The sequence below is a fragment of the Rana temporaria genome, chromosome 9, assembly GCF_905171775.1.
Source record: "Rana temporaria chromosome 9, aRanTem1.1, whole genome shotgun sequence".
NCBI lineage: Eukaryota > Metazoa > Chordata > Amphibia > Anura > Ranidae > Rana > Rana temporaria.
The window spans coordinates 172,966,161-173,254,518 of record NC_053497.1 but is presented as its reverse complement, the minus strand read 5'-3'; positions in this window follow the sequence as shown (position 1 = coordinate 173,254,518).

Below are 288,358 nucleotides of genomic sequence, written 5' to 3'. Positions count from 1 at the left end.
CATAGGCAGAGGAAGTGATGCAGCTCTCATCTCGGCGGTATTTTCAAACCGCCGAGATGAGAGAAGAGTCACAGTAAGTCGCACCTAACACTACACTGACACCACACACATAGGCACACTTAACCCCTTCCGATCACCCTCACCCCCCCTGTCACACTGTCACTAATAGCAGTGATCATATATGTACTGATCACTGCATTTAGTGTCAGTGTGACAGTTAGTGTGACAGACAGTTAGTGTTAGGTCCAGGGTAGCCCCCGTACCCCCCCTAATAAAGTTTTAACCCCTTGATCACCGTCCTAGTTAACCCTTTCACTCCCTATTGCCAGTGTCACTAAGCGATCATTTTTCTGATCGCTGTATTAGTGTCACTGTTGCCGCTAGGAAGCCATTTTTTTTATTGCGATTTTTTTTTTTTACTAAAGACATGTGGCTGAATACATTTTGGCCTAAATGTTTGACTAAAATTTAGTTTATTCAATTTTTCTTATAACAAAAAGTAAAAAATATTGTTTTTTTTTTCAAAAATCTCGCTATATTTTTTTTTATAGCGCAAAAAATAAAAATTGCAGAGGCAATCAAATACCATCAAAAGAAAGCTCTATTTGTGGGAAGAAAAGGACGCAAATTGTGTTTGGGAGCCACGTCGCACGACCGCACAATTGTCTGTTAAAGCGACGCAGTGCCGAATTGTAAAAACGCCTCTGGGCATTTAGCAGCATATTGGTCCGGGACTTAAGTGGTTAAAGCGACGCAGTGCCGAATCGCAAAAAGCGTTCTGGTCTTTTGGCCAGCCAAATGGTCCGGGGGCCGAAGTGGCTAGAACATCAGAATCTTCATTTTCATTCAGACCTAAACTAAAATAATCCCTTCCTCTCTTCTCACCCCCATTACATATTTAATTCATGCCCACAAAGCGTTGTATTGTATCAACATTGTTTTGAAACCATGATAAATAAACGAGGCTGAAAGTGCTTTCATAAAAAAAAAAAAAACGACGTGGCTGTGCGCTGGGGCAACCGGTGGCTCTGCATTTGGCTCCGAATGAAGCTTTTAATTAAGCTGACTTCCTCCAAGCTGTCCCATTGATGTCAGATTTGCTGCACATTTTACTAGGGGTCCCAGAGGGACTCATTAGATAAAGAAGTCCATGCCGATAAAGGGAAATGTGACTGATTTTAGGTGCTGGAGTTAAAAAAATAGAAATAAAATAAAAAAGTCTAGTCCATGAATGTATTTGCATTATCTAACAAACTTCGGTGAGAAGCTTTTTTTTTTTGTTCCTCGCTTTGGATAATGAGTGGTATACAAATGGTGTAGCGATGAAGGCAGCGTCAATTATTAAGGTACTACCTCTAGAACTGCGAAGATAGAGGCTTTAACAAGTTCCCATGAATATCCGTTCAACTAGAGCTCATTAACTTCAGTGTACTACAAGCTCATCAATAAGTTAGGTGTTTTTACAAATGCTGAAGACCGAGTTATAAAATCTAATGCAAGTCTGCGCTGATAGCGAACCGCGTAGAAAATGTTTACACCTGGAATGAATCAGGTGTAGCAACAAGTTTACTTAAAATGGTTGTAAAGAGTGGCGGCTGGTGCTCAAAATTTGTGGGGAAGACGCAAACAAACTGAAAAATTCTGAAAAAAAAAAAAAACATTACAGACACTGTGCCCATCAAATGCAGCCACTGTGCCCATCAAATGCTGCCACTGTGCCATTAAATGCAACCACTGCACCCATCAAATTCTGCCACTGCGCCCATCAAATGCTGCCACTGTGCTCATCAAATGCTGCCACTGTGCTCATCAAATGCTGCCACTGAGCCCATCAAATGCTGCCACTGTGCCCATCAAATATAAATAGCCGCGCCAATCTAAATACAAAATAAATGTCAATCAATGAAAATTGATATAATCTCCTGGAAGACAATAGTATCGGATAGAGCCTTTGGTTTGCTTGATGAATGACACTAAGTTCTTAAAGTTGGTCAAACCACGAACACCCAGGTGACATGCATGCTTTTAGTGCAAATCCTCCACCGTAAGAATAAGCTGCTTACCAAACGGCAAGCCTTTAATGCATTTGGCTATAGCCCAGCCACGGCCTTTCAATCCTCTAGATACTTCAGGGTGGAAACACTTGTATTTAAGCAGCGAGATCCAAGCCTCAGCATTGGGTTGGAAAGAAGTTGCGGTTCACTCTCGTTACCCCCCGCTCAGGACAATAGCAATCAAGCGATCCAGACACATATATCAAAGATAAAGAAGGGGCACAATAGCGTAATACCGCAGGATAAGGAAATTTATTTAAAAGTAATGTACTTACATCAGTACGAATAAAAACAGCGTGTAACAGTAAAAGTAAAGCCGGCCGGCTTGAGGAGCCCTCCTCCTTGGCGTGGTGACGTCACTGATGCAGCCTCCCAGACGCGTTTCGTCACTAATGGACGTTTTCAATGGGGGTAGGGCTAGCAGCAGTGAGACACCTTCATATAGCAGCCACTCAGTGTAAACGGCGATGCACTAGCTTAAAGGAACCTTTGCGTGCTTGTGCCCAGCCGTGCCATTTTGCCCCCAAAATGGCACGGCTGGGCACAAGCACGCAAAGGTTCCTTTAAGCTAGTGCATCGCCGTTTACACTGAGTGGCTGCTATATGAAGGTGTCTCACTGCTGCTAGCCCTACCCCCATTGAAAACGTCCATTAGTGACGAAACGCGTCTGGGAGGCTGCGTCAGTGACGTCACCACGCCAAGGAGGAGGGCTCCTCAAGCCGGCCGGCTTTACTTTTACTGTTACACGCTGTTTTTATTCGTACTGATGTAAGTACATTACTTTTAAATAAATTTCCTTATCCTGCGGTATTACGCTATTGTGCCCCTTCTTTATCTTTGATATATGTGTCTGGATCGCTTGATTGCTATTGTCCTGAGCGGGGGGTAACGAGAGTGAACCGCAACTTCTTTCCAACCCAATGCTGAGGCTTGGATCTCGCTGCTTAAATACAAGTGTTTCCACCCTGAAGTATCTAGAGGATTGAAAGGCCGTGGCTGGGCTATAGCCAAATGCATTAAAGGCTTGCCGTTTGGTAAGCAGCTTATTCTTACGGTGGAGGATTTGCACTAAAAGCATGCATGTCACCTGGGTGTTCGTGGTTTGACCAACTTTAAGAACTTAGTGTCATTCATCAAGCAAACCAAAGGCTCTATCCGATACTATTGTCTTCCAGGAGATTATATCAATTTTCATTGATTGACATTTATTTTGTATTTAGATTGGCGCGGCTATTTATATTATATATTGCTTTGTTTTTTCCAACGCCAGCTGCTGCCTATAGACTTTGTGTGTGAAGCGCGGTTTTTTGTTTTTCCATATTGTGCCCATCAAATGCTGCCACTGTGCCCATCAAACACTGCCACTGTGCCCATCAAACGCAGCCACTGTGCCTATTAAACACTGCCACTGTGCCATAAAATGCAGCCACTGTGCCCATCAAATGCAACCACTGTGCCATCAAATTCTGCCACTGTGCCATTAAAATGCTGCCACCGTGCCCATCAAATTATGTCACTGTGCCCATCAAACGCTGCCATTGTGCCCATCAAACGCTGCTACTGTGCAATCAAATGCCGCCACTGTGCCATCAAATTATGCCACTGAGCCCATCAAATGCTGCCACTGTGCTATCAAAAGCAGCCACTGTGCTATCAAAAGCAGCCACTGTGCGCATAAAACACTGCCATTGTGCCCATCAAATGCAAATTGGGTCAATTAAATGCTTCCACTGTGCCATCAAATGCTGCCACTGTGCCCATCAAATTCTGCCACTGTGCCATCAAGTTCTGCCACTGTGCCCATCAAACGCAGCCAACATTTTGAAAAAAAAAAGTTTTTCTTAGTTTCTGTTACAAAAGGGCAGCACTGATTGGCACCAATGATGGGCACTGATTGCCAACAATTGTGGGAACTGATTAGCATTACTGGTGAGCACAAGTGGGTATCACTGGTGGGCACAGGCAGGAGGATGCACTGATAATAAATGCACTGATTGTAAAAAAGGTTTTATTATTATTATTAATTCGTTCCATTTGTTTAGATGCAGCATTCGTTATTTCTGATAATTCGTAACTTCGGATAAATTTGTTTTTGTTACATTCACTAACAACCCAATTTATTTTTAATTTAATATTTTTATTAATTTTTTTAATTTATCAAAGCATACAAAATAAAATATAACAGGAAAAAGAAAACATAGAAAGATTTTGATACACGTATCGTTTGTCTTACATTTTCTTTTTTAATTCAATATTTTTATTAGTTTTCAAAATGTCTCAACGCATACAAAATAAAATATAACAGGAAAAAGAAAACATAGAACGATTTTAATACTAACAACCAAATTTTAAAAGGAAATTCCAATACCTATAATTTATTAGTTAGGAATAGTTATTATTAGTTAGTCATTATTTCGGGTTTTTCAAATTTTCCTTCTTATTTTCCAATTTTCATTCTTTTAAATTTTGGGGATTTTCATTCTTATTTTCGGATATTCAACTTAATAAAGTTTTTTTTATTTTTGAATTTCCGAATTTTCAAAATTATTTTTCCAGGAAAAATTGGTTAAATGTGTTTTTTGTTAATTCAAATATTTCCTAATTAACAAATTTTTCTGCGTAAACACAGTCGGAATTTCATATGGAAAAAGTCAGACGGATTTTTTCATCGGATATTCCGACCGTGTGTACGCCCCATCAGACTTTTTCCGTCGGAAATTCTGATGGACTAAAGCCTCATACACACGCTCGGTTTTGTCGGCAAGAACCAGCAAGAAAACTTCTGGCAGAGCTTTCTTGCCGAGTATACCGAGCGTGTGTACGAGGCTTTGAGGTTTCCCATCAGGATAACTGCCCAGAATCTAGACGAGAAAAATAGAGAACATGTTCTCTATTTTCTCGTTGTGAGATTCTCGACAGGGTTTTCCTGCCGAGAAACCCGAACGTCTGTATACTTACCTCTCCATGGAAACCCGCGCATGCTCAAAATGACTCACGCTTGCGTGGTAGCTTCCAAGGCATGGGTAGGGTGTAGCAAGATGGCGGCGACGGCATCGAATGTGACGAGCACATGCTCGTCGTAGTCGATGACGTTACCGCGTTCGTCTGTATGGAATTCCGACGGAGAAAAAACACGCATGCTCGGAAGCATTAAACTTAATTTTTCTAGGCTCGTCGTAGTGTTGTACGTCACCGCGTTCTTGATGGTTGGAATTTGGCGTGTCCGTGTGTATGCAAGACAGCTTGAGCAGAATTCCGTTCGGAAAAAACAGTCAGGCCTCGTACACACGACCGAACCTGTCCGCTGAAACTGGACCAGTTTCCGCGGACATGTTCGGTCGTGTGTACGGCCGACCGGACAATTGTCCGGCGGATCGGACAGGTTTCCAGTGGACAAATGTTTCTTAGCATGCTAAGAAACATGTGCCGCTGGAAGCCTGTCCGTCGGACATGTTCGGTCGTCTGTACGACTCACCGGACATGTCCGCTCGGCCGAAAGCCCTCGCATGCGTCGAAGTGATTCGACGCATGCGTGGAAGCATTTACCTTCCAGGGTCGCGCACGTCGCCGCGTCATCGTCGCGGCCACGGCGCGGCCACGTCACCGCGTATCCTGTCCGCCCGGATTTCTGTTTGATGGTGTGTACAACCATCAGACAGAAATCTCCGAGCGGACATGTCCCCTCGTGTGTACGGGGCCTCAGAGTTTATTCCGACGGAAAAAACAGTCGTGTGTACGAGGCATTAGTCGAACTTCATCGAAAAACGAATTCGGAACAAAACAAATTGCACATGTCTAGTACGCATACACGTCTTTGCGCATTGAAACGCGTTGATATACAAGTGTTACTGATCGGTACGCAGGAACTTTTAGTGCAATAACATCAGTAATATTTTTATGGCTGTATGAATGAGGCCTAAGATGGAGGGGGGTTGGGAGGGGGGTATAGACCAGGAATAGATTTTAATAGCAAGCCGTATTTTAAAAGAACTGGAAGAGCAAAAGTTTTACAAAGAAAATTCTATGCCGCTGATTTCCCTCGGGGGGCAATTTCCGGCACTGCGGGGTATCGGCTATTGAGCACCCTGCGTTTTTGTCATTATCACGGTGTATAAGAGTGAAGATAACTTAATAAGGAGCAGAATACACCGTGCTTATCACATTATTTGATATGATTTATAACACTGTTTGGTATAATTTATAATGTTATTTGATATGATTTACTCGCACAATGCGATTATGGTTACATTTGGTAAAAGACAGGGAAGAGAGGAACTTTATCATTTAATACAAAGCCTGACGAATATTTCTATGTCTGAATACAACTGAATAGAATGACCTTTTAACTGATTTGTATTATGTTATAGAGAATTGAAAATGGGGAATATAGTCATTTCCCCGTTTTTCTTCGTGGAGATGTGTGTGAATAAAGTTGGTTTAAAGTAGAAGAGTGGCCAGGCTGTAGATTTTAAAGTACCGTATATACTCGAGTATAAGCCGCATTTTTCAGCACATTTTTTAATGCTGAAAATGCCACCCTCGGCTTATACTCGAGTCACCCTTTTGCGCCTGATCTCCCGGATTTTGGGGACCCGGTACCGACCGGCTGTAGGTCCCTTGGACCCCAAACGCAACACACATGTAGCCCCACTCTTCCTCTACAAGTCTGCAAAGTTTGCTGTCCGTGAAATCTATGGCCGGGGAGCACCAATTTTTCAAACCCGGGCACCCCTTCCATAGACTCTCATGTTAAACGTAAGTCTAGTCATGGACACAGTGAGGCATGGGCACAGTGAGTCATGGACACAGTGAGGCACAGTAAGGCATGGGCACAGTGAAGCATGAACACAGTAAGGCACAGTAAGGCATTGGCACAGTGAGGCATGGACACAGTGAGGCATGGACACAGTGAGGCATGGACACAGTGAGGCATGGACACAGTGAGGCATGGACACAGTGAGGCATGGACACAGTGAGGCACAGTGAGGCATGGACACAGTGAGGCATGGACACAGTGAGGCACAGTGAGGCATGGGCATAGTGAGGCATGCAGATGGACACCCTAGGTTTATACTTGAGTCAATAAGTTTTCCCATTTTTTTGTGGTAAAATTAGGTGCCTCGGCTTATATTCAGGTCGGCTTAAACTCGAATATATACGATATTCCCACATTCTTAACCAGTTCCTATCCTGCCTATAGTAATATGATGGCCGCAAGGTGGCTCTGCCATCCTGGGTGGCCGTCATATGCCATCCTCGGGCCTCCCGGCTGCTAGGGGGCGCGCGTTACTCGGGTGCCGATGCACGTGCCTGGTAGACGTGTGGTTTGTTTAATACTATTCGAAAATGCGTATGAAAATTCGTAGATTTGGAAGCATCCGAAATCCGAATTGCTATGCTTCCGAATTTTACGAAAAATTTGTTTGACGAATTTCGGATCCGAATTTCTTACAGAACAGGTCGAATGTTCATTAACTTTTCGTAACAATTCCGAACATTCGTTATGATAAATAAGCAAACCCAGGAAGTCACCACAGCACAGGGTACCCTCTACTCTTACGCAAGAATGTCAGCTTTCCTCAGATGTTACCGACGAGGCCAGATCCCCTGAGCCAGGATCCAGTTCTACACCCAGCACCGGGGAAACTCAGGTTAACGGCCTGGATATTGAAAGGGCGGAGTTTCGTAAACCTAGGGTGCTCCACGGAAGTGATACAGACACTCATGAAGGCCCGCAAAAAAAGCACGGACAATGTCTACAATAGAAGCTGGCAAAAGTTCCATAAGTATGCATCATCAGTGGGACTCAGAATGGAAGAACTCAGAGCCTGTTACTTACATCCTTGAGTTCCTGCAGAAGGATCTAGAAATGGGAATAAGTGTAAGTACGCTCAAAGGCCGAGTATCAGCCATTTCCACATTTACGGGAATTCAGTGGGCCTCTAATGACCTAGACCACAAAACTCTACTCACTCGTCTCACAGAATTAGCCAGAGTCGCAGACTCGTATCTACGCTGGTTTGCATCCTTCCTAGAGAATCGATCCCAGACAGAGGTCCCCAGAGCCCTATGTGGCAAACACCCTTTTTTTTATTTTTTTAATAAATGTTTATTTTTAATATATATATATATATATAAAAATATATATATATATATATATATATATATATATATATATATATATATATATATATATATATATATATATATATATATATATATATATATATATATATATATATATATATATATATATATATATATATATATATATATATATATATATATATATATATATATATATATATATATATATATATATATATATATATATATATATATATATATATATATATATATATATATATATATATATATATATATATATAGGCTGTGACTGATTAAAATGTTTGTGTTCGATTAATCGTTTTTTTTTTTAATCGATTAATTTCGATTAATTAACGCACATACAGATACAACTACTTTTAGCTGATCTCCTTGCATTGCAGCTCTGCATTAGCCACTGGTAAATGTGGTGGGGGCAGTATGGGGGCAGATGTGTATATTCTTGCAGTATGGGGGCAGATGTGTATATTACAGCATCTGCCCCCATGCTGTAATATACACATCTGCCCCCATGCTGTAATATACACATCTGCCCCCATGCTGTAATATACACATCTGCCCCCATGCTGTAATATACACATCTGCCCCCATGCTGTAATATACACATCTGCCCCCATGCTGTAATATACACATCTGCCTCCCATACTGCAAGAATATACACATCTGCCCCCATGTGTACATTACAGCATGGGGGCAGATGTGTATATTCTTGCAGTATGGGGGCAGATGTGTATATTCTTGCAGTATGGGGGCAGATGTGTATATTCTTGCAGTATGGGGGCAGATGTGTACATTACAGCATGGGGGCAGATGTGTATATTACAGCATGGGGGCAGATGCTGTAATATACACATCTGCCCCCATACTGCAAGAATATACACATCTGCCCCCATACTGCAAGAATATACACATCTGCCCCCCATACTGCCCCCACCACATTTACCAGTGGCTAATGCAGAGTTGCAATGCAAGGAGATCAGCTAAAAGTAGTTGTGTGGCAGATGTGTGCATTACAGCATGGGGCAAATGTGTATATTCTTGCAGTTTGGGGGCAGATGTGTATATTACAGCATCTGCCCCCATGCTGTAATATACACATCTGCCCCCATGCTTTAATATACACATCTGCCTCCCATACTGCAAGAATATACACATCTGCCCCCATGTGTACATTACAGCATGGGGGCAGATGTGGGGGCATGGGGGCAGATGTGTATATTCTTGCAGCATGGGTGCAGATGTGTATATTACAGCATCTGCCCCCATACTGTAATATACACATCTGCCCCCATGCTGTAATATACACATCAGCCTCCCATACTGCAAGAATATACACATCTGCCCCCATGTGTACATTAGAGCATGGGGGCAGATGTGTATATTCTTGCAGTATGGGGGCAGATGTGTATATTCTTGCAGTATGGGGGCAGATGTGTACATTACAGCATGGGGGCAGATGTGTACATTACAGCATGGGGGCAGATGTGTACATTACAGCATGGGGGCAGATGTGTACATTACAGCATCTGCCCCCATGCTGTAATATACACATCTGCCCCCATGCTGTAATATACACATCTGCCCCCATGCTGTAATATACACATCTGCCCCCATGCTTTAATATACACATCTGTCCCCATACTCCAGGAATATATACATCTGCCCCATAATGTTACCACACACAGATGGTTGTCCTTTCTTACCTGACTATCAGGCTGATGGACACACGTGCGCAAGGGAAGAAGATACAAGCAGGCGGGCAGGTGATGATGACGTCAGCGCGCCGCCGGGTGGACCAAGATGGCCACGGCTCCGGAGCTAGGCCGAAGCCGCGGCCTTTCCTATGGGCGAGACCGCGGAGCTCACTCCGCGGATCGTCCTCGATCAAAATAATTTTAATCGACCAAAGAAATTAACGATTAATCGACCAATTAATCGTTAATTTCCGCAGCCCTAATATAAATATATATATATATATATATATCTATATCTATATATATATATATATTTATTAAGGGCGCAGAGGTCCCCAGGGCCCTGGATGTAAACTCCCACTTTTTTTTTTCTTTATAAATGTTTATTTTATTTTTTTATATATATGTTTTATTTATTTTTTATTAACCACTTAAGCCCCGGACCAATATGCAGCCTAAAGACCCAAGGTGTTTTTACAGTTCGGGACTGCGTCGCTTTAACAGACAATTGCGCGGTCGTGCGACGTGGCTCCCAAACAAAATTGGCGTCCTTTTTTCCCCACAAATAGAGCTTTCTTTTGGTGGTATTTGATCACATCTGCGGTTTTTAGTTTTTGCGCTATAAACAAAAATAGAGCGACAATTTTGAAAAAAAAGCAATATTTTTTACTTTTTGCTGTAATAAATATCCCCCAAAAACATATATAAAAACATTTTTTTTCCTCAGTTTAGGCCGATACGTATTCTTCTACCTATTTTTAGTAAAAAAAATCGCAATAAGCGTTTATCGATTGGTTTGCGCAAAATTTATAGTGTTAACAAAATAGGGGATAGTTTTATTGCATTTTTATTTTTTATTTTTTTTTTACTACTAATGGCGGCGATCAGCAATTTTTTTCGTGACTGCGACATTATGGCGGACACTTCGGACAATTTTGACACATTTTTGGGACCATTGTCATTTTCACAGCAAAAAATGCATTTAAATTGCATTCTTTATTGTGAAAATGACAGTTGCAGTTTGGGAGTTAACCACAGGTGGCGCTGTAGGAGTTAGGGTGCACCTAGTATGTGTTTACAACTGTTTGGGGGTGTGGCTGTAGGAATGACGTCATCGATCGTGTCTTCCCTATAAAGGGAATGACGCGATCGATGCGCCGCCATAGTGAAGGACGGGGAAGCCGTGTTTACACACGGCTCTCCTCGTTCTTCAGCTCCGGGGAGCGATCGCGACGGAGCGGCTATAAACAAATAGCCGCGCCGTGGTCCCGGATCGCTCCCCGAGCGGACCCGACCGCCGCATGTAGCGGGGGGGGTCCCGATCGGACCCCCCACCCGCTAATAGGCGAGGACGTACCCATACGCCCATGTGCCTGTACGTGCCATATTGTGGACGTATATGTACATGGGCTGGTCCTTAAGTGGTTAAAGGGCCCAGAGGTTTATTTTTTTATTATTAAAGGGCCCAGAGGTCCCGGATGGCAACCCCACTTTTTTTGTAAATCCTTTTTATAAAAAATAATAATAATTTGTGTATATATATTTGTATATATATATATTTGTATATATATATATATTTGTATATATATATATATATATATATATATATATATAGATATAGATATGTATGTATATATATATATATATATATATATATATATATATATATATATATATATAGGGCCCAGAGGTCTCCAGGGTCCCAGATGGCAACCCCCCTTTTTTGTAATGGGTCCCCCCCCGCTTCTTAATTTCAAGCAAGCAGCAGCACCCCCCCCCCCCCCGGGTTCTCTGCTCCAGGGGGGCGATGCCTGAAGCTGTGTAAGGGGCCCCATAATTCCTGATGGCGGCCCTGCCTCGGCCCACTCAATATAATGAATCAGCAAACAGGACCTACTCTTACGCTGATGACACCCAACCCTACCTTCGCATCACTGGATAAAAAGACCATTACCACGCACTAGAAAATTGCCTCTTACTGTTCGACAATTGGATGACGGAGAGTAAACCAAAAATGTTTTAAGTATATAAGGAGACATGCAATTTTTTTTTTTTTTTTTATGACATTTTTTTTAGGCCCAAACACACCTACAAAAAATGTGTGCGTTGGGTCACCTACACTTTTTGGAAGAAGAAAGAGGTTTATTATGGACATTGGATTAATATAAGTCACTGCTTACTGTGTTTCCCCGAAAATAAGCCCGGGTCTTATATTAATTTTGTCAACAAAAGACACAGTAGGGCTTATTTTCGGGTTAGGTCTTACCATGTAATGTGATGTCTTCTCTCCCCCTCTCCCTCCCTGCCTGTCAGGAATCCACAGTGTGAACCGAGTTAAAATTCTTGTAAAATACTATAATCCCCTCTATTACAGTATTATATAATGTACAATGTGTGTTTCTGTAATATAATTGTGCCAAATACCTTCGTTATAGAGCCGCTCTGCGCTTCTGTGACCCGCCGGAGCTCTCTTCCCCACAATTATATTACAGAAACACACACATTGTACATTATATACTACTGTAATATAGTGGATTCAAGCATTTTAACCACTTCCCATCTGGCCGTCGACTATTTACGACCACTCAGGTGCCGATGCGCGTGCCTGGCGGCCGCGATGTCCGCCAGGCACCCGCGATCGGCAGTCACAGAGCCAGGGACGTGGATCTCTGTGTGTAAACACAGAGATCCACGTCCTGTTAAGAAGAGGAGACAGATGGTCTTACACAGTAATCAGTGCATATTTATAGCACTGTTCGCTGTATAAATGTGAATGGTCCCAAAAATGTGTCAAAAGTGTCCACCATAATATCGCAGTCCTGATTGCCGCCATTACTAGTAAAAAAATAAAAATAAGAAAAAAAATCATAATTCTATCCCCTATTTTGTAGGCGCTATAACGTTTGCGCAAACCAATCAATATACGCCTATTGCATTTTTTTTTTTTTTTACCAAAAATATGTAGAAGAATACGTATCGGACTAAATTGAGAAAAAAAAAAAAATATTTAAAAAACATAAAAAAGGGATATTTATTATAGCAGAAAGTAAAAAATATTGGCCCGGATTCACAAAGCACGTGCGCCGACGTATCTCGAGATACGCCGAGTAAGTGCAAATATGCGCCGTCGTATCTGTGCGCCGTGCCCACAAACTGAGATACGCCTAAAAATAGGCTTCATCCGACCGACGTAACTTGCCTACGCCGGCGTATCGTGGGCGCATATTTACGCTGGACGCATTTGGCGCTCCCATTGATTTTGTATTCAAATATGCAAATTAGGGAGATACGGCGATTCACGAACGTACGTGCGCGCGGTGCGCGTAAGTTCTATGTCCGGCATAAAGTTATGCCCCATAAAGGAGGTGTAACTCAGCAGCATCCATGCAAAGGGCTGCACCAGGGAACCCAAGGCGGCGTAATTTACATTGGACGTGTGTGACTAGGCGTAGATTAAGTTCAGGGCGTGCGCAGTGATCCGGCGTATCTTAGGCAGCTGTTCCGACGTGGTTGTGAGCATGCGCACAGGGATGCGTCCACGTCCCGGCGCATGCGCAGTTCGTTATCTGTCTGGCGCTCGGCCCATCATTTGCATGGGGTCACGGCAAATTTGCATGGCTCACGCCCACGTTCACCTACGCCGACTTACGCCTTAGAAACCCAGCTCAGTTTTCGGAGCATTGGCTTTGTGAATTACGTGCTTGCCTCTCTGCGCTGCGTCGGCGTAGCGTATATTATTTGCGCTACGACGGCATAAATGTGCGCCGCTGTCTGTGAATCCGGGCCATTGTGTTTTTTTCAAAATTGTCACTCTATTTTTGTTTACAGCGCAAAAAATAAAAACTGCAGAGGTGATCAAATACCACCAAAAGAAAGCTCTATTTGTAGGGAAAAAAATGACGTCAATTTTGTTTGGGAGCCACGTCTCACGACTGCGCAATTGTCATTCAAAGCGTGACAGTGCTAAAAGCTGAAATTTTGCCTGGGCAGGAAGGGGGTATATGTGCCCAGTAAGCAAGTGGTTAAACTAGGGCTTATTTTCAGGGTAGGGCTTATATTGTAGCCCTCCTGGAAAATAATGCTAGGTCTTATTTTCGGGGAAACGTGGTTTATAAATATTTGTTTTGCACTTTTTTTGATTATAAATCACTGCTTTATTGTAATTTGGATTATTATTTATTGTTGACTTTTATATACTATGGGTGATAGTGCTCCCTAAAATACTGGATTATTTTTTTTTTCTGATGGGTTTGCATCATAGCAGCTGCACTAGGAAAAACAGGATTTTTACATTCATCCTGTGGCACATTTCTGTTATTTCTGTTTGGCATTTGTGTTTTGTTTTATTTTTATTTTTTTATTATAATTTTTTTTTTTTTTTTATGTTTTAATTTTATAAGAAAATTCTAGTTGTTTACAATTTATATGGCATTTTCTGTATTTGTATTTTAACTTGCAAATTCCCTTTTTTTGCATATTTTTTTCTTCTTTTTATTATTATTTCTGTGTTCTCATTATGTGTAATTGACAATCACGACTACACTTTTCTTTCTCTCTTTTTTTTATTTTTATGAATCATCATACATATTTTTAGACCCGCTGAGAGCATATGTAAATGACTTGAGAAGCCTAAACCATAGATTATTTACCAACCTCACAGGATGTAGATTGGCATATGTAAATGGAAAATGTACATTAGTAAAATGTGAATATTTCACATGGAATAATAATTGTTACAACACTAGAAATGCTTTGCTGGTCTCTCCTGGTGAGGGAGATTTATGGGATCAATGAAACCAAGAGTGATCCATCAGGGATCATTGGACCTATACAGCTCCTATGGACAGCAGCTCAGTATTTGGAGACAGTGGGCCAGATTCTGGACGAACGTACGACGGCGCAGCGCCATGTACGCCGTCGTAAGTCTAATCCGACCCGTCGTATCTATGCGCCTGATTCTAAGAATCAGTTACGCATAGATATCCATTCGATCGGACAGGCTTAAGTCTCTTACGCCGTCGGATCGTAACTGCATTTTTCCGCTGGCCGCTAGGGGCGTGTAAGCTGATTTACGCGTCAAAATATGTAAATCAGCTAGATACGCAAATTCACGAACGTACGCCCGACCGACGCAGTAAAGTTATGACGTTTACGTTAGGCTTTTCCCGGCGTATAGTTGCCCCTGCTATATGAGGCATAAGTGCGGCGTACCAATGTTAAGTATGGCCGTCGTTTCCGCGTAGAAATTTGAAAAAGTTACGTCGTTTGCGTAAGTCGTCCGTGAATGGGGCTGAACGTCATTTACGTTCACGTCGAAACCAATGACGTCCTTGCGGCGTACTTTGGAGCAATGCACACTGGGAAATTCCACGGACGGCGCATGCGCTGTTCGGGAAAAACGGCAATCACATCGGGTCACAGTAGATTTACATAAAACACGCCCCCCTGATCCAAATTTGAATTAGGCGGGCTTATGCCGGCCGATTTACGGAGCAAGTGCTTTGAGAATACAGCACTTGCCCGTCTAAGTTGCGGAGGCGCAACGTAAATCGGATACGTTACAGCCGCACAAAATTGCGCGGATGTACGAGAATCTGGCCCAGTGTCCCCCAACCCAACACTGTTACTTACATGACAGTTGTAATATTTTAAGAATGGCATCTAACCACTTCAATTCCCGGGCACTCTTCCCCCTTACTGCCCAGGACCATTTTCAGCTTTCAGCGCTGTTGCATTTTGAATGAAAATTGCGTTGTCATGCTACACTGTACCCAAACAATTTTTTTATCATTTTCTTCCCACGAATAGAGCTTTCTTTTGGTGTTATTTGAACATCACTGGGGTGTTTATTTTTTGCTAAACAAACTAAAAATACTGACGTCTTTGTTTCTGTTATAAAATGCTGTTTTCTCCTTCACTGATGGGCACCGATGAAGCTGCACTAATGGCACTGATGAGGTGGCACTGGCAAGGTGGCACTGATGTGCACTGATAAGGAGGAACTGATATGTAGAATTGAAGGTCACTGATAGGTGGCACTGATATGCAGCACTGGTGGGCACCAAAAGGCTACACTGATATGCAGCAGTGATGGGCACTAATAGGTGACACTGATAAGCGGCACTGATGGACACCGATAGCCGACCAGGGGCAGACTGACAACTCATGGGGCCCCCGGGCAATAGAAGATTATGGGGCCCCCAGGCTTACAGATAGCCACCACGCCAGGAGGCAGTACAGAGGCGGGGCAGCTAAAATCTCGGGATTTTCACATCAAAAGCATGTCGGTTTTGGACTTATGAGGGACAGATGTAAAAAAAAAAAAAAAACACTGATTTTTACATACTGTCCCTGGTTTTACTGAGCCTGGCAACCCTGATAGGGCCCCCTAGTGGTATGGGGCCCTCAGGCAGTGCTCTAGTGCCTCAATGGTCAGTCCGCCCCTGTAGCCGACACTGATGGGCACTGATAGGCGTGTGCAAGGGGTTTGTCAGGTGTGCCTGGGCACACCCTAATCCTTGGGTTAGCAACCTGTCAATGGTGGGCAGGTGACAGTAATCCACAATCCTTTCTAGCTGACCCTCAGAACCTGGACAGAAGGGGTGGTGGGGGTGTAATTTAGTGGAACGGATCTGTATTTTCCTCCTGCAGCAGCTGAAAGTAGGCTTCTCCCCCTCTCCCTTTTGTCAACATTCAGCTGCCACAGGAGGAATATAGAAAACCAATATATTCCACCCCCGCCAACCCTCCTTTCCCGGTTCCTCTTCCTACTGTTGCATGGGTCCTCCCATTGTTTCAGGGTGGAGAGCAGGGAAGAGGCAGGTAAATATGTCAAATGCATATGTGTTGGAGCTTTGGGGTGCACACCCTAATGCAATAGGCTGTGCACACCTATGACTGACAGGCATTACTAATTGGCATCTGAAGGGCACTGGCATGCATTACTGATGGGTCACTGATTGGCACATTTATGGGCAATGATTGGCACTTTGATGGGCACTGATAGGCGTTACTGATGGGGCGCAGACTGGTAGCTGATTGGCACTGATTGGCAGCTGATGGGCACCTCTCATGGGGGCTGCTGTAATAATCAATGTGCGGATTATCAGCGCAGACCCCCCTCTGACAGGGAGAGCTGCCGATCGCTCTCCCTGTCAAAGCAAACCGAGGAAAGCCAATTACCGGCACTTCCTAGTTCACCCTGTGATTGGTCACAGCTGATCACGTAGTAAGGAGCCTCCGTCAGAAGCTCCTTACCACGATCGGAGATGCGGTGTGTCAGAATGACACACCGCACCACCGATCGCCGCGCTGCGCACCCCCGGCGGTCGCGCGCCGCCACATTATCCTGAAAGACGTCATATGACACCCAGTCAGGATAACAGAACCGACGCCCAGCCGTCATTCTGCTATAGGCCAGGCGGAAAGCGGTTAAACTCAGCAGATTTTCATTTTCCACACTGTACCATTCACATCAGTCTTTGCTCCAAAGGAGCTTACACTCTAACTTCACGCCACAGTAACATAATATTATTATACATTTATATAGCTCTGACATATTCTGTAGTGCTGTACAGAAAAAACTGAACCCGTCACATCAGTCTCTAATGAGTTTACACTGTAACACGCCATCAAAGTCGCATACTATTAATATTATACATTTATATAGCTCTGACGTATTCTGGAGTGTTCTTCAGAGGACACTTAATCAATTGCATCAGTTTCTGCGCCAGAGGACCTGATACTCTAAAGCCGCCCCATAGCCGCACACTATTAGTATAATACATTTATATAGCTCTGATATATTTCTTAGTGCTGTACAGAGAACACTTAGTAAGTCAAATTAGTTTCTGCACCAGGGGAGCTTACACTCTAATATCCCACCACAAGCACACACTATAATTAATCTACATGTATGTATCTTTCACTTATTCCACATTGCTGTATAGAGAACACTGAGCCCATCAAATCAGTCTCTGCACCAGAGGCACTTACACCGTAGTGTATTTTCTCTGATGTTATTGAAACATAATCTTGGTAATATGTTGTAGACATGTGCATTCGTTTTCGTCCGAATGCATTTTCATCCGCAATTCAGGTATTTTCGTTATCGTTTTAACAAACGATAACGAAAGCGCAAAAAACGAAAACCTAGAGATCCGTAATAAAAAATGCTTTATTTTCGTTTTCGTTGTGAATAACAACAATTCGATATAGAAGGAGAGTCGACATGACGATGACTGAATACCAATCTGTCTATCGAACCCGATATTCTACTACACACATACGGTACTTTTCGACATTATAGAAAAAATAAAAGATTCAACATTATAGAGAAAAGATTCGACATTATAGAAACAATAGATTCGACATTATAGAAATAATGGATTCGACATTACAGAGGATAGATTTCGACATTTTAGAGAAAATAGATTCGACATTATAGCGAATAGATTCGACATTATAGAGAATAGATTCGACATTATAGAGAAAAGATTCGACATTATAGAGAAAAGATTCGACATTATAGAGAATAAATTCGACATTATAGTGAATAGATTCGACATTATAGAGAATAAAATCGACATTATAGAGAATAGATTCGACATTATAGAAATAATAGATTCAACATTAGAGGATAGATTTCGACATTATAGAGAAAATAGATTCGACGTTATAGAGAGAATAGATTCGACATCCACAAATATAGAGCGATTATAGATTCAAAATTATAGAGAATAGATTTGACATTATATACACAGAATACTAGTCATACAACATTAAAATTCTTGTAGGCGGAATATTCGTCCGGAAATGTACGATTCGGCATACAATTTCGATGTTCCGTCGAATATTCTTTGACCATTCGACAGAACCCTAGTATAATATCTGGATTTTCGGACGAAAGCTATTCCCAATGAAAAACGAAATAAATCAAAACGATTTTCGGGAGTAACTAAATAAATGTATTTTTCGGACGAAAACGAAATTACGTAACAAAATATTTCAGTGTGCACATGTCTAATATGTTGGCAGAGGAACCGCCTGGATGGGTTGGTATTTTTCATTCCTGGTCTAGGCCTTTTCTGCAGAGCTGGGAGAATGGTGGGCCAGTGAAAAGCCAGAGGGTAAGACATGGTAAGCTCCCAGCTTATGTTGCCCCGTGCCTGAAAATGCTTGGGCAGTGGCGAGGGATGACAGAGGAAATTAAGCTTCTTCCTAGGAAAGCCCTGGAGAGGAGGATCGTTGAATCTACATTCAGCAATCCACTGACCTTGAAGGATTGGCCAGGCTCTGGTATGAGGGAGGGTCTGCATTTGCTAAATCTAGAATGAATTGCTTTAAAGGTTTGGGATTTGGCCTGGCACTCTTTCCATGGCAGACTTTATGTGAAGGGCAACCTGAAGCATCGCTCTCTGGAGAACCGTGGTTGTCCAAGAGTGGAGTGTGGCGGTGTGGAGGAGACAACGGACCATTTCTTGCTTCAGCACCCCTTCAATATGGAAGTCTATAAGCAAGTGGGTGGGGCTCTGGAAATACTTTTCCTTTACCGCTTGAGATACGCAGAGTGGTCGTACGAGGCTTTTGAGACTCATTGGAATTTTGATTTTGAGACACTTTTTCTAGTTTAGTTTAGTTTTATAGTCGGTAACTTCACATGGAATGCACAGTGTCAGGTCTCCACACTGAAAGAAGTCTTTCCTGTTGAGTTGGTGGTGCACAACATTTTGGGTGAGGTTGGAAAGATTCTGGGTATTGAGAAGGACAGGTGGTGGCCGGGGGCCTGGATAAAGGCATGGCGCAATGTCAGGTCCCCGTAGCTGCTCTCTGTCAGTAAGCTTTTCTTTCTGTCCTTTCACATCCCTTAGATTTTGTAATTATCATATTTTTGGAAAAAGGCTGCATGCATGGGTTGAATTGTCATGGATATGCAATAGTCTGGCAGCTTACCCGTTTCCATCTGTCCATTAAGAGGCCTGACTCTGATCTGGTTATCTTCTTCTGTCCTCTCCTTCCTGTATGGCCTCACCCAGGCCATCCCAGGAAGTCTATATTAACTGTTGCACTACAGGCCTGCAGTGCTGTTCAACAGTGTTGTTTGCTTTAGTTCCTGTCTGCAGTGTGCTACGATTATCTTCCTGTGTACCGTTTTTGGCTCATCCCTGACTTCCTGTTTGCCTGTGATCTTGACCTTTTGCCTGTCCCTCGGTTACCCCTGTCTGCCTGTTGCCCCGACCTTGGTTTACCCATCACTACCGCTTGTCTGCTTGCTGCTTCCCCTCTCTCCCTGCGGAGCGTGACCTAGGGGATCCCAGGGGTCGCGACCTGGATCCAGCTGTTGCGAAGACCATCCTCACCACTAGAGGCTCTGGTAAACACAAAGCTGGGTCTTCGACTCCACGCCCTGGGCGATCTTGTGTTCATACTTCCTCTCTTATCGCAGCAGTCGGTCATAGGTTTTACTACCCTGTGGCGCATCCCTGACCCCAACGGGGTGCACTTGTCACCTGGCCACAGGTGACCTGACATGAATGTTTAATCGTTTCTTAGCCTGAGGGTGTGTTTAGGTGAAGGTTACAGTTTTGTTAAAGAGCATCATGATGATAGTAATACTAAAATATGTCTTGGTTTGTAAATTTCGTTTTCTTAGTTATTTTTTTCTGGCAAAAGGCCATATCATTTTTTTTATTGCATTTTGCATATATGTAGGGCTTTTTTTCAGCCGAAAAGCGGCGGTACGGGGTTCTGGCACCTCTGGGTAGCCCCATCCTTTTCCCAACCTGTCACTAATCACAGAAGGTAGTAGTGGAAGTTTTTGAACTACTCACTTCTTCTTCTGTGTGCTATTGCCAGGCATCCAGGCCATGTGCAGGTAAGGCATATGATTTGAGAAGAGGTAAGAGCTGTGAAGAGCGAGGGAGGGGGGAATTTATGAATTATGGGGGAATTTTTGAAGCATGGAGAATTCGTGAAGAAGGGGGAGGGGCATTTGTGGAGGGGTGAATTTGTGAAGAAGGGGAGGGGAATTTGTGGAGGGGGGAATTTGTGAAGAAAGGGGGATGGGAATTTGTGAAGAAGTTGGGTGGGGGGTAATTTGTGAAGGGGGAATTTTTTGAAGAATGTGTGGGGGGGGATTTGTGAAGAGGTGAGAGCTGTGAAGGTGGTGGAGGTGGTTTTAGAAGTCAGAAAAGGGTCAATTTGGAGCTATCCTCAAAGCAGTTAGGTGCAGCTGGAAACAGAGATGGACCTGGCTAGCATTTGACAGTCACTTGGTAGGGAATAGACTTGGGGATATGAGCTGTTGGGTCTAATGGGAGATCATTCTAGAAAGGACGAGGATAAAAGAAAGTTGCATCACCCTCTCTACCTCGTTCATTGTAAGAAGATTCAGATTACAGTAAAGTTCAAAGGTTTGCTAAACAATAATCATTCTCTCCACATTCCAGCGTTGCCCCATGAGCCCTCCTCTGTGGTCCTCCTTGGTTGAATGATGCCCCACTTCATAGCATGTTCCTTCATTTGAGTCTAATACAGCCTTTCTAAACTCTTCATAGATGGATTTTCGTTGGGGGGGGGGGGGTGCTTGGGGGTGGGTACAAAAATGAGAGCCAATCTGGTTGTATTATGCTTCTTTATTTTTTTGGGGTTGTTTTACGTGGTACTCAGGCCCTTGAGAAGTCAGAAAATTGACAATTCCTTTTCCTTCCCCCCCCATTTCCTCCCCCTCCTTTCTTCCCCCTGTTCCCTTCCCTCTTCACGTTCCAGTTCCCTTCCTGCACTTCCCAAACCCCCCCCCCCCCTCCCTCCCCCATACTCCCTAACCCAACTCAATTTTTGTGTGCTTGCTTGAGTAATGGACCCACACTCATAATATATGTATATTTTCTTATATCAATTTTATTCTGTCTAATACTTACAGCCTCCCGTGTCCGCCCCTGGGGGGGGGGGGAACACCCGTCTAGGGTGTTTCTAATGCCCTCTGATGCTTTTGGGCTTCCACTGGTGAGCTGCGCTGGCTTTCTTAATACTCCAAAACCAAAAGGTTTATTGGTAGCTTTGCTACATTGATATTTTTCACCTGTTCTTTGACATTGTAATTATGAGATTTTATCTCTTTTTAGATGTTTTGGTTGACTCCTCCTGAAGAAGCAACATATGTTGCGAAACATGTAGAGGACCACGTCTATACCTACAACTCTGTGTTCCCACCTACCAGTTGGGTTCTATGCTTCTTAAGTGTTAATGTAACACAACTATTTACAATTATACTATTGTCTTGTTGTTTTGGTATTTTATGTATTTCTTCTCAATAAATGTATAACTTTTATCTAAACCCGTTTCATTCTCTGGGTACCGAGATAGTCCTTAAAACACCACAGGCATTATTGGGCAATACTTTGGAGTAGCCCCTGTTATCCCGTCCCTTTCTCTACTTGTCTAATTATAGCAGCTCTCCTCAAGTCATTTTGGTGCAGCTGGGAACAGAGATAAATCGTGGTCAAGCCTTTAGCATAGAAGACCTCCTTTTGGTAATCAACAGCTTTTATGTTTTTTAATGGGGTATGGTTTAATTTTGGTGGTTGTATGGTGCTTTTTTTATTTTTATTTGGGTTGTGTAATGGAACATCCCAAACTCCGCTTGAGTGCTTCCGTCATATGCCACTTCCCATCAGTCTGGATATAGATATCAGATATTCCAGCTGCTCTCAAGCACACAACGAGACGAGACTTGTTTGTCTGCTGAACATGGAGTGTTTAATAGAACCAAGAATACAACCTTATATACAGTTAGAGGAGGTAACCAGAATATAAATTAACATGAGCTAATTAACTAATCATTTACCCAGGCTAGGCGACTCATAGATATGACCTTTCAGAGTAGACGTCAGGTCTCCTCGCTCACCTGCTATACAATACACATTATCATAAGTGTAAACACAAGACATCTTCACACAATAGCAGGGTCAATTAGCACAGAGAACAGACAGATGGCTGGAGGGGAGGACATTAGCATCTAACAGTATGTGTCCCAACAGTATGAATGAGTCACTCTTACAATTAACCCATTGAGTTCAGAATCAACAAACAGTAAATAGTTCTTTACAGATATCCTGGAATATATTGTGGATAATAATTACATAATAATCCCATCTCAGGTAGTCCAAGATATAATTTCTCAGTCATCCTATGCCCCTAGTGAACATAGGATGATTTTAGAAATAAGAGGGTCCGGGGATGTCTCAGGTGAGTCTGTCACGGGTTGTTTTTACGGGGGGGGGGCAGGGATGGACTGGCCATTGGGACTACAGGGAGTTTCCCGGTGGGCCGATGGCTCAGTGGGCCGGCTTCAGTGACAGCGACCTGGGAGTTTCTCACTTCTGCCTAATCTTGTCCCATAAGGGGGGGGAGGGGGCGCCAAACTGATTCTTTGCCCCGGGAGAAATAATGTCTAGCTTCCCAACTGGTACTGCCTATAAAAGAGTACCAGTACCAGCCATTCTACTCTAATAAAGTAAAACGGCTAGTGAAGGTGGAGAGAGGGCTTGGGTGGCCGGGGGGGGGTGAGTAAGTGAGAGACTTTAAAGCGCAACACATGCGAACTGAATCGCCTCTGGGCGCTGTATCCATTTCATGGGTAAGGAACTGTCATGGTCTTACCTCTCTCCTGTCTCCTTCGTTTGACATGTGCTGGCGGCCATCTTGGTTTCTGGGACTCTTGTAGCCTCCCACCCTGCGGCTCCTCCTTCCCACTGGGAGGAGCTGGATGCCTGGCTCACATATATAGGAGCTCTGTGGCTTCAGTTCCTTGCTTGGTCCTCCTGTGTTCACATGCTTCTAAGACTGCTGCTGCTTCTGGTTCCGATCCTGGCTTCGTCTGACTTCCCTGCTGGTTCCTGATCCTGGCTTCGTCTGACTTCCCTGCTGGTTCCTGATCCTGGCTTCGTCCGACTACCCTTCTGGTTCCTGACCTCTGGCTTCGCAAGACTCTGTTTTACCATCCGTTTGGACTTTTGCTTTACAGCTTGATTTTCAATAAAGCCTTCTTATTTTCACTTATCTCTTGTTGTACGTCTGGTTCATGGTTCCGTGACAGGAACCCCTTGACCTCAGAAGAGATGGGTTTTAATCTTTCTCCTGAAGGCCAAGTGGTCCGACTCCAGTCGGATGGTAGTTGGTAGTGCATTCCACAGGCGGGGTCCTTGGACTGCAAATCTTCGATCTCCTTTGGACTTGTATCTGACTTTGGGTATCTGGAGGAGGTTTTTGATTGGTGGATCGCAGAATGCGATTGGGGTTGTGGGCTTTTATTTTTTCACATAGATATTGGGGGGCATTGCCTTGAATACACTTATGTATTAGACAGAGTGCCTTGAAAGTGATTCTGTCTTTTACTGGCAACCAATGAAGGGATCTCATTGCGGGCGGGTACGGGAGTTGTCCGGCCGCTGTGGGAGAGACCTGTCAAAGTCGGCCAGTCTGGATGAAGTCCAGGGCCAAATTTTTGTCCCAGGCCAGCCCTGCGGGGGGGAAGGGGGGCTCGGTCCCCTTGAGAAGTCAGAAAATGGTCACTTTAGAGTTATCCTTAAGTCACTTAGGTGAAGCTGGGAACAGAAATGGATCGTTGTCAATTCTTTAGGATAGCAGACTCCAAAGACCCTCTTCTGGCAACCAACAGGGCTTATGTTATTTATGGGGTGCGATTCAATCTTGGTATTGTTATTTATGGAACCGTTAAGTCTACATTGTGGTTTAATAAGGGGCTGTAGTGGCTAATTTAAATTCAGGACACGTACCCGTGTATTGCTTGGAATCCCAGTAGGAGGACATATTGACAAATCCATTAGTCAAGAATATTAAAACTGCTGGTGCACCTGTTGTGAAGGGATTTATCTACACGGCCGGTCCCAGTGACATTACCAGAAAGGAGGGAACATTTTCCCAACAGGACAGTCAGCACTGTTTCAGGTTTTATCTCTGTCCCACGAAAATGAAAAACAAGACAAACAAAAAACTGGTTAGCATTGAATTTTTTTTACCATTGAACACCATTTTGCCCATAGGGTGGCTATAAATACCCCTACTTGTATGAAAGAATTAGGCACCCTGGGGCACATGGGTTGCACTTTTTGTTCCCTAACTTTTCTAAATCAAAGTTTTCTTAATCCGCTGTAACTTCATCCTCTTACTATTCCGCCATCCACACCTGCACCTTTATTATGCGCTCATTATACCTGCCAGGAACACCTGCATTGTAATGATTTACCGTACCTGAAGGACTTCATAGGCCGGAATTACATCAGTGAAGACTCTATTACAAAATGGGACCCACCACTGTGTCAATAATTACTGCTCTGTTAATAAGGAGGATGACTTAATCAAGATGCTGTTGAGTTGCAAAAAAAAAGAAGCTGCTTAAGAAAAGAGACCTTTGAATTTTTTTTTTACGGGAAATTTATATATTTATTTTACTTGATTTGTTACCATGCATTCTCTAGAAAAAAAAAACACCCTTCAACACATGTCCAGGCCTGTCAATTCACTCCTGGTGTAGCGTTACCCCCATAGGAATCACTTGAGTGCAGAGGTCACCACTAGGGCTGCGCATCTTCACCGCTCTCACGGTTCGATTACGATTATCAAGTCCACGATTCGATTCCGCGATGCATCAGGATTGCAGCGCAAGTGCGCATGGCTCTCCCCCCCAAAATACTAAAGGAGATGATCAGAGACTGCAGACGTGGTACAGGAGATGATCAGAGACTACGGGCATAGTACAGGAGATGATCAGAGACTGCGGGCATAGTACAGGAGATGATCAGAGACTGCGGGCATAGTACAGGAGATGATCAGAGACTGCAGACATAGTACAGGCAGTGGCGGCTGGTGCTCAAAATTTTTGGGGGGCGCAAAAAAAAAAAAATTGCAGTCTCACTGTGCCCAAACGCAGCCACTGTGCCATCAATTCGCACCACTGTGCCATGCCATTAAACGCAGTTACTGTGCCATCCATTGTCACCACTGTGCCATGCCATTAAACGCAGCCACTTTGCCATTCATTGTCACCACTGTGCCATGCCATTAAACGCAGCCACTGTGCCATCCATTGTCGCCACGGTGCCATCCATTGTCACCACTGTGCCATGCCATTAAACGCAGCCACTGTGCCATCCATTGTCACCACTGTGCCATGCCATTAAACGCAGCCACTGTGCCATCAATTGTCACCACTGTGCCCTTTAATGGTCGCCGCAGTGCCAATGGTCGCCGCTGTGCTAATTGTCCCCACTGTGCCCTGTAAATTGCTTTCTCCCCCTCCCCCGCCTGGCATCTTACCTTTACTGGAGTCAGGCATCCACGTCCCACGATGTCTTCTCCCGCCCTCGATGACTGACAGGCATCTCAGCCAATCAGGTTACCGGTAGCCAGAACTGGCCAACCTGATTGGCTGAGACACCTGTCATCTTATCCAAGGGGCGTACAGTCTGTGCGCTCCGAGAATAAGCTTCCGGTACCCGAGGGCTGTATTGGGAAAGCCTATCAGAGCTGTTGGCTTTGATAGACATTTCCCTACAGCCAACCAGCTGCCGTTAATCAGATGGCCGGACATTGAGCGCCGACCATCTGAATAACAGCAGCGATAATAACATAGATTCGTGCAATGCATGAATCTATGTTATTTCAGTGGCGGTGAGAGCCAGAGGGGGCGGCGCTCCTGCGCTCTCTATGGACGAACCGCCACTGAGTACAGGAGATGATCAGAGACTGCAGACATAGTACAGGAGATGATCAGAGACTGCAGACATAGTACATGAGACAGTCAGAGACTGCAGACAGGATATAGTCAGAGACTGCAGACATAGTACAGGAGATGGTCAGAGACTGCAGACATGATATAGGAGATGGTCAGAGACTGCAGACATAGTACAGGAGACAGTCAGAGACTGCAGACATAGTACAGGAGACAGTCAGAGACTGCAGACATGGTACAGGAGATGGTCAGAGACTGCAGACATGATACAGGAGACAGTCAGAGACTGCAGACATGGTACATGATCGCAGTATAAATGCGAATGGTGCCAAAAATGTGTCCGATGTGTCCGCTATAATGTTGCAGTGCCGATAAAAATCGCCAGATCGCAGATCGCAGCCATTACTAGTAAAAAAATAAATAAAATATAATAATTCTGTCCCCTATTTTGTAGGCGCTATAAGTTTTGCGCAAACCATTCGCGCCGGGTATGCTAATTAGCTTTTTTCGGTCGATCCACGAAGGTACGCACGGCCGTCGCATTCTCTTACGTCGTCGCTAGTCGGCTTTTCCCGGCGTATAGTTAAAGCTGCTATTTCGTGGCGTATAGAAAAACTTGCCATGTTAAAGTATGGCCGTCGTTCACGCGTCGAATTTTGATTTTTTTTTCTTTTTGCGCAAGTCGTCCGTGAATAGGAAAGGACGTAACTCACGTCTACGTTCAAAAAATGACGTCGGTGCGACGGCGGGAAATTTCTAAACGGCGCATGAGCATTTCAATCGGCGCGGGGACGCGCTTCATTTAAATGAATCACGCCCCCTACCCGCCCAATTTGAAATACGCGCCGAGGAATACACTACGCCGCCATAACTTACGGCGCAAAATCTTCCTGGATTCGAAATTCCGCCAGGTAAGATACGGTGGTATGTCTCATACGCTGCGCCAGGGAAATTCTTTGTGAATCTGGCCCATAGATTTTTTTTTTTAAATTGACGCTTTTTTTTGTTCATAGCGCAAAAAATAAAAACCGCAGAGGTGATCAAATACCACCAAAATAAAGCGCTACTTGTGGGGAAAAAAGGACGTCAATTTTGTTTGGGAGCCGCGTCCACGACCGCGCAATTGTCAGTTAAAGCGACGCAGTGCCGGAAGCTGAAGTTTCACCTGGGCAGGAGGGGGGTATATGTGCCCAGTAAGCACGTGGTTAAGAGATGGTATCTTCTGAGGGAATCAAACGCAGAAGATAGTGACCCCTTGGCAGCCCTAGTAGGCCACATACATTTTTTATGGTCCTGTCCTTCTAGGCATTCATACGCAGTAGATTTTCTTATATATATATATATATTTAGCTTTACAAGAACATTCAGGAACTCCATAACCTAAATGAAGTGTACAGATTTAAACCCTCCCGAGGGATTCAGCATTATCAATATTTAGATGGAAGTTTGGAAAATGTCTCTTGCTGGCTGTAAAAACACGAGGTCACATATCTCTGTTTATTTCAGGACGGCCATTTCCCGGGAAGTTAAACTGTTTTATGGCGGAGGCTCTGCATGTTACGGCATAATGAAAATACATTTTTTTATTTTTTTTTGCAACATGCAATCTCCTAACCCAAAGGAATGCCGTATGCAATTCCGGAGATGTTCCGGCTCGGCCTGGTGGAGGACTAATATATATTTTTACAAACGTAATAACTTGGGGTGAGCTGCGCCAATAAAATCCCGATTTAAAATAAAAACATTTGTGAAGACTGAAGAGTTATTCGAAACCGTTAGAAGAAATACGCAATTTTAGATAAAAATATTTTACACGAGTGAAACTTGTGCTGACGTTTTTTTACTTACGAAAAATGGTTCCATGCCTTGAAGCGGAGTTCCAGTCCCCCAATTTGATTATTATTATTTTTAATACTTTAATTTGGTCCATTTTATATGCAATGTTTAGTGTTTTACGGCGGCAGGTCAGCTCTGCTGGGCGAGAGCACGTAGCTATACGTCACCTCGCCCAGCAGCCAATAGGGGCGCGCGCGCGTCCCCGACTCCCGTGCGTGTGCCCGGCGGGCGCGATCACCGCCGGGCACCCGCAATTGCTCATTAGAGAGCGGGGACCGAGAGCTGTGTGTGTAAACACATAGGGCCAGATTCACAAAAGAGATACGACGGCGTATCTACTGATACGCCATCGTATCTCTGTTTCTAACTATGCGGCAGATTCATAGAATCAGTTACGCATAGCTAGCCCTAAGATCCGACAGGTGTAATGGACTTAGACTGTCGGATCTTAGGATGCAGTACCGCGGCCGCTGCTGGGGGGAGTTCTCGTCGTAAACCAGCGTCGGGTATGCAAATTAGCACTTACGGAGATCCACTAAGCTTTTTCCCTTCGTTAACTCGCCGTAAGTGTAAGTTTGCCGTCGCAAAGATAGGGTACCTTTTACAAAGTGTAAAATTAGTACACCATGTAAAAGTGTACCCGTCTTTCCCGCGTCGCTCTCAAATTTTTTTTTTTTTTCCCGGCGCAACTCGTTTTTTTCCCGACGCAACTTTTTTTTTGCCCGTCGCGATTCACAAAACCTTGGCGCATCGTAACTTCGCGCAAAGCACGTCGGGAAAATAGCGTCGGGAGCATGCGCAGTACGTCCGGCGCAGGAGCGCACCTAATTTAAACGCGACTCGCCCAATTTGAATTGGCCCGCCTTGCGCCGGACTGATTTAGGATACACCGCCAAAAATTTCCAGGTAAGTGCTTTGTGGATCGGGCACTAACTTGGGCAATTTGCGGCGGTGTAACTTAAATGTAACTTAAATCGCTTTATTTCTCTCCCTATTTCTCACCCTCTTTCTTTCTTTCTTTCTCTCTTTCTCTCCCTCTTTCTTTCTCTCTCCATCCCTCATTCATCTCAGACTCTAACCACTCCCCCTCCGAGCCACGCCCATGTAAGCCGCACCCACTATGTCCCATTAACCACGCCCATTTTTCGCCACAGTAGAGGGCCCCTTAGCAGAATTTTGCTTAGGGCCCCAGGGAGGTCAGGATCATCACTGTCAGGGGAGGAGCCAGGATGGTTGCACTGATTAAATATTTACACCATAATATTGTATGATGGCAAGAATATAAAATAAACACATAAAAGAAACTTCATGGTTCTAACACCTCTCCTCCACTCTCCCACACACTTAGTCCTGAATACTAAGGTGACCCTGTCTACCTAATCATGGCTTAGAACTACTAATAGCTAAAAATATAAAGGACCGATACATTGTTACAATATAATCCCCATGGAAACCAACATTTTTTTTCCCCCCGCTGCTTACGAAAGATATGATTACTCCCTTCAGAATAATTGGTTTTACATTTGACACGGTCGGTCCGGTGTAAACGAATACAACACCCCCGCCTTTTGAATCCTGATCTAAAGCATTACGGCGCGCCAATGCGGCTGTTATAATGGACATCAGCATTCCTTCCATTACAGAGGATTTTAAGATGATGAGTCTGTAATGGAAATTTGCTTTCTATAACTGCTGAGTAGTGCTGTCTGACGGCGGCTGAGTACTATTTTAGACAAATTCGATATAATTTGCGTTGATTTGGAATAGTCAAAACAAGTCACTCAACAATAGCTTGTGTGTAAATATTTAAATTTGACTGCGTGCATAAAAGTCCTTTTTAGAAAAGGGAAGATGTCGCCTTTTCAATGGATTATTAGATAGAAACTTAAAGCTGAACTCCATACATACACTATATCAGCCCTCAAAATTTTCACTCGCCTGCTCGCATTTGGCGAGTGAAAAAATGAGGGTTGCGAGTGTGGACAGGGCTGTGGTGTCCATCTGGTCACCAGTCATCTCTATGCTTCCCATCCGGAGCTGGATGATTCTTTCTCCGGGCTCTCCCGTGCCAGCACCTGATGGCGGTGGGAGGGGGGATGTCCCCTCCTACCGCCTATAAGAACGATCAATCGGCTAAACCGCCGCTTTGATCGTTCTTATGGTGCGCAGAATCGCCGCCGGAACACAATGATATCAGAATTGTGCCTCTAGCTGCAGGCATCATTCAGATATCCCCTCACAAAGCCCAGGACGTCATATAACGTCCACCTGGGATGGGAGATCCCCTCTGTGGACATCATATGACTATGAGCCCGGTAAGGAAGTGGTTAAATAATGGTCTATGGATAGTAAAATAGATGTAGTTTGTCTACATTGCATGGGCGTGCACAATTTTAAAGCTTGACAGGTTTGGTGTCTATTTACTCGGCGTAGCTTGATCTTTTATAGTTTATGATAGCAATAAAGTAATATAAAAAAAAAGTGTAAAAAATACATTAAAAAAAAAAATACACCCATCTGAATAGTCCTATATGCTTGCTGACTTGCTGAACTGTTAGTAGGCCAGGGGCCCTTCAGTACCCCTTCTTGCGGCCTACTTGTGTAGCAGCTTGTATTATTTGGTGGACTACTGATCTCAGCTAGCCCGACTTGCAAATCCTGTGCCCGCAGGCCACATCAATTTGACACAAAACCCCTCCCTCTCAGCTCTCCCAGGCTCCTCCGCTGAGGCGTGCACCCCCCCCCCCCCCACCAGATGGGGATGGCCCTCCTGCTGTGATCTAGCACTCCATTCTTCATGTCTCCCAGCTGACAACTACCCTCCAGTGGGCTGGACCTGAGCTTAAGTAGGAGGCCTACCCTCTGCCAATTCCAGTTGGAGATTGGTCAGGGCTCCTCACATGAGCTCTCTGTCACTCCAGTCCTCAGCCCTGCCCTTCTTCCAGAACATTCTCACTGTAAGCAGGGGAGGTGCCCAAGAACTGAAGCACAGGTGGTCACACTCACTGCTACACTAACCACCCCCTGCCCCCCCAGATCAAAACAAGTAGGCCTAGCCTGAAGCATAGGCCTGGCTAAATTGACCTGCTCTGGCAGTTATCAAACACAAATCCTCACTCTAGAGCAGTGGTTCTTAGCCTGGGTTCGGTAAGCGAGTCTCGGGGGGTCGGCGGAGATCACACAGGGCCGCCGGTACAAGGCAGGGGCGGATGGGTGCCCTGGGCGATACCATTTCGTATAGGAGGGGGGGCGCAGCCGCAGGTGAAGCTCTGCCACGGCCACCAGCACGGCCAGCGGCACTGTACAAATTGTGTGCCGAGTGCACTCCTGCATCCGGGACCGTCACCTCCCGGCACCCTTTCCTGTCTGCTGCAGCCTGTTTAATCCCCCTATGAAGGAGTCTCTTGGTCCCTTCCAGCGGCATGACGTCACTCCACTCACAGCCGGCAGGGGGGGACTCGGAGCGCTGCGCAGAGAGCTGTGTGTCGAGCTAGAGAGGCAAGGACAAGTCTCGAGGAGCCTGCCTGACTAGTGGAATTTGAACCTAGCAGACAGTGTGCTAAAAAAAGACTACTGAACTTGTTTAAAAGTAAGTAGAACCTGTTAAGAGCAAATAATTAAATTGCTGGATTGGGGGGGAGGGGAGGAGGCTGACTGAGGTGAGGTGACCAGCATATAATATAAAATGGCAGATTAAAAAAATGTTTTTGTGTTATTTTAAATGAGCCTTGTCTAACTAGCAAATATATATATATATATATATATATATATATATATATATATATATATATATTTTGCAGCCTCACTATGCCATCGCATGTAGCCTCTGTGCCATCAATTGTCGCCACTGTGCCCATCACACGCAGCCACTGTGCCCATCACACGCAGCCACTGTGCCCATCAAACGCAGCAACTGTGCCCATCAAACGCAGCAACTGTGCCCATCAAAAGCAGCCACTGTGCCCATCAAAAGCAGCCACTGTGCCCATCAAAAGCAGCCACTGTGCCCATCAAAAGCAGCCACTGTGCCCATCACACGCAGCCACTGTGCCCATCACACGCAGCCACTGTGCCCATCACACGCAGCCACTGTGCCCATCACACGCAAAATCATATTTTATCTTTCCAATTAAGAAGGGTTCGGTGAATGCGCATATGAAACTGGTGGGGTTCAGTACCTCCAACAAGGTTAAGAACCACTGCTCTAGAGCAGTGTTTCTCAATTCCAGTCCTCAAGGCGCCCCAACAGGTCATGTTTTCAGGATTTCCCTCAGATGAAACATCTGTGGTAATTAATAAGTCAGTGAAACTGATCAAATCCCCTGTGCAAAATAAGGGAAAGCCTGAAAACATGACCTGTTGGGGCGCCTTGAGGACTGGAGTTGAGAAACACTGCTCTAGAGCCTACCCATGGTACACGCTACATTTGCATTTGGTAAATAACTGCACAAATATTGTGCAACATAAAAAAAATGCCACCATTTTATTGTCAAGGGCCTCTGCTTTCAGAAAATATATTATGTTTAGGAGTTCAATGTACATTTCTAAAAAAAAAAAAAAAAAAAAAAAAGCTGTTTTTAACTTGCACGTGAAAAATATCAAAATTGATTTGGACAACATTTTCATTTTTCGAGACTTCTGAAAAACAAAAAAGTGCTCAGCTGACACTATTTTTATCTGTTGGTGATTTTCATCTTCACTTGCTCTACACACAGGCATTCTTATCCTGCTAAGTAAATGAGTCATATCTGAAAGATTTTTTTTTTTGTGTTTTAGTGTTTTTTTTTTTTTTTTACTTAAATTTTTCTTTCCAAATGATTAGGCATAAAACATACTGTCTCAAGTTGTCAAGCTGAGATATGTGCTCCTGCTAAAGAATAAAAGATCACAGGTTTAATATGATAGCGCTGATCTTATAAAGCAACTTTTTTTTCCCCCCACCACCATTATTGATTTTCCTTCACTTCGCCTAAAGCATGGATTTCAAAAAGGTCATCCAATAAAAAACACCGGCTGCAATGTAACTTTGACACATTATTTTGATATTGCTTTTTGCAAAATGTGACTGAGCTGGAGAAACACACTGAAATATATTTATTAGTAATGTGAAGTATGAAATATTTGGAGGGGTTGTGACGGCTTAGGCCTAGTATGGACCCCGGTAGTAGCATGCATGGTAAGGGGCAAAAAAAACAAAAAACAATAGAATTAAACGTAGACTATAATGTCCTTCAACAGACACTGATGTAATGCAGCCTTTTTCCACCAGGGTGTCCAGCAGTGGCGGCTGGTGCTCAAAATGTTTGGGGGGGGGGGCGCAAACGAAAAAAAATTGCAGCCTTACTGTGCCCATCAAATGCAGCCACTGTGCCATCAATTCGCACCACTGGGCCATGCCATCAAACGCAGTCACTGTGCCATGGTATCAAGCGCAGTCACTGTGCCATCAATTGTCACCACTGTGCCATGCCATCAAACGCAGCCACTGTGCCATCAATTGTCACCACTGTGCCATGCCATCAAATGCAGTCACTATGCCATCAATTCGCACCACTGTGCCATGCCATCAAACGCAGTCACTGTGCCATGGCATCAAATGCAGCCACTGTGCCATCAATTGTCACGACTGTGTCATGCCATCAAACGCAGCCACTGTGCCATCAATTATCACCACTGTGCCATGCCATCAAATGCAGTCACTATGCCATCAATTCACACCACTGTGCCATGCCATCAAACGCAATCACTGTGCCATGCCATCAAGCGCAGTCACTGTGCCATCAATTGTCACCACTGTGCCATGCCATCAAACGCAGCCACTGTGCCATCAATTGTCACCACTGTGGCATGCCATCAAATGCAGTCACTATGCCATCAATTCGCACCACTGTGCCATGCCATCAAACGCAGTCACTGTGCCATGCCATCAAACGCAATCACTGTGCCATCAATTGTCACCACTGGCCATGCCATCAAACGCAGCCACTGTGCCATGCCATCAAACGCAGCCACGGTGCTATCAATTATCACCACTGTGCCATGCCAATAAATACAGTCACTATGCCATCAATTCGCACCACTGTGCCATGCCAAACGCAGTCACTGTGCCATGCCATCAAGCGCAGTCACTGTGCCATCAATTGTCACCACTGTGCCATGCCATCAAACGCAGTCACTGTGCCCCTCAATTGTCACCACTGTGCCAATTGTGGCCACTGCGCATGTCACTGTGCCCTTTAATTATTGCCACTGTGCCCATTGTCGCCACTGTGCCCATTGTCGCCACTGTGCCCATTGTCGCCACTGTGCCCTGTAAAATGCACTTACCTTACTCCTTCCACGTCCCTCAATGTCTTTTCCCGCCTTGGTGACGCTTCAGCCAATCAGGTTACCGATAACCAGAATCGGGGGAACCTGATTGCTGAGACGGCCGTCAGTCTTATCCAAGGGACGCACACCCCGTACGTTCCGAGGACAAGACATCCGGGAGCCGAGGGCTGTACTCGGAAAGCCCATCAGAGCCGCTGGCTCTGATAGGCACTTCCGCACAGCCAACCAGCTGCCGTTATTCAGGTGGCCGGCGCAACTTCTGGCCATCTCTGAATAGACCAGCGGCAGCTGGCAACAATAACATACATTAATGCAATGCATGAATGATATTATTAGACTCAGTGGCGGGCGAGAGCCAGAGGGGGCGGCGCTCCAGCACCCTCTATGGACGAACCGCCACTGGTGTCCAGGCACCCTGGGGTGCCCTAAGGGTTTTGTCAGGGGGGCCTTGGCAAAATGCCTAAAAATTTATCAAGAATTGGCTAGGGGGTAGATCCAGCCTTCCTTCTAGTTACACAAAGCCACAGGATTTCATTATTCCACCAATGTTCGTCTGTCCATAAGGGGCACCGCCCCCCTAATCCATATGCGGGGCGCCGGACGCATGGATTTCAATGTTTTTTTTTTTTAATCACATGATTAAAGCCTGAGGCTCTAATTGGCTTAAAAAAAATGTAGGCTCGGGGCGCAGAGCTCTGCCCCTGAGCTCACCCGGTTGTGTGACAATAGTGAAATAATATTTGCTATTGTCTTCCTGATTCTCCTCCCGGCCAATCAGGATTTGGGTCTTAAGACCAAATTGGCCGAGAGTAAAAAACACAGGGGGGGGGGAGAGAGAGAGAGAGAGAGAGAGAGAGAGAGAGAGAGAGAGAGAGAGAGAGAAGGAAAACGGAGAGAAAACAAAAGGGAACATGGGAGGAAAGGAAAGCAAAAAACAGAAAAGGGTGAGGGAGAGGAAAATAGTAAGGGAAAGGAAAGGAAAAGGGGGTTGAACAGAATATGTACGGAAAGATGAAGGGAAAGGAAGAGAAAAGGGAGAGGAAATGGAAATGTAAGGGAGAGCAAAGGAAACAGAGAAAAGTAAAGGGAGGGGGAAAGGAAGGTAAGAAGAGAGAAAAGGAAAAGGAAAGATAAAGGGACAGGGATAGAAAAGGTAAGGGAAAGGGGAGTAAAAGGTAAGGAAAGGGAAAGGAATGTGACATAGAAAGGGATAGTAAATAGAAATGGAAAGGAAAGGAGCAGGGAGAGAAAGGGAAAGGGAAAGAAGAAGGGAGAGGAAAGGAAAGGGGAAGGAAAGAAATAGAGGAAGAGAGAAAAGGGAATAAGAAAAGAAATGGAAATGGAGAAAGAAAAGGAAATAGAAAAGGAAGGAAATGAAAGGAAAGGAAAGGGGAAGGGAGAGAAAGGGAAAGAGAATACAAAAGGAAATAGAAAGGGGGAAAGAAAAGGGAAATAGAAAGTAAAGGAAAAGAAAGGGAAAGGGTGAGTAAAAGAAAAGGGAAAGGGGAAAAGAAAAGAAAAGGAAAAAGAAAGGAAAGGAAAGGAAAGGAAAAGGAAAGGAAAGGAAAGGAAAAGGAAAGGAAAGGGAAAGGAAAAGGAAAAGGAAAGGGAAAGGGAAAGGAAAGGAAAGGGAAAGGAAAGGAAAAGGAAAGGAAAGGAAAAGGAAAGGAAAGGAAAGGAAAGGAAAGGAAAGGAAAAGGAAAGGAAAGGAAAAGGAAAGGAAAGGAAAGGAAAAGGAAAGGAAAGGGAAAGGAAAGGAAAGGAAAGGAAAATGGGGGTTGAACAGAATATGTACAGAAAAGGAAAGGGATAGGAAAGGAAGATGAAGGGAAAGGAAGAGAAAAGGGAGAGGAAATGGTAAAGTAAGGGAGAGCAAAGGAAACAGAGAAAAGTAAAGGGAGGGGGAAAGGAAGGTAAGGGGAGAGGAAAGGAAAAGGAAAGAGAAAGGGATAGGGATAGTAAAGGTAAGGGAAAGGGGAGGAAAAGGTAAGGAAAGGGAAAGGAATGTGACATAGAAAGGGATAGTAAATAGAAATTGAAATGGAAAGGAAAGGAGCAGGGAGGGAAAGTGAAAGGGAAAGAAGAAGGGAGAGGAAAGGAAAGGGGAAGGAAAGAAATAGAGGAAGGGAGAGAAAGGGAAAGGGAATAAGAAAGGAAACGGAAATAGAAAGTGAAGGAAAGGAGAGGAAAGGAAAGGAATGGAAAGGAAAGGAAAGGAAAGGGGAAGGAAATAAATAGGGGAAGGGAGAGAAAGGGAAAGAGAATAAAAAGGGAAATAGAAAGGGGGAAAGAAAAGGAAATAGAAAGTGAAGGAAAAGAAAGGGAAAGGGTGAGTAAAAAAAAGGGAAAGGGGAAAAGAAAAGGAAAAAGAAAGGGAAGGAAAGGGAAGGGGAAGGAAAAAAATAGGGGAAGGAAGAGAAAGGGAATAAAAAAGGAAATGGAAAGGGGTTAAGAAAAGGAAATAGAAAAGGGAAGGAAAGGAAAGGGAAAGGAAGAGGAAAGGGGGAAAGAAAAGCAGAAAGGAAGAGGGAAGGAATAGAAAGTTGGGGTTTCTTCTGTTTGGGGGTCACCCCCTTGTAAATGAATCCCATTATGAAACAAATAATTCCCCTATGTTAGTGGGATGAAGGATGGGAAGGAAATGAGGGAGAGAGGAAAGGAAGGAATGTGAAAGACAAATATGGATCCTTTCCCCTGAGATGCTGTAAGAGGAAACCATCGTACCGTCACTAGTACAACTTCCTGTGCTCTGTATTTACCGTTGTGCTTTCTTGTATGATGGATTTTCTGACACATTGTGATTGTCGCTGTGCCGGTTGTTTTGCAGTCTAATCTGGAGTTTGTTTACTGTTTATTTTCAGCAATTTTGCAATTTTTCAGGCTCATTTTACCAGCAGCTGTCTATGGAGGAAGCCACAGAGGAAATACATTATCTCTCTGCTGTAGTTCTGCTCCATTACTTGCCTGTAATCCGAGTCGTCGTATTGAATTTTATTGTCACTCATGTGAAAAGCACCGCTCTGTTCTCACGTTCTAAAATCCTCATCATGTAGAAATCCCAATAAAGACGCAAGCAGGACAACAGAACGCTCACCACTATTCCGCCAATAGAAGGCACCTTTTAGCATCAGAATTTTTTTGTGGAAAAACTCTTCTACTTATACAGTTTATAACTTTTAAAGCCACCAATTATTTTGCAATGCTTGGAATAGTTCTTTTGTTGAAGGGCCACACACCTGCTGAAAGCTGAAATCAGACTTCCAGGAGGGATACATGTCCTATAAAGCAGGGCTCAAAATTTCAAGTCCTGAGCTACTAGCCAGGTCTCAAGGGTTACTCACCACCAGTTGCCCCGCCCAACCCCTACCATGCCCGCCCCTAATCCCACCCCTAAACACGCCCTCATAAATTATCTCATGAAATGACAGTTAAATGTTTTATTCAGTATTAAGTTGTATAAATAAATATTAACAACTATCTGTGTCCCCAATGCAGCCCTGTGTCCCCCAATGCAGCCCTGTGTCCCCCAATGCAGCCCTGTGTCCCCCAATGCAGCCCTGTGTCCCCCAATGCAGCCCTGTGTCCCCCAATGCAGCCCTGTGTCCTCAATGCAGCCCTGTGTCCCCAATGCAGCCCTGTGTCCCCAATGCAGCCCTATGTCCCCAACACAGCTATGTGTCCCCAACACAGCTATGTGTCCCTAATGCAGCCCTGTGTCCCCAATGCAGCCCTGTGTCCCCAATGCAGCCCTGTGTCCCCAATGCAGCCCTGTGTCCCCAATGCAGCCCTGTGTCCCCAATGCAGCCCTGTGTCCCCAATGCAGCCCAGTGTCCCCAATGCAGCCCTGTGTCCCCAATGCAGCCCTGTGTCCCCAATGCAGCCCTGTGTCCCCAATGCAGACCTGTGTCCCCAATGCAGCCCTGTGTCCCCAATGCAGCCCTGTGTCCCCAATGCAGCCCTGTGTCCCCAATGCAGCCCTGTGCCCCCAATGCAGCCCTGTGCCCCCAATGCAGCCCTGTGCCCCCAATGCAGCCCTGTTTCCCCAATGCAGCCCTGTGTCCCCATTGCACACCTAATCACATCTGGGTACTGTTTCACCTTGTCCTAGTCTGAGCTCTGCTCTACAAAGACTGCAAGAGGCTGATACCAGGTTACATTTGAGTACTTACACTGCTTATACATATGAAAAGAACATTTATAAATGGAATAATAAATACACAGCTGAAATGATTTGTGTCTTTTCTATCTGCCTGAAGTTCAGATTTAGACCCCTTTCACACTGGAGCGTTTGCAGGTGCTATTGCGCTAAAAATAGCGCCTGCAAACCGACCCTAAACAGCTGCTGCTGTTTCTCCAGTGTGAAAGCCCCCGAGGGCTTTCACACTGGAGCGGTGCGCTAGCAGGGCGGGAAAAAAAGTCCTGCTAGCCACATCTTTGAAGCGGTGAAAGAGCGGTGTGCATAAGATATAAAGAAACATTGTTTCTTTTTGTATCTTTCTCTGTTTCTTCATCTACAGATCAAAGGGATGAACTTCCATCTGCAGTTGAATTCAGTTTAAAGCAACTTTTCAAGTAAAAAAACATATCAAATGTTTCCCTTATTTAACCCCTTATTAGCCCTTCATGTTTCTCCAATCAGCCTTAAATAACTCCCTATTCTCCTCCATTTAATTATTATTTTCCAAAATGATAAAATGTAAAAGAAAAAAAAAATCATTTATTTCATTTGTAAATTACTTTTCAAAGCTTTGTACTATTGCTGACAGCTAAAGTGTAAACAAAACAGATGCAGTAAGTATCGGTAATTGGTTTCAGCGCGTACTAAAAAAGGATTGGTAATCGTACTCTAATTATGTGCTTAACCCCCCCCCCCCCCCCATTGGAATTCATGCGTTCAGCTCCCCGAATGTAGATTAGGGGGCCTGACGCATGGATAGGGGGGCGGCGCCTGTGCGCCCCGAATGGAAGGGCCGCCCTGGGCTCTGACTAAGACAGTAACAATCTCCCCAAGTGACACTTTTTTGGAAAGTAGACAACCAAAGGTAAGATGAATGAGGAATTGTAATTTTTTGTCCAAAGCAGTGGCGTTGCTAGGGGGTGTCTATTGGGGCTATAGCCCCGAATCTGGGGCCCAGAGTCTCTCGCTACAGGGGTCCCTGTCTAACCGGCGGGATGTGGTCTCTATGCAGCTGGGCCGCGGGTACAGCGGGCTGCATGAGAGAGCCGGGGAGGTGGACGAGCAGCGAGAACATCTTCTCTCTCCGCCTGCCCCGCATCATCGCTCTTCCGCCCTCACAGCATGGGCCTCTTCAATGTCGGAGGTGTGGCAGTGAGCAGCGAGATGACATCATCGCTCACTGTCTGCCCAGCATCACCGCTCTCCAGCGCTAACACAGAGCCTGGCCGCTTAAGTATCAACCATGGGGGGGTGGTCAGGTGGTTTGTTTGGTGAGTGCTCTGCATCGGCGCCAACACAGAGCCTGACCACGTGAGTGTCAACTACGGGGGGGGGGGGGGGGGGGGGTTGGTCGGGTGGTTTGTTTGGCGACTGCTCTGCATCGGCACCAACATAGAGCCTGACCGCGTGAGTATCAACCATGGAGGGGGGTGGTCAGGTGGTTTGCTTGGTGAGTGCTCTGCATCGGCGCCAACACAGAGCTTGACCACGTGAGTATCAACCATGGAGGGGTGGTCAGGTGGTTAGTTTGGTCAGTTCTCTGCATCAGCGCTAACACAGAGCCTGACCACGTGAGTATCAACCATGGGGAAGTGGTTTGTTTGGTCAGTGCTCTGCGTTGGCACCAACACAGAGCCTGACCGCGTGAGTATCAACCATGGGGGGGGGGTGGTCGGGTGTTTTTTTTTGGTCAGTGCTCTGCATCGGGCCAACACAGAGCCTGACCGTGTGAGTATCAACCATGGGGGGTGGTCGGGTGGTTTGTTTGGTCAGTGCTCTGCATAGCTGCCAACACAGGGCCCGGCTGCTTAAGTATCAACCATGGGGGGGTGGTCGGGTGGTTTGTTTGGTCAGTGCTCTGCATCGGCGCTAACACAGAGCCCGACTGTGTGAGTATCAACCATGGGGGAGGTGGGTGGTTGGGTAGTTTGTTTGGTCAATGCTCTGCATCGGTACCAACACAGGGCCCCCCTGCATGTGTACCACCTGATGGGGTTCCAGTTGGTCCGGTGGTGTGTTCGCTGCAGCTGCCGGCATCATCCCGGTGTAACCACCGAAAGTCCAACAACGTACATGCAGCTGCACATTTGCGGTCACATTTTTTTGCTTTATTGCAGCACAACTGATTAGCTCCTTGTGCTGCTTCTCCCTCTCCTGATCCAAGTTCTGCTGTACCGGGAATGCAGTAGGATCGAATTCAAGTACTAAATTAGAAAAAACACTTATTTTTATCACTACATACTTCCATGAACCGTTGTTTGTTTTTTCCTTTCTGCCTAGAGTTCAGCTTAAAATAAAAAATCCGGCTATTCTTTGATCCGCCTCTAATGACATGATTAATTGCCAGAGCGATCCCATTCGCTCCCGATGCCCTCTTCTATTTTTTATTATATATTGGACAAGAAGGGAAGTGAGAATGAATGGGCCTTCGGTGAATTCCTCGATTGAAGTTTCCGCCGCGCACTTGAAATAATGGATCCTCGGGGTCCGAGCATATTTCACTCAGAGAGGAGAGTTTGACTTAAGCACCGCCAGTCAGATTGGAGTTTGACTTCACGCCCGTAAGTCACGGCCCGCTTACCGAGGACTCTTCGTGATATACTGACAAATGAGGGGGATATTATATGGTGGAGGGCGGGGTGCCAGGACTGGATGGCGGATGCTGTTTATTCTTGTGGGAGTATCATCAACCGAGCCGTAAGTAATGAAACCGTATAATTCAAGAAGTATCAAAAGAGCTGGGAATACAGATTCCACCCATGAATTACTAGAGGAAGAGCCTGTATGTGGCCATATTTATACACAATTGGTAGATTCAGATAGCAATTACGCCTGCGTATCCATAGATACGCAGCGTAATTGCTAAGTAGCGCCGGCGTATCGACTTTCTGTATTCAGAAAGCTCGATACGCCGACTGTAGCCTAAGATATGCTGGCATAAGGCTCTTATGCCGTCGTATCTTAGGCTGCATCCTTACGATGGCCGCTAGGTGGCGCTCCCGTAGTGGTCAGCGTAGAGTATGCAAATTGCATACTCACGCCGATTCACAAACGTACGCGCGCCCGGTGTTCGAGTTTTACTTCGTTTGCGTTTGTCGATTTTTGCTTAAGGCTGCTCCTGCTATTAGGAGGCGCAAGTATACACGTCGTTCCCGCGTCCCGATTTTCGAAATTTACGTTGTTTGCGTAAGTGAATCGTGAATGGCGCTGGATGCCATTTACGTTCACGTCGAAGCAAATGACGTCCTTGCGACTTCATTTACCGCAATGCATGTCGGGAAATTTTCCCGACGGAGCATGCGCAGTACGTTCGGTGCGGGAACGCGCCTAATTTAAATGATCCACGCCCCCTACGGGATCATTTAAATTACGCGCGCTTACGCCGGCCACTTTTACTAAACGCCCCCGCAAATTACGGAGCAAATGCTTCGTGAATGAAGCGTAGCTCAAGTAATTTACGGAGGCGTAGCGTAAAAACGGTACGCTGCGCATCCGTAGTAGTGCGCGCCCCTACCTGAATCTACCCCTATATTACCAAAAGTATTGGGACACCTGCCTTTAGACAAACATGAACTTTAATGGCATCCCAGTCTTAGGCTGGGTTCACACTACGATTTTCCCGTCCGTCAGCCGCATACGATTTATATGAAGAACCGTATGCGGCTGAAACGGACGTAAACGTATGGAACCGCACATATGTGCGTTTTCCATTGACATTAATGTTAAAAAAAAACGTATGCGTTTGCCATACTGTTTCAAAAACGGCCGCAAAACCGTGGTTGAACACGGTTTTGCGTACGTTTAAAAAACGTTTTGCCAGCAAATCCTACGCACCCGGATGCATCTGAGTGCATACGATTTGCAATGCATTGTCTATCTATACGTTTTCCCGTCCGGGCCCGTACGTTTTCAATACTGAAATCGTATGCGGCTGACGGACGGGAAAATCGTAGTGTGAACCCAGCCTTAGTCCGTAGGGCTTAATATTGAGTTGGCCCCACCCTTTGCAGCTATAACAGCTTCAACTCTTTTGGGAAGGCCGTCCACAAGGTTTAGGAGTGTGTCTATGGGAATGTCCTAACCTCAACACGCTATATAGACTATGGCCTGGATTCACAGAGAGCTGGCACACATTACACCGCCGTAGCGCAAATAATATACGCTACGCCGACGCAGCGCAGAGAGGTAAGCACGGAATTCACAAAGCCAGTGCTCACAAAACTGTGCTGGGTTTCTAAGGCGTAAGCCAGCGTAGGTGGAAGTGGGCGTGAGCCATGCAAATGAGCTGTGACCCCATGCAAATGATGGGCCGAGCGCCAGACAGATGCGTACAACGAACTTCGCATGCGCCGGGACGTGGACGCATCCCCGTGCGCATGCTCACAACCACGTCGGAACAACTGCCTAAGATACGCCGGATCACTGCGTACGCCCTGAACGTAATCTACGCCCAGTCACACACGTCCAACGTAAATTACGACGGCTTGGGTTCCCTGGTGCAGCCCTTTGCATGGATGCTGCTGGGTTACACCTCCTTTATGGGGCATAACTTTACGCCGGACGTATAACTTACGCACACTGCGTCGGGCGCACGTACGTTCGTGAATCGGCGAATTTTCCTCATTTGCATATTTGAATGGCTGATCAATGTGAGCGTAAATATGCGCCCAGCGTAAATGTGTGCCCACCCTTAGGCCGGCGTAGGCAAGTTACATCGGCGGGATGAAGCCTGTTTTTAGGCGCATCTCAGTTTGTGATGTATGGGAACACTGTGATAGGGACACCTGATGTAAGGGGGCACTGTGATAGGGACACCTGATGTAAGGGGGCACTGTGATGGGGACATCCTATGTAAGGGGACACTGATGGGAACACCTGATGTAGACTGGTAGAGGCAACAGTGAAAATCTGATGGATAGGGGCACTACGATGGAGACCCTATGATAGGAGGACCTGATTTATGGGGCAATGTGATGTATGGGGACACTGTGATGAGGACACCTGATGTATACTAGTAGAGGCCACAGTGCGACTCTGATGTATGGGAGTACTATGATGGGGACACCTGATGTATGGGGCACTGTGATGGGGACACCAGATGTATGGGGCACTGTGATGGGGACACCTGATGTATGGGGAACTGTGATGGGGACACCAGATGTAAGGGGGCACTGTGATGGGGACACCAGACGTAAGGGGACACTGAGGGGGACACCTGATATAGGCTGGTAGGGGCCACAGTGCATTACTTTGCCCTAGGGTTGCCACCTTTTCTTCAAGCCAAACCCGAACACTATAGCGGCACAGGGCACGTTTGCGGCAAACAGTGGGTGTGGCCAAACTGCTCTTGCTGACATCATGGCTCCCCCTCAGTGATGCCAAACCTGCCCCCAGACAGCGGCCCGCATCTCCCGAATGGCAACAGATTTTTGTGTGACTACCTCAGTTACTTGGGGATCCACAGCCCAGTCTAAATAATGTGTCCGGGTTTCAGGCAGACTTAAACCCGGACACAAGATCCCAAACCCGAACTGTCCGGGTGAATCCTGGACAGGTGGCAACCCTACTTTGCCCCTTGGGCCTATGATGCTATTACGATGGCACTGCTTCAGATTGGAGAATTATTTATTTAATGGCTAAAAAAGAACAAGAGAGACGGCACTCCACCCTCCTGTATTACCATTCTAAGCCTATTCCATCTACCCTGTCAAGGAAAGACATCTATTCTTACCTATTCTGAGGTCGCTCTAGTCCAGCCACTGACAGCTTCAATGTAGAGGACAGAGCAGCAACAATGGCTGCAAACCCGAGGTGATGATGTCACCCATAGGCTTACTATGGGGCAGCCATTGTCTGCTGTCCCCCCTCTACACTGAAGTCGGTGATGGGACCCAATCATGTGACTGGACCAGACTGGACATCAGAAAAGGTAATTATAGGCATCTTTCCAATTACGGAGGAGATAGAATAGACTTAAAATAGGGGTGGGAGTAGATTTTAGCCTAGTTGGGTTTCGACTGGAATTTCACTTTAAGTGAATGAGTTGCCCTATACGTGTCACCTGAAAAAAAGTGTGCAAAGTCGTGCATTCAGGGGATGCTTGGTGTGAATGGGGCCTAAAGAATCCCGGCCGTGTGTATGCTCCCTAGCAGTTTTCCCGTCAGGAAAACAGACGGCAATCCCGACGGGAAATCAGAAAACCCTGCTCTCTATTTTCTCGTCGGGTCTCCCGGCAGAGTGTTTCCTGCCGAGAAAACCGGTCGTCTGTATGGGTGAAAAAAACATGCATGCTCAATAACACTTTGACGCATGCGCGGTAGCATACAAGGTTAGTGTGGGGTGTAGCAAGATGGCGGCGATGGCATCGAATGTGACGAGACACCGGCTCGTCGTAGTCGATGACGTCATCACGTTCTTGCCATTTAAAAGAACGGCGGGATTTTGTGTGGCCGTGTGTATACACGGCTTTTCAAGTCAAGCCTGCCAGGAATCCCATCGGGAATAACAACGTTTTTTTTCCCCGAAGGGATTCCCGGTCGTATGTACAGGGCTTTCAAGTGAATTTTAACCACTTGAGGACCGCCGCAACGACGATATACGTCGACAGAATGGCATGGCTGGGCACAAGGGCGTACATGTACGTCCCCTTTAAGAGCCCAGCCGTGGGTCACGCTCGTGACCAGGTCCTCTCCTCCGTGGAAACAGCGGACCCGAACGCCACCGGTGTCCCACGGTCCCACGAAACCTCTCCCTGTGCTTCCTAGTGTGGCAGTGACACTGATCGTCTGTCCCCTGTGTTAGGGAACGACGATCAGTGACATCACACTCACAGCCACACCCTCCCACAGTAAGAACACTCCCTTAGGGCACACTTAACCCCTACAGCGCCCCCTCCTGGTTAACCCCTTCACTGCCATTGTCATTTTCACAGTAATCAATGCATTTTTAAAGCACTTTTCGCTGTGAAAATGACAATGGTCCCAAAAATGTGTCAAACGTGTCCGCCATAGTGTCGCAGTCATGAAAAGAAATCGCTGATTGCCACCATTAGTAGTGAAAAAAAAATATTAATAAAAATAAAATTGCCATAAAACTATCCCCTATTTTGTAAACGCTATAAATTTTGCGCAAACCAATCAATAATCATTTATTGCTATTTTTTTACCAAAAATAAGTAGAGGAATACGTATCGGCCTAAACAAAGGGAATTTTTATATATATATATATATATATATATATATATATATATATATATATATATATATATATATATATATTTGGGGGATATTTATTATAGCAAAAATTAAAAAATATTTAATGTTTTTTAAAATTGTCGCTCTTTTTTTGTTTATAGTGCAAAAAATAAAAACCGCAGAGGTGATCAAATACCACCAAAAGAAAGCTCTATTTGTGGGAAACAAAGGATGCCAATTTTGTTTGGGAGCCACGACGCACGACCGTGCAATTGTCAGTTAAAGCGATGCAGTGCCGAATCGCATAAAAGGGGCCTGGTCCTTTACCTGCATAATTGTCCGGGGCTTAAGTGGTTAAACCAGCTAGTAAAAAAAAAAAAAATAACTTAGGGCCAGATTCTCAAAGGCGTTACGACGGCGCAACACCATTTGCGCCGTCGTAAGTCCTAATCTGACCCAGGGTGTCTATGCGACTGATTCTTAGAATCAGTTACGCATAGATACCCATTAGATCTGACAGGCGTAAGGCTCTTACGCTGTCAGATCTAAAATGCAATTTTTTTTCCCGCCGCTAGGTGTCGCATCGTCGTTTTCCCCGTCGTCAATGCAAATTAGCTAGTTACGCGAGATTCCCGAACGTACGCGCGGACAACGCAGTGATTTTACGACGTTTCCGTAAGCGTAAACTTGCTTTTGCTATAATGAGGGGCAAGTTTACGTAGGTCCGTCGTATGCCATGTTAAGTATGGCGTCGGCTTTTTCCGTCGTTTACGTCGTTTTCGTAAGTCGTTCGCGAATACGACTTTACGTCAATGACGCTCACGTCGGCGTCATTGACGTTTTCTTTCGTGAGCTGGAGCATGCGCACTGGGCTATTTTTCCGCCCGGCGCATGCGCAGTTCGATCGGCGCGGGGGCGCGCTTAATTTAAATACAAGCCGCCCCCTTTGAATTACGCGGCCTTACGCCGGACCAATTACACTACGCCGACGCAAATTACGGAGCAAGTGCTTGGAGAATACGGCACTTGCTCCAGTAATTTGCGGCGTCGTAGTGTAAATGGCTTACGCTACGCCGCCGCAGATTCTACAAGAATCTGGCCCTTAGATTTTAAGTATTTTTGTCCACCTATCAAACTCAAATTTTAAAAACACCTTCAACTTCTTCAAAGGAATGTGTAACAGGTAGATGCTCGTCCCGGCATTAATGAATTATAACCTACACGGTGAAATAAAGCAGCGCGGGGAGGAGGCGGCGATTAGTATGCAAAGACTAAACCGGTGCTCTACACTTTGGCTTGATTGGGAGTAAAACAAATAAAATATTTAAAAGATGCACTTCCAAAGGTATGATTAAATCATAACTTCCGGAGCTGTAGCATGAAAGTCGAACTTAAAAACTTAATCACAGATACTATGATATCAATCAGGTTAGGATATCATGGTTCTGAATTAAAGCACAACTTCAGGAAATACTGAAAAGACGAATTTGTAATATTCATTGCTCTCGTGGTCTCCATACTGTTATATTAACATTTTCTGAGCTTCCTTCAAGAGGGAGCCTGAAACCTGTGCAGAGGTTCAGATGCAGCCAATAAAAGACATGCTAGCTAAAGGGTTCACTTACCAGTGACATGTCAGTTACATGCCTGTTGAGGTCATATCTGTGCCTTTAACTTGTGTCTGAATCTATATGGAACACCAGAGCACTGAGAGAGTCCTTCAACGGATGTCAGATAGATCTGAATCCAGTGCATTACCTGGCAGCATTACGGAACTGACTGAATGTCCAGCAGTCTAATTAAGTACTCCTAACTGTGGCAGGTGTGCATCACAGAAAACTGCAAGGCCAAGTAACAACTAGCAGGTGGCAAAGGCCCAAAGCTGATCATTAACCACTTAGGGACCTGCTCATGTACATATACGTCCTTTTTTTTAAAGATGGATATCTCGGTAACGGCAGCAGCTGCTGCCACAACCGAGATATCCATCTTTAGTGTGAACGGTGCTGTAAACGATACAGGTGGTATCCGCGGCGAATTCGCCGCGACATCACCGTCATCGGCGGCGGGAGAGGGGCCCCCCTCCCGCCGCTCTCCGCCGCTTACCAGAGCCATCGGTAGCGGCGGAGGCGATCAGGTCCTTTCCTCTCCTCAGCTGGGATACGAGTGAGGGCAAGATGGCCCCCACCTGTCCCCATAGCATAGCGGGCGGAAGTGACGTCAAAACATCACTTCCGCCCATGCTTCTTAAAGAAATATTTTCTAAGGCTAGGTTCACACTGCTGCAAATTCAAAATCGCGATTTCACGGCTGCAGTTTTGCCACGATTTTGCCGCGATTTCGGCCCCGAAATCGCAAAAAGTAGTACAGGAACTACTTTTTGAAATCGGTGCAGCGCCACAGATGCGGCGTCGCACCGATTAGGACGGTGCCATTGCCGGCAAATGAAGCCGATTTGAGATGCGATTTGACATGTGAAATCGCATCTCAAATCGTACCAAATCGTACCCAGCTGGGCTAAATGTCATTTTTTCAAATGACAAAATATTTTTTTTGACCCCAGATCTTATATTTAGGAGGACCTGTCATGCTTTTTTATATTACAAGGGATGTTTACATTCCTTGTAATAGGAATAAAAGTGACCCAATTTTTTTTTCAGTGTAAAAAATTATAAAAAAAACTAAAAATAAATAAGAAAACAATTTGTGCCCCGTCCCGACGAGCTCGCGTGCAAAAGCGAACGCATACGTGAGTAACGCCCGCATATGAAAACGGTGTTCAAACCACACAAGTGAGGTATCACAATGATCGTTAGAGTGAGAGCAATAATTCTAGCCCTAGATCTCCTCTGTAGCTCAAAAGATGCAACCTATAGAATTTTTTAAACGTCGCCTATGGAGATTTTTTAGGGTAAAAGTTTGACACCATTCCACGAGCGGGCGCAACATTATCTTTCCCATTATGTAAAAAAATTGGGCTAACTTTACTGTTGTCTTATTTTTTTAATTCAAAAAGTAAATTTTTTCCAAAAAAAGTGCGCTTGTAAGACCGCTGCGCAAATACGGTGTGACAAAAAGTATTGCAATGACCGCCATTTTATTCTCTAGGGTGTTAGAAAAAAAATTATATAATGTTTGGGGGTTTTAAGTAATTTTCTAGCAAAAAAAAAAACAAACAGTTTTAGTCTTGTAAACGCCAAATCTGAAAAACACCCAAGGTCCTTAAGTGGTTAAAAGGGGTTGTAAAGGCTCAGTTTTTTTTTAAAATAACAAACGTCATACTTGCCTCCGCTGTGCAGTTCTTTTTGCACAGAGTGGCCCCGATCCTCCTGTTCTGGGGTCCCACGGCGGCTCTCTCGGCTCCTTCCCGCAATAGATAACCCCCTCTGGGAAACTCTCTCCCCAGGAGGTTACCTTGCGGGCCTGCTCCTGTCTCATACACTTGGCATCCATAGCTGCCAAGTGTATGACTCGGCCCCGCCCCCTGGCGGCTGCGTCATTGGATTTGATTGAGAGCAGCCGGAGCCAATGGCTGCGCTGCTATCAATCTATCCAATGAAGAGCCGAGACGCCATGAAGAGAGTGACACGGGATCGTGCCGACGGAAATTCAGTGCTCAGGTAAGTATAACGGTGGGGCTGGGGGGCCGGACACTGTAAGGTGTTTTTTCACCTTAGTGCATAGGATGCATTAAGGTGAAAACACATGAAGGTTTACAGCCCCTTTAAACTGTTCCAAGTTCATATTGAAGCCATGCCGTTGTCTGCTTTAGTAAAATTGATGCATTTACACTATAGAGGTTTGTTCCGTTCCATTTGTTTAGATGCGGCATTTGTTATTTCAGGTACCGTATTTATCGGCGTATATCGCGCATTTTTTGCCCTGAAAATCAGGGCAAAATCGTGAGGGCGCGATATACGCCGATACCCGCGCCGAGTTTTGAATACTGCGCCGACATATACCGAGCGCAGTACACTCGGGTATAGTCGGCCAGTCTCAGGTTCTTCCGCGGTCACGTCCTGGACGTACAGGACGTGAGCGCGACAGTTGCCGAGCCTGCCCGAGTGTACTGCGCTCGGTATATGCTGGCGCAGTATTCAAAACTCGGCGCGGAAAAAGGGGCGGGGAGGACGCGAGGACGCCGCAGAAGGACGCCGGACCCGCCGAAGAGGACACCGGACCCGCCGCAGAAGGACACCCGAAGCCGCAGAAGGACGCCGGACCCGCCGAAGAGGACACCCGAAGCCGCAGAAGGGCGCCGGACCCGACGAGGCCGCCGATGGACGCCGCGCAAGACACCAAAACTGTAAGTACAAAAATAACTTTTTTTCCACAGGATTGGGGGGTCACTTCAGGGGTGCGCGGTATACGCGGGAGCGCGTTATACCGCGATAAATACGGTAATTCATAACTTCGGATAAATTCTAATTCGTTACATTCACTAACAGCCAAATTTGAAAGGAAATTACAATACCAATAACTCAATAGTTAATTATTATTTCAGATTTTCGAATTTTCAGGTTTTCGGATTTTCGCATTTCCAAATTTCTGAATTTTCTAATTTACGAATGTACGAATGTACGAATTTACGAATGTACAAATGTACAAATGTACAAATGTATGAATTTACGAATTGTGATCTTAAGCGGTTAACGACCGGCTCCTGTAAATATACATTGGCAGAATGGCACGGCTGGGCAGAGTAACGTATATATACGTCACTTTAAAAGTCCCGCTGTGCGGAGGCGCGCGTGCCACTGGCGGCGCGGCACACGTCCCTGCCGTGAGCTCCATGACCATGCCCGCGGCACCTGCGGACACGGTGTCCCGCAATCGGGTCACAGAGCTGCTGAACGGGGAGAGGCAAGTTTAAACAAGCATTTCCCCATTCTGCCTAGTGACACTTAGCTAGATTCAGATAGCTTTACGCCGGCGTAGCAGTAGATACGCCGTCGTAACTCTGAATCTACGCCGTCCTAAATTTAAGCGTATTCTGGAAACCAGATACGCTTAAATTAGGCTAAGATACGAGCTGCTTAAGTCTCCTACGCCGTCGTATCTTAGGGTGCAATATTTACGCTGGCCGCTAGGTGGCGCTTCCGTTGAGTTTGGCGCAGAATATGTAAATTACTAGATACGCCGATTCAGAAACATACGTGCGCCGGGGGATTTTTTTACGTCGCTTACGTACGGCTTTTTCCGGCGTAAAGTTAGTCGAACAAATAGCTGGCCTAGTCAATGTTAAGTATGGCTGTCGTTACCGCGTCGAAATTTGAAAATTTTACGTTGTTTGTGTAAGTCGTCCGTGAATGGGGCTGGACGTAATTTACGTTCACGTCGAAACCAATACGTCCTTGCGGCGTACTTTGGAGCAATGCACACTGGGATATGTCCACGGACGGCGCATGCGCCGTTCCTTAAAAACGTCAATCACGCCGGGTCACCGGTTATTAACATAAAACACGCCCCCCCCTGTTCCACATTTGAATTAGGCGCGCTTAGGCCGGCCCATTTACGCTACGCCGCCGTAACTTAGGAGGCAAGTGCTTTGTGAATACAGCACTTGCCTCTCTGACTTACGGCAGCATATCGTATATGGGATACGCTACGCCGCCTCAAAGTTACGACCACATACCTGAATCCAGCTAACTGTCACTGATCGTCTGCTCCCTCTCATTGAGAACAGCGATCAGTGAGGTGTCACTCGTAGCCACGCCCCCTAACAGTTAGAATCACTCCCTAGGACATACTTAACTCCTTCAGCGCCCCCTACAAGTTAACCCCTTCCCTGCCAGTGCATTTTTATAGCACTGATCGCTGTAAAAATGACAATGGTCCCAAAATGGTGTCAAACGTGTCCGATGTGTCCACCATAATGTCGCAGTCACGATAAAAATCGCCGATCGCCATTACTAGTAAAAAAAAATTATAAAAATGCCATAAAACTACCCCTATTTTGTTGACGCTATAACTTTTGCGCAAACCAATCAATAAACGCTTATTGTGATTTTTTTTTACCAGAAATACGTAGAAGAACACGGCCTAAACTGAGGAAAAAAAATTATATATATTTTTAGGGATATTTATATCAAAAAGTAAAAAATATTGTTTTATTTTTAAAATTGTCGCTCTATTTTTGTTTATAGCGCAAAAAATAAAAACCGCAGAGGTGATCAAATACCACCAAAAGAAAGCTCTATTTGTGGGAAAAAAAGGACGTAAATTTTGTTTGGGAGCCACGCCGCACGACTGCGCAATTGTCAGTTAAAATGACGCAGTGCCAGTGCTCTGGTCTTTGGGCAGTCCGGGGCTGAAGTAGTTAAAGGGCCAGATCCACGAAGCAGTTACGCTGGCGTATCTATTGATACGCCGCATAACTGCTAGTTTGCTCCGGAGTATCTTTGTTTTGTATCCACAAAGAGATACGCCTGAAGCTGTGCTAGATCCGACTGGTGTACGTCCTGGTACGCCGTCGGATCTAAGGTGCATATTTACGCTGGCCGCTAGGTGGCGTTTCCGTCGATTTCCGCGTCGAGTATGCAAATTAGCTAGATACGGCGATCCATGAACGCACGTCCGGCGCATTTTTTTACATCGTTTCCGTAAGGCTTTTTTCGGCGTTTAGTTACCCCCTGCTATATGAGGCGTACTCAATGTTAAGTATGGCCGTCGTTCCCGCGTCGAAATTTTAAAAATTTTACCTCGTTTGCGTAAGTCTTTCGCGAATAGGGCTTTGCGTAGAATGACGTTCACGTCGCAGGCATTGGCTTGTTGCGGGTTAATTTCGAGCACGCGCACTGGGATACCCCCACGGACGGCGCATTCGCCGTTCAGGAAAAACGTCAATTACGTTGGGTCAAGTAAAATTAACATAAAACACGCCCATATCTTTAACATTTGAATTCCGCGCCCTTACGCCGGCAGATTTACGCTACGCCGCCGTAACTTTAGAGGCAAGTGCTTTGTGAATACAGCACTTGCCTCTCAAAATAGCGGCGGCGTAGAGTAAAAACGATACGCTACGCCTGCCTAAGAATACGACGATCTACGTGGATCTGGCCCTAAGGCTGCATTCACATCTAGACGGACGAAATCGTGGCGTTTTGTCGCCGCAAATCGCGGTAAAAATAGCGGCGTTTTGTACCGCGATTTGCGGCGACAAAACGCGGGTATTGTCCGCCTAGATGTGCCCCAAGATGACCCCCTCTATGGAGATGATTGCCATCTCCTAGCCGAACGCTCGAAGACGCCTGAAAAAAAGGTCTGGGACCTTTTTTCACGCCGCAGGCGACAGGCGTCCGGCGTTCGGCGTGGAGATGTGAACCATCTTCATAGAGGGACATGTATTTCCAGCCCTCTGGCGGCAGAGGCGTAGCGCTACAGGCGTAAAAACGCCTAGATGTGACTGGGGTCTAAGCCTTGATCATTATGGCAATGGGAAAACAATAAGAAGAACAGAGAGAAACATGAGAGCCAAATGGTCCGGAGTTTAAGTGGATAACGAATGACACAAAAAAACAAAAAAAAAAAAACAAATGAAACGAAAACGAACACATTTTTGGGCGGGGCACATGTCTACCATGAAAGTCCTTTCCCATTCCCAAAAGTTTGCAATTTCTGAATGTGCCCGAGAATCGAACCCCAAGGAAACCAAGAGATGAAAACCTTCATCGCTTTCATCACCAAAACCAAGAAAAAGTTTGGGCTTCCAACCTGGACAGGGGCTTCTGGTTGATAAAAGTTTTAGAAGTCACTTGTTACTCTTAGCAGGACTTTTAAGGGGTTTTAAATGGCTGACATGGTTTACTTTAACCACTTAAGCCCCGGACCATTATGCAGGTAAAGGACCTGGCCCCTTTTTGCGATTCGGCACTGCGTCGCTTTAACTGACCATTGCGCGGTCGTGCGACGTGGCTGCCAAACGAAATTGGCGTCCTCTTTTCCCCACAAATAGAGCATTCTTTTGGTGGTATTTGATCACCTCTGAGGTTTTAATGTTTTGCGCTATAAACAAAAATAGAGCGACAATTTAAAAAAAATTCAATATTTTTTACTTTTTGCTATAATAAATATGCCCAAATAATAAATAAAAAAACATTTATTTCCCTCAGTTTAGGGCGATACGTATTCTTCTACATATTTTGGTAAAAAAAAAACGCAATAAGCGTTTATTGATTGGTTTGAGCAAAAGTTATAGCGTTTACAAAATAGGGGATAGTTTTATGGCATTTTTATTAATCTTTTTTTTTTTTACTAGTAATGGTGGCGATCAGCATTTTTTTTGTGACTGCGACATTATGGCGACACATCGAACACTTTTGACACATTTTTGGGACCATTGTCACTTTCACAGCGAAACGTGCTATAAAAATGCACTGATTACTGTGAAAATGACAATGGTAGTGAAGGGGTTAACCACTAGGCGGCGCTGTAGGGGTTACGTGTGTCCGATTGTGGGTTTCTTACTGTAGGGGGGCGTGGCTGGACGTGTGACATCAGTGATCATCGTTCCCTATGACAGGGAACAGACGATCACTGACACTGCCACACAGAAGAACGGGGAAGGTGTGTTTACGCTCACCTCTCCCCGTTCTTCAGCTCCTGTGACCCGATCGTGGGACACCGGCGGCGATCGGTCGGCGGGTCCCACGGGCGCGGTCACGGAGCTTCGGACCAGGTCGCGAGTGCACCGCCGGCGGCGCGCTCGTGACCTAGGGCTGGGTTCTTAAAGGGGACGTACCTGTACGTCCTTGTGCCCAGCCGTTCCATTATGTCGACGTATATCGTCGTGCGGCGGTCCTTAAGTGGTTAATAAAAGACACCATAAAAAAGTCTCACACCGCCTTCATCTACCATTTATCTGATCTCCATGATAAAACGTCAAGACCATATAACACATTCAGAAGTGCAACAAACATTAAACCTATAAAATACGTTTCTGGAAATAAATACATCAGCTAACCACAAGTATCGCAGCCGTTTTCCCTCAACTACAGCGACGCCGCGAATTCTTGGGCCGTCGTTCCTCCATGTAAGATATTCTAAGCGCCCGGCCGTAAATAATAACTTTATCCGGCAGTCCTGACATCATACGACGCTCAATTATTTGTGGACACAGAAGGGTAAAAATCTGATCGGAAAAAATGGAAAGTAAAATATTTATTGGGACTTGATTGCCTTTTTTAAATCACAGAATTACAGATTGCGTGATTTCTCATCACAAGCAGCGTCAATAAAACAGATTTATCGGCGGCATAAACGTATCTTCTCCGGGCCGGCTACGCGGAAAGGAGAAACTGTTAATCATTGGCATCTAAAACTGTTTCGGGAGAGGGAAACATTTGCTTCCACGAATCTTATTAGCTGGGATTATTTGCTGCTGCCACAAACCCGTAAAGCCCATCGGAATTTTCCGTTCCAATCAGCTAAATACATGCCAGGCGTATAAAGGTGTCCTACTGTTCATTGTCTTTATAAAGTAGCCACAGCTTGAGTAGAAAAGCCTGTCTCCTGCCAACATGTGGCAGAAAAGAACCCCTGTTCTTTGGATGGAAGCAGAGGTTCCAACATGTCCTCTGCTGAGTAAGAGTGTCAAGAAAGACGTTCCAGAAGCCATTCCACCAATCTGAGTGACATGAGTGACAGAAGAATACCTGTGCGCAGGTTCCCGGTTAGAACAGCCACTCAGGACACGCGCGTGCGCAATGGCACGAATGACGGCGCGCACCTTGTGATGTGCTATTTAAAGAAGACTGATGCCTTGCTGTCCGGTTTACAGCGTTCCCCGAGACCCCTGCTATCTGTTACTCTGATTATTCCTGTCTGACTTGTCTTATCCCTGACCATCCCTGCTTGCTGCCCACCTCTGATCCCGGCTCGTCCTGACTCCACTTCTGCTTCTCCTCTGTCCTGATTGCTGCCCGCCTGTCAGGCACATGTGCTCCTTTCTACTTCCGAGCCCGTCTGCTCTATCAGGGGTTCCGAGGCCCTGTCTGCTCTATCAGGGGTTTCCGAGGCCCTGTCTGCTCTATCAGGGGTTTCCGAGGCCCTGTCTGCTCTATCAGGGGTTTCCGAGGCCCTGTCTGCTCCATCAGGGGTTCCGAGGCCCTGTCTGCTCCATCAGGGGTTCCGAGGCCCTGTCTGCTCCATCAGGGGTTCCGAGGCCCTGTCTGCTCCATCAGGGGTTTCGAGGCCCTGTCTGCTCTATCAGGGGTTCCGAGGCCCTGTCTGCTCTATCAGGGGTTCCAAGGCCATGTCTGCTCTATCAGGGGTTCCAAGGCCCTGTCTGCTCTATCAGGGGGTTCCAAGGCCCTGTCTGCTCTATCAGGGGGTTCCAAGGCCCTGTCTGTTCTATCATGGGTTTCCGAGACCCTGTCTGCTCTATCGGCCTCAATTGACGGCCTCCCAGAACTTACCGTCCCTGCTGTAGCCGTCATTTAGCTATAGCACGGTCTGCAAGTGGTTAAAGGGGTTAAAGTTGTTGTAAACCTCTGACATTAAAAATAAACAAAGCATATCCCCAAACTGAGCGATCGGAAGAGAAGAGCCTTAGTTAGGGAGGTGACCAAGAACCCCGATGGTCACTCTGACATTTCTCTGTGGAGAGAGGAGAACCTTCCAGAAGAACGTCCATCTCTGCAGCACTCCACCAATCAGGCCTGTATGGGAGAATGGCCAGACGGAAGCCACTCCTCAGTAAAAGGCCCATTACAACGCCTGGAGTTTACCAAATAGCACCTGAAGGACTTTTAGACCATGAGAAACAAAATTCTCTGGTCTGGTGAAACAAAGATTGAACTCTTTGGCCTGAATTGCAAGCGTCAGGTCTGGAGGAAACCAGGCACCGCTCATCACCTGGCCATTACCATCCATACTGTGAAGCATGGTGGTGGCAACATCATGCTGTAAATTTGTTTTTTGGGTGGCACGAACTGGGTGACTAGTCGGGATCGAGGGAAAGATGAATGCAGCAATGTACAGAGACATCCTTGATGAAAACCTGCTCCAGAGCGCTCTGGACCTCAGACTGGGGTGAAGGTTCATCTTCCAACAGGACAACGACCCCAAGCACACAGCCAAGATAACAAAGGAGTGGCTACGGGACAACCCTGTGAATGACCTGAGTGGCCCAGCCGGAGCCCAGACCTGAACCCGATTGAACATCTCTGGAAAGATTTGAAAATAGCTGTGCGCAGACACTCCCCATCCAACCTGATGGAGCTTGAGAGGTCCTGCAAAGAAGAATGAGAGAAACTGCCCAAAAAATAGGTGTGCCAAGCTTGTAGAATCATACTCAAAAAGACTTGAGGCTGTAATTGGTGCCAAAGGAGCTTTATCAAATTATTGAGCAAAGGCTGTAAAACGTGCGTACATGGGAGGAGCCTGTTATACTTATGTACATGGGAGGAGCCTGCGATATTAATGTACATGAGAGGAGCCTGTGATACTTGTGTACATGGGATTTTTTTACTAAATTCGCAAAGATTTCAAGCAAACTTTATTCACGTTGTCATTATGGGATATTGTTTGTAGAATTTTGAAGAAAATAATACATTTAATCAATTTTGGAATAAGGCTGTAACATAATAAAATTTGGAAAAAGTGAAGCGCTGTGAATACTTTCTGTAATTATATATAGGATGATGGTACCCACCCCTATCCCCGTTAAACCAATGAGGCAACCCATTTCAATACTTTCTGTGCGTAAAGCTAAAAAAAAGTTTTGCCTTTACCTAGACTTTAATTCTTGTAGCTGATTTCCGGTAGGCGGGCGCATAGTTGCGGAGGCGTAGCGTATGGCATTTACACTACGCCGCCGTAAGTTAGCGAGGCAAGTACATGATTCACAAAGTACTTGACTGCTAAGTTACGGCGGCGTAGCGTAAATCGGGCGGGCGTAAGCGCGCATAAATCAAATTCGGCTGAGGGGGCGTGTTTTATGTTAATGGGGGGTGACCTGACGTGATTGACGTATTTTACGAATGGCGCATGCGCCGTCCGTGTACATATCCCAGTGTGCATTGCGGCAAAATACGCCGCACGGTCCTATTGGTTTCAACGTGGACGTAAATTACGTCCAGCCCTATTCACGGATGACTTACGCAAACAACGTAAAATTTTCAAATTTCGACGCGGGAACGACGGCCATACTTAACATTACTATTCCAGCTATTTGATGGAATAACTTTAGGCCTGAAAGTGCGTTACGTAAACGGCGTATCTTTACTGCGTCGGGCAAGCGTACGTTCGTGAATCGGCGTATCTACTCATTTACATATTCTAGGCCGACCGCAATGGAAGCGCCACCTAGCGGTCAGCCTAAAAAGTACACTTTAGGATACGACGGTGTAAGACACTTACGCCGCTCGTATCTGAGCCTAATTTAAGCGTATCTGGTTACCAGAATACGCTTAAATTTGCGTTGGCGCAGATTCAGACTTAGGCTGACGTATCTACTGATGCGCCAGCCTAAGTCTATCTGAATCCACCTATTGGAGTTACTTGGTTTGGGAATGTTTTTTGGGTCGAAACGCGCTAAGCAAGCATGGGGCAAATGTGTTTGCTAAGTGTTACAAATCCATCACCTGCTACTTCATAAATATGCCCCTAAGAGTTTCGCAGTTCACAAACTCTGCAGCTAGTCTTTTATCGTTTGACCTTCTTTTGATTACTATAACTGTATTACGCTCTAATAAATCACCATTACTAGAAAATTACCCGTACCTGATTGGTGTAATAGAAGGGAACGAGGGAAGGAATAATCAAAGCTAGGCATCCCAGCTGGCTAATAGCAGTGTGCACTGAATCATACTGGAATTTGACTTCATAAATGAATTCTGGAACCGTACTGCAGGTGTTCAATTCCCTCCGCGGTTTCTCTTTAAATTAACAACATCGTGCCGCTGCCATCATCAAACAAAGGGAGAAAATGTAAAGATAAATTAGAGGGGCGACGCTTAACTTAAAACACACAGTTGAGAATTCATTAAAGAGTATTTTATTTTTTGTTAATTTTTTCTTATAGCATTTTCATTTTTGCACAAGCGGCCAGAGGGTGGTAAAAACAGGTCATAGAGCTACAGTTTTACTTCCCCCAATGGCCCAGCTAAACGCTACAATTGCAGCCAGTGAATGATGGACAATTGCCCCGGCCATGATGCTTTGTTTCGCAGCCATGGCAAGTTTAACTCGACCTGGTGTTGTCCCCAGATTGGATTTAATAAGGGACAGGGGCAATTTCAAAGACAGTCAGTGCAGAATTAAAATAAAAAAAAATTGAATTACACACCCCCGCTCCGCCGTGCCTACTAGCATAGGGGGGTTGTATTTTTCCCATTATCTGTGCCCCTTTCTGATGATCATGTGCTGGTCGGAGCGGAGGGAATATTTCTTCAGTTTCGGGTGTATACCCATTCAGCTCCGCTCGCATGTTCTTCTGCCTTGGCTCAAATCCTGGCCAGCCACCTGCCTATCTCCTTGCCTTCCCTGGCGGAGTGATCTTCCTCCGCTCCCCACCCAGTAGTAGCCGGTGCCCGAAGAGTAAGGCCTTGTACACACGACCGGATTATCCGATGAAAACGGTCCGCCGGACCGTTTCCATCGGATATGTCCGCTGCCGGATTTTGGTCTGATGGTTGTACACACCATCAGACCAAAATCCCTGCGGAAAACATACGCGGTGACGTGTCGCGGCCGCGACGATGACGCGGCGACGTGCGTGACCCTGGAAGGTAAATACTTCCACGCATGCGTCGAATCACTTCGACGCATGCGAGGGATGGCGGTCGGTCGGACAAGTCTGGTGAGTCTGTACAGACGACCGGATTTTTCCGACGGACAGGTTTCCAGCGGACAGATTTCTTAGCATGCTAAGAAATTTTTGTCCACTGGAAAACGGTCGGCTGGACAAATGTCCGCCGGAAAACTGTCCGATAGGCCGTACACACGACCGGATTTGTCTGCTGGAACTGGTCCGCGGACAAATCTCAGCGGACAGATCCGGTCGTGTGTACGGGGCCTAAGACTTGAGAGGCTGTGAGGCGGGCGGCGACGGGTAGAGTCGCTGATTGCCGCCATTACTAGTAAAGAAAAAACATGTCCCCGGATTTCATTTAAAAAATCTGGTTACCTTGGTATACATTGGGAGGGCAAATGGAGTGGAGGAGGGGGGGGGGGGGGCAAAATTAGATTTTGTCAAAAATCCTTGCACCAGCCCTGCCTGTTATCTGTACCTGTACCCGATCCTGAGCATATCCTGATCCTGTCCCTCCTGAGTTCCTGTTCCCTTACATCCTTGCTCTGTAGCCTGATCCTGTCCACCTTCCCCCTCTCCTGCCCTTTGTTCATCTGCTGATCCTCTGTGTATGACCCTGGCCTGGCTACGTGTTTGATTCTGGTACTTCCCTTTTGTTGTATATAATTATTTGTTGTCCGTGGGTCTCTGGTTGGTTGGCTGTGCACTATTTGTATTAGGGGTGTTTACTTATTTATCACTTATCTTCAAAAAACTTTATTATTATTCACCTTACATACGTTTGGTTTCCTCTGTGGCCGTTCACACCTGTTCATGACAGGGTCCAACCCGGTACTACCAAGGTGTACCTAATAAAGTGGCGGGTGAGTGTATATATGCCACCCGCATTCTCCATCAAGTGTCAAGCTGACATAATGTGTAAACTATTAAGTATCCTTCCATGTGTGAATGTGTCCTTCATGCACAGAACACCGTCCGTGGGGCTGCAGCCTCAGTCAAGTGAAAGAACATGCAATTTCACGTTAACATTTGTAGTCTAAGAATTCCCAGAGCTTCTCATGAGAAATGAAATGTAAAGTCACCATCTGGCTATTGAGTAGGTCTCTGAGAAGGTGGCGGGTAAAGTTCACGTTAGGCTTTTTTGAAACTTTAACCACTTCAGCCCTGGACCATTTGGCTGCCCAATGGCCGTGCCTTTTTTGCGATTCGGCACTGCGTCACTTTAACTGACAATTATGCGGTCGTGCGACATGACTCCCAAGCAAAATCGGCAGCCTTTTTTTCCCACAAATAGAGCTTTCTTTTGGTGGTATTGGAAATATTGCTTTTTTTTCAAAATTGTTGCTCCGTTATTGTTTATAGCGCAAAAAATAAAAACCGCAGAGGTGATCAAATACCACCAAAAGAAAGATCTATCTGTGGGAAAAAAAGGACTTAAATTTTATTTGAGAGTCACGTCGCACGACCGCGCAATTGTCAGTTAAAGCAACGCAGTGCCGAATCTCAAAAAGTGGCCCAGCCATTTGGCAGCCAAATCCACAGCCCTAAAGCTATCTAAATGTCAGTCAAAGCCTCTGTCACTAAATAAAATGCTTACAGTCATGTTTACACCTTGCTTTTGCTTGGTGCTTTGATGAGGCTTCGGTGGGGCTTCGATGAGGCTTTTGGTGGAGCTTCAATGGGCCTTTGGTGGGGCTTTGATGAGCCTTTGGTGGAGCCTCAATGGGGCTTTGATGAGCCTCTGGTGGAGCCTCGATGGGGCTTCGATGAGCCTTTGGTGGAGCCTCGATGGGCCTTTGGTGGAGCCTCGATGGGGCTTCAATGAGCCTTTGGCGGAGCCTCGATGGGGCTTTGATGAGCCTTTCTTGGAGCCTCGATGGGGCTTCGATGAGCCTTTGGTGGGGCTTCGATGAGCCTTTGGTGGGGCCTTGATGGGGTTTCGATGAGCCTTTGGTGGAGCCTCGATGGGGCTTCGATGAGCCTTTGGTGGGGCTTCGATGAGCCTTTGGTGGGGCTTCGATGGGGCTTCGATGAGCCTTTGGTGGAGCCTCGGTGGGGCTTTCGATGAGCCTTTGGTGGAGCCTCGGTGGGGCTTTCGATGAGCCTTTGGTGGGGCTTCGATGAGCCTTTGGTGGGGCTTCGATGAGCCTTTGGTGGGGCTTCGATGAGCCTTTGGTGGGGCCTCGATGGGGCTTTGATGAGCATTTGGTGGTGCCTCGATGGGGCTTTGGTGAGCCTTTGGTGGAACCTAGATGGGGCTTCAATGAGGCTTTGGTGGGGCTTTGATGAGGCTTTGGTGGGGCTTTGATGAGGCTTTGGTGGGGCTTTGATGAGGCTTTGGTGGGGCTTTTTTTTTTATTATTGGGGATATTTATTATAGCAAAAAGTACAAAATATTGAATTTTTTTTCAAAATTGTCGCTTTATTTTTGTTTCTAGTGCAAAAAATAAAAACTGCAGAGGTGATCAAGTACCACCAAAAGAAATCTCTTGTAGGGAAAAAAGGACGCCAATTTTGTTTGGGAGCCATGTCGTACGACTGCGCAATTGTCAGTTAAAGCGACGCAGTGCCGAGTCGCAAAAAGTGGCCCGGTCTTTTGGCAGCCAAGTGGTCTGGGGCTGCAGTGGATAAAATACAAGATAAGTCTTTTTTTCAAGACAGTTGAATAAAATAGTTGTAACTTTTTTTTTCTAGTTTCACAAAGGATAATAATTAATACAGTTCCTCGCTACGACACAAACAATCATCAGTGTCAATTTTACATAATTTATTGCCTGGCTAATCCCTTGTTTTTGTTAGATGGCACGGATCTACTTGTATACACACCACATCTTTTTCTTTTTTTTTTCTTCCCCTACTAATTAATTAAGTGATTAATACCTGAAGCATGAAAGAAGAAAAAAACAGCTGGCGAACCTCTAAGTCTTGGAACAGATGCGACAAAGAACAAGACTCTTCTCATGTCAACAAAATATTGTCATTCGGTTTCTCTCTGCTTGAGATAAAACATCTCAAAGGCTTAATGCTCACGAGCCTGGTGCAGCTCATAGGAGAAAAAGATGAGTAGCGGGAATAACATTTCCAAGGAATTTATAGAGCTTTTTTGACTTTTATATAGATTCACAAATAAACATGTTGCAAAAATATTTTTTCATACGCCTTATATTTATGCTTTTTTTTTTATCGCTACTTCAAATTTACTCCGCTGTAAATTTAGCAATATTGAGATGAAAAATAAGACTTTTCCGCATTCTGAATGGTCTCAAATTAACCATTTTATTTGACGTTTTACAGCTAAAATCTAATGTAGTGCTGGTGGATCCTTAAAGAGAACCAGTTATGATAGAGGTTTCTGTTAATGGGTTCAATAATTCTTCTCAAGTTGCTACAATGTTGCCGGTTTATGGATGTAAAATGTACTGTTTTATTCTCCCAACTTATTTAGCTTTATGTTTATTGTCTTAGGATGACTCTTGGAGTTGAGAGTCTGCATGTAAGCAGATGCTTCCGGGAGGTTCTAAAGCACAGGTGTCAAACACCGGGCCCGCGGGACGATCTGGCCCTCCAGGCCATTCCATGTGGCCCTCGCACCTCTACTACAGCTGCCAAAGTGCTCCAGCCAGGGCTGTCTTAATGAGAGGGCACTGCCCAGGGGCCCCAGCTGCATGGGGGGGCCCTGCACTTTCCCCAAAGCAGCTGGTCCTTGAGCCCAAGCTGTCTCGAAATTGGGGGCCCCATGATGGCACTGAGAGTGATATATACACAGGGGAGGCAGTCTGCCTCCTACCTACTTGATGTCTGTTTACCTGCACTGTCATCAGTGTAGGGGCCTGTGACAGGAAGTCAGGTAAATCTGTGGGTGTTTTTACAGACGGGACATACATTTCTGCCTTGTTTAGACAATACACCAATTGTTATTAGGCGTCGGCTGCAAATGTAGCCAGAAAAGGCTAAAGGCCGTTGGAAAACTTCAGCTTTTCAGAATGAGGCAATTAAGGCCTCTATAAGTAGTCCAGAGGATTACCACTGATTTGCTGCATGCTGAGGCTTTCTGAGTGAAAGAGAGCAGTACTGAAAGTCTTCTGAGGAGGTGAGGAGGTGATTGATTTTTCTGTGTGATAAAAATCAAAAGACTATTGTTTTTCTGCTGTATGACCAGCAGTGTCTGCCCAGCAGTAGGCTGTGCTAGACTCCATAGATAGGTTCCTGTGTGGTGAAGGTAGACACCCAAAGTGGCCAGGGTTTATTTTATGTTTGATTTTGTTCATGCTGTTTGGATGATTGCACTTGTTTCCAGCAAGATGGAAGAATAAACCAAAATCTTTGTTTTCAACCGTCTTCGACTGCCTGTCTGTATAAATTCAGTGTGTAGTGAACCCATCCAGGGGGGTCATACACCCCACTACTGAGCTAACCCCTTACAGGGCCCCAGAGCATTACTTTGCCCAGGGGCCCATGATGCTATTAAGACGGCCATGGCTCCAGCCCTCCTCCAGACCCTTACTTTCTGCTTTCAAGCAATGCATCCAGCTTCTTCCCAGCAGCAGCATAAGGAAAGGGGGGTTCACTGTGATGTAAAGACGAGTGGGAGACTCAACTTCTGATGGTGGGGGGGCTCTTGACATCTAATGTAAGGGGAGGGAATGCTCTGGACATCCAATCTTACAGATACAACCAGCCCTTTTGAGGGAAACCATAATGCTGATGAAATTGAGTTTAACACCCTTGTTCTAAAGCAGGGGTGTCAAACTGGCGGCCCTCCAGCTGTTCCGAAACTACAAGTCCCATCATGCCTCTGCCTGTGGGAGTCATGCTTGTAACTGTTAGCCTTGCAATGCCTCATGGGACTTGTAGTTTTGCAACAGCTGTAGGGCCGCCAGTTTGACACCCTTGTTCTGAAGGGTTCACTGATTTTCTCTTGCTGTGTTCTTGCCCTTCAGTTAATCACGTCAGCCAGGTGCAACTTGTTACAATGCCTTAAAGTGGAGTTCCACCCAAAAAAATTGAACTTCTGCTTTAAGGGAAGGGGACCCCCTGACACGCCGCATTTGGCATGTCATTTTTGAAGGGGGGCAGAACCCCTCTTTTTAGAGGGTTCCAGCTCCCACTTCCTCCTAGGGCATCACGGCGTCGGAAGGAAGTTCACCTCTCCCCCCACCCTCTTGGCAATCATCGGGGGCAGGTCACAGGTCCCAGATGATTGCTCGGCCAGTCACAGTGTGCAGCGTGGCTCGCGCATGCGCAGTGCATGCCCGGCTGTGAAGCCACAGCTGGGCACCTACAGTGACAATGCCGGTGCCGCGGAGAGTAGGGGGAGATGAGCGGGGCTTCGTTCCCCCACATCACTGGACCCTGGGACAGGTAAGTGTCTGATTATTAAAAGACAGCAGCTGCAGTATTTTTTTTTAGTGGGAACTCCGCTTTAATGTCGTACTGTGTCTCCCAGTTGACTTGCTAGGTTGGTGTCTCAAAGAAGGAAGACTTAACACTATTGGTTGGGTTTTCCTATTCTTCCTCAGTAAGTTACTGCCCCCTACATGTCATACCATATAAAAGGGGCTCATTTAGTGCCCCAGGAAAAGTGGAGAGTTCTGTCTTTTCAAGTTGTAGCGGTTACTCTGTCAGACTGAGCCTCCATCTTGGGGGCCCAGTCGGGGTTTCCTATGGGGTTTGGAATCTAAAGACTTACATGGACGTATAGCTGCCAATTATGGATTTGCTAACTTTTGTGGATTATCACCAGATCATGGACTCTAATAGGTAGATTCACAAAGAGTTAGGCCGGCTTATCAGTAGATAAGCCGACCTAACTCTGAATCTACGCCGGCGTTTGTTTAAGTGTATTCTCAAACAGAGATACACTTAAACAAAGCTAAGATAGGCCGGCTTGCGCCGTTCTATCTTATCTTGCAATGTTTCTGTTGGCCGCTAGATGGCGCTTCCATTGCGGCCGGCGTAGATTATGTAAATGAGGGAATACGCTGATTCATGAACGTACGCCAGGCCTACGCCGTCGATTAACGTCGTTTCCGTAAGGCCTTAGGCGGCCTAAAGTCAAAAAACGTGAGGTCAAGCCTCATTTCCATACAACACGCCCCCCTCCAAGTCATTTAAATTAGGCGCCCTTACGCCCACTCGTTTTAGGCTACAACGCCATAGATTAGCAGGTAAGTAGTTTGTGAATCACTACTAGCCTAACTAATTTACGGCGGTGTAGCCTAAAAAAGCTAGGCTAGGCCGTCCTAAATTTAGGCCAATCTACGTGAATCTACCTATAAGGGATTACTTGCTGCCTTTTGTGGATTTACTGCCTATGGTTTATCCCAGGGATCCTCAAACGACCGCCCTCCAGCTGTTGTGGAACTACACATCCCATGAGGCATTGTAAAACTCTGACATTCACAGACATGACTAGGCATAATGGGAATTGTAATTCCTGAACAACTAGAGGGCCGTAGTTTGACCCATGGTTTAGGCATTAGCGAGTGCAGTTCCGCAGTGCCCCCACTAGGGTGCCTTAAGCCTTGCCCACATGTAGACAGGTGCCCTATTGTTATTGACGCATTATACATTAACAGGTTAATGTTTGGTAATGCATGGGTTAATTTGCTGTAGTGTGTAGTATCTATTTGGTCTGTGGTGCTTCCCATGGTGGGGATATATATAGCGAACGATGAATCCTGGCCTAGGCCAACAATGCCCAGGCCTAGAGCAGCACTTTGCAGGGGGGCAGCACCCGTCAGCTTGTGCTACACTGTTAGTGTAACGCAAGCTGCTTCTAATTTTGACTGTCCTATCATCCTGGACCACAAAACTCAACCATAGAGTCACCTATGTGGTTGAGGGAGCTTCACTAAAATTACTACTAAGTGAAACGCAATATCGAGGCAAAGTTTACAGATCTAAACAGAAAAGAAAAGTTGCTGATCAAAATCCAGTTACCGTATATGCTCGAGTATAAGACGAGTTTTTCAGCACATTTTTTTTTGTGCTGAAAATGCCCCCCTCGGCTTATACTCGAGTCACCTTTTTGCGCCTGATCTCCCGGAATTTGGGGATCCGGCTCTCGGCCGGCCGTAGATCTCCTGGACCCCAAACTTGTCATATAGCCCCACTTTTCCTCTTTAAGTATGCAAAGTTTTTTGTCCGGGGGACCTACAGCCAAGGAACTCCGATCTTTCAAATTCGGGCACCCCTTTTATAGACTCCCATGTTAAACGGTAATTTCTCCGGTAACTTTGGGGACCGGGTACCAGCCGGCCGTAGGTCCCCTGGACCCGAAACTTTGTACACATATGTAGCCCCAGTTCCCCCTCTACAAGCGTGTCTGGGGGACCTACAGCCGGGGAGCACAGATTTTTTTTAAACCCGGGCACCCCTTTTTTATACTCCCATGTTAAACGTAAGTCTAGTCATGGACACAGTGAGGCATGAGCACAGTGAGGCATGGGCACAGTGAGGCATGGGCACAGTGAGGCATGGGAACAGTGAGGCCAGGGCCATCTTATCCAGTGGGTACACCTAGGCATAGCTTAGGGGCCCCAGGTGCCCCATCAGGACAGGGAGGGCCGATCCCAGGCGGGTGCACAGCGCCCCGGCAATGTAAGCTGCTGCAGAAAAGGGGCACCAAGCCTCCGAAGCTGTGGCATGCCACTTGACTACACTGGTTGCTAGAATCTCTGGCCGCCCGGCGCCTAGCAACCAGTGACGTCAGAGGCCGCGGCCGCCCCAGCATTCAGAGCGTGCTGCGGCTACCCCAGCATTTAGAGTGTGCCGCCTCCATGGCTGAAAAACTAGATTTTTCGCCACCCACCTCTGCCATCTTCAGACTCAGACAGCGTAGCATGTCGCAGGTCACCATATTCATTGTTTGGGCCCCAATGCATTTCTTTGCCCAGGGGCCCATGATGCTATTAAGATGGCACTGAGTGAGGCATGGGCACAGTGAGGCATGCACATGGACACAGTGAGGCATGCAGATGGACACCCTAGGCTTATACTCGAGTCAATACGTTTTCCCAGTTTTTTGTGGTAAAATTAGGTGCCTCGGCTTATATTCGGGTCGGCTTATACTCGAGTATATACGGTACTTAGATTATTACCGTTATTAAAAATAGGGGGGAGATAAATCCATGTGATTGCAAGGAAAGAGTGCTTCATGCAATATTTATTTTTTCTGTACAAATGGATATTTTTTCCCATAATCTTTACTACTTATTTACGATATCTACTAGATGGAGTTATACAGCTTTGTAGATTTACAATTTATGGCCTTTGATTGACTGGACTGTTATCAGCACGCCTGTCATTTGTGCGCATTTTGATACATTTGTGGCTCCTGGATATCCCGATAAGGACAAGCGAGTAATAAATCTATCTTATTATATGCCGTTTCTTTTAAAACTAAAGGTGAATCTTTTTTTTTTTATATGCTTTATTAACAAAGTAGCTTAGAAGGAGATTACTATCACTCAGCAGCTAACCCACACGTTGGGTAGACCTTTCTATTTGTAAGCTGAAGAAAAAAAATATACATTATTTTTTTTTTTTTTATCTAGAATTATGTAGCAATAAAAATGCATTTACGGTCAGTGTGTACTAATTCAGCTCTGACTTTAAACACGTTATTAAATCTTATTCTGGAAAAAATATATATATTTCCCAATAATGTTGTTTTCAACATTTTTTTTCCACTTAGCGAATCTATATTTTACTGAAGCAATTTGCTAGATTGCTGCTATAAAGCACACATGGTATGCATAAAATAATATAAAATTTAAAGTGTATGTAAAGCCTAAACATTTTTCTTTTCTTTTTTTTTCAGTCTGACTTCTATTTGCAATGTGTTCATAATTTCTATGATTGTATCCAACATTTTATGTTGCTGTTCCTTGCTCCTCGACTTTTTCAAGGATAATGGTCTTCTCTCATATGCCAAAAATAAGTAAAACTTCAGTTAAGCCTCGTACACACGGCCGGGAATCTCGTCGGGAAAAACAGAACTTGTTCATTCCCCGACTTAGGGCTAGATTCAGAAAGAATTTACGTTGGCGTATCTATTGATACGCCGCGTAAATTCAAAGCTGTGCCGGCGTATCTTCTTTTTGTATTCAGAAAGCAAGATACGCTGAAATTAGGCTAAGATCCGACTGGCGTAAGTCTCTTACGCCGTCGTATCTTAGTTGTATATTTACGCTGGCCGCTAGGTGGTGCTTCCGTCGATTTACGTGAGGAATATGCTAATTAGGTAGATACGCCGATTTAGAAACGTACGTCCGCCCGACGCATTTTTTTGCGATTCGGCGACGCAGTGCCGAATCGCAAAAAGTGCTTTGGTCTTTGGGCAGCAATATAGTCCGGGGGTTAAGTGGTTAATTACCTTCTTCAGCTCTATGTATACAAAGGACCACGAGGAGGCTCACGTCCATAATCAGGATAATATGGACATAGCCCCAAGTCAGGACGCTCTCTACGTTGCAGATAGAGAAAGGAGCTGTGTGTTAGTGGGCGTCCTGACTCTCCTGTAGTCCAAGGGAGGGGGCGAGCACCACACTCCACACCAGGGAGAAAGCCTCGTATTACTGTGTGGAGTTACAGACAGAAGAACAGGAAGTGAGGATTTCTCAGAAGAAATAAGGACATTTAAAAGCAAAATGGAAGGATGAGGTAAGTGAAGGAGGACTGCACTAAGGGAAAGGAAGCTATTTAGGAAAATAATATTGTATCTTTACAACCCCTTTAAGCCTTGATCAGTATGGCAATGGGGAAACAATAAGAAGAAAAGTGAGAAACATGAGAGAAAGAAGGAACTTGGCTGAACTTTCTTGAGCGAACATAGTTTCTCAGATAACCTAATTAGCTCAGTGATCAAAATTATTTTGAGTCCCGGAGTTGCCCCTTAAACTCGTGGTTCCCATACGTGGTCGTGTATTGCTAGTGGTTGCCTCAGTTCGGAGAAAACTCTGCTGCGTTTGTAAAGGTTACCAACCCATATTCATCAGTAACTGTGCCGTTGCCATATGTTTTGTGGCATTTGGAATGGAGTTCGGGTGTCTTAAGTACATCTGGAGGAAAGGATTTATTCACTAGAGAGGAAGTTTAGTTTGATGTTCTTTCAGTCGATATTCTATCCGTTCTGCAATTATTGGTCTCTCAGCTATTGTTATAATGTGGCAAAGGCCATTCTTTTGTTACTGGAGAAGGATCACATTAGTAGATCATCGGGACAGGATGGGACGGTGCCGAAAGCTCTCGGAATTGGATATTGTACCATAAGCTTTTGATGTAGCTTTTTTTTTTGTGTTTGAAAGATGATACAGAATGAAACCACCAAATCGTTTCTTTTATCTCTCTATAGGTTTATTGGTACAGTTTATGATTTCTTGGCCTGTACAGCCGTTATGGTTATTATTAGGGGTTCTCATTCTCTGCTGAATTTTTTGTTTCAACAACAGATGCAAGAACAACCCAAAACCTGCAATGTACCTACAGTATCTTTTCTTTTTATATACCGTATGTAACGGTCAGGGGTTAACAGCGTTCACGATCTTCCATTCCTCCAACCCAAGACAGCTTCCAACACTCCAACCCATTCCATAAGAATTCCCCCAGAATTACGAGACATACGCTCTGTGTTCTGAGTCAAATGAATGAACTTTAATGGTTCCTTCTCAGCTTTTTATGCAGTTACAAGCATGTTACAGTAATCAAAGGAACAATGAAACTCTCCACCCCCAGCATCACACAATGTGGCTTCAATACACCTTCAGATGGGCTAATTGCTAAACATTATCCAGACAGCATGGCTCCGCCAATCTGTTCTCACCTACTTCATAATACACATTCCTTAAGTCAGACGTCTGACCTTTAGACTGCTAACTCACAACACATATCTATTATCAATAGCATCTTCACACAATGAAAGGTCTTAGGAGCAGACATACTTAGTTAGCATCTCAACAGCCTAGGTTAAACATTGAAGTAGACACTCTTATTGACCAGTTGGGGGTCAGCATTAACCAAACTGTAATATGTCCAGATCTCCTGCAAAACATGAATTATCATTAATGTCCCATCTCATGTAATCCGAGATATCAGTTCTCAGTCACCCTATGCCCAAAAAGGGACTCCCGTTGGACCGTATATACTCAAGTATAAGCCAAGTTTTTCCAGCACATTTTTGGTGCCGAAAACGCCCCCCTCGGCTTATACTCGAGTCACCTTTTTGCGCTTGATCTCCCGGAATTTGGGGACCCAGTACCGGCCGGCCGTAGGTCCCCTGGACCCCAAACTTGGCACACATGTAGCCCAAGTTCTCCTCTACAAGTTTGCTATCTGGGGGACCTACAGCCAGGGAGCACCAATTTTTCAAGGGTGGGCACCCCTTCTATATACTCCCATGTTAAACATAAGTCTAGTCATGGGCACAGTGAGGCATGGGCACAGTGAGGCACAGTGAGGCATGCAGATGGACACCCTTACATACACAGAAATACATTAAATTCAACTGAAGGAGCTGCGGTGGCTCAACGCGATTGGCACTGCGCTGACAAGCCATTCACCTCTGCAGCTAGAGGTTCAGATCCCGGTCTCAGCTACATGTGAATTGAGTTTGGTGGTCTCAGCCCGGCTCCCGGTGGGTGTGCTATGCGAGGTAAGCTTGCGCTTAGTACGCCCACCCCCCACCCGCAAAAACCACCACACTTACACGCACTCGAAATTGGGTTATTTATTTTTTTAATAAATAAATAAATTCAACTGAAAGCATGCAAAGTACAATAATCAGGTAACGGGTCGGCGGCGAGGTCTCCTCCCCCCTAACGGGTGAGCCGAGCCATGACCACCAGATTGCTAATTGTAAAACAGAATTATTCTATGAAGAGGAACCCTTGAGCATGTAATGCCGCGTACACACGACCGTTATTCATGTCATGGGGAAAAAAACTCAGCCTTGCCCCCCACTCCTGCCTCGTGGTCTATGATTGACAGCTTTGAGAGCCAATGGCTCCTGCTGCTACATCTCAGCCAATCAGGATGGAGAGACCAAGGAGAACCTTGATTCTCGTGCACAATGCTGAATCAGGATCGGGCTTAGGTTAAGTATTAGGGAGGCTGAGGGGGGAGCTGCACACTGAAATTCTAGAATGCATAGAATACATGAAGGTAAAAATAGGATTTTTGTACTCACCGTAAAATCCATTTCTCTGAGTTCATAGACGGACACAGCATTCATTGACATTAGGGTTATATCCGCTTTCACTAGGAGAGTTTAGGCAGAAAAAAAGCACTTAAAGTGTTAATAAACACAAACCTCAGTGCAGCTCCTCCAAGGGGGCGTGGCCCCCCGGTATAACCCACACCCTGCTCTAGCAGCCTCAGTTCGTAACAAGCAGTACAAACAAAGGAGGGGTGGGTGCTGTGTCCGTCTATGAACTCAGAGAAATGGATTTTACGGTGAGTACAAAAATCCTATTTTCTCTTTCGTTCATAGACGGACACAGCATTCTTTGACATTAGGGACGTCCCAAAGCAGTGTAAAAAAAAATTCGAGGGGTGGGAAAATAACACAGCAAAACAGGTTACACCCCAAACAAAACCGGGAGTTGCTCAACGGAGAAACTCCTACCATAAAACGCCGCCTGTAACATCTGCGGCTGAAGGAGGCATCAGAAGATGCACACACATCCACCTCGTAAGACCTTGAAAAAGCGTGGATCGACGACCAGGTCGCCGCCATATACCCCTGTAACACAGAGGCATGATGCCAGAAAACCCAAGAGGCTCCGATCGCCCTGGTCGAATGCGCCGTAACCCAAAAGGGAGGCGCCAGCCCCTTCAGGGCATAGGCCTGAAGCACAATCCGTCGGATCCACCCCGAAAAAAAGGGTGGCCGACGAGACTATCAGGCCCCCTTGTAGGACCAGCCAGCGACGCGAACAGTGAGTCCGACTTCCGGAACGGAATCGTAGCAGATAAGTACACTCGTAGGGCCCGAATCACATACAGAGGATGTAAAGAGGCCGCCTCCTTGAATTTCGGCCGAGGACACAAGGATGGAAGAACAATGTCCACATCAACGTGAAAAGCCGAAACGACCTTGGGGAGAAAAGACGGCTGCGGCCGCAGCACCATCTCATCCTCATGGATGACCAAGTAGGGAGCCTTGCAAGACAAGGCCGCCAGAACAGACAGACACTTGTCTGATCGAGGTAATTGCTACCAGAAAAAATTACAGTGGAGATGCCCACGCTGAGCCATGGCCACGTGACAACGCAGACCTTCCTGGGCTTGAACCCAGAGTCAAATGCATGAAGGGCAGGTACTCTAGCGCCAAGCTAAACCTGCTCCCTTTTTGTGACAGTCAACAAAAAACCTCCCGAATTTCCACAAAGGGAGCATCCAGAAGAACCGAAAGGACTAAACACAAGTCCCATGGGGGTAAAGGAGGGGCCACATGCCAGACCCCCAGAACAGACGTACACACCAAGGAGTGCGACGTCAAGGCTCAATGAAAGTAACCGCCGGAGCAGAAAAACTGACTCCTAACTGTACGGAAGGCGAGAGCCTGATCCACTCCCTGCTGTAAAAAACAGCAGAATCCTGGACACCACGTATGTACGAGAGTGCCAATTTCATCTCCTCACACACAGAGATGCAGACCCTCCACGTATGATGTAAAATCCTACGTGAGGTAGACTTCCGTGCAGGCAGCACGGTAGAGACCACCGAGCCCAATAGGCCTCGGACCTTCAGCCCCAGGCTCTCAACAGCCACGCCGCTAAGCCAGTGGCTGTAAAAACAGGGTGGAAAATCGGACCCTGTAACAGAAGATCAACCCCCAGGGGAAGACGCTAGGGGGCGTCTGCCACCAGACGCACCAGGTCCGCGTACCAGGAACGACGCGGCCAATCTGGGGCAATCAGGATTGACAGAATTCCCTCGGCTTCCACTCTGCGCAGCAGGCGAGGAAAAAGCTACCGAGGAGGGAAGGTTTAAAGTAGGCGACAGTGACCCCAAGGAGCCACCAACGCGCCTGACGCGTCAGCCCACGGGTCCCTTGACCTGGCCAAAAACATGGCACCTTCTGGTTGAGGCGGGACGCTAGCAGGTCCACGCCTGGAGTGCCCCACTTTCGGCACAGACACTGAAAACCCCTATGGGTGGAGAGACCACTCTCCTTGGTCTAGCGCAGTCCAACTTAGGAGTCGGCTCGCCAATTCCGTACCCCCGGAATGTACACGGCCGATGGAAACGGACCTTGCGGCCCACCGAAGGATGTGCGCGACCTCGTCGCTGCAACAGAACTCTGTGTGCCTCCCTGATGGTCGACGTACGCCACAGCGTTGTCGGACAGGGTCCCGAATGGTCGGCCCTGTAGATCCAGGGACCACCAGGCAAGGCAAAGCTCGATCCAGAACACCGATTGGTAGGTGGGGACTCCACCGGAGTCCAGCGCCCCAGGGCTGACTGGGTGCCCCAAAAACCCCTCCCCAACCGGAGAGGCTGGCATCCGCCGCGACCACTGCCCAGTGACATGGCAGAAAACGACTTCCCGGCCCGAAGCACCGGAAACGTCAGCCACCACACCAGGGACCAGTTGACTCAACTGAACCTGGTAATCCAGAGATGACGGAAGCTTGTTTGACAGCAGTTCCCTCTGTAGCACCCTGGCGTGGAATTGGGCATACGGAACCGCCTCGAAAGAGGCCACCGTCAGACCCAGAACCGTCATGCAGAATAGCAGAGATGACCACCACTAGGTCGACAACTGCTGCCCAGCAGATTGCAGAGTCTGAATTTTTTCCGTTAGGAGAAAAAAACTCCCGCCCCGGCAGAATCCAGGACCAGTCCCAGGAATTCCAGTCCCTGAGACAGGACCAACACTGACTTCTGAACAAAAACAGAAGCCAGCCAAACTCTTGGAGAGTCTGACACGTGACAGACACAGCTCCACCAATTCAGAGCTCGAAGAAGCTCGCAGGAGAATGTCGGTCAGACCTCCCCAATAACTAACCCCCGCTGCCAAAGCCGGGCCAGTATCGGGATGAGAACCTCGGTGAAAACCCGTGAGGGCGACACCAAGCCGAGCGGGAGGGCCACAAAATGAAAATGGTCCTCCCTGACCGCAAAGCCCAGAATCTCAGGTGCTTTGAGCATATGGGACATGCAGGTACGCGTTCATGACATCCAAAGACGCCAGAAAAAAACCCCATCCTGAAATTTTGCACTTTGACAAAAAACAAACAAGGGCCTGAGGCCCAGGATTGGACGGACCCCGTCCTCCTTTGGGGACTACAAAACAGATTGGAGAAAAAACCCCCGAGCTTGTTCCATGAAGGAACTGGCACAATCACTCCCCTGACCAGAAGATCCTGGACAGCCCCTGACAGACCCACCCGGCGAGCCAGAGGACGGAGGGAAAAAAAACCTGTCTGGTAGACAAGAGAGAAAACCAATCTCGTACCCAGAGGAAACTACTTCGCAACCCCAACGGTCAGAGAGGAGAGACCTCAACCGAGCCGCGAATTCGCAGAGCCAGCCCCCCACCCGAGATGTGAGCGGAGGCAAACCTCCAAAACGGAAGCAGGCTTGCGGCACCAGGGGCGCCTGTGTCCTCAGTGGACGTCCTAGCCCCCTGAAAATGTTTTCCTGCCGCACTTGGCGGGCGAAAACAAAAACCGCATGGGGAATAGTAAATGAGGTCCCTTAGCCTACAGTGAGGCACCTACCCTTTTTCAGATAGCGGGAGCAGAGTGCTCACACCGCCCGTGGCATCTTTTAAGATGACATTCAGAGACATACACCCCCACAGGGTAATACCACCAGGGACTACTGAAAAGACCGTCCTCAGACCAACCCCCAGCCATACAAGGCAGGGCAGAAAACATGGCGCAGGCGGAGGCCCTGGAGAGCAAGGGGAGCATATACAGGGTCGACACACAGACAAATATCTGACCTAGTACCAACTAGTCGGTCAGGACCACGCAGGTCACAGAAGCATTCTGCGCCTCCAGCTCCCCGTCCGGGAAATGTCTGCGACACCAGAGTCCCGGACAAAACCGGACTCACCGCCGCCCCCCCCCCCCGCTATGAATATGGGGCGACCACATCCACAGCACCCCCATCAGCGGGGTCCCCAAAAGCGGGAGCCCCTTCCACAGGTAACGTGGCAGCCGTGTATCAAAACAAGCTACCCAGCAGGGGGGGGGGGGGGAACAGACCGCAAAGTATTTTGTACCCTGCGACTGAACCCAATCCTTGCACAACATTTTCTAGACATGGAAGCAAGGAAAAACACATATTGCGATGCGGGGCAGCACGGAACCCAAAAGGGACTGACACCACTGATGCCACCGCCGAATCCACCATAGCTATGGTGTCAAGTGCGGACCCTGAACACAGTCCATGTGGACTTCAGCCAGCAGCTACTGACAAAAAAACGGAACCAGAGCCGGACGCCTCAGCGAGGCCTGATTCCCTGTCAGAAAAAATATAACATCCCAGAGGGAGGCAGAGGGGGGAATGAATTGTAACTCCCACATTCCTCCAACACCCCCATCCTGACCCAAACGCCCCAGGGACTGCCAGCACAGCATCCCTGGAGGCCGCAGGAATAGGGACACCAAGGGTTAACATCCCCTAGTACTGGCAGGCTCCACAGGACATCCCCCCCAGCCGCCACAGAGAACAGGGAAACCCCCCCCCCCAGAGGACTCACCGTCCGACCAGACCGCTGCTGCCGAGAGCCAAAAGCGCTGCCTGTGCCGTGCCATTTAAAGGAAAAAATGCAGAGCCGTGCGCGCCGTCATCCCAGGCACAAGAGCTGTTCAAGATGGCTGCCGATATGTCTGCGGGCTCCGAGAAAATGGCCACCGCAATTACAACTGCGCCATATAACACCGCCGTCAGCGGCAAAATGGCGCCCGAAAACGGCGTTTTTAAAAAAAAAAAACACACAGCCAAGCCCAGTGACACATGCAGTACACAGGCCAACAGGACCCCCTTTCGCACATATGGCAGCACATAAAAACACAGCACCCACAGCAGTAGCAGCCCCCAGGTCAGACTGAGCCCCCCAAGCGGGGCCCCCACCTCACGGCCGTCACCCAGAAACTGGGAAGGCGGGAGAGGAAAAAAGGGAGAGAGGAAAGCAGGGCAAACCCTCAGTCGACCTCCCCAGGGGAAAATTCCAGCCAGACCACTTACCTGAGCAAGAGGCCACTACTTACCCGTCCTGCGACTACCCGGCTGGAGGTATCCCAGACAGATCCAACGTCCGCTAAACGGCATGGCTGTCGGCCAGACACACTGTGACAAGGCCATAGAGACCGGTCATATGTGTGCCCTAGAACAAAAAGTTCCCCGGCCGCCCCTGGAGCAACGGGGCCTGTCGTGGACGTCCCAAAGCTGAGCTGAGGGCCGGCACACGCTCGATGGCCGAACATGGGGGGGGACTACAAGAGTCGAGGACCCAGCCTGTCACCCAGTCGGCTGTTGATAGTAGAATCACAGGATTCCAAAAATGCAGGAACAAAATAATAAAAGCGAGAAAATCGCAAGAAAAAAATCTCCAGAGTCCAGGAACTCCAGAGTGCCTGACTCTCCTGACGGTTAGGCAGGAAAAAACCGAGGCTGCTAGAGCAGGGTGTGGGTTATACAGGGGGGCCACGCCCCCTGGGAGGAGCTGCACTGAGGTTTGTGTTTGTTAACACTTTAAGTGCTTTTTTTCTGCCTAAACTCTCCTAGTGAAAGCGGATATAATTCTAATGTCAAAGAATGCTGTGTCCGTCTATGAACGAAAGAGAAAAACCTTCAGCCTTTACAACCACTTTAAGCCAATGTTAATTGTAGTTCCTCCCTATATTGGCGGTCAGTGAAGAGATACTCCCTTGTATTGGTGGTTAGTGTAGTGTCCTCATATACTGATTGTCAATGATGTTCTCTTTAAAATGGCTGTCAGTTGAAAATTGTCCCCTTGTATTGGTGGTCAGTGCAAATGTGCGCTCTCATATTAATGGTTAATGGAAGGAAGTATGCCCCCCCCCCCCTTATATGGGTGGTTATTGGGAAGAATGTCACATGTGTTGTCAGTAAGAAGAATGTTCTGAAACAGTGATGGTCAATGCAAAGAATGCCCCTTTATCTTGGTGGTCAATGAAAAAGCATCCCCCTACATTGGTGGTCAATGAAAAAACATCCCCCTACATTGGTGGTCAATGAGAAAATTGTTCTTTACATCAACTATTAACTGCTTGCCGACCAGCGCACGACTATATACGTCGACAGTATGGCAGAAGGACGTATATATATGTCCCCTTTAAGAATGTGGGTGCAAGCGTGTGATTTGAACACCATGTGCCTGACGAAGGGGTCCTGCACGGCTCCGAAATGTTGCACCTATTTTTGTGATGTGATCTTTCTAAATAAAATAAACCTTTGGATGGAGGTGTTGATCCATGGTGTGCTGGCGAATATGTTAACTTGACCATCTTTCTGGACATCCATGCATCCTCCCAAGAGGTTCACCAGGCCCCTGCAAGAAAACCAGATTTCTTTCTGGCTTATTTTAGCAGGGTCTACCTCTCAGGTCTCAGTTTTGGTTCAACTTTCCCCTTAATCACACAGGACAGCTTCTGAGGACCACGTCAGGTCTACACCCCAGCAAAGAGTATATGTTAGGTGTCAGTTTTCAGCGGTAGAGAGCCCTTGTAGAAAGTCAACTCCCCAGAGTCCAGAGGCTAAGCCTCGGCCTGCTTCTTCACCAGGGACCCTGATGGCCCCTGATGGTAGGAATGGACTTGCAGCAACCTGGAACCAGGTAAAATGCGAAGACCACTGGCATGTGCAGAGTACAGATGGCAGAAGACAGAAGAGGATCCGGAAAATGAGCCAAAGTCAGAGCAGGCAAGCAAAAGTTGTAGATGAATCTGGGGTCATGCACTGGTAGTCAGGCACAGAATACAGTAATACAAGGCAATCCAAGAGCAAAGAGAAACTAGGACGTTTCTCAGGCAACACGGGCTGCACTGAGCATGTCTATATATTGGTAAGCAGACTGGGAGGCGGACCTGGAAGTGATCAAAGGGAATAAGATAAAAATCTACAGTAGAGGAGGGGACGTCCATAGGTGAACACAGAGGCCAGCAGCACATGTGATTGAAATCACAGATCTAGCAGAACCACGGGTAAGAATTTCACAAACAGAAAACTGCAGGCTAGACCATTGTTTCTCAACTCCAGTCCTCAAGGCGCACCAACAGGTCATGTTTTCAGGCTTTCCATTATTTTGCACAGGCGATTTGATCAGTTTCACTGCCTTAGTAATTACCACAGCAGTTTCATCTGAGGCAAATCCTGAAAACATGACCTGTTGGGGCGCCTTGAGGACTGGAGTTGAGAAACACTGGGCTAGACCATGATGCTAGGCCCCACATGGACTATGGGCCTATAAGATCTGAACACTTCAGCAGCACCCAATGGTCTACCATGTGCTTTGTGCTGATAGACTAGAAGTAGTCCTCAGAAGCTGTGCTGTCTAAGGGGGGAATCTCAACCAAGATTAACCCATTCATGACTAGAGTTGCCACCTCATCCCTTTAAAAAGGAACACATATGAATTACACAGGTTCTCAGGTTAATTTAATGCAGGAAAGGCACCAAATGAGTCTAATTACCTCCTTAATTAGCCACAGAACCTGTGTAATTCATATGTGTTCCTTTTTAAAGGGATGAGGTGGCAACCCTATTCATGACTAAGCCTATTTCCAACAATTGGTGTTAACAAGTTAAAATCCATATTTTTTGCTAGAAATTAACTTAGAACCCCCAAATATAATTTTATATATATATATATATATATATATATATATATATATATATATATATATATATATATATATATATATATATATATATATATACACACAGGTCATTCTCAAAAAAATAGCATATTGTGATAAAGTTCATTATTTTCTGTAATGTACTGATAAACATTAGACTTTCATATATTTTAGATTCATTACACACAACTGAAGTAGTTCAAGCCTTTTTATTGTTTTAATATTGATGATTTTGGCATACAGCTCATGAAAACCCAAAATTCCTATCTCAAAAAATTAGCATATTTCATCCGACCAATAAAAGAAAAGTGTTTTTAATAAAAAAAAAAAGTCAACCTTCAAATAATTATGTTCAGTTATGCACTCAATACTTGGTCGGGAATCCTTTTGCAGAAATGACTGCTTCAATGCGGCGTGGCATGGAGGCAATCGGCCTGTGGCACTGCTGAGGTGTTATGGAGGCCCAGGATGCTTCGGTAGCGGCCTTAAGCTCATCCAGAGTGTTGGGTCTTGCATCTCTCAACTTTCTCTTCCCAATATCCCACAGATTCTCTATGGGGTTCAGGTCAGGAGAGTTGGCAGGCCAATTGAGCACAGTAATACCATGGTCAGTAAACCATTTACCAGTGGTTTTGGCACTGTGAGCAGGTGCCAGGTCGTGCTGAAAAATGAAATCTTCATCTCCATAAAGCTTTTCAGCAGATGGAAGCATGAAGTGCTCCAAAATCTCCTGATAGCTAGCTGCATTCACCCTGCCCTTGATAAAACACAGTGGACCAACACCAGCAGCTGACATGGCACCCCAGACCATCACTGACTGTGGGTACTTGACACTGGACTTCAGGCATTTTGGCATTTCCCTCTCCCCAGTCTTCCTCCAGACTCTGGCACCTTGATTACCGAATGACATGCAAAATTTGCTTTCATCGGAAAAAAGTACTTTGGACCACTGACCAACAGTCCAGTGTTGCTTCTCTGTAGCCCAGGTCAGGCGCTTCTGCCGCTGTTTCTGGTTCAAAAGTGGCTTAACCTGGGGAATGCGGCACCTATAGCCCATTTCCTGCATACGCCTGTACACGGTGGCTCTGGATGTTTCTACTCCAGATTTAGTCCACTGCTTCCGCAGGTCCCCCGAGGTCTGGAATCGGTCCTTCTCCACAATCTTCCTCAGGGTCCAGTCACCTCTTCTCGTTGTGCAGCGTTTTCTGCCACACTTTTTCCTTCCCACAGACTTCCCACTGAGGTGCCTTGATACAGCACTCTGGGAACAGACTATTCGTTCAGAAATTTCTTTCTGTGTCTTACCCTCTTGCTTGAGGGTGTCAATGATGGCCTTCTGGACAGCAGTCAGGTCGGCAGTCTTACCCATGATTGCGGTTTGGAGTAATGAACCAGGCTGGGAGTTTTTAAAAGCCTCAGGAATCTTTTGCAGGTGTTTAGAGTTAATTAGTTGATTCAGATGATTAGGTTAAGAGCTCGTTTAGAGAACCTTTTTATGATATGCTAATTTTTTGAGATAGGAATTTGGGGTTTTCATGAGCTGTATGCCAAAATCATCAATATTAAAACAATAAAAAGGCTTGAACTACTTCAGTTGTGTGTAATGAATCTAAAATATATGAAAGTCTAATGTTTATCAGTACATTACAGAAAATAATGAACTTTATCACAATATGCTAATTTTTTAAGAATGACCTGTGTGTGTGTATATATATATATATATATATATATATATATATATATATATATATATATATATATATATATATATATATATATATATTTTTTTTAGCAGAGAATCTAGAAAATAAAATGGTGATTGTTTCAATATTTTATTTCACACGGTATTTGTGCAGCAGTGTTTTAAACGCAACTGTCAGGTCACCTGTGGCCAGGTGACAAGTGCACCCCGTTGGGGTCAGGGATGCACCACAGGGTAGTGAACCCTATGGCCAACTTCTGCGATCAGAGAGGAAGCATGAGCTCAAGATTCCCCAGGGCGCGGAGTCTAAGACCCAGCTTTGTGTTCACCATAGCCTCTGGTGGTGAGGATGGCCTTTGCCGCAGCTGGATCCAGGTCGTGACCCCTGGGGTCCCCAAGGTCATGCTCCGCAGGGAGAGAGGGGAAGCAGCAACCAGGACAAGCGATAGTGATGGGTAAGCCGAGGTCGGGGCAACTGGCAGACAAGGGTAAACAAGGAACAGGCCAAGGAAACAGGCAAACAGGAGAAGTCAGAGACAAGCCAAAGTCGGTACACGGGAAGGTAAACGTAACACACTGCAGACAGGAACAAGCTACAAACAAAGGTTGAACAGCCCTGCAGACCTGTAGTGCAACAGTTAATATAGACTTCCTGGGATGGCCTGGGTGGGACCATACAGGGAGGAAGGTGATAAAAGACAGCCATAAAGAGGGTCAGGCCTCTAATGGACACATGAGACAGGTAAACTGCCAGACTTTATTGCATAACCATGACAGCAACTTTGTGGGAAAAAAGATACTTACATGAATTTAAAAAAAACGAAAAACGAAAAAAGTTAAGTTAGCCCAATTTTTTTGGATAATGTGACAGACGATGTTACACCGAGTAAATAGAAACCAAACATGTCACGCTTTATAATTGCACGCACTCGTGGAATGGCGACAAACTACAGTACAGTAGTCTTTTGCCCTGAGAGGAGGGGGGGTCTCTTGCCCTGAGAGGAGGGGGGGTCTCTTGCCCTGAGAGGAGGGGGGGTCTCTTGCCCTGAGTCTCTTGCCCTGAGAGGAGGGGGGTCTCTGTACTGAGAGGAGGGGGGGTGTCTGCACCGAGGGGGTACTATAGTTGGTGGGGGGGTGAACAGTGGGGGGGAGATGTGTATATTACAGTGGGGGGGGGAGAGATGTGTATATTACAGTGGGGGGGGAGAGATGTGTATATTACAGTGGGGGGGTATATTACAGTGGGGGGGAGATCTGTATATTACAGTGGGGGAGAATTTTTTATTTTTTTTTGCCGAAAAATGATCTGATCCGTGACTACTAAAAAATGATACCGGGATGATGCCTGCAGCTGTGGGCATCTGGTATAACCCCCGAAAAGCCGAGGATGCATATGTGCGTACGCTCGGCAGCAATGGGTTAAGACCCAGTACAAGGACCCTGCTAATGTCAGGAAGAAGGCAGCACCCTAGGAGAAGAGAGAGCTTGCATGGTCCCCCCAGCACCCACCAGTGGCAATAAACCTTCTACTGGTAGGTTAGAGAAAACAAATATTTACAATCAAATGAAATCTCCTGCACTCAACAGTAGTGCAATGGCAATGGAAGAAGCCTGGAATTCCTATGGCTCCTAGTACATGCACAGGCCTTGATGTCCTCCAAGGGTCAAGGGACACCCAACGGGAACACTGTAAAAGACTGAAGAGAGGGCACAACAGCCTTGCACATTACCCAAGTAATATTTATTAACCACTTAAGCCCCAGACCATTTCGCTGGCAAAAGACCAGAGCACTTTTTGTGATTCGGCACTGCATCGCTTTAACTGACAATTGCGCGGTCCTGCGACGTGGCTCCCAAACAAAATTGCCGTCCTTCTTTTCCCACTAATAGAGCTTTCTTTTGGTGGTATTTGATCACCGCTGCAGTTTTTAGTTTTTGCGCTATAAACAAAAATAGAGCGACAATTTTAAAAAAAATGCAATATTTTTAACTTTTTGCTGTAATAAATATCCACAAAAAAATATATTAAACATTTTTTTCCCTCAGTTTAGGCAGATACGTATTCTTCTACTTATTTTTGGTCAAAAAAAAATCACAATAAGCGTTTATTGATTGGTTTGCGCAAAAGGTATATCGTCTACAAAATAGGGATAGTTTTATGGCATTTTTATTATAAATACATTTTTACTAGTAATGGCAGCGATCTGCGATTTTTATCGTGACTGCGACTTTATGGCCGTCAGGCACCCCCCCCCCCCGCACGCAAAGCCTACGTCCGCGCTACACAAATTTTTTTACACCCATGTTCTTACACCCCCCTCCCTAGTCCCTATGTTTTTCTATTCTCACCTCCCCTTCTTCCCTGTAGGCTGCCGCTGCAGTGTGGCCGAGCTCCGCTTCCTCCTGTCAGTCCGGTGTTCTATCATTATGTGTCCCAATTCCCCTATCAGAAAGTGCCCAGGCCGGGCTGGGTACAGCGTGTGGTACAGGAGATTCAGTTTCCTGTGTTCCCGGTCGAACTGAAAGGAAGTGAGCACTCAGTGTGCACTTCCTGTCAGTCCGGCCATGACCAGGAAACTGAATCTCCTGTACCACGCGTGGTACCCGGCTGGACTGACAGGACTCCAGGAGGAAGGAAGAGGAGCTCAACCACGCTACAGCCTGGGAAGGGGAAGTTGGGGGCCCCAGGCCAGCTTGGGGACCCAAGCAATTGTTTGTTTTGCCTGTCCTGTAGCGACGGGCCTGGGCGGACACTTCTGACACTATTTTGGGATCCTTGTCATTTATACAGCGATCAGTGCTATAAAAATGCACTGATTACTGTGAAAATGACACTGGCAGTGAAGGGGTTAACCACTAGGTGGCACTGAAGGGGTTAAGCGTGTTCTAGGAAGTGCTTATAACTATAGGGGGGATGGGCTGTGTGTAACACGACAGTGATCACTGCTTCCGATTACAGGGAGCTGTGATCAGTGTCCTGTCACTAGGAAGACTGGGGAAATGCAGTCTCCATCCTTCCTCACCGTTAAGACGATGATTAAGCACTAACCAATAGCATGAAACGCGTAGGCTGTAAATCCCTATTTTTGCTGTGATTTGTAGTGCCAATTTTTATATTTTTTACGATAAAGACAACCATCAAGGTTTTTTTTGGAGTGCGGCTGTCCATTTATCTTTTCTATCACTCACCGTTAGCCGATAGTGTTGCTCACGAATATTCGTATTGCGAATATTCGGCTTGAATATGGCATATTCGAGTATTCGCGAATATCTCGAATTTCGCGGCCAATATTCGCTATTCCGAATATTCGCATTTTTTCAAATTTTATTTTTAAAACAGATCACATCCTAGTGATCTCCATCGACGTCTAAAAGCATTGCTGGTATGATTAGAGACCCTGGGCCGAGTAGCTGAAGCGATCATTTTATATTGCCGAATATTCGCAATGCGAATATTCGGCAATAGGAATATTGCGCGATTATTTTCTCCGCCCTTCTTTTGCATCAGAGCCAATCAGAGTTCTCCTACCACAGTTGTCGAAATTCCGCAATCAATTTCGCATTCGCGAAATTTCGATAAAATATCACGAATATTCGATTTCAGAATGAGCCAATCAGAGTTCTCCTACCGCACGTGTCGAAATTTCGCAATTATTTTCGCATTCGCAATAGCGAAATTTCGCAAAAATTTCATTTGGATAAAATATCACGAATATTCGATTTTAGCGAATATTTCTCGAATATTCGGCTATATATTTGTGATATATCGCGAAATCGAATATGGCGTATTCCGCTTAACACTATTAGCCGATGGCGGGACCTTCAGTCGGACTCACAGAGCGTCACAGAGTGTCCACACTGTTGCATTCTTCAAGGGGACGTATATATACGTCCATCTGCCTGCCCGTTTCGTTCTGCCGACGTATATCGTCGTGCGATGGTCGGCAAGCGGTTAAAATCAAAAAGAAGGAAACATACTCACAAACAAGTGGATGGTAAAAGCATCAGAGTCCGTAATAAACAAAAGGCAACCAGGTCACCAGGACTGTGTCCAGGGCCGATCCGCCCTATAGGCTCACTATGCAAGACGCTTAGGGCCCCGCAAAGCTGCGGAGGGCCCCCCAAATTACTAGAGAGGCCCCGCCTGGTGAGAAGTCATTTTCCGCCCCTCACCCCGCTTCTAAACTCGCTGGCTGCATGGGAGAAGAGGCAAGAAGTCAGCACCCCACCGCTTCTCACTTTAATGTAAGATGTAATTTCCGACAGCAGAACACCCCCTTCCCCCCACTTCTCAACTTTTTTAATGCGACATGTCACTGTCGCCCCCCCCCCCCCCCCTCCGCTTCTCAACTTTAATGTGACATAACAAGCCCCCCCCTCTCAACTTTAATGTTCACATGTCATTTTGCTTAGGGCCCCAGGGAGGTCAGGATCGGCACTGACTGTGTCCGACACCCCGGGGGATCTTCCAGATAGCTTACGCGTTTCGAGGGGAGATCCCCTCTTCCTTAGCGTGATCATCACTGTGGCATCCCATGCTATTGTCAGATGTAACAGTGACACCTACTGGCAGAGGAGAGAAACAACAGTAACACTGAACTAAACTACAATTCAGCTTGGTCTAACTACCACCCAGCAAGGCTACATTTAAATAGAAAGGGTGGCTACACATGATTTCATGTTAAATCTGTGTATCCTACCTAACACCAGTCAAAAAAGGATATATCCTGATCATTGTAAACATGACTTCATTCTGTCACAGTGAATGCAACTCAAGAAAAGCGATCTGCTTGAGTTCCCTGGTAATAAAGCCATTCTGAGGATTGCTGATCCAACGGCAATAAATAGTTTCCTGTTCCTTTTGTTGTTATTTAAAATACAGTAATTCCACCCAGCACTTCAGTGAATAGACAGGAGTATTATGCGGCTGTTTACAAACACTAATGTATTCCGGCACCGCGTGAGGAAGGCGAGGGAACTAAAGCGTTTACTTGGACGGTGTTTATTTTGCACTGCGCTGTAGAAAACTAATGAATTCTTGTCACATTATGTGCCGTATAAGCAGAAACTCAGCCAAAACATTTATTTTCCCGTTTTTTGATTGCGTGAGGAAGAATAGGAGCCTCTGACGGGCATCATTTTCTGTCTACGCCCCCATTAGGGGAATAATCATTCCATTTCCTGTGTGGTCACTGGAAAAGGAAGTGCAAAGTATAAAGCTCGCCATACACTGGAAGAATTTCATTTGAATATACAGTGGAACGTTGTATTACGAGCATAATCCGTTCCAGGAGAATGCTTGTAATCCAAAGCACTTGCATATCAAAGCGAGTTTCCCCATAGACGTCAATGGAAACGAAGATAATTCGTTCCACATTGACTTCTATGGCATGCAATACCGCATGTGTCCAGAGGTCGGGGGAGGGCGCCGGAGAGACTCGGAAATACACGGAGACCGCTCGGCTGCACTCGGACACCTTTGGAAAGGCTCAGAGACACTCGGGAACAGAGTATTTCCGAGTGTTTCTGAGTATTTCCAACAGGCTCCACATTTGGCCCCCGCACCTCTGGCAAAAATGCGGTACTGCACACCGCAGAGGCTTGAGTCCTGCTAGTTTTGTGAGACAACACTCGCAAATAGGGGTGCAACGGATCGTCATTGATCTGAACGGGTCAATGTCCGCGGATTGGCACACCACGCGATCTGCGGATTGAGCCCATAGGAAAGGCGGCGGCTTCGGCCTAGCTCCGGAGCGGCGGCCATCTTGGTACACCTGGCGGTGAACTAGGTGAGCTTCCCAGAGCGGCGCTGACTGGGGAGGTGTGGACATTACAGTGGGGGAGATGTGAACATTTCAGTGGGGTTCCCCTTAATATTCATACCAGATCCAAAGGGTGTGGTAATGGACTAAGGGGGGGGACCCCTGTCGAATTTTTCAATTACTTTTATCTATATTGCCGGGACCCGACAATTCATTATAGCCGCGAGTAGTTTTAAATGACTTTTTATCCCTTTAAAAAATGTCATTTTGCTGCAGCGACTGTTCTAAACAGTAGAACACCCCCCAGGTACGATATTTAAAGGAATATTTCACTTTTATTGTTTCACTTTAAGCATTATTAAAATCACTGCTCCCGAAAAAACGACAGTTTTTAAAACTTTTTTGTTGCATTGATACATGTCCCCTGGGGCAGGACCCGGGTCCCCAAACACTTTTTATGACAATAACTTGCATATTAGCCTTTAAAATTAGCACTTTTGATTTCTCCTATAGACTTTTAAAGGGTGTTCCGTGGCTTTTGAATTTGCCGCGAACACCCCAAACTGTGCTATTCGGCGAATACCCGATGTTCGAGTCTAACTTATGTTTATCGGGCTCATCCCTACTGGTGACCCCACAATAGGGATAAAACTCTGCAAAAGTTAATTTAACAAGACACATGGCCCCCCCCCCCAACATTATGGTGTTCCCCACCATGTCCCCCCCCCCCCCCCAAAAAAAAAAAAATATTTAGCATTTTTTTGTATTTTGCTCGGGCCGCCGCTGGAGTAACAGTCTCTCCTGAGAGGGAGGGCGTCCCCAGTCAGCTCTGCGGGGGATTCCTCCCCCCTCCCTCTGCTCGCTAACACTGCAAAATGCGAGCGCTCACACAACCACAGCCGCCCGATCTTCTCCTTCCCCTGCATCCTCATTGGCATGGAGAAGAGCGAGTTGCAGAAAGGACCCAATGAGCACTGTGGGGGGGGGGGGGGGCCCAAGCCTTCATCTCAGTTACTGAAAAAACAGACTGATTTCTCCCATCCTTAGGACAGGAGAACCAGCCTGTAAATTCCGAGAGTGGTGACTGCAAGCTGAGCTGAGTGTCAGTCTATGACACTCTTTCACAGCCCAGCGAGTCCAGCCACCCCCCCCCTCACTCTCCTCACATACGAGCAGGGAGGAGCTCCTCCTCCTCCTTCCAGTCCCGCCCACACTATACCGGCGTGCTGTATCTGAAGAGAGGGGATGTGTGGGCGGGAAATATGAAAATCAGCAGCATATCTGGCTGTGTGTGAATGATGCCTGAGATTTTAGCCTGGACCGTGGGTAAGTGTGTGCACTGCAGACTGCAGTTCACTGTAATCACTGAACTGCATTATCTCCATCCCTTCTCTCCCCATCTGTCTCCCTCCCCCTCTCCTGTTCTTTCAAGACATTCACAATTTACTTTCACTTTCAGTTAGGCAGGTAACACACGGTGCAAATTTCTTTCCTGCATCCACAGATTGCAGGAAAAAAACTTGCATGATTCCCCCATCAACACAGACAGTGGTGACAGGGGAATATCCCTCCTGCCCAGCAATTATATTCTCCCGACAAACAGTGATTATCACTAGTGGCTATACAGCAACCACTAGGGATAATTATAAGAAAATCTGCTCATTAATGGTTCAAATCTCAGCCAGTTCCTGCTGAACCAGCTGAGATTTAAACTGTCTATGGCTGGTCTTAGCTCTTAGGCAGACCATACATTGATCACTTTTTTTCATTCAACTATTAGGGACCAGAGTCAGGAACTCCGCGTAGCACGTGCGCCCCGGCCTGGTAGACCATATCGCCGGGGCCCGTGATGTGCGCACACCCTAAAGGTGGGTGCCGCACCTGGAACCAGGAACCCGCGAAGAACCCCGAAAAATGGCGTCTGCCACAGAAATACCCTCCCCCAGCATGCCCCGCGAGAGAAAACTCCTCTAATTGGCTGCTGGAGAAAGGGCGCCTCCACCTGGACCCCTCTGGCGCCACCTGCCATCCAGAGATGGTACTACACCTCTGGAGCACAGAATGACCCACAGGACAGTTCAGGGCTGGCAACAGCTGAATTTAAACAAATCAACATGGATGAGAGCAAATAACTCTCTCATCCCATTAAATTTGACATAGCACCTATACTGAAAAGTACACAGGCGCTACATATATAATTGCATTTTATAGTGGGCCCACTACTTTTGTCCCTGTCCCCCCATGTGCCCCGCCTAAATATGAAAGCTGGAGACGCCACTGGGCATTGGTAGGCTGCACTGATGGGCACTGATGAGGAGCACCTGATGAGGCTGCACTGATGGGCACTGATAAGGGGCAATAATGACAGTGTATATCTGGAGCGAAATGACCAACCTAAAAGCTGGAGGTTCAATTATTCTGGCAAGTGCCATTTCTACAGTTGGGGGGGGTTTATCATTCAATTTGGATATACAGTAGTTCATATAAGAAATAATTGGATGGATTTACTGGAGTAAGCAGAGGATTGTTTATTGATATTTGCACATTATAGACATTTGCAATTATTGATTTTTCACTGCTAATAAATGTTGGCATTATAAGTTGGCTGTATGATTTGTTTGACATTTGTTTTTAAATGTTGTGATTATAGCTACTGTGAACCCTCACCTTGTAAAACAACCCATTTAGTTTAAAATAGAAATAGCAATAGAAAAGCAAACCGTTTGTGTATAAAAAAAAAATATATATTATAAATATTTTTTTTTTTTTATATATAAGTGATATCATAATCTCTTTTCTTAGCTGCATAAGGAGCTCAGAGAGCTGGGGGAGGATAAACAGAAGCACACTGGTCTTCCCAGCAAAATAACTGTGTAGCGGGGGTGTGTGTGTGTTGGGGGGTGTCGGTCAGCAAAAAAGGGATTTTTAATACAGCTTACCTGTAAAATCCTTTTCTTGGAGTACATCAAGGGACACAGAGCGGCATATTCATTACTATGTGGGTTATATGGAGTACCTTCAGGTGATGGACACTGGCAATCTCAAACAGGAAGTGCCCCTCCCTATATAACCCCCTCCCATAGGAGGAGTACCTCAGTTTTGTAGCAAGCAGTATGCCTCCCAAAATGGTCCCCATAAGAGGGGTGGGAGCTAGCTCTGTGTCCCGTGATGTACTCCAAGAAAAGGATTTTACAGGTAAGCTGTATTAAAAATCCCTTTTTCTTTCTCGTACATCACGGGACACAGAGCGGCATATTCATTACTATGTGGGATGTCCCAAAGCAATGCTTACAATGAGGGGAGGGAGAACATCTTCCCAAGACAAAAGGATTTAATTTAGAGATATACTCAAATCATAATAAATCCAACTTAGTTGAGAAAAATTATTTTAAAATTTAACTCAAAAGGGAGCCCCCGGAATCCGAGGGTCTCAAACTGCAGCCTGCAGCACTGCCTGCCCAAAGGCTGTATCAGTATTCCTTCTTACGTCCAACTGGTAGAATTTTGTAAACGTGTGGACAGAAGACCAGGTTGCCGCTTTGCAAACTTGAGCCATAGAGATCTGGTGGTGTGCTGCCCAGGAGGCGCCCATGGCCCTAGTAGAATGAGCCTTTAATGATAACGGAGGAGGCAACCCTTTCAAGCCGTAGGCCTGAGTGATTAACTGTTTAATCCATCTCGAGATGGTGGATTTTGCAGCTGCCTGCCCCTTCTTGGGCCCATCCGGTAAAATGAACAACACATCTGTTTTCCGGATCTTCTCTGTAGCTTTAAGATAGGCCTTCATGGCCCTGACAATATCCAAGGTATGCAGCAACCCTTCCTTTCTGGAAGTAGGTTTAGGGAAGAAGGATGGTAATACCAAATCCTGGTTTAGATGAAAACTGGATATAACCTTCGGTAGGAAGGAAGGATGAGGGCGGAGAACGACCTTGTCCTTATGTAAAATAAGATATGGTTCCTTACAGGATAAGGCTGCCAGTTCCGATACTCTTCTGGCGGAAACTATGGCGACCAAAAATACTAACTTCCTTGTTAGTAAAACCAAAGGAATTTCAGCCAACGGCTCAAAAGGTTGTTTCTGTAAACTTGACAGAACAAGATTTAAATCCCACGGACAAAGCGGGGATTTAACTGGAGGATTAATACGTAAGACCCCTTGAAGGAAGGTCTTAACTAGCGAGTGGGTGGCCAGCGGCCGCTGAAACCACACTGACAAAGCTGAAATCTGTCCTTTGATTGTGCTTAATGCCAGTCCTTTATCCACTCCTAGCTGGAGAAAACGTAATACTCTATCGATGGTAAACTTGCGAGAAAGCCATCGCTTGGACTCACACCAGCCTACATAGGCCTTCCAGACCCTGTAATAAATCACCCTAGAGACCGGTTTCCTGGCTCTGATTAGGGTAGAGATTACTTTCTGAGACAGACCTCTACCCCTGAGAATCAGGGATTCAGCTTCCAGGCCGTCAAATTTAGATGCCGTAAGGCAGGGTGGAGGATCGGACCTTGCGATAGCAGGTCTGGCCGTAGAGGAAGAGTCCAAGGGTCTCCCACTACCATCTTCAGGATTAGTGAATACCATGCCCTTCTGGGCCATGCTGGAGCTACCAGGATGACTGGTATGTGCTCCACCCTGATCCTGCGCAGCAGGCGGGGTAGTAACTGGAGCGGGGGAAATGCATAAAGAAGTTTGAACTGATGCCAAGGGCAAACTAACGCATCGGTTCCGCAGGCTCTGGGATCCCTTGTGCGGGACATGAACCTGTCTAGCTTCTTGTTTAGTCTCGATGCCATGATATCCACGTCCGGCACTCCCCACTTCTGGCAGAGTGTCTGAAAGACCTGTGGATGCAGAGACCACTCCCCCGGCAATAGAGTCTGGCGACTTAAGAAGTCCGCCTGTAGGTTGTCCACTCCGGGAATGAATATAGCCGATATGCAGGGCACATGGGCTTCTGCCCACAAGAAAATCAAGCTCACTTCTTTCTGAGCGGCTTGACTCTTGGTTCCCCCTTGGTGATTTATGTATGCCACCGCCGTGGCATTGTCCGATTGTATTCTCACCGGGAACCCCTGCAGTTTGGACGTCCAAGCCCTGAGGGCTAGTCGGGCAGCTCTGAGCTCCAAGATATTGATGGGCAACTGCTTCTCTGCCGCTGCCCAAGTGCCCTGGCGAGTGCAACCATCCAAAATTGCTCCCCAGCCGATCAGGCTGGCGTCTGTGGTTACTATCTTCCAGGTCACAGGACTGAACGTCTTTCCCTTCAGGAGATTCTGAGGGTTTAACCACCAAGATAGACTTTGCCGGACTCTTGGTGAGAGTGGCAAAGGAATCTCCAAGGCCTGAGGCCTCTTGCTCCATGCTGACAGGATGGCTGCCTGCAGGATGCGAGTGTGGCTCTGAGCATACGGTACCGCCTCGAAGGTGGCCACCATCTTGCCTAGTAGCCGCATACATAGGCGAACAGTTGGCTTTCTCTTGCTCAGAACTATTTGTATTAGCTCTTTGATGGCCTTGACCTTTAATAGAGGTAGGAACACCTTCTGTTGTTCTGTATCCAATCTCATGCCGAGATATTCCAGCTGCCTTGTGGGCCGAAATGCTGATTTGTCTCGATTTAGGACCCAGCCGAACCTCTCGAGGTACTGAACCGTGAGGGCGACTGCTCGTTCCAGGCCAGGAAACGAGTGGTCTACGACCAAGAGGTCGTCCAGGTAAGCTAGGACCGTGACCCCTTGGGTCCTTAGATTGGCTAGGATTGGGGCTAGGACCTTCGTGAATACCCGGGGGGCCGTAGCCAACCCGAAGGGGAGCGCCACAAATTGGAAATGACGCTGAGCCACCGAGAAGCGTAGAAATACCTGATGTGGCTGAAAAATTGGCACATGAAGGTAAGCATCCTTTATGTCTATGGACGCCATGAAGTCGTCCTTCTGGAGCACGGCGACAGCTGACCGAATAGTTTCCATCCGGAATGAGCGGACCTTTAGGTACGCATTTACTCCCTTTAAGTCCAAAATTGGCCTGACATCGCCGTTGGGCTTTGGGATGATAAACAGGTTGGAGTAGAACCCCAAGCCCTGTTCCTGGACTGGTACTTCTACTATCACCTTCTGGCACAGCAGATGATTCAATGCCGCCATCAACGCGGCTCCCTTCACCGGGTCGCCTGGTACTCTTGACTCCTGGTAATGAGGAGGAGGGAATTCTGAAAATTCTAGTTTGTAGCCCGTGGCCACGGAAGACCGTACTCAGCAGTCGGGAATGCTGGCCTCCCAAACTTCTGCAAAGAGACGTAGCCTTCCCCCCACCATCGTGGGTGGGGGCGCCCCTTCATAAGGCCGACTTGGGGGCTGGCTTCGCAGGCTTGCGGTACCACTGCTTCTTGCCCCCAGTGGCTTGGCCTTGTGGCTTATTGTTAAAGCCTGATCTTGCAGGAGGCTGTCGATACTGTCTGGTATTAGAGGGCCCCTGTCCCGGGGAGGGCTGGCGCTTAAACGCGGGCCCTCGGGCTTTCTTCTTGACTGGCAAGAGAGTGCTTTTGCCGCTTGATATAGTCTGAATATATCTATCCAGATCTTCTCCGAAGAGTCGTCCTCCATGGAAGGGAAACCCTACCAGGAGCTTTTTGCATGGGGGCTCAGCCTCCCAACTCTTCAACCATAAGAGCCTTCTCATATGGATTAGAAATAAGGATAAACGTGATGCCTGCTGGATGGAGTCCTTGATAGCATCCACCGTAAAGCGTATAGCCCTCGGTATATCCGAAAATTCCTCTGCCTGCTGGGCAGGGATAAGTTTAAGCATTTGCTTAGTCTTATCTGATAATGCTTGGGTAATTCCAATAGCAGCCACAGCGGGCTGAACTATCGCCCCTGCTGAAGTAAAGGAGGCTTTCAGTAATGTTTCCAAGCGTTTATCAACCGGATCCTTAAACACCTGTACGTTTTCCACCAGACAAGTTAAAGATTTGTTCACATAGGAGATGGCTGCGTCCACCGCCGGGGGCGCCCATCTTTTGGAGAATTTCTCCTCCATAGGATATAAAACAGAGAATTTTTTAGGTGGTAAAAAGACTCTATCTGGCTTAATCCAATCCTGAAACATGACCTCCTCGAGTAGAGGATGGATCGGGAAAACTGCGTTGCTTTGAGGCGTTCTTAAAGAGCCTAAAGCTGAAACCGCCGATACTTGAGGTTCTGGTATGGGTAACTTAAATGCCTCATGGACCATGTCCGTTAAGGCCTGAACCCACAAACTTTCCCCTTGGGAGGCTGAACCAGACCCCTCAGTATCCAGATCCTCGATCTCTGAACCACCCTGGTCCAAAGCGTCAAGTCTATCCAATTCCCCTAGGGAAAGGATTTCTGTGTCTGAGGGTTCTTGCTCGGGTGACGGAGCCTAGTCCGCTTTCTACCCGATATAGCTTTAGCTATCCTTTTTGCCATTCTTTTCTCTAGTTCACCTAAAGAAACAGCAAGAACTCTCTCAGTGACAAAGCCGGGGTTGGACTGACCTGGATCAGCCCCAGCACCAGATCCCCCAGGTCCCATCAAGGCGTGCCCTGATATGTCCTGTGGGGAGAGCAGCGGCATAGCCGTGTCTGAGCCCTCGGATTTTGCGGGGGAATCCCCACCCTTTGTACCCTCTGACCCAGAAGGCATGGTACAATACCGAGGTACACCTGCTATCACCCAGCCACAGACGTAGCTAAGGGGATCTGTCGGTTTGGGAGCGATAGAGACTAACGCCCAAACTGAGAAGGGAGATCAGCAGTTCTTTCCCTTCTTCTTTTTCTTTTTTTTTTGAAGAGGAAAAGAAACCACTCTGTCTCCCACTAAGTATTGCCAATAGCCATCTGCTGAAAAAAGGAAAAGAAAACCTATCTGTAGGTTTGACAGTCCTTAGAAAAAACTGCAATTCTTCCTTTCGCCACCGGGTGTCCTTGGCGTGCTCCGCTCTGTGTCCTCCTCTCCTCTAGCTCAGGATGACACTGAGCTCTTGGCAGCTAATGGAAGGACCTCCCCTTCCTTTATTTGTGATTCGCCGCCCACCGGGACGCGCCCCCACCACGGAAACGGCGCGAAAATCGTTTATATCTCGGGCACGCGCGCGCGCCCGTCGGCGGGGGCCATCACACATGGAGGAGGACGGAGCAGCGCAGGCACCCAGGCAGGTAAGCCCTTTAGGTAGGTCACAGACCTCCTTTTAGCATGGGAAAAAGACTCCCCTCTTACAGAGATCCCACACCTAGCGCCAGCAGCCCAGCTAAACAACACTTACCAGGGAGGTCACATATTACTGGGGAAAAAAGATTGAATCATCCTGTCTCTGTCATAGACATAGTGATTCCTTGCCAATGCAGAGCATACCCAGGCCTGTCCCCCTGTGCCCCCCCTGTAGGGAACCTGCTAAGAACCAAGTTCCGCAAGCTCCCCCAATACTTACCTGCTCCATGCCGCAGGACTTTTGCACAGCAAGAGGTCCAATCTTCCCCCATCTCCGTGGGTGGCGTCTAGACCTTCAGGCCCTGGGTTCCTATGAAGGAGCCACTGTCCTGGGCCCATATAGCACCCTGGCAACAGAAACATTAGGCCCCCAAAGGTTTCTAAGTTCTGGGCCCAGGGTCCAGCTCTCTGAACAGAAAGCATTATGGGCTACACCCCAATGGTTTGGGGTCCGGTTGCTGACCACTTTAGCACTGAGGCCTTTGGACAGAACCGGTTAGCCCACCTTAATCCCAAGGATGTGGAGGTAAGCTAAACCATGACCAACACCTAAGACACTGGCGAAAAAACTGAGGTACTCCTCCTATGGGAGGGGGTTATATAGGGAGGGGCATTTCCTGTTTGAGATTGCCAGTGTCCATCACCTGAAGGTACTCCATATAACCCACATAGTAATGAATATGCCGCTCTGTGTCCCGTGATGTATGAGAAAGAAAAAGTGTATTTATTGGGGGAGACCAGACTGAGTTTGAAACCATTCGAACCACTGGGACCACAATTTTCTGATAGTAACTAGTTTACTTTCCGAGGCTGCAAACATGCACTCGTAAGACCATGGGTATGTATTGAAGAGATTACCTTTTCTAAAAAGGATTGGGTCGGCAGTTTTCCAATTACGGTCCACTGAGAGGGGCTAATCGATCTACCCATGTTTTTTTTATCCATTGTAACATCAGAGGTAGTTTATTAAAAATTATTTTTTTCATCCAGGGCCACCATCAGGGGGGTACAGGCAGTACACCTGTAAGGGGCCCGGAGGTCCCCAGAGGCCTGGATGGCAACCCCCTTTTTTTATTTTTGTAAGCGGCCCAGAGGTCCCCAGGGCCCCGGATGGCAACCCCCCCCCCCTTTTTTTATTTATTTTTTATAAAAAAAGTATTTGTTTATTTTTATTAAAGGGCCCTGGATGGCAACCCCCCCTTTTTTTTTTTATAAAAAAAAAAAACATTTTAATTTAAATTTTTTATATATTTTTTTTATTTAATTTTTTATTTTTATTAAAGGGCCGAAGATCCCCAGGGGCCCTTTTTTTTATAATATTTTTATATATATTTTTTTTTTTATTTCTTTTTATTAAAGGGCCCAGAGGTCCCCAGGGCCCCGGATGGCTACCCCCTTATTTTGTATAATTTTTTATATATTTTTTTTATTATTTATTTTTTCTATTATATTATATTCTATTTTCTTCGCTTCTCAATTCACGCCCCCCCCCCCCCCCCTGCTTCTCAATTAGCGGCGGCACCCCCCCCCCTCGTCTCAATTTGCGGCAGCCCCCTCGCTTCTCAATTCCAGTGGCGGCAGGTGTTTTTTTGAGAGGGGAGGGCGGCAAACAAACACCCCCCACGGCACACCACTATCCCCCGACCTGCACTCAACAACCCCCCCCGAGTGGCATGTCCAGCACTTACACCCTCTTGGCGGCTTGGCTCGGCTCCGAGTCCTGTCTTCCATGGCGGCTTCTAGCTCCTCCCCTCCTAGGCATCCAATAGGGTCACCTGTCCTTTCGGCCCAGCTGCATCAGATTTTGCACTCTCCAGTTTTAGTAAATAAACCCCATTGTGTGAGCTCCATTCTCTAAAGTTGTATTTTTTAGCCCAGGCTGGAGGGACCTAGCGTGGGGGTCTTTAAACTAGGAGTCTAAGTGGGGACAGTGATGGGAACCCTGAAATAAGTGGGTACTCAAATGGGGACTCTGGCGAAAGTGGGGACCAACAGTTGGCCATTACAGTATAAAGGGAGACTGTATAATTACAATACATTTCAATACAAAAGGATTTGGAGAGCTCTGCTCATGGAGCTTACAATCTAAAGGGAGGGTGACGTAGTTCAAGAGGTATTATTTGCAGGGGATGATGTTGTGGAGGTGACCCAAGTACAGTCTTTAGGTGGAGCTGGGGTAAATTGAATAAATGAGATTTCAAGGATGGCCAAAGGTGGACAGGTTAGGAGCTAACAGGACATACTGGGGTAGGGAGTTCAATAGGCTCTGGAGAAGTCCTGCAGGTGAGCATGGGAGGAGGAGGTGCCAAGGGAGCAAGAGATATGGGCGATATCTCAAGTTGAGGCTGATGATGTAACTGGGGGCGAGGTTGTGAATGGTTTTGTATGTTGTGGTTAGTATTTTGAATTAAATATGTTGAGCTAGTGCAGTGCTTCTCAATTATTTTCGGTCATGCCCCCCCTAGGAAGAAGAAGAAGAAGAAAACATTTCGCGCGACTGTAAATAGTATCATTTGTCTATAAAATTGTTATAAGTACACCTCTGCATAACACTGTATCCACATATCCCCCCACACAGTATTGCCCTTCTTCACATATCCCCCCCCCACACAGTATTGCCCTTCTTCACATATCCCCCCACACACAGTATTGCCCTTCTTCACATATCCCCCCCCCCACATAGTATTGCCCTTCTTCACATATCCCCCCCACACAGTATTGCCCCATCACATATCCCCTCCACACAGTATTGCCCAATCACATATCCCCCCACACAGTATTGCCCCCTTTACATGACCCCATCACATACCCCCCCCCTCCACAAAGTATTGCCCCCTTTACATGACCCCCATCACATATCCTGCACACAGTTTCCCCCATCACATAACCCCCCTTTTCCCCCCACAGCACAGCCCCCACTCCTCGTCCTTAACATTTCCATATATTTTTCCTCCCTCTCCACTCCTACCTGTAACTTTTCAGCGCGGAGAGCAGGAGGCGGGACATTCATCAAGTGAAGCCGCAGCAGCACTGGGCAGGGAGACTTTTGGGCGAACTGGTGATTGGCTGCTAGGACCGCCTCCTAGCAGCCAATCACCTGCCGTCCAACATGACAGGCTGCTACCTCTCTGGTCCCGTCCCCCAGTTCAAAAATGTCCCGCCTCCCGCCGTCCGCTCCTCTAACTAGCGGAGGAGGCTGGGGACAGAAGCGGATACTAAATGGCGCGATCGCCGAGGTCCGGAACGAGCCCCCCTTTATGGAGCCTCGGGCCCCCCCTGGGGGGCGCGCCCCACTATTTGAGAAGCACTGAGCTAGTGGAAACCAGTGAAGGGATTGGCAGAGAGGGGGAATAGCCTTGTAAAATTTACGATGTGACCCTTGTACTAAAAAGTTTGAAGAAGACCCCTGCCCTAGGGCACAGGTCTGTGCCTGGACAGAAGGAAGCGGGTTGAGTGATGCTGGCTGTCATACAGTCCAGAAGACTGGTGACATCTAGTGGTGAAAAGGAAATACTGCAGGGAGCATCTCCAGTTTAAGTTGAGTCTTGCAGCAAACGCTATTTTTTTTTTCTAACTTTCTTACAGTTATTTCTTATTTCTCTTTTATATCCAGAGTTCTGCTCTAAACATTTATTTGCAAAATTAAGATCCTGTTCTTGGGCAGAATTAATACTTCATTGATTTGTTTTTACTTGTCTCCCGCTCTTTAATGCGAATGATCTTTGTCTCACTTTTTCCTCCTCTCCCATGTAGAAGGAGGATAGGAACTTCAAAGAATTTCAACTGTATTTCTTTTTTTTTCTTCCGCAGGATTCGGGCCAACAGTTCAAACTTTCACAGGGGTTAAAGAAACAAACCGAACAAGAAGCTACATTCAAGCAATTAATTTAAATCTACCATAAAATGCATTTTATATTGAAATAATAAAATGCTGCGTTTTCAATCCATTATCAGGGTTATAGAACATTTTCCATTAACATTTGTCCATATTTTTGCACTCGCTTTATAAAGATGATGATAAGAGGCTCTTTCAAAATAAGAGAAAAGAAGACTCGGCTGGGGAAAATCGCCCAAATTAAACTAGCAGTCAAATTATTTTGGTAGTAAATGACGAGACGTAATGAAAATGACATATTTTTTTTGTTGTCGTCTTTTTGTTTTTTGCATTGTTTGGTTGGATGAGAAGTAACACCCTAGAAATATACGAACATGGGCCAGATTCACAGACAGCGGCATATCTTTGTGCGGGCGTAGCGCATTTCATATGCGCTACGCCGACCTATTCACAAAGCACTTGCTCCCTAAGTTACGGCGTAAATGGGCCGGCGTAAGCCCGCCTAATTCAAATTTGGAAGGTAGTGGGCGTGTCGTATTAAAATTAACCGTGACCCCATGTAAATGAATGGCCAAAGGAATGGCACATGCGCGCGGATGCTCAGAATCACGTCGCATATACTCCCTAAGATACGACGGCTCAATGCGTACGACGTGAACATAACCTACGCCCAGCCCCATTCACGTACGACTTACGCAAACAACGTAAAATCCGACGGCTGTTCCGACATCCATACCCTAACATGACTTACCCCTGCTTTATGAGGGATAACTTTACGCCGGACGTACGCCTTACGTAAACAGCGTAGCTTACTGCGACGGGCGCAAGTACGTTCGTGAATCGGCGTATCTAGGTCATTTACATATTCGACGCGTAAATCAATGGAAGCGCCCCTAGCGGCCAGCGTAAATATGCACCCAAGATACGACGGCATAGGAGACTTACGTCGGTTGGATGGAGCCAGAATTCAGGCGTATATGGTTTTAAGAATACGGCGCATAGATACGATGGCGCATCCTAGAACTTACGCGGCGTATAAGAGGATACGTCGGCGTAAGTCGTTCGTGAGTCTGGCCCATTGTCTTTTTCTATTTGTGATTAGTGTTGGTTGAACGGTTCGGGCCGAGCAAAAGTTAAGCCCAAACGTCGCATGTTTGGGTGTTCGCCGAACACCCAAATTTTCTGTGCGTTTGTGATTTTCTACCCTTTGGGACATTCCCATCCTGATCCATATTCTCACATGCCGGGTCTAAGTTGCCTGTGGTGGGAGGAATTGCACCACTCGCTATCCAGCAGTTTGACATCACATGCCTGTTTGATGCTACCTTCTGGTAAGCGTATTTAACCACATCCCACCCGGCTGCTGCATATATACGGCCGGGTGGGCGCTCTCTCCTGTTGAGTGGACATTCAGGAACATCCCTTAAAAGGGGCGGGGTCGCGAACGCATGTGCCCGTGCAGCGGCGTGATCCCGATACGCTTGTGTCACCCGGACACGGCGCATCTCCGATCGGCAGGAGGGCTCTGCGATTGGCCCTCCTGATCACATGACGGCCGTGTCCAATCACAGCCGTCATGTGATGTAAATAGAGAGCCGGTTGCTAGGTGATCCGCTCTCCTCTCCTCACACGGAAGTTGTCAGTAAGGAGAGGAGAGCGGATCTCTGCAGCGAGCTGGTAATTAATGAGTATGAGCTTTGAGTGAGTATGAGTTTTTTACAGCTTTTTACACACTGATCACCAGCCTAGTGTCCCCACACAGTGTAAAATACACATGTCCTCCCACATGTCCCCAAAACACATGTCCCCACATAGTAAAAACACCTGTCCCCCACATATGTAACAGTAAAACCACATGTCACAATGATCATCTGCGCACATCTGTCTGTGATCACACAAACCAATTATTATACACTTAACATCTTTTTTTTGATTAGAGTAAGGGAGGGTTATAGCCCCTGTCAGTTTATTTTTTACCATCCCTGTCCCATTGCAGAGATTTCCCTTCACTTTCTGCCCCATAGCCAAACAAGAAGCGACAGAAAATCTATGCAAATTAAAGCGGAGTTCCACCCAAAAATTGGCATGTCATTTTTTTTTTGGGAGGGGGGGTGGGGGCTTCAGGAGGAGTGGGACTTCCTGTCTCACTTCCTCCTTCCGCTGAGGGGCTGCTAAGGCGAATAGTCTAATCGCCTTTCTGCAGCCCCTCCCTGTAGGCGATCGCCTGGGACACGTGACAGGTCCCAGGCGATCGCCAGTGACGCTCGCACATGCGCAGTGGGTGCCTGGCCGTGAAGCCGAAAGCTGTCACGGCCGGGTGCCCACACTTGGAATGAAGACGCCGGCCGGGGGGGGGGAGGAGCGGAGCCCCGGCCGGCGCGTCGCTGGAAAGTGGAGCAGGTAAGTGTATGTTAATTAAAAGCCAGCAGCTACACTTTTTGTAGCTGCTGACTTTTAATAAACATAAAAAATGACTGAAACACCCCTTTAAGGGACTCCAATGTGCCCCTACCCCCCACAGGCCCTAAGAACTAGTATCCCCACTCGAAAATTTCAGGGCGGGTCTTAAACAGAACGGGGTGTGGCCTTGACAGGAAGGGGTGGGTCATATTTAAATTAGGGGGTGCACGAGTTTAGTCAGGCCTAGGGCAGCACAAAACCTAAATTCACTACTGACTTAGGCCCGGATTCACATACATCGGCACATATTTATGCTAGCGTAGCGCATCTAATATACGCTACGCCGACGCAGCGCAGAGAAGCAAGCACTGGATTCACAAAGCACTTGCTCTCACTCGCTCTTAAAGATACGCTGGGTTTCCTCGGCGTAAGCAAGCGTAGGTGGAAGTGGGCGTGAGCCATGCCAATGAGGCGTGACCCCATGCAAATGATGGGCCAAGCGTCATAGAAGTACTTAAAACGAACGGCGCATGCGCCGTCCCGTGGGCGCATCTCGGTGCGCATGCTCAGAATCACGTCGGAACTACTCCCTAAGATACGTCGAATCACTGCCTACGACGTGAACGTAACCTACGCCCAGCCATATTCACGTACTACGTAAACGACGTAAAATACGGCGGCTCTGTTCCTTGGTCCATACCTTTGCATGAGTTGCGCCTCCAATATGGGGAATAACTTTACGCCGGACGTACGATTTACGCAAACCATGTATATTATGCGCCGGGCCCAACTACGTTCGTGAATCGGAGTATCTCCCTCATTTGCATATGGGAGCGGAAAATGCACCCAGCGTAAATATGCGCCAATGATACAACGGCGTAGGCAAGTTACGTCGGTCGTAGGGAGCCTATTTTTAGGCGTATCTGAGATCGTGGGCATGGTGCACAGATACGACGGCGCATAGTTACACTTGCGCGGCGTATCTCGAGATACGTCGGCGTAAGTGCTTTGTGAATCCGGGCCTTACAATTTGCACAGGGCACTTTATTTAGAGACACCATTAGAGTTTTTTTTGGATATGCATTACAATTTATTTTGTATATCACAGTATATCGATATGTCAATACTCAACATTTGATTCTTAGCGCTGCACCGTTTTCTCTTCATCATTTATATAAATATTCCCCTATGCCATTTAATGGTTCTTTTCCACTTTAACCCAAAACTGCTTTTCTTTGCACCCAACACTATAATAATAATAAAAAAAAAAAAACCTGTGACTTTGGATTGAATAATTGATGTCCCGTTATACTTATGAAGGTTATTACATCTCAATAACAATATTTTGCCCAACAGGGTTAACTTGTAACCATCCCTGTTATTACCAATGTCGTAATGCATTATTTAAACACGCACGCTGTGATTAATTATTAAGCGGATATTCTAGGAAGCCTCATAGAGCGGCTAAGTAAATAATTTGCCCTTTAAACTTCATCTCAAAGACTTTGCTTTAGCAGATTCAGGTCATGGCACTTTAAATAAATAAAAAAAAAAAAAAAAGGAGAGAATGAAAAAGGCAATCCTTGTAAAAAAATATATATATTCTCCAGCTCTGCTGTTTTATTTTGTGCCGGTACATGAAAGATTTTCACATAAAATATGGCAATAATATAAAAAAATAAAAGAAAAAAGCACTTTTGTGCGGTTACGAGGAGCTACAAGCCTCGTTTCAAGGTCTTTCCCTAATCAATCCTCTTACATAGGACACTTTTTATATAATTGAAGATCAAGTAAACTAAATGGTACCGGTGTAAATTCTCTTGATCTTCTGGAAACGATCAGACGTTTGCTGTCTGAAGGCTTAGCGCTTATAAAAAAAAAAGTGAAAGAAAAAAATAATCAAAAGGACTTTGTTATATTTAAGGGGGGAAAAAAAAAGACAATGGAATCTTACCTTAGCTCCAGCCTGTATTTTGTACAGGTACTTCTTTGATGTTGGTTTTAAGTAGCGCGTTTGTGTCCCTATTGGTAAAAAAAAGAAAAAAAAGATTGTAATTTATCCCGACAGCCAACGAGGGTATTGGCAATTCTGAAGCTTCATTTGGGCCAGACCAAACTGTTTAACCAAAATTTTAATAGCGGCTCATGGAACAGTAAAGGCCTGGGCCTTTGTCCATCAGAACCAATGGTCCAAATGCCTCCATCACAAGAGTAAACAGAGTGGGCTAGATTCAGGTATCATTTACGGCGCCGTAATTTCAAATCTGCGTCGGCGTAGCTTTACGCCGATTCTCCAAGGCAGATACGTCGAAAAAATAGGCTTCCTCCGCCGACGTAACTTGAATGCGGCGGCGCCCCCTCACACACCCGCCATTGCCACCCGGGGCATGGAGAAAGGTGGCAGATTGCCTCTGGGGGAGGCCTGCCTACTCCCAACTCCTGCAGTCCGGCTCCTCTCTCGAGTACACGCACAAAATACACTTAAAAAAAAAAAAGAAAGTTGTGTGCAATATTACCTTGGCCGCTAGGGGCGCTTCCGTTGTTTTCGGCGTAGAATATGCAAATGACCTAGATACGCCGATTCACAAACGTACGTACGGCCGGCGCAATTTAGTTACGTCGTTTACGTTAGGCTTTTTCTGCGTAAGGTTGCTCCTGCTATTAGGAGGCGCAGCCAATGTTAAGTGTGGACGTCGTTCCCGCTTCGAAATTTAAATTTTTTACGTCGTTTGCGTAAGCCGTTCGCGAATAGAGCTGGACGTAATTTACGTTCACGTCGAAACCAATACGTTGTTGCGCCGTACTTGGGAGCAATGCACACTGGGATACGTACACGGATGGCGCAAAACATCAATCACGTCAGGTCATCATAGATTTACATAAAACACGCCCCCCCTTCCACATTTGAATTACGCGTGCTTACGCCGGCCCCATTTACGCTACGCCGCCGCAACTTACGGAGCAAGTGCTTTGTGAATACTGCACTTGCTCCTGCAAGTTGCGTCGGCGTAGCGTAAATAAAATACGCTGCGCTGCCGTAACTAAGCGCGCCCCTACCTGAATCTAGCCCAAGGCCAGTATGCTTTCCTTTGGTGTCATTCATTTATAACTTTTTTTTTTTTTTGCAATCATTTTTTATGAAGTATGAACAGAAAAGTCTTGCATTTGTTTAGTTACAAACATTTAGCAAACAATTTTCCAAGATAGAAAACGTCAATAAACAATATAATAAACTGATGTTAACCACTTCACTTAACCTCCTGCCCAGACAAATTTTCAGCTTTCGGCGCTGACGCATTTTGAAGGACAATTGCGCGGTCATACAACGCTGTACCCAAATTATATTTTTATCATTTTCTTCCCACAAATAGAGCTTTCTTTTGGTGGTATTTGATCACCTCTGCGGTTTTTATTTTTTGTGCTATATACAAAAAAAGACAGAAGATATTGAAAAAAAAAAAAAAAAATGTAATTTTTGTTATAATAATATCCCAATAAAAAAAAAAAAAAAAACATTTATTTTCCTCAGTTTAGGCCAAAACGTATTCTTCTACATACATATTTTTTGTAAAAGTTATAGCGCCTACAAAATAGGGGATCCTATTGTACATAGGGACAACCATCTGTCACCTCCCCCAGTCACTCCCCTCCCCCCACAGTTAGAATCACTCCCTAGTGAATACATTAACCTATTAATCGCCCCCCAGTGTTAACTCCCTTCCCTGCCAGTCACATTTATACAGTAACCAATGCATTTTTATATCAGGGATCGCTGTATAAATGTGAATGGATCCAAAAATGTGTCAAAAGTGTCCGATTTGTTTGCTGCAATATCGCAGTCAAGATTAAAAAAAAAAAAAAACGCTGGTCGCCGCCATTGCTAGTAAAAAAATAATAATAATAAAAAGGCTATAAATCTATCTCCTAGTTTGTAGACCCTATGGGCTAGATTCAGGTACGAGATACGATGGCGTATCTCCAGATACGCCATCGTATCTCTGAGTTGCGGCGTCGTATCTATGCGACTGATTCTTAGAATCAGTTACGCATAGATTTCCCTAAGATCCGACCGGTGTAAGGGTCTTACACCGTCGTATCTTAGGCTGCATATTTACGCTGGTCGCTAGGTGGCGCTTCCGTATATTTACGCGAGGAATATGCCAATTAGGTAGTTACGCCGATTCAGAAACGTACATCCGCCCGGCGAAATTTTTTACGTCGTTTACGTTGGGCTTTTTCCGCCGTAAAGTTACCCCTGCTATATGAGGCGTATCCTATGTTAAGTATGGCCGTCGTTCCCGCGTCAAATTTTTAAAATTTTACGCCGTTTGCGTAAGTCGTTCGCGAATAGGGCTGGACGTAATTTACGTTCACGTCGAAAGCAATGACGATTTGCGGCGGAATTTCGAGCATGCGCACTGGGATTCTTTCACGAACGGCGCATGCGCCGTTCTAAAAAATACGCGGGGGTCACCATTAATTTAAATAAAACACGCCCACATCATCCCCATTTGAATTAGGCGGGCTTACGCCGGCCCACATGCGTTACGCCGCAACTTAGGGCGCAAGTTCTTTCTGAATACGGAACTTGCACCCTAATTTACGGCGGCGTAACATATCTGAGATACGTTACGCCAGCAGAAAGATACACTTATCTTTCTGAATCTAGCCCTATAACTTTTTCGCAAACCAATCAATATACGCTTATTGCTTTTTTTTTTTTTTTACCAAAAATATGTAGAAGAATACATATCGGCCTAAACTGAGTACATTTTTTAAAAAAAATTAAATGGATATTTATTATAGCAAAAAGTTAAAAATATTGTGTTTTTTTCAAACTTGTCCCTCTCCTTTTTTTTTAGCGCATGAAATAAAAACCGCAGAGGTGATCAAATACCACCAAAAGAAAGCTCTATTTGTGGGGAAAAAATAATAAAAATGGCATTTGGGTACAGTGTTGCATGGACGCACAATTGTCATTCAAAGTGTGACAGCGCTGAAAGCTGAAAATTGGTCTGGGCAGGAAGGGGGTGAAAGTGCCCTGTAGGGAAGTGATTAAAAAGAGTAAACACAGTTGATTGATAATAAATGGCTTCAGCCAAACACTAACCATGAGTGAAAGAAAAGTTTTTGTGTTATCATTCATATTCTAAGAAAAATGGCCAAGAAATCATAAATTCTACCAGGGTATGTAAACTTATGAGTACAACTGTATATAACTGGACCTGGGGAAGAGGGTTCCTCTTTGCTGTCCGTTTAGGTCAGGGTTTCTCAACCAGAACCCTAGGGTTCCTCCAGAGTAGGGATGCGCAAAACACCCCCCTAGTTCAGTTTGCACCAGAACATGCGAACAGGCAAAAAGTTTGAGCGAACATTCGAACCCTATTAAAGTCTATGAGACACAAACTTTTTAACCACTTCAATACTGGGCTTTAAAACCCACCTCCTTCCCGGGCCTATTCTGGCACTTCTCTCCTACATGTACAAATCATCATTCTTTTGCTAGAAAATTACTCAGAACCCCCAAACATTATATATGTTTTTTTAGCAGACACCCTAGGGAATAAAATGGCGGTCATTGCAACTTTTTATCTTGCACCGTATTTGCGCAATCATTTTTCAAACATTTTTTTTTTGTAAAAAAATGGTTTCAGAAATTAAAAAATAACAAAACAGTAACGTTAGCCCAATTTTTTGGTAAAATATGAAATATGAGATACACCGAGTAAATAGATACCTAACATGTCATGCTTTAAAATTGCGTACACTCATGGAATGGCGCCAAACTTCATTACTTAAAAATCTCCATAGGCGACACTTTAACATTTTTACAGGTTACCAGTTTAGAGTTATAGAGGAGGTCTAGTGCTATAATTGTTGCACATGCTCTAACGCACGCGGCGACACCTCACATGTGTGGTTTGAACGACGTTTACATACGTGGGCGGGACTTACGTGTGCGTACGCTTCTGAGCGCAAGCTACCGGGGACAGGGGCATTTTAATTTTTTTATTATTATTATTTATTTTTTATTTTACTTATTTATTACACTTTTTTTTACATTTTTTTTTTCAATCGCTTTTATTCCTTTTACAAGGAATGTAAACATCCCTTGTAATAGGAAATGTGTTACAGGTCCTCTTTAAGGAGAGATGCAGGGTCAATAAGACCCCACATCTCTCCTCCAGGCTGGAAAGAATATGATCGTGAAAAAAAATTCACAGATCTCATTCAAACTAGCCGCAATTGCGGTTTGTTTACTTACGGGGACCCGGGCGTGACGTCATCACATCGCGCCCGGGCCTCCGACGGTCATAGAGACAGTCATCTCTATGGCAAACATCCGGCGGACGGCGATCATCTCTCCAGATGGCGGCGGGAGGGAATGTCCCCTCCCGCCGCCTGTAAGAACGATCTAGCGGCGGAATCGCCGCTATGATCGTTCTTACGGTGTGCAGGATCGCCGCCGCTAAAAAATGAAATCTCAATGATGCCTCTGGGTGCAGGCATCATTGAGATATCCCCCCACAAAGCCCAGGACGTCAAATGACGTCCACCCGGGATAACAGGTCCCCGTTTTGGACGTCATATAACGGCGTGCGGGTATTAAGTGGTTAAAGGCTTATATGCAAGTTATTGCCAAAAAAGTGTATGGGGACCCGGGTACTGCCCCAGGGGACATGTATCAATGCAAAAAAAAAGTTTTTAAACTACCGTTTTTTCAGAAGCAGTGATTTTAACCACTTCCATACCGGGCCAATTCTGGCACTCCTCTCCTACATTATTTTTTTATAGAAAATTACTCAGAACCCTCAAACATTATACAGTAAAACCTTGGTTTGCAAGCATAATTCATTCCTGAAACATGCTTGTAATCCAAGGCACTTGTATATCAAAGCATTTTTTTACAGGGTATAAAAGAGAAGCACCTCTAAGGCCTCGTACACACGACCGTTTTCCTCAACAGAATCCATCAAGAAACTTGGTGGCAGAGCTTTTTTGCCAAGGAAAACGGCCATGTGTATGTTTTTCCATCGAGAAAACTGTTGAGGAACTCGACGAGAAAAAAAGAGAACAAGTTCTCTTTTTCCTCGTCGGGAGTCTCAATTTCCTCGTCGGGCTGGTTTTCGACGAGAAACACGTTCGTGTGTATGCTTAGAAACCCGCGCATGCTCAGAATAAAGTATGAGACGGGAGCACACCTTCGGTAAAAGTAAGGTTCGTAATGGAGATAGCACATTCGTCACGCTGTAACAGACTGAAAAGTGCGAATATTCTCTTACCAAACTTGTACTTAAAGCGGGGGTTCACCCAAAAAAAATTAGGATTTTTTGTACTCACCGTAAAATCCTTTTCTCTGAAGTCCATGGACGGACACAGCTCCTTAAATCTTGACAAGTGGGTTATGTTCCCTGTTTACAGGAGAGGACTAGGCAGAAACATGTTAAATAGTTAAATACATGTTACAGTAACAGAGTTGAACAGCCCCGCCCAGGGGGCGGTCCCTCCAAACATAACCCTCCTCACTGCAGCTTGCAGCCTCAGTTCGTAACAAGCAGTACAAACCTAAAAAAGAGGGGTGGGAGCTGTGTCCGTCCATGGACTTCAGAGAAAAGGATTTTACGGTGAGTACAAAAAAAACTATTTTCTCTTATCGTCCATGGACGGACACAGCTCCTTAAATCTTGACAAGTGGGATGTCCCCAAGCAGTGTCAAAAAACGAGGGGTGGGAAATATATCAGTAAAACCAATTTTAACTTCACCCCAAAGCAAGCAGAGCTCCTCAACGGAGGAGGTGCAACTTTCAACAGCCACCGGCAAAAACTAGCGGCTGAAAAAAAAAACATCATAAGATGCACTCACAGCAACCATGTAAATTCTGGAAAAAACGGACGAGCAAATCAGCGCCTCGCACACCTGTGAGACCGACGCATGATGTCGGAAAAAAACCCCCCAGGAAGTACCAATTGCCCTGGTCGAAAGTGCCGTGACCGGAAAGGGGGGCCCGCCCCTTAGGAGCATAGGCCTGTATGACGGCCTGCCTGATCCACCGAGAAATGGTGGTTGACGAGACCGCCAGGCCCTTTTGTGGACCAGACACCGACACAAAAGAGAGTCAGAAGCTCCGAAACGGAGCCGTAGTAGGCTGGTATACCCGCAAAGCGCGTACCACGCCTAAAGTATGAAAAGCCTAAACCTCCTTCGGAAGAAGGGAAGGTCGCGGGCGCACCATCACCTAATCCTAATGGAGGATCAAGCATGGCGGCTTGCAAGAAAAGACCGCCAACTCAGAAACCCCTCTAACAGAGGTAAAGGCCACTAAAGGGGCCACCTTCTGAGATAGTGTCAAGAGAAAATCTCTCTGATGTTTCCAAAAGGAAGGTTCCTGAAGAACCGAGAGCACCAGAGTCAAAACTCATGGGGGAAGAGATGGGCCAAGAGGGAAAGTATATGACAAACCCCCTGCACACAAACAAAGGGGACCCACCAGGGAACGGGCCGCAAAAAGGCCACTAAAAGAACACAGCCAAGGCTGAAATCTGCCCCCAAACGGTGCTTTAAGCAATTTTTAGATCCACTCCAAGCTTTAAAAACAGCAGGACCCTGGACACCGAGAGTACGTCTGTGGACGTCACTCCATCCCTTCGCACCAAGAAGGGTGCGACGGTAGATCCTCCGGAAGAAGACTACGGTGCCCTGTTGAGATGACCGAGTCAGACCGACCCCGGTCACCTAAAGTCTGGCTTCCAATAACCATGTTGAGCAAGTCAGTGACTGTACAACAGGAGGAAGTATGGGACCTTGAGACAAAGGAACCTCCTGCCCTGGCAACCGCCAGGGTGCCTCCGCTACCAGGTGCACGATATCAGTGTACCAAGGACGCCAAGGTCAATCTGGAGCGATTAGAATCATCAGGATCTCCTCAGCCTCCACTCTGTGGAGCGGCCGAGGAAGCAACTACCATGGAGGAACGGCAAAAAATCACTGATACAGACCCCACAGGGCCACCAGCGCGACTGACGCGTCTGTACCAGATCACTAGACCTGGCCACTAACTTTGACACCCTTGCAGCGGAGACGAGCGGCCAGGAGATCCATGCCCTGTGAGGCTCACCTTCTGCAAGGGAGCCAAAACACCCCAAGCACAAAGACCAGTCGCCCTGGTCCAGCATCTGGCGACTCCAGTAGTCCGCCTGCCTGCGTTCCTGATGGTAGACCGCAGCCACGGCCGTGGCCGTGGCGTTGTCCGGCTGAAACCAGATCGGTCGACCACAAGGAGAAGCATAGCCTGATCGCCTAAAATAGTAGGACAATGAACAGTAGACAGCACCTGGTATTCCCAGGCGGTCTCCCACCAGGCACTAGCCAGGCCCGACCCTGGGTAGCTACCAAGACCAGACACATTCAGGGAGGTGTGGCCGTAGGTCCACGCAAGTCCAGCGACTCAGGGCCGACTGGACCCCCCAGTTTTGTGAACCCCCCAGGTTCACAACCCGTGAGCTGGCATCCGTCGTAAACACCGACCACTGGAAGGAAGAAACAACTTCCCGGACCGAAGAGTCGGGGATCTCTGTCACCAACTCAGAGAGACCCTGACTAGGTGGCGCCCAGGAATCTAATGATTTCAGAGACAAGAGATTTTTACCACCTGGACAGTATTTCCCCTGGAAAACCAGGGTGTGGAACTGGGCATACAGTACCGCCTTGAAGGAGGCTACCCACAGGCCCCGAACCAGCAGGCGCCCGGAGAGAAGACCAATTGCGTGATGCCAATACCTTCACCGCAGACTGAAGAGTCTGCAATTTCTCCAGGGGAAGACCTTTGCCACCGAGGAGTCTGGATCAACACTAGATACTCCAACACTGAGTCGGAACCTAGCATGCCCAGGATTTGAACCCTGGGTCGCACACATGAGGCCCATAGAAAACCCCAAAACTCTCGTCCTGCAGGAAAGGTAAAATTACCCTGCAGCTTAGCAAATCCCACACTGCCCAAGGCAGACCGACGGGCCGGGAGAGGAAGACACAAGGAAAGAACTTTGTTCTGTGGATAGGAGGAAACCCTATCTAGTACTCCGAAGAGACCACCCCGCAGACCCACTGGTCGGAGAGCAGGGAGGTTTCACCGAATTGTGAACCTGCAAGCCGCCCCTCCCACCTAGAGACAGGGAGGGAAGGCTACATACATTGGCAGGATTTGGGTGCCGGCGTGATTGGCTTACGCACCCAGGGACGGATTAGTCCCCCAGCTGGGCCTTTGACGGCCTGGGAGGGTTGCCCCTAAATAATACACACATAGTGTGTATGTATAGTATGTAGGTGTATGCACACATGTCTTTGGAGGAAACCGGAGTACCCGGAGGAAACCCACGCAGACACAGGGAGCGACAATGCAAGCCCCAGGCAGATTGGCGTCAGTGTCCAGATTCGAACCAATGACTCTCTCGCTGCCAAGTAATAGAGTTAAGCACTACACCACCATGTGCATAAAACCATTCTGAAACAGACTTTTTTTTTTTTATTGAAAAGCCTGTGGCGTGCAAAACACAACCCAAAAACTTCACCCGGTGCAGGGAAAAAGTGCACACACATAAGGAGGTGCAACAAAAACCTGTGACGGGTGCATCGTCAATAGGCCCTCCGAAGAGGGCCTGACCCTGATCCCCCGGGGCGCAAGGCTCCTGACAGGGACTGAGGTTGTCAGTGATCCATGCAGCCGAAGCCACATGAACCCATCCAAGGCCCATGTAGCCGAAGCCAGCACGGACCCAACAGTGAGGCTCCCCCGAAGGGAGACCCCATGAGAGCAGGCGAACTAAGCCATTCTGAAACAGACGCCCTGGATAACAAAGGCGCAGCATTCAATGAAGCATCACAGACCTATATGAGGCCCTGGACCAGCTGGTCCGCTAGCCTAATAACTTCAGGAGAGAGTCGGTGCTCCTCCACTGCCTGGTGCAAAATGCTCACTCTGTGAGTTGAATACAGCACTAGGGGTCAGGACTACTCCAAGATGGCCGCTGAGCATTCAGAACGCGGCTACAGGAAAATGGCCGGCACAATGTAAGCTGCGCCACAGCGCGGCTACGACAAAATGGGCGCCAATGGGAGTTTTCAATGTAATTGAAAAACCCCCCAAAAAATGGCGCCAGCGCCGACTGAGACCCCAGTGTAGTGGCCACAATAGGTCGCAAGCCAGACCCCAGCATAATAAACATGGAACGGGTCAGTACTTCGGATCTTCTATCAGTCAGATCCATAAAAGCGGGGGTTCCCGCCCGGCGGTGAGGGACCACAAAAGCCCTCAGTGGCTTTTCTCATTCCGCATCTCAGAAATTATCAAAGAAGGGCACAGAAGGAAAAAACCTACACAGCGGTCTGATTTGTGTGAGCCAAAAAAGACAGAGCCCTCGGCGGAAACCCAGCTGCACTATGCAGCTTAGGAGCGTCCCTTGCAGCAGTAAAAAGCACACCCATAAATGCCTTATTCTGCTTTTTTTTTTTTTAACTAGGTACCTAGTCCATGGTTTTTTATAACAGAGCATTCCCCAGGGGATAACGGGGGAAGGGGGCACTCTTTTACCACCCGCCCGCAGTCCACCCCCACCCTGGCACAAACTGTGTCCAGGACTAACAATACAAACTCTGTGGGAATCCCAGGTGCTAAAACCTGCTGCCACCACCGCCATGTGGGGAATAGGGTGACCATGTGTCCCGGATTGCCCGGGACAGTCCTGCATTCTGCAGGTCTGTCCCGGGCACCTTCACTCTGGGACAATACAGTGTCCCGGAATGAAACTGACACAGGTCCCAGCATCAACCCCTCAGAGCTTAAGATGTAACACCCCCCCAAACTAGTGAAGAACTACAGGTCCCAGCATAGATCTGTGAAATGTATGGGGTCACACCCTTAGATCTCATGGGTTCATGCTGGGAGATTCAAAATTGGGGGGGATGGGGGTCACATCTTTAGATATCATCGGTTCATGCTGGGATTTGTAGTCCTTTACTTTAGGGGAGTGTGACCTCCCCAAAGTTAAGGACTACAGGTCCCAGCATGACCCCCCCCCCCCCCAAAAGCTGAAGATGTGAGACCCCCTGCCCCCCAAAGAGTGAAGAACTACAGGTCCCAGCATACACCTGTGAAATCTATGAGATCACACCCTTAGATCTCAGGGGTTTCATGCTGGGTGTTGTAGTCCTTCAAATTGGGGGGGGGGTCACATCTTTGTATTTTAGGAGTTCATGCTGGGACTCGTAATCCTTCACTTTTGGGGGGAATGTGACCCCCAAAAGTGAAGGACTACAGGTCCTACCATGAACCCCTCAGAGCTGAAGATGCGACCCCCTCCCCAAACTAGTGAAGAACTACAGGTCCCAGGATGAACCGGTAAAAACCATGGGGGGGGGGGGTCACAATGTTTTTTTATAAAAAGTTATCTTTTTTTTAGAAAGGGGGGGGGGGGGTGTCCCTGTATGGCAGTTTGGAAATGTGGTCACCCTAGTGGGGAAGGACCCAGATACTGACTCCAATATTTACATATAGTGTGTATTATAATATGCACACCTGTCCATACAAATAGACAAAAGCTCCTAGAGCCCTAATTCAGGGCCTCTCACCCACTTGCTGCGCTGACCAGGGGTAACCAGGGGACTCCCTCAGGAGGAGACTGCCCAGCGCTGCCTGTGAGAGGAAAAGAACCGTGAGGTAACTTCTGCAGGGACCTGTGTTTAAACAGGAAAAGCCTCCTAGGGCTTTATTATATAAGGATAAGACACAGATACAGCATAAAAAGCAAAACCGTTACAGGTGTCACCAATCAGTCAGCGTCTGCTGAAGTATAATCATAAACATCTGTGCTCATCACAGGGCTTTTTACCTCACAGGAAAGCCCAATACAAAAAAGAAAAAACACAGGCCAGATAACACAGTCCCCTCAGGAAGGCCCCCTCCCCCCCTGACAGCGGCAATGTTAGCAATGCAGCAAGGGAAAGGAGCAGGGAAGGGAGAAGGGACCCCCGAACCCCAGGAATGCCCAGCCGTACCAACCCACCGAAGCAGGAGGGACTGTACTTACCCGTCCAAGCGAGGACTCGCTGACGCATTCCTGACAGAACTACAACCGAAATGGAGGTAGCTGTCGGCCCGGTCCACTGTGAGTGAGGCAACACCACAGCCCAGTCATATGTGGACCTCGGAGCAAAGCTCCCCGGCCACCCCAGGAGTCATGAGGTATGGCGTGGCAGACCAAGCCTCTTTGCAAAGGTGTGCCCACGCTTGCTGGTCGGACTGAGTAGACTACAAGGATCTATATTATCCAGCCTGTCTCTCAGCCGACAGTTGAAAGAAGATTCTTCAAGAAAAAGTAAAATAAAATAAAATTTCTTCTCAGGGCGCTGGGCCCAAAGGGAGCCATACGTCCTTCTCCTTGCTGCAGTGAGGAGGGTTATGTCTGAAGGGACCGCCCCCTGGGCGGGGCTGTTCAACTCTGTTAATGTAACATGTATTTAACTATTTAACATGTTTCTGCCTAGTCCTCTCCTGTAAACAGGGAACATAACCCACTTGTCAAGATTTAACTACTTGCCGACCAGCCGCCGTCATTCTACGGTGGCAGGTCGGCTCTCCTGGGCGAGAGCACGTAGTATAACGTCAGCTCTTAGAGCGGCCACTAGGGGAGCGTGCGCGCCGCCGGAGGCGCGCGCGCCCCCGACTCCCGTGCGTGTGCCCGGCAGGCGCGATCGCCGCCGGGCACACGCGATCGCTCGTTACAGAGCGGGGACTGGGAGCTGTGTGTGTAAACACACAGCTTTCGGTCCTGTCAGCGGGGGAAATGCTGATCTTCTGTTCATACAATGTATGAACAGAGGATCAGTGTTTCCCCTAGTGAGACCACACCCCCCCACAGTAAGAACACACCCAAGGACATACTTAACCCCTTCCCCGCCCCCTAGTGTTAACCCCTTCACTGCCAGTGGCATTTTTTTAGTAATCCAATGCATTTTTATAGCACTGATCGCTATAAAAATGCCACTGGTCCCAAAAATGTGTCAAAAGTGTCCGCCATAATGTCGCAGTACCGAAAAAAAAATCGCTGATCGCCGCCATTACTAGTAAAAAAAAAATATATTAATAAAAATGACATAAAAATACCCCCTATTTTGTAAACGCTATAACTTTTGCGCAAACCAATCAATAAACGCTTATTGCGATTTTTTTTTACGAAAAATACGTAGAAGAATACGTATCGGCCTAAACTGAGGAAAAAAAATGTTTTTTTATATATTTTTGGGGGATATTTATTACAGCAAAAAGTAAAAAATATTCATTTTTTTCAAAATTGTCGCTCTATTTTTGTTTATAGCGCAAAAAATAAAAACCGCAGAGGTGATCAAATACCACCAAAAGAAAGCTCTATTTGTGGGGAAAAAAGGACGCCAATTTTGTTTGGGAGCCACGTCGCACGACCACGCAATTGTCAGTTAAAGCGACGCAGTCCCGAATCGCAAAAAGTGCTCTGGTCTTTGACCAGCAATATGGTCCGGGGGGTAAGTGGTTAAGGAGCTGTGTCCGTCCATGGACGATAAGAGAATTTTTTTTTTAATTGCATCTAGCAGATCCAGCATGTTAAGGACATTACATTTCGGCATTTTTTTTTTTTTCTCGGTACATACCTTTATATCCTGATGTTGTCCAGGGCTTCCGGGTCATGATGACTGCAGGACTGGGCGTTCCTATCCTTCCGTTCGATGATTGACGTCTTGTGAAACAGGTGACCTGTCGCACAACGCGCGTCACCAGACGTCGGGAAAGAGTCGAGCTGCGAGTCGGCACTTTACGGGACCTGCGCAGTCAGCTCTACACGGAGCCCAATTTTTTTGTATAATGTGAAAGATGATGTTAAACCAAGTAAATAGATACCGAACATGTCACGCTTTAAAATTGGAATGGCGCCAAACTTTGGTATTTAAAAATCTCCATAGGCGTTTCTCCTCCAGGCTGGAAAGCAAAAAATATTCACGATCTCATGCTGACAGCCGCGATCACGGCTTTGTTTACATCCTGGGCCCGTGCGTGATGTCATAACGTCACGCCCGGGCCTCCGATGGTCATAGAGATGACTGGTGACCATGTGGTTAAATCTCTATGGTCGTCATCCAGCGGCGGCGATTCTTTCTCCGGGTCCCTTGATGGCACGGGAGAGCCCGGAGAAGCACCGGATGGCATCCCCTCCCTATCGTGCACAGAATTGCCGGTTGGAAATAATGATATGTAGCTGCAGGCATCATTCAGATTCCCCCCTGAAAGTCAACAACGTCATATGATGGAGTGTGGTAGGGAAGTGGTTAATAATGCTTAAAGTGAAACAATAAAAATTAAATATTCCTTTAACCACTTGCTTACTGGGCACATAAACCCCCTTCGTGCCCAGGCGAAATTTCAGCTTCCGGCACTGCGTCGCTTTAACTGACATTTGCGCGGTCGTGCGACGTGGCTCCCAAACAAAATTGGCATCCTTTTTTCCCCCACAAATAGAGCTTTATTTTGGTGGTATTTGATCACCTCTGCGGTTTTTATTTTTTGCGCTATAAACAAAAAAAGAGCGACAATTTTAAAAATATATATATATATATTTTTTACTTGTTGCTATAATAAATATCCCAATTTTTTTTTTTTTAAAACTATTTTTTTTCTCAGTTAAGGCCGATATGTATTTTTCGGCGTATTTTCGCAATATTTTCGACTGGTTTGTGCAAAAGTTATAGCGCCTACAAAATGGGGAAAATAATTATGATTTTTTTTATTATTTTTTTTTTTTTACTAGTAATGGCGGCGATCTGCGATTTTTATTGGGACTGCGATATTGCGGCGGACGTATCGGACACTTTTGACACAAATTTGGGACCATTCACATTTATACAGCGATCAGTGCTATAAAAATGCACTAATTACTGTATAAATGTGACTGGCAGGGAAGGGGTTAACACTAGGGGGTGAGGAAGGGGTTAAATATGTAACCTGGGTGTGTTCTAACTGTGTGGGGGGAGGGGGGTGACTGGGGGAGGTGACCGATGCTGTGTCCCTATGTACAAGGGACACAGATCGGTCTCCTCTCCTCTGACAGCACGTGGAGCTCTGTGTTTACACACAGAGCTCCACGTCCCCGCTGTCTTACCGACGATCGCGTGTACCCGGCGGACATCGCGGCCGCCAGGTAAACGCATCGGCTTCCCAGCGATGCGCTGGAACAGTGTTTGCGCGCTGCACGCGGGTACTGCACTTGAAATGACGTCCAAAGACGTCCAGTTGGCACCTGAGAGCCGCGCTGTTGACGTCTTTTGTCAATAGCGCGGGTCTCAAGTGGTTAAATATTGTGCCTGGGGGGATCCTATTAGTCTGCCTGTAAAGTGGTGCATCTGTGCAATGTGTAGAACAGTGCCGCAGCAAAATTACAGTTCTAAAGGAAAGAATTTAATTTAAAATTGCTCGCGGCTGTAATGCATTGCCGGCTCCCGGTAATATAGATAAAAAATCAAGAAAAAAAATTGGCGTAGCCCCCCCCCCCCCCCCCCCAGACTTTTTGGTGTGGTATGATTTTAAGGAGAACTCCATGCCAAAATAAAAAAAAAAATTGGCATTGGTTCCCCCCACAATCCATACCAGGCCCTTATCCGAGCATGCAGCCTGGAGGACATGGAAGGGGGGGGGGGACGACGACGAACGAGCACCCCCCACCTGAACTATACCAGGCTACATACCTTCAACATGGGGAGGGTGCTTTGGGGTCCCTGATGTTTTGGGGATTTGCGAGCTACAAAAGGCACAGGAAATTTGGTCAAAACTGTTGTCAAGATGAATGCCGTATGTTATCAAAAAATACTGGAGGAACATTTCATTCATCAGCCAGCCATGACAATAATGATCCAAAACACAAGGCCAAGTCCACCTGTCATTGGCTACAGCAATAAAGTGAAGGTTCTGGAGTGGCCATCTCAGTCTCCTGACCTCAATATCATTGAGCCCCTCTGGGGAGATCTCAAACGTGCCGTTAATACAAGACAGCCCAAGAATTTACAGGAACTGGAGGATTTTTGGATTTGGAACAGTGCACCAAAGCAAGGTCCATAAAGACATGGATGAGCAAGTTTGGGGTGGAGGATCTTGACTGGGCTGCACAGAGTCCTGACCTCAACCCAATAGAACACCGTTGGGATGAATTAGAGCAGAGACTGCGAGTCAGACCTTCTTGTACAACATCAGTGCCTGACCTCACAAATGCGCTTCTGGAAGAATGGTCAAACATTCCCATAGACACACTCCTAAACCTTGTGGACGGCCTTCCCAGAAGAGTTGAAGCTGTTATAGCTGCAAAGGGCGGGGCCAACTCAATATTGAACCCTACCAACCAAGACTGGGATGGCATTAAAGTTCATGTACGTGAAATGGCACGTGTCCCAATACTTTTGACAACATAGTGTATGATGATGGTTTGGAGGTTTTAACTAAGCTTCATGCCTAATATGTTTTTTTATAAATGTGTGCAGAAAAAATGCATAAATGGCTCTGGCAGTAAAAAGTTACATGTCGCAAAATGACAGATTCCCACCCAGCTTTTCTTTGGACACAAACCATCTGGTGAACTGTCATTTATTGGGGGTAGCACTTCTGTTGCAGCACTACTAGCACTACCACTGTATTACTGCCAACACTATTATCATGCTAGTGCTACCACTTCTACAGATCCCCAGCTGTAGCTAAGGGTCCAGGCATGCAAACTGGTATTGTTTGACCAGTTTTTTGGTCGTTTTCCAAACCGTCTAATAGGCTGGGCTCAGGTAGAACTCCGTGACGGCTGGTGGTCAAACAAATTGAAAAAAAAAAAAATAATCAATTGCAGCCTCACTGTGCCATCAAACGCAAGCCACTGTGCCAAACGCAAGCCACTGTGCCAAACGCAAGCCACTGTGCCATCAAACGCAAGCCACTGTGCCATCAAACACAAGCCACTGTGCCATCAAACACAGCCACTGTGCCCATCAAACACAGCCACTGTGCCCATCAAACGCTGCCACTGTGCCATCAAATGCTCCCACTGTGCCATCCAATGCTGCCAATATGCCATCCAATGCTGCCACTGTGCCATCCAATGCTGCCACTGTGCCATCCAATGCTGCCACTGTGCCATCCAATGCTGCCACTGTGCCATCCAATGCTGCAACTGTGCCAATCCAATGCTGCCACTGTGCCGTCCAATGCTCTCAATGCTACCACTGTGCCATCCAATGCTGCCACTGTTCCAGTCCAATGCTGCCACTGTGCCAGTCCAATGCTGCCACTGTGCCGTCCAATGCTGCCACTGTGCCGTCCAATGCTGCCACTGTGCCATCAAATGCTCCCACTGTGCCATCCAATGCTGCCACTGTGATCCCCCCACCCCTGCCCGCTCGCCATTTGCCCAGCACTTATCCTGTCTCTGTGGGGCACCGGGTGATGGCGAGTGGTGTCTTCTCCCCTTCATGTGTCTTCTCCCCTCCATGCGTCTTCTCCCGTCCTCCTCTCCTATGATTGGACGCCTAATAGGCATTCAATCACAGCGCCTGACGTTTCAGGCAATCAGGCGACCGGTAACAGACCCGGTAACCTGATTGGCTTTTAGAGCCATTAGAGCAAAAGTCTTCCAAAAAACACCCCCACCTCTGTAATGCAGGTGCGCGGTGACCGAAAAGGGGGCGGACACCTGAATAGAGGGTGTCAGCACCGACCATAGATAGATCATGCAATGCATGATTCTATATATGCTAATTAGCGAGTGATAGGCGAAGGGGGGGGGGGCGCCGCTCCTGCGCCCTTTATGGACGCACCGCCACTAGCAGAACTCATGTTTGACTCAAATCCAAGGATTACCCTTATTTGTAATAAGTTCCTTGTAGGACGGCCCAACTATCTGAGCAAGCTAGACGAGCATAAGCTATATTCAGCCTATGCCATGGCAGCAGGTAAGCTGATCTCTGTAACACAAGCGGCTCTAAAAAATAACGACCCAAAAAAAACCTTTTTCATCTAGAAGGATATTTGTTAGTTAGATGGCAGGGCGTGTAATTATTACCGCTGTACCAGCTAATCCATAACATCAGTTATTTCATAGTGTAAGTTACCAGGGAGATTTGGATGTCATAGACATTGTACTTATTCACGCTGGTGTCACTTTATTTCTGAAATCCCCAGCAGGATAAGACGGAGGATTTACAATAGCTTTTCTTGTACATATTTATTTTTACAGTTTAATATTTCAGCCGTTGTGATTTAACACAGTCCTAGGGAGAGATAAGCAAACTTCTTCAAATCTACTTTGATGTTCCACATAAGTACGTTACGTAGCCAAATGTTCATGGAGACCTGAGAATCATCACACCTAGTGTATATCGCGCACTTTTTTGCCCTGAAAATCAGGGCAAAATCGTGGGTGCGCGATATACGCCGATACCCGCTTTCCCGCGCCGAGTTTTGAATACTGCGCCGACATATACCGAGCGCAGTACACTCGGATATATTCGGCCAGTCTCGGCTTCTTCCGCAGTCACGTCCTGGACGTACAGGACGTGAGCGCGACAGTTGCCGAGCCTGCCCGAGTGTACTGCGCTCGGTATATGCTGGCGCAGTATTCAAAACTCGGCGCGGGAAACGAGCGGGGAGGACGCGAGGACGCCGTGAGGACTCCGCAGAAGGACGCCGGACCCGCCGAAGAAGACCCTGGACCCGCCGAAGAGGACACCGGACCCGCCGAAGAGGACACCGGGCCCGCCGCAGAAGGACACCGGAGCCGCAGAAGGACACCCAAAGCCGCAGAAGGATGCCGGACCCGACGAGGCCGCCGATGGACGCCGCGCAAGACACCAAAACTGAAAGTACAAAAATAACTTTTTTTCCACAGGATTGGGGGTCACTTTAGGGGAGCGCGTTATACCGCGATAAATACGGTATATGAACTTGGACATCCCATTGCAAAATCATGGACATTAATATGGAAGTGACCCCCCTTTGTGGATAAAGCAGCCCCCACTCTTCTTGGAAGGCTTCCCACAAGATCTTGGAGTGTCTCTGTGGTTATTCAGCCAAAAGAACATTTGTTAGGTCAGGTACCGTATATACTCGAGTATAAGCTGACCCGAATATAAGCCGAGGCACCTAATTTTACCACAAAAAACTGGGAAAGCTTATTGACTTGAGTATAAGCCTAGGGTGGGAAATGCAGCAGCTACTAGTAAACAATGCCCATCTGCAGCCTTAGTGTGCCCATCTGCAATCTCACTGTGCCCATCTGCAGCCTCACTGTACCCATCTGCAGCCTCACTGTGCCCATCTGCAGCCTCACTGTGCCCATCTGCAGCCTCACTGTGCCCATCTGCAGCCTCACTGTGCCCATCTGCAGCCTCACTGTGCCCATTTTCAGCAGTGGCGGCAGGTGCTTAAAAATTTTTTTTGGGGGGGGCGCAAACAATCTGAAAAATTCTGGAAAAACAACATCAATTGCAGCCACTGTACCAAACTCAGCCAATGTGCCCAAACGCAGCCACTTTGTCCATCAAACGCAGCCAATGTGCCCAACACATGCAGCCACTTTTTCCATCAAACACAGCCACTGTGCCCAACACATGCAGCCACTGAGAAGGTGTTCTATCGAGTTGCACTCAGGACTCTGCATCCCAGTCATGTTCCTCCACCCCAAACTTGCCCAGACTAAGACGGGGATTCTATTAAAGTTCATGGGCGTGTAAAGGCAGGCTTCCCAATACATTTGGCAATTTAGTGTATGTAGAGTAATGCACCATAAAGAGGTAACTAGTCCATTAATGAACTGCCAAGAAGTTATGTCCTATACATACTGTAACGGTCACCACCGTTTACGATATTCCCATTCCATCAACCCACGACAGCTTATCTGACACTCCACAATCCGACAGGCACGATTCATTCCATTCCCCAGAATAACCGAGACTCACACAGCTCTGGCACTGGTTTCAAAATGTATGAACTAACTTTAATGGTCTCTTATATACAGTACAGGCATGTTTGCAGTAATCAAAGGAACAAATGAACTCTCCACCCACACATCACACAATGGGGGGGCTTAAATCACATTCTTTTAGAGAATGACATTCAGAGAAGTTAATTATTCCCCAGACGTCCGGACTCCGATGCCAAGTGATTCACCTGCATAATACACATTTCTATGTCAGACGTTTTGGCACCTATTTAACATGACCTAATTACTACAGCTGAGAAGTCACATTCCTTTACTAAACATAATTGACATGCTAATTCCCTAACCCTGAAAGGAGACATCTGACCTTTAGACTGCTAACTCACAACACATATCTATCATCAATAGCATCTTCACATAATGAAAGGACTTAGGAGCAGACGTAGCTAGATTCACATAGAGTTAGGTCGGCGTATCAGTAGATACGCCGACCTAACTCTGAATCTGCGCCGACCTAAGTTTAAGTGTATTCTCAAAGAGAGATACACTTAGTCCTATCTTAGGGTGCAATATTTAGGCTAGGTGGCGCTTCCATTGCGGTCGGCGTAGAATATGTAAATCACTAGATACGCCTATACACGAACATACGCCCGGCCGACGCAGTACAGATACGCCATTTACGTAACGCTTTATCAGGCCTAAAGTTATTCCATCAAATAGTTGGAATAGTAATGTTAAAGTATGGCTGCCGTTCCCGCTTCGAAATTCGAAAATTTTACGTCGTTTGCGTAAGTCGTCCGTGAAAAGGGATTTACGTCATTTACGTCCACGTCGAAATCAATAGAACCGTGCGGCGTATTTAGCCGCAATGCACACTGGGAAATGTAGGCGGACGGCGCATGCGCCGTTCCAAAAAAACGTCAATCACGTCAGGTCAAAGCAAATTATCATAAAACACGCCCCCTCAGTCTATTTTGAATTAGGCGCGCTTGCGCCCGCCGCATTTACGCTACGCCGCCGTAAGTTAGGAGGCAAGTACTTTGTGAATACAGTACTTGCCTCTCTGACTTAAGGTGGCGTAGCGTAAATACGATACGCTACGCCACCTTAAAGTTGCGCGCCCCTACCTGAATCTAGCTATTAGTTAGCATCTCAACAGCCTAGGTTAAGCATTGAAGTAGACACTCTTATTGACCGAATGGGGGTCAGCATGAAATCAAACTGTAATATTCCAAGATCCTGCAAAACATGAATTATCAGTAATGTCCCATCTCATGTAATTTATAATTAATATTTCTCAGTCATCCTATGCCCAAAAGGGGCACAGGGTGACCCTAGTCTCAAGAATCATTAGTGACGCTGGCACAGGAGTACCCCTCATCCTTCAAAAGTCTCTGGGTGTCCCGGGCCATTCCGTTACACATACCTCCCAACATTTTGAGATGGGAATGAGGAACACCCACTTTCAAAACTATGTAGGCATAGGACACACCCCCTTAAAGGATTATCCAAAAAAAGGTTATTTAAATCCACAAGGACATTTTTTTTACCACTCCTATTCTTTTATATTGGCTTTTAAATTTTACAAATGCAGCCATTTCGAATTTGGATCAAAGGTTTAGCGCTGGGAAGCACCTTTTGAAAGATAAAAAGTGCATTTTATATACAACTATATAGATCAGACCAAAATGAGGGACAAATGAGGGGCAAAGAGGGACAGAGGGACATTGCTCCAAATCAGGGACAGTCCCTCTAAATCAGGGACAGTTGGGAGCTATGCCAATATGCAGCTAAAACCAAGGAGCTATATGTAGCTAAAGCTGAAAAACCCTGAAAAAAATACTTATTTAAAGGAACCTGCCATTAGAAAAATGTTGAGGGTACCATGACTAACCTAAAATTTCTAGCTGCCTACTTAGTCACTGTATTGAAAGTGGTAAACGATTTAAGACTTAGACCCCTTTCACACTGAGGAGTTTTTCAGGCGGTACAGCGCTAAAAATAGCGCTGCTATACCGCCTGAAAAACTCCTACCCAGCAATCTCAATGTGATAGCCAGAGGGCTTTCACACTGAGGCGGCATCTTTGGAGCGGTGAGAGGAGTGGCGTGTATACAGCTCCTTCCCATTTAAAACAATGGGAAACCGCGGCAATACCGCCCGCAATGCGGCTCTGCAGTGGCGCATTGCGGGCGTTATTAACCCTTTATCGGCCGCTAGCGGAGGTTAATAATGCACCGCTAGCGGCCGAATCCCTGCGGCAAATCCGAAGTTATAGCGCCCCTATTTCTTGCGGCTCCCGTCCCAGTGTGAAAGGGGCCTTCTTGTGCCTCAGATCAGTGACCCAGAAAGTATTAAAGCAAAAAGGATAATTATGACAGCCACTTAGTACTTTTTAACTACTTGCCGACCAGCCGCCGTCATTTTACGGTGGCAGGTCGGCTGCCTTGCGCGAGAGCCCGTAGTTATACGTCGGCTCTCGCGCAGGCCACTAGGGGTGTGTGCGCGCCGCTGAAGGCACGCGCCCCCCGCTCGCCCCCGACTTCCGTGCGTGTGCTCGGCGGGCGCGATCGCTGCAGAGCGTTACAGAGCGGAGACCGGGAGCTGTGTGTGTAAACACACAGCTCCCCGTCCTGTCAGGCCTCGTACACACGACCAGACATGTCCGATGAAAACGGTCCGCGGACCGTTTTCATCGGACATGTCTGCTGGGATCATTTGGTCTGATGTGTGTACACACCAGACCAAATTCCCAGCGGACAGAATACGCGGTAACGTAGCGGCGACGATGACGCGGCGACGCGCGCGCACCTGGAAGTTCAATGCTTCCACGCATGCGTCGAATCACTTCGACGCATGCGTGGGATTTCGGGCCAGCGGACATGTCCGATGAGTCGTACTGACCATAGGACATGTCCGACGGACAGGCTTCCAGCGGACAAGTTTCCTAGCATGCTAAGAAACTTTTGTCGGCTGGAAACCTGTCCGCTAGGCCGGAAAACTGTCCGGTAGGCCCTACACACGACCGAACATGTCCGTGGAAAATGGTCCGATGGACCAGTTTCAGCGGACATGTTCGGTCGTGTGTACAAGACCTCAGGGAAGAAATGCTAATCCTCTGTTCATACAATGTATGAACAGAAGATCAGTGATTTCCCCTAGTGAGTCCACCCCCCCTACAGTTAGAACACACCAGGGAACATACTTAACCCCTTCCCCGCCCCCTAGTGTTAACCCCTTCACTGCCAGTGGCACTTTTATAGTAATCCAATGCATTTTTTTAGCACTGATCGCTATAAAAATGACAATGGTCCCAAAAATGTGTCAAAAGTGTCCGCCATAATGTCGCAGTACCGGAAAAAAAAACGCTGATCGCCGCCATTAGTAGTAAAAAAATAAATATTAATAAAAATGCCATAAAAATACCCCCTATTTTGTAAACGCTATAACTTTTGCGCAAACCAATCGATAAACGCTTATTGCGATTTTTTTTTTAACGAAAAATATGTAGAAGAATACGTATCGGCCCAAACTGAGGAAAAAACATTTTTTTTATATATTTTTGGGGGATATTTATTATGGTAAAAAGTAAAAAATATTCATTTTATTCAAAATGTGTCGCTCTATTTTTGTTTATAGCGCAAAAACTAAAAACCGCAGAGGTGATCAAATACCACCAAAAGAAAGCTTTATTTGTGGGGCAAAAAGGACGCCAATTTTGTTTGGGAGCCACGTCGCACCACCGCGCGATTGTCAGTTAAAGCGACGCAGTGCCGAATCGCAAAAAAGTGCTCTGGTCTTTGACCAGCCATATGGTGCGGGGGTTAAGTGGTTAATGAAGTTGTTGAATGGAGGCCTACACATTCCTTTTACGACAGGTTCCCTTTAAGCAGCGCCGGCTACTTCCATCATTTCCAGTGCGCTCCCTTGCTCCGGGAACTTGACGCTGAAATCTGGGATTCCTGAGCCAAACCAATGAAGATTTTTGCAGCGAGGAAAAAATAAATGACCCATTTGACCTCACCTTTAAAATAAAATTCCTTTATGTGTTTACCAATTCATTCAGCAATGCTGTTATTTTGTCCTCTTGCAGTTTAATAAAATAATGAAAAAAAAAAGAGAAGAAGACGACTTGTTCCAAATGATTTAATTATGAGTTTTTGTCACCTTAGAGGAAGACGCGCTCTAATGTTGCGGCCAGGTAGGCAGGATGGTTAATGATGCAGCGCCTGCTCACCCTGGGATATAGCACATTGCATCGCGGACTATTAAAGAGTTCTGCAATGGATCTGGGAAGAGAACGTTCCGAAATGAAACACTGCCACCTACTGCTCCTAGGGGAAAAATACATGGAGAAAAATAAAGACTCTCCGTAACAGGCGTAGAAAAAATTCGGAGCCTTTACTTGCCGTGAAATATACTCTATAATCAAAAGTATTCAAACCATCTTAGTACCGTAAGATGCATAGTTAGGAAAAGAGCTGCGATATATGACCATAGGACCATCGCACCTACCTACAGTGTTGCCAACCATCCGTATTTTTTTACGGACAGTCCGTAAAAACGGGCACTTTTTCCCCTGTCCGTAAATGTCAGTAGTTGCGGGAATGTGAAAGTAAAAATAGCCAAGATCGGTTCAGCTTGGCAGGGGGTGATTAATGGAGGCAGGGGGTGATTGTGGCTGTGGTAGTACCGCAGAGGGGGATGGAGGCAGGGGGCAATGGAGGCAGGGGGAGATTGGAGGCAGGGGGTGATTGGAGGCACCGCAGAGGGGGATGGTGGCACCGCAGAGGGTACGGGATGGAGACAGGGGTTTTTGGTGGCACCGCAGAGGGGGATGGAGGCAGGGGACGATTGGAGGCAGGGGGCCTGGGGGAGATTGGAGGCAGGGTGTGTTAGTGGCAGGGGGGTGATTGGAGGCAGGGGGTGTTGGTGGCACTGCAGAGGGGGATGGTGGAACCGCAGAGGGTGGGGGATGGAGACAGGAGTTGTTGGTGGCACCGCAGAGGGGGGTGGAGGCAGGGGACGATGAAGGCAGGGGGCCTGGGGGAGATTGTGGCACCGCAGAGGGGGGTGAAGGCAGAGGGTGTTGGTGGCAGAGGGGGGTGGAGGCAGGGGGTGATGTGACTAAATTATTTGCCCTTATTATATCAAAAATAACAAAAGTTTTTTTTTACCTTAATATCTACCTTAAATCACATTGCTATTTGCCGAGCGTACTTGTTTGTAGCCTAAATACTGAAATTTGCGCCTAAAAATGTAATTTAGTAACTTTTGTCAGTAAAAACGTGGCTGCGCCAGTAAATTTCGGGTGTCGTGCCAGTAAATTTCAATCTGGTAGGTTGGCAACACTGCCTACCTATATAGCTGAAAATTAGAGCTGCACGATTAATCGCGGAGAGAATCGCGATCTCGATTCTCCCCGCCCGCGATCTCCTCGCGATTCTTCTGTTTCACGGCCGGTTCCACGTAACCAGCGTTGAACGCAAATGGCGCCGATATCGGAGCCGATGTTAGCAGCCTGCGCCGCTGGATGGATGCCTTGGCTTGTCTTGCAGTTCTGTACAACTGTAGTGTGTATCCATGCGCCACCCAGTGGTTGCCGGCGGTACTGCTTCTGATGTATTAATCTTTCTCGCAGTTCTGTACAACTGTGTGTAATCATGTGCCACCCAATGGTTGCTGGCAGTACTGATGTATAAAAAAAGAGACCAGTGATAGGTCTATAATGTCTAAAGACCATATAACTCCTATGAAAAAAGCAGAATTAAAGTTTGATTCTGCTTTTTTCATAGGAGTTATATGGTCTTTAACATTATAGACATATCACTGGTCTCTTTTTTATATATTCATATTTTCAGATAAATCACAGCTTTATTTATTTATTTATTTGGGGGAGTTTCTGGCATTCAGTTTTTGATAATCGTGATCTTTAGTCTAAGAAAAAGAATCGTGATTCTCATTTTGACCAGAATGGTGCAGCTCTACTGAAAATATGTGAACCCCCCCCCCCACCTAATGATTACAGAGTTTTCAATGAAGGGTACTGCTAATGCTACAACATACAAAGACATTGTAGAGAATTGTGAGCTTCTAACTTTGTGGTAAGGTTCTTTCCTGTTCCAGCATGGCTGTGCCCCTTGTGCCGGGTCTTCTCATCTAACATTAGTACCTGTGGAAATAGTTTTGTGAAGGGTTTCTTCTGTTCCAGCATGTCTGTGCCCCTTGTACAAAGTTTGGTGTGGAGGAACTTGAGTGTCCTGTACACAGGGCTGGTGTAAGGATTTTTGACACCCTACACGAAACCTAATTTTGCCACCCCCTTGGCTCCACCCCCGTTTGTCCTGCCAATGAAAACCCCACCTTTTTATTGAAGTGCCCATCAAATGCAGCCTCACCAGCGCCCATCAAATGAAGCCTCACCAGCGCCCATCAAATGAAGCCTCAGCAGCGCCCATCAAATGCAGCCTCACCAGCGCCCATCAAATGCAGCCTCACCAGCGCCCATCAAATGCAGCCTCACCAGCGCCCATCAAATGCAGCCTCACCAGCGCCCATCAAATGCAGCCTCACCAGCGCCCATTAAATGCAACCTCACCAGCGCCCATCAAATGCTGCCTCACCAGCGCCCATCAAATGCAGCCTCACCAGCGCCCATCAAATGCAGCCTCACCAGCGCCCATCAAATGCAGCCTCACCAGCGCCCATCAAATGCAGCCTCACCAGCGCCCATCAAATGCAGCCTCACCAGCGCCCATCAAATGCAGCCTCACCAGCGCCCATCAAATGCAGCCTCACCAGCGTATATCAAATGAAGCCTCACCAGCGCCTATCAAATGCAGCCTCGCCAGCGCCTATCAAATGAAGTCTCACCAGCCCCCATCAAATGCAGCCTCACCAGCCCCCATCAAATGCAGCCTCACCAGCCCCCATCAAATGCAGCCTCACCAGCCCCCATCAAATGCAGCCTCACCAGCCCCCATCAAATGCAGCCTCGCCAGCCCCCATCAAATGCAGCCTCACCAGCGTATATCAAATGCAGCCTCACCAGCGTATATCAAATGAAGTCTCACCAGCGCCCATCAAATGCAGCCTCACCAGCGTATATCAAATGCAGCCTCACCAGCGTATATCAAATGAAGCCTCACCAGCGCCTATCAAATGAAGTCTCACCAGCCCCCATCAAATGCAGCCTCACCAGCCCCCATCAAATGCAGCCTCACCAGCCCCCATCAAATGCAGCCTCACCAGCCCCCATCAAATGCAGCCTCACCAGCCCCCATCAAATGCAGCCTCGCCAGCCCCCATCAAATGCAGCCTCGCCAGCGCCCATCAAATGCAGCCTCGCCAGCGCCCATCAAATGCAGCCTCACCAGCGCCCATCAAATGCAGCCTCACCAGCACCCATCAAATGCAGCCTCACCAGCGCCCATCAAATGCAGCCTCACCAGCGCCCATCAAATGCAGCCTTACCAGCGCCCATCAAATGCAGCCTCACCAGTGCCCATCAAATGCAGCCTCGCCAGCGCCCATCAAATGCAGCCTTACCAGCGCCCATCAAATGCAGCCGTACCAGCGCCCATCAAATGCAGCCTCACCAGCGCCCATCAAATGCAGCCTCACCAGCGCCCATCAAATGCAGCCTCACCAGCGCCCATCAAATGCAGCCTTACCAGTGCCCATCAAATGCAGCCTCGCCAGCGCCCATCAAATGCAGCCTCGCCAGCGCCCATCAAATGCAGCCTTACCAGCGCCCATCAAATGCAGCCTCACCAGCACCCATCAAATGTAAAAGTGTTCTTTTAGATGAATGGGCACCCACTTCCACAGACACACTCAACATTCTTGTGGAAAGCCTTCCTAGAAGAGTAAAGACTGTTATAGCTACAAAGAGATGGCAACTTTTTATGAACACTTGTGCCAACTATCCTTGATTTTCTGGGACATCCCTGCATTTTGTCCCTCTGTCCTGCCAATGCCGTGTCCTGACCCATGTCCTGGGATTACAGCATCAACAGTTTTTTAGATACTGCACATGTGCAGTAACTCAAAACAGCATTCATTGCAGGGGCCTTGAGTTGGTGGCCCTAGTGATCAAATGCCACCAAAAGAAATCTCTATTTGTGGGGGGGGGGGGGGGGGACATTTTGGGCTAGATTGAGCAAGCATTTAAGGCGGTGTATCTCCAGATACGCCATCGTAATTTCGAATCTGAGTCGGCGTATCGTTACGCCGATTCTCCGATGGAGATACGTCCAAAAAATAGGCTTCCTCCTCCGACGTAACTTGAATGCGGCGGCGTATAATTGTGTGCATTCTCACGCTGGCCGCTAGGGGCACTTCCGTTGTTTTCGGCGTAGAGTATGCAAATTACCTGGTTACGCCGATTCACAAAACGTACGTGCGCCCGGCGGTAGTTTTATGTCGTTTGCGTAAGGCTTTTTCGGTGTAGCGTTGCTCCTGCTTCTATGAGGCGCACGCAATGTTAAGTATGGACATTGTTCCCGCTTCGAAATCTGATTTTTTTACGTCGTTTGCGTAAGTCGTTCGCGAATAGGGCTGGACGTAATTTACGTTCACGTCGTTGCGACGTACTTGGGAGCAATGCACACTAGGATATGTACATGGACGGCGCATGCGCCGTTCGGAAAACACGTCAATCACGTCAGGTCATCACACATTAGCATAAAACACACCCCCTTCCACATTTGAATTACGCGGGCTTACGCCGGCCCCATTTACGCTACGCCGTAGTTAGGAGGCAAGTGCTTTGTGAATACAGCACTTGCCTCTCAAACTTACGGCGGCGCAGCGTAAATACGATACGCTGCGCCGCCGTACGAATGGGGGCAGCTATGTGAATCTAGCCCTTTGTTTGGGTACAGTGTTGCATGACCGCGCAATTGTCATTCAAAGTGCAACAGCGCTGAAAACTAAAAATTGGTCTGGGCAGGAAGGGGGTGAAAATGCCCAGTATGGAAGTGGTTAAATTGGGATATTTACTATAGCAAAAAGCAAAAGATTTATATTTTTTTTGTTTTTAATTGTCGCTCTTTTTTTGTTTATAGCGCAAAAAATAAAAACCGCAGAGGTGATCAAATACCACCAAAAGAAAGCTCTATTTGTGGGAAAAAAAGGACTTCAATTTTGATGTACAACATCACACGACCGCGCAGTTAAAGTGACGCAGTGCCGAACAGCAAAAAAAAAGGCCCGGTCACTGGGCAGCCAAATCTTCCGGGGCTGAAGCGGTTAAATTGATGCCACCGCTGATAAACACTATAGCCTGAAGGTGGCAGTGTTCATCTGCAGGCTGAAGGCTTTCATTTGCGAAAAAAATCACATGCCTTTAGCCGGCATGTGATCGCATGGTCAAGAACCAGTATGATTGGTTCCCAATGGTCATTGATGACTGTAGCTGTCAGCTATGATTGAGAGCCGGCAGCCATTCAAAGTGTCAGGTTTTCATATATCCAGGCAGTGGCGGTGCGTCCATAGAGGGCACAGGAGCGCCGCCCCTTCTCGCTTCTGCACCGCCACTGAAAAACAATACACATATTCTTGCATTGCATGAATCTATGTATTGTCGCTGCCGCCCACTATTCAGATGGCCGGCCCCCTGGTGAGCGCCGGCCATCTGAATAACGGCAGCTGGTTGTCTATGGAAGTGTCTATCAGAGCCAGCGGCTCCGATAGGCTGGAATCGGAAAGCCTGAGGGCTGTAAACGTCTTCCAAATAGTTAACCAGGGGACGCACGGGGCGTGTGTTCCCTGGTTAACACTGACACGCATTTCAGCCAATCAGGTTCACCGGGTCTGGTGACCGGTAACCTGATTGGCTGAAGCGACATCAAGGGCGGGACTACTTTGAGGGATCGTGGAGGAGGATCCGAGAAAGGTAACCGAGAAAGGTAAGTGCCAGACAGGGGGGGGGGGGGGGGGGAGTCAATCTGGCGTCATTTTAGGGGCAAACAGGCCGCAATTGATAGGCACAGTGGCGACAATGGCGTGGCACAGTGGCTGCGTTTGGCATGGCACAGTGGCTACAATTGATGGGCACAGTGGTGAGAATGGCATGGCACAGTGGCGACAATTGATGTCATAAGCACATTGGCGACTATTGATGGGCACAGTGGCAACAATTGATGGCACAGTGGCTGCGTTTGATGGCATGGCACAGTGGCGACAATTGATGGGCACATTGGCAACAATTGATGGCACAGCAGCTGCGTTTGATGGCATGGCACAGTGGCGACAATTGATGGGCACAGTGGCAACAATTGATGGCACAGTGGCTGCGTTTGATGGCATGGCACAGTGGCAACAATTGATGGGCACAGTGGCAACAATTGATGCCACAGTGGCTGCGTTTGATGGCATGGCACAGTGGCGACAATTGATGAGCACAGTGAGGCTGCAATTGAATTTTTTTTTTTTTTTTGCGCCCCCAAAAAAAATTGGAGCACCAGCCGCCACTGTATCCAGGTATTTTTAGCATGGGGCATCATGCCAGGCGATGTTAAAGCGGAGGTTCACCCTAAAACAATTATATACCATTACATCCAGCATACTCCCGACATGTACAGTATGCTGGTATTTTTTATTATTTTTCGCTGTACATACCGTCTTATAGTTCTTTTTCACCTGGCTTCCGGGTTCTCACTCCCGCCGGGAGTAGGCGTTCCTATGAAGAGGCGTAGATGATTAACGTGCGCATAAGGCGCGTCACGCGTTCCGAAAATAGCCAAACTGGGACTCGGCTCTATACGGCGCCTGCGCAGTCAGCTCTACGCGGCTCCTAGTCTGTGCGCAGGCGCCGTATAGAGCCGAGTCCCAGTTTGGATATTTTCGGAACGCGCGACGCGCCTTATCCGCACGTCAATCATCTACGCATCTTCATAGGAACGCCTACTCCCCGCGGGAGTGAGAAACCGGGTGAAAAAGAACTATAAAAAGACGGTATGTGCAGCGGAAAAAAAAAAATACCAGCATACTGTAGATGTCGGAAGTATGATGGATTTAATGGAATATAGATGTTTTTTAGGGTGAACCTCCGCTTTAACCACTTAACGCCCACCGCACGACTATTTACGTCCGCAAAATGGCACGGACAGAAAGATGGGCGTATATATACGTCCTTGCCTTTGCGCGGGTCGGGGGTCCGATCGGGACCCCCCCCCCCCCGCTGCGTGTGGCTTACCTCTGGGAGCGATCCGGGACGACGGCGCGGCTATTCGTTTATAGCCGCTCCGGCGCGATCGCTCCCCGGAGCTGAAGAACGGGGAGAGCCGTATGTAAACACGGCTTCCCCGTGCTTCACTGTGGCGGCGCATCGATCGTGTCATCCCCTTTATAGGGGAGACACAATCGATGACATCAGACCTACAGCCACACCCCCCCCCTACTGTTGTAAACACACACTAGGTGAAGCCTAACACGTTCAGCGCCCCCTGTGGTTAACTCCCAAACTGCAACTGTAATTTTCACAATAAACAATGCAATTTAAATGCATTTTTTGCTGTGAAAATGACAATGGTCCCAAAAATGTGTCAAAATTGTCCGAAGTGTCCGCCATAATGTCGCAGTCACGAAAAAAATCGCTGATCGCCGCCATTAGTAGTAAAAAAAAAATAATTAATAAAAATGCAATAAAAATATCCTCTATTTTGTAAACGCTATAAATTTCGCGCAAACAAATCGATAAACGCTTATTGCGATTTTTTTTACCAAAAATATGTAGAAGAATACGTATCGCCCTAAACTGAGGGAAAAAAACATTTTATATATGTTTTTGGGGGGATATTTATTACAGCAAAAAGTAAAAAATATTGCATTTTTTTCAAAATTGTCGCTCTATTTTTGTTTATAGCGCAAAAAATAAAAACCGCAGAGGTGATCAAATACCACCAAAAGAAAGCTCTATTTGTGGGGAAAAAAGGACGCCAATTTCGTTTGGGAGCCACGTCGCACTACCGCGCAATCGTCTGTTAAAGCGACGCAGTGCCGAATCGCAAAACCTGGCCTGGGCATTTAGCTGCCTAAAGGTCCGGGGCTTAAGTGGTTAATATATAGATTGCGAGTGAGAAGGGGTTACGGCTATACAGCAGGACACTGATTTTATAGATGTATGAATCTGATATACATGAGCGATTGAACATTACAGGTATTTTCTATTTCAATGTAAAGATTCACCTATATGAATACCAATCAGTAACCCACAATTGCATTCCCTACACTGACAATTAGTTCATTGTAAGAGGAGATGGAGAGGAAGTAAGTCGTGTAGGCATTTCAATTTGTCCATGTGTTTGCAATCCTCTGACTGAAAGCAATGGGCTATATTTCATTAAAACCCATTATAAAATGCTAATATAGTGCTCCGGCTCTCACTCTCATTTTACTGATGGTAAATATTTAGTTCCACTGATAATTGCCAGATGCGTATATCATATACATAACTCGCACACATATTTTGCATGTTGTTAAAACCTACATGTGGGAATACCCCCCTGGGCTATTTGTTGCTCAGGGTATATGTATATATTTGCTTGTATACAGATATGCGTGCAATTTCTCTTTGCTAATAATTAAGTTGTATGTTCAGGGTGAGGATAAAGAAAAAATCAACATGGAATATTATAAACTGATAAATATTGCATCCACATTTTCTAAAGCTCTTTGTAACATTGGGGTAGATTGACGTACGGGCGCGCATAGTTACGGCGGCGCATCGTTTTGTATTTACGCTACGCCGCCGTAACTTACAGGAGCAAGTGCTGTATTCTCAAAGCACCTGCTCCGTAAGTTGCGGCGGCGTAGCGTAAAAGGGGCCGGCGTTAGCGCGCGTAATTCAAACGTGTTTTATTTAAATTTATGATGACCTGACATGATTGACGTTTTGTACGGCATGCGCCGCCCGTGTACATATCCCAGTGTGCATTGCATCCAAGTACGGCGTAACGACGTATTGGTTTCGACGTGAACGTAAATTACGTCCAGCCCTATTTGCGAACGACTTACGCAAACGGCGTAAATAATTCAAATTTCGAAGCGGGAACGACGTCCATACTCAACATTGGCTGCGCCTCCTAATAGCAGGAGCAGCCTTACGCAGAAAAAGCCTTTACACAAACGACGTAAAAAACTACCGCCGGGCGCACGTACGTTTGTGAATCGGCGTATCTAGGAAATTAGCATATTCTACGCCGACAACAACGGAAGCGCCGCCCAGCGGCCAAAGTTATATTGCACACAATTCTACGCCGCCGCAATCAAGTTACGTCGGTGGAGGAAGCCTATTTTTTCAGCGTAACTGCCTTTGAGAATCGGCGTAACGCTACGCGGGCGCGGATTTCAAATTACGGCGGCGTATCTGGAGATACGCCGCCGCAAATGGTATGTGAATCTACCCCCTTGTATGTAAGAAGTATAATGCCGCGTACACACGGTCAGAATTTCCGACAACAAATGTTTGATGGGAGCTTTCCCCGACTTCTTCATTCCCCGACTTAGTTGGGGTAGGCGGTACTTTTGTGGGGGTGGGTCAGCCACACCCTGTGACCTTTGACCTCTGGGAACCCGACCTTTGGGGGAGGTCCCTGTTCCAATTCCTGAGTCCTAGCCATATTCTTCAGTGGGAAACCCCTAACCCGAACCCTAAGCCGAAAACCCTAACCCTAGATGACCTTTGATCTATGAACTTTAACCCTAAGTGCATCTCCACTTAGTGATTCTGCCCACCCTAAACCCCTACCTTTCCCAGATCCCGCTCGGTTTGTTGGGAAAAAAAAACATTGACATTTGCTGACAACGAAAATTTTGAGAGCTGGTTCTCAAATTTTCCGACAACAAAATCCGTTCTCGTAAATTGTGGACAATTTCGGCGCACAAAATTCCACGCATGCTCTGAATCAAGTACGATACGGAAGCGCTCGGTCTGGTAAAACTAGCGTTCGTAATGGAGATGGCAAATTCATCACGCTGTTACGGACTGAAAAGCGCAAATCGTCTCTCACCAAACTTCTACTAACACGACTGCTATTGAACTTCCCTTTAATAGTGCCGTCGTACGTTTTGTAACGTCACCGCGTTCTTGGCGTTCGGAATTTCTGACAACATTTGTGCAAATGTGTGTGTGTAAAGGCCCGTACACACGGTTTGATTTTCAGCCAACAAACTTCAAAATCTGCAAGTTTTCAATTTTGTCCGATCGTGTGTACGATCTAAGGACCAACTTTTTCGGGTTTCATCGGACAAAAAGTTTGGGCTTTTGTACAACATGCAAATACGCATGCTCAGAACCAATGTTAAAATCAACCAACAATAGCAGAAGTTAACCAAATGGTGGCGGTAAAGAGCAGAAAAGAGCAGAAAAAACATGTGATGTTGGGAATTTTTTAGAAAAGTTTGCAGAAAAGTGCGAGCGTGTGTATACTATGGGTGTGACCGGACAACTCACTTCGGACAAAAATCCAAGGGAAAGTTTGTCGGATGTCCGACCGTGTGTACGAGGCTTAAGACAAGTTTGAGCCAACATCCGTCTGAAAAAAATCCAGTTTTGTTGTCGGAATTTCCGATCGACTATGCTGCATTAGAGACTTGGTGTTATGGTCTTCTATTGTCTCTAAAGCTGTCCATTCTGAACCGTTCCCCCATCCACACATGAATGGGGGAATCCTCCCTGCTGTGTCTTTGTATTCTGACAGCGGAGTCAGATTACACTGATCAGCGCTGCAGTCAATTGACTGCATGTGCTGATCAAAGCAAAAAATGATGCAAGACCTTCCCAAAGAAAAACATTACATTACAACCATCCTTCTTGGATACTCTGCTTGAGAAGCACAGATACTATCTCAGACCTGTATCACCTTCTGAACGGAAAATTTGCAAAACCCTTAGGCCTTGTACACACGATAGGTTAACCAGAGGACAACGATCTGAAGGACCGTTGTCCAAGGTTAACCTATGAAGCTAACTGATGGTCCGTCGTGCGTACACACCATCAGTTAAAAAAACGATCGTGTCAGAACGCGGTGACGTAAAACACAACGACGTGCTGAAAAAAAACCAAGTTCAAAGCTTCCAAGCGTGCGTCGACTTGATTCTGAGATGGTTGTGCGTACTAACGATCGGTTTTGACCCATAGGTTAGGAATCCATCTGTTAAATTTTAAAACAAGTTGCCATTTTTTTAACCTAAGGTTAAATAACCTATGGGGCCTACACACGATCAGTTTGGACCGATGAAAACGGTCCTTCAGACCGTTGTCCTCTGGTTAACCTATCGTGTGTACGAGGCCTGACATGGAACTTCAATCAAATCCTGGATAACAGACCTACCGGGTCAAGTCAATATAGACAACATTCTCACGGGCTAAAGGGTCACCAGAAGCATTACACTGAATGAATCTTGAAAGGAAACTTAATTCAAACAAATGCACAGAGCCTACTACCCTTTTTTATCGAATCATCGACCAACTTGCCCATGGTGCTCATTTCATAAACCATCATTACTTCACCGCCTCTGGCACTGCCCAAGGATCACCACCTACTGGTCCTCAATCCTCACGTTCATTTATAAAGTGCCTAACTGACAACCACAAGAAAGACCCTATGCTCCTCCTGTTTGGATACCCAACATCGAAATCAGAATCCCCAAACACATCTTATATACTACCCCAAGAAAACCATCAATGGATCCTCCTAGCGCTACTGATAGCCCACAGAAACATCCTTAACCATTGAATTGTTCCCACATCTCCGAAAGTATTCCGGAACGATAAGATCCCTCAAAACTCTGCTTTATCAAGAAAAGTTGGATGCCATGATCCAACACAAATGGCCCAATAACGAATTCACAAGAAAATGGTCATCCTTTATCAACTGCTGTCTGACACCTTCAGAAAAAACCCACCTATACTCGTCATCATTCCCTCTCATTGAACAGAATCACATCCCAACCACACACCGGTATTAAATTGGACAATTTTTTTTGGACGACTTCACTTTGCGTAAAACCATTACAAAATCAACAAACTTGCATGTGAAATATTATTGATGTTCATGTATATCCTTCTGGGTTTATGCCTGGGGTCACCGATGGGGGACCATTTCCAATTGTCACTAGTTGTTGTCTCCTCTTGTCCATCTCACACCCTTCTTACCCTCAACCCTAGCTGTTCCCTATTTTATTTTATCTTCTTCTTCTAATTCCTTCTTCACCGCTCCTTTCCTGTAGAAATGGCTGTTATTATCATTGCAGAGATTATATTGGTTATCTGACAACTTTGTTTGTTAACTACTCAAATTGGCAATACAATAACAAAACTAATAAAATATATTTGACAAAAAAAAAGTTTAAATTTCCAACTAGACAGTTCATGAAGTTAATGAGAAGCTGATCAATAGATTGACTTCTCATGAAGGGGAATGGCCATACATGGATCAAAATTATTCTGGTTCCTGCTGAACTGGCCTAATTTTGACCCATGTATGGCCAGCTTAGGTCTTGGTGGTTCCTTCCTCATCTGGTGTCTTCACAGAGTCTAGCTGGAACATCAGAGACCTGCTGGTTGACAGTGTGTATTGGATCACAACAACATCTGATTCGGTCCTTCTGAATTTAGAATAGTACAGTAATGGGTTGCACTCCAGTGTTGACACCAGTGTAACTAGACAGGGATCATAGTGACAGCAGTGAAACCACAGAAAAATAAGAAGAGTCCCCATCACTCAGTTGAAGAACTAACATGGAATAAAGAAGAATAAGAATAGTCCTCATTACTGAATTTAGGAACAATGAAATAATGTAGAAAATTAGAAGAATATGGAAGAATATAGATAGAAGAGTCAACAGCACTCAATTGAAGATCAAGAAATAACATGGAATGTAGAAGAATATAGAAGAAGAAGAAGAAGAAGATCAAGTAATAACATGGAATAAAGAAGAAGAATAGCCCTCATTACTGAATTGAAGAACAATGAATTAATGTAGAAAATAGAAGACTATAGAATACGATAAAGAGTCCCCAGCACTCAATTGAAGATCAAGAAATAACAGAATGTAGAAGAATTTAGAAAAAGAGTCACCAACACCCAACTGAAGGTGAAGAAATAACATAGAATAGGGAAGAATATAGATAGAAGAGTCAACAGCACTCAATTGAAGATCAATAAATAACATATAATGTAGAAGACTATAGAAGAAGGGTCACCAGCACTCAAATAAAGATCAAGTATTAACATAGAATATAGAAGAATATAGATGAGGGAAAGAGAGTCCCCATCACTCAATTGAAGATCAAGAAATAACATGGAATAAATAAGAAGAATAGTCCGCATTACTGAATTTAGGAACAATGAAATACTGTAGAAAATAGAAGACTATAGAATAAGATAAAGAGTCACCAGCACTCAATTGAAGATCAAGAAATAAAATAGAATGTAGAAGAATTTAGAAGAGGAAGAAGAGTCATCAGCACCCAACTGAAGATCATGAAATAACATAGAACAAAGAACATTTTAAAAGAAGAGTCACCAACACCCAACTGAAGGTCAATAAATAACATAGACCATGGAAGAATATAGATAGAAGAGTCAACAGTACCCAACTGAAGATCATGAAATAACATAGAAAATAGAAGAATTTAGAAGAAGATTCAACAACACCCAACTGAAGGTCAAGAAATAGCATAGAATATGGAAGGATATAGGTAGAAGAGTCAACGGCACTCAATTGAAGATCAAGAAATATCATAGAATGTAGAAGACTATAGAAGAAGAAGGGTCACCAGCACTCAAATAAAGATCAAGTAATAACATAAAATATAGAAGAATATAGAAGAGGGAGACGAGTCCCCATCACTCAATTGAAGATCAAGAAATAACATGGAATAAAGAATTAGAATAGCCCTCATTACTGAATTAAAGAACAATGAAATAATGTAGAAAATAGAAGACTATAGAATAAGATAGAGTCACCAGAACTCAATTGAAGATCAATAAACAACATAGAAAATTGAAGAATTTAGAAGAAGAGTCACCAACACCCAACTGAAGGTGAAGAAATAACATAGAATAGGGAAGAATATAGAAGAGGGAGAAGAGTCACCATCGCTCAACTGAAGAAATAACACAGAATATGGCAGAGTATAGAAGAGTCACCGGCACTCAATTAAAGATCAAGAAATAACATAGAATATAGAAGAAGAGTCACCAGGACCCAAATGAAGATCAAGAAATAATGTAGAATATGGAAGAAGAAGAAGAATATCCTATTCCTATCACATCAGTCAGATGCAGTCGGCGTTTCAGGGCATTACAGGGTCCCTAAAGGCGACACATTGATTGCGGTCACTGTATCATCTTGAGGAAGAGATTTTGCGAGGCCCCAGAACATTGGCTATAGTTGACTGATGTGGGACAATTTGACTAAAAATGTGTTTGTTTGTGATCGTCATTTGAGTCCTGGTGACTCTTCTTCATCATTTGAGTTCTGGTGATTATTCTTCTGCATCTATATTCTTCTAAATTCTACATTATTACTTGATCTTCAATTGACGGCTGATGACTCTTCTTCTTCTACATTTGGATGCTCATTCTTAGGGCTATTTTGTCTACGCTTGCATTTTTTTTTCAAAGCTCAATTGAACAAGCTGAAGTTAGAAGCTGATTGGCTACCATGCACGGCTGCCCCAGATAATATATATATATATATATATATATATATATATATATATATAAATAATAACATAATTTAGACACCAGTTCTTCAAAACATACATATATTCTAATGCAACCATTAAAGCCAGGTCCTTGACAGCGCCACCCAATGTCATGTTCAGTTGTAAACCCCTACTGGCCACCAGCCATTCACAACCAGCTGGTGTGTACACACCAGTCATTTTACACAATTGTTCACCTGGAATAAACCTCCGTAATTACTGCCGTCATGAACGTCACATAATCATGTATATTTGTGACCATTAAAGTTAACCACTTGAGATCCACACTATAGCCCAATGACGACCACAGCACGGACCTGAATAGGCGGCCTCCCCTTCGCAAACGCGCTGTGATCACCGAGTCACTGAGACTCGGGTGATCACAGATCCGAGTAAGGGGCCAATCGCGGCCCCCTTACCACGTAATCAGCTGTCAGCTAATGACAGCTGATCACATGATGTAAACAAAAGCTTGGTAATCATTTTTTTTCTCCTCACGCTAATATAGCGTGAGGAGAAAAAAAAAAAAAAAGTTCGCTAACAGTCTCTGCCACAGACTGATTGAGAACAAATTGAATAGTCCGGAATCCTCTGCCACAGGATGTAATACCCAAACAGTTTAAGAGCCATTAAGCCGACCCGGCGAACTGTAGGACAACTTGAGTTGTTGATTACTCCTTAATAAGGTCACCAGGCCTATCCCGAGACGTAAGCCTTCCGCTTGGTCTCCTCCAGGGCAGATCCTCCCCCGGTTTCCTTCATTAAGTGTAGCTTCCTTCATTCAGATAGACAGCTTGGGATCCATCTTGATTCGTAGGCCCCAGCCAGCATAACCGGGCCTACTAGTAGATTTGCAGCCTTGGGCCTACGTAGTCCCGGAGCTGGAAATCACACAACACATACCTCGTGCCAGGAGGGCCATGAGGCGAAGAGCCCCAAAAAAATGGCGTCTGCCCCTTAAGTATCCCCTCCTGGGATGCACAGCGGGGCACCACTCCCATTGGGCTGCTCCCGAGTAAAGATACTTAATGACCAATGGCTTGCCCTTGTTCCAACACTGGCCTGTGGAGGCATCTCCACCTACAGGCAACAGTGGGAAAATGCTATCAGGCACAGCCACTGCCAGAACAGAGGATAATTATTATTTTATATTATATATATATATATATATATAAATATATATATATATATATATATATATATATATCTCCAAATTTAACTCAATAATTCTTATGAAAAATCGGACCATTGTGTAACTTATTAATTATAGTAAGTTGAGGAGGGACGCAAACCAAGATGATAACTGAAAAAAAAATACTATGTCGCTAAGCATGATGGTCCCTGAACTCGGACAACTCTTAGCAGGTACGTATTGTGGAGAGTAAAGTTGGCTCTTCTAGGAATATCTAATTTAATCGACCGGAGATAGATGAAGAGTTCTAGGCCCTCATGTCTACTGCCTAAATTGATGTGCTACCCGAGTATTTCACTGTGGATATTGGTCTCAATGAAGTAACCTAGGCTAGTATGTCACCGTGCTCAGGTCCCAGAGATAATCACTCCACCCCTATGGGTGCTCACTGTGGAGTAAGAGAGCTCTCGGACCCTGCCGAGGGAGCATCCTACCCATCTCCCCCAGGGCACGCTTGAAGCGGCTGTCTCCCAAGCCGTCGCGTCCCCCGGGGTTGGGACGAAGGGTTCCACGTATCAGGGCCAGACCAAATGTGGTCATCTATTCCCTACTTTGGGTAGGCTAGCATAAATCTGAGGCCGCTTTTCATCTCTCTCACACCTGGATAGGTTTTGAGGTGTGCAGCCCTTACCCTGTATATTTCAACTGCATGGCATTAGCATTTACACCTGCAGCCTACTTGAAGTGGGTCCACCAGAGCCCCATGATCGGCACTTGGAGCGACGCTCCATCAAGTATTTACAAAGCTGCTGCAAACTGGATATTAAATTGAAGAAACTCATCAACTCCATGCTTAAAGGGGTTGTAAAGGTAAAAGTTTTTTTACCTTAATGCATCCTATGCATTAAGGTAAAAAAACATCTGACAGCACCGCCCCCCCCCCCCCCGAGCCCCCGTTTTACTTACCTCACCGTTCGAAAGTCCCGGGCGCGTGCTTGTCATCTTGCTCGGTTCCCAGCCTGGCCGTTGATTGGCTAGGCTGGGCGGATTGATAGCAGCGCAGCCATTGGCTGGCGCTGCTGTCAATCACAGCGGATGACGCGGCGCGCCGGGGGGCGGGGCCGAGTGATACAGTCGGCGGCTATGGCCGCTGCTGTATCACGGGAGCGCGCTCGCAAAAGCTTTCCACCATGCGAGGGATCTCGCATGAACGTGGAAAGCTTTTGCGAGGAGGAGCCGAGACAGCCCCCGAGGGACCCCAGAAGACACAGATCCGGGTCACTCTGTGCAAAACGATCTGCACAGTGGAGGTAAGTATAACATGTATGTTATTTTTTTTTTTTTAAATTGTACCTTTAGTGTTCCTTTAACCAACCATTCTTGTTTTTTTTTTTAGAAGTATAGTTCTGTAAAAGTTCAGCATGCACCAAGCTTTCTGTTAACAGGAGGAATGAAAAAAGCTGGAAAAAAATACTTCAAAACAAAAAAACAAAAAGAGAACACACAGATCTCGCACCATAAGACATATTCTTTATTGGATTAGGAAGATAAAATATTCCATTCACATTTTTCAGACTTAAACATCTCTTTGTACATGGTCTTTATACTCAGCGTATGTAGACCAACGGCCACGGTCAATGGCTTTATAGCAACAACTGAAGAGGCACCGGCCCTGGCTGCTTCTATTCTTATGCAGAGTATAAAGACCATCTACAAAGTGATTAAGCCTACAAAAATGTGAGTGGAATTTGTTATCTTTTTATTCCAATAAAAAATACAGTGCCTTGTAAAAAAAATAACAGAAAAAGTCAATGGCCAGATCCACGTAGCGTGGCGCATTGTTCCGTCTGGCGTAGCGCATCTCTAAAACACTACGCCGCCGTAACTTACAGCGTATTTTCCTTATCCTGAAAGAATTTGCGCCGTAAGTTACGGCTGCGTAGTGTAACTGTCGGCGTAAGGGCGCGCAATTCAAATGGATGAGATGGGGGCGTGTTTTATGTTAATACGTCTTGACCCGACGTAAATGACGTTTTTTTTTTTTTTTAACGGGGCATGCGCCGTCCGTGGGGGTATCCCAGTGCGCATGCTCCAAATTAACCTGCAACGAGCCAATGCTTTCGACGTGAACGTAATTCTACGCAAAGCCCCACTTGCGAACGACTTACGCAAACGACGTAAAAATGTTTTAAATTCGACACTGGAACTTAACGTTGAGTACACCTCATATAGCAGGGGTAACTTTACGCCGAAAAAAGCCTTTATGGAAATGACGTACAAAAAATGCGCCGGCCGGACGTACGTTTGTGGATTCGCGTATCTAGCTAATTTGCATACTCGACACGAAATTCGACGGAAACGCCACCTAGCGGCCAGCGTAAATATGCACCTTAGATCCGACGGCGTACTAAGACGTACGCCAGTCAGATCTAGCCCAGCTTCAGGCGTATCTTGTTTTGTGGATACAAAACAAAGATATGCCAGAGCAAACTAGAAGTTACGCGGCGTATCAATAGATACGCCAGCGTAACTTCTTTGTGGATCTGGCCCATAGTGCATAACTATTCACCCCCCTAAAGTCAATACTTTGTAGAGCCATGGATGGGGACAAAGCATGGCGGCTGCATGAGGAGATGAGGTGAGGCTGCAGAGGGACACACAGGCTTCAGTAGGACACACAGGCTGCAGAGGGACACACAGGCTGCAGAGGGACACGATGACGGCTGTACGAAATGACTGGCGGCTGCATGAGGAGATGACTGGCGGCTGCATGAGGAGATGAGCCGGTGAGGCTGCAGAGGAACACACAGGCTGCAGAGGGACACACAAGCTGCAGAGGGACACACAAGCTGCAGAGGGACACACAAGCTGCAGAGGGACACGATGACGGCTGTACGAGATGACTGGCGACTGCATGAGGAGATGAGGTGAGGCTGCAGAGGGACACACAGGCTGCAGAGGGACACGATGACAGCTGTATGAGATGACTGGCAGCTGCATGAGAAGATGAGGTGAGGCTGCAGATGAACACACAGGCTGCAGAGGGACACACAAGCTGCAGAGGGACACGATGACGGCTGTACGAGATGACTGGCGACTGCATGAGGAGATGAGGTGAGGCTGCAGAGGGACACACAGGCTTCAGAGGGACACACAGGCTGCAGAGGGACACACAGGCTGCAGAGGGACACTGACCATTATTTTGCTTTAAAGTGGTTTATTTATTTATTTTTAAATCCTGAAATCTCTCTCTTAAATTGGGGGTGCGCGTTATACGCCGATAAATACGGTAGGTAAAAAGGCAAGGGGGGTGAATACTTTTGCAAGGCACTGTACATTTTCAATGTGTCATGTGACGTCCCATCCTCCGCCCCCCCGCCATTCTATAAAACTCAAGGCTTGTCCGCAGACGGAACAAAGGGCCTTCATCCAACTCCTTACACTCCGGATCACCCGCCGACATTCTAGAATACAAATGTTTTCATGTTGCAGTTAGGACTCAAGCTGGTAACGCTCTGCATTCTAACGACGCATGTTTTATTCAGGGCCGGGGATCTATGGTAATATCCTCCAGAGGGGGGGAAAGATTTGCTGGCTCTTCTTTTTTTTCTTTTTGAGAACGGGCCAATCTAACAAACCAGTGTCACATTGCGATATTAAACAAATTAGCATCAGAGCTGAAATGTCAATATTTGAACGCAGGGGAAGCTGAGCCTTTGCAGCAAAATTCTTGGAAAGAGACGCGGACGCACCCGCTGGCAGTTTTTCTCTCTCTAACAGATGTGGCCGCTGCACCAGGCGATGAGAGCTGCGAAAATTCCCAGGGCTGTTTCGACAGTAACTAAGTCGTTTAGCACCGTGTCTGTTGTGACTGGATCGAGCTGTACCTTTAAAAAGGGTCATTTTACTTTTGGCGGGAAAAGCAAAGCTTTATTAGCCCCTTTATAACGTGAGGTAAAAAATAAACGCAACCACTTGCCTACTGGGCACATGTACCCCCTTCCCGCCCAGGCCAATTTTCAGCTTTCAGCGCTGTCCCACATTGAATGACAATTGCGCGGTCATGCAACACTGTATTCATATGACATTTTTATCATTTTGTTCACACAAATAGAACTTTCTTTTGGTGGTATTTAACCACTTAAAGCGGAAGTAAACCCATCTATTTGATAGTTTAAAAAAACAGTTAACATTCCCGGCATGCCGGAAATGCTAGATGTCACATTTGCTTGTGCTCTCAACCAAACTGTCAAACCATCCAATGGCTGGTTTCATAACTGATCACATGTGCAGCATCGTGGCAGTTGCAGATTAAACAGAGGCCAAGATGGCAGCTTCCTTGGCTGAAAACAATAGGAGGGTTTACTTCCACTTTAAGACCCGGACCATTATGCAGGTTAAGGACCTTGCCCCTTTTTGTGATTCCGCACTGCGTCGCTTTAACTGACAATTGCGCGGTCGTGCGACGTGGCTCCCAAACAAAAATTTGACGTCTTTTTCCCCCCACAAATAGAGCTTTCTTTTGGTGGTATTTGATCACCTCTGCGGTTATTTTTTGCGATATAAACAAAAATAGAGCGACAATTTTGAAAAAAAAACAATATTTTTTACTTTTTGCTATAATAAATATCCCCCAAAAAAGATATAAAAAAACATTTTTTTCCTCAGTTTAAGCCGATACGTATTCTTCTACCTATTTTTCACGACCAGTGTCATCACACGCACAGCCCCACCCCCCCACAGTAAGAACCCTCCCTTGGGGCACACTTAACCCCTACAGCGCCCCCTCCTGGTTAACCCCTTCACTGCCATTGTCATTTTCACAGACACAGTGCATTTTTATAGCACTTTTCGCTGTGAAAATGACAATGGTCCCAAAAATGTGTCAAAAAAGTGTCCGATGTGTCCGCCATAATGTCGCAGTCACGAAAAAAAAACGTTGATCGCCGCCATTACTAGTAAAAAAAAAAAAAAAAAAGCCATAAAACTGTCCCCTATTTTGTAAACGCTATAACTTTTGCGCAAATCAAACGCTTATTGCGATTTTTTTTTATCAAAAACATTTTTTTTTTATATGTTTTCAGGGAGACCGTGGCGGGCGGGCGTGCGCATGCTCGCTAGGGGGCAGGTTCAAAACAACACATACATATATATATATATATATATATATATATATATGTTGCTTTGCCTGCCCGTGCCATTTTGCCCACTTTCTTGGGAAAAAAAATTGCAAATATAATGCATATGAGGTGCTGCTGCATGTAAATCTGACTTTCTAATAAATTACAATTCAGTTTTAACCACTTAAGTGCCGGACCTTTAGGCAGCTAAATGCCCAGGCCAGGTTTTGCGATTTGGCACTGCGTCGTTTTAACAGACAATTGCGCGGTCGTGCGACGTGGCTCCCAAACAAAATTGGCGTCCTTTTTTCCCCCACAAATAGAGCTTTCTTGTGGTCATATTTTATCACCTCTGCGGTTTTTATTTTTTGCGCTATAAACAAAAATAAAGCGACAATTTTGAAAAAAAATGCAATATTTTTTTCTTTTTGCTATAATAAATATCCCCCAAAAACATATATAACATTTTTTTTCCCTCAGTTTAGGCCGATGCGTATTCTTCTACCTATTTTTGGTAAAAAAAAAAAAACGCAATAAGCGTTTATCGATTGGTTTGCGCAAAATTTATAGCGTTTACAAAATAGGGGATAGTTTTTTTTTTTTTTTTTACTACTAATGGCGGCAACCAGCGATTTTTTTACTACTAATGGCGGCAACCAGCGATTTTTTTCGTGACTGCGCCATTATGGCGGACACTTCGGATAATTTTGACACATTTTTGGGACCATTGTCATTTTCACAGCAAAAAATGCATTTAAATTGCATTGTTTATTGTGAAAATTACAGTTGCAGTTTGGGAGTTAACCACAGGGGGCGCTGTAGGAGTTAGGGATCACTGTGTGTGTGTTTACTAGTGTAGGGGGGTGTGGCTGTAGGTCTGACGTCATCGATCGAGTCTCCCTATAAAAGGGATCACTCGATCGATGCAGCGCCATAGTGAAGCACGGGGAAGCCATGTTTACATACGGCTCTCCCCGTTCTTCAGTTCCGGGGAGCGATCACGAGGGGGCCCTCGTCCCGGATCGCTCCTGAAGCCACGGGAACCGCCGCATGTACGTTTTTTATTGGTAATTAAACCAGCGATTCCTTTAGATGCTTATTTTTAAGTAATCCTCTTATTTTCGGGATGTGTGATGGAATGATACATATGAAACCCGTTTGTTCTAAGAAGGCTTTACCGTTCTAGGCAGGGCTTTTTTTCAGCAGGAATGCAGTTCCAGGACCTCCAGCACTGACTGTATTTAAGGACTTAAGGACCCCTTCACGCCGATATACGTCGGCAGAATGGCACGGCTGGGCACATCCACGTACCTGTACGTGGCTGTTTAAGCCCAGCCGTGGGGTCGCGGGCGCACTCCTGCGACCTGGTCCGAAGCTGTGGGACTCGCAGACCCGATCGCTGCTGGAGTCCCGCGATCGGTCCCCGGAGCTGAAGAACGGGGAGAGCCGTGTGTAAACACAACTTCCCCGTTCTTCACTGTGGTGCCGTCATCGATCGTGTGTTCCCTTATATAGGGAGACACAATCAATGACGTCACACCTACAGCCACACCCCCCTACAGTTAGAAGCACAAATGAGGTCACACCTAAGCCCTTCAGCGCCCCCTTGTGGTTAACTCCTAAACTGCAATTGTCATTTTCACAGTAAACGATGCATTGTTAATGCATTTTTTGCTGTGAAAATGACAATGGTCCCAAAAATGTGTCAAAATTGTCCGAAGTGTCCGCCATAATGTCACAGTCATGAAAAAAAAAAAATCGCTGATCGCCGCCATTAGTAGTAATAAAAAATGCAATAAAACTATCCCCTTTTTTGTAAATTCTATAAATGTTGCGCAAACCAATCGATAAACGCTTATTGCGATTTTTTTTACCAAATATAGGTAGAAGAATACGTATCGGCCTAAACTGAGGAAGAAAAATAATGTTTTATATATTTTTGGGGGATATTTATTATAGAAAAAAGTAAAAAATATTGAATTTTTTTCAAAATTGTCGCTCTATTTTTGTTTATAGCGCAAAAAATAAAAACTGCAGAGGTGATCAAATACCACCAAAAGAAATCTCTATTTGTGGGGAAAAAAGGACACCAATTTTGTTTGGGAGCCACGTCGCATGACCGCGCAATTGTCAGTTAAATCCACGCAGTGCCGAATCGCAAAAACTGTCCGGGTCCTTTAGCTGCCTAAAGGTCCGGGTCTTAAGTGGTTAATGTGAAGGGGTGCTGGGGTGTGCTGCAGGGTCTATTGATGCTGGCTGCTGGGAGATCTATTCTAGCTGGAGGGGGGATCTTTTTTTTCAGGGGGTCTATTGTTGCTGAAGTGATCTACTGTTGAGGGAAGGGTCTATTGCTGCTGACTGTGGGGAGATCTGTTGTTAGTGTCAGGAGTCTATTGTTGCTAGGGGGTAACTTTGCAGCAGGTGGTCCATTGTTAGGGGGATCTGTTGTTGCTGGCGGGGGCCCTTTGGTTACTGGCTGCAGGGGATCTATTTTACTGCTTTTCTTGTTATCATTACCAAATTCCATACAAATCATTTAGCACCACAACATGATACTTGGTTTTGTATTCTCTAAAAAGGCAGTAATGGAAGGTGAGTGCGGGCGGACAAAAAGGGTGACTCGGAAAATGGGAGTTCCTGCACCTATTCTCTGAGAAAAAAAGCCCTGCTTCTAGGTACTATTTGAAGCAAGTGGTACGCGGCGGCGGCGGCGCTCGGGGAAGGTGGACGAGCTTCCTCTGATGATGACGTGCAGCCGTTTCTCCGGATGGATGGAAAGGCAGATGGAGATGTTCCATATGGCTGCCCTTTATTGAGGTTTGCTGGCTCTGTTGGCGATGGACGGTCCACCTGGGGAAGCCTGCAGACTTAGAAGTACACTCGAAAACTTGAAATTTAAGTCATTTCACTCCATACTGTTCCTTGGGAATTTACAAAGCTACAAAGTAGAAATGTTCAGCAATTCTCAAAAAAAATAAAATAAAAAAAATCTAACTTTGAGATGGAACAGAGAGAGAAAAAAAAATCTGTGAATGGGCAGGATTTTTATTGCAAAGGAGACATGGAGGTCTATCTATAAAAAAAAAAAAAAATCATTGGATGAATGTCACAACAAACACTTGGACAGCCATCACAACTTATCCCCCCATGTGTCTAATAGGTTTATCTCCTATGATTGTCAGCTCCATCTAGTGGGCATAATGGGGTATTTTCAAGATTGAGGTGATTTCAGGAAAAAGCTACATTGTGACCACTAGATGGCGTTGACGATCATTTGAAACAAATATAATAGACAAAATACAAATTTGCAACAGCTGAGTGAATGCTACAGACATTCACAGCCTGGCTATATACTACCCTAGGCTGCCCCTTATACTACCCTGGCCTGCCCCTTATACTACCCTAGCCTGCCCCTTATACTACCCTAGCCTGCCCCTTATACTACCCTAGCCTGCCCCTATACTACCCTAGCCTGCCCCTATACTACCCTAGCCTGCCCCTTATACTACCCTAGCCTGCCCCTTATACTACCCTAGCCTGCCCCTTATACTACCCTAGCCTGCCCCTTATACTACCCTAGCCTGCCCCTTATACTACCCTAGCCTGCCCCTATACTACCCTAGCCTGCCCCTATACTACCCTAGCCTGCCCCTATACTACCCTAGCCTGCCCCTATACTACCCTAGCCTGCCCCTTATACTACCCTAGCCTGCCCCTTATACTACCCTAGCCTGCCCCTTATACTACCCTAGCCTGCCCCTTATACTACCCTAGCCTGCCCCTTATACTACCCTAGCCTGCCCCTTATACTACCCTAGCCTGCCCCTATACTACCCTAGCCTGCCCCTATACTACCCTAGCCTGCCCCTATACTACCCTAGCCTGCCCATATACTACCCTAGTCTGCCCCTATACTACCCTAGCCTGCCCCTAGCCTGGAACCAAACATGCCTACCAAACCAAACCTATTCCCCCCTTTTTAATACTATTCAGGGATGGAGATGCGTTTTCAGGAGTGGAATAGAGTGCCTCCACCGATCTACCACCAACAGTTAACTTATGCATTGTCCTTTTTTGACTAGCTGACCCAGTTTGATGTGGTCCGCAGCTAGTCTGGTGGTATTTTATTTTGGTTTGGTAGGTATGTTTTGGTTCCACTCCTGCATTTCTTTTGTTTTACCAGTGCTCTTTTTTGCCAGACCAACTATAGGTAGGGGCGGGTGATAACCGCCCCCTATTTATTGATTAGCGCGCCTGTGCTCCACTTTAGGAGGCTTTAAAAATCATAGCTAGGACTGCAGCACACAGAGTGCCTTGACGTCGGCCTGCAGCTTACCCAGGTATTTGCAAATACATGCAACTAAACCTCTTTTTTTAATTACATACAGTGAAACAGATTTTGGTTGGTAACTTTGAGCCTGGCTATTATGGAAACATTTTTTATATTCCATATATATCAGGCATGTCCAAAGTCCGGTCCGCGGGCCAAATGCGGCCCCTCTGTTGATTTAATATGGCCCCCCTGGGGATTTGGATGGTAGGTAAATTGGATCTCGCCCAAAATTGGCCCAGTATATATGTATATATGTGTGTATGACTGTGTGTCCCTAGCGTGTCATGATCCTACGGGGTAAAAATGACCGCACCAGCCAAGCAGATACTGGCTGGAAAAAGCGCCCAGAGGCGATTCAGTTCGCATGCGTTGCGCTATACAAGTCATTCATTCATTCATATAGTGTTTGTGACCCCCAAGGCCACAAAAGATATATACCGTATTTATCGGTGTTGCCTTGGAGGGGACAGGGAGGGGGCAAGACGAGCGGTGTCAGATTACATGAAGAGAATTTCCTGTTTACTCAGCAGTGTCTGTATTGGAGGTCCCATCTCCTGGGATGCCATTGGACGACTGTTCTGTCCATCATAGGAGGCGGGACTTTGTTTTAAAGAGGCCACAGGGTAAACAAGAAATTCTCCTGTTTGTAATCTGTTGGCACTTGTCCCGCCCCCTCCCTCTGCCCTCCGAGACTGCAGATGGGCATCGATCAGGCTGCACTGATGGCAATGGTAAGGCTGCATTCATGGCACATGTGAGGTTGCATTGATGCAATGGTAAGGCTGCATTGACTGCAATGGTAAGGCTGAATGTGTGAGGCTGCATTCATGGCACGTGTGAGGCTGCATTCATGGCACGTGTGAGGCTGCATTCAAGCACGTGTGAGGCTGCATTCATGGCACGTGTGAGGCTGCATTCATGGCACGTGTGAGGCTGCATTCATGGCACGTGTGAGGCTGCATTCATGGCACGTGTGAGGCTGCATTCATGGCACGTGTGAGGCTGCATTCATGGCACGTGTGAGGCTGAATTCATGGCACGTGTGAGGCTGAATTCATGGCACGTGTGAGGCTGAATTCATGGCACGTGTGAGGCTGCATTCATGGCACGTGTGAGGCTGAATTCAAGGCACATGTGAGGCTGAATTCAAGGCACATGTGAGGCTGCATTGGTTGCAATGGTGAGGCTGCATTGGTGAGGCTGTATTCATGGTAATGGTGAGCCTGTGCGTGTTATACGCCGATAAATACGGTATATCCAAATAACACGCCCAAGCTCATCCTTAGTCTTGAGCAGCGCTCTGGGATTCATTGGGGCCACAAAATAAGGCAAAATAGTCGGCCCTCATGCATGTTCACTTCATCAAATCTGGCCCTCTTTGAAAAAAGTTTGGACACCCCTGATATATATACTTTATCGCATACTGCTAAAAACGCATCTCATGCAAAGTCCCAACTCTCCCCCCATTTCATACATGTGTGCAAAGTTTGCTTTCTGGGGGACCTACAGACGGGGCGCCCCTTCTATATACTCCCATGTTAAACGTAGGCATGGGCACAGTGAGGCATGGGCACAGTGAGGCATGCACATGGACACAGTGAGGCACAGTGAGGCATGCAGATGGACACCCTAGGCTTATACTCGAGTCAAAACGTTTTCAAATTTTTTTGTGGTAAAATTTGGTGCCGCGGCTTATATTCCGGTCGGCTTATACTCGAGTATATACGGTATACAGCAATCAGTGCTATGAAAAAGCACTTCTAACTGTATAAATGTTACTGGCAGGGAAGGGGTTAACACTAGGGGGCTATCAAGAGGTTAACTGTGTTCCCTCACTGTGTTCTAACTGTAGGGGGGTGGGACTAACTAGGGGAAGAAAGAGATTGGTGTTCCCACTTAGTATGAACACACGATCATTGTGTTTTTTTCTAAATTGTCACTATTCTATGGTTTATAGCACACAAAATAAAAACCGCAGAGGTGATCAAATACCACCAAAAGAAAGCTCTATTTGTGGGGAAAAAAGGACGTGCATTTTATTTGGGTACAACATCGCACGACCGCGCAATTGTCAGTTAAAGCGACGCAGTGCCGAATCGCCAAAAAATGGCCCTGTCATCGAGCAGCCAAGTCCTCCGGGGGGTAAAGTGGGTAAAGCGGAGGCTCACCCAAAACACATCTATATAAGATCATATTCTTTATACTTCCAACATGTACAGTAGGCCCTTTTTTTGGGCTGTACATACCTTATTATGGCTATTTTCAATCCGGCTTCCGGGTAGTCACTCCCGTGGGAGTAGGCGTTTCTATGACTTCGCCCAGATGATTGACGTCCTTGAGAAAAAGTTCCCCCCGGCCGCATAAGGCCCCCCCCCTATTGCGTAGGCGCGTCACGAGTGTCACGGAGTTTCCGAAAGAACCCGAACATGCAGAGCTGCGCGTCAGCTGTATACGGCGCCTGCGCAGTCAGCTCTACACGGCTCCTAGTCGGTGCGCAGGTGCCGCGTAGAGCTGACTGGCAGCTCTGCATTTTCGGGTTCTCTCGGAAACTCCGTGACACTCGTGACCCGCCTAAGCAATAGGGGGCAGGAACAAAGATCGTCTCTGGACAGCCACACTCTGAACAAATTGTAGCCTTTTATTAAAAGAAGGACAGCACTACAAGTCACAGCAAAATAAAACCTGACTGCTGACGTGTTTCGCACTGAAACTAGTGCTTAGTCATATAGGGGGGGGGGGGCCTTATCCGGCCGGGGGTAACTTTTTCTCAAGGACGTCAATCATCTGGGCGAAGTCCCAGATGACATTGCGCCGCAGCATAGAAACGCCTACTCCCGCAGGAGTGACTACCCGGAAGCCGGATTGAAAATAGCCATAATAAGGTATGTACAGACAAAAAAAAAAGGGCCTACTGTACATGTTGTAAGTATAAAGAATATGATCTTATATAGATGTTTTTTGAGTGAACTTCCGCATTAAGAGAATGAAAGCACAAAGTCAGCAAATGCACCCTCTAGTGCCTGATCTGCTAATCTCTATATTTAACACAATAAGAAAAATATAAAAAATATATATTTAATAACACATTTGTAGACATTTGAACTTCATATAAAAATTACTTTCAAGGCAAAAGCTGTAATAATACCTGAAATACATAGTACTTTTACCTTTAACTGGTTGCCGACCAGCCGCCGCAGTTCTACGGCGGCAGGCCGGCTCTCCTGCGCGACCGCGTGGGTGCCCGGCGGTCGCAATCACCGCCGGGCACCGGCGATTGCTCGTTACAGAGCGAGGACCGGGAGCTGTGTGTGTAAACACACAGCTCCCGGTCCTGTCAGGGGAGAAATGCCTGACCGTCTGTTCATACAATGTATAAACAGTGATCAGTCATTTCCCCTAGTGAGGCCACCCCCCCTTCAGTTAGAACACACCCAGGGAACATACTTAACCCCTTCCCTGCCAGTGGCATTTTTCTAGTAATCAATGGATTTTTATAGCACTGATTGCTATAAAAATGCCAATGGTCCCAAAAATGTGTCAAAAGTGTCCGCCATAATGTCGCAGTACTGATAAAAATCGCTTATCGCCGCCATTACTAGTAAAAAAAAAAAAATAATATTAATAAAAATGCCATAAAACTACCCCCTATTTTGTAAATGCTATAACTTTTGCGCAAACCAATCAATAGACGCTTATTGCGACTTTTTTTTTACAAAAAATATGTAGAAGAATACGTATCGGCCTAAACTGAGGAACATTTTTTTTTTTATTATATATATATTTTTGGGGGATATTTATTATGGTAAAAAGTAAAAAATATTCATTTTTTTTCAAAATTGTCGCTCTATTTTTGTTTATAGCGCAAAAACTAAAAACCGCAGAGGTGATCAAATACCACCAAATAAAAACTCTATTTGTGGGGAGAAAAGGACGCCAATTTTCTTTGGGAGCCACGTCGCACAACCACGCAATTGTCAGTTAAAGCGACGCAGTGCCGAATCGCAAAAAGTGCTCTGGCCTTTGACCAGCAATATGGTCCGGGGGTTAAGCGGTTAAACAACATCGGTTGTGCTGTACATCAATTCACTGTGCCACAATAGCAACGGAGAACACTCAGCTGTACATCAAGTCACTTTGCCTTGGTAATGGAGAAGAAGTCTATTAATGACTACTTGCCTTTAAAGGACTTCTCTGTTAACCAGCAACCATATTGAACAATGTGACAATGACATCACTGCTCATGAGACGTTCTCGTGGTGTGCGGAGTATATATGATGCTATGGCCAATAGATGAAGTTGCGGGATTGTGAAAGACTAAGAGCCCATTCACACCTAGGCGTTTTGTCGCCTGTAGTGCGACGCCTGCTGCCGCCCCGACACGCCAGAGGGATGATGTAACATTGCCCTCTATGGAGATGGTTCACATCTCCACGCCGAACGCCTGCCGCCTGTCGCCTGAAAAAAAGCCCCGGACCTTTTTTTCAGGCGTCTTTCGGCGTTCGGCTAGGAGATGTGAACCATCTCAATAGAGGGGGTGAAGGCTGCATTCACAATCGCGGCGTTTTGTCGCCGCGAATCGCGGTACAAAACGCTGCTATTTGTCGCCGCAATTCGTGGGACAAAACGCTGCGATTTAGTACGCGGAGGTGTGAATGCAGCCTAAACAATTATTCTTTGCTGCTGCTGATAAATACTGGAAATTGAACCTATTCTGTCTCTGCAACTGTAAAGAAGGGAAGCAGAATGATTGAAAACTAAGTCTTTACGCCCTCTAGTGGAGAACATTTGTAGGCAGGTTCAGAAAGTGTTAGGCCGGCTTATCAGTAGATAAGCCGACCTAACTCCGAATCTACGCCGACCTATGTTTAAGCGTATGCTCAAACAGAGATACGCTTAAACATATCTTGCGCCGTCCTATCTTAGATTGCAATTTTTCGGATGGCCGCTAGGTGGCGCTTCCATTGCGGTCGGCGTAGAATATGTAAATGAGGAGATACGCCGATTCACGAACGTACGCCCGGCCGCCGCAGTACATTTACCCCGTTTCCGTAAGCCATTATCAGGCCTAAAGTTATTCCATCTATTAGATGGAATAGTAATGTTAAAGTATGGCCGCCGTTCCCGCTTCGAGATTCGAAATTTTTACGTCGTTTGCGCAAGTCGTCCGCGAATAGCGATTTACGTCGTTTACGTCCACGTCGAAATCAATAGGCCCGTACGGCGTACTTAGCCGCAATGCACACTGGGAAATGTAGGCGCCCGGCGCATGCGCAGTAATGAAAAAACGTCAAAAACGTAAGGTCAAGCCTTATTAACATAAAACACGCCCCCCCCCTTACACACAGTTGAATTTGGCGCCCTTACGCCCGCCCGCTTTAGGCTACGCCGCCGTAACATAGCAGGCAAGTACATTGGCAAGTACATTGTGAATCATGTACTTGCCTAGCTAACTTACGGCAGCGTAGCCTAAACACGCTAAGCTACGCCGCCGCAAGTTTAGGGCAATGTACGTGAATCTACCTATTGGAGTTTAAGTGATACCCTTTATTGGCGAACAAATATATATATAATATACACATACTGTGGAAACACGGATTGCGAGTAACGCGGTTAACGATCGTTTCGCAATACGAGCAGGATTCAAGCCACAGTGGTGTGCAGTACCGCATTTGGCCTGAGGTGTGGGGGGGTGCCAGAGCCAAGCAGAGCCAAATGGCGCTCATGCATATGTGAGCAGCGGCCGCATATGAAAACGGTGTTCAAACCACACATGTGAGGTATCGCCGCGATCGTTAGAGCGAGAGCAATCATTTTAGCCCTAGACTTCCTCTGTAACTCAAAAGGAGCAACCTGTTGAATTTTTAAAAACGTCGCCTATGGAGATTTTTAAGAGTAAAGGTTTGTCGCCATTCCACAAGCGGGCGCAACATTGAAGCGTGACATGTTGGGTATCAATTTACTCGGCGTAACATTACCTTTCACAATATAAAAAGAAAATTGGGCTAACTTTGCGGTTATCTTATTTTTTAACTCAACATTTAAATTTTTTCCCCAAAAAAGTGCGCTTGTAAGACCACTGCGCAAATACGGTGTGACAAAAAGTATTGCAACAAATGCCATTTTATTCTCTAGGGCAGGGATCCTCAAACTACGGCCCTCCAGCTGTTGCGGAACTACACATCCCATGAGGCATTGTAAAACTCTGACATTCACAGACATGACTAGGCATGATGGGAATTGTAGTTCCTGAACAACTGGAGGGCCGTAGTTTGAAGACCCATGCTCTAGGGCATGGGTGCTCAACCTGTGGCTCTCCAGCTGTTGCGGAACTACAATTCCCATGAGGCATTGCAAGCCGCTGACAGGTACAAGCATGTCTCCCAAAGGCTGAGGCATTATGGGAATTGTAGTTTTGCAACAGCGGGAGAGCCACAGGTTGAGCACCCATGCTCTAGGGTGTTAGAAAAAAAAATTATAATGTTTGGGGGTTCTAAGTAATTTTCTAGCAAAAAAAATGTTTTAACTTGTAAACAACAAATCTCAGAAAGAGGCTCGGTCCTTAACCGCTTGAGGACCGGCGATATATACGTCAGCAAAATGGCACGGCTGGGCACAAGGGCGTACATCATAGGCGTGCGCACAGGGTGTGCAGATTGCACCAAAACATGCTGCGTTAAACGTGCACTAACGCACAGAAATATACAACATTAAACGGCACATAACACACTGAAATATACAACGTTAAAGGGGTGGTTCACCCTAAAAACTCCTTTTATTTTTTACACTGGCCCCCCACATTACAATACGATTAAGGGTATTATTTTTTTTTTTATGCTGTACATACCTTTGTACAGCATATTCACCCATTGCGAGTCCCGCGGGAGTGGGCGTTCCTCACATGTCTGTGATTGACATTTTGACCAAAAAGCCGCGTCAGGGTTGGCAAAAGGAGCCGAACGGCGAGTCGGCGCTATACTGCGCATGCGCATCGCCGTTTGGCTCCTTTCGCCAATCGTGACGCGGCTTACGCGACGAGGGGGAGCTCGTTTTTCGTCAAAATGTCAATCACAGACATGTGAGGAACGCCCACTCCCGCGGGACTGGCAACGGGTGAATATGCTGTACAAAGGTATGTACAGCATCAAAAAAATAATAATAGCCTTAATCGTATTGTAATGTGGGGAGCCAGTGTAATAAAAAAAAAGTAGTTTTTAGGGTGAACCACCCCTTTAAAAGTGCACTAATGCACAGAAATATACTGCATTAAACGTGTACTACTGCACAGAAATATACTGCATTAAACATGCAGTAATGCACAGTAATATACTGTGTTAAACGTGCAGTAAGGCACATGAAGTAGACCTGATATTTCACCAAAGCTCCCTAATGGAGCTCCTAAAAATTAAAAAATAAATAAAAAACTACTGACACTGTCCACTGCCCTACTGACACCAATCTCTGCCCTACTGACACCGTCCACCACTCTACTGACACCATCAGTATACTGATAATATACACTTGCACACACGCAAATGTTTGTGCTTTGGGGTGCACACCCTAATGCAATAGGCTGCGTACACCTACATGTACATGTACATCCCCTTTAAGATCCCAGCCATGCGCCCCGGTCCTCTTCTCTTCTCTGTCCCACGATCGGGTCACAGAGCTGAAGAACGGGGAGAGGTGAGTGTAAACAAACCTCTCCAAGTGCTTCCTAGTGAGCCTGTCACTGATCATCTGTTCCCTGTCATAGGGAACGACAATCAGTGATGTCACAAGTCCAGCCACGCCCCCACACAGTGAGAATTACACATTAGGGCACTACAGTGCCCCCTCCTGGTTAACCCCTTCATTGCCAGTGTCATTTTTATAGTAACCAGTGCATTTTTATAGCACCGTTTGCTGTAAAAATTACAATGGTCCCAAAATAGTGTCAAAATTGTCCGATGTGTCCGCCATAATTTCGCAGTCACGATAAAAATCGCTGATCGCCGCCATTAGTAGAAAAAATATTAATAAAAATGCCTTAAAACTATCCCCTTTTTGGTAGACGCTATACATTTTGCACAAACCAATCAAACGCTTATTGCGATTTTTTTTTGAGGGATATTTATTATAGCAAAAAGTAAAAAATATTGTGTTTTTTTCAAAATTTCGCTTTATTTTTGTTTATAGCGCAAAAAATAAAAACCGCAGAGGTGATCAAATACCAAAGAAAGCTCTATTTGTGGGGAAAAAAAGACGTAGATTTTGTTTGGGAGGCACGTCGCACGACCGCGCAATTTTAATGTAAAGCGACGCAGTGCTGAAAGCTGAAATTTCGCCTGGGCAGGAAGGGGGTATATGTGCCCAGTAAGCAAGTGGTTTAGGCCCCTTTCACATTGAGGCGTTTTTCATGCGGTACAGCGCTAAAAATAGCGCTGCTATACCGCATGAAAAAAACTGCCCTGTAGTGTTCAATGTGAAAGCCCGAAGGCTTTCACACTGAAGCGGTGCGCTAGCAGGAGCGCTCCAAAAGTCCTGCTAGCCGCATCTTTACCGCGGTATAGGAGCGGTGTGTTCACCGCTCCTATACTGCGCCTTCCCATTGAAATCAATGGGAAAGCGCAGTAATACCGCCCGCAACGCTTTTTCCCTTTTTCGGCCACTAGCGGGGGTTAAAACCTCACCGCTAGCGCCCGAAAATCACGGTAAATACGACGGTATAGCCACGCTACAAATATCGCGGCTATACCGTCACCGCAGCTCCAGGCCTCAATGTGAAAGAGGTCTAATGTTTTGTTGCACGGGACTTCATTTTGTCACTTCCATCACAATTTTATATAATTTTTTTTGTTGTTGTTAACCTTTTAGCGCAGCAAATTTGTCACCTTGTCCACAATTTATCCTACAGTATTGTGTTTTTGCCAGCGGCTCATGTGTTCTACCAGCGCAATGATTTTCCATTTATTTTATAACACGTACATAAACAAATCCTGAAATCACATCCAAGATTGCTTTAACCACTTCCTGCCGGACGTACGGTTTTATACGGCCGCAGGGTGGCTCTAAATTTCCGGGAGGCTGTCTATATACGGCCTCCAGCTTGTGGGGGGGCACGTGAGAACCGGCGACGAGCGCGTGCCCGCCGCATCACTGAGATGCCGATGAGTGTGCCTGGCGGCCGCGATTGTCCGCCAAGTACCCGCGATCGGCAGTGACAGAGCAAGGACGTGGAGCTCTGTGTGTAAACACAGAGATCCACGTCCTGTCAGGGGAGAGAGGAGACCGATCTGTGTCCCTTGTACATAGAGACACAGATCGGTCACCTCCCCCAGTCACCCCCCTCCCCCCACAGTTAGAACACTATGCAGGGTACACATTTAACACCTTCCTCACCCCCTAGTGTTAACCCTTTTAATGCCAGTCACATTTATACAGTAATTAGTGCATATTTATAGCACTGATCGCTGTATAAATGTGAATGGTCCCAAAAAGTGTGTCAAAAGTGTTCGATGTGTCCGCTATAATGTCGCAGTCCCAATAAAAATCGCAGATTGCCGCCATTACTAGTAAAAAAAATAAATTAAAAAAAAAAAATTCTGTCCCCTATTTTGTAGGCGCTTATTGCGATTTTTTTTTTATACTAAAAATATGTAGAAGAATACGTATCGGCCTAGACTGAGAAAAAATACTTTTTATTTTTTTTTTTTTAATTCGGCTATTTATTATAGCAAAAAGTAAAAAATAGATTTTTTTTAAAAATTGTCGCTCTATTTTTGTTTATAGCGCAAAAAATAAAAACCGCAGAGGTGATCAAATACCACCAAAAGAAAGCTCTATTTGTGGGAAAAAAAGGACGCCAATTTTGTTTGGGAGCCACGTCGCACGACAGCGCAATTGTCAGTTAAAGCGACGCAGCGCCGAATCGTAAAAAGGGGCCTGGTCCCTTACCTGCATTTTGGTCCGGAGCTTAAGTGGTTAAAAGCAAAATGGAAGGATGAGGTAAGTGAAGGAGGACTGCACTAAGGTAAAGGAAGCTATTTAGGGAAAAAATAATTGTACCTTTGCAACCCTTAAGTCACCAAAAAAAAAAAAAAAGGAGGTCAGCTTCCCTTGGCTTGACCATGACAGGTACACTTGAATGGCTCACGCCAGCTTCAGAAGAGAACTTAGCGAGGACTTTTGCCAGGCGGCGTTCTTAGAAGACAAAATGTCCAATTTTCACAGCGATAAAGTGCCAGAGAGTGGGGACAAAATACAACTATTTTCTGCGATTTGCCTGAAAGTACACGCCGCCGCCCGTATAAAACATGTTATTACGGCGGCATTTCGCGTCCGTCATCCCGGAACGTCCTCTTAAAAAATGTGTTTAATGGCATCAGGGAGTCAGGAAAATTCTTTTTAGAGACATCTGAGGACACTGATGAAAATAATTCCAACCCCATATATGTGTATTTATGTTTAAAGTGCGCCTGATATTACTTTTTTCTTTAGCAGATCAATACCAAAAATGATAGGAGGGGGAGAGGGAGTTGGGGGGGGGGGGGGGGGGACGTGACCCTTGGTTCTTTCAATGATGAAGGTTTTAGAGAATTGCTTCTTTGGGCTCATCTGCAGTACAAAAAAAAGTCCAGAATGTAATACGTCTACATAAGACTTTAACCCCTTCCATACCGGGGGGGGGCACTTCTACTACACCCTCCCGCCCAGACCAATTTTCAGCTCTCAGCGCTGTTGCACTTTGAATGACAATTGCGCGGTCGTGCTACACTGTACCCAAACTAAGGGCCAGATTCATGTAGGGCAGCGGCGGCGTAACGTATTGTAGATACGTTACACCGCCGCAATTTTTCATCGCAAGTGCCTGATTCACCAAGCACTTGCGATGAAAACCTACGCCGGCGGCCTCCGGCGCAAGGCGGGCCAATTTAAATGGGCGTGTGCCATTTAAATTAGGCGCGCTCCCGCGCCGGACCTACCGCGCATGCTCCGTTTCCGAACTCCCGCCGTGCTGTCATTTTTTTGAACGGCGACGCGCGTAGCGTAATTACGTATTCCGGGACGGCTTGCGCAAACGACGTTATATTTTAAATTTCGATGCGGGAACGACGGCCATACTTTACACCGCAATACGATTGCGGTGTAAAGTTAAGGCACCAAAAAAACCGACTAACTTTGCGACGGGAAACTAGACTAGCGGCGACGTAGCGGACGCGAAAAAACGTCGGGGATCGCCGTAACTCCTAATTTGCATACCCGACGCTGGTTTACGATGCAAACTCCCCCCAGCGGCGGCCGTGGTATTGCATCTTAAGATCCGACAGTGTAAAACAATTACACCTGTCGGATCTTATGGCTATCTATGCGGAACTGATTCTATGAATCAGGCACATAGATAGAAACAGAGATACGCCGTCGTATCTCATTTGTGAATCTGACCCTAAATTTTTATCATTTTGTTCGAACAAATTGCACTCTCTCATGTGTGAAGGAGTAAACGTACTTATTTACAACGTTTTTTTTTTTTTAAATCTTCGGTCTTTTTGTTTGTTTTTTTAGCAGAAAATAAAAATCCCAGAGGTGATCAAACCTCTGGGATTTTTATTTTCTGCTAAAAAAACAAACAAAAAGACCGAAGATTTAAAAAAAAAAAAACGTTGTAAATAAGTACGTTTACTCCTTCACACATGAGAGAACCGGGGGGTGCTCTGCCGCCTCAAATTGAGAAGCGGGGTGCTGCCGCGAATTGAGAAAAAAAAGGGGTAGCCATCCGGGGCCCTGGGGACCTCTGGGCCCTTTAATAAAAATAAATACAAACAATATATAAAAATAAATTTAAAAAATGTTTTTAGAAAAAAAAAAAGGGGTGTTGCCATCCGGGGCCCTGGGGACCTCTGGGCCCTTTAAAAATAACCAAAAAGAATAAAATAAAATAAAATAAAATATATAAAAAAAACTTTTTTTAAAAAAATGAACAAACAAAGGGGGTTTGCCATCTAAACCCTCTGGGCTCCCGGGGACCTCTCTGCCCTTTAATAAAAACAAAAAAAATTTAATACAAAAAATAAAAACATTTTTTATGGAAAAAAAGGGGGGCCATCCGGGGCCCCTTACAAAAAAAAAAGTAAAAAAAAAAAAGTAAAATAAAAAAAAAAGGGGGTTGCCATTTGGGCCCCTGGAGACCTCCGGGCCCCTTACAGGTGTACTGCCTGTACCCCCCCGATGGCGGTCCTGAGTGTGATTGTTCATACAGTCATATCACATCCATCACTATCCGTTATCTCATGTCTATGGCTTGCTTCAATTACTATTCAAGCATTTCCACGATTCCATATTTTTCTCCAATTTCATGCTATTTTCAGATTTTTAGTTCTCTGTCCTCAAATAACGTTGTTAAGATTGGAATAACAGGGTTTTTTATTTTTTTTTATTTTAATATAACAACTACTTTTTTATGATACTTCAAGACGTCTCCGGATATATTAAAAATCCACTTTAATTAAGTATTAATGCGATATAAAAATAGGGCTTTTATTAATAACGAGCGCACAATGAATGCTTATTGTAAGCACTTAAACTGTTCCTGGTAGGCTCAGGGGCTGAAGAATGTCTGATTAGAGTTATCCCGGGATCTGACCTTCTTTATAAAGAAGGGGCCACTGGATAGCTGGTTACCCGCGTTCACATGTAACCCCTTTTAAGCTGTGCTGCTTAATCTATTTAATTCTGAAGATATTAATAAAGCCCTCCTGCCCCTCTCCGCTGACCCCCTTGCCATCACTTCCTCTGAGCTTCTTCGCTCTTTCCATGGGAGGTTTGCACAATTAACCACTTAAGGACCGGACCAATATGCTGCTAAATGACCCAAGGGGTTTTTACAATTCGGCACTGCGTCGCTTTAACAGACAATTGCGCGGTCGTGCGACGTGGCTCCCAAACAAAAATTGGCGTCCTTTTTTCCCCACAAATAGAGCTTTCTTTTGGTGGTATTTGATCACCTCTGCGGTTTTTATTTTTTGCGCTATAAACAAAAATAGAGCAACAATTTTGAAAAAAAATGCAATATTTTTAACTTTTTGCTATAATAAATATCCCCCAAAAATATATAAAAAAATCATTTTCCTCAGTTTAGGCCGATACGTATTCTTCTACATAGTTTTGGTAAAAAAATAAAATAAAATCGCAATGGGTTTGCGCAAAATGTATAGCGTTTACAAAATAGGGGATAGTTTTATTGCATTTTTATTAATGTTTTTTACTACTAATGGCGGCGATCAGCGATTTTTTTCGTGACTGCGACATTATGGCGGACACTTCGGACAATTTTGACACATTTTTGGGACCATAGTCATTTTCACAGCAAAAAATGCATTTAAATTGCATTGTTTATTGTGAAAATGACAGTTGCAGTTTGGGAGTTAACCACAGGGGGCGCTGTAGGAGTTAGGGTTCACCTAGTGTGTGTTTACAACTGTAGGGGGGTGTGGCTGTAGGTCTGACATCATCGATCATGTCTCCCTATAAAAGGGATCACTCGATCGATGCAGCCGCCACAGTGAAGCACGGGGAAGCCGTGTTTACATACAGCTCTCCCCGTTCTTCAGGGGACAGTCCCCTGATTGAGGACACTGTCCCCGGACCAACTCTGTCCCTGGTTTTGTACCCAGATTGGATTTAATAGGGGGCAGGGGCAATTTCAAAGACAGTGAAGAATTAAAATAAAAAAATTAGAATTACACCCCCCCCCCCCCCCCGCTCCGCCGTGCCTACTAGCTATGGGGGTGTATTTTTCCCATTATCTGTGCCCCTTTCTGATGATCATGTGCTGGTCGGAGCGGGGGGAATATTTCTTCAGTTTCGGGCGCATGCCCATTCAGCTTCGCTCGCATTTTCTTCTGCCTTGGCTTAAATCAGGGGTGCCCAACCGTTTGAGGAGCGAGGGCCACTTTATCGACTTGGTAACCGGTCGTGGGCCACAATGAGCATCAGTGGCGTATGGTTTGTCAGCGCCCGGGCCATAAGTTTTTTTTTTTTTTTAGACCCCCCCCCCCCCCCCATGCTGTGTGTGTGTGTATAATATATATATATATATATATATATATATATATATATATATATATATATATATATATATATATATATATATAGTGATGGAGACCAGTATATACTTATGCTGTATATATGATATAATGTAGATTAGGACGCACAGACCAGCTGTGGGCAGTGATGATGAATAATACAGAGCACAGTATACAGATGGGGGAGGTGTTGTATTTCTCTATAAGTTCGACTATAATACACCCATAGACACTGCACTGTCCCACCTCACAACACTGCACTGTCCACCTCACAACACTGTCCACCTCACAACACTGTCCCACCTCACAACACTGTCCCACCTCACAACACTGTCCCACCTCACAACACTGTCCCACCTCACAACACTGTCCCACCTCACAACACTGTCCCACCTCACAACACTGTCCCACCTCACAACACTGTCCCACCTCACAACACTGTCCACCTCACAACACTGTCCCACCTCACAACACTGTCCCACCTCACAACACTGTCCCACCTCACAACACTGCACTGTCCACCTCACAACACTGTCCACCTCACAACACTGTCCCACCTCACAACACTGTCCACCTCACAACACTGTCCACCTCACAACACTGTCCCACCTCACAACACTGTCCACCTCACAACACTGTCCACCTCACAACACTGTCCCACCTCACAACACTGTCCACCTCACAACACTGTCCCACCTCACAACACTGTCCCACCTCACAACACTGTCCCACCTCACAACACTGTCCCACCTCACAACACTGTCCCACCTCACAACACTGTCCCACCTCACAACACTGTCCCACCTCACAACACTGCACTGTCCCACCTCACTGCACTGTCCCACCTCACTGCACTGCACTGTCCACCTCACAACACGGCACTGTCCACCTCACAACACGGCACTGTCCACCTCACAACACGGCACTGTCCACCTCACAACACGGCACTGTCCACCTCACAACACGGCACTGTCCACCTCACAACACGGCACTGTCCACCTCACAACACGGCACTGTCCACCTCACAACACGGCACTGTCCACCTCACAACACGGCACTGTCCACCTCACAACACGGCACTGTCCACCTCACAACACTGCACACCTCACTGCACTGACTTCTACCGACACCATAAGTTTTTTTTTGTTTTTTAGACCCCCCATGCTGTGTGTATATACACACACACACATATATATATATATATATATATATATATATATTAGGGAGGGAGAGCAGTATATATAGATCCCCCATGCTGTGTGTATGTGTATATATATATATATATATATATATATATATATATATATATATATATATATATATATATATATATATATATAGTGGGGATGGAGACCACTATAATGTAGATTAGGACACACAGACCAGCTGTGGGCAGTGATGATGAATACAGAGCACAGTATACAGATGGGGGAGGTGTTGTATTTCTCTATAAGTCGGACTATAATACACCCATAGACATATTGATAACAGTCAGTGTTCTGCACACCCCCGGCCCCCCTCCCTGGTCCCTCCATACCTCCCACGTGGGGACTACACCGCACCTCCCGGACTTTTCCAGAAGTTTTTTTTTAATTTATTTAACTTTGGCTCCCTCTCTCCCCAGACCGTATCCACCCCTCACCTGCAACTTGTATCTTCTATCAGTCTCGAGGTGAGGGGGGGCCTGGAGGAGGTGAAGGCAGCAGTGTTCACAGGGGTGGAGGCGGGACTCCAGGAGCCAGCATGATCGTGGATAGGCCAGCCTGTAATCACTAATAGGCCAGCCTCGCCGCGATCACGGATAGGCCAGCCCCACGCACATGACCCCATTCACTAATGCTCGGAGATGGCGGGTCGGGAGCCCGCGATCTGGGCATGCCGACCCGCCATCTCAGAGCAAGACATAGCGGGCAGCGGTTGGGCACCCATGGCTTAAATCCTGGCCAGCCACCGGCCTATCTCCTTGCCTTCCCTGGCGGAGTGATCTTCCTCCGCTCCCCATCCCGTAGTAGCCGAGGCCCAATGAGTATGACTTGTGAGGCGGGGGCGGCGACGGGCATCGAGTCGCCGATTGTTGCCATTACTAGTAAAGAAAAAATATGTCCCCAGATTTCATTTTAAAAATCTGGTCACCTTATCCTAGGACCAAGATATAGTCTTACCTTTTCATGAAGTTTTCTGTAATCCAGGCCTGGTGATACGTTGGTGGTTAGCGGTGATCCTCTCTGCAGTCCAGCAATCCTAGCTATTGGCAGGTGGACATGGGCGATATGATGCGATACCATGAAGAGCTTACCAACCTGGCCATTGGCAGGTAAGCGGCAATATGGCCAAACGTCCCAGCTATTAGCGAGAGGCCTTGTAAACGCCCGATCGTGCAGTGGGTCGAGCGAACAGCTCCCCAGCCCCAGGTTCTGGTCCGGATCGTGCCATGGTGGTGGTAAAGTACAAAGAGATTCGTTTTATATGGCAGCCGTATCTGTGTTTTGTTTGTCTCCTTATTTTCTATCATGCTCCAGTGAGTGGCCATGGCGGCTGGAGCGCAGCTCGCCGCTTCAGGAAGTCGCCAGGACCTGTCTGCGCATCTGCAAGCCACGAACGAAGATTCCACGCTTGGTTCGTGCAGGCGCGGTTTAGCCAAAATGGTGGTGGCGTTTGCGCATGCGATTGGTCGCCACCGGGTCGCAACGTTTTTCCAGCGCAGGCGCGCTGTGGGGCGGTGACATCATTATCGGCGGCAGATTTAAATAGCTGTCAAAGCAGCTCTTCCTTGGGATGACTTGCAGGCTTATGCAGCGGTTTCCCTAGGCACTGGTCTTTGGTTTACAAGGTAAATTGTTTGCTGCATGCTCCCTAGGTGCTGGCTATGTTTGTTATGTGTTCTCACACCTGATGTCACTCCTGTTTCTCATAAGGCTTTAATGGTTCATTTCAGTTTCAAACTGCCTTGCCATGGATCTGTCACCGCCCTCCTGTGGCCAACCCTTGCGCTGCAGATAGGATTTAGTTCTTTTCTGCCTGTGATGCTTGGGTTCACTCATTCAGGAGCTATTAACCCTTTCTTTTTCACACAGCACTTCTAGGTCTGAACACCAAAACATGGCAAAGACCATCCTACGTCTCAACGTCGTCACTCCTCTTCAAGCTCCAGACATCATAGATCTCCCTTTAGATCAGGGGTCTCCATACTTTTAAAGCAAAGGGCCAGTTTACAGTCTTTCCGACTTCAGGGGGGCCGGATTCTGACCAGTTGGGGTAGAAAATGCCCAAGGGCCGAGCATCAGTGAGAATAAACATGGCCCCAGTGTTGGTGGGCAGTAGGAGGAGGAATAGTGCTCCATCATTGCTATTAGTCTAAGAAATAGTGCCCCATTGTTGGTGCCATTGGGAGGAATAGTGCCTCATATCATTGGGAGCAATACTGCCCCAAGGGCCGGATAAAGGCTAGCAAAGGGCCACATCCGGCCCTTGGGCCGCAGTTTGGAGACCCCTGCTTTAGTTCTAGGTACCACAGAGAGGAGTCCAAAACCACCTCTGGGCGACACTCTCACCACGACTCCAGCCGATCTGTGAGGAAAGCCTGCTGGGTATGCGGGGCCCAGGTTCCAGAAGGTAAATCGCTCTGCGAGCGATGCTTTTCTAAAGTCGCAAAAGAGAGGGTGGAGACCAACAAGTGGAAGCACTGGTCAGAAAGGTGGTCCGTGAATCCCTGAGTAAAGCGGATTTTGGTCATACCCACAACCCTGCCGGCAACACTATGTTAGTCCCTATTATGGATGATCTCGAGGCCCCAGGCCCTTCACAGCCGAGCCATTCCTCAATTGAAGCCTAAGACGGTGGGGTGGAGGTAGATGACCCTGCTGCAGGTTTTGAATTTGCTCCAGTACCACAACTGGTCAAAGAAGCTTTGAGATGGGAAGAGCCAGTGGGGGCACCCTCCAAACAGAGGAAATATTTTAACCACTTAAGGACCGGACCAATATGCTGCTAAATGACCCAAGGGGTTTTTACAATTCGGCACTGCGTCGCTTTAACAGACAATTGTGCGGTCGTGCGACGTGGCTCCCAAACAAAATTGGCATCCTTTTTTCCCCACAAATAGAGCTTTCTTTTGGTGGTATTTGATCACCTCTGCGGTTTTTATTTTTTGCGCTATAAACAAAAATAGAGCGACAATTTTGAAAAAAATTCAATATTTTTTACTTTTTGCTATAATAAATATCCCCCAAAAACATATATAATTTTTTTTTTTCCTCAGTTTAGGCCGATACGTATTCTTTTACCTATTTTTGGAAAAAAAGTCGCAATAAGCGTTTATCGATTGGTTTGCGCAAAATTTATAGCGTTTACAAAATAGGGGATAGTTTTATTTTTTTTTATTTTTTTTTACTACTAATGGCGGCGATCAGCGATTTTTTTCGTGACTGCGACATTATGGCGGACACTTCGAACAATTTTGACACATTTTTGGGACCATTGTCATTTTCACAGCAAAAAATGCATTTAAATTGCATTCTTTATTGTGAAAATGACAGTTGCAGTTTGGGAGTTAACCACAGGGGGCGCTGTAGGAGTTGTGTTACACCTAGTGTGTTTACAACTGTAGGGGGGTGTGGCTGTAGGTCTGACGTCATCGATCGAGTCTCCCTATAAAAGGGATGACATGATCGATGCAGCCGACACAGTGAAGCACGGGGAAGCCGTGTTTACATACGGCTCTCCCCGTTCTTCAGCTCCGGGTAGCAATCGCGAGGGGGCGGCTAGAAACGAATAGCCGCGCCGTCGTCCCGGATCGCTCCCCGTGGGAATCCGACCGCCGCATGTAGCGGGGGGGTCCCGATCGGACCCCCGACCCACGTCTAGGCAGGGACGTACAGGTACGCCAATGTGCCTGTCCGTGCCATTCTGCCGACGTATATGTACATGCGGCGGTCCGGAAGTGGTTAAAGAGTAACTCCACTTTTGTTGAGAAAAAAAAAATCGGGGATAGTTTTATTTTTATTTTATTTTTTTACTACTTATGGCGGCGATCAGCGATTTTCTTCGTGACTGCGACATTATGGCGGACTCTTCAGACAATTTTGACACATTTTTGGGACCATTGTCATTTTCACAGCAAAAAATGCATTTAAATTGCATTGTTTATTGTGAAAATGGCAGTTGCAGTTTGGGAGTTAACCACAGGGGGCGCTGTAGGAGTTAGGGTTCACCTAGTGTGTGTTTACAACTGTAGGGGGGTGTGGCTGTAGGACTGATGTCATCGATCGAGTCTCCCTATAAAAGGGATCACTCGATCGATGCGCCGCCACAGTGAAGCACGGGGAAGCCGTGTTTACATACGGCTCTGCCCGTTCTTCAGCTCCGGGGAGCGATCGCGACGGAGCGGCTATTAACAAATAGCCGCGCCGTAGTCCTGGATCGCTCCCCGCGGGAATCCGACCGCCCCGACCCACGTCTAGGCAGGGACGTACAGGTACGCCCATGTGCCTGTACGTGCCATTCTGCCGACGTATATCTACATGCGGCGGTCGGGAAGCGGTTAAACGCCTCAAAAAAGAACGCCCTAATTTCTCCTTTTTGGGTGAACTCGGCACAATAATTACAGATGAATGTGGTGGTGTTGAAAGGAAGTATTGTCTTAACAAAGGTGTCAAAAATGTACCCATTTAAAGAGCAAGCATGTAAAACACCTGGAGTCGGCTCCTCTCATTGATGCATCCCTAATGAGGATGGCGAGGCACGTCACACTCCCATTGGAGGATACACTCCCTTTAGGGATGGCCTGGAGAGGAAAATTGAGACCGACCTCAAGCGGATCTACATTACAGCGGGTATGAGATGCAAACCAGCTCTAGCTCTCACAGCTCTTTCTAAAGCGATGGAAGTCTGGGCGGACGACATAAATGCTTCTCTGAGGAGCACCTCAGAAGAAATGGCCAGGAGCTCATCTATTTGTAGTGCCCCCTTGCTTTCAGCATGGGCACTACGCCTAAAGTTAGTGGGGAAGGGAGTGTTACCTTGCTCTCATTCAGTGTTTATTTAAATTTGGGACATCTGTCATTCTGGAAATGTCCACTGGGTCAGTCTGTGGTCAGGGGGTGCAATGCCACCCCTGGCCGGCAGATGGCGCCAGAGGGGTTCTAGCAGAACAGATCTTCTCCCAGCAGCCAATTAGAGGATGTTTTCCCTCGCTAGGCATGCTGGGGGAAGGTATATCTGGACAGAGGTCATGTGTTGGGGAATCTTCGCGGGGTCCCCGTTCCAGGTGCGGTACCCACCTTCAGGGTACGCGCATCCATGGACCCCGCCGGCGCGGCCCACCTGGCCAGAGCTGAACTTTGCAGCGAGCCTCATCCTAATGAGAGAAGGGACCTCAGCGTTTCACTGGGTTCCAAGGCCTGTTGACAGATTCCCAGCCTGGGATCGGGTGTCCGGACCACTGACAGGTATGTTTGCTGTCATCCGGGGACCATTCATAGAAAAGTCTACTGGGAGGATTCTCTTTCCTTATTTCACCCAAGTCCTCTATTGAAATTTGCCTGTGGCAGAGGCCCTAGAGACAGGTCTGTGTGATAGACCTGTTCCTCCCAATATTATCTAGAGTGACGCTCCGGCTGCCAGGCCTATCATAGGGGTCTGTCCGGGGGCACTTCACCCACTCCAAGCGGAGTGGCGACGTGTTACAAAATTGGTTCTATGCAGAGCAGTGTTGATTGCTCCGTCCTATATCCAGGCCTGATACCGCATGGTTCTCTTTCTTCCTTCATCAACTTTGACCTTCCTAAATTGTGTTGATGTTGGCCGTGTTTGGCCTGGATAATAAAGTATTGAAAACTCTTTATTGGATGTCTGGACCTCCACTCACTGTTGCTATTCTCACAGTTACACCCCTAGACACTGCTCCTTCGGGGATAGCGCTACATATTCATGGGCTAAGGTTGGCACTGACTTTTTTGGGTGAGGCTTCTCTAAACATAATTCACCTGGTGGCTCAGATCATGCTGTCATCTGTCACGGCTAAGCGTGCATTGTGGCTGCGCCCATGGGTAGCTGAGCCTACCTTCAAGCAGGCATGGTGCAGGACTCCCTTTGAAGGTTCGTCGCTCTTTGGCAACAAATTGCACAGTGCCATCACCCGTGCCAAAGGGGGCAATTCGGGGTTCCTTCCCCAGGATCGCTGTCTGCTAAACCAGAAGAGAACACAGCCCGGGCAAGGTTCAGATCGAGCAAGGGATGCTCGCTACTATAGGCCTGGCCATGAGTTCAAGAAGACCTGGAAGAAAAAATAGCCTTCAGGCCAGAAGTTTTCAAAAGGGGCATCTTCCGGTGGACAAGAATCCCCTAAGTCTTTATGATATTGCGCCTGCCCAGAGAGAGTGAGTCGGCATCCTCGCCTCTCTCGGAAGAGAAAAAGCAAATTCTCCTGACCTATGCAGACTCTCTTGTGGCTCAGGGCGCTGCAATTCCGGTTCCAGCCGACGAAAGGTTTCAAGGGGTCTACTCGTCCCTCTTCATGGTGTTGAAGAAAAATGGCTCCTGGAGGCCAGTTATAGACCTAACCCACTTGAATTATTTTATCAAGAAGAAGTTCAAGATGGAGATACTACTCATGATCAGTCAAGCAATCTAACCAGGCGATTGGCTTGTGTCTATAGACCTGAAAAACGCCTACTTCCATGTTCCGATAGTGTCAGAATTCCAGAAATACCTTTGCTTTGCTGTCGATCAAATCCATCTGCAGTTCACCTGTCTCCCCTTCGGGCTTATGACATTGCCTTGTGTGTTTTCAAAACTCTTGCTGGCTGTCGTGACGCCTCTAACTGCCATTTTTTCTGGCCAGCTTGGGCTACATGTACATATGACTACAAGATGACCGTTGTAAGCAATCCCAGCAATGTTACATGGTTTGTCCTGACCCCTCTAGCTGCCATTTTTTCTGGCCAGCTTGGGCTACATGTACATATGACTACAAGATGACCGTTGTAAGCATTCCCAGCAATGTCACATGGTTTGTCCTGACCCCTGTAACTACCATTTTTTCTGGCCAGCTTGGGCTACATTTACATATGACTACAAGATGACCATTGAAAGCAATCCTAGCAATGTTACATGGTTTGTCCTGACCCCTGTAACTGCCATTTTTTCTGGCCAGCTTGGGCTACATTTACATATGACTACAAGATTACCATTAAAAGCAATCCTAGCAATGTTACATGGTTTGTCCTGACCCCTCTAACTGCCATTTTTTCTGGCCAGCTTGGGCTACAAGCTTGCCCAAAGCTGTGTAAGGGGCCCCATAATTCCTGATGGCGGCCCTGGCCATCTGACATAGATGGGGTTAAGTGCGGAGTCTGGTGACTGACCAGGGGGGGGATTTGTGGTTTGTTTGCTGCCGCCCCCCCCCCCCCAAGAAAAATATATATATAATATACTACTAGCCGCCACTGCTGCCATGGCCTGATAAGCTGCAATTTATTACATTTTTGTCCTCTGGTTTACTTTTTAAGCCTTAAAAGTCCTTTTTAACATCTACTTCCATCTAATCTATTCACACAAGCCTGCACCTGTATAGCCTCACAATGCTGAATATATTCAGAGCCTATTATGCTAAACGTGTCACGGCTTTCACATCTGCTACAGTATGTATCCATTTTCTTCCTATTATATGTTTAAAAAGTACTTTTGCATGAAATTGGAAAGTGCTTCTTATTTTCACAACACAGATCAGGACAAGCACAGCTTCTATGCTCCCAGATGTTACATTGTTGCATTTTAACCACTTCGGCACTGCGCCGCTTTAACTGACAATTGCGTGGCCGTGCAACATGGCACCCAAACAAAATTAACGTCCTTTTTTCCCCACAAATAGAGCTTTTTTTTGGTGGTATTTGATCAGCTTGGGCTACATGTACATATGACTACAAGATGACCATTGTAAGCAATCCCAGCAATGTTACATGGTTTGTCCTGACCCCTCTAACTGACATTTTTTCTGGCCAGCTTGGGCTACATGTACATATGACTACAAGATGACCATTGTAAGCAATCCCAGCAATGTTACATGGTTTGTCCTGACCCTTCTAACTGACATTTTTTCTGGCCAGCTTGGGCTACATGTACATATGACTACAAGATGACCGTTGTAAGCAATCCCAGCAATGTTACATGGTTTGTCATGACCCCTCTAACTGACATTTTTCTGGCCAGCTTGGGCTACATGTGCATATGACTACAAGATTACCGTTGTAAGCAATCCTAGCAATGTTACATGGTTTGTCCTGACCCCTCTAACTGACATTTTTTCTGGCCAGCTTGGGCTACATGTACATATGACTACAAGATGACCATTGTAAGCAATCCCAGCAATGTTACATGGTTTGTCCTGACCCCTCTAACTGACATTTTTTCTGGCCAGCTTGGGCTACATGTACATAGGACTACAAGATGACCGTTGTAAGCAATCCCAGCAATGTTACATGGTTTGTCCTGACCCCTCCAACTGACATTTTTCTGGCCAGCTTGGGCTACATGTACATATGACCGTTGTAAGCAATCCCAGCAATGTTACATGGTTTGTCCTAACCCCTCTAACTGCCATTTGTGCTGTGCAGCTTGGTCTGCATGTAATATGGAAGAATATAAAAAACAATCAAATAAAAACAAATAAGGAATTCTGATATTGAACCCTATCATTACAGGTACTAGCAGTTATGAGAATACAATTATCTTTGGCTTTAAGGGTTTTATTAGCTGATTTTCTGGAGATTTCTGTTTACCTCCCTGTGGATAATATATATTAACAAACAGAATCTTGTGGGATCCTCTCTATCTGAACAGCTATATAATTGTTTAATCGGTTTCAGTAGTACGCATGTGAATATTCACATAGGACGCTTTGACGTTTCAGATGGCGGCGTGTGTTCTAAATGGGCCATATATCATAATTTCATCCCATTTGATTATTGTCATGCAGCATAATAACACAAATAAATCAACCATGAATAGGATTTCATCTTCCAATTTGTTGCCATTGCTCCTAATCGTTACAATAATTGCATTGAAATATAAACTTCCAAATATCTAAACAACGGCTTTTAACCACTTGCTTACTGGGCACATATAACCCCTTCCTGCCCAGGAGAAATTTCAGCTTTCCGGGGATTTCGGATTCTGCACGTTCGTTATCGTTTGTTAAAACAAACGCGAAAATCCCTGAAATTCGGACGAAAATGCATTCGAACGAAAACAAATGCACATGTCTAATGTTTCCACCCCCGTGCTTGACTGTAGGGATGGTGTTCTTACTGTAATTTTAGCATTTTTCTTCCTCCAAATTTAATCCCTCAAGTTGATGCCAAAGAACTATGGGCCAGATTCAGATACAATTACGTTGCTCTACAGCAGCGTAACGTATCTGATTTACGTTACACCGCCGCAGGTTTACAGCGTAAGTGCCTGATTCTCAAAACTCTTACCTGTAAACTTGCGGCGGTGTAAGGTAAATGCGCTCGGCGCAAGCCCGCCCAATTCAAATGGGCGGGCACCATTTAAATTAGGCGCGTTCCCGCGCCGAACGTACTGCGCATGCTCCGTCGGGTAAATTACCCGACGTGCATTGCGCTAAATTACGTCGCACGGACGTCATTTGTTTAGACGTTAACGTAAATGGTGTCCAGCGCCATTCACGGACGACTTACGCAAACAACGTGGTTTTTTAAATTTCGACGCGGGAACGACGGCCATACTTAACATGGCTTAGAACAACTAGGGCTCAGCCCTAATTTTACGCGGCATAACTCGACAGAAACAACGTAAAGTTAGATCGACGGGCAGCGCGGACGTTCGGGAATCGCCGTAACTAGTCATTTGCATATTCTACGCCGACCGCAATCGCCTCGCCACCTAGCGGCCAGCCTAGAATTGCATCCTTAAGATCCGACAGTGTAATTCAATTACACCTGTCGGATCTTAGGGCTAGCTATGCGTAACTGATTCTATGAATCAGTCGCATAGTTAGGACGGCCGTAACACAGAGATACGACGGCGTATCAGGAGATACGCCATCGTATCTCTTCTGTGAATCTGGCCCAATATTTTTGTCTCATCTGACCAAACCACTTTCTCCCAATATTTATCTGAATCAGAGTCAATCCATTGGCATGACTGTACATGTGCCCTCTTGAGGAGGGGGACTCAGGGCTGTCTTAAAGCGGAGGTTCACCCAAAAAACAAGTATATAACATTACATTCTGTATACCTCAAACATGTACAGTATGCTGTTTTTTTTTTTTTGGGGGGGGGGGTGTACATACGGTATTATCGCTATTTTTCACCTGGCTTCCGGGTACTAGCTCCCGCAGGAGTAGGCGTTCCTATGCAGTGGCGCAATGTCCTCTGGAACTTCGCCCAGATGATTGACGTGCCTGACAAAAACTTCCCCCCGGCGGATAAGGCGCGTCACAAATTTCTGTAACTAGCCTAACTGCGAGTCGGCTCTATACGGCGCCTGCGCAGTCAGCTCTACACAGCTCCTAGTCGGTGCGCAGGCGCCGTATAGCGCCGTATAGAGCTGACTCGCAGTTCGGCTAGTTTCGGAAAGTCGTGACGCGCCTTATCCGCCAGGGGGGGGGGGTTTGTCAGGCACGTCAATCATATTCACCAGGGGAGACAATTGCCAAAAATAGGTAAAAAGACAAGGGGGTGAATACTTTTGCAAGGCACTGTATAGGGAAGGTGGGAGCTGGTTACTTAACCACTTAAGACCCAGACTATTATGCAGGTTAAGGACCTTGCCCCTTTTTGCGATTCGGCACTGCGTTGCTTTAACTGACAATTGCGCGGTCGTGCGACGTGGCTCCCAAACAAAATTGGCGTCCTTTTCCCCCACAAATAAAGCTTTCTTTTGGTGGTATTTGATCACCTCTGCGGTTTTTATTTTTTGCGCTATAAACAAAAATAGAGCGACAATTTTGAAAAAAATTCAATATTTTTTACATTTTGCTATAATAAATATCCCCGAAAAAGATATAAAAAACATTTTTTTTCCTCTACCTACCGTATTTTTGGTAAAAAAAAAAAAATCGCAATAAGTGTTTATCGATTGGTTTGCGCAAAAGTTATAGCGTTTACAAAATAGGGGATAGTTTTATTGCATTTTTATAAATTTTTTTTTTTTTACTACTAATGGCGGCGATAAGCGTTTTTTTTTTTCGTGACTGCGACATTATGGCGGACACATCGGACACTTTTGACACATTTTTGGGACCACTGTCATTTTCACAGCGAAAAGTTCTATAAAAATGCACTGTGAAAATGACAATTGCAGTTTAGGAGTTAACCACTAGGGGGCGCTGTAGGGGTTAAGTGTGACCTCATATGTGTTTCTAACTGTAGGGGGGCAGGGCTGGATGTGTGACGTCTGTGATCGTCTTTCCCTATATCAGGGAACAGATGATCAATGACATTGCCACAACGAAGAACAGGGAAGGTGTGTTTACACTCACCTCTCCCGGTTCTTCAGCTCCGGTGACCGATCGCGGGTGGCGCGCTCGCGCCCCCCACGGCTGGGCCTTAAAGAGACACGTACAGGTACGTGATTGCGCCCAGCCACGCCATTCTGCCAACGTAGATCAGCGTGAAGGGGTCCTTAAGTGGTTAAATAAAAGGCTAAAGTAGCATTGATTTTTTTTATGTTTTTTTTGTTTATTTGTATTTTATTTTTTTATTATATTAATTTATTAATTTTTAGATTTTACTTTTAATTGTAGAACGTTTAGGTAAGTGATTTTTTTGGGGGCTAATTTAATAATAACCCTTTTTTGGCTAATTTAAATAATTAAAGATGCAAGCCTTTGTGATGCCTTAGATCCATTGTAGCATTCTAGAAAGCCTAAAGAAGAGATCTAAGCCGCCCCGAAAGCTTGCATCTTTAATAACTTACCTTAGCCAATAAGTTACGTTCCAAACTTTCTGCATTAATTGACGGCTAACGCGGTAAAATACTCTACTACTTTTTAATTGTCAGCAACTAAATTTCAAACGCTCGCTACGTAAACCTTTCCAGAGAATCTTCAGCTCCCGAGGAGTGGTTCATTTGCATTTTTAATATTTATTTTCTTTTATTTTTTTTATATAACTAGTCAAGTACATTTATATCATTTTTCTACCGTTTTTGAAAATTAATTCTTTATCTCTAATTTCCCACCACAGATTTGTTTTGTTGTCCCGGTTAGACAATTTATCTCAGTGAAAACGAATAATGGGATGAAAATGGAATAAATTAACTTCACGCCAAGTACAGGAAATTATGGATAAGTGAGATTTTAAATACAGCAATAGAACACATACAGTAATAATAGAACTACAATTAAAGGTAAATTGGAAGACGTAACGCCAGTTAGCGGCGTATTCCGGCTGATTAGCGCCCTAGTTTAGTAGCTAACAACAAAGGGTGAAGCCAATTGGCAAAACTTTAATTATCCCCGTTTTGCACGGCTTTTGTTCACTGTAAAGGACATTTTACTTCCTATAACACAATGTAATTAGGAGTCTGCAGTGAACATCTTTGTCTGAGGCTAGCCAGACATATCGGATGAGCCAAAAGGTCGTCTACTCAGTGATAAAATAATTTTGACTTTTTTTTTTACGTGATAATTGGTGTTCTGGGCATAAGAGTTTTTGGCACAGATACCCTGGAAACTAATAAGTTACTTATCATTAATCTTCTTGAACACTTGTGCATCCATTACTGTTGTATTGGATTTCATTATGTATATATTAACTTCTTGGTACTGACATCTAGTGGCAATTCAGTGTAACTACAACTTGTTATTTCTATATTTGGTAATGGTATAATCCAGCTTCCCTGTATGTTATGCCGCGTACACACGATCATTTTTCGGCATGAAAAAACATTGTTTTTCAAAAACGTCATTTAAAATGATCGTGTGTGTGGGCTGCACATCATTTTTCAGGTTCTGAAAAACGACAAAAAAAAAAATTTAAACATGCTGCATTTTTTAACGTCGTTTTAAACGATGTTGTTTTTCAGGTTGTAAAAAATTATCGTGTGTGGGCTAAAACGACATAAAAAATGATTGTGTGTGGGCTCCAGAGTATTTTTCGCAAATGGCCATTAAAAATTAAGACCACAGCGCTGTGAGAATAAATAAATATTCAAAACTAAAAATATGTATGCAAGTGTACAATGTACACTTACAACTATTGGTTCTGAAAAGGAAACAAATTAAGTTGAGTATGATTAATGATAAAATCAAAATCATACAAGATAAACTAGTACCAATTAATGACTCTGCCATGATCAAAGAATTTAATACGAACATGAAGAAAAAACTGGAGAAAGTTGATAGGGAAACGCAGAAGAGAAAGGTTAAGAAATATAACAGAGACTCTGAAGATTTCAAGAATAAGATATATGCATGGCAAAATGCTGTAGGAACTGACAACGCGAACGAGGGAGTTAAACCTGCACAAAAAATGAATTCCGCGAGTCAGAAAAAGGATTCAATTAAACAAAATACCGGGAAAGCCACAATGAGGAAAAGTGAACACCTACTGCCAAATCAGAGACGGAACTCTGACTCACAGGCTTCTGGAAGTGGACAGTATGGTCCACAATTTGAATCACCTGCAGTACCTAGACGAGAAAGAGATGATTACCAATATGGCCAAAATCATCAATCACCTCGCCCTTATTACACACAAGGTGAACATAACCATTGTCAATATTATCCTCAACAAGAATATCAACAGTGGTATGCACACCCAGCACCTAATCATTATTACCATCAACCACAGCCTTTTTTAGGGCGGAGGGGGAGGGGGAGAGGAACAACCCCGAGGAGACCCCCTCATACTTCTCACAACAGGGGGGTGGACAGGAATGGACAACCACAGCCACACTCCAAGAATGGGGATTACCCCCAAAGAGAAGAAGGGGCTGTAGGGCCGGACGGAGAAAGCAATCCAAAGAAAAGACCGAGGAAAACCTAAATACAGGGATCTTCAATTTAAGTAAAGTAGTGTTGAATTCGAAAGAGCTGAACATACTAAACACTGGCCTAAAATGTGCACCAAGGAAAGTCATGAACAAGTTCAATTTGTACATCGACACTCATAAATTTATAAGGACTCTTAATATGAAAAAATATTTTTTGAGCCATCCGGCAGAATCATCTTTAAAGAGTAATGTTGCACCTGGGCACATAGATAGTGGCCTGAAGAATAGATCCCTTTTTAATCCCCAAAACCCAAATAACCATTATATCGAGGTCTTTAAACAATTAGTGCTGATGGACATCGATGAACTCCCCCAAAAGAAGAAGGTGAACCCTGATTTTATTAAGGAGGGAATAAAAAGCCTTGAAAATAATAAAGAGATCATCATCCGCCCGGCGGATAAGGGTGGCGGGGTGGTCGTTATGGATAAGGAGTTTTATCTGAACCAACTGACCACACTGTTAAGTGACTCTACCACTTACAGGAGATTGGGCTCAGACCCCACTGAGGATTATAAATCTCAACTAGAAGCTCTAGTTTGTTGGGGATATCGGACCAATGCCCTTAATGCCAAAGAAAAAGCCTATCTGGATGTTCTGTGTGTAGGACTCCTGTGATATACACGCTTCCGAAGATTCATAAGCACCCAACAGTTCCACCGGCCCGACCCATTGTTAATGGGATTGGATCAGTAACTGCTAGGTTGGGAGAACACCTAGACAAGTTCCTCCAGCCTAGTGTTCGTAACACTAAGGCATTTTTGAAGGACACTACGGACTTACTGACATCTTTGGAACTAGTAAATATCAATCCTGAGTCCAACATTATTTTGGTAACAGCGGACGTAGCGTCCCTTTATACCATAATTCAACACGAGGACGCTGCGCTGGCATTAAACTGGGCACTGAGCAGGAGGGACGACATTCCCTATGTCCAAAAGAAATTCCTCGGCCATGCTTTGGAGTTCTGCATGGCGCATAACTATTTTTGGTTCAATGGCTTCTTCTTTTCGCAGCAGGTTGGCGTGGCTATGGGAGCAAAGTTTGCTCCCAGCCTCGCCAACCTGTTCATGGCGGAATGGGAGGATAGATATATCTTCCGTAACCAGAAACAACAGCTTATTTTCTACCGCAGATTCATCGATGATCTCTTACTCATTTGGGAGGGATCAGAGGTGGATCTGAGAGTGTTCCTAACAGATCTCAATAACAATAGTAACATCAAGCTTGAATATAATATCAGTATGAGTTCAGTCGATTTCCTTGATGTCAACATTGAACATCTAGATGGAAAATTGAAGACTAAAGTACACTTCAAAACGACAGATCGGAACAGTTACTTGTCGATCCGAAGCGGACATCATCCGGCGTGGATAAACAATATTCCGAAAGGACAGTTCCTAAGAGTGAGGAGAAATTGTACTGAGGAATCTGATTATATAGAACAAGCAACTATGTTAAAACAGAGATTTGTACAGAAGGGGTACAATGAAACTAGATTGAATAACATCATAAGAGATGTAGCAAATGTACCGAGGGAACAATGTCTGAGGAAGAAGGAATCTGTTGAATCTAATAGTCAACATCATTGGGGTTTTTTAACAGGTTTCCACTCTCAATATAAGGATATTGAAACCATCTTTCGTAAACATTGGTATATCCTGGCTAGAGACACACATTTGGGGACCGTAATACCAGAACAACCTCGGTTTATTTACCGAAAGGCACCAAATTTTGGAGATAGGGTTGTCCAAAAAATTCTGGATCCCCCCAATCCTTCTATAAAAATTGACCTAAAAGGTTTTTTTCCCTGTCGAAGGTGTATATGTTGTCGCACAGTACATACACACAACAGGGGGAAATGTGAAATAACAGGAAGTGATGGTAGATCTTTTGAAATTAAAGAATTCAGCACGTGTAATTCTTCCTATGTAATCTATGTATTATGGTGCCCTCGTGGTTTACTCTATGTGGGGAGAACTAAAAGATTGCTTAGGGTGCGAATCGCTGAACATTTAGCGAATATAAAAAAGGGCTTTGAACATCATAGCGTCTCGATGCATTTCAAAAAAAGACATAAACAGGACCCATCTCTGATTCAATTTTGTGGGATCGACGTGGTGTATTTCGGATGGAGGGGTTCAAACAGAATAAGGGACCTCTCACAGCGCGAAACCCAGTGGATATACCTGCTTAAATGTCTCCAGCCTCGAGGTTTAAATATAGAAGTTGACCTCAATTGCTTTATCAATAATTCTTGAGGTATACAGCTCCTCCATTATACTCTCCAAACTCAGGCTGTCTTTCTATGCCATTTATACATGGTATGGGTGAGCAGTTTATCTTCTAATGTTCGGTTCTGGGCTGTACCCAGTATTGAATTGCAGGATAATAAGCTACACTAGCTTGGGTGATACCAGTTGAAACCCTTATCTTTGCAGTTGTCAGTATTGGGGCCAGACACCTAGACTCTATGCGAATCCATATGGTTATCATGATGTCTGGATTTAACCCATTTAAATTTGTTCATCCTCAATCATTATTGATCATTAACCATTCATTCCATATTTAATTACTATTTACTGTTTAACTAATTTTAAACTTATTTGTATCTATATACACGAGAGTCACCTCATGGTGTGTTGTCCTGAATGAAATGGCTGGGCTCCTCTCGTGCTATTATGTAGATATATAGAACATATTCTAATATAGTAATTTTTAGATTTGTTTATATTTTATATTTTATTTAGATATATTTTTATTCTTTTATATATATTTAGCTTAGTGTGAATTAAATTATTTCAGCTAAGTAATCTACCATATATGTATGTCAGATCATAAATATAGTGCTAATTTTAATTTTTAATGATGCAAGTACTGCATTTACCTAATGAATGTATAACTATTATTGAGATGTGTGTTAAAACTAAGGATTGGTGGTCACGGGGATCCTCGAGAGATTGGTCCCAAATTTAGATCATTATTTACTCCTAGTTTTTGATAAAGCGCTAGTATGCCCGCACTATTTCATTCTCCTATTTGTACCACTATCAACTTGTTAGTTTAAAAGTAGACCGTTGTGTGACATATCAGTGCATTCTTTATGTACTACATTTCCGTTTGGATTAACGCTGCGAGTACTGTCCATTGGCCACGGGGTACACGTGACCAGTCGGCCGCGTCCCCCGTTGTTAGGACAACGCGGCACCATAACGATAGCCCACACTCATTGGTCATCCTACGGTGAACTGATTGGATACAAGAGAAGCGCAGCATGATTGGCTGCGCTCCTCGTTGCCGTAGTGATGAGTGAGACGCTATACACAGCTCCCGCCCATAGACAGCGGCGATGATCTCACCCTATTGGACACTACAGTACATGTGACCGGGTGATGTCCTCGCTCTTTCAGATGGTGCGATATACACACGCAAGAGGCGTGGTGTCAATCGTCACTGTCTGACTCTATTTGCTGACAGCATCCCTGAATATACATAAAAGAGGGGAAGGGATGATTAGGCCATACCCATGAATAAGACAGGAAGTCGAAACATGTCGGGGCGTGGCCTAATCCATGTTTAGAAAGTCCTAGAGTTACATCCAAGACTGCTTGCAGCCATCTCGTAGCTATTTGGAAATTACCATAAATAAGAAGTATCGTTTGAAGTGGTGTGCTGTGCCGAGGATTGCAGTGAGACTATTCAGTTGACCGAGGGTCCGCCGTGACCACTGTTATCTGCCATTGAGGATTTTGAAGTGTGCAGCGTTCTGTTCATACACAAAGTTTTTTATTGGAGTTTGTTTGTGAGTGCAACTTTTGGAGGTTTATTTGAGTGTATTTATTAAACTGGTCTTACGTTTTTACACTATTGTGCACCTTTCTTTTTTTGCATTGCTACTTGGAACATCCTTGCATTTAATATTGGAATTCATTTACTGGTGACACCGTGGAGATATTTTTATTTCAAGCTCGTTAGCCAAACACGAGAGTGGGAGGCATAGCATTGTGGTGAGTGTCCACTGTGAGGGGGATTGGAGCACTGAACACTGAGGTGTGGTGGAAGTTCTGGAAAAGTGGATTAATCACACTGAAGTTACATGAACTTTTTTCTTTATACTTCACATCTTTTATGTTACAACACGGACTTTTTTTCACTTAATATTATTATTATTATTATATAATAATTCTGTTGCATGTTTTCAATGTATGAGTTCAATCACTTTTAATTGTGTTATCACATTGTACACTTGCATACATATTTTTAGTTTTGAATATTTATTTATTCTCACAGCGCTGTGGTTTTATATTGGCACTTGATGTATATAATATATTCCTTTATTTTTCACATATCATTTATCTAAACAGCAGCTAGGCGCTTTAATCTCTTTTCCACATTGGCGCAGTAGTGGGTTATCAGTCGGGCGCTTTTGTGATATCCCAATTACTACATTAAAAATTAAGAACATGCTCTAAATTTTCGCATCGTTTTTCACGTTGTCGTTTTTAACGTCGTGAAAAATGGTTGTGTGTAGGCTTTAATGACATGAAAAAAACGTGCATGCTCAGAAGCAAGTTATGAGACGGGAGCGCTTGTTCTGGTAAAACTACTGTTCATAATGGAGTAAGCACATTCATCACACTGTAACAGACAGAAAAGCGTGAACCGTCTTTTACTAACACGGAATCGGCTAAAGCAGCCCAAAGGCGAATGGAACTTTCCCTTTATAGTGCCGTCGTACGTGTTGTACGTCACCGCGCTTTGCTAGATAATTTTTTTAAAACTATGGTGTGTAGGCAACGTTGTTTTAATGATGAAGTTGGGAAAACACCGTTTTTTGGACATGCTGAAAAACTATGTTTTTTTTTCATGCTGAAAAATGATCGTGTGTACGCGGCATTAGGACTGGTTAGTTAAATGGGTTGTAAAGGAATTGATTTTTTCCCTAAATAGCTTCCTTTACCTTAGTGCAGTCCACCTTCACTTACCTCATCCTTCCATTTTTCTTTTAAATGTCCTTATATCTTCTGAGAAGTCCTCACTTCCTGTTCTTCTGTCTGTCTGGCATTTTCAGCACAAAAAAAATGCTCGAGTATATACGGTATATCATTGTGGTTCCCAACTACCAGTGGGTTCCACAATCATACTGTGGTCCACAGGGCTGCTGATAGGGGGGCCCAAACACCAGAGGGAAGGAGGTGCAATTACAGGATGCCCTGTGCGACTCTTGGCAGCAGCTGAAAACCCTCCCGCTGACTTTTAGCTGTTGCAGGGAGAGACACAGACTGCCGGCTTCCTTGTCATGGTGAAAAAAAAATAGAAAAATGTATAAAAACAATTTGTAAAAATTGTAAAATAAAATAATTTATTTATTTAAAAAAAATTATAAAATGTTGAAAACTATTTAAAAAAGGGGCTAATTCACACAGCTTCTCTGCTATATGTGTGCCTGGGGGGGGGGGGGCTGCCAGGTAGGCTGTACGGGGCCCCGTGATTTCTAACAGCAGCCCTGGTGGTCCAGTTGTGCCAAGGGAGGGTTTGAGCCAAACTTTTGGGATTGATAGGCAGAGTACAGACCCGAAATTTAACCAGCAGCTCCTTCGCGGGGTAGTGCTACACTTTATCATTTATCAAATAAAATAATATTGATGAGATGTTGGTGATGATAATGATAATAGTAAATAAGTTATAACACCCGATCATTTATTTAACATAATTATTTTAATATAATTTGCATAGTTCTCCTTTCTGTTAGTTCTTCCTTCTCCCCTATTATATATAAATGACGGTATATAGAGAGCGCTAAATATTTATATATAAATATACAGTGCATTATTAAAGACAGAACCGCATTAATGTGCGTCTTTTATATCTGCCTAAAACTTCAGCTTTAAATATTCATCTTAAAGAATGTTAGTTAATCTAAATCCGCTCTCTAGCAGTGACAGTATTATCATTAGTTAAAATATATCGCCCATTAAACAGATTTACTTGATGCCTAAGTGTAATTTCGATTTCTGTCACACCGTCGTGTCCACACTTGGATATTAGCAGACTGAATAAATATACGTTCAATTTCACATGGTAAAAAGTAAAGAAATGAAATGCGGTGCAAATTAATAGGCTATTCTTGGAGGATTCATGCTTAGGTATAATTGCTATAAAATAAGAAAATATTATTATACGTATTCCTAGGGAGCCCAGGCTTCATTAACTCTGTTTTAATTTTACAGCTCTTCTACCAGGGCGATGGAAAGCAGACTAATTCTGCAGGATCACCGCGATTATTTTAAATAACACATGCACGCCGACGTCATCCTAGCAACCCGGGCTTGCCGGCACAGTTAATTAGCGAGTCCGCCGAGGGAGCAAAGTGCTGAGACAATGCAGCAAAAGGATAAATTTAAGTTCTGCTCCGTCGGTCTTGGCTTCTTTGGTTTTTCCCGTCTTATTGGCTGGTTTGCAACATCATTTTCTTCTTCTTTTTTTTTTTTTTTTGGTATCTACCTACAGCTTAACCGCTTCCCGACCGCCGCACGCCGATATACGTCGGCAGAATGGCACGGGCAGGCAAATTGGCGTACCTGTACTTCTCTTTGAATTTGCCACCTGGCGGGCGCGCGGGCGCCGCCCCGCTCTTTGGGACTGTGCTCGCGGGTCTTGCGAACTCTATGTTCGCCGGCGGCCCACGATTGCGATGTGGAGACTGGAGAGGCAGAACGGGGAGATGCCTATGTAAGCAAGGCATTTCACTGTTCTGCCTAGTGACATGTCAGGGATCTGCTGCTTCCTGTCCTTGGGTCCCAAGGGGTTTTTACAATTCGGCACTGCGTCGCTTTAAGTGACAATTGCACAGACGTGCCACGTGGCTCCCAAACAAAATTGGCGTCCTTTTTTCCCCACAAATAGAGCTTTCTTTTGGTGGTATTTGATCACCTCTGCGGTTTTTATTTTTTGCGCTATAAACAAAAATAGAGCGACAATTTTGAAAAAAATGCAATATTTTTTACTTTTTGCTACAATAAATATCCCCCAAAAACATATATACCATTTATTTTCCCCTCAGTTTAGGCCGATACGTATTCTTCTACCTATTTTTGGTTAAAAAAAATCGCAATAAGCGTTTATCGATTGGTTTGCGCAAACTTTATAGCGTTTACAAAATAGGGGATAGTTTTATTATTATTTTTTTTTTTTTACTACTAATTTCGTGACTGCGACATTATAGCTGACACTTCGGACAATTTTGACACATTTTTGGGACCATTGTAATTTTCACAGCAAAAAATGCATTTAAATTGCATTGTTTATTGTGAAAATGACAGTTGCAGTTTGGGAGTTAACCACAGGGGGCGCTGTAGGAGTTAGGGTTCTCCTAGTGTGTGTTTACAACTGTAGGGGGGTGTGGCTGTAGGACTGACGTCATCAATCGAGTCTCCCTATAAAAGGGATCACTCGATCGATGCAGCCGCCACAGTGGAGCACGGGGAAGCCGTGTTTACATACGGCTCTCCCTGTTCTTCAGCTCCGGGGAGCGATCGCGAGGGGGCGGCTAGAAACGAATAGCCGCACACTCGTCCCGGATCGCTCGGACAGCCACGGGAACCGCCGCATGTACCGGGGGGGTTCCCGACCCACGTCTAGGCAGGGACGTACAGGTACGCCAATGTGCCTGTCTGTGTCATTCTGCCGACGTAAATGTACATGTGGCGGTCCGGAAGTGGTTAAAGTGGTTAACCTGCATAATGGTCCGGGGCTGAAGTGGTTAATTAATTCGGATTTTCGGACGAGTGCATTTTTTTAACTAAAAAAAATAAAATAAAAACTAATTTCGGGAGTAACAAAATAAATGTGTTTTTCGGACGAAAACAAAATCCTGGAACAAAATATTTCAGTGCGCACATGTCTAATAAAGGTTAGGTTTTAAGTTAAAGTGGAAGTAAACCCTTCAATTTGATAGTTACAAAAACAGTTAACATTCCCGGCATGCCGCAAATGCTAGCTGTCACATTTGTTTGTGCTCTCAACCAAACTGCCAAACCATCCAATGGCTGGTTTCATAACAGGTCACATGTACAGCATCTTCAGAGGTCAAGATGGCCGCTTCCTTGGCTGAAAACGATAGGAGGGTTTACTTCCACTTTAAGTGGCCTTTTGGTGCGTAGGGAAGCCCACCATCGTCTAGGAGATCGGAGCGCGGGACGTATTTGAGGACGGCAGGTGCGGATCATCAGCAGAACTCCGAGCCGGCTTCAGAGTATATCAATAGACAAAGGCGAAGGACTCCATTCAAATGACTTATTTATTTTTAAACTTATCAGAACTCCATTATCCTATTAACCTAAATCTGCTGTATTTCATATCCCCCCCAAAAAACACGAGACGCTCCTCCTCGGAATGCTACTTATACAAGTGATTAAGTCCCACCGCGATGATTCCAGATCTTTCTTATGAGCATCTGACAGTTTAATTACCGGGATGCCGATGATAACTGTATCCCCTAGTTTGTCAATTTGGAATTAGGACATTAAACAAACAGACAGGAAGCATACATTTAAATTAAACCATTAAGTGGAGGCAATTAGCGCTAAGTAGTAAGGATCACTTCAACGTTTTTTAAAGCATGAAATTAGGAAACAAATTTCATGTTATTTTCTTGATTAAGACGATTCCTTTTTCTAATTTTTTCGTTAACTCCTGAAGGGGGTTGGTTTAACCACTTTAGACCCGGACCAAAATGCAGGTAAAGGACCCGGCCAAGTTTTTGCGATTCGGCACTGCGTCGCTTTAACTGACAATTGCGCGGTCATGCGACGTGGCTCCCGAACAAAATTGGCGTCCTTTTTTCCACACAAATAGAGCTTTCTTTTGGTGGTATTTGATCACCTCGGCGGTTTTTATTTTTTGCGCTATAAACAAAAATAGAGCGACAATTTTTAAAAAAATTCAATATTTTTTTCCTTTTTGCTATAATAAATATCCCCCAAAAATATATAAAAAAAACGATTTTTTTCCTCAATTTAGGCCGATACGTATTCTTCTACCTATTCTTGGTAAAAAAAAAATCGCAATAAGCGTCTATCGATTGGTTTGCGCAAAATTTATAGGGGCGGATCCACAAAGATCTGCCCCGGGGCATCGTATCTGAGATACGCTACGACGCCGTACCTTACCTGGCTTTGGTTCGAATCCATAAAGATTTTGCGCCGTAAGTTACGGCGGCGTAGTGTATCTCAAGCGGCGTAACGGCGCGGAATTCAAATTGGGCAGGTAGGGGGCGTGTTTCATTTAAATGAAGCGCTGGCTATCAGTGCCCTTCAGTGCCACCTATCATTACCCATCAGTGCCCATCAGTGTTGACCCATCAGTTCTGCCTACCAGTGCTCGTCAGTTCTGCCTACCAGTGTCTATCAGTGCCCTTCAGTGCCACCTATAGGTACCCCTCAGTGCCACCTCATCAGTACCCATCAGTGCATCCTATCATTGCCCATCAGTGCATCCTATCAGTGCCCATTAGTGACACCTATCAGTGCTGCCTATTAGTGCCCTTCAGTGCCACCTATCATTGCCCATCAGTGAAGGAGAAAAATTACCCGATTGTAAAATTTTATAACAAACTATGAAAAATGGTTCAAAATTGTCACTTTTCTTGTTTGTTTAGAAAAAAAAAAAACAGCAGTGATCAAATACCACCAAAAGAAATCTCTATTTGTGTGATAAAAAATGATAAAAATGTCATTTGGGTACAGCGTCGCACGACCGCGCAATTGTCATTCAAAGTGCTGAGAGCGATGAAATCTGAAAATTGGCCTGGGCAGGAAAGGGGGTGAAAGTGCCCGGTAGGCAAGCGGTTAAACTATATTTTGATGCATTTCTGTTTGGTTTTAGAATCACTTGAAGTCACATCCTGACTTGTAAAGCGTTGTTCCTTGACGTGGATTACACACACTGGGGTAGATTCAAAAAGCAATTGCGTCTGCGTAACCATAGTTACGCAGCGCAATTGCTTACTTGCGCCGGCGTAACGAATGCTCCTGATTCAGGAACCTCGATACGCCGACTGCAGCCTAAGATATGCCTGGCATAAGGCTCTTATGCCGTCATATCTTAGGCTGCATTCTTACGCAGGCTGCTAGGGGGCGTTCCCGTAGTGGTCAGCGTAGAGTATGCAAATTGCATACTCACGCTGATTCACAACCGTACGCGCGCCCTGCGTACGCAGTTTACGTCGTTTGCGTATGTCGGTTTTTGCGTAAGGCTGCCCCTGCTATTAGCAGGCGCAGCCAATGCTAAGTATACCCGTCGTTCCCGCGTCGCGTTTTCGAAAAATTACGTTGTTTGCGTAAGTGAATCGTGAATGGCGCTGGACGCCATTCACGTTCACTTTGAAGCAAATGACGTCCTTGCGACGTCATTTACCGCAATGCACGTCGGGAAAGTTTCCCCGACGGAGCATGCACACTACGTTGGGCGCGGGAACGCGCCTAATTTAAATGATCCACGCCCCCTACGGGATCATTTAAATTGCGCGCTCTTACGCCGGGCATTTTTCAGGAGCGCCCACGCAATTTACGGAGCTACTGCTCCATGAATCAAGCGTAGCGCAGGAAATTTACGGAGGCGCAGCGGCAAAACGGTGCGCTGCGCCTCCGTAAGAAATGGGCAAATGTACCTGAATCTACCCCAGTGGTGGAGGAGGGGAAGTTCTACGAAGACCCGGGTTGTTGATTTTATAGAACTTGTTTTTTTTTATTGATACAAGTCTGATGTTTCTTAACATTTGATGTTGATATTTCACAAGGATACTTTGTATGTTTTTGCTTGTTGTGCACAGTGGAGCTGATCGGGTTTTATACACAAAAGGATACATTTTGTATAATGTTGTTTTGTTGTTGTGATGTGCACAGTGTGCTGTGTTATAGATGATAGAGAGGAGCGCTTGATTACTTCCATTACATTTCAAAGACCTGTTTGCTATTGTTATTTGTAACCTTAAAAAAAAAATCGCCATTAGTCGGGATGAGCCATTCTAAAGACATTATGTAACTCATGTAGCTGGATTCAGGTAGGGTTACGCCGGCGTATCCGTAGATACGCCATCGTAACTCTGAATCTACGCCGGCGTAAATTTAAGCGTATTCTGGAAACCAGATACGCTTAAATTAGGCTAAGATACAAGCGGCGGAAGTCTCCTACGCTGTCGTATCTTAGGGTGCAATTTTTCCGCTGGCCGCTAGGTGGCGCTTCCGTTGAGTTTGTTGTAGAATATGTAAATGACTAGATACGCCGATTCACGAACGTACCTGCGCCCGTCGCAGTAAAGATACGCCGTTTCCATATGAGGTACGCCGGCGTAAAGATAAAGCTGCCCCCTAGGTGGCCGTCGTTCCCGCGTCGAAATTTAAAAATCTACGTCGTTTGCGTAAGTCGTTCGTGAATGGCGCTGGACGCCATTTACGTTAACGTCTAAACCCAATGACGTCCTTGCGACGTCATTTAGCGCAATGCACGTCGGGAAATTTTAGGGACGGCGCATGCGCAGTACGATCGGCGCGGGAACGCGCCTAATTTAAATGATCCACGCCCCCTACCTGGATCATTTGAATTAGGCGGGCTCGCGCCGGAGAATTTACGCTACGCCGCCGCAACTTTACAGGCCAGTGCTTTGTGAATCAAGCACTTGCCCGTAAAACTTGCGGCCGCGTAACGTAAACGAGATACGTTACGCCGCCAGAGTTTTTACTCCATTCTACGAGAATCTGGCCCCATGAGTTCTGAAAGCTGAAAATTGGCCTGGTCAGGAAGGGAGTCAGAGTGCCGGATATTGAAGTGGTTAAATTACATATCTTAAAAAATCTGGACCGTACGCATTTCATTTTTATTTATTTTTTCTGAAATGATAATCATTGGATTTTCTAATTATTGGTCTGTAGACTGTCAGCTTCCAGATCACGGTCAAATCACAGCGCTATTTGGAAAGCGTTCTCATTTCCTGCATCCAATTTATCCTTGCCCGGTTATTTCACAACGACGGGCCACACAGGATTCCGCGGCATGCTAATATTCCACTTGTTCTTCGCTATTATTTGGTTTTGTTTATGAGACGAGCCGGCGCGGTACACAGAAGCAAGGAGTTTCGACGCGCAGCCAGCCGAGTGTTTCATTATGCGCATTATGTTCCAATATCCAAATGGAAATTGTAAAGTTTTATCTTGCATACACCAAAGGAAGATAAGAGAGGACGGCGGGCTAAAATAGCCCTGGCAGGTAATAGGATAATTTATTTTACTTTCCAAACTCGATGCTATCGTAAAAAAAATATATTATATATATATATATATATATATATATATATATATATATATATATATATATATATATATATATATATAAAGTTTTGGGCCAGATTCACGTATAATCGCCGCATCTCTGCGGCGGCGTAACGTATCTCATTTACGTTATGCCGCCGCAAGTTTTACGGGCAAGTGCTTGATTCACAAAGCACTTGCCTGTAAAAGTTGCGGCGGCGTAGCGTAAATTCGTCCGGCGCAAGCCCGCCTAATTCAAATGATCCGGGTAGGGGGCGTGGATCATTTAAATTAGGCGCGTTCCTGCGCCGATCGTACTGCGCATGCGCCGTCCCAAAAAATTCCCGACGTGATTGCGCTAAATGATGTCGCAAGGACGTCATTGGTTTTCGACGTTAATGTAAATGTCGTCCAGCCCCATTCGCGAACGACTTACGCAAACAACGTAAAAAATTCAAATTTCGAAGCGGGAACGGCGTCCATACTTAACATTGGCTGCGCCTCCTAATAGCAGGAGCAACGTTACGCCGAAAAAGCCTTAACGCAAACGATGTAAAAAAACTACCGCCGGCCGCACGTACGTTTGTGAATCGGCGTAACAAGGTAATTTGCATACTCTACGCCGAAAACGACGGGAGCGCCAACTAGCGGCCAGCGTGAGAATGCACCCTAAGATACGACGGTGTAAGAGACTTACGCCAGTCGTATCTTAGGCTAATGTCGGCGTATCTTGTTTTCTGAATACAGAAAGAAGATACGCCGGCGCACATTTGAATTTACGTGGCGTATCTATAAATACGCCGGCGTAAATTCTCTCTGAATCTACCCCTTTGTTTCATGAGCGGCTCCGCTAAAAAGTAAAAATGCACACAGCTCCATATACCGCCTGATGTACTCATGTGTAAATGTAGCTGTAGGGGGAGTGTTATTTTTGCTGAAACGACTGGGGTGGATTCAGTAAACAATTGCGTCTGTGTATCCATAGTTACGCAGCGCAATTGCTTAGTTGCGCCGGTGTAACGACTTTTCTGTATTCAGAAAGCTTGTTACGCCGATTGCAGCCTAAGATATGACTGGCATAAGGCTCTTATGCCGTCGTATCGTTAAAACGGTACGCTGCGCCTCCGTAAGAGTGCGCGCCCCTACCTGAATCCACATAGTTAACTGATTCCTTTTAAAAACGATTAAAAATAGATAACAATCAATCATATAATGTACCTGTAGTTTCTAGTTTTGTTTTTTGCATCTAGTTTAGTTTTTGCATGTTATCCTGCCTGTGTGCTGTACAGAGCCATAGAGCAGTGATGGTTTGGAAAACGAAACTAGAAACTCCCAGTACTGTGGTGATCAGGAAACAGACAACCAGGAAGTGTCCAGAACAGAGAAGAATTACAGCAACATCAGAGCAAAAACGAACAATGAGGACATGAAACCAGGACTGCAGTAAGGTAAAGGAAGCTATTTAGCTAAAAAAAAAAAATCCTTTAGTGACCCTTTAACCCCTAACCCTGACCCCTAACTCTAACCCTGACCCCACATTTTTATCATTTTATCACACAAATCGAGCTTTTAGAGATTTTTATTGAATCACCACTGGGATTTTTATTGTTTGCTAAATAAAAGAAAAATACTGAATTCGTTTTTAAAGCATTTTTCTGTGTTTGTTATAAAATTTTGCAAATAAATAATATTTCTTCATAAGTTTTGGCCAAAATTTATTGTGCTACATTTCTTTGGTGGGAAAAAAAAAATCAATGTATATTATTTAGTCTACAAATGGAAAAAGAAAATATGGACAGCCGCACACCAAAAAACCTTGATGGTTGTCTTTATTTAAAAAGGAAAAATGGACTTCAAGTCACAGCACACTACACGGGAGTAAAACAGCTGACGCGTTTTGCACGATAAGGCTCGTGGCAGGAGTCTGTCCGGGGGCACTTCACCCACTCTGGCTGGAGTGGCGACGAACTGTATCTACTACTACTGAGAGCAGGATTGCTCTTTCTCATATCCAGGCCTGATACCGCAAAGTTCTCTCTCGCTTCACCAACCTTTTCTCTCTACCTCATGTTGATGTTGGTCATGTTGGGCCGAGAATAAAGCATTCAGAAAACCTTTATTTACTGACTGGACATTCGCTCACTCATCTACTCATCAACTTCACCCCTAGACAACGGTAAGAGGTAACTTAACCACTTAAGGACCGGAGCAATATGCTGCTACATGACCCAAGGGGTTTTTACAATTCGGCACTGCGACGCTTTAACAGACAATTGCGCGGTCGTGCGACGTGGCTCCCAAACAAAATTGGCGTCCTTTTTTCCCCCACAAATAGAGCTTTCTTTTGGTGGTATTTGATCACCTGTGCGTTTTTTATTTTTTGCACTATAAACAAAAATAGAGCGATATTTTTGAAAAAAATTCAATATTTTTTACTTTTTGCTGTAATAAATATCCCCCAAAAACATATATAACATTTTTTTTTTCCTCAGTTTAGGCCGATACGTATTCTTCTACCTATTTTTGGTAAAAAAAATCGCAATAAGCGTTTATCGGTTGGTTTGCGCAACATTTATAGCGTTTACAAAATAGGGGATAGTTTTATTGCATTTTTATTAATAATTTTTTTTTGCTACTAATGGCGGCGATCAGCGATTTTTTTCGTGACTGCGACATTATGGCGGACACATCGGACAATTTTGACACATTTTTGGGACCATTGTCATTTTCACAGCAAAAAATGCATTTAAATTGCATTGTTTATTGTGAAAATGACAGTTGCAGTTTGGGAGTTAACCACAGGGGGCGCTGTAGGATTTAGTGTTCACCTAGTGTGTGTTTACAACTGTAGGGGGGTGTGGCTGTAGGAATGACGTCATCGATCGAGTCTCCCTATAAAAGGGATCACTCGATCGATGCAGCGCCATAGTGAAGTACGGGGAAGCTGTGTTTACACACGGCTCTCCCCGTTCTTCAGCTCCGGGCAGCGATCGCAACGGAGCGGCTATAAACAAATAGCCGCGCCGTCGTCCCGGATCGCTCCCCGAGGGAACCCGACCGCCGCATGCAGCGGGGGGGGGGTCCCGATCGGACCCCCGACCCACGTCTAGGCAGGGACGTACAGGTACGTGATTGTGCCTGTCCGTGCCATTCTGCCGACGTATATGTACATGCGGCGGTCGGGAAGCGGTTAATACACCGATCCCAAAACAACCAGTGGCCCCTGAGGGGGTATCGCTACACTCACAAAATGCGAGCAGTTGAGTGTAAATTTTGAGGGCTGAATAGAGCTTCACTAAAAATATAAATGTATGCATAATACAATGTGAGGATGGTGAACATAAACAAGAGGAATTAAAATGCAGGTGTTTTCTCCTCAGTCACTCTGACCAAAAACTAAGAGGACGGGTGTTTGGGCGTTAATTCATTTCATTGGCCAGAATAATAATTTATTCTGACCATTGAAATTAATTTATGCTCAAGCGCTAAACATGCCTAGATGCCTTTTTACACACAGCAAACTTTTTTTTTTCTGCCAAAATGCCTCCTGCACGCTCCTGAACAGTGGGTTTTTTTTCTGCCTCTAAACGCCCCTGCCTCCAAATTCCTCTAAACGCCTATGCGTGCATGCAGGGCCCAGGACAAGGGGTGGGACAGGAGGGGTGGCTGCCCTGGGTGCAGTGGCATTGTGTCAGCTGGTAGGGTGCTGTTTAGAGAGTTCCTACCAGTGGCGTACCTACAGTGGTCACAGGGGTCGCAACTGCAACCCAGACCCAGGCTGCAGGAGTGCTGTGCGGCCACCCTTTAGGGCTGGATAGGAGGAGCAGCGGGCGCAGCTGCATATAGAGGAACTGATCTCTATATTTCCCCCTGAATGCCTGCATGAGGAAGCGGCAGGCAGAAAATGTATAGATTGGTTCCTCTATCATGGGTCTTCAAACTACGGCCCTCCAGTTGTTCAGGAACTACAATTCCCATCATGCCTAGTCATGTCTGTGAACGTCAGAGTTTTACAATGCCTCATGGGATGTGTAGTTCCACAACAGCTGGAGGCCCGTAGTTTGAGGATCCCTACTCTATATGGATAAAGGACAATCCGCAACTCTTTAAATCAGTCCGAATTTATTATATCTCCATAAAAAATAAAAAAACAGCAGAGGTCGACGCGTTTCGGCCTTGTTCACGTTGAGCAACTGCACATTCTGCAACCGACAGCTCAAGAGGAGTTTCACTAATCTGGGGTTTCGTTGTTGTTTATGGACTGGTTCCTCTATATTCAGCCACCCCCACTGCTTCTCCTATTCAGTTTCCTCTTGCTGCCCCCCCCCCCATATTCTCTTCAGCCCCCCTGTGCTCTCTCTCCCCCCCCCCTCACGTCAGATCTATCAGGGAAGGGGCCAGTAAATGTGTAATCCATACCGATCACTGAATCTGTCCATTCATAACTGAAACATGGCAATCTGTATTTACTATGTTTCAGTTTGTGAATAGAGGGGGAAGATCTGTACAGAGCTATTGCTGTCTATTCATGTGGTGCAGTTTATGCTGCAGAGAAAGAGATTGATGGCTGTGTCCTCAATCTCCTTTCTCTTTCTCAAAAGGTGGAACATCGAAAACTTTTTGAGACCCCTAATATTTCACCTAAGCCCCCCAACGGGGCTCCTAACCTAAAAAAAAAAATGTAAACAATTATTTTAAAAAATATTGTAAAAAAATAAATAAAAAATAACTACTAATAACTACTAACACCAGTGGTGGAACAACTAGGGTCACAAAAGTCACACTTGTGACTGGGCCCTGGCCTTCCGCCACTGGGGTCGGAGGAAAGGGCCTCCTACTGGGGGGTCAGGGTTTCTTACACCAGGGCGCCACTGGTTCCTACCTACGAGCTGACAGGAGTAGTAAATGTCAGCTTCACTACTCCTGTCAGCTTAGCACTGGAGGAGACAAGCCAGATCTTGACAGAGCCTTGAGGAGGTGCAGGTTGTGCTCTCTCTCCCCTCCAGCTCCTTCCTCTTGCCACTGCAGCTCTCCTGGATCTGGACTGCTGGATTGCCACTGTGCAGTGTTTGATTACATGCCCCTATCATCTCCCAGCAAAGAATGTGGGTAGAGGGCAGGTAGGCAAACACCGCACAGTGGCATTCTATAAGCAGGGGGTTTTTTGTTTGGGGAGAATTTTAGCTTGCAAAGGGAATTTATGCTTAGGGGGGTAAATGAATTAGTGCATGGCTTTTTGAAAGGGAGGGAGACAGAGGCGTAGCTTGAAGCTTGTGGGCCCCCTGGAACTAAGGGCAGGTTTGCGATTTTGACCCCTGCAACCCTTTATGCTACGCCCATGAAAAAATGGGGTTTTTAGCTGACACACAATGTGCATACATTTGGGGGGGGGGGGGGCATTTGGCATCTTCGTCCTGGGTACTAGATGACCTTGTTCATGTGCATAGACCCATGGGCTAACATGGAGGGGCGTTTAGAGAAAGAAAAAAACAAAATGCGAGATGCTCCTAAGAGCAGCATCAAAAACGTTCAGTGTGCATGAGGCCTAACCCAATGTACTGCAGTAAAACAATGTTTCACCCCTCATAAATCAAGGCAGTTATGATTCATTGACTGTGCAGCTCTCTGCAGATGGGACATGAAGTCCAGAAGTGTCAGATAGTGATGATTCATCGGCCAGCTTGGCTCGGCAACAGAACGAAGATCATCGGTGCAATAAGCAGAACGGATAATTATTCCTCTTTTTACAGGGAAATTTTTTTCTTTGGTTGTTTACAATCGAGGCAGAGTTGATTTGAAGCAGCGTAGAAAGAAAGAGACTGTGGGGGGAGATTTACTAAAACTGGAGCACTTGAAATCTGGTGCAGTTGTGCATTGTAGCCAATCAGCTTCTAACTTCAGCTTGTTCAGTTAAGCTTTGACAATAAAACCTGGAAGCTGATTGGTATACACATAGCTCCAGGGCCATCTTAATGCAAGGGCACTCATGGGCACTGCCCAGGGGCCCCAGGTGCATGGGGGCGCCCCACAATAATCTTGCATTACATCATACTTGACAACTGTCCCGGATTTGCTGGGACCCTCATGCTTTTTACTAAACTGTCCCAATGTGGTCGTGTCCCGGGAAGCATCCCATAACCTATACTGTGCCCGCCTGATCCCAGTATTGTGCCATCCTGACCTCCCGTATACTGTGCCCTTCTGCATTCCCCCGGTACTCTGCCCTTCTGCATTCTCCCTGTACTGTGCCCTTCTTTATTCCCTTCTGTACTGTGCCCTTCTTTATTCCCCTCTGTACTGTGCCCTTCTGCATTCCTCCTGTATTGTGCCCTCCTGACCCCCCCCCCCTATACCGTGCCCTTCTGCATTCCCCCTGTACTGTGACCTTCTGCATTCCCCCCTGTATTGTGCCCTTCTGCATTCCCCCCTGTATTGTGCCCTTCTGCATTCCCCCTATACTGTGCACTTCTGCATTCCCCCTATACTGTGCCCTTCTGCATTCCCCCTATACTGTGCACTTCTGCATTCCCCCTATACTGTGCCCTTCTGCATTCCCCCCTGTACTGTGCCCTTCTGCATTCCCCCCTGTACTGTGCCCTTCTGCATTCTCCCTATACTGTGCCCTTCTGTATTCCCCCCTGTGCTGTGCCCTTCTGCATTCCCCCCTGTGCTGTGCCCTTCTGCATCCCCCCCTGCACTGTGCCCTTCTGCATTCCCCCTGCACTGTGCCCTTCTGCATTCCCCCCTGCACTGTGCCCTTCTGAATTCCCCCCTGCACTGTGCCCTTCTGAATTCCCCCCTGCACTGTGCCCTTCTGAATTCCCCCCTGTACTGTGCCCTTCTGAATTCCCCCTGTACTGTGCCCTTCTGAATTCCCCCTTGTACTGTGCCCTTCTGCATTCCCCCTATACTTTGCCCTTCTGCATTCCCCCCTGTACTGTGCCCTTCTGCATTCCCCCCTGTACTGTGCCCTTCTGCATCCCCCCTGTACTGTGCCCTTCAGCATTCCCCCTGTTCTGTGCCCTTATGCATTCCCCCTGTACTGTGCTCTTCTGCATTCCTCCTGTACTGTGCCCTTCTGCATCCCCCCTGTATTGTGCCCTCCTGACTCCCCCTATACTGTGCCCTTCTGCATCCCCCCCTGTACTGTGCCCTTCTGCATCCTCCCCTGTACTGTGCCCTTCTGCATCCTCCCCTGTACTGTGCCCTTCTGCACCCCCCCTGTACTGTGCCCTTCTGCATCCCCCCTGTACTATTCCCTTCTGCATCCCCCCCTGTACTGTGCCCTTCTGCATCCCCCCCTGTACTGTGCCCTTCTGCATCCCCCATGTACTGTGCCCTTCTGCATCCCCCCTGTACTGTGCCTTTTGTGTTGACTAGTCTTTGATTTATAGAATGTTTTCCTTTTGTAAAATTGATTTTATTGAAAGTATTAATGAATATATGTGTAATTCTATCAACTATTTATACCTTATTTCTTGAAAGTAGGTGTGTAAATTGGGGCAAGCTGGTAGGGGCCCCAAAGCATTACTTAGCCCAGGGGCCCATGATGCTATTAAGATGGCCCTGCATAGCTCCCAACTGTCCTGGATTTCGAGGGACTGTCCCTGATTTCTAGCAATGTCCCTCTGTCCCTCATTCCTCCTCATTTGTTCCTCATTTCGGTCTGATCCATATATATTGTATGTAAAATGCACTATTTATCTATCAAAAAGTGTTTTCCTGTGCTAAATGTTTCATCTGATATAAAGGAATAGTAGTGGTAAAAAAGCTCTGGGGTTTAACCAATCTTGTTTTTCTGTACAATTCTCCTCTAACCACTTCAGCCCCGGAGGATTTGGCTGCCCAATGACCGGGCCATTTTTTGCGTTTCGGCACTGCGTCACTTTATCTCAAAATTTCGTGCGACGTGGCTCCCAAACGAAATTGGTGTTATTTTTTTTCCCACAAATAGAGCTTTCTTTTGGTGGTATTTGATCACCTCTGCGGTTTTTATTTTTTGCGCTATAAACAAAAATAGAGCGACAATTTTTAAAAAAACACAATGGCCCGGATTCTCAAACGAGTTACGCCGGCGTATCTCCAGATACGCCGTCGTAACTCTGAGTCCGAGCCGTTTTTATTTTTTTGCGCTATAAACAAAAAAATACCAACAATTTTGAAAAAAGCAATATTTTTTACTTTTTGCTATAATAAATATCCCCCAAAAATATATAAAAAATAATAATTCTTTCTCAGTTTAGGCCGATACGTATTCTTCTTGATATTTTTTGGTAAAAAAAAAAAGCGCAATAAGCGTATATTGATTGGTTTGCGCAAAAGTTATAGCGTCTACAAAATAGGGGATAGATTTATGAGATTTTTAATAATAGTTTATTTACTAGTGTTGGCGGCAATCTGCGATTTTTATCGTAACTGCGACATTATGGCGGACACATCGGACACGTTTGACACTATTTTGGGACCATTGTCATTTATACAGCGACCAGTGCTATAAAAATGCACTGATAACTGTGTAAATGACACTGGCAGGGAAGGGATTAACCAGTAGGGGGCAAGGAAATGGTTAAGTGTGTCCTAGGGAGTGATTCTAACTACTGTGAGGGGGTTGGGCTACCAGTGACATGCCACTGATCGCTGCTCCCGATGACTGGGATCAGTAGATCGTTGTTGTGTTACTAGGCAGAACAGGGAAATGCCTTAATTAACCAGAAGGGGGCGAGGAAATGGTTAAGTGTGTCCTAGGGAGTGATTTGAACTACTGTAAGGGGGATGGGCTACCAGTGACATGACACTGATCGCTGCTCCCGATGACTGGGATCAGTAGATCGTTCTTCTGTTACTAGGCAGAACAGGGAAATGCCTTGTTTACAGAGGCATCTCCCTGTTCTACAGCTCCGTGACACGATCACGGGACACCGGCGGACATCGAGTCCGCGGGTCCCACAGGCATGGTAGCGGAGCTCGCGCCCTCACGGAAGCAAATTCAAAGGGTCGTACAGGCAAGTGGTTAAGGGAGCGTGGCAGGGGGTGTGTCCTATGCCTGCATGCTTTTTGCTGGAAGGTGTCCCTCATTCCCATCTCAAAAAGTTTGGAGGTATGGTATACATTCAGCGCTGCACCAGATTTTGCACCATTCAGTTTTTGTAGAGAGTATGAAAAGGGACCACAAGCTTGTAGGTTGTGTTCACTTTTCTCAGGTAAACAAGGACTGAACTCGTGTGTTGGTATTGCTATTGGCCAGTATGTTGGTCAACGTTCGGACGACTAGCAATTCATTTTCTGTTTTGGGCCTACATTAAAACTCTAGCAGGGGCGGACTGACAACTCATGGGGCCCCCAGGCAATAGGAGATTATGGGGCCCCCCGGGCAATACAAGATTATGGGGCCCCGGGGCTACGCCGCCGCAACTTAGAGAGGCAAGACCAGTATTCACAAAGCACTTGCGTCCTAAGTTACGGCGGCGTAGCGTAAATGGGCCGGCGTAAGCGCGCGTAATTCAAAGTAGTCTGGTAGGGGGCGTGTTGTATGTAAATGATTTGTGACCCCCACGTAAATGACGCGCTTTACGAACGGTGCATGCGCGCGCATGCTCAGTATCACGTTGAATTTTCAAAGTAAATTACGTCCGCTCAATGCCTAGTCGACGTTAACGTAACCTACGCCCAGCCCCATTCACGTACGACTTACGCAAACGACGTAAAATGCGACGCTGTTCGTACGTTTCCGACGTCCATACCCAACATGACTTACCCCTGCTTTATGAGGGGTAACTTTACGCCGGTCCGACGCCTTACGTAAACGACGTATCTTGATACGCCGGGCACACGTACGTTCGTGAATCGGCGTATCTAGCTCATTTGCATATTCAACATGGAAGCGCCCCTAGCGGCCAGCGTAAATATGCACCCCAAGATACGACGGCGTAAGAGACTTACGCCGCTCGTATCTAGGCAAAATTCATGCGTAACTGATTCTAAGAATCAGGCGCATAGATACGACGGCGCACATTCGGTCTTACGACGGCGTACGAGGAGTTACGCCGTCGTAAGTCCTTTGAGAATCTGGGCCCCTGTATACACACAGACACACAATATACACACACAGTATACATACACAGTATACACACAGACACACAATATACACACATACAGTATACACACACAGACACACAATATACACACATACAGTATACACACACAGTATACACACAGACACACAATATACACACATACAGTATACACACACAGTATACACACACACACACACACAGTATACACATACACACACTGGGCCGGATTCAGATAGGAGATACGATGGTGTATCTCCAGATACGCCGTTGTATCTCTGAGTGCGGGCTGTCATATCTATGCGACTGATTCAGAGAATCAGTTACGCATAGATTTCCCTAAGATCCGACCGGCGTAAGTGTCTTACACCGTCGAATCTTAGGCTGCATATTTACACTGGCCGCTAGGTGGCGCTTCCGTATAGTTACGCACGGAATATGCTAATTAGGTATTTACGCCGATTCAGAAACGTACATCCCACCGGCGCATTTTTTTACGTCGTTTACGTTAGGCTTTTTTCGGCGTATAGTTACCCCTGCTATATGAGGCGTAGCTAATGTTAAGTATGCACGTCGTTCCCGCGCTGAGTTTTGAAAATGTTACGTCGTTTGCGTAAGTCGTTCGCGAATAGGGCTGGACGTCATTTACGTTCACACTGGGATATTTCACGGATGGCGCATGCGCCGTTCACAAAAAACGTAAAATACGCGGGGTCATCTTAAATTTAAATAAAACACGCCCACAACATCCCCATTTGAATTAGGCGGGCTTACGCCGCCACACATAGGTTACGCCGCCGTAACTAAGGGCCCAAGTTCTTTCTGCATACGGAACTTGCACCCAAAGTTACAGCGGCGTAACGTATCTGAGATACGTTACGCCCGCAGATAGATAGACGAATCTATCTGAATCCGGGCCACTGAAAAGGTACTGGAGAGGCGGGGCAGCTATAATCTTGGGATTTTTTTAAAAAACACAGATTTTTACATACTGTCCCTGGTTTCACTGAGGCTGGCAACCCTGATGGGGCCTCCTAGTGGCATGGGGCCCTCAGGCAGTGCCCGAATGGTCAGTCCGCCCCTGAACTCTAGCACACAGATGTCTGAGCTAATGCAATGTAAATCCCGGCATTTTCCTCCTCAATTGGGTAGCCCAGGTGCTGCATGAAGCCCCCATCAGACATGGATAGCTGTGCGCAAACACGAGTAGCTTTCATACACAAGTGACTGGATGAAGAAGGAACAGAAATGCCGATAATTATTTTAAAAAAATCCCCTTTCCAACTAAAACGGTAACAAAATAAAATGTTTGAGTCTGGATTCAGAACTGTTTTTTTGCATGATGTTTTCTTCATTGAAAACAATTGGAACCCATCAAAACACATTTGAATGCATGCTTTAAAATGCATGTCAATTCACATCACGACGCACATCGATGCATTTTAATGCACGTAAATGGACTATGACACGCGGCAACATGTAATGATGTGCGGGAATGGCGCTCGTTGACATACAATTCAATGCATTGCACCACATATTGATGAGAGCTGACATGTGTTTTAATGTGCTTACATTGATTTCAATGGAAAACTCATCAGGGGAAAAAAATGCATGGGTGTGAATCCAACACGAATAAACAAAAGGGGCGTGTGTGACTGCTATCACAAGATATTACAGATGCAAATGTCATACTGTATACAGTATATTAATTCTAAATGTTGTTTTTACAGTCACAGCACCCTTTTAAAGTATTTAAAATCTTGGGGCACCCCAGCCTATAATCTAAAAAAATTGAATGTTACTTATTAATGGGAAACCTGAGCTTGGAACGATGCACAGTACTACCATGAAAGCCCCTCAGCACATCTGAGTCCTTCAATGACAGAGCTCCCCATCCTAGGGTCCTCTCATCACATCGGAGGCCCACCAATCACACATAGGTAGATTCACAAAGAGTTAGGCCGGCTTATCAGTAGATAAGCCGACCTAACTCAGAATCTATGCCGACTTATGTTTAAACGTATGCTCAAACAGAGATACGCTTAAACATATATAAGATACGACGGCTTGCGCCGTCCTATCTTAGATTGCAATATTTTGGATGGCCGCTAGGTGACGCTTCCATTGCGGTCGGCATAGAATATGTAAATGAGGAGATACGGCGATTCACGAACGTACGCCCGGCCAACGCAGTACTTTTACGCCGTTTACGTAAGAGATAGGCCGCGTAAAGTTAGAGCTAGGCCCTAGTGGAATAGTAATGTCAAGTATGGCCGCCGTTCCCGCGTCGAAATTCGAATTTTTTACGTCGTTTGCGTAAGTCGTCCGCGAATCGGGATTTACGTTGTTTACGTCCACGTCAAAATCAATAGGCCCGTGCGGCGTACTTAGCCGCAATGCACGCTGGGTAATGTAAGCGCCCGGCGCATGCGCAGTTCGCAAAAAACGTAAGGTCAAACACTATTAACATAAAACACGCCCCCCCCAAACACATTTGAATTAGGCGCCCTTACGCCCGCTGATTTAGGCTACGCCGCCGTAACTTAGCAGGTAAGTACTTTGTGAATCATGTACTTGCCTAGCTAACTTACGGCGGCGTAGCCTAAACACGCTAAGCTACGCCGCCGTAACTGTAGGCACTTCTCTCTGAATCTACCTAATTGTCCCCACTTCACATCAAAGCCCACCAATCACACAGCCTCCCCATGACAGAGCCCACCAATCATACAGAACTATCTTTACATCCGAGTCCACCAATAAGACAGCCCCTTATCACAGAGCCCACCAATCACACAGAACCCTCTTCATATCAGATCCACCAATAAGACAGTCCTCCATCACACAGAGCCCACCCATCAAACAGCCCCCCACGTCACAAAGCCCACCAATCACACAGAACCCACTTTACATTGGAGACCACCACTAAGGCCCCTTACACACGGTCGGTCAAAAACGATGAAAACGGACTGAAGGACCTTTTCATCGGTCCAAACCGATCGTGTGTGTGCCCTATGGGTCAGTTAACCTTCGGTCAAAAAATTTAGAACTTGCTTTAAAATTGAACCGATGGACGCCTAACCGATAGGTCAAAACCGATGGTTAGTATGCAAAAGCATCGGTTAAAAATCCACGCATGCTCAAAATCAAGTCAACGCATGCTTGGAAGCATTGAACTTCGTTTTTTTTCAGCACGTCGTTGTGTTTTACGTCACCGCGTTCTGACACGATCGGTTTTTAACCTATGGTGTGTACGCACGATGGACCATCAGTCAGCTTCATCGGTTAACCCATGACAACGGTCCTTTGGAGAGTTCTCATCGGATAGACTGATCGCGTGTATGCGCCCTAAGGCATTACCTTTTTACAGAGCTCACCAACCACACAGAATTTACAAATCACACAGAATCCACCAATAAGACAGTCCCCCACCACAAAGCCCACCACACAGTTTCCCCCATCACAGAACCCACTAATCACACAGAACCCTATTCACATCAAAGCCCACCGATAAGAAAGTCCTCCATCACAAAGCCCACCAATCGTATAGTCCCCAACCATCACAGAGCCCACCAATTACACAGAACCCTCTTTACATCAGAGCCCACTAATATGACAGTCCCCCCCATCACAGAGCCCACCAATCACACAGTTTTCCCCATCACAGAGCCCACCAATCACACACAACCCTCTTCATATCAGTCCACCAATAAGACAGTCCTCCATCACAGAGCCCACCAATCACACAGAACCCTCTTCATATCAGAGTCCCACCAATAAGACCAGTGGCGGCTGGTGCTCAAAATGTTTGGGTGCTCAAAATTGCAGCCTCACTGTGCCCATCAAACACAGCTACTGTGCCCATCAATTGCAACCACTGTGCCCATCAAATGCAGCCACTGTGCCATGCCATCAAACACAGTCACTGTGCCATCATTTATCGCCAGTGTGCCCATCAATTGTCCCCACTGTTCCATCAATTGTTACCACTGTGCCATCAATTGTCACCACTGTGCCATGCCATCAAACGCAGCCACTGTGCCATCAATTGTCACCACTGTGCCATCAATCGTCACCACTGTGCCATCAATTGTCACCACTGTGCCATCAATTGTCACCACTGTGCCCATCAATTGTCACCACTGTGCCCTCAATTGTCACCACTGTGCCATCAATTGTCACCACTGTGCCCAGCAATTGTCACCACTATGCCATGCCATTAAACGCAGCCACTGTGCCATCAATTGTCACCACTGTGCCATCAATTGTCACCACTGTGCCATGCCAAACGCAGTCACTGTGCCATCAATTGTTACCACTGTGCATACATCAATTGTTACCACTGTGCATACATCAATTGTTACCACTGTGCCCAGCAATTGTAGCCACTGTGCCCCACAATTGTCGCCACTGTGCCCAGTAAAATGCTGGCTGCCACTGTGACCTGTAAAATGCCCCCCCCCCCCCCCGCCTGGCACTTACCTTTCTGGGGTCAGCCGTGCTTCTACCATCCCTCGATGTCTTCTCCCGCCCTCGGTGACGCTTCAGCCAATCAGGTTACCGGTAACCAGAACTGGTGAACCTGATTGGCTGAGACGCCTGTCACTCTTATCCAAGGAACGCACCCCCCGTGCGTCCCGAGGATAAGCATCTGGAAGCCGACTACAGCCTGAGGGCTGTAATCGGAAAGCCTATCAGAGCCGCTGGCTCTGATAGGCACTTCCACTGCCGCCGTTATTCAGATGGCCGGCGCTCACCAGGGGGCCGGCCATCTGAATATTCGGCAGCAATACATAGATTCATGCAATGCAATGCATGAATCTATGTATATTGTGATCAGTGGCGTGTGCGGGAGCCAGAGGGGGCGGCGCTCCAGCGCCCTCTACATAGGCACCGCCACTGAATAAGACAGTCCTCCATCACAGAGCCCACCAATCACACAACATTCCCCATCACAGGGCCCACCAATCACACAGAACCCTCTTCACATCAGAGCCCACCAATTAGACAGTCCCCCATCACAGAACCCACTAATCACACAGAACCCTCTTTACATCAGAGCCTACTACTAAGGCAGTACCTCTTTTTAGTACCCCTTCAAAGAGCCCACCAATCACAAAGCGCCTCCCACCCATCACAGAGACCACCAATCCCTCAGAACCCTCTTGACATTAGAACTCACCAATAACACAGTACCCCCCCCCCCCCCTCATCACAGAGCCCACCAATCACACAATCCCCCAACACAGAGCCCACCAATAATACAGTCCCCTCTTCACATTATAACCCACCAATAAGACAGTACCCGCAATTACAGAGCCCACCAATCACACAGTCCCCCATCACAGAGCCAACCAATCATACAGTTCCATTTTAACATCTGAACCCACCAATTACACAGTCCCCCATTAGAGATCCCACTAATCACAGAGAACCAATTATGCAGTTACCCCATCACAAAGCCTCCCAATTACTCAGTCCTCCCATCACAAAGCCCTTGAATCATACATCCCCCTCTTCACATCATAGCCCTACCTTTTGGCTCCAGCAGAGGGGCAGAGGACCGGAGGTACAGGAGGTCTGAAGGAGTTGGACTTCTGTCCTCTCCTGAATGCTGGGGGCAGACCTGCATAGTGCATACCGCCTGCCTTGAATCAACACTATGCATTGCCATGATTAAGACAATCTGGCCACCAACACAATTTCAAGAAGATCCTAGAGCATCATCGGCTCTAATGGTGCTGAAGGCCAGCCTGCCAGAACCATGTCAACGTATGATGCTAATCCAGGGCAAACTGAGGCCTGTGCTTGAGCTCAGACAGCACCCCGGTTATAAAACACTGCTGTATATAATACCAATTGAGAGTTTTGTGAAAGCCCAAATGAAGTTTTATTACACAAGCATACTATCCCTTTAGGTTTACTGAGATACAAATATAATTCTAAACTTTTTTCTTCAGCAGCAGAGCCGTGAGTAATGGTTTCTTGGATACATTATAAGCCAATACAGTTAATAAAATGTATAAGAAATAGCAAAACATAGCAACTCAAGGATCTGTCAGAAGATTGGTTCTTATCTGGCTTCCCGTCTTAGCTGAATCAGATATAGTGATAGCAAAATAAGATCACACCTTCCCACTCAGAGAACAGTCTGTTCCTTGAAAAACAAAGTCTCAACTTTTCTAAAGATTTCAAATTTGCAAGCTAAAAAATTACTTTAAAGACAATCACAATACACAGGTTATTGTTGCTTACCAAGGTGAAGATTACCTAGTGGACATTAAGGGTGAGCTAAGGTTTGGCCCAAACCCAAGAGAGACTGTCACATGATAGCAGCCAGCCAACCCAATCAGATGCAACCATGGAAATTTACCACTGCACAGCCACACGTAACAAAGGGTGGGGATGTTGGTACAATCATTGATCTGATATGGCCACATGACCATATCTGCCCAATGACATTACAGAAATATGTCCATATGGCCATATTAGGTCAATGATGATACCAGTATCTTAGCCGCACATGCGCGGGAGTGACGTCATCGCCGCTCCAGCCAATCACAGCGCTGGAGCGGCGTTACCCGGAAGACACGCTGAGTCAAGATGACATCTCGCTCGGCGTGGATCAGGTAAGTTCTCTTCTCCTCGTTCCGAGGTAAGTATTTCATAATGAGATAGTATGCGGTGCATACTAGTTCATTATGGCTTTTGCCTTGCAGGTGTAAAAAAAAAAAAAAATTGTATATGCGGGTTAACAACCGCTTTAAGGAACCGGATCGGATAGTCAGACAAGCCAAACGTCAGGGAGTCAGAGAAGAGTCAGGAGCCAGAAGAGATGTCAGCCAAGCAAGTCTTTAACAGGAACACAGGAGATAGTCTGTGATGTTGACCAAGGCGAAGGCAGAGATCATCTGAGCTGGACGGCTTAAGTAGGCAGGACTGACAAGCAGGATCATCAAAAGGTGAGTCACTGTGGAGAGATAGGAGCTGGCAATTAGACGACAGCTGAGCGGCCACCTCAGAGAAGGAAGGGCTGAGCCCAGCCCTGACACTTTTAAGAATGATGCCAAAGTAATTTGGGGGTCTCTGGGGGCCCCCATCACAAATGTAATTATTTTTCCTTTAGTAAAGGATTTTTAATGGTTGTGCATTAACAGCAAAGGGACAGCGGCTCCAGCCAATCGGATGCAACCTGGGAACCACTGGTGCAGTCCAGGAAACAGACTGCAGCCCGGGAGCCACTGGTGCCATGTACAATGACTGTATGTGGGTATATGCCAGTACTTGGATAAACACACACATGCATATGAACATACAACCTTGAATGTAGGCTGTCTGTGTCCAGGAGCGTACATCTGTAACCATGGGTGTTTTTACACAAGTACTGGCATATCCCTGAGAACAGCCACGTACAGCCATTGATTTCCACGGGAGACTCTACGCAGCACCTGTGGCTTTCTGGCAGGCAAATGTGCCCAAATGTTACATTATACAATCCCAAGTGCCAGTGTGCATGAGACCTAATTGTAATGAGCCACTGATAACTCCCTCTAGTGGGCAACAAAAACTAATACATCACATGAAAATGTGAATCAAAATTTGACTTAAAATAAGCCTTAAATTCCTTAATAGAAATATGTTTTTTTTTTTATAGAAAGGCAGAGATTAAAAAAAAAATGTAAAATTGTAAAGCAGTTTATATCAATTATCATGTAGTTGTGCTAGATGAATAGCTCATTAGCTCTATATGAGTGAAATTTAGTTTTAGTACCTTGTTTCGACCTAATCACATCGGATAATGTTCTATTTTTTTTTTTTTTGCTGCCTCGACATACGGGAAGATACACTAGTGGGATTGAGATGTTAGCATCCTGATTAGTGCTATACACAATAATTACTTGCTACATTATATTCCTTTAATTCATTGTCACTGGATGCCTCATCCGGGAATCCCTTTGGGGGCCACGTTGGATGTTTTTTAGTTGGGCTGGAAGAAGTGTTCAGAGAGTGAGAGATTCATCACAAATCGCAAGGTTAATGAAGCAAGTTGCTTTGCAGATAATTAACGTGTCAACCTTTGTTTATTGAGAATCTTCTCTGGAGTATGTAATCTTTGGTGTATCCACCGAAAGAGCTCCATTTCACCTCAGCAGTTTTCCGAGTATGAACTTTCCTAGCAGACAGTGAAATACTAATTAACTTTTGTTTATGCTTTTGCAACATTCAAATGTTAAATGAATAAAAAAAATAAACTGGAACTAGTCAGATAAATGTGCAAAGTGGAGGCATTGCCAGAAATAACCATTCAGAATACAATGCTTAGGACTGCCGCCTTCTGCTCCATGGGATACCAAATGAGGATGTTGGGAGAGGGGTAGTTGTTCTTTTGCTCCATGACTGCAATGTGCCAAGTGTAAAATTTGGTGGAGGGGGGGATTATGATGTGGGGTTGTTTTTCGGGGTTGGGCTTGGCCCCCTTAGTTCCAGTGAAGGTATCTCTTAAAGCGTCAGCATACCAAGACATTTTGAACTCTTTCATGCTCCCAACTTTGTGGGAACAGTTTGGGGACGGCCCCCTCCTGTTCCAACATGACTGCACACTAGTGCACAAAGCAAGGTCTATAAAGACATGGATGAGCGAGTTTGAGGTGGAGGAACTTGACTGACCTGCACAGAGTCCTGACCTCACCCCACTAGAACACCTTTGGGATGATTAGAGCAGAGACTGCGAGCCAGGCCTTCTTGGCCAATATCAATGCATGTCCTCACAAATGTGCTTCTGGAAGAATGGTCAAACATTCCCATAGACACACTCCTAAACTTTGTGGACAGCCTTCCCAGAAGAATTGAAGCTGTTATCGCTGCAAAGGGCGGGGCCAACTCAATACTGAACCCTACGGACTAAGATGCCATTAAAGTTCATGTAAACTTAAAGTTCACTTAAAATTGAACCCTACGGACTAAGGGCCAGATTCTCAGAGACTTACGTCGGTGTATCAGTAGATACACCGTCGTAAGTCCGAATCTGCGCCGTCGTAAATTTAAGCGTATTCTGTAAACCAGATACGCTTAAATTAGGCTAAGATACTACTCCGTCGTATCTTAGGGTGCATATTTACGCTGGCCGCTAGGTGGCGCTTCCGTTGAGTTCGGTGTAGAATATGCAAATGACTAGATACGCCGATTCACGAACGTACGTGCGCCCGTCACAATTAGTTACGCCGTTTACTTTAGAGATACGCCGGCGTAAAGATAAAGCTGGTCTCTAGGTGGCGCATCCCATGCAAAGTATGGGCGTCGGAACAAGCGTATCTTTTTACGTCGTTTGCGTAAGTCGTACGCGAATAGGGCTGTGCGTAAATTACATTCACGTCACAGGCCTTGAGCCGACGTATCTTTGGGCATAAATACGATGTGATACTGAGCATGCGTGCGCATGCGCCATTCGTTTGGCCATGCATCTACATGGGGTCAAGTCTCATTTAAAAACAACACGCCCCCTACAGCCTACTTTGAATTACGCACGCTTACGCCGGCCCATTTACGCTACGCCGCCGTAACTTAGGAGGCAAGTGCTTTGTGAATACAGCACTTGCCTCTCTAAGTTGCGGGGGCGTAGCGTAAATACGGTACGCTACGCCCGCGCAACGTAGATCAGCCGTACCTGAATCTTGGCCTAAGACTGGGATGCCATTAAAGTTCATGTATGTGTAAAGGCAATACTTTTGGCAATATACTGTAGTGTATCAGAAATATGAAATGTTTGGGTAACAAACGCTTGAAACCTATCTTTTTGACTGTAAGCTCTAAAGAGCAGGGCCCTCTGATCTCTCTTTAATTAAAATATATTGTAACTGTAGGCTTTCGGTCGTAAAGTTTTAGGATTTTTTTCAGTATTTTGGTGCATTTGTAGCACGTTTCTTTGCACAACACATGAGCGGCAAAACCCGTATCTGCTAACAATTAATGGCACTGCAAGTACGACCTGCGACTGCAGCGTTTCAGAAATGTGCGGCAAAATTGACCTTCTTTGGGGAGTTTGAAGTGCATAGGGCAGCCCATTCACAAGAACAGGCAGCCCTAGGTGCGATGCGCGTCAATGTGTGAAAATCACGCAAACTAAAAAAAAAAAACGTGATCGGGAACACACGTTTCCGTTACGCTCGGTGTGTAAATGAGTCCTATAGTGAGTCTGTTGAAACATTGGTCTTATGCGGCTCTAAAGTCTCAAAAATGACGGCCGACTGACTGGTCCACTTTAACCGCCATGCAGCTCTAATGAGCGCGATGCAGAAGGATCTTAATTCTCCATCAGTTCAATCTCCTGCAGAGACTAATGGAATCACTCCTGTCCCAAGGTAATATTTTACTAATCTTCACCAGCTTGGTAATTTTCATCATTATTCCTTGTGGTTATAATTAAGTCAACAGCTAAAGGTCACATGAAGCTGTGTACCCAAGCTGCAACCGTCACTAAAGAACACAGTTATAGCTGCACAGAACGGAGATGTTAATGATGACATCTGTCTTAAAGGGACAGCAGAGTCAAAAATATATATATTAGTACGGATATTAGCTGAATATTATTAATTATATTATTAAATATGTAATATATATATATATATATATATATATATATATATATATATATATATATATATATATATATATATATATATATATATGTATATATACACACACACACACACACATACATATTTAACCACTTCCATACAGGGCACTTACGTACCTTCCCGCCCAAGCCAATTTTCAGCTTTCAGTGCTGTCGCACTTTGAATGGCAATTGCGTGGTCATGCTACACTGTACCCAAACAAAATTGGCGTCCTTTTTTACCCACAAATAGAGCTTTCTTTTGGTGGTATGTGATCACCTCTGCGATTTTTTTTTATATATATATATATATATATATATATATATATATATATATAAAAATATATATATATGGGCCCAGATTCTCATACATTTACGTGCTCCTGGGCAGCGCAACGTATGTGATTTACGTTACACCGCCGCAGGTTTACAGGTTTACAGCCTGATTCTCAGAACACTTACCTGTAAACTTGCGGTGGTGTATCGTTAAATCGCTCGGCGCAAGCCCGCCCAATTCAAATGGGGCGGGCACCATTTAAATTAGGCGCACTCCCGCACCGAGCGTACCGCGCATGCTCCGTTGGGTAAATTACCCGACGTGCATTGCGCTAAATGACGTCGCCCCGACGTCATTTGCTTAGACGTTTACGTAAATGGCGTCCAGCGCCATTCACGGACTTCTTACGCAAACAACGTAATTTTTTTTAAATTCGACGCGGGAACGACGGCCATACTTAACATTGGTTGCCCCTCCTAATAGCAGGGGCAACCTTACGCGTCGCATACGCTACGGAAACAACGTAAATTCTCAGCGTCGAGAATCTCGCGTAATTACCTCATTTGCATAGACGACGGGGAAAACTACGATGCGACACCTAGCGGCGGGAAAAAAAATTGCTTTTAAGATCTGACAGCGTAAGAGCCTTACGCCTGTCAGATCTAATGGGTATCTATGCGTAACTGATTCTAAGAATCAGTCGCATAGATACCCGGGGCCAGATGAGGAGTTACGACGGCGCAAATGGTGTCGCGCCGTCGTAACGCCTTTGAGAATCTGGGCCATGATGTTAATGTTAAGCCAGAGGTGATTTAAATATTCATTGTACTCATGTGATGAAGATTTTTCTTTTGTTTGTTCACTTTGCCACATTCGAATTGAAAAAAGAATATATATATACACACACACACACACACACACATCGTAGTAACGCTACGCCGCCGCAACTTTGAGAGGCAAGTGCTGTATTCACAAAGCACTTGCCTCTAAAGTTAGCGGCGGTGTAGCGTAAATCTGCCGGCGTAAGGGCGCGGAATTCAAATGATAAAGATGTGGGCGTGTTTTGTGTTAATTCTACTTGACCCGACGTAAATGACGTTTTTTCTGAACGGCGCATGCGCCGTCCGTGGGGGTATCCCAGTGCGCATGCTCCAAATTAACCCGCAACAAGCCAATGCTTTCGACGTGAATGTCATTCTACGCAAAGCCCTATTCGCGAACGTTTTACGCAAACGACGTACACGACGGAAAATTTGACGCTGGCCCGACGTCCATAATTAACATTGAGTATGCCTCATATAGCAGGGGTAACGTTATGCCGAAAAAAAGCCTTACGGAAACTACGTAAAAAAATGCGCCGGCCGGACGTACATTTGTGGATTTGCGTATCTAGCTAATTTGCATACTCGACGCGGAAATCGACGGAAGCGCCACCTAGCGACCAGCGTAAATATGCACCTTCGATCCGGCGGCGTACTAAGACGTACGTCAGTCGGATCTAGCCCAGCTTCAGGCGTATCTTGTTTTGTGGATACAAAACAAAGATACGCCGGAGCAACCTAGCAGTAAATGCTTTGTGGATCTGGCCCACAGTCTTCGATTTCAAAAATATATTTACAGTTCGAATTCGACTGGAATTCAATGTTAAATTCAAATCGAATTTCGAAAAATTCGGACAAATTTTGTTTCGTTATTCAGAGCATTCGGTAAACGTTGTTTATACTGTAATACGGGTATTTGGATATACGGTACCAGAATCTTCAAAAAAAAAAAAAATGTGTCCAAACTAAGGCTGCATTCACACCTGAACGCGGCGTATTGTCCCGCGATTTGCCGCGACAACTTGCGGCGTTTTGTCCCACGATTTGCCGCGACAAACGCAGCGTTTTTAGCCTACAATACGCCGGAGGGGTGATTGAAACATTGTCGGCTATGCTGAACGCCGAAAGCCGCCTGAAAAAAAGGGTCTGGGACTTGTTTTAAACTTCAGGCGTACAGCGTTTCGGCGTTCGGCGTGGAGCTGTGAACCATGGCCCGGATACAAAGAGATCTGCGCTCTATTTGCGGAGGCGCAGGGCAACGATTTTGCCCTGCGCCCCTGCAAATATTTTGCGCTGCCCTCGATTCACGGAGCAGTAGCTCCGTAAATTGCGAGGGCGCGCCGGCAAAATTGCCCGGCGTAAGCGCGCGCAATGTAAATGATCCCGCCGGGGGCGGGAACCATTTAAATTAGGCGCGTTCCCGCGCCGATCATAAAGCGCATGCGCCGTCGGGAAACTTTCCCGACGTGCATTGTGGAAAATGACGTCGCAAGGACGTCATTTGCTTCAAAGTGAACGTGAATGGCATCCAGCGCCATTCACGTATCACTTACGCAAACGGCGTGAAATTCAAATTTCACGACGCGGGAACGGAGGGTATACTTTAGCATTGGCTGCCCCTACTATTAGAAGGGGCAGCCTTACGCTAAAGACGCCGTACGGAAACTCCGTAACTTGCATACGCAGGGCCCGCACAACATTGTGAATCGGCGTAAGTATGCAATTTGCATACTATACGCTGACCACAATGGGAGCGCCCCCTAGCGGCCAACGCAAGAATGCAGCCTAAAATCTGCGTGGCATAAGAGCCTTATGCCACGCAGATTTTAGGCTGCAGTCGGCGTAACAAGTTCTCTGAATCAGACTATGGTTACGCAGGCGCAATTGCTTACTGAATCTGGGCCCATCTCCATAGCCGACAATGTTAAATCACCCCTCCAGCGTATTGCAGGCTGCAATAGCGTCGGGCTTCAGGCGTTAAAACGCCTAGGTGTGAATGGAGCCTAACTGCACATGTCTAGTCTACCCATCATTTCATCATTGTGACCGTTTCAACAATTTTCATAACGTTCCTGCTGAGTTTAGGTCCACCATCCCTTGCGGCTATTTTAATTGAGGCGCCTCCTACATGCCCCGAAAGGAATTACACCATCACCGTTACCGTTGCAGCTCATAGTAATGAAACAATCTCATCCACACCACCTGATATAACGTCAGTGGAGAGTTTTCTCCCCAGAGAAATTCTAATTTAATCGCCGGCAGCATTAGCAAGTCATTAGCATTCGTGGCTTTACGAGAATGTTCACCCTATGCAGATTCTGTTTGTACTAGATGTGTCTACACGGCAAACTAAAGGTCTTTGTTGAAAAAAATAAATGCTTATTCATTGCAAAAGAAAATAAAAATCACTTGAATATTTCCGTCAGCAAATTATCCTGCAAGCTGCTAAGCCCTCGAACAGAAAAAGTAGGGTTTGTGGAAAAAAAGAGAGTTGCCCGTCTGACCTTACACCAAGACATGATGAGAGATGGTCTCAGCCAGTAGAACACCCACCTTCCGCCACGCTCAACACCCTGCCTCATCCGTCCAATCAAATCAAATCAAACCTGACAAACCAATGTTAGGAGTGTATGCGTCCATGTTTTTTCAGCTTGACTCTTGGCGCCGTGGGCATTGAGTAACGCCAAGCCTACCATATGCCATATGGCAATTAGGGTCCCTGGGGTAAAGAGTGATGCCAAGACAGACTTGGAAACAACATTGTCCTTTTCTTATTCTCATGGGGAGGCTGCTAATATTATCTAAAAAAATAAATAAAAAAATATATATTTTGGATGTTAAATAAAAGAAAGTCACATGTACAGAGGACACAGCTTAAATTGTAGGTCATAGCAAAATATAACAAGTACACTTCTGCTATACATGCACATTTCCCCAAGTGTATCTCTAAAAACAAATAAAAAAGAGCTGCAAGTACAAAAAAAAAGTACCTGTTGGGTCTGGCAGAAATCTACTAAGCTTGCTGGAAGATGTAGTTTAGCCTCCCTGCAAGGGTGGCGCTGTTCAGGGTGGAGCAGTGCTGGAACAAGGGGGCAGATCCAGAGTGAGAGTACGCCGGAGTATCTACTGATACGCCGGCGTACTTTCAAATTTCCCGCGTTGTATCTTTAGTTTGAATCCTCAAACCAAGATACGACGGCATCTGGGTTTGATCCGACAGGCGTACGGCTTCGTACGCCTTCGGATCGTAGATACAATACTTCGGCGTCCGCTGGGTGGAGTTTGCGTTGTTTTCCGCGACGGGTATGCTAATGAGCTATTTCCGACGATCTACGAACGTACGCGCGGCCGTCGCATTCTCTTACGTCGTCTCTAGTTGGCTTTTTCCGGCGTATAGTTAAAGCTGCTTTTTTGCGGCGTATAGATATATTTGCCATGTTAAGTATGGCCGTCGTTCCCGCGTCGAAATTAGAATTTTTTTTTTTTTTTGCGCAAGTCGTCCGTGAATCGGGATGGACGTAAGTCACGTCTAAGTTTAAAAAATTACGTCCTTGCGACGTCATTTCGCGCAATGCACGGCGGGAAATTTAGAAACGGAGCATGCGCAGTTCATTCGCTTCATTTAAATGAATCACGCCCCCTAATTGCCGATTTGAATTCCGCCGCCAGAGATACACTACGCCGCCGTAACTTACGGAGCAAATTCGTTGTGGAATTGAAACAAAGCCAAGTAAGTTACGGCGGCGCAGCGTATCTTAGATACGCTGCGCCGGTGCCGATCTATGTGGATCTGGCCCAAGGTCTTCATCAGTCCACAAGATTCTCAACCGGATTTAGTTCTGGACTGTGACTGGGTCATTCTAACACATGAATATGCTTTGATGTAAACCATTACATTGTAGCTCTGGCTGTATGTTTAGGGTTGTTGTCCTGCTGGAAGATGAACCTCCGCCCCAGTCTCAAGTCTGTTGCAGACTCTAACAGGTTTTCCTCTAAGATTGCCCTGTATTTGGCTCCATCTATCTTCCCATCAACTCTGACCAGCTGAAGAAAAGCATCCCCACAACATAATGATGCCACCACCATGTTTCACAGTAGGGATAGTGTGTTCAGGGTGATGTGCAGTGTTAGTTTTCCACCACAAGCACCACAACCACCAAAAGTGTTTTGCTTTTAGGCCAAAACGTTTAATTTTGGTCTCATCTGACCAGAGCACCTTCTTCCACATGTTTGCTGTGTCCCCTCCCCCACATGGCTTCTCGCAAACTGCAAATGAGACTTCTTATGGGTTTCTTTCACCAACGTCTTTCTTCTTGTCACTCTTCCATAAAGGCCAGATTTGGGGAGAGCACAACTAATAGTTGTCCTGTGGACAGATTCTCCCCCCTGAGCTGTGGACCTCTGCAGCTCCTCCAGAGTTACCATGGGCTTCTTGGCCGCTTCTCTGATGAATGCTCTCCTTGCCCGGCCCGGTCAGTTTAGGTGGACAGCCATGTCTTGGTAGATTTGCAGTTGTGCCATACACTTTGATGATGGGTTGAACAGAGTTCCGTGAGATGTTCAAAGCTTGGGATAATTTTTTATAATCTAACCCCGCTTTATACTTCTCCACAACTTTATCCCTGACCTGTCTGGTGAGTTCCTTGACCTTTATGATGCCGTTTGTTTACTAAGGTTCTCTAACAAACCTCTGAGTGCTTCACAGAACAGCTGAATTTATTCTGAGATTAACTGCTTGCCGACCAGCCGATGCAGTTTTACGGCGGCAGGTCGGGGTCTGCTGGGCGAGAGCACGTAGATCTACGTCATCTCTCCCAGCAGCCAATAGGGGCGCGCGCGCGCCGCCGGAGGTGCGCACGTGTGCCCCCCGCTCGCCCCTGATTCCCGCACGCGTGCCCGGCAGTCGCGATCACCGCCGGGCACCTGCGATCGCTCGTTACAGAGCGAGAACCGGGAGCTGTGTGTGTAAACACACAGCTCCCGGTGCTGTCAGGGGAGAAATGCCTGACTGTCTGTTCATACAATGTATGAACAGCGATCTGTCATTTCCCCTAGTGAGGCCACCCCCGCCTACAGTTAGAACACACCCAGGGAACATACTTAACCCCTTCCTCGCCCCCTAGTGTTAACCCCTTCCCTGTCAGTGGCATTTATCTACCGATACGCCGGCTTAATTTTAAATTTCACGCGTCGTATCTTTAGTTTGAATCCTCAAACCAAGATACGACGGCATCTGGGTTCGATCCGACAGGCGTACGGCTTCATACGCCTTCGGATCGTAGATGCAATACTTCGGCGTCCGCTGGGTGGAGTTCTCAACGCTTTCCGCGTCGGGTATGCAAATTAGCTATTTCCGACGATCCACGAACGTACGCGCGGCCGTCGCATTCTCTTACGTCGTCTCTAGTCGGCTTTTTCCAGCGTATAGTTAAAGCTGGTATTTTGCGGCGTATGGTTAGACTTGCCATGTTAAGTATGGCCGTTGTTCCCGCGTCGCAATTTGAATTTTTTTTTTTTTTTTGCGCAAGTCGTCCGTGATTCGGGATGGACGTAACTCACGTCGAAGTTAAAAAAAATGACGTCCTTGCGACGTCATTTAGCGCAATGCACAGCGGGAAATTTCTAAACGGAGCATGCGCAGTTCAATCGGCGCGGGGACGCGCTTCATTTAAATGAATCACACCCCCTAATCGCCGATTTGAATTCCGCCGCCAGAAATACACTACGCCGCCGTAACTTTCGGCGCGCAATCTTTCAGGATTCTAACCAAAGCCGGAAAAGTTACGGCGGCGTAGCGTATCTCTGATACGCTGCGCCTATCCATTTCTATGTGGATCTGGCCCTATGTGTCACTTTGTGTCGGTCCATCACATAAAATCCCAATAAAATACATTTAAGTTTTTGGTTGTAACATGACAACATTTGGAAAATTTCAAGGGGTGTGAATACTTTTTCAAGGCACTGTAGGTGAGTATAATTGTTAATTTTTATTTTCTTTTTTTAATCTTATACTTCTCGTTTAACAATATCACATTTAGTTGAAGTTTTAACATCTCTCTATGCCCTTCTTAGAACCCAAATCCTTCCTCTGCAGCCACATTCTTGGACAGAAATGAGAGGTCTATGAGGCGGAGATCACTCGGTAATTGGCTGCTTAGCATTTGAGAGACGGTTCATCGTCGTGATTTTGTGTGCATGCAATTTCAAAATATCATTCAATCAATATAATATACTGCGTGAGCCGTCTTCCCGGCCTTGCCGTCAAGGTGATAATTGTCTTCCTGAGGGAAATAAAAAGCATTCAGGACCTCATTATGTCGCAGGAAAATAAACTTTTTTTCCCCGTGAGCACGCCTACCGCATTTTGTATTTTAGCATGCTACGTACACGGCGAGCAGATGACCCCGTGTCGCTATTGGCAGGCCATTTCAAGCAATTTTACACCCTCTGACTTTTTTCCCAAGCAATTGCATCTCTTCATTGTGCAGTTTAACCACTTCAGCCCGGGAGGATTTGGCTGCCCAAAGACCGGGCCATTTTTTGTGATTTCGGCACTGCGTCGCTTTAACAGACAATTGCGTGGTCGTGCGACGTGGCACCCAAACAAAATTGGCGTCCTTTTTTCCCCACAAATAGAGCTTTCTTTTGGTGGTATTTGATCACCTCAGCTGTTTTTATTTTTGCTGGTGAGGCTGCATTTGATGGGCGCTGGTGAGGCTGCATTTGATGGGCGCTGGTGAGGCTGCATTTGATGGGCGCTGGTGAGGCTGCATTTGATGGGCGCTGGTGAGACTGCATTTGATGGGCGCTGGTGAGGCTGCAATGATGGGCGCTGGTGAGGCTGCAATGATGGGCGCTGGTGAGGCTGCATTTGATGGGCGCTGGTGAGGCTGCATTTGATGGGCGCTGGTGAGACTGCATTAATGGGCACTGGTAGGATGCATTTGATGCATGCTGGTGAGGCTTCATTGATGGGCGCTGGTGGTATTTGATCACTTCCGCGGTTTTTATTTTTGCTGGTGAGGCTGCATTTGATGGGCGCTGGTGAGGCTGCATTTGATGGGCGCTGGTGAGGCTGCATTTGATGGGCGCTGGTGAGGCTGCATTTGATGGGCGCTGGTGAGGCTGCATTTGATGGGCGCTGGTGAGGCTGCATTTGATGGGCGCTGGTGAGGCTGCATTTGATGGGCGTTGGTGAGGCTGCATTTGATGGGCGCTGGTGAGGCTGCATTTGATGGGCGCTGGTAGGCTGCATTGATGGGCACTGGTAGGCTGCATTTGATGCATGCTGGTGAGGCTTCATTGATGGGCGCTGGTGGTATTTGATCACCTCCGTGGTTTTTATTTTTGCTGGTGAGGCTGCATGCTGGTGAGGCTGCATTTGATGGGCGCTGGTGAGGCTGCATTGATAGGTGGTGAGGCTGCATTTGATGGGCGCTGGTGAGGCTGCATTTGATGGGGGCTGGTGAGGCTGCATTGATAGGTGGTGAGGCTGCATTGATGGGCGCTGGTGAGGCTGCATTGATAGGTGGTGAGGCTGCATTTGATGGGCGCTGTTGAGGCTGCATTTGATGGGGGCTGGTGAGGCTGCATTGATAGGTGGTGAGGCTGCATTTGATGGGCGCTGGTGAGGCTGCATTGATAGGTGGTGAGGCTGCATTTGATGGGGGCTGGTGAGGCTGCATTTGATGGGCGCTGGTGAGGCTGAATTTGATGGGCGCTGGTGAGGCTGCATTTGATGGGCACTTCATTAAAAAGGTGGCGTTTACATGGGCAGGGAAAAGGGAGTGGAGTCAAAATGAGGTTTCGCCTAGGGTGTCGAAAATCCTTGCACCAGCCCGGCCTGTGAGCCATACTATGAGACAGGTAGAGGGATGGCTTTTTTTTACCATAATGCAGAGAATGCCTTAGGGTATGTTTAGATCAGGATTTCTTAACCAGGGTTCCTCCAGAGGTTGCTAGGGGTTCGTTGAGCAATGGGCAATCTCTGCCTCTTTGATAAGTTCTCACTGACACCATTGATCTTTTTAGCTATCTGTAAGGAGGTAACTCTTCCCAAAGTATGAGGAGCTTTCTTCCCACTCTCCATCACACTAATGTGTCATGAGTTGTAGATATAGTCATTTTCAGCAGGGGTTCCCTGAGGCCAGAAAGTTATTTTTAGGGGTTCCTCTGTGTTGAAAAGATGAGAAATGCTGCTTTAGACTTTAGAAAACTTCTTCAATTTATTGATTTGGGACAGAAAGGGGTTAAACCAGCAAAAAAAAAAAAAAAAACACAAAAATATCTAGATGAGCGGTCATGGAAGTAAATCGGAGGAACAAAGACTTTCTGTACAAATGAGTCCAGGCCATAGAGGGGTGTGAAATAAGTGTCATTTGATCGCGGCATTTCGTCCCTTTAGCACCCGTCGTTTTCCCTGACGAGATTCTTGGCAAGAAACTCTTGCCGCCGGAGTGTACAGACTTTCGTTTCAAAAGAACCGCGGTTCTCTTGAAAGGAAAGAACGCAGTGACATTGCGTACAACGTCGGCACCATCTTGCTTCACCCTACCTATGCCGTGGAAGTTACCGCGCATGCGTCAGTCATTTCGAGAGATTTCCTGACGAGAAACCCGAACGCCTCGTACACACCAACGGGAATCTCGGCAAGAAGCCGTTTTCTTGCTGGTTTTTGCCGAGAAACCCGGTCGTGTGTACGAGGGTTTTATCTCTTATCTGTCAAGGACCAGTTGCGTGTTTTTTTTTTACTCTTGTTTTTACACCATTGTAGCTTTTCCCTCTTCCGTCGCTGTGAGTAGTTAATGACTTGTTGGTTAATGTTAGCATAGAAAATCACATCAACAACTCCCCTGAGGTCGGAATACATAATGCAGTTATTAAATGCTGGAACGGAGATAAATTTCCTTTGCCGAGCCTTGAAAATCACACAAGTGCCCCCACTAAGCTCGTAGAGACGCTACTTCACGCAGTCTTGTCTTGTGGAGTGCTCAGGCTGAACATTGTGTCTTTTTAATTTGAGGGCTTTGCGTTGGATGGTTTGTACATGAACAAAACAGGGGAAGGCGACAAGTCATTATCTAAAAACACAAATAATTGAAGCACTACCCCCGAAGGAGCTGCTGGTTTGTTTTGGGTGGCTACAGGCATCATACAGATATCGCCGTCTTCAGCCGCCGATTCTCTGCACCATAAGAACGATTCAAAGGAGATCGGAGATTTGCTGTCCAAGGACCCCGCCTGTGGAATGCACTACCAACTACCATCCGACTGGAGTCGGACCACTTGGCCTTCAGGAGAAGGATTAAAACTCATCTCTTCTGAGGTAACGGGTTTCCTTACCGAAGGGATGGAAACAGCGCCCAGAGGCGATTCAGTTCGCAAGTGTTTCGCTTTATAAGTTTTTCACTCACTCACTCAAAGCGGCAGTTCCGCCGATTGATCGTTCTTAGAGGCAGCGGACGTCCCCCCCTCCCGCTGCCATCTGGTGCTTCTCCGGGCTCTCCCGTGCCATCGGGGGCCCAGAGAGCGAATCGGTCGGCGCTGCTGGAAAGCATAGAGGTGACCGGTGACCAAAAAAAAAAGTGTAAAAAAAAAAAGTAAAATAAAAATACAATTTTCAAAACGCCCCTGTCCCCGTTATCTCGTGCGAAGAAGCGAACACGCATGCAGGTCCCGCCCACATATGTAAATGCCATTCAAATAAATAAATAATAAAAAAAAAAATTTAAAACGCCCCTGTCCCCGGTAGCTCGCGCTCAGAAGGAAACGCACACGCAAGTCCCGCCCACGTATGTAAACGCCGTTCAAACCCCACATGTGAGGTATCGTTGCGTACAATTCTAGCACTAGACCTCCTCTGAAACTCGAAAATAGTAACCTGTAAAAAATGTTAAAGAGTCACCTATGGAGATTTTTAAGTACCGAAGTTTGGTGCCATTCCATGAGTGTGCGCAATTTTAAAGCGTGACATGTTAGGTATCTATTTACTCGGCGTCACATCCTCTTTTTACATTGTAGAAAAAAATTGGGCTAACTTTACTGTTTTGTTATTTTTTAATTCATGAAACCGTTTTTTTCCCCAAAAAAGGCATTTGAAAAATTATTGCAATGACTGCCATTTTATTCCCTAGGGTGTCTGCTAAAAAATATATATAATGTTTGGGGGTTCTGATTAATTTTCGAGCCAAAAAATGTTGATTTTTACATGAAGAAGAGAAGTGCCAAAATTGGCCTGTCAGTAAAGTGGTTAAAGTGGATGTAAACCCAAATTTTTGTTATGTCACAATGTAGAGAATAAAATTTCCTATCATCTGTACCCAGTCTTGCCACACAGAGTTAATCCAGCGCTGAGCAATCCTCTTTTATTGTTCAGTGAAATAAAACAGACTTCCAGATAAAGACCAAAGTCCTTGCTTGAGTGACAGGTTATTTACATATCTCGTGCACTAGCTTGCAGACATGCACAGCTTCTGTAAAGTGCACAATTCACATCCCCCTCCCCTCTCCTCTCCTCCTCTCCTCTCCTCTCCCGTCCAGCTCTCCCAGGATTGGCTGTCTTTCCTGTGTTTTGATTAAAATGTTTTCAAAATATGGGGTGATCCACAGTTCAGTGTAAACAGCCATCAGAATATACATAGAGAAGAAGCTGTGCATGCCTGCAAGCTAGTGCACGAGATATGTAAATAACCTGTTACTCAAGCAAGGACTTTGGTCTTTATCTGGAAGTCTGTTTTATTTCACTGAACAATAAAAAGAGGATTGCTCAGCGCTGGATTAACTCCATATGATAGGAAATCATATTTTCTACATTGTAACATAAAAAAAAAAAGGGAAAAGTCTCTGCCACAGACCCTCCTTAGAATTGAGATAGCGGAGATAATCCTCCTTAACCACTTCAATACCGGGCTTTTATACCCACCTCCATACCGGGCCTATTCTGGCACTTCTCTCCTACATGTACAAATCATCATTCTTTTGCTAGAAAATAACTCAGAACCCCCAAACATTATATATATTTTTTTAGCAGACACCCTAGGGAATAAAATGGCGGTCATTGCAACTTTTTATCTTGCACGGTATTTGCGCAATCATTTTTCAAACGCCTTTTTTTGGAAAAAAAAAACGGTTTCATGAATTAAAAAAATAACAAAACAGTAAAGTTAGCCCAATTTTTTTGTAAAATATGAAAGATGATGTTACGGCGAGTAAAAAGATACCTAACATGTTACACTTTGAAATTGCGCACACTCATGGAATGGCGCCAAACTTTGTTACTTAAAAATCTCCATAGGCGACGATTTGAAATTTTTTACAGGTTACCAGTTTAGAGGTACAGAGAAGGTCTAGTGCTGGAATTGTTGCACACGCTCTATCGCACGCGGCGATACCTCACATGTGTGGTTTGAACGGTGTTTACATATGGGGGCGGGACTTGGGTGTGCGTTTCCTTCTGAGCGCAAGCTACCGGGGACAGGGGCGTTTTAAATATGTTTTTATTATTATTATTATTATTATTATTTATTTATTTGTTTTACACACTTTTTTTATTTTTTGATCACTTTTATTCTTTTATGTGATTGGACACAGCTGATCATGTGGTAAAGAGCTGTTGATCAGCTTTGTCCAGGGGATACTGCGATCACAGTGCGCCCCGCTGCGGGTGCGCGGCGGCGGGCAATCATAAGAGGTCGTCATATGATGCCTTCCCAGAACTGGCCCCCCACGCTATTTATTCGGCTTTAGAGCGGTTGGCAAGTGGTTAATTTGTATCAAAACTTTGTAGGTTAAACTTGAACCAGAACTTTGAATTTCAGCACTTTGTTTATTTAAAAAATATAACTAATTAGGGTAATATTTTCCTCGTGATCAGCTGAAAAGTTGGACAAAATAAATTATTAAACCAATGGAACAAAATACCGATCCTACACAAAATGACTGCGTACTGCGAAATCTCCGCTTTTTAATTGTTTGTTAGCTTTAAGTGAAAACTCTTCTGCCGAGTCGGCACTTTTTTAATGCAAGTTTTTCCCTGTAATTTCATTAAATTTCTACTTTATAATTCATAAAATGCAACACAGTAAAATCTAAAGCGGAAGAGGTTAAAAAACGGAATGGTGTAAAGGTACGTGGGACTGGGGATAAATCGTTTAAAGGGCCATTAGAGGTTCTTTTGTGGGTGAGTTGAAACGTGATATAAGGAAGATGATTGATAAAAAGAAGTAAGCGTTGGGATCCCCCTGTGGATGGAGCGTGTGGTTTGATATTCGGAGATTAAAGATCTGAGCAAAAAAATTAAGCTGTTTATGTTTAAATTGGATAAGATGGTTTGAAGATCGTGTTTCCAGTTTGATGTGTAATTTATATAAAGCAATCTTTGCAGAATCCACACAGATATCTCTTTCCAGAGCTGCTTTTCCCATTGGGGACTTGTAGGCTTGATGTCTGGGACCTACAAAAAAGTAAAAGGCCAACAATGGAAGAAAAAGTTCGAAAAGCAAAAAAGAGTAAGAAAAAGTATTTTTAACCACTTAAGGACCGGACCAATATGCTGCTAAATGACCCAAGGGGTTTTTACAATTCGGCACTGCGTCGCTTTAACAGACAATTGCGCGGTCGTGCGACGTGGCTCCCAAACAAAATTGGCGTCCTTTTTTCCCCACAAATGGAGCTTTCTTTTGGTGGTATTTTATCACCTCTGCGTTTTTTATTTTTTGCGCTATAAACAAAAATAGAGCGACAATTTTGAAAGAAATGCAATATTTTTTACTTTTTGCTATAATAAATATCCCCCAAAAAAAGAGATTTTAATACAGCTTACCTGTAAAATCCTTTTCTTGGAGTACATCACGGGACACAGAGCAGCATATTCATTACTATGTGGGTTATATGGAGTACCTTCAGGTGTTGACACTGGCAATCTCAAACAGGAAATGCCCCTCCCTATATAACCCCCTCCCATAGGAGGAGTACCTCAGTTTTGTAGCAAGCAGTATGCCTCCCAAAATGGTCCCCAAAAAGAGGGGTGGGAGCTCTGTGTCCCGTGATGTACTCCAAGAAAAGGATTTTACAGGTAAGCTGTATTAAAAATCCCTTTTTCTTTATCGTACATCACGGGACACAGAGCAGCATATTCATTACTATGTGGGATGTCCCAAAGCAATGCTCACAATGAGGGGAGGGAGAACATCTCCAAGACAAAAGGATTTAATTTAGAGAAATACTCAAATCATAATAAATCCAACTTAGTTGAGAAAAATAATCTTAAATTTTAAATTTAACTCAAAAAAGAGGAGCCCCCGGAATCCGAGGGTCTCAAACTGCAGCCTGCAGCACTGCCTGCCCAAAGGCAGTATCAGTATTCCTTCTTACGTCCAACTGGTAGAATTTTGTAAACGTGTGGACAGAAGACCAGGTTGCCGCCTTGCAAACTTGAGCCATAGAGATCTGGTGGTGTGCTGCCCAGGAGGCGCCCATGGCCCTAGTAGAATGAGCCTTTAATGATACTGGAGGAGGCAACCCTTTCAAGCCGTAGGCCTGAGTGATTAATTGCTTAATCCACCTAGAAATGGTGGACTTTGCAGCTGCCTGCCCCTTCTTGGGCCCATCCGGTAATATGAACAGCACATCTGTTTTCCGGATCTTCTTTGTAGCTTTAAGATAGGCCTTCATGGCCCTGACGATATCCAAGGTATGCAGCAACCCTTCCTTTCTGGAAGTAGGTTTAGGGAAGAAGGATGGTAATACCAAATCCTGGTTCAAATGAAAACTGGATATAACCTTCGGTAGGAAGGAAGGATGAGGGCGGAGAACGACCCTGTCCTTGTGAAAAATAAGATATGGTTCCTTACAGGATAAGGCCGCCAGTTCCGATACTCTTCTTGCGGAAACTATGGCGACCAAAAATACTAACTTCCTTGTCAGTAAAACCAAAGGAATTTCAGCCAACGGCTCAAACGGTTGTTTCTGTAAACTTGACAGAACAAGGTTTAAATCCCACGGGCAAAGCGGGGATTTAACTGGAGGTTTAATACGTAAGACCCCTTGAAGGAAGGTCTTAACCAGCGAGTGGGTGGCCAGCGGCCGCTGAAACCACACTGACAGAGCAGAAATCTGTCCTTTGATTGTGCTTAATGCCAATCCTTTATCCACTCCTAGCTGGAGAAAACTTAAAACTCTATCAATGGTGAATTTGCGAGAAAGCCATCGCTTGGACTCACACCAGCCTACATAGGCCTTCCAGACCCTGTAATAAATCACCCTAGAGACCGGTTTCCTGGCTCTGATTAGGGTAGAGATTACTTTCTGAGACAGACCTCTACCCCTGAGAATCAGGGATTCAGCTTCCAGGCCGTCAAATTTAGATGCCGTAAGGCAGGGTGGAGGATCGGACCTTGCGATAGCAGGTCTGGCCGTAGAGGAAGAGTCCAAGGGTCTCCCACTACCATCCTTAAGATTAGTGAGTACCATGCCCTTCTGGGCCATGCTGGAGCTACCAGGATGACTGGTATGTGCTCCACCCGGATCCTGCGCAGCAGGCGGGGTAGTAACTGGAGCGGGGGAAACGCATAAAGAAGTTTGAACTGATGCCAAGGGCAAACCAGAGCATCGGTTCCGCAGGCCATCGGATCCCTTGAGCGGGACATGAACCTGTCTAGCTTCTTGTTGAGTCTCGATGCCATGATATCCACGTCCGGCACTCCCCATTTTTGGCAGAGTGCTTGAAAGGTTTGTGGATGCAGAGACCATTCCCCCGGCAATAGAGTCTGGCGGCTTAAGAAGTCCGCCTGAAAGTTGTCCACTCCGGGAATGAATATTGCCGATATGCAGGGCACATGAGCCTCTGCCCCTAGGAGAATCAAGCTCACTTCTCTCTGAGCGGCCTGACTCCTGGTTCCCCCTTGGTGATCTATGTATGCCACTGCCGTGGCATTGTCTGATTGAACTCTCACCGGGAACCCCTGCAATTTCGACGTCCAAGCCCTGAGGGCTAGTCGAACCGCTCTGAGCTCCAAGATGTTGATGGGTAAAAGCTTCTCTGGCCTTGCCCAAATACCTTGGCGAGTGGAACCATCCACAATCGCTCCCCAGCCCGTCAGGCTGGCGTCTGTGGTCACTATCTTCCAAGCCACTGGGTTGAAAGACTTTCCCTTCAGTAGATTCTGAGGGTCTAACCACCAACACAGACTTTGCCGGACTCTTGATGAGAGTGGCAACGGGATATCCAAGGCCTGTGGCCTTCTGCTCCATGCTGACAGGATGGCTGCCTGCAGGATGCGAGTGTGGCTCTGGGCGTATGGCACCGCCTCGAATGTAGCCCCCATCTTGCCTAGTAGTCTCATACATAGGCGAATAGTCGGTTCTTTCTTGCTTAGAACCAGTAGGATTAATTCCTTGATGGCTTTTACCTTCCTCAGAGGTAGGAACACCCTTTGTTGTTCTGTGTCTAATCTCATGCCGAGATATTCCAACTGCCTTGTGGGCTGGAATGCTGACTTTTCTCGATTTAGGACCCAGCCGAACCTCTCGAGGTATTGGACCGTGAGGGCCACTGCTCGCTCCAAGCCGGGAGACGAGTGGTCTATGACTAGGAGGTCGTCCAGGTATGCTAGGATCGTGACCCCTTGGATCCTTAGCTTGGCTAGGATTGGAGCTAGAACCTTCGTGAACACCCGGGGGGCCGTAGCCTCCATTAGGTTGGAGTAGAAACCCAGCCCCTGTTCCAGGACTGGTACCTCTACTATTACTCCCTGGGAAAGAAGATGATCTAGAGCCGATCTTAATGCGGCTCCTTTCTCCAGATAGTTTGGAATCCTCGACTCCTGGAAATGAGGAGGAGGAAACCTTAGGAACTCTAGCTTGTAGCCTGTGGCCACGGAAGACCGTACCCACTCGTCGGGAATGCTGGCTTCCCAAATCTCCGAAAAGAGCCGCAGCCTTCCCCCCACCTTCGTGGGTGGGGGCGCCCCTTCATGAGGTAGACTTGGGGGCTGGTTTTGCTGGCTTGCGAAACCACTGCCTCTTGCCTCTAACAGCCTGTCCTTCTGATCTGCTGTTGAAGCCGAAGTTTGCTCTTGCAGGAGGCCGTCGATACTGCTTGGCATTAGAGGGCCCCTGCCCAGGGGAGGACTGTCGTTTAAACGCAGGCCCCTGAACCTTCTTCTTAGTTGGCAAGAGTGTACTCTTGCCGCTTGAAATGGTCTGAATGTATTTATCTAGGTCCTCTCCGAAGAGCCGTCCTCCATGGAAGGGGAACCCTACCAGGAGCTTCTTGCATGGGGGCTCAGCCTCCCAGCTTTTCAACCATAAGAGTCTTCTCATATGGATAAGGGATAACGATAAACGTGACGCTTGCTGGATGGAATCCTTGATTGCGTCTACCGTAAAACATATGGCCTTAGGGACATCCGAAAATTCTTCTGCCTGCTCGGCAGGAATAAGTTCAAGCATTTGCTTAAATTGATCTGATAAAGCTTGAGCGACTCCAATCGCAGCCACGGCTGGCTGTACTACTGCCCCTGCAGAAGTGAAGGAGTTCTTAAGTAGTGCTTCCAAGCGCTTATCAACTGGATCTTTGAAAACCTGTACGTTCTCTACAGGGCATGTTAACGATTTGTTAACACATGAGATGGCTGCGTCTACTGCAGGAGAAGCCCATCTCTTGGAAAACTTTTCTTCCATAGGATATAAGACAGAAAATTTCTTAGGTGGTAAGAACACCTTGTCTGGTTTGTTCCACTCTTGGAACAAGACTCCCTCCAATAGAGGATGGATCGGAAACACAGCACTGCTTTGAGGCGCCCTCAGTGAGCCCAAAGCTGAAATCGTCGATACCTGGAGATCTGGTACAGGCAGGTTGAATGCCTTATGGACCAAGTCCGTCAAGCCTTGAATCCACCAGCTCTCCCTCAGGGAGACTGCCCCAGACTCCTCTGTATCCGGATCTTCGATCCCTGAACCTACTTGGTCTTTGTCCAAGAGGTCGTCCAATTCCCCAGGGGAAAGGACCTCCTCTTCCGAGGGTCCGCGCACGGGTGACGGAGATCTATTCCGCTTACTACCCCGCATAGCTGCGGCTATAATTTCTCCCATGCTTCTCCGCATCTCATTTAAAGAGGTGAGCAACACCTCCTCCGTGACCATCTTAGGGTTGGGTTGACTCGCGTCAGCTCCAGCCCCAGATCCCGATGGCCCAAAGGCTCCCTGTGGGGAAAGCAGCGGCATAGCTCTGTCCGAGACCTCAGACTCTGTGGGGGAATCCCCACCTTTTGTACCCTCTGGCTTGTTCTTTGATGCCATGGTACAATACCGAGGCACACCTGCTACTTATTGGTACCTGGGACTTATAAATAGTTAAATGCCCAAACACCTGTTTGGGGAATAAAAAATGTTTCCTCTACCCCAGATGACACTTTTTTTTTTTTTTTTTTTCAAAAGAAAAAAACTTTTCTTCTTTTTTTTTTTTTTTTTTTTTTCAATCTAGGCAAGAAAAAACATTCTATCCCCCTGAGTAGTATTGCCAAAGAAAAGACTATGAGATGGAAAAGAAAAAACAGCCTATTCCTAGGCTAAACCACAATCTTCTGAAGACTGTAGTATTCTTTCTGGCCACTGTGTGTCCTCAGCGCCCCGTGCTTCACTCCAGTCCTTCCTCCCTCAAGCCAAAGTATTGAATGAGCTGTGGCACTAAGGAAGGGCCGCCCCTTCCTTAAACCACTGACCCGCCCTTCCCCCCCAGCTAAAACGGCGCCAAATGCGCCTATAACACGTGCACGCGCACCGCGCGCGCGCCCGCCGACGGGGGGGGGGGTTGGGAGGAAGGGCCTCTCTGTTCCTGCAGCCGCAGGCCTGGAACACACGAGGAGGTCAGCGTTTTTTGCCTGCCTTGCAGGCATGAGGAAGAGGACTGGATAGAGCATCGCCTGGAGGCTTGCAGGTAAGCATAGCTCTCTGACACACACATACATTTGTACACAAAAGGCCCCACTCACAGCTTTTCCAACACTACCAGGGAGGTCACTTTTTATGGGGAATGATAACATATAGAGCCATCCTATCTTCATGATATGTGACTGGTTTGCCAGATGCAATGCATAACCTTAGGCATGTCCCCTGTGACCTCCCAGAAAAAACTTGCTAAGAGCCAAGTTCCGCAAGTTTTTTCCCCTTACTTACCTGCTCCATGCCGCAGGACTTTGCCAAGCAAGAGGCCCAATCTTCCCCCATCTCCGTGGGGATGTCTAGACCTTCAGGCCCTGGGAACCTTCTTCTTCCATGAAGGATCCACTGTCCTGGACCCATATAGCACCCTGGCAAACAGAAAACATTAGGCGCCCAAAGGTTTTCTAAGTTCTGGGCCCAGGGTCCAGCTCTCTTAAAAAGAAAGCATTATGGGCTATACCCCAAGGGTTTGGGGTCCGGTTACTGACCACTTTAGCGCTCAGGCTTTTTTGGACAGAACCGGTAGCTCACCTAATCCCAAGGATGCGGAGGCAAGCTAAACCATGACTAACACCTAAGACACTGGCGTAAAAACTGAGGTACTCCTCCTATGGGAGGGGGTTATATAGGGAGGGGCATTTCCTGTTTGAGATTGCCAGTGTCAACACCTGAAGGTACTCCATATAACCCACATAGTAATGAATATGCTGCTCTGTGTCCCGTGATGTACGATAAAGAAACATATATAATTTTTTTCCCCTCAGTTTAGGCCGATACGTATTCTTCTACCTATTTTTGGTAAAAAAAAAATCGCAATAAGCGTTTATCTGTTGGTTTGCGCAAAATTTATAGCGTTTACAAAATAGGGGATAGTTTTCTTCTTATTATTTTTTTTTACTACTAATGGCGGCGATCAGCGTTTTTTTTTTGTGACTGCGAGATTATGGCGGACACTTCGGACAATTTTGACACATTTTTGGGACCATTGGCCCGGATTCAGAAAGAATTGCGCTCTATTTGCGGAGGCGCAGGGCAACGATTTTGCCCTGCGCCCCCGCAAATATTTTGCGCTGCCCTCGATTCACGGAGCAATAGCCTCGTAAATTGCGAGGGTGCGCCGGCAAAATTGCCCGGCGTAAGCGCGCGCAATGTAAATGATCCTGCTGGGGGCGGGAATCATTTAAATTAGGCGCGCTCCCGCGCCGAGCGTAGAGCGCATGCTCCGTCGGGAAACTTTCCCGACGTGCATTGCGGCAAATGACTATGGCTACGCAGGCGCAATTGCTTACTGAATCTGGGCTATTGTCATTTTCACAGCAAAAAATGCATTTAAATTGCATTGTTTACTGTCAAAATTACAATTGCAGTTTGGGAGTTAACCACAGGGGGCGCTGTAGGAGTTAGGGTTCACCTAGTGTGTGTTTACAACTGTAGGGGGGTGTGGCTGTAGGTGTGACGTCATCGATCGTGTCTCCCTATAAAAGGATCACTCGATCGATGCGCCGCCACAGTGAAGAACGGGGAAGCCGTGTTTACATACGGCTCTCCCCGTTCTTCAGCTCCGGGCAACGATCGCGAGGGGACGGCTAGAAACGCATAGCTGCGCCGTCGTCCCGGATCACTCCCCGCAGGTTTCCGACCGCCGCATGTAGCGGGGGGGGGGGGGGGTCCCGATCGGACCCCCGACCCACGTCTAGGCAGGGACGTACAGGTACGCCAATGTGCCTGTACGTGCCATTCTGCCGACGTACATATACATGCGGCGGTCCGGAAGTGGTTAATCTAGTGCTACGACAGTGTAGCCAACCTACCAGATTGAAATTTACTGACACGACACCTAAAATTTACTGGCGCCGCCAAGTTTTTACTGGCGGTTACAAAATTACAGTTTTAAGTGAAAATTACAGTATTTAGGCTACAGATAAGTAGAATATGCAATTAGCAACGTGATTTAAGGTAGATATTAACCGCTTGAGGACCGCCGCACAACGATATGCGTCGAAAAAATGGCACGGCTGGGCACAAGGGTGTACATGTACGTCCCCTTTAAGAGCCCAATGGGTCGTGCGGCCAGTGTTGCCAACCTACCAGATTGAAATTTACTGGCACAACACCCGAAATTTACTGGCGCAGCCACGTTTTTACTGGCATTTCACAAAAGTTACTAAATTACATTTTTAGGTGCAAATTTCAGTATCATGGCCCGGATTCAGAAAGGACTTACGACGACGTATCTCCAGATACACCGTTGTAAGTCCAAATGTGCGCCGTCGTATCTATACGCTTATTCAGGAAAGCAGATACGGCTGAATTTTGGCAAGATACGACCGACGTAAGTCTCCTACGCCGTCGTATCTGGGGTGCATATTTACGCTGGCCGCAAGGGGCGCTTCCGTTGATTTACGCGTGGAATATGTAAATGAGCTAGATACGCCGATTCACGAACGTACTTGCGCCCGTCGCAGTAAGCTATGCCGTTTACGTAAGGCGTATGTCCGGCGTAAATTTACCCCCCATAAAGCAGGCGTAATTCATGTTAAGGTATGGGCGCAGGAACAGCATCGTATTTTACGTCGTTTACGTAAGTCGTACGTGAATGGGGCTGGGCGTAGGTTACGTTCACGTTGCATGAATGGAGCCGGTGCATCTTAGGGAGTAAATTTGACGTGATTCTGAGCATGCGTGCGCATGCGCCGTTCATCGGCCACGCATTTACATGGGGTCACACTTCATTATAATACAACAAGCCCACTGCCTTGCTACTTTGAATTACGCGGGCTTACGCCGGCCCATTTACGTTACGGCGGCGTAAATATGGGAGCAAGTGCTTTGTGAATACTCAGCTTGCCTCTCAATGTTACGTCGGCATAGCGCATATGAGATGCGCTACGCCTATCTAAAGATGCGCCGATCTCTCTGAATCCGGGCCTTAGGCTACAAACAAGTACGCTAGGCAAATAGCAATGTGATTTAAGGTAGATATTAAGGTAAAAAAACATATTTTTGTTATTTTCTTTATAAGGGCAAATTATTTAGTCACATCACCCCTTGCCTCCATCCCCCTCTGCCACCAACACCCCCTGCCTTCACCCCCCTCTGCGGTGCCACAATCTCCCCCAGGCCCCCTGCCTCCAATCACCCCCCGCCTCCATCGTCTCCTGCCTCCATCCCCCTCTGCAGTGCCACCAACAACCCCTGTCTCCATCCCCACCCTCTGTGATGCCACTCTCCCCCTCTGCGGTGCCACCAACACCCCCTGCCTCCAATCTCCCCCTGCCTCCATCCCTCTCTGCGGTGCCATCGCAGCCACCATCACCCCCTGCCTCTCGGCTATTTTTACTGGCACATTCCGGCAACCACGGACATTTACGAACGGGAACGGTGGCCCCATAATCTCCCATTGCCCGGGGGGCCCCATGAGTTGTCAGTCCACCCCTGACTGCTAGATAAGCTTATCGGCACTTTACATTTTTTTGGTTGGAATATTTACTCATTTCAGTGTTTTCACAGTCAAAGTCAATTTATTCATCTAATTAAACTAGACTTGATGAAATCTTTCTGCCGAGGCCAAGTCTATGAATGAAATATGAGCTCCTCGCTCGCAGGCTGGTATGGCAGCTGCGGATTTGGGCACGGCTGATCCGTCTGTGCTCCAATCTGATGACACCGGTTGGCAGTCCATGGAATTGCCATCAAAGTTTACCAGGAAATAGCCAATGATATCCGAGCCTTATAATGTTATAATGATCATGGCAGTGACGTCACCAATTATTGTTGCAGGATAGGCTGAATGCAGACTCCACCTGAAATAGATGCCATCAGAGTTTAGACTAAAGGGAAAGAACCTTATATTAGGGTTGTCCCGATACCACTTTTTTGAGACCGAATACCGATACTTTTTTTAATGTCACGTGACAGTGGCGTTTTTTTTTTTTTACAGTGATAGTATGTATATATATTTATATATATATATATATATATATATATATATATATATATATATATATATATATATATATATTTTAGAGGGGGGGGGGGTAGTGGATTGTCAGTGTTTTTTTCTTTTTTATTATTATTTACATTTTCTTTTTTTAATTATTTATTGCCATTGTTTTTCTTTTTTTTAATCAGCCCTGTTGTGGGGGCTTTGGTGGGATATCAGGGGTCTTAACAGACCTCTGACATCTCCCCTCTGAGGGAAAGGGAGTAGGGACACAGATTCCCCAGTCCCTTTCTCAGCAGCCTCAGCTGCACTGAAAATTTATTTATTTATAAACTGAAACATCGTAATCACAGCTTACGATGTTTCAGTTATGTGAATGGACAGAGTCAGTAATCACTGACTCTGTCCATTCGGAACAGTTAGGAGCCGGATTTACCGGCTCCTACCTCCGCTCTCCATCCTGACAGTTCCAGGGGGTGGAGGAGGAGTACCGAGGGAGAGAGAAACACCGGGGGGGACACGGAGGGAGAAGGAAACACCGAGGGGGACATGGAGGGAGAAGGAAACACAGAGGGGGACACGGAGGAGAAGGAAACACAGAGGAGGACACAGAGGGAGAAGGAAACACCGAGGGGGACACGGAGGAGAAGGAAAAACTGAGGGGGACACGGAGGGAGAAGGAAACACCGGGGAGGACACAGAGGGAGAAGGAAACACAGAGGGGGACACGGAGAGAGAAGGAAACACAGAGGGGGACACGGAGGGAGAAGGAAACACAGAGGGGGACACGGAGGGAGAAGGAAACACCGAGGGGGACACGGAGGAGAAGGAAACACCGAGGGGGACACGGAGGAGAAGGAAACACCGAGGGGGACACGGAGGAGAAGGAAACAACGAGGGGGACACGGAGGAGAAGGAAACAACGAGGGGGACACGGAGGAGAAGGAAACAACGAGGGGGACACGGAGGAGAAGGAAACACAGAGGGGGACACGGAGGGAGAAGGAAAGACAGAGGGGGACACGGAGGAGAAGGAAACACAGAGGGGGACACGGAGGGAGAAGGAAACACCGAGGGGGACACAGAGGGATCATATTGAGCTGTGATTGTAACTAGGGATGCACTGTAACAGATACAGCGGAACCTCGGATTGCGAGTAACGCGGTTATCGAGCGTTTTACAATACTAGCACTGTATTCAAAAAAATCCTAACTCGGTTTGCGAAGTGTTGTCTCGCAAAATAAGCAGGATTCAGGCCAAAGCGCTGTGCAGTACCACGTTTGGCCTGAGGTGGGGGGGGCGCCTGAGCTTAACGGCGCCGATTGCAGCCGATTGGAAATGCACGCAAAAGCCGAAGACAGTTCAGCTAACCTCGGCAAACTTCGGGAACGGAGTCTAACATTTGCCGAGGTCAGCCGAGGTGTCCTTGGGCCTTTTCGGACGTTAAAGAGGCTCTCTGGCGCCCCCCACCTCTGGCCACATGCGGTATTGCATGCCATTGAAGTCAATGCAGAACAAATTATTTTTGTTTCTATTGACTTTAATGGGGAAACTCGCTTTGATATGCGAGTACTTTGGATTACGAGCATTCTCCTGGAACGGATTATACTCGTAATCCGAGGTTCCACTGTACTGGTATTGGTGCCGATACTGAGTATTCGTACTGCTGGAACAATGGGAGGGGGTTCCTTGAGCAATGAACAGTTTCTGCCTTTCAGATAAGTTCCCATTGCCCCCTTGATCTTTTTAGCTATCTGGGGGATATCCTTTATAATTATCTAAGGGGAAAATTCTTCCCAATGACCACAAGTATAAGAAACGGTCTTCCCACCGACTACCACACTAATGTATCATGAGTTGTAGATATGGTCATTTTTAGCAGGGGTTCCTTGAGATGGGAAATTTATTCCAAGGGTTCCTCTGTGCTGAAAATGTCAAGAAAGGTTGTCCTAGATCAGGGGTTTCAAACTCCATTTCATCATGGGCCACATCAGCGTTATGGTTGCCCACAATTCCTCTCAATGACATAAACAATAGGGCCCAACAACCTAAGTGATGGGGCACAATTCCTCTCAATAACATCAAGGATGGGGCCCAAAAATATCAGTGATGGAGTACAATTCCTGTCAATGACACCAAAGATGGGGCGCAATAACATCAGTAATGGGGCACAATTCCTCCCAGTTATACCAATAATGGGGCACAATTACTCTCACTGAAAATAAACAACTGGGTATTATTTTTCCCACTGATGTCGGGACCTTTTCTACTCCCACTGGCCACAGTCTGGCCCTCCTAAAGTCTGAAGGACAGTAAACTTTGTTTAGAAATGCTAAATGCTTCTGTTTTCTTTTACAATCCAAAAACACAATCTGATTGACTGACATGTTTTCAAACCAGTGGCGGCTGGTGCTCAAAATTTTTGGCAGGGCACAAACAAACTGAAAAAAACCCAGCAATTGCAGCCTCACTGTGCCCATCAAACGCAGCCACTGTACCCATCAAACGCAGCCACTTGTGGCCATCAAACGCAGCCAATGTGCCCATCAAACACAGCCACTGTGCCCATCAAACACAGCCACTGTGCCCATCAAATGCAGCCACTTGTGCCCATCAAATACAGCCACTGTGCCATCAATTTCCGCCACTTGTGCCCATCAAACACAGCCACTGTGCCATCAATTGCCATCACTGTGCCATCAAACGCAGCCACTGTGCCCATTAAACGCAGCCACTGTACCCATCAAACGCAGCCACTGTACCCATCAAACGCAGCCACTGTACCCATCAAACGCAGCCACTGTACCCATCAAACGCAGCCACTGTACCCATCAAACGCAGCCACTGTACCCATCAAACGCAGCCACTGTACCCATCAAACGCAGCCACTTGTGCCCATCAAACGCAGCCACTGTGCCAATCAAACGCAGCCACTGTACCAATCAAATGCAGCCACTGTACCCCTCAAACGCAGCCACTGTACCCCTCAAACACAGCCACTGTGCCCATCAAACACAGCCACTGTGCCCATCAAACGCAGCCACTGTGCCATCAATTGCCGCCACTTGTGCCCATCAAACGCAGCCACTGTGCCATCAATTGCCGCCACTTGTGCCCATCAAACGCAGCCACTGTGCCATCAATTGCCGCCACTTGTGCCCATCAAACGCAGCCACTGGGCCATCAAATGCAGCCACTGTACCCATCAAACGCAGCCACTGTGCCCATCAAACGCAGCCACTGTGCCCATCAAACGCAGTCACTGTACCCAAAAAACGCAGCCACTGTGCCATCAATTGTCACCAAACGCAGCTAATGTATCCATCAATTGCCGCCACTGTGCCCATCAAACACAGCCACTGTGCCATCAATTGCCACCACTGTGCCATCAATTGTCACCACCATCAAACGCAGCTAATGTATCCATCAATTGCCGCCACTGTGCCCATCAAACGCAGCCACTGTGCCATCAAACGCAGCCACTGTGCCATCAATTGCCGCCACTGTGCCCATCAAACGCAGCCACTGTGCCTATCAAACGCAGCCACTGTGCCCATCAAACGCAGCCACTGTGCCATCAATTGTCGCCACTGTGCCCATCAAACGCAGCCACTGTGCCCATCAAACGCAGCCACTGTGCCCATCAAACGCAGCCACTGTGCCCATCAAACGCAGCTAATGTATCCATCAATTGCCGCCACTGTGCCCATCAAATGCAGCCACTGTGCCATCAATTGCCGCCACTGTGCCCATTAAACGCAGCTAATGTATCCATCAATTTCTGCCACTGTTCCCATTAAACGCTGCCACTGTGCCCATCAATTGCCGCTACTGTGCCCATCAATTGCTGTCCAGCATGGCGCTCGCTGTTCACCTTTTTTGACGCCTACTGCTCTAATCAGGTGCTTTAAAAAATATACCGCCGCTGTAATTCAGGCTCCCGGCGCCTGAATAGGGGGTGGCAGCGGCAACCATAGATAGATTCATGCACTGCATGAATCTATCTTTTGGTGATAGGGAAGTGGCAGGAGAGAGGGGGCGGCGCCCGTGCATCCTTATGAACGCACCGCCACTGATCCAAACTGATCTGTCTGATGAGTATGGATCAATGTGCTACCCTCAATATTAGAAAATGAAGAAAACAGTTTTCTTTCCCATGTGTCCTGTGAATTAGAAATGTAGCTCATTTCAGCACCGCGGACAGCGACACGCCATTCTACTCTGCGTTTCAGAGCTCTGGGTTATGTTGGGGCCAAAAACGTCTGTAAATACCTTCCTAATGCATTTCAATAGATTTTTTTTCCACCACTTTTTTTTTTTTTTTTTTTTTTTTTTTAAGATTAAGATTTTTTTATGGTAGAAGCGGAGATGAACTCTAAGATAATACAAATTACATTTCTCCAATATTAAACTGGAAGGATATTTAAAATATTACTGAAGGTAAACCTTTTCTTTTGGTTTTGGATAGAGTAGAGATGGATTTGAACAGCTGTCAGTTTTTATTGATGTCTGTTACGCCATTAGTAAGATTCGCCCTCTCTATTTTTCCTGTTTACTGTCATTAAAAGTGAAAGTAAAAGAAAATCCCACATTTTTAGTTGTCCCCAGAACAGTAGTAAAGAGGAAATGTTCCAATGGGGACACTAGTTCTGGTGACCTGGGAGGCCCCAAGAGATTCCCTTAATTTGTAGAGATTTTCTCTCACTTCCTGTTTTGGCTATGGGACAGGTAAGTGCAGTAGGTCCGGCGCGGGAGCGCGCCTAATTTAAATGGCACACGCCCATTTGAATTGGCCCGCCTTGCGCCGGAGGCCGCCGGCGTAATTTTTATCGCAAGTGCTTGGTGAATCAGGCACTTGCGATGAAAACTTGCGATGAAAACTTGCGGCGGTGCAACGTATCTACGATACGTTACGCCGCCGCAGTTCTACGTGAATCTGGCCCATACCTCCCAACTTTCTGGGACACCTATCAGCAAAAGTATGCAGGCATAGGACACACCCCTTACCACACCCCCTTAAAAGGAGAATTGTACAAAAACATACGATTGGTTAAACCCACAAGTGCTTTTTTTACCACTACTATTCCTTTATATTGGCTTTTGGAATTTACAAATGCAGCAACTTAGAACTCAGATGAAAGGTTTAGCGCTGGGAAATACTTTTTGATAGATAAAAAGTGCATGTTACCTACATCTATATAGATCAGACCAAAATGAGGGACAAATGAGGAGGAAAGAGGGACAGGGGGACATTGCTCCATATCAGGGAGCGTTGGGAGGTATGGTAATTATTCCCAATTGGACACAGGAAATAAAACCTGACAGGGGTTACAACCCTGCCTCACTCTTGCCAAAATGAAAAACAAAGTTATGCCTATAGTTCTACTTTAAGAAAAACCTAATCATTGGTGGCCGGTGATAATTTTTTTGTTGGGGGGGGGGGGCAAACAGTATGCCACTGACACTTCCCACCCCCGGTTGCTTCACCGCTTATTATCATTCGCTGTTATAACACCTGGGTGGCCTCATGGCCCAATGCTCTGCACCACAAGCCCACCATATTTTGAAGCCTATTAGAGCCCATAGGGGCTCTTTCACACGGGCGGCCCGTTCAGGTCCGTTTGCCAGTTTTTTTTTGGCGGACCTGAACGGGCGCTCCGTGCTCCTCTATGGAGCCGCGGATGTCAGCGGTGACATGCCCGCTGACATCCAACCCGCTCCGAGCCAAAGTGTGACGGAGGAAAAACCTACTTTTCCATCCATCTGGCGGATCGGGTCGGATGAACACGGACAGACGGTCCGTGTTCATCCGATCCCCCCCATAGTGGAGAGCGGAGAAAAGACAGGGCGGTCCCTGCACAGTGTGCGGGGACCGCCCTGTCATCCGTCGGCTCAGCGGGGATCAACGGAGCGATCCGCCCCGTGTGAAGGGGGCCTTGCTCTAATCAGGTGGTTCACAAAAACGCCGCCACTGCTGTAATTCAGGTGCCCTGAAAGTGGCCAGACGCGTGAATAGGGGTTAATTACGGAATCTATTATACATATAGGGGGTGGTGTGGATAGAGGGGTGACGCCCCACATGGACGGGCCGCAACTAAACCTAATTGAAACACAATGGGCTCAAGTATAGCAAGCTGTTTCAGAGATGAGGGTTCATATTTCTTACAGGTACTTACATACCTGTATTACACCACTCTTTAAATATGAGGTGTGAAGTGTGATTATTTGGGGAGCCATGTCATCTGCTGGTGTTGGTCCACTGTGTTTTATCAAGTCCAAAATCAGCGCAGCCGTCTACCAGGAAGTTCTAGAGCACTTCATGCTTCCCTCTGCTGACCAGCTTTATGGAGATGCTGATATCATTTAACAGCAGGACTTGGCATCTGCCCACACTGCCAAAACTACCAATACCTGGTTTAACCACTTCCATACAGGGCACGTATACACCTTCCCGCCCAGACCAATTTTCAGCTTTCAGCGCTGTTGCACCTTAAATTACAATTGCGTGGTCATGCTACACTGTACCCAAACAAAATTTTTATAATTTTGTTCCCACAAATAGAGCTTTCTTTTGGTAGTATTTGATCACCTCTGGGATTTTTATTTTCTGCAAAAAAAAATAAAAAAATGACCGAAAATTTTGAAAAAAAAAATGTTGTTTCCGTTATTAAACATTGCAAATAAGTAAGTTTTCTCCTTCACTAATGGGCACTGATGGTACTGCACTGACTGGCACAGATAAGGTTGCACTGATGGGCACCGATGAGGTGGCACTGATGTGGTGGCATTGATGATGGGCACCAATATGCGGCACTGATGGGCGGCACGTATAGGTGGCACAGATGGGCACGGATGGGCAGGGATAGGCGTCATGGATGGGCAGGGATAGGCGGCATGGATGGGCAGGGATAGGCGGCATGGATGGGCAGGGATAGGTGGCACGGGTGGGCAGGGATAGGCGGCACGGATGGGCAGGAATAGGCGACACGTATGGGCACTCATTGTGGCACGGATTGGCATCCATTATGTGTCATCGCTGGTGGTCTAGGGTGGCATACCTTTGATTTAAATCCCTGGTGATCTAGTGGAATCCCTGGTGGTCCAGTGGGCATCCCTGGTGGTCCAGTGGGCATCCTCAGGGGGGGCTGTGCTGATAATCGATCAGCACAAACCCCCCCCCCCTGTCTACTCGAGTCTGACAGACGCGAGTGAGGAAAAGCCGATTACCGGCTTTTGCTGTTTACATCGTGATCAGCCGTGATTGGACACGGCTGATCACGTGGTAAAGAGTCTCTGTGAGAGACTCTTTACCTTGATCGGTGTAGCGGGGTGTCAGACTGACACCCTGCAACAACGATCGCCATGATGCGCGCCCCCGGAGGTGCGCAGCGGCTCAGAATCCTGAGGACGTCATATGACGTCCAGTCAGGATTCTACAACCACTTTGCCGCCGTCAATCTGTCATTGGCGGGCGGCAAGTGGTTAATGATCATGGTATCACTGTGCTTGATTGGCCAGCAAACTCGCTTGCACCTAAACCCCATAGAGAATCTGTGAGGTATTGTCAAGAAGAAGATGAGAGACACCAGACCCAACAATGCAGAAGAGCTGAAGGTCGCTATCAAAGCAACCTGGGTTTCCATAACACCTCAGCAGTGCCTCCATGCCACGTCACATTGATGTAGTATTTCATGCAAAAGGATCCCCAACCAAGTATTGAGTGCATACTATTCTGTACATGGACATACTTTTCAGTAAGCCAACAATTCTGTATTAAAAATCCTTGAGGGAGAACTGAGCAGCATGATCCTGCCACCACCATGTTTCACAGTGGGGATGGTGTGTTTGGGGCGATGTGCAGTGTTAGTTTTCCGCCACACATTACGGTTTGCTTTTAGGACAAAAACTTACATTTTGGTCTCATCTGACCAGATCACCTTCTTCCACATGTTTGTTGTGGATCTCTGCAGCTCCTCCAGAGTTACCAATGGCCTCTTGGCTGCTTCTCCGACGAATGCTCTCCTTGCCCGGTTGGTCAGTTTAGGTGGACGGCCATGTCTTGGTAGGTTTGCAGTTGTGCCACACTCTTTCCATTTTCAGATGATGGATTGAACAGAGCTCTGTGAGATGTTCAAAGCTTGGGATATTTTTTTATAACCTAAACCTGCTTTACACTTCTCCGCAACTTCATCCCTGACCTGTCTGGTGTGTTCCTCGACCTTCATGATGCTTTTTGTTCACTAAGGTTCTCAATTAAACCTCTGAGGGCTTCACAGAACAGCTGTATTTATACTGAGATTAAATTACACACAGGTGGACTCTATTTACTAATTAGGCGACTTCTGAAGGCAATTGGTTCCACTAGATTTTAGTTGGGGGTATCAGAGTAAAGGGGGCTGAATACAAATGCACCCCCCACACTTTTCACATATTTATTTATAAAAAATTTGGAAAACCATTTATCCTTTTCTTTCAACTTTACAGCTACGTGTCACTTTGTGTTGGTCTGTCACGTAAAAAAAAAAAAATACATTGGGGTAGATTCAGGTAGCTACGCTATAATTTACGGCGGCGCAGCGTAGTGTATTTACGCTACGCCTCCGCAACTTACAGGAGCAAGTGCAGTATTCACGAAACACTTGCTCCGTAAGTCGCGGCGGCGTAGCGTAATTGGGGCCGGCGTAAGCGTGCGTAATTCAAATGGGGAAGGGGGGTGTGTTTTATGGTAATATGTGATGACCTGACGTGATTGACGTGATTTACGAACGGCGCATGCGCCGTCCGTGTACATGTCCCAGTGTGCATTGCTTCCAAGTACGGCGTAACGACGTATTGGTTTCGACGTGAACGTAAATTACGTCCAGCCCTATTCGCGAACAACTTACGCAAACGACGTAAATAATTCAAATTTCGAAGCGGGAACGACGTCCATACTTAACATTGGCTGTGCCTCCTAATAGCAGGAGCAGCCTTACGCCGAAAAAGCCTTAACGCAAACGACGTAAAAAACGAAGGCCGGGAGCACGTACGTTTGTGAATCGTCGTATCTAGGAAATTAGCATATTCTACGCCGACAACAACGGAAGTGCCCCTAGCGGCCAAAGTGATATTGCACACAATTCTACGCCGCCGCAATCAAGTTACGTCGGTGGAGGAAGACTATTTTTTCAGCGTAACTGCCTTTGTGAAGCGGCGTAACGAAACGCCGACGCAGATTTGAAATTACGGCGGCGTATCTGGAGATACGTGGCCGTAACAGGTACCTGAATCTACCCCATTTACATTTTTGGTTGTAACATGACAAAATGTGGAAAATGTCAAGGGGTGTGAATACTTTTTCAAGGCACTGTAGCAATAAGTAGTAATAGCAAGCAAAGAGCACACAACAAATTACTCAAACAAATATTCCAATGTAATGGATTCAATATCTTTTTTAGTATAAGTAGGCAGTAGGAATTTCCAGGGCTATGGCACAGTCATTTTTCTCTTTTCTTAAAATGGTTTTTGCTTACAAATATAATTGCAATGATTTTAGTTGGAACGGCTCTCTCTGAGCTTTTTTCAGAACAATAAAATTTCTTCTTCACAAAACGTCTTTGTATCTAAGTGTGTTCTGGAATGGAATTATCGTCGAACAGCAACTGAAACTTTTTTTAACCAAATGTTTTGTTTTTTTTGTTTTGTTTTTGCTGTTTCCATTTCCTACTATTTCCTACTATTGATAATAAGACATTTCCCAAGAAGGTTATTAATCTCTTAACCAGGACCGGACCAATATGCTGCTAAATGACCCAAGGGGTTTTTACAATTCGGCACTGCGTCGTTTTAACAGACAATTGTGCGGTTGTGCGACGTGGCTCCCAAACAAAATTGCCGTCCTTTTTTCCCCACAAATAGAGCTTTCTTTTGGTGGTATTTGATCACCTCTGCGGTTTTTATTTTTTGCGCTATAAACAAAAAAAGAACGCCAATTTTGAAAAAAATTCAATATTTTTTACTTTTTGCTATAATAAATATCCCCCAAAAATATATCTAAAAATTTTTAGGCCGATACGTATTCGTTTACCTATTTTTGGTAAAAAAAAAATAAGCGTTTATCGATTGGTTTGCGCAAAATTTATAGCGTTTACAAAATAGGGGATAGTTTTATTGCATTTTTATTAATTTTTTTTTTTACTACTAATGGCGGCGATCAGCGATTTTTTTCGTGACTGCGACATTATGGCGGACACTTCGGACAATTTTGACACATTTTTGCGACCATTGTCATTTTCACAGCAAAAAATGCATTTAAATTGCATTTTTTATTGTGAAAATGACAGTTGCAGTTTGGGAGTTAACCACAGGGGGCGCTGTAGGAGTTAGGGTTCCCCTAGTGTGTGTTTACAACTGTAGGGGGTGTGGCTGTAGGACTGACGTCATCGATCGAGTCTCCCTATTAAAGGGATCACTCGATCGATGCAGCCGCCACAGTGAAGCACGGGGAAGCCGTGTTTACATACGGCTCTCCCCGTTCTTCAGCTCCGGGGAGCAATCGCGAGGGGGCGGCTAGAAACAAATAGCCGCGCCGTCGTCCTGGATCGCTCCTGAAGCCACGGGAATCGCCGCATGTACGGGGGGGGGGGTCCCGATCGGACCCCCAACCCACGTCTAGGCAGGGACGTACAGGTACGCCAATGTGCCTGTCTGTGCCATTCTGCTGACGTAAATGTACATGCGGCGGTCCGGAAGTGGTTAAAATAGTACAAAAGGCACAGGGCCAGATCCACAAAGAAGTTACGCTGGCGTATCTATTGATACGCCGCGTAACTTCTAGTTTGCTCCGGCGTATCTTTGTTTTGTATCCACAAAACGAGATACGCCTGAAGCTGGGCTAGATCCGACTGGCGTACGTCTTAGTACGCCGTCGGATCTAAGGTGCATATTTATGCTGGCCGCTAGGTGGCGTTTCCGTCGATTTCCGCGTCGAGTATGCAAATTAGCTAGATACGGCGATCCACGAACGTACGTCCGGCGCATTTTTTTTTCGTCGTTTCCGTAAGGCTTTTTTCGGCGTATAGTTACCCCTGCTATATGAGGCGTACTCAATGTTAAAGTGGAGGTTCACCCGGAAATTACAATTTTTAACATTAGATTGAGGCTCATTTAGTCTAGGGGAATCGGGTAGTTGTTTTTAAATCGAAGCAGTACTTACCGTTTTAGAGATACATCTTCTCCGCCGCTTCCGGGTATGGGTCTTCGGGTCTGGGCGTTCCTTCTTGATTGACAGTCTTCCGACAGGCTTCCGACGGTCGCGTCTATCGCGTCACGATTTTCCGAAAGTAGCCGAACGTCGGTGCGCAGGCGCCGTATAGATACTGACGTTCGGCTTCTTTCGGCTACTCGTGACGCGATAGATGCGACCGTCGGAAGCCTGTCGGAAGACTGTCAATCAAATAGGAACGCCCAGTCCCGCAGCCCATACCCGGAAGCGGCGGAGAAGATCGCTCTCTAAAACGGTAAGTACTGCTTCATTTTTAAAAAAACACCCGATTCCCCTTGACAAAATGAGCCTCAATCTAATCTTAAATTTTTTTTTTAGGGTGAACTCCCGCTTTAAGTATGGCCGTCGTTCCCGCGCCAAATTTTTAATTGTTTACGTCGTTTGCGTAAGTCGTTCGCGAATAGGGCTTTGCGTAGAATGACGTTCACGTCGTAACGTCACGGCTTGTTGCGGGTTAATTTTGAGCATGCGCACTGGGATACCCCCACGGACGGCGCATGTGCCGTTAAAAAAAAAACATAATTTACGTTGGGTCAAGATGTATTTACATAAAACACGCCCCCACCACATCCATTTGAATTGCGCGCCCTTACGCCGCCAAAGCTACTCTACGCCGCCGTAACTTACGGCGCAAATTCTTTCAGGATAAGGAAATTACGCGTAGTGTATCAGAGATACGCTACGCCGGACGCAACTATGCGCGGAGGTACGTGGATCTGGCCCTTAATGTTTTTAATCCTGCCCCATTCCGTAGCTCTTCCCACAGTTCGATTTAAAAATAAGGAAAGTGGTTCTAAAAGCTTAAAGCGGGGGTTCACCCCAAAAAAATTGTTTAACATTACATTCAGCCGAGTTGTGAGAATGACATTAGGCTGTTTTTTTTTTAAATCCTTGCCGTACATACCGTATTATCTATATTTTTACCACGGCTTCCGGGTATGGAATCTGCGGGACTGGGCGCTCCTAGTTGATTGACATGCTTCTGACCGGCGCATACAGCGCGTCACGAGTTGCCAAAAGAAGCCGAATGTCGGTGCGCAGGCGCCGTATAGAGCCGACTCGCAGTCCGGCTTCTTTCGCTTTAAGCTTCAGGATTCCCCCCAGCCCTCCATTATACTTACCTGAGTCTGATCTCGATCCAATGCTGTGTTGAGAGCAGTGGCCAGGGGGAGGGGGGAACAGGCTATACATATGTAAGGGGCCCGAGCATCCTTAAGGGGCCTGGGGCATGGGCGTCCGCTCTTAGGGGTAAGGGGGGGCGAGTGACCCCCCCCCTGGAATCGGCAAGGGTCTGCCATGGTCGCATCTGTAGCTGTGCTGACTCTCTCTGTGTTTGTGCAAGTCGGCTCCACAGCTGTTGCAAGATCAGTGTCACTAAGTTACAGAGCTCTATGACAAGATCATCTTCTATGTAAAATAATGCATTGGATTTATTATTTACTGTGTATTACTGAATTGTATACTGCTGTTATAGTACAAATGTATGTACTTTTATTGAAAATAAACATAAATTTGAATGAAAAAAAAAAAGTTACAGAGCTCTCTACTGCCACCTCTGTCTTCTTCCTGTTTGTGCACCCTCGTGTTTGCTTTGATGCCTGTAATGTATTTTCAAAGGGACATGTGGAAACAGAACTTGGGAGAAGTAAGACCACCGTGACATGGGCATCCGCTGAGGGGGGCGCTTCGGCAGCGGCAATACACAGTCGCATTTTACCCTTTCTTCGACCGCTAGCGGGGGTTAAAAGCACCCCCCCCCCCACGTTAAAATGTAAGAACACCCCACTGTGCCCCCTGCATCTTTCAATATCTCTTTGTCACTACTGTGTACCCCCTCTCCACAACTGCACCTCTGGACCCCTTTACATTACACAGCACCTCACATCTCTGGACTCCTTTACATTACACCGCACCCTGCATCACTGGCCCCCTTTACATTACACAGCACCCTGCATCACTGGCCCTCTTTACATTACACAGCACCCTGCATCACTGCCCCCCTTTACATTACACAGCACCCTGCATCACTGGCCCCCTTTACATTACACAGCACCCTGCATTACTGGCCCTCTTTACATTACACAGCACCCTGCATCACTGCCCCCTTTACATTACACAGCACCCTGCATCACTGCCCCCTTTACATTACACAGCACCCTGCACCCCTTTACATTACACAGCACCCTGCATTACTGGCCCTCTTTACATTACACAGCACCCTGCATCACTGCCCCCTTTACATTACACAGCACCCTGCATCACTGCCCCCTTTACATTACACAGCACCCTGCACCCCTTTACATTACACAGCACCCTGCATCACTGGACCCCTTTACATTACACAGCACCCCTTTCCCTTGACTGAAACACTACACTATATTCACAGTATATTTATTTCATTCTAAAAGAGGAACCTTTTGGAATGAGGGACAAATGGATTTGATTCCAGAAAAGGGACAGGCACTCTTAGGCTCCATTCACACCTAGGTGTTTTAACGCCTGAAGCGCGACGCTACAATACGCCAGAGGGTCGAAATTACATTATTCTCTATGGAGACTGTTCACATCTCAACGCCGAACGCTGAAACGACGATCGCCTGAAGCTCAAACAAGTCCCGGACCCTTTTTTGTCGCGCGTATCGGGCGGTTTGGGCGTATTTGAGCGTTTCCATTTCCCATAGAGTAATGGAAAGGAATGGAAACGCTCAATTCAAGCGACTTGCGCGACAACGGGCGTTTGCTACGGGCGTTTCGTCGCTTAAATCAATAGAACTTGTCACCCAGGCAGAAGATTAAAAAAAATCTACCAACATAGCAACAAGTGATGAAAAGATGATAATTTTTCCTATTGGCCACAATAAAAAACGTCAAAGTACAAAAATGTCGGACAACGCTGTATGCAAACGCGCAAATGAGCATGAATACGCGCGACAAAACGGCGAAAAAAACGACCGAACGACCGATGCTCAGGTGTGAATGCAGCCTAAATAAGGGACAACTAGAGGGGAGGGGAGCGTTGCAGTCACCGCTTAAATCGGCCCCAGGGCCAGTTCGGCCCTGCTCCTGGCTCTCCCTGGCGATTCCAGGGGAGGGCAAACGACCCCCCTTGCCCTATGGAGCGGACGCCCATGCACCGTGACCTGACAAGTGGGGGCTGTGAGTACAAGTGAAGGGAGGAGGCTGTTTGTGTACAGGGGGGGGGGCTGACATATACACAGATGAGGGGGGCAGCTGAGTGCATACAGGTATGATCAGTAAAGGGGGTGCCAGATATAGGAAAGATCATATCATCTGTCCTGTCCTGTATACAGCTATATACACCCATCTTCCTTCCTGTATTCCTCCATCATCACTGACTGCAGATATACATCATCTGTCCTGTATATAGAGCTGTATATACCCTCCTTCTTTCCTCTATATACCAATAACATACCCCTATATACATATACTGTACACCCTCTGTACTGTACATTTGATCAGCACAGTGAGGCTGCATATCATGGGCACGTGCCTGCGCTTTATGGGATAATGACTAAGCCCCTCCCCTTCATGACATTGTCAAAGAAGCGGAGCATAGGTGACCGTAAAATTATGCCCCCCCCCCCCTGGAAAAAGTTTTGCGGACGCCCATGGCCCGGGGTACTGCTTGGGAGGACCCCATGAGAGGCCCCTGTCCATGGACTTCACTGTTACTTTTTCCGCTGGCTCCCCTGAATGACGGACCATCAGTTAAAAAAATTATCGTGTCAGAGCGCGGTGGCGTAAAACACAACGACGTGCTGAAAAAAATGAAGTTCAATGCTTCCAAGCATGCGTCGACTTGATTCTGAGCATGCGTGGATTTTTAACCGATGGACGTGCCCACAGACGATCGTTTTTTTCTAATCCATCAGATGATTTTAAAACAAGTTCCTATTTTTTTAACCTATGGATAAATAACCGATGGGGCCCACACACGATCGGTTTGGTCTGATGAAAACGGTCCATCAGACCATTTATCAGACTAACCTATCGTGTGTACGCAGCATTAGCGGTGGAGAACAGTATGAGCGGTACTTTTGCTTTTGAGTGAAGGTCCATTTTATAAAAATGCCCCAGTATAGTGGCTACCCCTCCTTGCCCCCGAACACCTGCTGTCCTTGTCACCGCTGCAGCTTCAGGGATCAATTATCCCTATTTCTCCAAAGTGTGGCCCTCTGCTTGCTTTTATCTGGCCCTTGAGGCCTTATTTCATCCACTGATACCAACAAAAGGGCATAATCCCCCCTACTAGCACCAATGAAGGGGCACAATTCCACCCAATGACGCCAACGATGGAGCACAATTCCCCTCAATGCCTCAATGGTCCAGTGACACCAACAATTGTTCCCAATGGCACCAATGATGGGGCACAATTCCTTCCAATGACACCAACAATTGGACCCAATGACACCAACAATGGGGGATGAATTTTCCCAGTGACATCAACGATGGGTCACAATTCCTCCCACTGGCACCAAAGATGGGACTTTGTTTTTTCTTGCTGACCTTTTCTACTGCCAATGACCACAGTCTGGCCCCTCTAACGTCTGAAGAACAGTAAACTGGCCCCATGTTTAGAAGGTTTGGAGACCCACTGGTCTAGAGGATGGGGATAAGCACTTTTACTTGCCCAATCCTCCGCCCCAGCAGGCTCTCTCCAGCCAGCTTCTTCTCCCCTATGCTTGGGTGGTCACAGACCCTTTAATGTCATCAAGAACAAGCGCATAATCCTGCATTTTACATAAGGATTGCAAGGGACGGTCCACCACTGGAGCATAGAGGAGTAGAGGAGAGTGCCGGCTTCCACGGCAAGGGAGCATTGGGCCAGATTCACAATTGAAATACGCCGGCGTATCTACTGATACGCTGGCGTATTTTCAAATTTGCCGCGTTGTAGCGTTGTTTTGAATCCTCAAAACAAGTTACGACGGCTTTAGGCTGCATTCACACCTGAACACGGCGTATTGTACCGCGACAAATTGCGGCGTTTTGTCCCGCGATTTGCCGCGACAAAACGCAGCGTTTTTTACCGCAGTTTTCGCTGGAGGGGTGATTTACACATTGTCGGCTATGGCCGAACGCCGAAGCCGCCTGAAAAAAGGGTCAGGGACTTGTTTTGAGCTTCAGGCGTACGGCGTTTCAGCGTTCGGCGTGGAGATGTGAACCATCTCCATAGCCGCCAATGTTAAATCACCCCTCCAGCGTATTTCAGGCTGCAATAGCGTCGGGCGTCAAAACGCCTAGGTGTGAATGGAGCCTTAGGCTTTGATCCGACAGGTGTACGGCTTCGTACGCCTTCGGATCGTAGGTGTAATTCTCCGGCGCTCGCTGGGTGGAGTTCGCGTTGTTTTCGTTTACGGCGATTCACGAAGGTACGCGCGTTCGTCGTATTCGCTTACGTCGTTGCTAGTCGGCTTTTCCCGTTGCAAAGTTACGAGTCCTCTTTAGGTGGTGTAAAATTACACCAGCCATGTTAAAGTATGGCCGTCGTTCCTGCGTCGAATTTAAATTATTATTTTTTTGCGTAAGACGTCCGGGAATACGAAACGACGTAACGCACGTCGCCGTTCAAAAAATACGTCGGGGCGCCGTAGTTTCGCGCAAAGCACGGCGGGAAATTTCCTAACGGAGCATGCACAGAACGTTCGGCGCGGGAACGCGCCTAATTTAAATGGTATACGCCCCATTTGAATAAGGCGGGCTTGCGCCGGACGGCTTTACGCTACGCCGCCGCAAGCACTTGCGGCGGAGTAACGTAAAGGGGATACGTTACGCCGCCGTAATTGTTCGTGAATCTGACCCATTGTTCCTTTCCAGAGAGACGGGCTTTAAATATCTTTTTTTTTTTCGGTGTAAAATAAAGGTTCAGACTCTTCTCTATTATGGAAAGCAGACGTGTTTTTCTCTAGGTACGCTCTTCATGACTTTTTTCCAAATTGACCTTTTAAATCCTGCAGCAAGTTACACATTTTTTTTTTTTTTTATAAGCAACTTCAAAAAACAAATAAAATAGCTCACTGAACTATCCAAGAAACATCGCAGACGTGCTTAATCCAGAAAGTCCGTCTTTACAGATCGATTCCCGGCAAAATGTGAAGAGTTGGTGAAAAGTTAATCCAGCAAACATTGCAGATGTGTACAAATCAGAGCATTCACTTAAAGTGGAGTTCCAACTACATTTAGTAATTAAAAAAATGTCGCGTTTAATAGCCAAAATAAAAATAAAATCTCCAATACATTATTGATCACATGTATTGGGGATTCTGAGGGGCACATACACCCCCCCCCCCACTCACCCCATTCCTTTACGTGTGTTTATATATACACATAGGCCTGGATTCAGGAAGTTCCGCGCATTTTTACGGCGGCGCAGCGTATCGTATTTACGCTACGCCGCCGTAAGTCAGACAGGCAAGTGCTGTATTCACAAAGCACTTGCCTCCTAAGTTACGGCGGCGTAGCGTAAATGGGGCCGGCGTAAGCGCTCCTAATTCAAATGAGGATGAGGGGGCGTGTTTTATGTTAATTATTGGTGACCCGACGTGATTGACGTTTTTTACGAACGGCGCATGCGCCGGCCGCGGAATTTCCCAGTGTGCATTGCTCCAAAGTACGCCGCAAGGACGTCATTGGTTTCGACGTGAACATAAATTACGTCCAGCCTCATTTACGGACGAGTTACGCAAACGACGTAAAATTTTCACATTTCGACGCGGCCATACTTAACATTGGCTACGCCACCTAGGGGGCGGCGTATCTAGTCATTTACATATTCTACGCCGAAATCAACGGAAGCGCCACCTAGCGGCCAGCGGAAAAATTGCACCCTAAGATACGACGGAGCAGGCCGTCGTATCTTAGCTAGGTTTAAGTGCATCTCAGTTTGAGCATACACTTAAACTTACGACGGGCTTAGATTCCGAGTTACGTCGGCGTATCTACTGATACGCCGGCGTAACTCTTTGTGAATCCGGCCCATACATTTTAACCACTTGCTTACTGGGCACATATACCCCCCCTCCTGCCCATGTGAAATTTCAGCTTCCGGCACTGCGTCGCTTTAACCGACAATTGCGCAGTTGTGCGACGTGGCTCCCAAACAAAATTTGCGTCCTTTGTTCCCCACAAGTAGAGCTTTCTTTTGGTGGTATTTGATCACCTCTGCGGTTTTTATTTTTTGCGCTATAAACAAAAAAAGCGTAAATTTAAAAAAAAAAAACAATATTTTTTAATTGTTGCTATAATAAATTAATTTAAATAAAATTATATTTCGTCTCCCCCTAAATTATATTATATAGGGTAAGGGGACTCAAATTTTATGAAAGGGTTATATTAAGACCATTGATGTTTGTCTGTATTTATTTGTGTTTTTAGTATTTTTGTATCGTAATGTATGGGCCAGATCCACGTAGCGCGGCGCTTCTTTACGTCCGGCGTAGTGTATCTCAGATACACTACGCCGCCGTAACTTACAGCGTATTTCCTGTATCCACAAAGAATGTGCGCCGTAAGTCACGGCGGCGTAGTGTAACTGTGTCGGCGTAAGGGCGCGCAATTTAAATGGATGAGATGGGGGCGTGTTTTATGTTAATACGTCTTGATCCAACGTAAATGACGTTTTTTCTGAACGGCGCATGCGCTGTCCGTGGGGATATCCCAGTGCGCATGCTCCAAATTAACCTGCAACAAGCCAATGCTTTCGACGTGAATGTCATTCTACGCAAAGCCCTATTCGCGAACGTTTTACGCAAACAACGGAAAATTTGACGCTGGCCCGACATCCATACTTAACATTGGCTACGCCTCATAGAGCAGGGGTAACGTTACGCCGAAAAAAACCTTACGGAATCTACGTAAAAAAAATGCGCCGGCCGGACGTACGTTTTTGGATTCACGTATCTAGCTAATTTGCATACTAGACGTGGAAATCAACGGAAGCGCCACCTAGCGGCCAGCGTAAATATGCACCTTAGATCCGACGGCATACTAAGACGTACGCCAGTGGGATCTAGCACAGCTTCAGGCGTATCTTGTTTTGTGGATACATAAACAAAGATACGCCAGAGCAACCTAGCAGTTACGCGGCGTATCAATAGATACACCAGCGTAACTGCTTCGTGGATCTGGCCCCTTGTATGTAATGTTGATTAAGATCAATAAAGAGAATTATTTAAATAGCCGAAATAAACTTAAATAATTCATTGCTGGCCGTTGTCATTTTGCTTGTGGGCATGTGAAACCAACAAGTATTTAGTTCCGGGATAAGGTGCAGCTGAGCAACCAGCATGTCCCGCCCTGTTCTCGCGCATGCGCAGTCATGCGCTGTAGCGGCGCTGTAAAGCATGCAGGTTGCCATAACAACGGACGGCGGCTGCGGAAGTGCCTGTCTCCTTGTTATGGCAACCTAGCCCTCGGCTCTGCCCACTGGCTCCTGGGAAATAATGACACACATCTCCCAGGAGCAGTAGCGAGCGGAGGCGCCGAGGTAAGTGACGTAAAGAAGCCCAGTTGAGAAAGAAGGACGATTTCAAGGGACCACATAGCAACAGCCATTTAAAGGTGAGTAAAAAAAAAAAATATCTAAATGTTTTTTATTTTATTACTTCATGCACAGTAATGGCTTTTTTTTTGGGTGGAACTCCACTTTAAATGACTTTAATTTGATTTGAAAAAAAAAAATCTGTAAATAAAAAAAAAAAAAAATATATATATATATATAGGATATAAAATTGTTACATAAGTCATATTGCAATTCAATGTTATTAAAATGACCTTTCCTTTTCAGTCTGTTGTGCTGCAATTTTCTGTAGAATGCAAAATTGGCGGGTGTACAGAACGCCTCCCGGAAATGTAATTTCCTACATGTAGTATTGGCTTATTGATTTTCCCAGAAGACTGCACCAAGATACTGGTCAGATTTTGGGCATCCCCTGCGACAAAAATGTCATTTTTGATGAGATAATTCCAAAGGGAAATCACATGTTATGCTGCGTACACAGGGACGAAATATCCGATGGAAAAAGTCTGATGGGAGATTTTTATTGGATATTCCGACCGTGTGTATGCCCCATCTGACTTTTTCCATCTGAATTTCTGGTGGACTTAGATAGAGGGCATCTGCCCCCCCCCCCCGGACAGTCGATCGATCGGTCCCAGCACTTACCCCATCTAGGTCGCGGGCTTCCTCCGGGCGGCGGGCCTCTGTGCCTGCTCCTTTCTCTGCTTCTCGACGGAGCGGCTTCCCCCGCGTCTCCTCCCTCCTCCTCCTCTGCGGCCAAAAGGATTGCTTCTTCTCTAAGCCAATTGGGTCTCCGGACACGCTTCCTGAGCCGGGATTGGCCGGGAGGAGAAGCAGGAAGACAATAGTAAATTCTAAATTGCCTCGAGCCCACCCTTTTTTGAAGCCAATTAGAGCATGAGTGCTGCCAGTTCATTGAGGGAACCATGAATGCCAACATGTACTGTGACATACGGAAGCAGAGAATGATCCCCTCAGAGACTGGACCGCAGGGCAGTATTCCAAGACGACCTATGCCTTGCTAAAGAAGCTGAGAGTAAAGGTGATGGACTGGCCAAGCATGTCTCCAGACCTAAACCCTATTGATCATCTGTGGGACATCCTCAAACGGAAGGTGGAGGAGCGCAAGATCTCTAACATCCACCAGCTCTGTGAGGTCACCATGGAGGAGGGGAAGAGGACTCCAGTAGCAACCTGTGAAGCTCTGGTGACCTCCATGCCCAAGAGGGTTAAGGCAGTGCTGGAAAATAATGGTGGCCACACAAAATATTGACACTTTGGGCCCAAATTGGACATTTTCACTTAGGGGTGTACTCACTTTTGTTGCCAGCGGTTTAGACATTAATGGCTGTGTGTTGAGTTATTTTGAGGGGACAGCAAATTTACACCATTATACAAGCTGTACACTCACTACTTTACATTGTAGCACAGTGTAATTTCTTCAGTGTTGTCACATGAAAAGATAGAATAAAATATTTACAAAAATGTGAGGGGTGTACTCACTTTTTTGAGATACTGTATAAATATATATATATATATATATATATATATATATATATATATATATATATATATATATATATATATATATATATATATATATATACATATATATATACACACACACATACACACAGGGGTAGATTCAGGTAGGGACCGCGTAACTCTATGCGGGCGTAGCGTATCCTACTTACACTACGCCTCCGCAACTTTGACAGGCAAGTGCATTATTCCCAAAGCACTTGCTCCGTAAGTTGCGGCGGCGTAGCGTAAATTGGCCAGCGTAAGCCCGCCTAATTCAAATGTGTAAGATGTGGGCGTGTTTTTATGTAAAATTATCGTGACCCCACGTAAATGACGCTTTTTCCGAACGGCGCATGCGCCGTCCGTGAAAGTGTCCCAGTGCGCATGCTCCAAATTAACCCGCAAAAAGCCAATGCTTTCGACGTGAACGTAAATTATGCACAGCCCTATTTGCAAACGACATAATCCGGCCGCAGTGTGGATCTTAATTTCCGGGAGGCCGTCTATCTACGGCCTCCAGCAACTGGGGGGCGCGCGCGAGCCCGCCACATCACTGAGATGCCGATGCGCGTGCCTGGCAGCCGCGATGTCCGCCAGGCACCCGCGATCGGCAGGTACAGAGACAAAGGGCCAGATTCAGGTAGGGAGCGCGTATTTGTGTGCGGGCGTAGCGTATCCTATTTACGCTACGCCTCCGCAACTTTTACAGGCAAGTGCATTATTCACAAAGCACTTGCTCCGTAAGTTGCGACGGCGTAGTGTAAATAGGCCGGCGTAAGCCCGCCTAATTCAAATGTGGAAGATGTGGGCGTGTTTTATGTAAATTTATTGTGATCCCACGTAAATGACGCTTTTTCCGAACGGCGCATGCGCCGTCCGTGAAAGTATCCCAGTGCGCATGCTCCAAATTAACCCGCAAAAGCCAATGCTTTCCTATCCTAGCCCTATTCGCGAACGACTTACGCAAATGACGTAATCGACGGAAAATTTTACGCTGTCCATACTTAACATTGGCTGCGCCTCATATAGCAGGGGTAACTTTACGCTGGAAAAAGCCTTAGGTAAACGCCGTATCTGTACTGCGACGGCCGGGTGTACGTTCGTGAATAGGCGTATCTAGCTGATTTACATATTCTAGGCGTAAATCCGCGTACACGCCCCTAGCGGCCAGCGTAAATATGCAGTTAAGATACGACGGCGTAGGAGACTTACACTGGTCGTATCCTAGACAAATTCTGGCGTATCTGATTCTTTGAATCAGGCGCCAAGATACGACGCCTCACACTCAGAGATACGACGGCGTATCTGGAGATACGCCGTCGTATCTCCTACCTGAATCTGGCCCAAAGTTATTGTTATAAATAAGCCGATAGCAAAAAATGCTAAATTGCTCTGGTCAATGGGCAGCGTATAATAAGTTAATAAATAAGTTGTAAAAAGCTTCTGCGCTCCCGCCGACTAATTCTTGTATAAGACGTATGTGTCCAACACGAACCCCGGGACTAAGAAAAATACAGAAAGAGTCGTACTAATTGATGGTTAATGCTTCTTATCAGGAAGGAGAGGGAGACCGAAATCTTCAGGTCGTCTTGATTAAAACGTGCCTGGGTAGCTTCAGAACAACAGCAGATGTTTTACATCTAGCGGATAACCTTGAAAATGAAGAGAGAAGATCTTTAATCAGCCAACAGATGGAGCAGGCCAAGGAAGGCGCCCGGAGAAAAATACATCACTGCCAGAGGTGCCAGGCAGATCAAAACCTGAAGCAGCAGGGCTGAAAACCTGATACACTGATGGAGAAGTGTGTCTCACACCCATGTCGCCTCTTCTCCTCTCAGAGCCCCCCCACCCGTCTATAGCCCCCATCACATCAACCGCTGCGTCAGGACTCCGCCGAGCGATGGATTTCCCTTTTCTTTGGAAAGTTGAAAATCTGTTTGCACTCAGTAAGCCAGCCAACTGTTTCGAGTTTTAATTGTATCGCTGTGCCGCTAATATCTCTTCGCAGTAGGGATAGAGAGATGGCAGATATTAAGATTCCCATTGTACGGGGGGGTGCCACCGAGTGACATTTCATCAAATGATGAGGGACAATCGGCACCAGTCCACATCATTGTGTTTTCCGCGGTGTTCAGAATGATTTTCAAGGCTAATTTCGCTCAGAGGAACACTGTCTGTGGGGCTCAGTGGTAAACAATTTTTTTTCTAAAATGTTACTCCAGGCAAAAACCTTGTTTTAGGTTTGTACAGTACGGGCAAAGTTAGGAACCCCTGCCTATGTCCTCATTCAGAAAAGTTCTACTTGACCCTTGTTTATTGTACACAGGTCCGTCGGAACACGACAGGCAAACCAAACAACTGCTTGGGGCCCCCGAGCTGGCCAGGGGCCCCAGCAGGGCGGGCCCTTGCTGCACCGCTACCTCCTCCTGCAGTCGGGTCGGCCGTGTACCATAACCGCGCGGTACAGGAGATTCTGTTTTCTGTTCCCGGCCGGATTGACAGGAAGTGCACACACTGAGTCCGGCTCGGGAACAGCAAACTGAATCTCCTGCCGCGCGGAGGCCAACATATGCCGGCGTGTGAGGCTCTGCGGAGGATAGAGGTAGAGTGTCTTGTGTGGGGGTATAGCGGTCCTGGATGGTGGGGAGAGGAGTGCTGCCCATTAACTTAATAAAATTCAGTAACCCCCGTCCCCCCGCTTCTCAACTTGAAAAGTCACACATTTTTTTTCTATGCTTGGGGCCCCCAAATTCCTTCAAACTGCCCTGATTGTACAGGTAGAACAAGAAGTAAGGGAGTTGCTCACCACTTCCTGTTGATTTGAGTATGTCAGACAGAACAGGAAGTGAGCAAAAATTGGCCCACTTCCAGGCCCATCCAGACGATGCTGGCAAAGACCCCTCGGCTTCTCCCCGTTAGATTGGCTCCTTATCTCTTCTCCTTTCTCTCTCTGTGACTTTCCCTTTCCGTCTTCATCTTCCTCTCTCTTCTCATCCTTAGTACTTTCCGATTTTTTCTTGAACTTTACTCAAACTCGAACTTGGAATGATAGTATGTCATGCTATCTTCACCCCTGAGTCTGCTGACTCAGGGCTGGTACTCTGACTCCGGTCACTTGGCAATTAGCTACCTCTTGGATCCTCCAGGCACAGTGTGATCCCATAGGGGGTGCCAGAGATCTTTCCCTCCTTGATCCGGCTGCAATAGTATGCCTCGTACACACGTACGGGATTTCCGACAGGGAAAAGTTCCCATCGGAAATACCGAGGGGGGAAAGCCGAGAACCTGCTCAATTCAGTCTTTCCCCTACACATGGCCGATTTTCCAGACCGAAAAGCTGCAATGGAGCTTTGGCCGGGAATCCCGGCCGTGTGTATGCTCCATCAGTTTTTCCCATAGGAAAACTGCCAAAAACCGCCGGACAAAAGTCCACCAGTTTTCCCGGTGGGAAAAAAGAGAACTGGTTCTCTTTTTTTTCCCGGGGTTTTTTGGGCAGTTTTCCCATTGGAAAAACTGCGAGGAGCATACACACGGCCAGAATTCCCGGCCAAGAGCTCTCACAGTTTTCCCGTCGGGAAAACTGATCGTGTGTACGAGGCTTAAAAGTACTGAGACAGAGTCTTGGGGTTCCTAGTGCCAGTTACAGGTCGTTTGTTATTCTCCATATTGGCTCTGTTTGTATGTTACCTAATTTTGATTGCTGTCAGAAACCATGAATCAGACCGAGACAGAAGTACAGTTAAATCACACTTAATAATAAAAAGATAAACAGAGTAAGGCCACGTACACGCGATCCGTCCATCCGATGAGAACGGTCTGATGGATCGTGTCAGAACGTGGACACGTAAACTACGTACGACGGCACTATAAAGGGGAAGTTCAAATCCAATGGTGCCACCCTTAGGGCTGCTTTAGCTGATTTTGTGTTAGAAAAATACGTTTTGCGCTTTTCTGTCTGTTACAGTGTGATGAATGTGCTCTCTCCAACGAATGCTAGTTTTACCAGAACGAGCGCTCCCATCCCCTAATTTAGTCTGAGCATGCATGGATTTTTAACCTATGGTCGTGCCTACTAATGACCGTTTTTTTTTCTATCGGTTAGGAATCCATCGGTTAAATTTAAAACAAGTTGGCTTTTTTTTTTAACCGATGGTAAAATAACTGATGGCGCCCACACACGATCGGTCTGGACCGATGAAAATGGTCCATCAGACCGTTCTCATCGATTTAACCAATCGTGTGTATGCGGCCTAAGAGTAGTCAAAACATAGCCAGAGTTCAGGAACCGAATCGGATACTCAGACAAGCCAAAGGTCAGGGAGCCAGAGATGAACATAGTAGAACAGCAAGCAGGATCTGGAGCCAGAAGGGATGTCAGCCAAGCAAAGTCTTCAACAGGAACGCAGGAGAAAGTCTCTGTGATGTTGACCAAGGCGAAGGCAGAGATCATTTAAACTGGAAGGCTTAAGTAGGCAGAAATGATGAGCAGAATCCTCAACAGATGAGTCAGTCACTGTGGAGAGATAGGAGCTGGCAATTAGCCGACAGCTGAGCGGTCAGCTCAGAGAAGGAAGGGGTAAGCCCAACCCTGACAATTGCATTCGGATTGAGGAAAGTCTGAATTGTACAAAACTAATAAAAATCTTCGAAAGTAGAATTGCCCCACTTCCTGTCTGAGGGTGTTAGACAAAACAGGAAGTGATGGAAACTTGCCCCACTCCCTGTCTATGTGAGGTTGTCAGGTAGAACATAAAATGAGGGAGAATATAGTCATTTTCTGTCTATGTGAAGGAGTCAGGCAGAACAGAAAGTTAGAGAAATTTTCAACAATTCTTGTCTGTGTGGGTGTCAGACATAACAGGTTGTGATGGAAAGTTGCCCCACATGTCTATATGAGGATGTTAGAACAGGAAGAGAAGGACAATTGCCCCACTTATTGTCTACGTGAAGGTGTCAGAATGAACAGGAAGTGAGGGAAAATTGCTCCACTTCCTGTCTATGTGACGGTGTCAGACAGAACAGAGAGTGATGGAAAGTTGCCCCCCTCCATGTCTTTGATGGTGTTAAACAGGAAGTAAGGAAGAAATGCCCCAGTTCTTGTCTATGTGAGGGTAGGCATCACAAAGCATCCCCCAAATTTGTAAACTGGGTGGTGAAAGGTGCAACATGAAAATAGCCAACACATTTTGGGGGTGTTGGTTTCAGACAGAACAGAAGTGAGAGAGATATGCTCTACTTCGTGTCTATGTGTGGGTTTCAGATGTAAAAGCGAGTGATGGGAAGTTGCCCCGCCATGTCTATATGAGGATGTTAGAACAGGAAGAGAAGGACAATTGCCCCACTTATTGTCTACGTGAAGGTGTCAGAATGAACAGGAAGTGAGGGAAAATTGCTCCACTTCCTGTCTATGTGACGGTGTCAGACAGAACAGAGAGTGATGGAAAGTTGCCCCCCTCCATGTCTGTGATGGTGTTAAACAGGAAGTGAGGTATAATTGCCCCAGTTCTTGTCTATGTGAGGGTGGGCATCACCAAGCATCCCTCAAAGTTGTAAACTGTGTGGTGAAAGGTGCAACATAAAAATAGCCAACACGTTTTGGGTGGTGTGGGTTTCAGACAGAACAGGAGGTGAGGGAGAATTGATCCACTTCGTGTATAAGTGTGGGTTTCAGACCTAAAAGGGAGTGATGGGAATTTGCCCCGTCATGTCTATATGAGGATATTAGAACAGGAAGAGAAGGAAAATTTCCCCATTTCCTGGATATGTGATGGTGTTAGATGGTGTTAGACAGAACAGAGAGTGAAGGAAAGTTGCCCCCCCCATGTATGTGATGGTGTTGAAAATGTTCCCACTTGTCTATGTGAGGGTTTCAGACATAACAAGGAGTGATAGAAAGTTGCCCCGCCAGCGGCTCGGATAGGCTTTCCGAGTACAGCCCTTAGGCCGAATGCTTATCCTCGGGACGTACCGTACCGACAGGCGTCTCAGCCAATCAGGTTCACCGGTTCTGGCTATCGGTAACCTGATTGGCTGAAGCGTCATCGAGGGCGAGAGAAGACATCGAGAGACGTGGATGGCTGACTCCAGTAAAGATAAGTGCCGGGCGGTGGGGGGGAAGGGGAATTTTACAGTGCACAGCAGCGACAAAGGGCACAGTGACATCAATGGGCACAGTGGCGACAATGGAGACAATTGGCACAGCGGCATGAATGGGCACAGTGGGGACAATTTGGCACAGTGGGGACAATGTGGCACAGTGGCGACAATGTGGCACAGTGGCGACAATTAAAGGGCACAGTGGCATCAATGGGCACAGTGGCTGTGTTTGATGGCATGGCACAGTGGCTGTGTTTGATGGCATGGCACAGTGGCTGCGTTTGATGGCATGGCACAGTGGTGACAATTGATGGCACAGTGGCTGCGTTTGATGGCATTGCACAGTGGTGCGAATTGGTGACATGGCACAGTGGCTGCGTTTGATGGCATGGCACAGTGGTGACAATTGATGGCACAGTGGCTGCATTTGATGCCATTGCACAGTGGTGCGAATTGATGACATGGCACAGTGGCTGCGTTTGATGGCATGGCACAGTGGTGACAATTGATGGCACAGTGGCTGCGTTTGATGGCATGGCACAGTGGTGACAATTGATGGCACAGTGGCTGCGTTTGATGACATGGCACAGTGATGCGAATTGATGGCACAGTGGCTGCGTTTGGTATGGCACAGCGACTGCATTTGATGGCATGGCACAGTGGTGACAATTGATGGCACAGTGGCTGCATTTGATGGGCACAGTGAGGCTGCAATTTTTTTCTTTTTCGTTTGAGCAAATTTTTGAGCACCAGCCGCCACTGCCCAATACATTTGACAATATAGTGTATGTATCCGTTTAGTGTAGAGACAGGGTCCCTTTAAAAGATTTTATTGCGGATATCATTTTCTCCTAGTTTTCCTAATAACAAAGACAAATAATGCCTTCTTAATAGAATTTAATAAAGCTAAAGAAAAAAAAGTAGCTCCTGATGTGTAATTACACAGTCGAAACATTGCGATTGTTGTTGAATCAATTAATGCTTTAGATTCTCGGCAAAAAAAAAAGAATGCAAATTCATTGTTGGCATTTTCGAATTCAAAGAAACTTTAGGAACAAAAAGAAACACCATCACATTATTCATTTTACCTAGTAGCGTACATCACAAATTCTATGCCATTGTGGTGTAATTGCCGGTTTGGAAGCTTCTACAGAGGCACAATGAACCTCACACCAATACGCACTCTCGGGGTGTATTTAGACCCGTACACACTTACTTTGGAGGTCTCAAGACCACAAAAAAAAAACTAGAATCAACGAAGGAAAACCATTGGCTGAAAATTATTTTTACAAAAAGAAAAAAAATGTTGCCTGGCAACAAGAACAACACCTGCAGACGGAATTCTGAGAAATTCTATTCATGCGAAACGTTGGTACAAATGTTCCATTTCTATGAGTGTTTTGTATTTACGCCCAAAAAACAGACAAAGGGCGGAAGCTTTAGACCCCACAACTGATGTCATTTTGTATTTTTCAATTTCACTTGTATTTAAAAAAAAAATTCAATTTCACATTTAAAAAAAAAAAAAGTGTAACCCCGGAAAATCGGTCCTGTTTCCGTTTGTCTTTGTTCTTCCCAGCTGTAGACTTAAAGTCCTAATGGCGGGAGAGGCGCTTAGCATTCCTGCTGGCTCTGCGTTGGCATGTGACCCATAAAGAAATAATTACGGGTTCTCGAATTTGTGACACATTCTATTGTAATACATTTTATTGTAATATGTTTGTAAAATGAATCTATGTATTGTCGCCGCTGCCGCCCACTGTTCAGGTGTCCAGCCCCCTGTTGAGCGCCGGCCATCTGAATAACAGCGGTGGGTGTGTTTTGGAAGTGCCTGATTAGAGCGAGAGGCTCTAATAGGCTTCCTGATTAGAGCCTGTGGGCTCTAATCGGCTCTAATCAGCCACTTCAGGAGCACTGGGTCTGGTTACGGGTCACCCAATTGATTGAAGCGACATCAAGGGCGGAAGAAGACATCGAGGGAGCATGGAGAGGATGGCACTGACCCAAGGAAAGTAAGTGCCGGGCTGGAGGGGAACTGGCTGCATTTGGGGGCACAAACTGGCTGCATTTGGGGGCACAACATGGCTGCATTTGAGGGGGAAAACTGGCTGTTTTTTAGGGGGTAAACTGGCTGCATTTAGGTGCACAAAATGGCTGCATTTGAGGGGGCAAACTGGCTGCAGTTGGGGGCACAAAATGGCTGCATTTGGGGGCACAAAATGGCTGCATTTGGGGACACAAAATGGCTGCATTTGGGGGAACAAAATGGCTGCATTTGGGGGCACAAAATGGCTGCAGTTGGGGGCACAAAATGGCTGCAGTTGGGGGCACAAAATGGCTGCATTTGGGGGCACAAAATGGCTGCATTTGGGGGCACAAAATGACTGCAGTTGGGGGCACAAACTGGCTGCATTTGAGGGGGAAAACTGGCTGCATTTGGGGGCACAAAATGGCTGCATTTGGGGGCACAAAATGGCTGCATTTGAGGGGGCAAACTGGCTGCATTTGAGGGGGTAAACTGGCTGCATTTGAGGGCACAAGCTGGCTGCATTTGAGGGCACAAACTTGCGGCATTTGAGGGGGGAAACTGGTGGCATTTGAGGGGGTAAACTGGCTTCATTTGGGGGAAAACGGATGGCGTTTGATGGGCACATTGGCTGCATTTATTGGGCACAGTGGCTGCGTTTAATGGGCACAGTGGCGGCAATTGATGTTGTTTTTTTTCGTCCCCCCCCCCCCCGAAAAAAAAAATTGGAGCACCAGCCACCTTATCGAATATGTGGAAATGGAGCAAGTCTTCATAGTTTTTTTTTTAGGTACAGTGTGAGGGAAGTTATGGAGGATTGTGTCATCATTTCATGATTCAAATGATTAATTCCCCACCGCATTGGTTTTCACACACCAACGAAATCACCCCATTTGCACACCTCCTCTGGACCATTGTTACCCAACCCCAACCTAGCCACTTCCCCATTTGCTTCATCTACTATAAACGGAGCGATCAGTTGTGTTTGATCGCTCAGTTCTCAATCTTAGAGCCATTGGGGGACAGATGCAGCATCCACCTAGGTAAGTATGATTCTTAAAAAAAAAATAATAATAATAATACCATACTTCTCTTTTAACCTCTACTCCACCGCCCGCCGTCAAATGACCCTATTGGCAGACCCTATTGTTCTGGGTGGACGTCATATGACGTTGCGCCCTTTTAATACACTAGGGGACACGCGCGTGCCCGGCGCGTCACTGGGGAATGAGTGTGTGTGTGCCAGGCCGCCGGGCACCCGTGACTGCCCAGTAACTGAGCAGGACCGTGGATCTGTGTGTGTAAACACACAAATCCACGTCCTGTCAGGGAGCAGGGACTAATGCTGTGTTCCTTGTACATAGGGACAACCATTGGTTACCTCCCCCAGTCACTCCCCTCCCCCCACAGTAAGAATCACTCCCTAGGGAATACATTAACCTCTTGATCGCCCCCTAGTGGTTAACCCCTTCCCTGCCAGTCACATTTATACAGTAAACAGGGCATTTTTATAGCAGGGATCGCTGTATAAATGTAAATGGTCCCAAAAATGTGTCAAAAGTGTCCGCCGCAATATCGCAGTTACGATAAAAATCGCTGATCACCGCCATTACTAGTAAAACTAATAAAAATGCTATAAATCTATCCCCTATTTTGTAGACCCTATAATTTTAGCGCAAACCTATCAATATACGCTTATTGCGATTTTTAGATTTTTGATTTTTTTTTGGGTGTGCATAGCACCCGGTGTCTTCAACTGGTTACAGAAGTGATGTTATGGGGGCAAGAAATCCCTTCTGCCCATAAGCATCATTATTTTTGGTCATTAAAGCAGTAATAAACCCAAAACCAGACTTACCAGTCATGAGAAGTGGTGGCTCCATTAAATGTTCCAAAGGATCTTGTTACCAGTTCACAAAAGACTGTTCTCAGGGGAAAACCAACTGCAAACCAAAGATGGGACCAATATGGAGCAAGCCAGGCTTATGCTGCGTACACACGACCGTTTTTCATGAAGAGAAAAATGCAATTTTTTCATTGGTCGTTAAAAACGGTCGTGTGTAGGCTACAGAGCATTTTTCCCGACGAGAAAAATGGCCATTTATTCAAAATTTAGAACCTGCTCTATTTTTTCTCGACGTTTTTCTCGTTGTGAAAAACGGTCGTGTGTAGGCTTTAACGATTGGGAAAAAAACGCGCATGCTCAGAAGAAAGTTATGAGAAGGAAAATTTGCATAATCAGCTCAAAGGGTGGCGCCATTTGAATGGAACTTCCCCTTTATAGTACCGTCGTACATGTTGCGCAAGCATTTTTTTTCACGATCGTGTGTATGCAAGGCAGGCTTGACAAGAATCGTGGCGAGAAAAACGTCGTTTTTTTCCATGACATGAAAAATGGTCGTGTGTACGCGGCTTTACTCAACCAGATCCATTCACATAACTTCCAACATTTTGAGATGGGAATGAGGGACACCTACTAGCAAACGTATGTAGGCATAGGACACGCCCCCCTGCCACACCCCCTTAAAGGAGAATTAACCAAAAAAAAGGTTAATTAAATCCACAAGTGCTTTTTTTTTTACCACTACTATTCCTTTATATTGGCTTTTAAAATTTACAAATGCAGCCATTCAGAATTTGGATGAAAGGTTTAGCGCCGGGAAACACTTTTTGAAAGTGAGGGACAAGTGAGGGGGAAAGAGGGATAGGGGGACATTGCTCCAAATCAGTAACAGTCCCTCCAAATCACGGACAGTTGATAGCTATGAATTCATGCTTAGTGAAGACCAAAAAAAAGGGAGAAAATTTACAAATATAACCGAGAAAAAAAATGTACAACAAATACAGTGGCGGCTGGTGCGCAAAATGTTTTTGGGGGGCGCAAACAAACAAAAAAAAAAAAACAATTGCAGCCTCACTGTGCCCATCAAACGCAGCTACTGTGCCCATCAATTGCAACCACTGTGCCCATCAAATGCAGCCACTGTGCCCATCAATTGTCACCACTGTGCCATGCAACGCAGCCAACGGGAGCCAGAGGGGGCGGGGCTCCAGCGCCCTCTATACACGCACCGCCACTGAACAAATATGTTATGTACACACAATAATTTTTCGGCATGAAAAAAAAAGAAGTTTTTCGGCATGTAGAAGAAACTATGTTTTTCCAAATTCATTTTTTACAACCCGAAAAACGTCATCGTTTAAAACGTCGTTAAAAAATGCAGCATGTTCGGACAAAAAATTGTCGTTTTTCAGAACCCCAAAAATGATGTGAAGCCCACACATGATCATTTTAAATGTCATTTTTTAAAAACAACATTTTTTTTATGCCGAAAAATGATCGTGTGTACGCGGCATCAGAGTTGAAAAAAGCAGACTTCAGCTTTAAGGATTGCGCCGGATCATTGGAAAGACAGCAGGGCACATCCATCAGAGAGTCTTATTTATTTCACATGTTATAAATAACACAACTTCCAATGATGTTCTATGAGACTCGTTCATCAGTGTCTGCAATATCCATCTTTGATAAATGACCCCAATAGTCTAACATGGGTAGGCAGATCATACATCTAGGAGGAATCTTTGATAAATAGACCCCATATCGTGGTACTAATTCCATCTATATAACTTATTCATTTGTTTTTGCTTTAATTGCGATCATTTTTTTCCCTCATTGTAATTTTGCTGCCTGCGTCTTAATCCTCTTATAGCTTTTCTTGAGATGTTGTACATGTGCGTCGGTCATGGAATGGTCTTGGGTGTCCTCAGGGCCGTTTGAAGGAATTTGGGGGCCCCAAGCAAAATAGGGGTCCCAACCACCCCCCCGCACGCAAAGCCTATGTTTAGCGCTACACTCATTTTTTAAACCCATGTTCTTACTCCCCCCCCCCCCCCCCCCGTCTCTATGTTTTTCTAATCTCACCTCCACATCTTCCCTGTAGGCTGCCGCTGTAGCGTAGCCGAGCTCCTCTTCCTCCTGTCAGTCCGGTGTTCTATCATTATGGGTCCCCAGCCCCCTATCAGATGCCTGCGCAGGGCCGGGTACCGCGCGGTACAGGAGATTCAGTTAACTGTGTTCCCGGCCAGACTGAAAGGAAGTGAGCATTCAGTGTGCACTTCCTGTCAGTCCGGGCCAGGAACAGGAAACTAAATCTCCGCGTGCGGTACCGGGCCGGACTGACGGGACTCCAGGAGGAAGGAAGAGGAGCTCGGCCATGCTACAGCCTGGGAAGGGGAAGTTGGGGGCCCCAGGCCAGCTCGGGGCCCCAAGCAATTGTTTGTTTTGCCTGTCCTGTAGCGACGGGCCTGGGTGTCCTTTAATACTAGCGAGCGATGAGGAGATCGATTTTTGTGAAACGGAGTTCATTGTACAAATACTGATTTTGCCATCTCTTCCCAAAAGTTTAAAGCCTCAACTTCACCATTAGTGATGTGCAGAACTGTTCGCCGGCGAATAGTTGGCGGTAGGGTTGTCCCGATAACACTTTTTTACGACCGAGTACAAGTACCGATACTTTTTTTCAAGTAGTCACCGATACCGAATACCGATACTTTTTTTTTAAATGCAGCCACGTCCCTTAATTCAGCCATGTCCCTAAATTCAGCCACGTCCCTAAATTCAGCCACGTCCCTAAATTCAGCCACGTCCCTAAATTCAGCCACGTCCCTAAATTCAGCCACGTCCCTAAATTCAGCCACGTCCCTAAATTCAGCCACGTCCCTAAATTCAGCCACGTCCCTAAATTCAGCCACGTCCCTAAATTCAGCCACGTCCCTAAATTCAGCCACGTCCCTAAATTCAGCCACGTCCCTAAATTCAGCCACGTCTCTAAATTCAGCCACGTCCCTAAATTCAGCCACGTCTCTAAATTCAGCCACGTCCCTAAATTCAGCCATGTCCCTAAATTCAGCCACGTCCCTAAATTCAGCCACGTCCCTAAATTCAGCCACGTCCCTAAATTCAGCCACGTCCCTAAATTCAGCCACGTCCCTAAATTCAGCCACGTCTCTAAATTCAGCCACGTCCCTAAATTCAGCCATGTCCCTAAATTCAGCCATGTCCCTAAATTCAGCCATGTCCCTAAAGTCCCCATCAGCAGTGTCCACCGCAAAACATCCCCATCAGCACAGCAATGTCCCTGTCAGCGGTGTCCCCATCAGCACAGCAATGTCCCCATCAGCAGTGTCCCCAGCAGCATGTGTCCCCATCACCGCTGATGGGGACACCTCTGATGGGGACATTGCTGTGCTGATGGGGACATCGATTATGGGGTCACCGCTGATGGGGACATTGCTATCCTGATGGGGACACCACTGATGTGGACACCCATGTCCCCATCAGCAGTGTGCCAAACAACGGTGTCCCCAGCAATGTCCCCATCAGAACAGAAATGTCCCCATCAGCAGTGTCTCCATCATCGCTGATGGGGACACCTCTGATGGGGACATTGCTGTGCTGATACCATTGATGGGGACACCTGTGTCCTCATCAGCGGTGTCCCCATCAGAACAGCAATGTCCCCAGCTGCACAGCAAGTGTCCCCAGCTGCACAGCAAGTGTCCCCAGCAGCAAGTGTCTCCATCATCGCTGCTGGGGACATTGCTGTGCTGATGGGGACACCATTGATGGGGACACCCGTGTCCTCATCAGCGGTGTCCCCATCAGAACAGCAATGTCCCCATCAGCAGTGTCCCCAGCTGCACAGCAATGTCCCCAGCTGCACAGCAATGTCCCCAGCAGCAAGTGTCCCCAGCAGCAAGTGTCCCCAGCAGCAAGTGTCCCCAGCAGCAAGTGTCCCCAGCAGCAAGTGTCCCCAGCAGCAGTGTCTCCATCATCGCTGATGGGGACATTGCTGTGCTGATGGGGACACCATTGATGGGGACACACGTGTCCTCATCAGCGGTGTCCCCATCAGAACAGCAATGTCCCCATCAGCAGTGTCCCCAGCTGCACAGCTTGTGTCCCCATCAGCTTGTGTCCCCAGCAGAAGTGTCCCCAGCAGAAGTGTCCCCAGCAGAAGTGTCCCCAGCTGCTTGTGTCCCCAGCAGAAGTGTCCCCAGCAGAAGTGTCCCCAGCTGCACAGCTTGTGTCCCCATCAGCTTGTGTCCCCAGCAGAAGTATCCCCATAAGCATGTGTCCCCATAAGCATGTGTCCCCATCAGCGCAGAACAGCAATGTCCCCATCAGCGTTGTGCAACATTCACTTGCCTCCGCTGTAGCCGGCTTCTGCTCCTCTTCTTTTTTTTCTTAGATTCCAGAGTCCCGACTCCCGCCCGCTGCTACACACGTGGAAGATTTGTAATTTCAAACAGCGGGCGGGAAGAGGGGAGGTGCCGCGCCTGTGACGTCACTGGTTGTCGGGACATCGGCGGTCCCAGCAGCCAATCAAAAAGCACAGCGGGCGGGCCGGATCGAACACACAAGCGGGCCGGGGTTTGGAGACCCCTGCGCTAGGGGAACACAACAGCTGTCATTTGCATTTGAATAGCTGGGTGTTCCCCCCGCCGCGCTGTCATGTATAGCCCTCCCCCTTGCCCAGAAACGTTGATAGACAGTCGTATCAAAGTGCCCGGGCAAGGGGGAGGGGCTATACATGACGGCGCGGCGGGGGGAACACCCAGCTATTCAAATGCAAATGACAGCTGTTGTGTTCCCCCCTTGCATAGTAACTGGATGTCGGCAATGGCGAGGAGAGGGGGATTGAGCAGCTCTCCTCTCCACCATACGAGGACTGCTCTGCTCCGCTCTCCACCCGCACTGAAAAAAAAAGTATTCTATTTAGGCATCGGGAGTATTTGCGCGAGTACAAGTACTAGCGCAAATACTCGGTATCGGTCCCGATACCGATACTAGTATCGGTACAACCCTAGTTGGCGGTGATTTTCGCTTGTTAGTCCCCGCGGGCATCATATGCGATGTTCGATCCGCCTCCTATTAATTAACATTGAGCAAAATTTGACCCTCTACCTCACAGTCATTAGACACATTCCAGCCAATCAGCAGCATACCCTCCCACCTCTCGGGCAGCATCCATTTTAGATTCATTTTGAACCTGCATTCTTAGTGAGAGGAGGGACAGTGTTGCTGCTGCTGATTTTATAGGGAAAGCGATGGCTAGGCCAGTGTACTCCAGTCCTGAAAGGGGAGAGAGGGGGAGAGAGAGAGAGGGGGGGAGAGAGAGAGAGAGAGAGGGGGGGGGAGAGAGAGAGAGAGAGGGGGGGAGAGAGAGAGAGGGGGGGGGGGGGAGAGAGAGAGAGAGAGAGAGAGAGAGAGAGAGAGAGAGATTTTTTGGAGTTAGATAGAGCAGGCAGGCTAGTTAGTTAATGTTACAGTGTGTAGAGGATATATATATACATCCCAGGAGTTGTACATATATTTATACACTGTATAGTTTAGTTAGATTAGAGGTGCAGGGTGCTGTGTAATATAAAGGGGTCCAGTGGTGCAAGCTGCTGTGTAATATAAAGGGGTCCAGTGGTGCTGGGTGCTGTGTAGAGGGGTCCAGAGCTGTGGTGTGCTGTGTAATGTAAGGGGCCCAGTGGTGCAAGCTGCTGTGTAATATAAAGGGGTCCAGTGGTGGAAGCTGCTGTGTAATATAAAGGGGTCCAGTGGTGGAAGCTGCTGTGTAATATAAAGGGGCCCAGCGGTGCAGGATGCTATCGATACAACATCATACCTGATGTTTTAAAGCACGTTATTCCAAACAATTTATGAATCTTAGGTGATTTATGCCCTTTATGGATTAAAAACAGACTCTGCGACAACTACGTAATTTTCCATGATAGTTTTGCCATGGATCCCCCTCCGGCATGCCACAGTCCAGGTGTTAGTCCCCTTGAAACTACTTTTCCATCACTATTGTGGCCAGAAAGAGTCCCTGTGGGTTTTAAAATTCGTCTGCCCAATAAAGTCTATGGCGGTTCGCCCGTTCGCGAACATTTGCGGAAGTTCGCGTTCGTCGTTCGCGAACCGAAAATTTTAGGTTCGCGCCATCACTATTCACCAGGTTGAGCTGCTAAAATGTCCTTGAAAAAAAAAAGTTCTACTTATTCTTTCAAATATGCTTGGGACAAACAAAGATCTATACTCTGAGAAAGAAAAGGTCATCACTTAACCACTTAAGGACTGCCTAACGCCGATATACGTCGGCAGAATGGCACTGCTGGGCACAGGCACGTACAGGTACATTGCCCTTTAAGTGCCCAGCCGTGGGTCGGTGGCGCGCTCGTGACCTGGTCCAAAGCTCCGTGACCCGTGGACCCGATTGCCACCGGTGTCCCGCGATCGGGTCACAGGAGCTGAGTGTAAACAAACCTTCCCCGTTCTTCTCTACAGCTGTCACTGATCGTCTGTTCTCTGTTATAGGGAACGACGATCAGTGACGTCACACGTCCAGCCAAGCCCCCCCCTACAGTAAAAATCACTCCCTTAGGGCACACTTAACCCCTTAGCGCCCCCCAGTGGTTAACCTCTTCACTGCCATTGTCATTTTCACAGTAATCAGTGCATTCTTATAGCACTTTTCGCTGTGAAAATGACAATGGTCCCTCAAATGTGTCAAATGTGTCCGATGTGTCCGCCATAATGTCGCAGTCACAAAAAAAATTGCTGATCGCCGCCATTAGTAGTAAAAAAAATATTATTAATAAAAATGCAATAAAACTATCCCATATTTTGTAAACGCTAAAAACTTTTGCGCAAACCAATCAATAAACGCTTATTGCAATATTTTTTCCCCCAAAAATAGGTAGAAGAATACGTACCGGCCTAAACTGAGGAAAAAATATGTTTTTTATATATTTTTTAAGGATATTTATTATAGCAAAAAGTAAAAAATATTGCTTCTTTTTTCAAAATTGTCGCTCTATTTTTGTTTATAGCGCAAAAACTAAAAAAAGCAGAGGTGATCAAATACCACCAAAAGAAAGCTCTATTTGTGGAAAAAAAAAGGACGACAATTTTGTTTGGGAGCCACGTTGCACGACCGCACAATTGTCATTCAAAGCAATGCAGTGCCGAATTGCAAAAAGGGACTGGGTCCTTTACCAGCATATTGGTCCGGGTCTTAAGTAATTAAAGGGTCACTAAAGGAAATTTTTTTTTTGGCTGAAATGACTGTTTACAGGGCATAGAGACATAATAGTTAACTGATTCCTTTTAAAAATGATTAAAAATTGATAAAAAAAACAATCATATAATGTGCCTGCAGTGTAGTTTCGTTTTTGCTGTTGTTTGCTGGTTCTCTGATGTACAGAGAGCCACTAGAGGGCAGTCAGCCAATAGAGAGCAGTGATACTTTGTCTAAAACTCCTCAGCACCAATCCAGTTTCGTTTTACACACAGTAATCACACCTCCTTGATTAGTGACCACCGTGAGAAATCTCCCAGCACTGTGGTTATCAGGAAACAGACAACCAGGAAGTGTCCAAAACAGAGAGGATTTACAGCAACATCAAAGCAAAAACGAACAATGAGGACATGAAACCAGGACTGCAGCAAGGTAAAGGAAGCTATTTAGCTAAAAAAATAAATTCCTTTAGTGACCCTTTAAGAGGCATGCCAAGTTGTGATTTTTTGTCACAATTTTTTTTCCCATTCCATCACCAGTGCAGTACAATGTCATCATATAACTGGTGTGGTGGAGAACAGGGACACTGACTGGTGACAGCATGTTAAAGAATTTATATATATACGAAAAAAAATGTTAGCGAAAACAAAAGTTTAAACAAATTAAATATATATTATATATATATAGTTAGTTTTTTTTTAACTTTTGTTTTCTCTTTTAATTTTTTTAATTTTTATTTACTATTTATTTTACATACTTTTATCAGAGTAGTTCAGTCTTACCATAGTAACACTGTACTCTGGGAGGTGAATAGGTATCCAACTTTTAATTATTTTCATTTTTTTACACATTGATTGCTGTTACAATGGTGATCATAACAGAATGTTTTGCATTGTCATGAAAGGGTTACATTCATAACAGCTGTGGTTACTAGGGATCTGTGATTGGCTACAGCTAATCACACGGTACAGGGGGGGCTGTGTTTGGCCCGGGCACCATGTGATAGCTGTGGGCCAATCACAGCATAGGAAAACCCATATGTTAAGAGTAAACACATAATCACATGATCGCCCGCCTGCGGGTACTGGGAACAGGCTGGATGATGTTCACGTGCGTGATCCAGCCTGCCTGTGTTACCCGCCTGCAGTAAACGTACTGTGGGCGGTCAGCAAGTAGTTAAAACAAATCTTATAAATGAATAACTAAAACAAAACAAACAAAAATAGGAAAGACTCAATGGACCACTTGGTATTTTTTCTGTCATAATTTTTCTATGTTTCTAAGTTTTTTCTTTTATTTTGAGAATGTTTTTGTGTATGTATTTAGCCTAATTTAGTATATTTTTTTAGTGTGTTTTTTTTGTTCACCTTTTTGTGTGAATTTGATGTTTTTTTTTATACTGCTGCTTTCAATATATTTATATATTATATAATACTGGGGAGATATAACCAGAGGCGTTGCTAGGGGGGTGCGAGGGGTGCGGTCCGCACCGGGTGACACCCGCTAGAGGGGTGACACCATCCCGTTTTGTTTTTTTTAGCTGACATGCCCAGCCTGCCCTGTGCCACCCCAGCCTGCCCTGTGCCACCCCAGCCTGCCCTGTATCACCCCAGCCTGCCCTGTATCACCCCAGCCTGCCCTGTACCCCCCCCCCAAACAGCCCTGTACCACCCCAGCCTGCCCTGTACCACCCCAAACTTTCCCATGCCACCCTAACTTGCCCTGTGCAACCCTAACTTGCCCTGTACCACCCCAATCTGCCCTATGCCACCCTAACTTGCCCTGTACCACCCCAATCTGCCCTATGCCACCATAACTTGCCCTATACCACCCCAACCTGCCCAATGCCACCCTAACTTGCACTATACCACCCCAACCTGCCCTGTACCACCCTAACTTGCCCTATACCACCCCAACCTGCCCTATGCAACCCTAACTTGCCCTATACCACCCAAAAATACCCTATATCACCCCAACATGCCCTATACCACCTTAACCTGTCCTATACCACCCCACTACACCAACCTGCCACTATACTGCCCTATACTATCATTTACAGGGGCTGGTTTGGGGTGCACCCCGTGCCCGTGCGCTGCCTGCTTGGTGCTGGGCAGCCTAGACAGAGGGTGGGGGACACCATGTTTTACCGCACCGGGTGACACCAACCCTAGTGACGCCACTGGATGGAACTGAGGAAATGCTACCTTTTTTTTAAACATTGTATGAGTTGGCTTTTCCCCCCATTCTATCAGTGCTTATCAGATGATCGCCGGCCAATATTGCGACTGCAGGATCGGAGAGATTTGGGAACATGATTGGAAAAAGAATACGTCTGGACCATCAGCCCAAATTCACTTCGCATTTCTAAAATTGCCATTTCCGCAGCCGCCACCAGCTACAAGCCCGTTGCCCCGTCGATCCCGTCAGGCAAAGTACAGCAATTTGGTTAAATGCGGTGATTGATCATTTCCACGGAGTGATGGTAAGATGAAGGTGATTCTATGACATGATGATGTATAAAATAGGAAGCTAGATTCTCCACACCGCTGCAAGGCACCTCACTGACTTCATAATTATCCCGCTATCGTGCTGTTCCCACCGTTCCGAAAAAAACCTCATTACTGCCAATATATTTAAATGCCGGGACAGGTCGGGGGAGGGGGAGACAAGAAACATGAAAGAACCACTTAACTGCCCTAAAAACTTCCAAATTGGCCTCCATTTGTTTTCCGGTCTGATGTATATTTTCTATAAAAAGAAACGCGGATATTCTGCACTTCTGTACTATACAAAGAAGAGGAAAAAAAGAATCACCTTTACATTAAAACATAATAAAATAATAATTATCTTTACATTTCGTGATATTTACCACTTGTTTACTGGCACTTTTACCCCCTTTCCTGCCCAGGCCCATTTTCAGCTTTCAGCGCTGTCGCACTTCAAATGACAATTGCGCGGTCACATGCAACGCTGTACCCAAATTACATTTTTATCAATTTTTTTCACACAGAGTTTTCGTTTTTTGATTTAATTACCCTATATACCGTATTTATCGGCGTATACTAAGCATTTCCCCGAGTACTTGTACTCTGGGAAAATGCTCCGATACCTGACTTTCCCTGTATCGTCCAGTTCCCCCATCCGTTCTGCTCTCCCCCTCCACGCTCCGTGTCCCCCCTCCATGCCACTGCTATCCTCCTGGGTTCTGCTCTCCCCCACCATGCTCTGTGTCCCCCCTTCTGTACCGCTGCTATCCTCCTTGGCTCTGCGCTCCCCCTCCATGCTCCATGTCCCCCCTCCGTGCCGCTGCTATCCTCCTCGGTTCTGCTCTCCCCCTCTGTGCCGCTGCTGTCCCATTCCGTGCCGCTGCTGTCCCCCACTGTCCCGCTGCTGCCACCCTCCGTGCCGCTGCTCTCCCCCTCCGTGCCGCTGCTCTCCCCCTCCGTGCCGCTGCTCTCCCCCTCCGTGCCGCTGCTCTCCCCCTCCGTGCCGCTGCTCTCCCCCTCCGTGCCGCTGCTCTCCCCCTCCGTGCCGCTGCTCTCCCCCTCCGTGCCGCTGCTCTCCCCCTCCGTGCCGCTGCTCTCCCCCTCCGTGCCGCTGCTCTCCCCCTCCGTGCCTCTGCTGTCCCATTCCGTGCCGCTGTTGTCCTCCACTGTCCCGCTGCTGCCAACCTCCGTGCCGCTGCTCTCCCCCTCTGTGCTGCTGCTCTCCCCCTCCGTGATGCTGCTGTCCCATTCCTTGCCGCTGCTGTCCCCCACTGTCCCGCTGCTCTCCCCTTCCGTGCCGCTGCTGTCCCATTCCATGCCGCTGCTGTCCCCCACTGTTCCGCTGTTGTCCCCCTCCGTGCCGCTGTTGTTCCCCTCCGTGCCGCAGCTGTCTCCCTCCGTGCCGCAGCTGTCCCCCTCCGTGCCGCAGCTGTCACCCTCCGTGCTCCGTGTCCCCCCTCCGTGGTGTCACTCTCCATGTCCTCCTCCTCCACCCCCTCTGTCAGGATGGAGAGCGGCGGTAGGAGCCGTTGAACCCGACTCCTACCTTTTCCGAATGAACAGAGATCACTGACTCTGTTTATTCATATAACTGAAACATCGTAACCTGTGTTTACAATGTTTCAGTTTATGAATGGATAGGAGCCTATGTCTTCTCTCCATTCATTTTCAGTGCAGCTAAAGAAAGGGACTGTCCCTAGTCCCTTTCTCTGTCTCAAAGGGGAGATATCAGAGGTCTGTTAAGACCCCTGATATCTCACCAAAGCCCCCCCAACAGGGCTGAATGAAAAAAGAAATTTACAATAAATAATAAAAAAATTAAAAAGTAAATAATAATAATAAAAAAAAAACACACTGACACTACCCCACCCCCCCCCCCCCCTAATAAAAAAAAAACACTGTAAAAAAAAAAATTATTGTGTAAAAAAAAGAAATACCACCACTGTCACATGACATAAAAAAAAAAAAAGTATCTGTATTCGGTATCGGCGAGTACTTGAAAAAAAGTATCGGTACTTGTTCTCGGTCTCAAAAAAGTGGTATCGGGACAACCCTAGTCACAATGTAGAGTATAAGATTTCCATCATCTGTGTCCAGTCTTGCCACACAGAGTTAATCCAGCTCTGCGCAATCCTCTCATTTTTCAGTAAAAAAAAAAAAAAAGACTTACAGAGAAAACCCTGAGTCCGTTCCGCCCCCTTGCTGTGAGTGACAGGTGATTTACATATCTCATGCACTAGCCTGGAGACCGGCATTATTTTTTTAATTCCCACCCCCACTCCTATTCTGAAGTCATGTGGTTACTTTTCTGGATTTTTACTGGATGTTAGTGATCATAGAAGAATTTAGTGTAAGGAATACACAGGAAAAAATGCATGTTGACAAGGGGAGTGTAGAGGAGGGCGGGGAGTCTACTGACATCAAGACCCCACCCACAGAGCTCCAGACAACAGACCCACCCACAGAATCTGCAGTTTTTCAGTTCTTATAACAGACATTTGACAGGTAAGGACACATGCAGGAGTATTTGTCAGAACAGCTACCTATCTGTACATATGTCATTACAATTTATTTACAGAAACAATTAAAAAAAAATAAAAAAGCTTTTAATAAAATTCTTTGAATAAATCTGATCTACTTTATATGTTTATCTAAAAAAAAAAAAAAAAAGTGACATTCCCGTATATTCCCTTTAAAAAATTCATGATGCGGAGCCGGCGGCGGGCAGGCCCATCTATCTCGGAGAAATACGACCATTGTTTGTGACTGAAGCCGCCACTTAAAGCAGCAACAGGAATCCATTTGAGGACAAAATCACGGAGCGACGGCGGAGTCCACCAACGGGAAGGCGGCCGGGGGCGGCCGTGCGCCGACTGCAAACGATGAGATTTCTTCTAAAAAGATGGATTAACATTGTCTGCACAAAGAGATATTTCAGGCGCAGGACATTTGTTTAGTCAAATGAGGCAGGGAATAAATGAGATAATGGAACCATTTGTCAGTCAAACGCCGACATCCAGATTTCGGGAGATGAATATATTACACGAGGGGGACAGCAAATCTCTCTGAAAGGAATGAAAAGGGAACGGCGTTTCGGCACTCAAGTGTGTATAGACGTCTTCTGTTCTACAAAGTGGACGTCACCGGCTTTCTTCTACTTTATGAAATGCCCAAGAAGGGCTGGCAAATTGAAGATTATTAAATCTGACCTCCAGTCTCACACGGTTGTAGCTAGGGGTGCAACGGATCAAAAAACTCACGGTTCGGATCGTTCCTCAGATCAGGAGTCACGGATCGGATCATTTTTCGGATCAGCAAAAAAATAAAAATACATTTTCCCCCACTGTAATATACACATCTCCCCCCCACTGTAATATACACATCTCCCCCCCACTGTTCACCCCCCCACTATAGTACCCCCTCGGTGCAGACACCCCCCCTCCTCTCAGTACAGAGACTCCCCCCTCCTCTCAGTACAGAGACTCCCCCCTCCTCTCAGGGCAAGAGACCCCCCCTCCTCTCAGGGCAAGAGACCCCCCTCCTCTCAGGGCAAGAGACCCCCCTCCTCTCAGGGCAAGAGACCCCCCCCTCTTCTCAGAGCAAGAGACCCCCCCCCCTCGTCTCAGGGCAAAAGACCCCCCCCCCCTCCTCTCAGGGCAAGAGACCCCCTTGGGCAGTACAGGCACTCCCAGCGTGTGTCCCACGAGTGCGGGCTCCTCCTCTGTGGGTGTAAACAGAGGAGGGCCGCCGCCGGGTGTACCAAGATGGCCGCGGCTCCGGAGCTAGGCCAAAGACGCGGCCTTTTCTAATGTTATTCCTGCGGCTCCGGAGCTAGGCCGAAGCCGCGGCCTTTCCTAGCGTTATGGCCGCGGCTCCGGAGCCATGGCCATAACATTAGGAAAGGCCGCGGCTTCAGCCTAGCTCCGGAGCCGCGGCAATCCGCGGATCACAGTGTGTTCCGATCCGAAGGGGGTGACCCATTCGGATCACGGATCAACTGTGACCTGTTGCACCCCTAGTTGTAGCGGCTCCTCTCTTGGACTGAAATGGCTTCCTCTGATTTCACTGCACACTGTGAGCTTCTCAAATCAGGTAGAGCCCTCCTCATTTTCTAGGAGGATGTCCAGCGTCATTTAGCGCAAGGATAGGTAACCTCGGCCCTCCAGCTGTGGTGAAACTACAAGTCCCATAAGACATTGCAAGACCCTGACACTCACAGGCATGGCTCCTAGAGGCAGAGGCATGATGGGACTTGTAGTTTCACCACAGCTGGAGTGCCGAGGTGGCCTACCCCTGATTTAGCACTTTCCTCTCCAGCTTGACATGTTAGGTTTTTAGGGCCAGATTCACAAAAGAGATACGACGGATTATCTCCTGATACGCCATCGTATCTCTGAGATCCGCCCGTCCTAACTATGCGGCTGATTCATAGAATCAGTTACGCATAGATAGCCATAAGATCCGACAGGTGTAATTGACTTACACCGTCGGATCTTAGGATGCAATTCTAGGCCGGCCGCTAGGTGGCGATTCCATTGCGGTCGGCGTAGAATATGCAAATGACTACTTACAGTGATCCACGAAGATACGCGCTGACTGGCAGGGAAGGGGTTAACACTAGGGGGTGAGGAAGGGGTTAAATGTATTCCCTGGGTGTGTTCTAACTGTGTGGGGGGAGGGGGACTGACTGGGGGAGGTGACCGATGCTGTGTCCCTATGTACAAGGGAAACAGATCGGTCTCCTCTCCCTGACAGGATGTGGAGCTCTGTGTTTACGCACAGAGCTCCACGTCCCTGCTCTGTCATTGCCGATCGCGGGTACCTGGCGGACATTGCGGCCGCCAGGCACGCGCATCGGCATCTCGGGCGAGCGCACGCGCGCCTCCCAGTGGCCGGAGGACGCGAAGACGTCAAAAGACGGCGCCCCGGATTTCTAGAGCCACCTTGAGGCCGTCATTTGACTATGGCCCCGGGGCTCAAGTAGTTAAACGATGGACGCCCGCAGCCTCTCAATATTTCCAGGTACACTGACTCGAGTATAAGCCGAAGGGGGGCATTTTCAGCTCCAAAAAAAGAGCTGAAAATCTCGGCTTATACTCGAGAATATATACGGTACTAAAAGCGTGATTTGATATTAAAAGTTCAAATAAGAAACGTGACAAACTCTTCACACCAACTTCAGTGCACCGGCGGCTTTAGTGAAGCACGCACCATCTGCTTACCAGAACGAATGGACCTCTAATATTCCCGAGGTCAAGTACGCTTATTGTCTGTCTGATGTTAACGGCCCCTCAGTCTCCTAGGCAATGCAAACAGTACAGTAGCTCGAGTCCTGTGTGGCAGATTCAACCGCTGTGCAAATATTGTATGAAATAAAAAAATTGCAGCAACCAACATTTTTTTTTTTATTATTGCTTTTAGAAAATATATGATTGTTTGGGGGTTCTAAGTAACCATCTAGTATAAAAATGCAGATTTTTACATGTATGAGAAAGGTGTCAGAATTGGCTTGGGCAGCTAGTGGTCAAGGCAGCACATTTTAATAACTTACGCCCAAGAAAAACAGACATCAGACAGTTTTGGCAATGCAGGGCACCAGGGGCGTACATACAGGGGTAGCAGGGGTCTCATTGCGACCCTACCTCGTGCTCAGGGCTGGACTGGGACAAAAATTTGGCCCTGGACTTCATCCAGACTGGCCCACTTTGTCAGGTCTCTCCCATGGCGGTCGGACAACTCCCGCCCCCCCCCCACCCCGGCCACCCAAGCCCCCTCTCCCCCTTCACTAGCCACTAGCCATTCTACTTTATTAGAGTAGAATGGCTGGTACTGGTATTCTTATAGGCAGTACCAGTGGGGAAGCTAGACATTATTTCACCCAGGGCAAAGAATCAGTTTGGTGCCCCCCCCTTATGGGACAAGATTAGGCAGAAGTGAGAAACTCCCAGGCCATAGCTGTTGAGTCAGATGTCTGTCCCCTCCCCCATGCTCCTCTGTCGTCGTCCCTGCTCCTCTGGTCCTCCCCCTGCTTCTTTGTTCCCCCCCAGGTGAGTGCTGCGGGGAGGGAGAGACAGAGGAGCAGAGGGGGGCAGCGGTCAGCTGTCAATGAAGCTGGCCCACTGAGCCATCGTCCCACCGGGAAACTCCCTGTAGTCCCAATGGCCAGTCCATCCCTGCTACAGGGGGGTGCAGCCCCCCTGTACACCTGGATAGAAAGGCGGCAGGGGAGTGGCATCGTGTAGAGCAAACATGTCCAAAGTCAAGCCCGTGGGCCAATTGCGGCCCGCGTTCCTGTTTAAAGTGCCCCCCCCTGTAATTTGGATGTATATCTTTTGTGGCCCCCATAATGTATCAGCACAGCCTCAGAATTTTGTCTGTATGCAATTCCGACAAATAAAAATCGGAATTTTCGACAATAACTTTTCCCATCTGAAAATTTGAGAACCAGCTCTCATTTCCGACAGAAAAAGTCCGGTGGGGCTGACCAAAAGCTCACATCGAACTTTTCTTGACGGAAATTCCGGCATAAGGCTGCAGAGAAAGGGATTGAGGAATCTGTCCTCAGTCCCTTTTCTCTGTCTCAAAAGTGAGACGCCAGGGGCCTGTTTAGACCCCGATATTTCACCAAAATATGTAAAAAAATAACAAATTGTAAAAAAAAATTAAATGGTAAAAAAAATCATAAAAAATACAATTGTAAAAAAAGATATTTTTTTTATAAAACGGTAAAAAATACAATTGTAAAAAATAAAAAAAATGTGGTAAAAAAACAATACAAAATACAATTGTAAAAATTTTTTAAAAATAATAATAATAAAAATTAGGATTGTAAAAAAAACAAAAAATTCAATAAAATGGTAAAAAAACAATATAAAATACAATTGTACAAAAAATAAAAAAATAAATAAAGTAGTAACAAAATAATAATAATAAAAAAAATACAAAACTGCTGACACCAGTGGCGGAACTAGCAGGGTCGCAAAGTTTGCAACTGGGCTCTGCCGTTTGTCCCTGGGGACCCCAAGATGTCAGGAAGGTGGCCTATTGGAGGGATGATAATAAAGGGTCCCACAAAGAGTAAAAAAATTCAATTAACTCAGGGGTCTGTTTAGACCCCTAATATTTTGCCAAAGGACCCAACAGGGGGTCCTAAATAATATGTAAAAAATAAAAAAAAATAACAAATTGTACCCTTCGTAGTGTCTTGCATTGGGGCCCTGAAGCTTCTAGCTACACCCCTGCAAAGCCCCACAGCGCATTATAGAGCATTACCATGCCTTGTGCTGCAATATAACGCATTGGAGCCGAGTTACCTTTGTGCGATGGTATTCCATTCAAACTGAACTGCAAAGCACTGCACTGCAATCATAGGTTGTGCACCCCAAAGCTCAAACACACATGCGTATATATATATATATATATATATATATATATATACACAATAATTTTTTATTTTATTTTACAATTTTTTAGGAGCACCATTGGGGGGCTTTGGTGAGATATCAGGGGCCTTAACCGACCCCTGATATCTCACTTTTGAGACACAGAAAGGGGCTGAGTCCAAGCAGCAGGGGCAATCTGTGCAGCACAGGGTGATTAGGGTGTGCCTGGGCACACCTGGCACACCCTGTGGGCACGCCTATGACTGCAATAATATGCACGATATTTGTCAATGTGCGTTGCATTAATGCGATGCACTGGGAAGATGTGAACGTCCGTTAGGCTTTTAAATCCTTGTGAGAGTTTCACTTTATAGGGAATCAGACGCAGTGATTTCAGATCGAGAATCCAAACCAGCTTGTTAATCCCAAAGCGACTGCAGATGTTTAAATAAATACAGTCCGGTTCCCTTTTTGGTGTAATTATTTATTGACTAGCCCTGCAATAAAATATACATAAAAGGGAGGAATAAAAAATAAATAAAACTAACATAGATTAGCAGGCTAGGTGGTGAAATATTTATGGCTTAGCACAATATATATGATGGGAAATGTGAAAAATCTACGCTCCAAACACGGTTTAAGAAATAATGAATGCTCAATTATGAATGAGATTTTATTTTATTTTTTTCAAGTGCGGCTGCATCTGCTTGGATAAACAAATGCTTAAATAATTTTTTGCCATGTTTAATTTAAATTACATTAAGATTTTGATCTTTGGCTCCAAACTTTTCAGCGCTCGCACTTTCTCCGCGGGAGTTAAAGATTTCCAGCCGCAAGACAGAGAAAGAAATTGAATACGGCGGTGTATGCGCTGAGCTTAAGCTGTAGGCGAAGGTAAAAAGCCCCTCTCCCAGCCCTGGGGCAAAATATAAGCCCCCCTTCCTACTCAAATGACATGTTACTCTGTTAAATCAGAACACAAATGTTATTTTTTAAATGTTTTAACCACTTAAGCCCCGGACCATTTTGTTGCTAAATGCCCAGGCCAGGTTTTGCGATTCGGCACTGCGTCGATTTAACTGACAATTGCGCGGTCGTGCGACGTGGCTCCCAAACAAAATTGGCGTCCTTTTTTCCCCACAAATAGAGCTTTCTTTTGGTGGTATTTGATCACCTCTGCGGTTTTTATTTTTTGCGCTATAAACAAAAGCAGAGCGACAATTTTGAAAAAAATGCAATATTTTTTACTTTTTGCTGTAATAAATATCCCCCAAAAACATGTATAAAAAAACATTTGTTTTTCCTCAGTTTAGGCCGATACGTATTCCTCTACATATTTTTGGTAAAAAAAATCACAATAAGCGTTTATCGATTGGTTTGCACAACATTTATAGCGTTTACAAAATAGGGGATAGTTTTATTGCATTTCTATTAATTATTTTTTTTTACTACTATTGGCGGCGATCAGCGTTTTTTTTTCATGACTGCGACATTATGGCGGACACATCGGACAATTTTGACACATTTTTGGGACCATTGTAATTTTCACAGCAAAAAATGCATTTAAATTGCATTGTTTATTGTGAAAATGACAGTTGCAGTTTGGGAGTTAACCACAAGGGGGCGCTGTAGGAGTTAGGTTTCACCTAGTGTGTGTTTACAACTGTAGGGGGGTGTGGCTGTAGGACTGACGTCATCGATCGAGTCTCCCTATAAAAGGGATCACTCGATCGATGCAGCCGCCACAGTGAAGCACGGGGAAGCCGTGTTTACATACGGCTCTCCCCGTTCTTCAGCTCCGGGGAGCGATCGCGACGGAGCGGCTATAAACGAATAGCCGTGCCGTCGTCCCGGATCGCTCCCCGAGGTAAGCCGCCCGCCGCGGAGGGGGTCCCAATCGGACCCCCGACCCACGGAAAGGCGGGAACATATATATACGCCCATCTGCCTGTCCGTGCCATTTTGCGGACGTAAATAGTCGTGCGGCGGGCGTTAAGTGGTTAAGGGCCCGTTTATATCCTTAACCACTTGCTTACTGGGCACATATACCCCCTTCCTGCCAAGGCGAAATTTCAGCTTTCGGCGCTGTCACGCTTTGAATGACAATTGCGCGGTCGTGCGACGTGGCTCCCAAACAAGATTGACGTCCTTTTTTTCCCACAAATAGAGCTTTCTTTTGGTGGTATTTGATCACCTCTGCTGTTTTTATTTTTTGCTCTATAAACAAAAAAATAGCGACTATTTTGAAAAGAAAACACAATTAGCTGGACTCAGGAAGAAGTGCCTAACGTTAGGCAGGCGTAGCGTATCTCATATACGCTATGCCGCCGTAAGTTAGAGAGACAAGTGCTGTATTCACAAAGCACTTGCGTCCTAAGTTACGGCGGCGTATCGTAAATGTACCGGCGTAAGCGCGCCTAATTCAAATTGTGAAGAGGTGGGCGTGTTTTATGTAAATAAAGCATGACCCCACGTAAATGACGTTTTGAACGAACGGCGCATGCGCCGTCCGTGGACGTATCCCAGTGTGCATGCTCCAAATTACGCCGCAAAGACTTATTGGTTTCGACGTGAACGTAACTTACACCCAGCCCTATTCACGGACGACTTACGCAAACAACGTAAAAATTGAAAAATTTGACACGGTTCCGACATCCATACTTAACATTGGCTGCGCCATCTTTTTGGTGGAATATCTTTAGGCCTGAAAACGCCTTACGTAAACGGCGTATCTTTACTGCGACGGGCAAGCGAATGTTCGTGAATAGGCGTATCTTGCTGATTTACGCATTCTAGGCGTAAATCAGTGTACACGCCCCTAGCGGCTGGCGTAGACAGCTAAGATACGACGGCGCCGGCGGTCGTATCTTAGCTAGATTTAAGTGTATCTCAAATTGAGAATACACTTAAATATACGACGGCGCAGATTCAGAGTTACGACGGCGTATCTACTGATACGC